This window comes from Fimicolochytrium jonesii (assembly GCF_025526975.1).
Source record: "Fimicolochytrium jonesii strain JEL569 chromosome Unknown EV422scaffold_23, whole genome shotgun sequence".
In the NCBI taxonomy this organism is placed as follows: Eukaryota; Fungi; Chytridiomycota; class Chytridiomycetes; order Spizellomycetales; family Powellomycetaceae; genus Fimicolochytrium; species Fimicolochytrium jonesii.
In genome coordinates, this window is record NW_026515690.1 from 307,050 (window position 1) to 521,734 (window position 214,685).

The following is a 214,685-nucleotide window of genomic DNA, read 5'->3' on the forward strand; positions in this document are numbered from 1 at the left end:
ACGCCGTTCAGTCGTTAACAAAATCGTATGACGCCGTCGGCAGACTGTGTAGTGATCGCCGTGGGTTATGAAAGGGTACTATTTTGAGGTACTCCTGCTAATGGGGTGCCCGCCCACGTGCCGGCAGCGGGGGTCGGTGCGACTTGTGGGTGGCGGCTTTTAGAAATGGGAAAGTCGGCAGGTTTCTCAAGTGATCGTCGAATTCCTAAACAATGGGCTAATCTGGCGGCCCGATTGTTTTGCAGCCATGGTTGGATTGAGCGAGGCCTCCCTGTTGCAAGAGCAATAATAAGGGAATCCACGGCGGGTGGGGCTGCTGTCCGTGTTCCCCGTGCGCGTCCACGTTCGGCCGTGGCAGAGGCCTCTTTTCCCTCCTAAAAGAAAGGCAACACCCAGCCCCGCAAACTCATTACGCTCAGCACTCCACTCCGACACCAGCACAGCCCGACTGTATCGGTATATACTCGCTGGGTGGTGAGCTATCGAAACCTGAGTCAAACTCACACCGAAAAGAAGAAGTTGTTTTGGTCAGAGAAAGCAAGATCGTCTATCGCCACTTTTGTCCTGGGAAAACTTCACACTCCGCCGCAACTGGAAAGACACTCATTGGGGGCCGAAGAGAAGCGGTATCCTTTTCCTCAGCGCATTAAGAGCGATTCCAGACGCATACCAGTCCCTATCACTGTCACAAACAGCCGAACGAGGGAATGTCCTCACACGGGGCTCCTGCCGTCATGTACACCAACCAGCGTTTCTCGTCGCATCCCGAAGCCCCCAGATACCCCACCTCCAAACCACCACCGTCCCACCCGCTACCGGCACCTCCTGCGGGGTTCGCCGAAACAAGCCCTGTCGAACCACAACGGCGGGCGGACTCTGGAATAGCTGAGATGGAGGAGGAGAAGCTGCCGGAGATGTTGCGCGGCGGCCGCAAGTCGTCATACGGAGCAACTACGTCTCCCACTGCTTATGGCCAGCAACAGCAAGTACCATCCGTAGTGCAAAAAGGAGACCCTAGCGCCATGTCTCTTGCGCTAGATCTCCTGTTGACAGATCTGGAGGGGACGATAGACTCGTTAACAAAGGATCAGTATGGCAGACCACTGCAGCAGCAGGAGCCCGGTTCTGCCTCAATGTCGCCACGCCCTCGCCGTCAAACGAACCCGTCCATCCCCAGGAGAAACGATACCCCACCGTTCAACGCGGACGAATACGCAGAAGAACGACGACACCTGTCAACCCCTGACACTATCATGTCGGAGGAACCGGCGGGCTTCACGCATCCGGCCTCTGGCCAGCAGTATTACATGGGGACGGGCGCTACACCCCCTCGACATCAATTGCAAAGGCTTCCAGTGAACGGGCTGAGTCAGATGTCTGGTCGAACATCTACTTTGAGCGGCAACAGCGATGGGACGCAATTGGCTTCCGCGAATTCTCAAAACCAGTATTCGACAAGCGTGGGTAGCAGCACGGCGTACACGCACCGCCCACGAATGAACTCAGTCTCCAACGTCAGCGCGCACTCACACGGGTCCGGCGGTCTCTCCTACACCAGCACTCAAAGTCGCGCGTCCACACCCTCCCTCTGCTCCGGGTCCGAGTCACTCCCCTTCTGGGCCGCACCCCCCGTCACATCCTCCGCCAACGCCTCCTCCTCCAATACCCCCTTCAGCTCGCCCAAAACCCTCGGCTCCCTGATGCGTCTCCCCGGCGCCAAGCACGGCCAGCTGATGGTCATGTCCGCCGGCGGTATATTCGGCAAACAGAGCTGGAAACCGCGCTACTACGTGCTGGCCAACTACCGCCTCTACTCCTTCAAATCCAACGACGAGAAGCAGCAGACCGCTACGCAGGGCACCTATCTGCAGTTCACCCCCAACTCGCAGGCAGCCGTCTCTGAAAAGGGATTCGGCGTCGTCGAGGTGACCGGCCAAACATGGATGGGCGACGGCGCCATGGTCCCGCGCACCTGCGTCGACACCGTCTGGGCCCTCCAATCCTCCGGGCAGGAAGAGATGATGGACTGGCTCAACGCGTTCCGATTCACCATCTCCAGCCTCGCGAGCATGGTCCGCGGCGACGGCGAGTACATGTACCCTGAAAACCATCACCACCCGCAGGAGATGCTCGAACAGTCGTACTACCCGCCGTCGTCCCGACAAAGCGTGCCTGCGCGCCCACACGCGGAGAAGAAGAGCGAGTGGCCGACCTCGGCGTCCGCGGAGAAGAAGAGCGAGTGGCCCACCAGTTCGAACAAGAAGAGCGAGTGGCCGACCTCGTCGAATAAGAAGAAGGAGAAGAAAGCGTTGCCCGCGGGCGGCATGCTGCCGTATGGGAGTGTTTACTTCTAGGGGGAGGTTTTTGGAAGCATTTGCCGTAGTTTACACTAGCTTCTTGACGGCGTACTCGTTAGTGGACCCGCAAATGTTGTAGGCTTCGTAGCATTTCATCCGAACCCTTTTGCTGGATTCCCCCACATCACTGTTTATAGTCTTTCCCCCGCTATCTGCAGCACATCACTTCCCCCCCCTCACATTTGTATATATGCCCGCCTCTACCCATAGAGATACCACTGAATCATAGTCACTTATTTCACTTTGCCATCTATTGCTTGCCGTTTGCGTATCCTATGCTCAGGAACCACACCAACAAAAAGCCAGACTCGAAGATGAAACTCGTATATAATGAGGGGGTATAAACAATCACAAAGAGATGCTAAAAAAAAAAAGAACTCTCATCTCTATGCAACGCCAACGAACACACGTCCAACCAACGGCTCATAGATTCCCGACTTTCACACAGGATCCGGCCTCGGCTTCTTAACCTTCCTCCCACTCCTCGTCAACACCGTCGCCTCATTCCCTTCATTCATCTCGGGCGTACGTTCCCTCCTCCTCCCCTTCTCCTCCGTCTTCTTCCTCGCACTATCCGCAGCCGCCGCCCCACTCGTCCGTCTAGGCGTCGTGGCCACTTTCCGGTTGACCCCGATCTCCGGCGTCTTTTCCCTCGACTTGGTGGCGGCGCTCGATCGCCGACGTGAAGGTGTGTTGGCCGCCGAAGCGGTGTCCTCGTGTTCGGGATCTTTTCTGGAGGCTTGTCGTGCGCTGCGGCGTGTGGGGGTGTATGCGAGGTCGAGGTCGGGGGTTTTGGGGCGGTTGGTGGTGGGGTGGTGGTTTGTTGTTGCGCGGGTGGTGCGTTTTGGTGGGGTTGTTTGCGGGTGTGGTTTGACGTTCTCAGGGGACGAGGAGGAGGGGGAGGTGGGGGGTTCCAATTTGGTGCGCGGGGACGGGACGGTGTCCTGCGACGTGCCGACTAGTGGCCCGCTGGGCGAGGAGTGGAGGTCGGCGGGCTTTCCGGCTGCGTTGTTTTCACGTTTCACAACTGTCTCTTCTTTCACTTCTGCCCTTTTCGCATCCTCGTCCCTCTTCACCTCCACTTTCACCTCCTCCTCCTTCTCGTCCTTCACACTCCTAGTCCTCGGCCGCTTCTCACCCGCCATAACATCCTCCTCCTCCTTCACCGCCTTCCGCTTCCGATTCGGCGTGACGACCGTATCCCCGCGCCTAAAACTCGGTCTCGACACGGGAGACAACGGCGGCGCGTGGTTACGGATCCACGGGTGATCGAGGGCTTGGTGGACGGTGAGGCGCTTGCTGGGGTCGACTGTTAGAAGGCCTTTTATAAGGTCGATTGCTGCGTGCGAGAATGGGGGTTACGTGAGAATGGAGTGTCATTCAGGTGTTTAAAAATGAAGAGGGACGTTACCATCACGGGAGATTTTATCCCACCACGGACTCCGGAACTCGTATTTGCCTTGTCGGATTTGATCGGCCATGGGAGGTGGGGCGAGCTCTTCGCTGAACGGTGGGAATCCACACAAACTGCCAATAGAGAAGGAGGTGAGAACCCCGGACGCAATCGCAAACTCTTCCGGTGCCGCCCGCATACCATATGTACAATACAACCCCACAACTCCACAAATCCACCGCCTTGGTGTACTTCCGCCCGTTCTTCCTCATATCCAGCACCTCGGGCGCCACGTAATTCGGGGTCCCGCACAGCGTGCCCATGAAGGAGGTCTCGCTGGCGAGTTTCGCGAGGCCGAAATCGGAGATTTTTATGGTAATGTGCTCGGTGGACTCGGTGAAGGGGTCCGCGAGGAGGATGTTTTCGGGCTTGAGGTCGCGGTGGGAGATGTCGCGCTCGTGGAGATACTGGGGATTGAAGTGATGGAGTTAGTGGTGATTGGCTGAGGGATGCTGTGCGTGTGGGTACAAACTTTTAGGGCTTCGAAAAGTTGTCGCATCATCTCCCTCGTCATGTCCTCGGAGAACTTTTGTCGTGCAATGATGGCGTCGAAGAGTTCTCCTCCTCGTACGCTGCCGAAGGCCAAGTCTGTAGGTCAGCATATTGTATTCACTTCACAGCTGCACTTGAGTAAAGCCGGCACTTTAAACTCACAGCTCGAGCACAATATAAACAAACTCCTCTTCCCAAAAGGCGCCCAGAATGGAGATGACATTCGGCTACAGCATCGAAGAAAAGAACATGTCAATAGGCGAACGTCAAGATTGCATCACCTTCAAGAGAACACGTAGCGTACATGATCAAGTCCCATCAGAATGGAAATCTCCTGTTTCAAGTTCTCGAGAAACTTTGGCTTGAACTGGATCAGGCTCTTTGCGATACATTTGATGGCGACCTTTTCGCCTGTCTCTCGGTCGGTGGCGAGCTTCACCGTGGCGAAGTTTCCGCTGAGAAGGGACGGCGTCAACGTGGCGTGACAAAACGATCGACGTCTAACTCTCGACACTTACGTTCCGAGCTCCTTCCCAAAATGGTATTTCTTATGGATCCCCTATGCGAGAGAAGCAGATATTATTAGACACTTTGGTCATTGGGTAGCCTCGTGCACGACAGGAACTTACCCCAGAGTTGGCGTTCGAAGGCTTTGGCAAGTGTAAACTGTAGACTGAAGGCAGAATCGGAGAGAATCAGCACACGGCCCAGATTGACAGTAAGCCGCGCAATGGTCGTATGCTCCCTTCGTCACCGCTTCACGTCTTTCCCAACACGATACTCACATTTTTCATGTGCAAACTGAATCTTGTCGCCAGTATGCAACCGATGTTGCCGACCCTTCTGCAACTTTTTGTCATTGACCCACGTTCCGTTCGAGCTAAAAGTGATAGTGAGACATAGGTGTCAGCATACTTTTTGGCGGTTCTGGAAGCTTGTCTCACGTGATCTGCTTGCCTGAGGTCTTCTATGAAGGTAACTTCCTCATTCCAGTTCTTGTCGTCATTCCATACGGTTTCCTATGTAAAAGGTCGCGGGATGTCCGTCAGAGCCCACACCCGAACGGCCATCTCATCCAAGAACAAACCCACTTGGAAAATGACGCAGTGACGATTGGACACGACCGGGTTCGCCACACGAACATCGCACTCCCTATGCCTCCCGATCACATATCCCGTTGCCGCGTTGGCAGATCTACCGCCTTCCTGGCTCTTCGCGTCCGATGCAGACTTGCGACGCAGTTTGACGGTCGGGTGGTCATCCGGGTTCAATGTCTGCAAGACAGCCCAGACCCTATTATCCTCCTCCGTCTCGACGCTTTCCGGCTCGGCGCGCTGGGACATAGGTTGCGTCAAGCTCTGCTTCGTGTCGCCCGAGAGAGTGGACATTTGGGGCGTTAGAGGAGCTGGACTGGCGGGAAAAAAGCCGTTTACGTCTTGGCTTGTGCTGTCGCCCACTATGCTTCCGGATGTTGCTATTGAGGACATTCTATCGATAGCGTCCGTTGCCGCCGAACTCTGCCGAGACGGCGTCGCCGTCGGGTCCGTGAGGTCAGTCATCCCTTCTTTTACCATGAGGTTCGCGGTACGGATTCACAGAGGCCTCGATGAACTGCAGATGCATTTGAAATTGAGACCTCTCCAAACCTCACAACAGAAGTTGCGAAAGCCACAGTATTATGCACTTACACGAAATTCGCGCTGACTTCACACTTCGCCCCCACGATGACTGTGACGAAGATCAGGTGTGTCGCGGGCTGTGTCGACTAGAACACAGTTGGACGTGAAAGCAGGCCTTATGGGTTGAATGTCAGGGTGTCGCCCGTTGCCCTATCGCAGTAGCTTTTGCAGGGCCAGGTCCAAAGGCCAAGTGCAAATCCTGGACATGGACTGGACATGGACATGGAGGACCAGACGGAGAAGTAACGGCGCGTCAGGACTCAGTGCGGCGGCTTTTGGCCCATTCCCACGCATTCTTATACGCACTAGATAGATCACCTCAGCCATGCCAGTCACATACCACCTGGACAAGATAGCATACCTCAAGCTGGTCTTGCACGCCACAAAGTACGCCGTCAGCGGCGTCACTGGCGTCTTGATAGGCACGAAGGCCGCCGACGACAACATTGAGGTCACCGACGCTATCCCGCTGTTCCATTCCCATCCACTCGCACCGACGCTGGAGGTTGCTTTGCAGCAGGTAGGGGGGATGGCAGAGCATACGGTAGCAAGGGTCGCAAGTCATATCTCATACGCTTTTTTGTGGCAGATACAAATACATTGCAACCAACTGTCCTTAGCGGTCGTCGGGTTTTACTGTGCGAATCAACTCGAAAGCGATAAGGAGGTGTCGCCCGTAGTGGCCAAGATAGCAACGAAGATTGATGACAATCTGGGAGGAGGAGCGCTGTTGTTAGTGGTGTGTGCGGCCATTTGAGTTTCCGCATGCGTGAAACGGAAGGGCGGACTAACGCGAGGTGTTCGCCCGCGCACAGTGGGATTCTGCAAAGTTCAGGAGCGAGAAGTCTTTTGCCGTAACGGTAAGCAGACTGTTTCCTCCTTCGGCGAGATTGGATACATGGACTGACAATACCTCTTCCACGCCGTACAGCCTCGCACACTGACCAGCGGAGGTTCATGGACACTACTGCAATCCAACTAGTAAGCCGCACATCTCCCGCATCTCACTCTCCATCTCACATATCTTATCAATCTTTCCACCCCTTCGAATCATAGCCTCCTACCCGCAACACCATCGATCGACGTGTCCCCCTTTATCAAACAGCGGCTATACGAACACATCGCGGATTTCGACAACCATTTGGATGACACAAAGTTGGATTGGTTGAGGAACGAGAAGGTTGTTGAGATTGCTGGTCGGTAGAATGGATGTGTCTGGGTGTAAAAGGCGACTAGAACAGAGTTAGTGAAGTCATCATTGCGCGAGATCATTCGATGTGTTGGAGTTGGGCGAGTGAGCCGACGCAGTCTGCATTACCTGCCGGGCCCGAGCGATCACTTCAGCTCCGTTGAGCACACGGGCGACCTTGTGAACGGAACCTTACGCACCTTCATTCCGCAATGTAGACCGAACCCCTCCATACTCCTTTCCACTCTCGCGCTGGTCAGAACGGGGAGAAACAGGACTAAAGAAGTGATAAGGTAGAACTCGGAAAACCCCTGTCCTCGGACTGAATCGGGGAACCAGGTGTCTTTCATCCAGGCGAATTGGGCCAATGATATATTTCACAGGACATTGCCAGATCCTCCCAAATCCTCCAGATCTGCAGCTGGATGCGGCTAAGGCTCCGAAGTGTTAAGCCCCGAAAGAAGAGAAAGAAGAGACATTGAACGCGAGGTTTTTCAGAAAACGAAACTGGTATTGTATTACTGGGTATCGCTCGACCGCAGCCGAGCTACAATGGTTTATAGTGTACATTTGAAGCACCCTTTGTGACTCCTCACATTCCCCGAGACTCTCTAATCCCTTCCCTTCCTCATTTGTTCAATGAGCGTCTGATGTGATTTTCGCTGTGCGTATTTTTTTTCGGTTTTCGTTGGTTTTGAAATGTTTTTGGTGTTTTTCGGTGCTTTTTGGGGGGTGCCCGTGTGTTCATGGCTGGCTGGGCGTCTATGGCGGTGGGTGTATTGGCTTGATGGGCCGTCTATGGCGGTGGGTATCTGTCAGGCCCGTCCTTGTGTCGCTGTCCCTAGGTAAGGGCTGGCTGGCCGTCTCTGGCGGTGGGTATGAGTGGGTATATTTTCTTGCGGGCCGTCTAGATTGGTAGGTACGTCGTTTGCCGGACCTCTATGGCGTAGATACATGGCTTGCCGGACCGTCTATGGGGTAGGTACATGGCTAAGTGATGTCGCGAAGCCGTCTATGGCGGTAGGTACATGGTTTCCCGGATCGTCTTTGGCGTGCATTAGTTGTTTTGAGAACTCATATTCCTCTTCTTTAGGTACAAGGCTTACCGTCTTGTGTTGATATATACATTGCCGAGGCCGTCTACTCTTCGGCCTGGGTGTCCTGCAGGATAGCCTTCCTGAGGTACTTCACTCCGCACTGGTGGAGATGCAAGGAAGGGAGGAAAGGAAGTGATTAGTAGACTGCCAACGACGATGTTTGGACGAACGACATACGAAGGGATGAGCGACTTACCTTGTTGCACAGATCTTTGTGCGATGCCGGGCCGTGTCTCCACATCGGGGTGGAATCGGCCCCGCAGTAGTGGCACACCCTGGGGTCATCAGAGGCCGTCCTCGATGCCCCACCAGCCGCCGCACCCCGACCTCTTCCACCAGAGCGCGGCGGGGTCGCGGGCGCAGCCGGTGCTGTGGGTGGCGTTGACGGCATTGGTGCTCTCTTGGTGCGAGCTCTCTTTGTGGGTCTGGGCGTCCCCGACCCGGCCGCAGGCGATGACGGGCCGGCAGCTGGTGGCGGGGACTCTTCAGTGCTTGTTGGCGCGGCACGCTTGCGCTTGTTGGGTGTGATGGCGGGTGTTTGCGGCGACTGGGGACTCGTCGCTGCTTTCGATGGTCGAGTCGACGGTCCCGCCGGCGCCGCCTTCTTTGGTGTGGAGGCTTTCGTAGAGGAGCGGGTGGTCGGCTTGCGGGCGGGGGCGCGGGCCCTTGGAGATGGAGCCTTCGGGTTGCATTTCTGTCGCTTACGCTCTTGTTCCTCTTTGGCTTTATCAGTGGGCTTGCGGGAACGATGCGACTTCCGTTTAAGGTTCACCACGAGCGGCTCGCGGCTGTGGTGAAACTCCTTAGAGGCCAGGTAGTCACCGAGGTCCGTCCAGCCCGGCGGCAGAATGACTTCGTCTTCGCTGCTGTCTGATTCGTCGCCGCTGGATCTGCGTCGCTTGTAACTACCGCGTGGTTGAATCGGATGTTCTCGTTTGTGTTCGTAGGGGTTCCAGCTGCGTGCCGACCTGGGACGCTGGGCGTTTTCAATGAAGCTACGTTCCAGCACATCGTTTTCCGAGTCAGTGGTTCCCCCGCTTGCGTCGGAGTCAACGGCTTCGTCACTGCTGCTGCTCACGACGTCGACGGTCTTGCTATCTTCGGTGGTGCATTCGGTTTCGTGTTCATTATAGCGTTGGTGTTCATCTTCATCATCGGAACTCTCTTCATCGGATTGACCTTGGAAGTCCTCAGCAGAGGCAGCGACATGAGAGCCAGTGTTTTTTACGACGACGCCCGTCGAATGGTCATAACTGGCAATACGTGCACCGCCGCTGAAGATCTTGTTGCCGATGCGAGGGTTTTTGATGTTCAAGAGTAGTTCGGCAGCCATAAGCTGTTCGGGATCAATGCCCTGCAAAGCACTGTGATCGTTGCGAAGCGCGATAGCGTGCTCCGGAACATCATCAACGATGATGATCTCGTCGCTATCGACCGGGATAGGCTGGTCAATCAGGACCGGGACCGGGAGGTCCATCAGTCCCACGGAGGCCGGAGACTGGGTCCTGGGCGAACGAATTTCGAACATGGGCAAAGCGAATTCCGGCAACAAAAGAATGAGGGAGTCGTCGGAACTAGAGGTAGGCGACAGAGACTCAAGCCTTGGCTGGGGCTGGCCGTGAAGCTCTAACAGAGCGCTGGCGCTTTCAAGAGTGGTAGATGCCGAGACAGCACCATCGTCGATGAGGTGATGGTACACACGAAGAAGCTCGTCGATATCAAGGTGGTAGCTGGCCGGGTTAGTGGTTTCGGCGGAGGTGGGCTCGGAGGAGCTGGAGGAGATCAGAGTCTCCGAGGAGAAAAGAGTAGGCTCAAGGCCAATTGTGCGGATAATTGCCGACATCTTGTATGTTTCAATGAAATGAAAGATGTGTGAATGCTGATTACGGGGTCGAGTCCGAAATCAGTCTGAGTAACGAGAAATTTGATGATATCGGGGTTGACTCGGATTTCCGTTCTGAAGTACGAGGATCGTAAAAAGACAGAGGGTTCCAATTGAGCAGAAGCTGACAGCGTATGGTACCGAAGTATGCGGCGTATCGAGCTGAACGTGCAGAGAGGAAGCGAAGTTGGATGTGTGCGAGTACGGTTGTGAATGTAAGCGAAGCTTGATCGAGGCAAGTAGAACGTGCGAAGAATAAGCTGCCGAGAAACTGTTCTGAGATGAGTGGAAAGGAAGAGTGGGGACGGGCTCTGCTGCTCTTTTATATTCCGTCCAGTGTGCATGCGCCCCAAACAGATTCCAGCTTAGAAGAAATGATCTGAGCTTATCTCAGTGCCATGCATCTGTGGCTATCCCATAGTGAATGCCAGGAGCGGAGTTGCTGACGACATCCGTCAAATGCGTGAAGGCTCGAGGTATAATCCCATGACCGTCCCTATTTCTATTCCCGCAGTTCAGGATTCCGCGAAGCTTAACCATTTTCTGAGTTAGAAGCATCGAGCGTACAATGCCTTGAATCGTGCTGAGGATCCCGCGCCTCGCAATTCGCAATCACGCCATTCACCTGTCATTTGGTCGCATTCTAGAAATTGTTCGGAAGGGCATTCTCCATTGGCCCGCCGGCAGCCAAGGCTGTGGAACGACCATGGATTCCCAGGGCAGATTTCAATCAAAGTCATTTTAGGATTCATAGCAAGACCCAAGGGTTCGCGAATTACAAATGCGGACCCACGGAGTGGAGATGCAACCTGTAAAGAGAAGCCCCATTGCATCTCGGCCACGGCAAAACGTTGATACGAAAGCCTTCTTAACACTTAAAGCATATCAAAAGTATTTTCCTTCGTGAAGTAGGCCCGACCAAACCTCCTCGCAGAGTGTCTCTTTGATCCAACTCAGTGGTCTCGCATTTGGGGCTCGACTCAGCCATTCCCCTTTGCTCGAAATTGAGCGGAGATTTCGATTACATGAAGCGTGAAAGTGTCGAAATTACCCGTCAAAAAGGGTACTGTCAGAAATATCGACAGTTCTTAACCGTGGGTATGATGAGGACTCAGAGATGGAAGGACCTGTGATAATTGAAAATCAATAGATGGTGCTGTGCACGGGTTGGACGTAGGTCGTCACGAGCGCCTTTTTTAGATGAAATGATATAGCGTACAGTCATTCTTATGGATCTCATGAATGGGCTGGAGTCAAGAAAGTTGAGCGAATACCTCTATAAAGCACGCGGTCGTGTAGCCTGGCCCGTTTCCGTTCCGCTCCATCTTGCGCGAAAGGGCTTGACTGGGCAGTGTTTTTCCACGTGCAGTCCAAGATCGGCATTCTCGCCGCGCCGGTAGCTGTCCTTGTTCGTGGGCGGTAATGGCGGCATCCGCTCTCTCTCCGCTTTCCATGCGATAAAGAGGTTTTGGCCCCGTGGGTTTGGAAGAAGGGCATGCTTGCGACTGGAAGGATTACCGCAAGATCGCCCCCCGTTCCCTTTTGCCCCCCTCCCTTCTTAGTATGGTGCATGGACCCGTTCTTTGTGTGGGCCATGGACGCTCGAGGCAAAAAAGCTCGCCGGGTCTGGTGGACAAGCAAAGCATCCATTCTGTTGTGTCACTACAGAAGTTCCCACCATGATTCAACAATGACATTCAAAAATCTGGTTCTTCCCCGAAAGGGCTGCCCCTTTGTTGGGGGGGTCCAGCTCTTTGGGACCGAATCTAGACGAGTCGGAGTTGCGGTCCGAGCCCGTTTTTCGGACCCCTGGTGGCCATGTGCGAACAAGCATGTGCACATCTCCGTTGAATGTGCCCACATCCAATCAAGTGTCGGCATGGAGGACGAGACGATGAAACATTCCCATATTTCACCCCGCATGTGCATATTCTCTTCGCCGAACAGAATGTCAGTAAGATCTTCCCCCATTTCTCAGAACGGTTGGACCTTCGCCTTGCCGCGTCCCCTAGGCGCAAGATGTGAGATGGATTGTTCTGCGGCTCTTGGGATGCACCGCTCTACGCTCGACATTCCATCCGCCGTTTCACAGGATCGATGTGAAACCGCCCGTCATGACTTGTGCGTAAATCAGATGCAGCAAGCGAGGGAGGCTGTCGCGGATCTACTGTTTGGATGCGCTGACGTAGCAAGAGAGTCCTCGAGTACCTGCTTCATCCCCATCGGCGGACTCTGTATCGCCCCCGAACAATATCATGCACGGGGATCGGATACAGCTCCTACGGAAAAACGTGCGCATAGCATGGGTTTCCCAAAACGTGGGCAGCTCTGCGCCGGCCACTATACCATCGAGGGGTTCCAGACCACATATCTCATCCCATCCCACGCGCGCGGGTGGGGTGAGGCCTTCCGTCGACGTCGCCAAGAATGCTGACCAGCAACTTGTCCGATTTCCAGTTTGGGGAACCGGGAAATGTGTGGGAGTATAGATAGATCCCAGCCTCTTCCATGACGCCGAAGTGACTCTTGATGTCCGTGACGGTGAGTTGCTTCCCGCCCTTCGAATGGAGGATTTGTCCGGCCGGCTCTTTGGTCCTGTGAGTCTTCTTCGTCGGGAAAGCATTTATCACCTTGATGGTTTCAGCTACTGCCAAGTCGCGCCTTCAAATAAACAAGGCCGCAGAATCTCCCGGCTGCCAGTACCTCGTCAACGACATGCAGTAAAGCCGGGCTCCCTGACTGCGTATATATAATGTCCCTGCCGTCCCATGATCTTGTTTGGGGAAGGCCATATGATTGTGGAGCCTAGTGTATCGGGTCCGGCCGCTCAGGACTTGAATAGGCCGAATCGGAACCGGTATGCCCGACGACATGCAGTAGAACGTTGTCCGGCTTGACGCTTCTGTGTTTGATAGGCGGGTCGTCCGGTTCCATGGCAGCCGATGCCTAAGAGTTTGCACGGTCGCCCCTTCCGACCGCCAAACCATGTCGCTGTTTGGCTTTGCTAAAGCGTCACAGCGGTCTCGTCCGCACTCTCTCCGATGTCGGTATGTTGTTCCACCGTGAACAAGGGTGGATAATGTGCAATTCCTCCGAGCCGACCGTAGCGTGCTGAGTTGAAGAAATCCGTGATGCTCTCCTGACCCGTGCAAACCCATCCGCGAGGCGCTCTGTCTCGTCGCGACAACTCCGAAGATCGCAGCTGAAGGCTCAGGCAGTTCAGCGCACTCGACGAGGGCCATGTAGCGTTGAAAGCGTCGAATGCGTTGGACTGCCAATCACTCCTCTTAAAGCGTGCTCCATCTTGAAGTAGAACGAGAGGACTGTCCCACCTGCCGCTCCATGTTCGTCTGTTCGTTGCCGAGTTTGACGTTCTGCTGGCTTGTCAGATCGGTTTTCACGAGCAGCCGTGCCGTCGCCGTGCGCGTTTGGGATCCTTCCCGGTCCATCAACGCTCCTAGCCATGCCCCTCGCCTCACCTCCACGTTGGAGAAGTTGGTGCGGCTGGCATGGGGCTCCCCGTTCCTCCCCACTCGCCCTGTGGGTCTTCCTCTTCGTCCCGGTTCGTCGCCAAGAAAGCCAGGCCCTCTTTGACGCTTTCGACGCGTCTCCTTTGTCTTCCGGTGTCGGGCAAAACAAGCTCCGCAATCGTGCCAGGGGCATATGTATGTACAGTACATACTGTACGGAGCGTGACGACATCACCGCCACCCAAGACAAATACCTCGCCCAGCTGCCTTGAGCGTATTCCACGATTGCAGCGGTTAGCCGAAAAAGTCTTTCCGCGAAACTTCTTCGCGTGCGAGACGAAACCTACCTTCAAAGATGGCCGATTTCAACAACCATCCGACTGCAGGGCCGGGGCTACCGACTCCTGCGACGAGTGGGGTGACGCATGGTGGTGGATATTCGTAAGTTCTGGGTGTGTGTGTGTGGATGGCCTTTTCGGGTGGATTTGGTGGTCGACTTGAAATGGCTGGGGAAAAAGGATGAAGTGCAAGGGTTTGGGTTGTTGTGGTGGTGGTGTGGCCAACGAAGAGCATACTTTAAATGTACTCCATCCCCACCTCAACTCTCTCGCATCCCCAGCTCCGAGCCCGCCTCACTCCTCACCAGCCTCCGCACCCCTTCCACCCTCCTCCGGATCCTCGAATGGTTCCTCTCCCTAATCGCCTTCAGCACGGCCGCCTCCTACGGCGACATCACCTCCGCCTCGCGTTTCATCATCTTCACCGGCGTTCTCGCCTGGCTTCTCTCCTCGCTGTTCCTTTACGCTGCGATATTGCGACCCGCGAGACTTGTAGGCACGAGGGCGTATCATTATGGGGAGTGCGCTGTTAGCGGGATTTGGACGTTGTTTTGGTTTTGTGGGAGTGTGGCGTTTGCGGCGGAGGGGTGTGCTGTTGGGGGGCAGTGTGGGGAGAGGGGCGCTTCAATTGCTTTTGGGTAGGTTGACCAGCGGAGGGAGCGTTGCGAGCGCAAGGGAGCTTTGGGGGGATTGTGCGATCCCAATGGAGCTGCGAACGAGCGAGCGAGCGATCTGCTGCTCCTTAGCAGGGCCTCGCTGCGTACTTTTGCGCGATGTTTCCGTCGCTTCGCTCGCTCGCCGCAGCATCCCTTTTCATATGTCGTCTCACATCTCATTTTGGCTGCTCCCTCCCCTTCTTGAACAGATTCTTCAGCCTCTTCTCATGGGCCGCGAGCACATGGTTCGCCTATCACGAGCTGCGGCAGTCATAGTTCCCCTCCAACCGAGGCGGAAAGTCATCGAGATGCTATCCTCCTCTGACTAGATTAGTCTTGCAATAGCCGACCGGACTGGCTGCATGTACTGTAGTTTGCGGCCACCTCCTCTCGTTACATTCTCAAGAGTATGGACCCTTGGGCGATTTTCAGAGAGTATTATACTGTACTGTATGTACGTAGCTATCCTCGCTGCGGACCCATGAAGACATGAAGGACACCCTTTATTACAGTACGTAGTACAGTATGTACTGTAGGGTTAATGTGCGAAGAAGGATAGGCCGGGCTCTGTCCCGTTTCCATGGCCCATGGAATGCGCGCGTGGTTGGCACACGGTACTAGCGAGCAAGCCACATGGCTCCACATAGTGGATCGTAGGGATCTGCGTGCGAGTTGGGGAAGCTGAGCGAGAGGATCGGCGGCAAATTGGGGCCAAATGGGTCTCGAAGAGTCGACATGCGCATGATGTCAGCTCGCAGCAACTGCACTATCATTGAGAGGAGAGGCGAACGACAAAGAGGGGTGGGTCCGCAGCGACAGTTGACCTGCACATGGCCACTCGACCAAGTATCAAACCCGTATCGTGGGTTCCGACGTACTGTATCTCGAGGACCAAAACGGTGTGCCTGCCGTCGGCAGTCAACACTTCTCTTCGCATCCCGGTCGACCGCCAGCCAAGCTCACCGTAGACCATACAATTGGGACCCACGCAGCACAACTTATTCACAAAAGGGGTCTACAACAACCAAGGGACTGGGCTTTCCCACCCCACCCAGCCAACGCTCCCCACTTAGCGGTCCCCACATTCCTTCGCCATGACAGCCCCCAACGGCCGGAAAGACTCATGCGGTCCCGCAAAACTATCCCACGTCCTAGATAGCCTCGCGGGCCACTCAGCAATGGGCGAACTCGTCCGGCGGAAGGATTGGGGTGCGACTGCGTTGGGGCCCATAGGTACAATAATCAATCGCTTTCACTGCAAAGTGTATACTCGACTCATCGTTTTATGATTATTGATTATCTGATTTTGATGGTAGAACAATGGCCACAGTCGCTACTCACGGCAGTCAGTTTCATGCTGAATTCCAGTTTTCCGTTTGTGCTGTTTTGGGGGGATAGTCATTCTATACTTTATAATGATAGGTATGGGATCTGTTGTCTATCGTCAAGAAAAAGAGTTTCTGCAAACAGACCGCTCATTCTACCACCCTCCTTCAATCAACAACAGATACATTCCAATATTCGGCGGGAAGCATCCAACACACCTAGGAAGACCCGGCTGCGAGCCCTGGGCCGAAATCTGGGACGTCATCAAACCCATGCTCGACTCAGCCCGCGAGGGCGTCGCCACATGGTCCGAGGACCAGTTCCTCGAAGTCAACCGGCACGGCTACCTTGAAGAATGCTACTTCACCTTCTCCTACTCCCCCATACGCGTCGAAGACGGGTCCGTCGGTGGTATCATGACGCCCGTGACAGAGACGACACAGCGCGTGCTGGGCGAGCGGAGACTGAGATTGCTCAGGGAACTGTCGGCGCAGACAGGAGATGTGCAGTCGGAGGCCGAAGCGTGCGATATCTCCGCAAAGATGTTCACGGAGCATTGTACGGATGTGACGTTTGCGCTTATCTATATGGTGGATGCGACGGGGAAACGGTTGGAGTTGAAGGGGAAGGCGAATGTGGAGGATGAACATCCGGCGGCGGTTGCGATGGTGTCGTTGGAGGGGGATGAAAACCTTGGGTGGCCGGTTGCGGAGGTGATGAAACAGCGGGCGGCTTTTGAGGTGAATGGGCTTGGGGAAAAGTTTGGTCGTTTACATGGTATGGCAATCAGAGTTCTGGGAGCGTCCATTTGAACCGTGGGGATTGTTCTGATCATTCGCTAATTAAACCATCGTGCGAAACAGGCGGCACATGCGAACATATGCCAACTCAAAATGCAATCTGCATGCCTCTTGAAGGGTCATCCTCACAAGAACCGATCGGGGTCGTCATATTTGGGCTGAACCCGCGTCGGAGACTCGATGCCGAATACAAGTTCGTAGAGCTCACGCTATCTTGTCATTTGAGCAGATCTGGTTATTGACGCGCGCGATACGTTTTATCGCTTTCACAGAGGCTTTCTGGAACTGACGACGACACAGCTGACGTCTGCCATATTGCGTGGGAAGGGAGTCATGGAGGAACGGAAGCGCCTGGAAGCGTTGGCCGCTATGGATCGGGCGAAATCCGTGTTCTTCAGGTATCATCTCAAAGGCTTTGAGTCGGTCCCAGAGGCGCTCGAACTCACAGTCTTTCTCTGCAGCAACATCTCCCACGAATACCGCACACCTCTAACCCTCATCCTCGGCCCCGTCACCGAACTCCTCAACGACAGCTCGCTAACCCAATCCCAGCTCGACAAAGTCCGCCTAATCGAACGCAACGGACAACGGCTCCACAAACTCGTCAACGCCGTACTCGATTTCTCCAAACTCGAGGCGGGCCGCATGGACGCTACCTACCGCCCCACGGATATCAGCCAGGTCACAGCGAATGTTGCGTCCATGTTCCGTAGTGCGATGGAGAAGGGCGGGCTGACGTACACGGTTGACGCACCGGCGCTGGGCGAGATGGTGTACATTGATGTGGACATGTGGGAGAAGGTGCTGTTCAACCTCCTGAGCAATGCGTTCAAATTCTCGACGAAGGGAGGCGTCAGTATACGGTTGTACAAGAACAAGACCTCGGTGGTGCTGCAGGTCTCGGACACGGGGTGTGGCGTTCCGCCAGAGGAGGTGCCGCGGTTGTTTGAGCGCTTTCATCGGTGCGATACGTCCCACGGGCGGTCAATGGAAGGCACGGGTATCGGACTCTCGTTGGTCAACGAGCTCGTGAAACTGCACGGGGGGACCATCTCCGCCGAAAGCGAGTTGAATGTGGGTACTACGTTTACAGTAACCATCCCTCTCGGCAAAGCCCACCTCTCCTCCAAAAACGTCGTCCATGAGCATTTCCCGAGCCAAGACGACCCCTTGAAACCAGGCGGGCCAGGATCCGCCGTGAAAGGCGAGTCCTCCATCGGCCGCGCCTTCGTGCAGGAAAGTCTCCGCTGGACCAACGCGGACAGCAGCAACAAAACCCCCTCGCTCCCACGCGCCAGCGGGGCGGCCGCCTCCGTAAGCAACAGCGACCTCGCCGCCGACGAGCGAAGCGTCTACTCCGACGAGATGACCAACGACAAATCCGGGTCGTCGGAAAACCTCAAGGGCCCCGCGCAGAACGGCAAGTTGGCCCGGATCGTCCTTGCCGACGACAATGCGGACATGCGCGAATACGTCAGCAGCCTCCTCGCCAAGTTCGCCATCGTCCACGTCATGCACGACGGCCTCCAAGCCTACCGCAGCATCATGGATAACCCACCGGACCTGATCCTCTCCGACGTGATGATGCCCAAAATGGGCGGCTTCGAACTGCTCAAAAAAGTCAAATCCCACCCCCGCACAAAACATATCCCTTTCGTCCTCCTCTCGGCCCGCGCGGGCGAGGAGGCGCAGGTCGAGGGCCTCCAGGCCGGCGCGGACGATTACCTCGTTAAACCGTTCTCGGCGAAAGAGCTCCGGGCGAGGGTGAAGACGCAGTTGGCGATGGGATCGATGCGCGGGGAGCTGGAGCGGATGGTGCAGGTGCGCACGAGGGATTTGAGCGAGTTGACACGGCAGTATGAGTTGTTGGCTACGACGACGCCGGTGGGGATCTGTCGGTCGGATATTAATGGGGATATTGTGTATGTGAATAAGATGTGGTGGAAGATGTTGAGGAGGTATAGCGATCTTGCTGCTGTCTTTTGGGGGTGGGGTGGTTGATCCGCTGGGGTGCTTACAAGCTTCTTTTCGATTTGCGTACCACAACAGAGACCCTGAAATTGACAGCACCACCGAATGGAACACCTGGCTTGCCGAGCACAACCGAGAGGTGACATTAGAACGTCTCGGTCAAACAATCGTCGACCGCCAACCCCTGCGAATCGACGTCGACTTCAAAACCCGCGACGGCGAGGTCTTCACCCTCCTCCTCACCAGCGTCTTCGACCCCGGCAACGAACAATCCGAAGTCGGCGAGATCAAGAACCCCGGCGGCTTCTACAGCGCGCTAGTAGACGTCTCCGAAGAACGGCGCCTGGAAAAGGAACGCCACATAACCCTCCAATCTCTCGCGGAAGAACAACGGCGGCGGGCCGAAGAAGCCGACGAAAACCGCCAACAACAAGAGTTGTTCGTCGACACCATCTGCCACGAGATCCGCAACCCGCTCTCCGGAATCGTCAACAACAACGACCTGCTTAAAATGAACCTCAAGAAACGCTGGTCCGTCCTCCGCAACGTCGTCTCCGCTGTCACCACCTGGAAAGCCATGTTCGGGCTCCACACCTCCTCCTCCACCACCGCCCCCGGCCTCATGCGCACCCCCAGCAACAACCCGCGCGACTTTGATATGGCGGGTTTTATGAAGTACCTGGACGAGCAGGTGATCCCCGCCTCGCGCACGACGTGGCTGGAGGACCAGGAGGCGAGCGATGCGATCGCGATGTGTACGAGCCATCAGAGCGTGATTACGGACGATGTGTTGTTGTTGAGTAAGATGAAGCATAATAAGGTGTCGGTGAACCCGATCATCTGTGCGCCTGAGGTCGTTATTTCGAGGGTTTTGAAGATGTTTAGGTAAAGTGCGATCTGTCTATTAGGCAGTGAGACGTGACGTCCTCCGGTTGTTGTTCCGCACCGCTGATTTATTTTCTCGGAATCAATCATCTCTTTCTCGGTTTGTAGAACGGAACTACAAAAGAAGAAAATGGAATGGGACCTCCTCCTCAGCGTCGAAGATCTCGGCGACGTCAGCGCCGTCTCCTGCCCCCCCAAAACAACCGACCCGCGCCAGAAGGTGCTGATACCGTTCCGAGACCGCCGCAGCGCCGATTTGCTGATCGCGGACCCGGATAGGATTGCGCAGATTATATTTAATTTGCTTTCGGTAAGGGAACCCCCTCTTTTTTTTTTCTTGCATCCCCGTCATTCTGTCTTTGGGGGGACGCCCCATTATTCACTGTTGGCGATGCCGGTGTTTCAGAACGCGGTCAAATTCACCGAAAAATCCTCCAAGAAGATGAAAATCACGGTCTTGCTCGAACTCACCAAGTTTGTGACCGAAGACACCGCCCCGACGACCGATGATGAGGACGCGCCACGGAAGCCGCGGAGACGGAATGTTGCGGATATGTGTGTTACTGTTCGGGATACTGGGTGAGTTTTGTGTAGCGGGGGGGAAGGGGAGGTTGGAGGTTCTGACTGATGTGTTTTGGATTGGGTGGTAGGATTGGAATGACGGAGGATGAGCAGCAGAAGTTGTTTCAGGTAAGTCTCGCGAATTCTCGGCATCGTGGCAACGCGCAGCGAAGGGAGTAGTTGACGTCTATTTTTTTTGTTGGCGCACACAGCGATTCGGCCAAGCCACCGTGAAAACCTACAGCACCTACGGCGGCAGCGGGCTCGGCCTTCATATCAGCCGGCAGCTCGTCGACATCATGGGCGGGACGATGGGTCTCCGCAGCCAAAAGGGCGTTGGGACCGAGTTTTTCTTCAAGATCCGATGCGACCTGCCCACCGACGAGCGGGTGCGCGAGATCCGGCGGATCGTCGCGGGCGAGGAGGCGCGGCGGGGGACGCCGGCGGATACCCACGAGCTGCTCCTGAATTGCAGTTCTAGCGAAGGCAGCGGCGGCGATAGGCATGATAGTATTGGCAGCATGCCATCGTTTACGGAGACGACGTTGCTGAGACGACTGGGAACTCCGGGATACAACGACTCGTCGTCACCCCTTCCGCCGGATCCGGATACCCTCGACGACCTGAGCCCGACGAAGGACTTGGCGGACAACGAGCATATCATTTTCAAATCCACGATGGACATCTTCACCACCCCTGACTCGCAGGCTGCGAGCTCGCAGGAATTGAACAGCCCTGCAGCCTCGCCAACCAGCCACAACCACGTGTCGTCATCATCGCCGACACGCCCGCGACCTACCCCTAACGAACACGAACGACAGCTGTACATGGAACGCCGCGACGGCCTGTTACGGCTCGAAGACCTCTCCGTCCTCATCGTCGAAGACAACGTCATCAACCAAAAAGTCCTCAAGAAACAACTGGAGAACGCAGCGATCAAAACCGAGCTGGCCAACAACGGCGTCGAAGCCGTGAATCTATTCAAAAAGGGCTCGTTCCACGTCATCATCATGGACGTCGAGATGCCCCTCATGAACGGCCTCCAAGCCACGCAAGAGATCCGCAGCCTCGAACGCGCGTCCCGATCCACACCCGCTTCCCCATCCCCATCCCTATCCGACAAATCCACCACCCGCCGCGGATCACTCCCGTCAACCATCGCCGAACCCTCCATCACGCCCTCGTCCCACTCCGCCTCCTCCCTTGTCCCGCCATCACCGTCGCCCTCGTCCCCGCCGTCGCCGCAGCCGCTCACGCCGCAGCGACCGGTCGCGATTCTGGGTCTCTCGGGGAACGCAAGAGATGTGTTTCGGGAACGCGCGCTGGCGGCGGGGATGAATAGGTACCTGATCAAACCGTACAGTAAAGGCGACCTGTTGAGGCATATACTGGAGCTGGCGAATGAGAAAGGGGAAGACGCGGGGGGGTGAAGTGATGTGAGGCCGGTGGAGGCCAGTCGGCCATAGCGACCCTTCTTACTTCACCGTTCCGGACGGGCGTGCCAGGGGGCACATGGGGGTCCGCACTATGCCCCCTTCAGGTGCGGTGGTGAACGCGGAATCGGGATCGAAACGTGCTACGCGGGGCTCAGAGCAGAAACGGCGTCACACACACCGTCCACACACGCACGCAAAACACACGCCTACATCAGCATCCTTACATACATCCCGAAAACCATCCCATCTCTCCACCGGCCCCCCCCCCCCCCCCCCCGCCCCCTCTGACCTTCCTCCAAATTGCAAATGGAGACAGAAACCCTCTCGATCTGGCATCCAGGGGGTCATCCATCACATTGTATCTATCTTACATATCCGCCTTATTCTGCTTAGTGTTTACATGTATGTAGGGAACAGTGTGGTTCTTTTTTTTTTTGGTGGGGGAAGGGTTGGATTGGATGGTGGGGGAATCTTTGTGCGTTTGTACATATGTGGATTTCTTTTTCGGATGGGAAGGGGATACATAGATGAAAGGCGACGTTGCGGATGCAGCTTGCCATGCGAATGCACCACCTCTAGCTCCCTAGACAGAAGTAAGTGTTCCCGCTCACCGTCCATGTCGAGAATGTGGCCCCTTGCTCTACCTTGATGACAACGGGAGTTTTTATTGGTGCTCTCAGAGGGATAGTCACGTGCTCGTGCCTTGGTTAAATGCACGCGTTTTTATTGCTCCCGTCAAAACGGATGCCGCCTCTGAGCTTCCTTCCATCTGCGTTCTCCCACCAGTTCTCGCAAGCACAGCACAGCGGCACTGAGCTGCCTTTCTTCTCGCCAGGACGGCAGAACTCCTTCCTATTCAGCAGCCAAGGCGGTCGGTCCCAGCTCTGGGATAGAGAGAGCTAGCTACGTTTGTTGACAACCCGCGGGGCAGTTCGTTCTCATTCCAAAGATATTGACGGCGTCGTCTACCATTTCCAGTAGGTCCATGCATCTGCTCCAATCTGCCATCTACGCGATCGTCCAGGCATAGCCAGCCGCTCGGAAGCATTTAAAAAGCATCTCGTCTCTGGTGTCATCCGTCAAGCAGCAGTAAGTTTGGTGGCCGTGCCCCGCATTCTTATCCTCACATGTGCTGACGGCTCAGTCGTGCCATCCGCGCATTCAAATTCCCACAACTCCGCTCGCAGTCGCAGTCACTACGTACAGCCAAGATGCCATCTTCCAAGCCGGGAAAAGCTACCAAGGTAGCGGGAGCAAGGGCAAACAAGGTCGTCGAGGCGAAACTGAGAGCAAAGGTCAAGACCAAGGCCCTCCACAAGGCTCAGCCCAAGCTAACCCTTCCGCTCGAGCTGATTCCAAATGTATTCCGCTTTGCTTGGCCCTCCGTCCGCTACAAGATGATTTTAGTCTCTCGCCCCTGGCATGATATGCTCATCAAGCTCTTTTACTCCGAGATTTTCGTTGTGTTCGAGAGCGACTTCCACTTGCTTTTCAGGACGCTCAACGACAATCTCGAGCGCTTTCGCTGGATCACAAGCTTTGAAGTGTATGCGCATAGCGATTCAGAAGAGGACTACACTGCGCCCTGGAGCCCAGACAGCTTCGTCAAGCTCAGCACTCTACTCACGATCTCGCACCCCGATCGAGTCTCCTTCACGTTCTCCAGCTTGGAACCTGAATGTCCTTGCTTGTATACGCTTGGATGGAGCAAGGGCGAGTTGACTTTCGATACGGGCGCCGAAGTCGAAGAAATCGAAGATGAGGTCCATCATCTGGCACAGACTCTCTGCTGGATCTATGCGGACGAAGCCAAGAGTCTCAAGAGCTTCGGCGGCTATACCCCCAACGTGCCTACATTCAAGGGTTTGCGAACAATCGCCCTACGCCGTGACCAGATCATTGCCGGCGACCGAACGTGGTACCCGCCCAGAAACCTCGACCAATGGAGGCTGGAAGTACTCGACCCCTACGATCGGACGCGCATCGTCAGCCAGATTCCGCGATGGACCCGCTCCTTCGACGTCGACTTTCTCACGCCGCCCATGATGCTCCCTCGCTGGCCGGCCCCCAAGACTCCCATCCCATCACGCGTACTCAGATATGCTCCGCCACGCAAGCCGTACGCCTTTGACAAATCCGTGAAGAACGATTGGCGCAGCGAACTCGCCGCTTACAAAGGAGGAGGCGCTTTGGAGATCATGTTCCGCAATGGTGTGTTGTGGAACGCCTATTATGAGACCATCGAGGTGTACATCGAGATGGCTGTCGAGAGCAAGAAATTCCCCGATGGAGTCCGACGTGTTCGCATCCCGGACGCCAAGCGCGGCTTGCTCCATGTGGATCCACTCCCGCTGCTCGACATCCAGGTTCCGGACGTCGAATATGAGACGGAGGGAGGTTGCAATTGCCCGTATCATTAGATGCCCCTATTTCAGTGTCGGAGTAGATATAGGAGAATCATGCGCTTCAGAAGCGTCGAGGCTGTAGGCGAGGGTGAGAGTTAGGGAGTTTGGCGACACATCATTGTACATAAGCATTCCTGCCTTCCGCTGTATCATCGTGTCGTAGAGCAGCATTGTACATTTGTATATAACATTGACAATCACATCCATGTTGCTTCATATCTCTTCTCTCATGAGTAGTATGGGAAAAACACAACCATGTATTCATTCCGGGGGGGAAAAGAAATAAAAAAGAGAGACAATTTCTACAAGCTGGCTTGGGGTCTATGTACTGAAGAGTTGGCGAGTCCGATTGTTCGTTGTGTCGTAGGGAACACCGAGAAGGAGAGGCTCTAGATCTATGTAACGCCTCATCTATGTTCTACTGTACACATACGTCTGTCGGACTATATAATACGATGCGTCTGTGCGATGCCAAGTCCCCCTCTCAGTGAAGGTTACAGAACCTGGTAGCGCTCGCCGTATCGTACTTCTCGTTGTCGACCAAGTCAAGCAAGCAAGCCTTGACGGCCTCCGGCGACGGGGCCGGGAAGGCCGCCCCGACCGCCGCCGGGCCCTGGTCTTCCCACGGCAGGTGCTTGCCATGCTTATGTGCGAGGTCGACCAACTTATCCCATGCCTTCTCGAGGCACGGCAGGCACGAGATGACGGCGCCTTCACCCGCGGCCGCGCAGCCGAGGTAGGCGGCGAAGGCGGCGCCGGCGGTGGCGAAGGTGCCGAGGGCGACGGTGGCGAAGCAGCCCGCGGTGGCGGCGACCATCACGGCGCAGTGGATGCCTTCCTTGACGCCGCATGTCGAGTCGCGCGTCGTGAGGTCCCGGCGGGGGAGGGTGAAGTCGAGCCCGTTCCAGGTGACTGTTTCGGGGACGGCGGCGGCGAGCGCGCTGGGGAGGACGACCATGGCGGCGACGGCGAGGACCGCGGCGGAGAATGAGAAACGCATTTTTGGTGTTTGATTTGGGGTGGGTGGGAGGAGAGCTGGTCGGCTGTTGCTGCTTTTGCTGCGGGGGTGGTTGGATGGTGAGGAAGGAAGGGGATTCGGGCCGACCCTGCCCCTTTTATACACAACATCCGCTTCCAACCCGCAGGTTCAAACCCTACAACTGTCTACCCCTCTTCCATGTCCATGTGCCATGTGCGAAGGAAGAGCCCCGACTCCAACTTGAACGGGTGTAGAGAGAGACAGCGGTCGATTGACAGGAAACTGACAGCATGATGCCGCGAGCGACAATTTTTAGAGAAACCCGTTTCCGAGTCGGGGCCTTTCATACAAATCACCTTATCAGCCCTGGGGTTGTTCGTCCTGCTAGTGACATCGGCTTCGAGTCATTCGACACTCGTATATCTCGCTGCACACTTTGCTCACTCGGTCCGTCTCCGCACACTTCGAACGAAAGTGTCTAGGGCGGGGTCCGGGAATGCTTTAAATGTGGAGGGTGGTATCCAGCTCCTCGTCAGCAACAATGATATCCCGCTTCCGATCCCCTATCGAAAAAAAAATGGACCGCTGAATGCATGAGCCGGCTCGGTCAATTACCCCACTGCCAGATCGTAACCCCACACTTCTCTCGCTCGGGGGCCGCCTCCCTATCGATGAGAGAAGAAAAAAAACCGCCTTAGATCGGGGATTGTTCCATACCAAGACGCACTATTTGTTGAGGTTTTCGAACAGGCGCCGGCCGCATCCTCGACCGCGAACGGGTCGTTTTGCGTTGGCTCCCCGGGAGATGGAGTCCGTGTCACGTATCATCCATCCCACAGGCCGCTTTGCCTACCCCACACCGCACGATTCGACAAAGAAGAAAGGGGTCCCGGACATCTGCAGCTACAACCGCCTTGGCCGTGTCATTTGCGATGACTCGCAGAGAGATGAGCAAGCTTCTACCCAGGTTGGAAAGCGGATGCGGTGACACATCCCCCGACAACGGCCGGCCCTTACTTCGTTTGAATGCCGGCCTGAAATGACAGATCTCCCGAGCCACGCAGCGGGGCCCAACGAGCCAAATTTCTTGAGTTGTGCGGCCGGCATTGCTTGCATATAGGCCTTCATTGAACGTCACCGCAACGACGTCCCGAAATCGGACAATGACCCCTCCACCCGGGCTCGGTGTACTCTGTGCACCATTGATACGGAGATATCACATCTGGCCCAGAAATCGCTTGATGGCTCGTCTCCCACATCCGCTTGATATCATGCCCGTTGTCAGTCTGAGGACACATGGTGCAGCCATCAAACCAGTTTCCGTGAATTGAATAACCGGACTGACACGCACTTTAAGCGGGCATGATACCCCGGTATGTTCGTTTTTAGTTTCAGCGAGGGATAGAATGATCATTGATGATAGACGTCGATGGACATGGGCATGGGATGGTGAACACATATGCATCTCAGATGTAACATCTCGAAGCAATAGCACGGGGCCAAACTGGAGTCTGAGACAACAACGAAAGGGCCAGAGTATGGAGCGATGACTCGACTACTCGAATAGTATTTGCATGAATGTAGTATGAGTTGATGATAGATGTTGGGGGTACACTTCCTTCGTGATCCGTGCTTTTGATCATCCGAGAGAAGGATGGTTTGGTATCATAGATACAGACTTCCATCGAAACCCCCCCCCCCCCTCCCCCTCCCCCCCCCCTCCTCAATGCCTTCTGGCAACCTTCGCCATAACATCAATCACATCTTCCTCCGCCCTCGACCGTTTCCTCATCGCCCCATAACCCCCACCCCCACCCCCATAAGCGCGTTGTTGCATCCCCATATTCAACGGCGGCGGGATGGGCGGGAGGGCCGTATTCGCTTGTGGTCGTTGTTGTTGTTGTTGTCCTCCCATTGGGCGTCGACGCTGTTGTTGCTGTTGCATTTGATGTTGAGGGTGCTGGTGCATACCCATACCCATGTGATGCGGCATCATCATCGGGTCCATGGGGTATCCGCCGCGTTGTTGTGGCGGGTAGTCCGGCCATGCGTTGGGGTGCGGGGGGTAGGGCATGTTCATGGGGGGTGGGTACATGCCGTAGCCGCCGCGCATGTGGGGTGGGAGGGCGTCCCAGCCGGGTTCGTAGTCGGCGAATGGGTGGGGTGGGTAGGGTTGTTGATGCTGAGGGTGGCCGCGGGAGAGGATGGGACTTTGGCCCCAGGAATCGTCTTGTTGTCGGTCGCGTGGGTTGTGGGAGGAGGAGGATGAGTTTCGTCGGGCGGTCTGGAAAAAAAATTGAAGGGGGTCCCATGTAACAGAGGAGTGAGTCAGTTCGACCATTCATGCACCATCGAATGAGAATCACGACAACGTTCACGTACCCCATCCATTCTCCGAATTGCACCACCATCATGCCCACCCGGAGACGCATGACGCCCCGCCGCCGGCCCGGGTCCCACAACTTTATACGGCTTCTCCTTCTCCTGTCCCGTGGAAGCCGACAATAATGCTTGTGCATTGTTTGGAGCAGCGGCGTTCGTGTTTGCTGTCGTAGCTGCAGGAGATCCGGCGGGAGTTGTAGCAGGCTTGCTGATGATTTTGTACGGTTTCTCGGCGGCTGGTTTGCGCTGGATTATGGGGAGTGCGGAGGTTGGTGTTGCGGTGGTGGTCGTTGCATTGGTTGCGGTCACAGCCGGCGTCGTATTCGCAGCAGCGACACTTGCCGGTTTCGTGGCAGGTGCTTGTGAACTCCCCGCTACAGCACTAGCATCCCCCGGCGGTCTCCCCGCCGGAACCTGCGGAGAGGCCGTCGCCGCCTTTGCAGTACTAGAATTCGCACTACGCCTCGCGGACGCAAACTCCTTGATATGCAGCTCAACGGCCTGCCGGAGGGACTTGTTGGGTATGAGGTGGTCCGGACTTTGATCGGAGTGGCAGTTTGGGCATTTGAGCCGTTGAGCGGGGTCTTCGTTGTCGAGGAGGTGGGTGCGGATGCCTAAGAAAGGAGAAAAGAAATCGTTAGACGGATGTGAGCGGGGTTGGGATGCGGTGGGATGAAGAAAGACGCAGAAGCGGGAACATACACTCATCACAATAACTCGTCCCACAACACGGAATCAGCACAGCATCACGAAGCAATTTCTTGCAGATCGGACACGCCAACTCGTCAGGCACGGGCGCCATCTCGTACACGTCGCCGGCGTCGATGTAATTCTTGTTCCGGGCTGCCACGTCCGCCCATGCTTGACTGGGCAAATTGAAACAGAACACAGGTCAGCACCCGTCCAAAACTCAAACGCAGTTTGCTCAGATGATGAGATAGAAACCACCGAAGACGTACTCGTTAGGCTGCGCAATAACCAACTCCCCACTCTGCGTAACCATAACCCCACCCCCTGCCGCCGTCTTATCATCCACCACTTTCAAGAAAATCTTCGGTATCCCCGTCGTCCTTCTCAACTTCGGGCGGTCAAAGGTCTGGTCGCCGATCGTCGGGCATTGATTGATGAAATGGCCTTTTTGGCCGCATCGGTAGCAGATGTAGCCGGGTGGGGGCGCTTTGGCCGGGTATTGTTGGTGGTGGTGCCAGCCGCCCCCGCCTTGGGGGTGTTCGTGGTTGTTGGGGCCGTTGGAGGATGTGGAGTCAGGGTTGGTGGATGACTGGTCAGCTCCAGCGGCGCCACCGCCTCGGCCACGCCAACTGCCCCGGGTGCCGCCGTAGGGGCGGTAGATGGGTTTTTGCCTAAAAATGGGAATCGGAAACATCCGAGATTAGGAATGCACATTCGCCCGCAAGTGGAGGATAGTTTGTTCGCAAAGAAAGAAACTTAGGAAACTTACATAGCCATCCGATCCTGCGCATGATCCCACTGCTCCGTCTGCAGCTTGAACATATTCGCAATCCGCTCTTCCTCCGTCTCGCCCGTGATCTCTCCAGGTGCTAGTCCACCCATTCCGTCCGCTGCTGGTCCGCCTCCTCCCGGGCCGCCTCCTGCGCTCGAGCCGCCCCCGCCTGGTCCGTCTGTGGTGCGTTGCCTGTGATCAATGATTTCGTCAGTTAGCATGATAGATGAACCTTGAAATCGCTGCATGACGGGGCCCATTTCCTTCCTCAAAACAAAAGAAAAGAACCCACTCACACTGGCGCCCGATTATTCAAAGAATGATGCTTCACTCCCATCCCCGCGGCACTCGCTTGCGAAAACGCGCCCATCGGCGTCGACACGACCCGCGACCCGCCAGTCATGGCGGCGGTCGGCATCGCGGAGGCGAGGTAGCGTTGCGCGGTGCCTTTGCCTGGTTTGATGGCGGGTTGCCGCGAGACGAGGATGGAGGTGTTGCGCGGGACATGGTACATGTCGTCTTTGAACTCTGTAAGGGAAGATAGGGGTTAGATTGGGTTTGAGGGTAGAGGTTGGATATGGGCAGGTAACGGGACCGGGGTGTAAAATGTGCCGATGAGTGTCCCTCCCATCGCAGATGGAGCTGATGTGCTCGAACTCGGGATTCCAGTTGCCGCCGCTTTCTTCCCTCGCCTTTCCCGGCTCCTTCTGAAGCTTTTTCGACGCGTGTCCGCCACCCTCTGTTTCTCTGTGTCCCTCCCCCGTCTCCGTGGCCTGCAATAGTCCTTCTAAATATGCCGATGAGTTTCGCCGAGCGCCCTGATGTTCAAATGGTTCACGCTCCGTCTCTGCTCCCTTTCACGCCACTTCCGTCCGTGATGACGCCGCCTCCCAACAGCAGTGGCGAGACAACCGGTTAGTGCGAAAGGAGTGCTTCGGCGAATCTACCCGTGTCGAATGCGTGGGGTAGAAGGGAAAGGTCGTACACCGAAGTCGCCCGCAAACAGGAAGATTTGAACAGCTCGTCCTCCATCGCCCGGTGAAGTAGTGATATCGCAATATTGCGATGGGGCGAAGAAATAGCGCAGGGGGAACTCCCAAAAGAAACACGATCTCTCTTTTCTCAAATTCGACATTCACTTTTGTCCAAATTTCTCATCTTTTTTTCCCTCATTCAAATCGAGATATCCTTTTCTACTTCGTCTGTTCCATCCCTTCTTCTCGTCCTCAACTCCCCAACAACCCGGGACAAGGCAAAGCTAACGATGGCTAAACTACGTTGTGAAGGGGAATTCGTCGGTAGGGAAGGGTAGCAGGTATGGATGATTGAGGGAAGGATGGGTAGGAGAACAAACGCAGAGCGGTAGAGAAGATGCGACGGCATCATTGTCCGACGAGAGACAACGGTACACACTCGACCCAAGAGACGAAATCCCGAATCGAGGGTGGTCGAAGGGAGACGGAGAGGAGACGAGACAGCCGAAGAGAATCGCGAGACAGAAGGGCGTGGAGAGACGTCCGCTATCTGGACCCACAGGATCCAAAACAGGGACTGCCGAACTGGCGACGTCCACGACCAGTCCGAAAGAAGCTACTCCAATCGTCCAGGCACCCCAACTCCCTCCACCATCCCCATCATGGTGGCCCACCACTCCTACTTCTCGCAGAAGCCTCACTTACCCTCATTGGTCTGGGCGTTGTAAACCGCCAAGTCGAAATCCGTTCCCTTCCCGAGCTTCTTGGCCGTGAGAATTTCCCGCTTGAGGTCAAACACGGTGATATGCGGCCCGTCGAATGTGCAAGTGTCGTAGTCCTTTGCCGACTTGAACTTGTAAAAGACGACAGACATGACGGGCGAGATGACGAGTGTCTCCTCGAACTAAGTCGTTGTTCGTTTTCGATAATGTTTTGTTGTCCAAGCCGGTCGAGTCGATATGTCAAAGTGCGCCTGAGTAGTCGCTTGCGCTAAGTGATGAGGGCAGGACTGCATGAGAAGTTTGTATGTAGTCGTCAAGGCGGCTCTGTGGCGCTGCAAGATGGCCGGTCTAGATTGGGCGTGGGAAAGTCGGAAATGCTCCCAGAGAGAGAGAGTTGCGCCGCATGCCCCTAGAGAGGAGCAGAGAGAGACGGCGCAATAAACAGCGCAGAGTCACGTGGAGTCACTTGACTGCACAATTCAACACCGCCCCGAGTCTTCCCCTCCTGCGCTTCAAACCCAGCCAACTCTGCTTTTGCGAGACGACAACTAGTACAACCCCCAACGCACATCCCCCGGAAACAGAGTAAGTGTCTGTCTGGCCTCAGGTCGCAGGCCGCACGTACTGCAGCTCCGCCCGACAGTAGTTCGGAATAAGTACCGCTTCGCTATATGTTAGAACGCGAAAAGTGTCCAGACCGGATCTCACACGAAAAACCCAAATCTCTGTCTCACCCCCCGCATCTCCTTTCCCTTCCGGCGCATCCTACAGTGAGCATCGACGACTACAAAATGGACGACCGCGAGCGACCCCACAGCGACGACCGGGAACACATCCCCGTCGACGACCGAGCTGACCGCCCACCCCGATCTGCTGAAGAAAGGGACAGGGCGAGATCGCGTTCCCCGGCTGCAAGGTCGCCCAACCGTGGTGGTTCTCCTCGCCGTGGTGGTTCCCCGCCCCCGCGCAGCTACGACGATAGGAGGGATGACGGTAGAAGGGAACGTTCCGACCGGTGAGTTTGGTTTGCGACAGGGGCCGGAGCGGAGCGAGAAACGACAGCGAATGGTCGTGGATCTAACGCGAGCAAACCGAACCTCTGTTTTCAACTATGCCATTAACTTTTGTGTGCAACGAAGTCGATTTCTTGAAATTTGTGCTTACTCTTTTATATCCTTTCCTTTCTGCAGTGGTGACGACGGTGAAGTCAACCCCGGCAGTAACCTTTACGTTGCCAATCTCAGTCTGCGCACACGTGAGAGGGACCTTGAGAAGCTTTTCCAAGAGTACGGCAAGGTAATTTTGAATTCAATCATGGTCGTTGACGGCAAACGTTCCATGTATTCATTACGTATGTCCGAATATCTCGTTGTAGGTCTCCAAGACCGAAGTCATGTACGACCCTCACAGCAAGGAATCCCGCGGTTTCGCTTTTGTCTGTTTTGCCAACGCTCAGGATGCCGACAACGCTCGTGCCGCTTTGAGCGGGAAGGTCGAGCTCGACGGAAAAGTGATCACTGTCGAATTGGTAATATTTCGCTAAAACCGCCATGTGCGATTCTTTCGACTTCACCGTTCTTACGGATACCCTCATCGCATTCGCAGGCCAAGCGTGGTAGCGCCCGGACCCCTACCCCAGGCCGTTACTACGGACCTCCCTACCGACGTGAGTGTATGTGCAATCCCCCTGCCGAGCACAGGGCCATTGCGCGAACCAGTCTTCTGTGAACACAGAACAATCTTTCTCCTGCGTTCTTCATGCTTACCTCTCTCTCCTACTTTTCCAGACGACGACAGGGACCGCCGTGGCGGAGGTGACAGGTACAGGTCCGACCGCTACGACGACCGTCGAGGAGGAGGCGACCGATTCCGCTCCGATAGGTACGACGACCGTCGCCGCGACCGCTACGACGACCGCGGTGCCGACCGATACAGGTCCGACCGCTACGACGACCGGCGCGACCGGGACCGCCGCTACTAAGCGCGTCAGTGTTCCGAGGTCTAGATCGCCAGCCCGTTCTCAGCCCTTCAGACCCTTCCACCCTGGTCCTATCAACTGGCGTCTGCTTGACCCCATCTCCTCTACCTTTTTATGTACAAAATCCGTTGTGTCTTGTAAAAAGGGCTCGCCCAACCCGCCCTCCCGACTGTTAAAAACCGGTGCTCAGTGTTTGGTCCTCTCTCCGACATGTGTTCGTCGTCGTAATCGTTCTCGGCCCAGTACCTACTACTTCTACTACTACTACACAACCGTTACCACAATATTTACCTATGGGCGGCGCTCTACACAACCAGTTCGCATCAGTTCAGTTCAGCTCAGTTTCAGCAGTTCAGTGCAGTTCGGTTTCAGTGCGTGGGGAAATTGAGGGACCAGTCAGCGTCCGCCTCAGCTTCGGCTTCGGCTTCGGATTCATCCGCTCAGTTCGACTATCAGTCATCTCAGCGCCCAGCTTCCACCTTAGCGCCAATTCTTACCTCAGCCCAGTCTCGCTGTTTTCCCTCCGGCGCTCCGCCTTGCAGTTCAGTTTATCAGCCCCGATATTCATCTTATTTCATCATCAGCCCGCAGCCGCATCGAAAAACGGCTCGAAGGTCTCTGATGACAAGCATCGTAGTTCCTCGCGAAACGGAGGATTTGCAGCACATATGCCACACAAGGAAGGCTTGGTATGTACCGAAGAAAACTTTGACCCTTCTCACGCACTCTGTAGACTCCGTTAGATGGTATCGTCACAACGCCGGCACACACGTGGGGCGGACTTCTCCCCCAAATCAGTGTCGAAAGTCTCGGCGTCGCAGACATTCGGGCATATTCTCGCCTCGGAACCGGCGTTTGCTCTCCGGGTGGGTGATCAATGTAGGACTTGATATGCAAGTGGTCTACTGAACGGATAATCTACAGCGGTCTCTCGATGCCGTACCCGATGCAAATATGCGCGCTTGAACGTCACATCCGCCGCCTAAGGATCCGAAGAATGCGTTGCTTTCGTTTTCCAGCTTCTACGTCAAGTTGGAACACCGCCGGATGAGCTGTGCTCCGTGCTTAGCCGCGGCGGATGGGTAGGTTACTTTTGCTGCAATTGGCTACGGTACCCGTCTGCGAGGAGTCGGAGCCAACCACTCCCGTCGGACATGTATATCTACTTCTCCATGCGTTTTCGCTCTTCTTTCTTGGATGTATGTCTTGTCTGAATATGATATGCATTGAACAGCCCCACTGCTACACACACGGATTCAATGACCTTCTTTGGATATGATAGATTGTGATATATCCGCAGGTTGCAGACCCGACATACCCGTTGATGCATCCGGGACATATGCGATTCCCTAACGCAGGTTGTTATTGTGTGAACTTGATAAGCGGCAATAGCCGACACAGGTTGACAGAAATGGAGTCCGAAGTCGCAGAACGGTGAGTACCGATCAGCCCCACCAAGAGCGGTGTTTCGGTCCACCTCGTTCAAGAGGGCGCTCTCTCCTTGCAGATTGATCCCATCTTTGGAACAAAGCGATATACTGAGATCATCTCAGATGTATGAACAGCACAAAAACACCCGGAAACCAAAAATCCAGCTCGGTCCAACAAAGGGGCCCCGAGAACAAAACCTCACAGGCCCATCTCCCTGACTTCACCAACCACCCCGCAAACTACCCACCCATCACCCCAGAACACCCTCCCCCTCCCTCCCCGTCCTCTCCTTCGTCTTCTCTCCCGCCTCCCCACCCTTCTCCTCCCCCTGCGTAGACCGCGGCGTCGCCTTCTCCCCACCGCCCCCGGCAGCGGTGGTGTACGCGGCGCCACCGACGAGGCTGGGCAACGAGTTGGCGGGCGTGACCTGCACCCGTTTGGTGGAGAGGATGGTGGGGGTGATTGTGATGCGTGCGGGGGCGGTCGTCGTCGTCGTCGTGTCGGCCGTGGGTTGGTGGGGTGCAGCAGCGTTCCGACTGGCACCCGAGTCGGCGGTGCGATCGGAGTAGTCGACCAACGCCATGGCGGCAGCCTGCACGCCCTCCAGCGAGTTCCGCGCTTTCTGCAGACTCGTGCGGTGGTCCGGCTTGGTCGCGCTGACAGCCTGCGGCGTGTCCGGCGCGGGTGTTTTGGGCGCGGGGATGGAGGGGATGGAGGGGCGGTTTTGGAGGGGTGGTGGGGCGGGTTTGGTGGTGATTGCGGGTGCGGGTGGGGTGGACGGCGCCTGGGTGGGCGGTTTGGGCGGGGTGCGGCGGGGTGGGGGGATTGCGGGGGTGAATGTCGATGAGGGCGGTTGGGGTGGGGTCGATGTTGGGGGTGCGGCGGCAGCTGCCGGTGCAGGTACGGGTGCAGGTACAGGCCCGGGCGATTTCCTTCCAACCGCTGGTTTTCCCACCTCCACCGCACTGCCAGCCGCCGCCTTAGTCGTCGCGCTAACCGTATCAAACAACGCAAACATCTCATCCGCGAACGACGACGAAGTGATGTTCGGCGTGTTGGGCACCGTTTCCGCGTTCGGGGAGGACAACAGCTGCAATGTGTGCCCCTTCTGTGTCCGAGTCTGCGCGGCGGCGGTGGTGGTGGTGGTGGTGGTGGTGGCGGCCGGTTTCCCGTGCGATTTCCCAGACGGTGCCGGCGGCGCAGGACTCCCCGGCGCCGACGCAATATTCACCAACGCCGGGTACAACGGGCCCAGATCAAACAACCCCTCACCCGCACCCGCATTGTTAGCAGCCCCGGGAGCGGTGGTGGTGAGGTACGACAAAGGCGCCGGCATCAACTCCTGCGACGTCGCCGGGTGCAAATGCGTCTTCGCCACCCCAGCACTCCCCGCGATCTCCCCACCAGCCCCCTCCGGCGCTATAAACGGCGGCAAATTGGTAACATGCTGTGCGAAGAACTCCCGTCCAGCTTTGATATCCGCCTCCCGATCCAGCACAGCCGTGGTCGCGTCCCACGGGTTACGCAGGATGTGTTTGGCGGGATCGGTGGGGTCTGGAATCGGGAGGGTGAAAGCTGGCTCGTTCTCCTTGTTCTTTTTCGAAGCAGTCTTGCCGGAGGGGCTGGTCTTTGCGGGCGGCGTGGGTTTGGCTGGCCCGTTGATGATTTCGAGGACCATGGGTTGCTTGGTGGAGTCGTCGTCGACGGGGTCGGAGAGGGATTGGCGGGAGTTCCATTCGGCGAGCATGGCGCGGGAGATGGATAGTGGTTGGTCGCCGGCGGGTTGGGGCGGGGAGGTGTTGGAGGCGCTGTTGCGGTTTTCGTGGTCGTTATCGTCGTTGTTGGCGGTTGACTATGGAAACCAGTAAGTGAACGACAGAGTTAGTTGATTTGGTGTCAAGGTTGGTTGGGAGAACCCGACGAGCAGCTTGAATCAGGCACCGCCCATCGTTGAGTTGTTTCCCCGACAATCGCCCCCACCCGGACCTAGTCTCCGAATCATTTCCCCCAACCCAAGAATCGCCCTTGACCTCCATCTACACCCAAGAGGACCGTAACTTACCTGCCGAGAAGCAGCCATCTCAGCAGCCGGCGAGCGCGGCGGGGCGTCGGGCAGCATCGATTTGGTTTTCGCGTGCTCCATTCCACCGTTTGTGCCTGACCTCAAGACGTTGGATGCGCTGAGGCGTGCGTAGTAGGATGTTGAAGATACCAAGGCACGAGTTTCTATGAAGTGGGAAAGCTGTGGGTGAATCTGCTGTGGCGGTTTTGAGGGCTGAAGTTGTGTTTTAGGGCCCAGGCGAAGAGCGTCAAGAGTCGCGGCGCGCTGATATAAGCTCTTTCGACAGCGCGTCCCATCCTCAACTGACAGGTACAGGTAAACAAACACACGCTTATTGCCTGAACTTAGTATGGTGTATCACCGGGTAGTGTGAACAATTGATGGATGGTGCTGATGAAGGGATGACTTAAGAATTACAGTTGATATTGACCCCAGCAACATCTGACACCCAACAACATCTGCTCCCTCACCATCACGTTCGATGCCTACGCAGCGCTGAGCGGGGTCTACCTCTGGCGTGCCCAAAGGTCTCGAAGCCCTGCCGGGTTCCTGATCTCCCACGCCACGGTCTCCACGTTGCACCTCATGGACTGCAACCTCACGGAGTCCACCGCGGGGCTTCTGGCGAGGATATGTCGCGAGGCGGGGGGTATGAGGGTGCTTTGTGCGGATCATAACCCGTTGGGGGAGGAGGGGGTTTGGGTGGTTTTTGAGGGGATTAGGGAGGGTGGACGGGACGGCCAGGGGTTGGTGGGGGTGAGTTTTAACTATTGTGAGGCTGGGGCTGGGGCGGCAGAGATGGTGGGGGAGGTACTGGGGGGTGTAAGGGGTTGATGTGAGTACTCGTCTCGAGGGAGGTGGGGTGGACCATTGAATGAGGTAGGGGATCTAACGAACGGGGCCGCTTCTCAACCCCAATTTCGTTGTTCATGTAGAGACCTCAACCTCGAAGGCAACCTCCTCAGCGACGCCGGCCACCTCGCCCTTGCCCACGCAACACGACGCTGAACTCACTCAGCCCTCACCACCATCCAGATCATCAACCGCGATATCTCGCTTCCGCTGCCCACCTTCACCAGCAGCACCCGCCCGCGGTGCTCCAACTCTGTCACCAGCCCTGCCCCCCGCTACCCACACCCACCTCCCCGCCCAACCCCGCTGTCAACCCTCACAACCGCCCTGGCCACCCAAAACACAACCCTACCCTTCCTCGATTTCCACGGCAAACCACATCGGCACCCCCGGCGACCTCCTTGTTCTCCACATGCTCACATCGCGGAAAGCGCTCGTGGGGCAGAAGCAGGTGGAGGGGTTGGTGGAGGGGTGAGCGGATGAGCGAGGAGGTGTTTGAGGGGGTGTGGGAGTGTGATGAGGCGATGATGGGGAGTGGGGGGAAGAAGGGGAAGAAGGGGAAGAAGAAGTGGGTGGGGTGCAGTGATGGGGTGATTTTGTTTTGTAGCTGTAGCTGGGAGCTTTTTCCGTAGACTTTTGGGGTAGACGGGGAGTGGGTTGGTTTCGCTTTGCTGAGGGTAATGTACTGTATTTATGGGATGATCTTGGGAGGGAACAGAAACAGGATCCGAAATAGAACAGAGATTGATTGACAGTGCGATCGATTGATAGATTGCTACCATGTCCATCCACCGGCATCCTCGAATTTTTCCGATTTCCCCAGAAGCAGCTACCGATCCCTACATACACATCCCTACAAATCTACCTCGACCCTGCAGTTCACCCTCACTCTACTCCTTCTTGAGCGCCTTCCTCCTCGCCGCAAGCTTGGTGGTGACGTTGATGTAGGTGCCGAACACGAAGCCAACGAGATTGAAGAAGGGCATCCACAGCTCTTGTCGGACGTATTTGAGGGCGAAGATTTGGACGGCTGGGAAGACGATCCTGTAAAAGATCCGAAGAGTGTTAACGGGATGATAAATAAAAATCATGCGCGCGGATGAAAACAAAAGAATGCTACGAAAGCATCGCTGCGAGGTTCGTAGTGTCGGCAGAAGATCCGAACGCTCGCCGACAATCCCTGCCCGCTTCGCTCGCGAATGCGTTCGCTCTGGCCTCACCACAAATCACCCCCTCCTTCAACATCCCCATACTCACCAAGTCAACTTCAAAACACTAACCAACCTCCCCCTAACCGTCCCCACAACGCCCCTAACCCCCGCGCCCGCAATCCCAGCCATGGCCGCCAAATAGACCGCGCTCTGAATCGGGGCAATCACCAGATTCCCAAACAACAACTTCCCCACCGCCGCTCCCGTCCCCGTGCGGTTATGAAACACCTTCTCCATCCATTTGTACAGGACGTGGCCGAGGGGGCCCGCGACGAGGCCTCCGTACGCGGCCATGGCGGCTGCTTTGCGGTATGCGAGGGCGCGATCATGGGTGGTGTTGGCGGAGGGGCTGGGGGAGATGGAGGAGGCGGCGAGCTCTTGGAGGGCGTTGAGGGTTGCGGCGGTGCCGGATTTGGTGAGGATGGGGTGTTCGGCGAGGGCGACCAGGTAGTAGATCCACAGGGTGCGGGGGAAGGAGGCGATGGGGGGGTGGGGCATTTTCGTGACGGGTGTCATCTTGCAGGTGCGTTGTTGGGGGTTGAGTGCAGGACGGTTGGCGGGTGAGGGTAGATGCAGCCCTACTTTTATCCCGTTGCCGATGGGGGGTGAATGAAGTGACGGTGGGTGGGGAGACGAGCAACCCGCCGTGACACCATCCGCAAGAAGTACTGTATGACTGTCCCTCTCGAGTCTTCATAGCGCCGCTTGGCCGCTTTTCCCGCGAGGTTGTCACACAACGACCCGCAGTGTTCATCACACCACTGCCCTTCCAGGCAAGTTCCAGCATATCATATGCAGACGTCCGACAGACGAGAGAGCAAGACAAAAGGGGCAATGCGCTATACATTTCACATTCATTCACATCACAGAAAATGAGAGCATCACGGAGGGAGACAGAACCCGTTCAAACAAAGAAGAACACCCCACGCCCGTATCCCGCTCTCTATAAGTACAATCCCTCGGGCGTGCCCTTGGTCTTGCGGTACAGCACCTTCTCCTTGGCCTTGCGCAGATCGTCCGCGACTACGCGCATGCGCCGTTTGCGGAGGGCAAGGAGACCGGCTTCCGTGCAGATGGCCTGTGGATATCAAAGAGTTACGTGAGCAATGAAATCGATAGAAAATGATACAGAGGGGGGGGCGACGATCCTACCTTGATATCAGGCCCACTCAAGTCATCCTTCGCCATCACAAACTCCTCCAAATCCCACATCATCCCTCCCCCAACGTCATCCGACTCGTATGAATCCCAGGCCTCATCAACGCCGGGTCCAGGCTTCTCGATCTTGTTCGTGGCCATGATGACTTTGACATCCCCGCGGGAATCAAACCCATCCGGTTGGTTGAGGGAGTTGCAACATGGTGCGTTGGATGTCGACACGAATCCGTCCGTAAACGCAAACGCGAGTGTTCTAAACACGAGGAAACCACAAGCGTCCTCAACACGCGCTGACTGTGCAAACCCACGTGCATTCAACCGACATAAACGCGCCACGTGGGCGCACGCTTCCCCCTGCTACGTCACGCGCCCAGGAGTCCAAACCCCCCCCCCCCCCCCCCTTCCCAAACGTCAATCACAAACCCTCGTGACAAGCCAGCAGCCATGACAATCCTTGCACAACATCCATCAGCTGGGCGCGTATTAAAGAAAGAACGAGATGATCCCAAGGAAACCCCTGCAGGACACGAGTAGCGTTAACCTTGCCATATGAACGGACCCCCCCATCACCCATCACGAGGGGCGCATTGTCTCAACACTATGGTCACAACGTTTATACTCAAGTTGTGTTGGTGTCACGCACCTCTTCCAAAGTAAATATGGCGGTGATGAGGGTTACAAGCCTTGTTCAGCGCTATGGGTCGCCAATCCCAATCGTTACCCTGTTCCTTCTCTCAGGCTGCTGCCCCAAATATGTGTTGTGCGTGCGTATGGAGTCGTTTTGGGCGGCATATATGATATCCCCCCCGTCAAGCAACGTTAAGAGAAAGTCCATCGGGAAAAGTCTAACCCGGCACCCCTACAATCCTGTCGCCCCCATAACAGCGTTTTCTTCTCTCTCGCCTTCACGCATTTGGTATAACGAGACAGGAGAGCATAGCATACAATCGAAGCAGAAGAATACATCACAGGCAGCAATACACTTTTTCTCTTGTCCCCCACCGCACGTCCATTCCAGTCAGCCCCGGCGCAGCCCGCCCCTCCCAGGTTCTTGAAGAGAAAGCTTAGATCTGTACGATTTTTTTCGCTCGAGATCCCAGCGCAGGACGTTGGCTATACTACGTACGCACCCGGGACGAAACGGGGGGAAACGGAACGGGGGCAGGATCTGGATGCGGGAGCTGCACACAGCATAGTTAGATTCTACACAAAAACAGCATCAAGGGAACGTTGCAATAACATCCCATAGCACCCCCCACCCCCCAACACGAATGGCAGCCCAACCCTTCTGGTCGTCCGTCCTCCGCGTCACCCGTCTCGGTGGGGGGAGCAGCACGGCCACCACCACCACCACCACTACCAACACCGCGGGGACCCGGCCTGCGACATCCACCTCCATGGCATCGTCATCATCCTCATCGAGTAAACAATCGCCTCGATCCGCCGGATTGGTCGCGGCGGCGGCTGCGAAGGGGGCGGGGAAGACCCAGGCCGGGGGGAGTGCGTTGGCAGCTGAACCGGCGTCGGGGGATGATGTCAATGGAGGTGGGAATGGAAACGTTGGCGTGAATGGGACCACCACCACCAGCACCACCACCCCACCCCGCCGCGCAACGCCGCTAGCAGCCCCCGCGCGCAAGATGGGTCTCGGGGTGATCGAGACCGACGAAGGCGACCTGACGCGGCTCGGGCGGGCGTTGAAGAAGAGCGTGCAGGCGGTGGCAAGGGGGGGTGCGGGTAGCAGCAGCAGCAGCAGCGGTGGCAGTCCGACCAACGCAGCCGATTCGGACGATGCGTTGGTTGTGGATGATGTGTTTGGGGGTTACGCCGCCGCGGGGGCTGCTGAACCCGCCGAGTTCACCGCCGATGCCAAACCGGGGTCGTCGCCCGTGACGGCTATCAAGACCACGACACCGCCATCAAGCACCCCCTCGTTGACCTCCCTCCTCTCCTCCTCGCCCTCGCAAATACAAAGTCCCTCCACGCCAACCTCACACCCCTACCAGCTCCTCCGCCGCCACAATGGCACCTCCCCGACATCCCCGGCTTCCATGAGCAGCTGCAGTTTCGGGAACAGCGTGACCTCCTCCTCGTCGACGGGGCTATGCCGACGCCGCGTCTCGTTTGCGCCCAACCCGGCGGCGGTTGTGATTGAGTTTGACCAGACGGCGCCGGCTACGCGGTGTTTGGGGAGGGTCGAGAGGGCGGGGAGTGGGTCTGTGGGTCCCACTGCATCTCCAACAACGGTGGGGGAAACCACACCCAAGCTTGTGAGTGAGGGGTCGGATCTGACCCTGGGCGGTGCAGCTGCGTTCGACGGCGGGGTCTTACCTCCCTCCCCGCCAAAAGAAGGGTCGCGACACGCCCCACCGGGTCCGATCACCACAGCCGTCGAGATCGGATCCAAACCCGGCTGGACAAACACATCGGGAGCCTCACTACTACCCAGCCCCTCCTCATTGGACAACTCCACCGACTCCGCACACTCCCTCTCCCCGACCCCGACCACCATCTTCGACAGCAGCCCGGACGGGTCCACCGCTGTCCTCTCAGACACAGACGCCGACACGCCCGTCCTGACGTTAACAGAACACGCGGCCCACGAAGCGCACGACCTCGCCCTCGCCACCAAAATCCGTGCCAAACAGGTCCGTGCGCTCCAAGCCGCGCGCGAATTGACCGCGGCGGCCGCGTTGCGGGAGCACGAGGCGCGGTTGAGGGAGGCGGCGGCGAAGAGTGGGGGGACGGGGAGGAGGAGGGGGAGCTGGGCGACGGCGATGATGAGTGCGGGGATGGGGCCGGTTTTCCCTTTTTAGTGCTGCGGAGGGGAGGGGAGGGGAGGGGAGGGGAGGGGAGGGGAGGGAGGGGTATACCCCGCGTCGGGCCTGAATGCACATTGCACGTTTGTGTGGGAATGGGGCGTCCAGGCCCGACCCGATACCTTCGTAGGAGGGTTTCTGTTTGCTGTCTCTTTCTTTTGTGGAAGCCATGGCCCTCGTCGATAGGATGGGGAGGCGAGATGCATCGTTCTTTTGCGGTCTCACTTTTTTTTCTTGTATCTTGCTTTCGTTCAATGATATCAATTTTGGCGCATGTCTTTCTGTTGCGTCTGGCGCTTTTCTGTAGACATCGAGATGGATGTCTCGAACGCGAGGGGGAGCTGTCAATTCGCCATTGACGGGGGGAATTACCACGTGACCTGCGAATACAACTCGATGATCCGCCCCGCCCGACTGACCACCGACTGACGCACTGCCCTCCCTAACGAGAAGGAAGGGGGAACCCATTACAGAAACGCATTTCTTATAGCAAGAGAGCAAGGGACCCCTGAGGACGGACGACCACTTCAGCTCCTCCTAGCGTACGCCGCCGGACGTCCAGAACGCTAGCCTACTCGCCACCTCACACTGACAACTCTCCCCACCCCACAAACTCACGACCGGGAAAGCCTCGCGTGGCCTCGACGACGACAACAATAGACTATTCCTGGACAGTCAATACAGTACTGGTCTCTTCAAGACACATTCCCAGGTCATTAGCCCCTCCCAACCCCCTCTCTGACTCGAAAGGGAACGGGGAGGACGGGCACTGAGAGATTGGAGATTTTACTTCACTATCTGCAAACGAGAATCCCTCGTAGAATACGGAACCATGTTCCGGACACGACAGATTGCACCCGCAGCCGAGCATGTCACACTAAAAGTAGATAGTTTGCGCCCTGGGTGCGCAGAGTTGGTGGATCGGAAAGTTCTGCTCAAAGTCAACGGAGAGGCTGACCAAAATGCTTTGAAACGACGCAATACTCGAGACAGCGCCATATCGATCTCATCTTTCCATGCGCCTCAGCCACAAAGGCAGATCCCAGCGGATTTGGCAGGGAGCGGACCTCCCTCGTCGGTTGGGCGAACGTCCCTCCAAATGGACTCGGAAGACCCGAATCAGGACGACAAGACGATAGTGCGACGCCCTTCCCTCTCCGAAAACCCCTCGAATTTTGCTCCAGACACTTCCAATTCACCTATACCCGACCCTAGCACATCACCCTCAACGCCCGCAAACTCACCGCCCGGGACCGATCCCGAACCAACAGACCGCGACCACGAAGTCATCCGCGGACCGTGGAAGAAAGGCAACATGCAGAACGCATGGAATGCATTAAGCGACGACGATGTCTACGCATCGCTGAACGACTGGCGGGATCCCGCTGAAGCTGCTGACGGTGAGCCAAACAGCACCTTCAGCATGCAGACCGTGAATCCCCGCACGCGGCGATGGGGCCGGACACCTCGGGTCGGGCCGTTATCCTCAGCGAGGTCGAAATTCAGGAGGAGTCCGTTCAGAAGAGCATGTCTGATCGCCACCTTTGGCCTGATGGTTGTGTTGACGGCGGTGGTGGTGGTTATCGTCACTATCAAGCAGAACAAAAAGGACACCTTTGATCCGAACGCTGGACCGAGAGGACAGCTGCCGTCGGCCCCGCCGGGGCCACCATTACCGGTCATAAACCTACTAGGAAACCGCACAAACCCGGATATGTTCCCAAACACCGTCTACTTCGGCGCCAGCATCGACTGGTCCCAAGAAGACCCGCAAAGCTTCAACGCAGCCCTAGGTCGTAACGCGGCCATTATCGACGGCTACTACAACATCGGCGGGACCCTCGAACTAGCCAACATAGTCAACTCCTCCGGCTTCATCCACCCCGTCTCCGACTACTTCAACTGGACCGCGGGCCTGGTCGGCGGAACAGGCGCCATTATGGGCATGACCGTGATGCCCTACCAAGGCCTCGCAAACGTCTCGCTGGACGCCATCACCCAACTCGGGCTTAAATGCGCAGAGATCAACCAGGTCGGCATCCCCATTATGCTCCGCTTCGCGCCCGAGATGAACGGGAACTGGTACCCGTGGGGTCAGAGCCCTTCTTTGTACAAGCGCGTGTTTCAGCAGATTGCTACTATCGTGCGAAATGCGACCAACCAGACGGTTATGGCGTCGCCGAATGTGACGCAGGCGAGGACCGCGATGGTGTGGTCGCCGGTTCCGGGGTTGGGTTACCCGTTTGTGAATGGCAATGATAGGAATTTCACGTTTACGCCGCTAAGGAATACGACGAGGTGGGCGGAGTTGGATACCAATAATGATACCAGGGTGGATGAAAAGGTATGTGTTTGCGGATTGACATGAGGGAACTTCTGATCATCGAGTAGAAATTGACTTACTCTCTTGCATTTCAGGACGACCCGTACCTTCCATACTACCCTGGAGACGAGTTCGTAGACTGGATAGGCGTCACCGCCCTCTTCAACACCAGCCTCGGCGGCAGTGCCAGCATTACCAGCTCAAGGTCCCCCTCCGCCTCATCCGACATCTCAATCATAGTCCCACCAGGCTCGCGCAACGCAACCCTCGCCACAAACACAACCCTCATCACACTCCCATCCAACAACACCTCCTCCAACAACACCCTCACCCTCCCAACCCTCTCCCCCCGCTACAACGTCATCCCCCCTACGGGCAACACAACCGTAAACGCAACAGGTTTCTCCGTCGAACAGATCCTCCGCGGCGGCAAATTCTCCATCTACCGGTTCGCCGAGCGCCGCGAGAAACCGTTTGTTATTGGCGAGACGGGTATCGGGTATCTGAGCGGCGGCAGAGAGGTAGGAGCGGAGAAGGGACCGACGGAGCTGGATGTCAAGAGCGCGTGGTGGGCGCAGCTGTTCAACAAAACGTTCTTGGACCGCCATCCGCTTGTGAGGGCGGTGGTTTGGTATGATTATGTGCTGAGTGTGCCTGTTACGGTGTATTCTCCTACTGGAGGACAACAACAACAATCGAATGGCACGACATCGGCCACCACCGACCCGCAACCCACGGGAATGACACCCAACGTCACAACAAACGCAACGAACACGACAACAACAAACCAAACCACCCTCTCCCCCTGGGCAGCACACGCCAGGATCCACACATACACCCTCGACTACTCCCTCTCCCGCTCGGACACCCTCATGCGAGCGTTCACAAACTTCACGGATTCAACCCTGCCCCGCGGTCTGCTGGTGTTTGCGAACGAAAGCAGCCCCGTGTTTGCCAACACCAGTGCGTTGGGACTGACCGTCAAGGGCCCCCCGACGACGCCTTCCACGGGGACCATGATTGGCAGCGGGGCGAGGTTGGGCGGGCGGAACGGCACGAATACACGGAATAACACGGCGAGACCGACGGGAGGGGGATCACCCCCACCACCACCACCACCCCCGCCGCAGCGACCGCAAACGCAGGTCATCAACCCAGCGGCCGCGCAACCGAACGTGAACGCGGCGGACGCGGCGGTGGCGATTGCTCATGCGATTGCGGCGGCGAATGCGGCCGCTTCGTCGATCATGGCCGCGGGCCCCGTGACTGCTACGAGCGGGTGAGATGTGCTGGGCTAGATTGGCCGGTATCTCTGACGGCCACCCTTTCAGGGCGATCGGACCCACCCGGTTTTGCTCCTCATCCCATCCCCCCAAAAAAACGGCGTGGAAATACCTTCACTTACCCCCTCCCGCCCCCTTTCTCGGTCGCAATCACGGCGTTCCCCCCTGTTTTTTGCAACCCCACCCCGTATTCGTCCGTCGTCTACATTATGTATACAGAATCCAAGTTCGCTGTTCACCCCATGTAGTTAAGAGTCACGCGCCCCGCAGTAACCCCCCCCCCCCCCCATTTTTGTACCGTTTTTGTATGTATACATAAGAATGTCGTGTATTTTCTTGTCGCAGTGTCAAAACTCTGTGGAAACAGTCGCTTTGAAAATGTTTGGGGGCGTCACGATTCTGGTCACATATCATATCGCGGGTTGCGTGATTGCACCCGTAAGTGCAACAGCGCATTCATCCGCCATCTACCCCGCATTCATTCACATTTTCCACATACAACAGGATACCATTTGAAGGAGAGAGACAGGCCACCGTCTGGTGATCCGCAGGGGGGGCACGCTCGTAGGCAGTGAGTGTCCACTGCAGGACATAACGTATTTACACCTCCCTCCTCCTGCGCAAACTCCGCCACACCGCCGGCGTCCCAGTCTTCCGGAGCCCGTCAAGCCTCGCGAGCGCGGTCTGGAGTTCGAGCTCGACTTCGCGCCATTTGAGGCGTTCCCAGTCTTCGTGGAGCGGGCATTTGCCTGTGTGGGTGCACAGGGGTGGTGGGGGTTGATCGTGTTGGGGCGACGGGTCGGCGGGGGATGTAGGCATATCGGATGGGTGGTGAGAAAGGGAGGGTGGGTGGCTGGGGCCGGAGACGAGCGCCTCGTGTTGTTTATCTGCGGAGGGAATGGCTTCACTCCCGTTCTTGTCCGGACCGTCGTGCGACGTGCCCTCCACGAGTGGCTTATCCGGTGCAACGATGTCCATTGGGTCGGTTTCCGACGGAGACGTCTGCGCGTGCACGACCTTGTCTTCCGCAGAACTCCGCGCAACAATCTGTAGTGAATCTGAGGATGGCTGAAGCGTAGCGTCCCCATTGCCCAATGCCACGTCATGTCCCGATATGGGTTGATGTGCGTCTGCGCTCACCACATGGGACGGTAGGTTCATTTTGCCCGCTTCCTCTGCCAAAGCAGTTCCGTCCACCGCCATACCATCACCTTCACGTTCCCGTTCGCTTGCCGGCGTCTGATGTGCTGGCAGGTCACCTGTGACAGACCGGCTTCCATCATCACACTCGACCGGTTGGGCCGCCACGCACTTTGTGGAGATGACTCCATTCGCGACGGAGGGTGATGGTCGATGAATGGCGATGGCATCTCCTTCGTGTGCGTCGCCATCCTGAGATTTCTCTTTATCGGCGCCAGACCTAATGCTGGATTCGGCGCTGGTATCAATGAGCATTGCGTCGCTAGCGTCACCATTACTATGTTGTACGATTTCAGCACGAAACGGGCGAGATTTTGCTGATTCCGGCGTATCGATATCTCTGGCACGATCCGGGGCCACCGCACGGTGATCTTGACCCTGCACCTCTGACACCCGTACTTCATCCAGCGGAGCTTCCCCATCGTGCCCATTCACCATCGAAGGTTTCTCCTTCCAACTATCGTCCGTCTTCACCTTGCTCCACTCCTCATCGCAACCCTCATCCCCATGATCCGGTTCATCCACGACCCACTCGGCCACGATCCGCGCATCAAATCCACAGATCCTGTCTTCCGGTGCCACCGTGATATTATACGTGCCAGCTTGCCCCCCGCCTTCGTGGTCCACTTGCCCATCATCCCCCTTGTGCATGTCCTCCTCACTCACACCGTTCAAGGCCAGGCACGCCGCGATCGCCTCTCGGATCCTCCGCCGCCGGAGTTCCAGAGCATGAACCCAGCGTTTGACGCTAGCCTTTTCGCTTTGCAATTTGTCCAGTTTTGCTCGATCGATGACTTCGGCGGCTTGCACGGCTTGCCAGGTGGAGAGACGGGCAAACATGTTGGCGTTGATGGTTTCCTCGGTTGGTGGCGGCCGGGGCCGGGTGGGGATTTGAATGGTGTTGCGGATGGCTTTTGCGGCACGACGGCCGCAGGTGGAGGAGCAGTACCGTCGTGGCAGATTCTCAAATTTGGATGCGAGGGGTAGCGGCGCATCGTCTCCTGCCCCGTTTGGTACATCCGCCAAAGGGTCCTCAACCTCTACTTCCGCCCAACCGTCGCACCCATCCGCTCGGCACATGAGTTTCCACGAACTTCTCTCGCCCTTCGCAAAGCAGGCGCTGCACACCCACTTCGCGTATGCATCAGCCGTAGGTGCATCCGGCACACCGACGCACCGTCCATGGAACCACACGTCGCATCCCTCACACCCAATGCAGAACTCGTTCTCCCTCGCGCCAACCCCTGTAGTAGGCTCACCGCATGCGCAAGTTGGCATGGTGCTTTTCGTCGAGCGGGGTTGTGCCACTCCCGCCCGCCCGTTCAGTGGTGTCGCCAGGCCGTCCGGAGACGCTCGGCTGCTCCTGCCTCGCGAGTCGGACTTTCTGCCATTTCCGTCGATACCCACATCGCGGGCCTTTTCTGCCCGCCCAATTCCTTTCGACATTGCGGCATAGTCGATTCGCTTTCGCTTGCGAGCCCACATTTGCAGGTCGTCGGTGGCATAGAGCATCTCGGGCTTGAAATCGTCGGGCATCGCCTTTTCGGTGGACACCGAGGCTTTTCGTGGCTGTTTCGGTCGTTTCGCAGACTTGGCTTCTGAGACCTTTCTTTTTTTTGGAGCACACGATTTGGAAGGCAATTTGCAGTCTGCGGCTTTCTCATACTCATGCCGGGCCGGAGCAGCAGACACTTCGGAGTATTTCGGGCGTCCCCCAAACACATCAAAAGCGTTCTCTTTCTCCTTCGTCAGAGCCTCCTCATCCGTATCCCCAGCTGCATCGACATCGTTTCCCACATCCGACATCCGGTGGAGTGGAGTAGAATTTCCGGTAATGTCCACGTCGCTATCATTGTCTGACGCTGATTCCATACGAGCATCGTCGTCCATCGCAATATCATCGGATTCCACCGCTGGCAGGTTGTTGCCGACGACAGAGGAGAACGTATCTGCCGCAAAGGAGGACGCATCACTAGAACTAATCTCAGCTTGCAGCCTGGCGTACAGATTCGGTGGATCTTTCTCGTGTGGGTGGTAAACCGCTTTCCCCTCCCCCCGATTTTGCCCTCCAAACTGCTTGCTTCGAGAGTGGGTCACGTCGTATCTGTGATCGCCGCTCCGAGATCGTTCACCTTCGCCGCTGTAGTAAGAGTGCTCCGAAGTTGTCCTACTTTGATTTGCGTAGGACGAGTGCTGTGCAGGCGGCTGATAGCGCTCTGGTGCACTCGGTGTACTTTGCGCGTTCCGCGCAGAAACTACGGCTGCGCAAGCGCTTGACCATATAGACGTATCCGACGTTGGTATAGAATGTGGCCGGGGCGGTATATACCCATTCTGCGAACTACCTTGATGGAAGGCTCCAGCATCCGAATGGTGTTGTGGGCCCGCCCGGTTATGGATGCCTTCATTTGACCGCGAGGGTGGCCGTGGAGGGCCATATGGTGGATAAGGTTCCGGTATTTGAGTGGGATATTGATATGAATTCGTCAGTGGGGGTGGGGGATGGGGTTGAGGGGGATAAGTAGGGACTTCGTAGGAAGAGTTGCGGCTATGAGGGTGGGCTGGTATTGGTGGCTGATGCTGAGGGTATACAGGCGGAAACGCGTACTGCGATCCACCATATTGAGCGTTGGGATATGGCGCATGCGGTGAGGGCTGTGAGGGCTGGTTGTAATTTGCTTGCTGGGTCAGAGAAAGGAGGACAAAACGAAAGAATAAGCGCTGCCCTTCGACGACCGTCCGGAGTTTTCCGAAGTAACTGCTCACCCTGCTCACCTACCTCACCGGCAACCCAGCTTTGCCTAGGATCTGGGGGTGCTCCTATTGGTCCATGTTGCTGCGGCGGTCCCGTGGCCTGATTATGCTGATATGGATATCCCGATTGACCTTGGTTCAATCCCAAGTGGGGAGCAATGGGGTGTGGAGGTGGGGCCCGATATGGTTGTTGTTGGCGATAGTCATATTTCTGAGCGTGGACATTGGGATGGGGAGGACGCTGCTGCTGCTGCTGCTGCTGATACTGATGCTCGTGATGGTGACGTCCTTGCTGGTACTGCGGTGCCTGCTGGTGAGGTTGATAAGCCTGCTGATGTTGGTGCTGGTGGTGAGGGTAATGGTGCTGCTGCTGCTGTAGATGGTATGGGCGATCCTGTGGGTGTTGCGGCGGGAGCGGATAGCTGCTAGTCATTGGAGCTTTCCTTTTCCTGCGAGGCTGTCTGTTCTGGGGGTATCCTGGCCTGCCTCCTCGTCGTAGCCTGTGTGTTATGGGAGAGATCCTGCGAATGTCGGCAGGGAACCGGGAAGGGATCAGCGCGAGGCTTTTTCGTGTCCGAAGGCAACTCTCTAATCGCAGCATTCGCACACTGACAGACAGACGCTTCAGATTCAGGTCGTCCTGCTACCGAGCTGACGGGCATTGTGCATAGCTATAGACTACCTAGACTTCTTGTGTGAGTCAATATTGCAATAGTGGAAACATGCTGGGTTCGGGACGACGGAAGCTCGGGGCATTCCTTTGCCACCGCTGCGGTAGCAGGTTACTCGTCCCTCGCCCTTTCCATAGCCCTGCTAGCAATAGCCGCCGAGTCTTCTCTCAGCGGGACTCACTTCTCCGGAAAGATGTCCCGCCATCCATATCTATCCTTCCACGGTCTTTTCCATATCAGCCCATAAGAGGCGTTGCAACCTCACCTACCGACCCTCTGCCACCACCAGCAGCTACAGGCACCGACGCATCCATAACGAGCGACGACCAGAGGACTGTAACAGGGCTACTCGAACGAATAGGTGGGCGGCGAGACTGGGCGCAGCTCAGCAAGGAACGGGAGGAGCTTCAGCAGAAGGTGCAGTCCAACACGCTCTGGGAGGACAACGCCAACGAGGCGATAGCCTACCAAAAGCGGCTTTCCAAACTAGACGACCAACTGAACGAGTACAATGGGTTTCGCGAAAAGGAGGCGGAGATCGCAGAGCTGCTGTCACTAGCCCAGGAAGAGAACGACGCCGGGCTTTTAGAAGAAGTCGGCGCCGAGCTGACTAGCTTACGAGCCAATCTGGAAGCATACTCCCTTCGCCTGATGATGTGCGAAGAGGCGGACGAAGCCGGCTGCTTCATCGAACTCCGCGCGGGGGCAGGGGGCGCCGAAGCGTGTGATTGGGTTTCGATGCTGTCGCGGATGTATCAGCGCTGGGCGGATACGTCGTCGCCCACAGGAACCCGGCAGGAATTCGAATGCCGGCTTATCGACGAAGTGAAGGGGGAGATTGCAGGCAACAAGTCGGTCGTGCTGCAGATCGTGGGGAGCTATGCGTACGGGTGGTGCAAGCATGAAGCTGGCGTTCACAGATTTGTGCGGATAAGCCCTTTCGACTCGACGAATCGACGACATACTTCGTTTGTGTCGGTCAACGTCTTTCCGTCAAGCGGTGGGGGTGGCGAAGAGAGCAGTGCCAAAAATATTGAGCTCAACCCTGGGGATATGAAGGTTGAAACCATGCGGGCGCAGGGTGCTGGAGGCCAGCATGTCAATACCACCGACAGCGCTGTGCGGATCACGCATTTGCCCACTGGAATCGTCGTTGCGGTATGTGGTGCACCACTTCTTTTGACTCCGACACGTTCACATTCTGAGATCCTCCATCTTGCCTTCCCTACCTCAGTGCCAAAGTCAACGATCCCAACACCAAAACAAAGCCGTCGCACTCGACATGCTCCGCGCAAAACTCTACGAGCGGGAGCTACGCGCAAAGTAAGTCCCTTGCTTCCTCCTCACCCTATCTCTCACTACCACTCCCTGATCTGATCCCCCTTACCCATCCAGAGAACAAGCCAAAGCCGACCAACACGCCGAACTCACCGACGCAGCATGGGGCTCCCAGATCCGCTCATACGTCCTGCACCCGTACAAGATGATCAAAGACTTGCGCACGGGGTATGAGCGGCGGGATGTCGATCGGGTGCTGGATGGGGATGTTGATTCGTAAGTTTAACCTTCCTTGTACGGCGGTTATATGGGCGATGTCCCTGATACTGATGCATGATTTTGATGCTGAAATAGGTTCATGGAACAGGCCTTGCTTCAATTGGGCAAGAAATGAGGATAGAGGCGGGTCAATATTCTGCCCAATGGACGTGGACGCAGACTCCGGGTCAGGAAGCCGGTTGGTCTTCACCATTCACATGAAGGAGCGACATGCCTTATAGTCCACTCCCCGGTCACCCCATACCACTGCGGAGAAAAAGCGACCTTGGGCCGTCGTCTCCTGGAAAGCTTGCGATCTGGGCATGCGCCAGTAGGCGTATGAGGACGTTGCGAAATATCGTCTTTACATTGGGTTGTGCCCGTCTTCCAAACCCGTCGAGGACATTGGATCAGGAGCGTTGTAGAAGACCGGTGGGTAGAATAGCGTTAGATAGATTGGGTGTGCGGAGGAGCTGGGTTTTAGAGGTAAAGTATCGTTTCCTAGACTGTTTTGGTGGGTTAGGAGGTATTTTCGAACCCCAATATCGATCTGAAGAGCGTTTATTTCGATGCTGCACCACTTTATGAGCGCGAATCTGTCTCAACGCGGTTGCTGCATTGCACGGCGATGGCGTTTATTCGGCACAAGACCTAAACCGAGAACAAAAGCCTTCAATATAGTGGGTTTCACCCCCACATTCACATTCACACGCCATCTCGGTCCCCCACAAACAGCCTGAAGAGACATTTCAACACGGAAAAAGACTCTGCACATTTTATCTCGTTTCTTGCATGGTATGCACAAAGCGGTTTTCTACATGCATAAGCAGCATCAAACAAGTAACAGCGCAGCTGTATCCCAAACCCTACAAAACGACGCCATTCCGGAGTGGAAAGCGCGCTGATATAGGGGATCCCGCGATAACCGGCCGGGAGAACGACCGCGAGAAAATAAAACCAAACCTTTCCCAAAGTGGGGAGGAGCTCAAGCTCAACCCTCATGTTTGACATGCGGGGATCCAGAGCGGCGAGCTGATCCGGAGGCACTCCCGCGACGATGATCGTCGTACCGACGCGGGGCGGGGGAGCGGGATCGGTCGCGGGAGTCGGAGCGGTACTTTGAGCGGGACGAGTTGGAGTAACGGCCGCTGTCGCCGCCGCGACGGGGAGAGCGGTCGCGGGATCGGCTGCGGCTGCGGGTGCGGGACCGGCGACGACGACGGGGAGAGCTGGTAATAGATGGAGCAACGTCAATGCGGGCTCGTGATAGATGGTGGAGGCCCATCGAAAGACTGCTTGAATACATACCGGTCGTTCGGCCTGTAGCTGTCACCGGGAGATCGACGGCTATATTCCACCGAGAGAAGGGAAGCGAGGTCAGAGTGATGAGTGCAACGCATTCCTCACTTGAAGAGAACCGAGGTTCCTTGAAAACTTGGGCAAGAGACTTGTGCTTTGAGGGCTTGAGTCTTGGCTTATCCAGATCCTTACCGGGGCCTATCGTTGTTCCGAGGACCGCGTCCACGCATTTCTCCGGGTGCTAATTTGAGTGAGTAATTGAGCACCAGTCAGTTTTGTTGAAAACATTTCCAGGGACGACTTGCGAGAAAAGCATACTCTTTCGTCGTCCAGCAGCCCATTCGACCGTCAGAGTTCGTCCACTAATAGTGATGTACTCAATCTTCGTGAACGCAATGTTCGCTTGTTCCTGATCAGCAAACCTGTTTTTTTTGGCCGATCGCGCAGTGTGAATAGACCTTGCATGGATTTCAATCACGGTCTTGGACAGAGCGATTCGTACTGGATGTAGGCAAAACCGCGGCTTTTCCCGGTGTAGTAGTCCACGGGCAGGTAGCAGTCAATGACATCGCCATAGGCCTGTGAAATATAGGGTGAGTTTCGGAACGACTCGATTTAGGCAAATCATATGAAAAGCTTACCTTGAAAGCCTGGATCAAATCTTCAGATCTGCAGAAAGCGATTCGAAGCCGGCAGTCAGCTCATGTTCACCAAACTAATCGCATGAGTATCTTCCCATCCCTCCATACCTCGTCCCATCAGCAAGGCCACGAACGAAGAGGGAGCGAACTTCGTCGTCGCCACCACCACCACCCCCACCGTTCCTTCCGCGACCACCGCGACCGTTACGATCACCTCCATCCCTTCTGTCGTCACTACGGTCCCGTCCACCACGCTCTCGCCCCCTGCCCCTGTCACCATCTCGTTCCCGTCCGGGACTCCTTTCCCGCTCACGCTCGCCGCTGCGGTCCCTGCGTCTGCTGTCGCCATCCCGGAGCTGCTCGTCCTCCGTGTGCTCGTTCGCGTCGTTGGACATTCTGAGAAGATTAGAGAGCGCCTCCGCGAAAGCTATTCAATTCCAATATGCCTTAAGTAGAGCAAGGTATGGAGACTGCTCCGGCTGTGATGGTGGATCAGAGCTCCCTTCTCCCAAAGCCAAATCACCGTCCTAGGTCTTCGCACTCGGACGATGCGACGATTTCCAAGCGGATGAACAGTCACGTGAGGGCGGATTAAGTTTCGACGCGGGTCATGTGACTTCATGTGCCTGAGTCGCTTCTTCGCATATTCCCTTGCCTCGGGCTTTCGCCCTTTTTTTTCCCAACGTCTTTGCCTTGCTGCTACAGTGCATTGACAGTTCTCCCACCAACCCGCAGGCCTTGTCGTATACTTTGGACGTATTTAAGGGACCTGTACATAGAAGCGGACGAGAACAAGGTCTCGCACGAAATATAATAAGCGGCAGGCAGGCAGGCAGGCAGGAGTTATGAGCGTCGATACCGCCGAAGAGGGCACTGGCCGGCCCTTCCGGATCCACAGGTGTAAAGCTGTGAAGTACAACCCCGCCGGTGTGGTCAGCTTGTCCGTGGTGCCAGAAACAGTTCCGTCCAACTCGCAGGGCGGCCGAATCAGTCGAAAGGACAACCTCGTCGCTTGTGCGAGGACTAATGGGGATATCGAACTGTGGAACCCAAGAGGGAAAGGGTGGTTCTTGGAGAGGGTATGTCAAATGATGAAGTAGTTCATGAGCTCTTTCAGAGAACTCTTTGTTATTTTAACACAATCTCGGAACTCTGCAGACCATTCCAGGATCGAAATCATCACCGATAGAAGCAGTTGTGTGGGTCCACCAAAACAACGCCGTCGACGACTCGGACTTTGACACCCCCGAGGAACGGAAAGCATACCTAAAGTCCTTGAGGCAAGCTCAGCCACGACTCATATCGGCCGGACTCGATGGTCGGATAGTAGAATGGGATACCACCACGTTGAAGCCTCACCGCGTAGCAGAAGTGGGTGGTGGTGCGATCTGGTGTGCGGCGCCCAACACGTCTCACACCCGCCTAGCTGTTGGATGCGAGGACGGGCATGTGCGGGTTCTCGACATTAGCGATGACCAGCTCGTATTGCACCGACTGCTTGAGAAAAGCCCGACGAGGATCATGTCCATCGCATGGCACCCTAACGGCCAGTTCCTCGTTGCGGGTGGGGCAGATAGCAGTATTCGCAAGATCGATGTAAAAACGGGGAGGACGGTGCAGAGAATGACGACAGCCACGGTACCCGGGGAGGAAACGATCGTTTGGGACCTGAAAGTTCTAAAGGATGGAACTGTTGTCACTGGAGACTCCATGGGCCACGTGACATACTGGGACTGGCAATCGGGAACTGCTTCAAATTCGACCCGTGCTCATGAAGCAGATGTGTTGTGCCTGGCTGTCAACAAGGCAGGCACTAAAGTATGGTCTTCCGGTGTGGACCGGAGAGTGGTGCAGTTCTCGCTGGTAGACTCATCCACGCAGCCTTCGGGAGAACACAAGGAGAAGCGCAAGGGCAGCAAGAGCCACGATCACCGACCAGGCGCAAAGCACTGGATTCTATCCGGCGAGAAACGATACCATTCACACGACGTCCGCGCGCTGGCCCTCCTCGAAGGTCGACCGCACGACGCCCTCATCTCCGGTGGTCTTGACACCACTTTGATCGTGTCCAGCCCACTCACCGAGTTCCCCTTCCTGAAACAATACCGCATGGCGTCCTTTCCCCATCGACCAATCGTACAGATCACAAAGAGCGGATCGAAACTCATGCTGGCGCGGTTCCAGGATCACATCAAGGTCTGGCGGTTAGGCGAGGCGCTGGCGCCAGCGAAGGTGACTGCACAGCTGCCGACGTATGCGAAAGTGGATCATCAACGTCCAACCTACTTGTTTACAATCAAACCGAAATTCGCGACGAATCTCACTGCTGCCGCCATCTCAGAGGACGGGGAATGGGTGGCAGTGTCCGATATGAACTCTGTGAAACTCTTCCGGGTGGTGAAACCAGCCGGGAATGGGCAAGCGCGACAGGATGAATTCAAAATCAAGAGGGTAAAGGCATTCGAACTGAGGGTCAGCAATGTCATCAAGGGAGCACACAACTTTGTTTTCACGCCGGATTCGCTCCGTCTCATCGTGGCGGGAGCGGACTCTATCGTCTACGTCGTGGACCTCACGGCCGCGTCCGAAGATGTTTACAGTATAGTCAAGCAATTCGAAGCTCATAGGGGGGACGAGGGGAGTGACCACGGCGATGAAGACGCAATGGAGATCGAAGGCGTGGATAGCGCACCCGTCGCGGCGTCCAAAAAGCTAGTGACGAAAGGAGGGAGGGAAATGGTCGTCACGTTGTCTGTGAGTGGGGATGGGCAGTGGTTGGCGAGTGGGGATATGCTGAATCGGATCCACGTGTTCAATCTGGACTCGTTGAAGGTATGAAGGATGCAGTGTGGATGATAATGCGTATGCGCGAGAACACGACGACTAAAGCGCCATATCCTTGATTTTTCTCCAAAATAGCATCACGCCACTCTTCCTATTTTCTCAACGCTCCACACCACCCTCACCTTCCACCCCACCTCACCCACACTCATCACCACCACCGCATCGAACGAGTTCTACCTCTACGACTGCGAAGAGGCACGTCTAACGGACTGGTCCCGCGAGTACTCCCAGCGCCTCCCATTACGCTGGCTGAACCGTAAAGAAGTTGTGCTCGGCGTCGCGTTCGACCCGTTGCGGCCAGCGGGCATGATCCTATGGGCTGCCAACCACTTCACCTTCATCGATCTGGAGCAACCGCTCGGTCCGCGAGACGCGCTCATCAGCGCCGAGAAGCGGAGAAGGGTTTTGCAGAGGAAGGCGAGGAAGGCTGCTAAATGGGCGCGGATGAAGCGTGCTCAGCCGCAGGCTGATGAGCAGACCCATGTGAATGGGACAGTGGCTATGAACGGAACACCGGCGTCGATCAGACGGAAGGGCGTTAACGGCCAGCCTAACGGGCATCACGTCATTGACGCCGATGGCGCTATCGTTATCGATTCGAGCGACGACGAGGACCTCGAAGACGACACGGACCCGCTCGACGCACACGACCTCCTCCTCCACGCTGGCGAAACCAACGGCGTCTCCCATGCCGACACAGACGACGACGACGACATTGACGAAACGACACGGGCAGGTACCAAACGCCCACACACCGACGACGCCGACTCGGACGCCGAGCCGCCCTCCACGCCCGCCTCAAAACCAATACCACGCGGGCAACGCGTCAACGGCATCCTCAAAACGCCGACACCGGTAGACGCCGCCAAGTACAACACCACCCTGACCTTCTCCCCCGCGTTCAACATGGAGCACCGGTACGGACCCATCATGGGCCTGGCGTTTGTGTCGGAGCATGATCTGGCGGTTGTCGAGTTGCCGGCGTTGGCGGTTATGAATGGTGTTGCCGAAGGCGCGTTCCAGAAGCATACTTATGGAACGTAGGGGGGACTTGGGGGGCAAGGACGTGGAGTTGGAGCGGGGGAGGGCTTCGAAAGCATCGGGAAGCAGGCCCATCCATCCATCCATCAGTGTATCATAAATCATTCCTTTCGCCCATCTTTTTTTTATTATCATTATTATCACTCGACTGTTACCATTTGGCCCATCCGTCAATGATGTATCCTCTTTCCTGCATTGAGCTGATGAAGCACTGTTTATGATGTGACTTGGAAGCGGATATCAAAAGTACGGTTACAGAAAGAAGGGCCCACGCGCATGAGCGCCATACGCCGTCATCTTCTGTCAAATGGGCAAAGGAGTCGCGAGGCTACCTGATCTACAGTACATCTACATCTACGAGGTCCAGCCTCATGGGGTTCGCCGCTTTCAACTTCTCATGGAATCTCGCTCCGTCTGTATATGTGGTTTGCGTGGGCGATAGCGCCGATGTGACCATTCCCGATGGCCAACAGCCGAGCATAGAGCTCCCTAGATGTACTACATCTACCGCCTCAGATTCACTGCTTGCAACCGATCAAGGTCATTCCGCCGCCCGAAGTCGTCATCACTATCCGAATCCTCCGACGAGTCATTCCGCTGAACATCGTCGTCACTATCCGGCGGCGGCTCCTTCCCATACTCCTGTTTGGAAAGCCATTCTTTGATTGCAGCACCCGACGTTTGGGTGACAACGAGGTCCAGCTGCAAGCGCTCCCGGGTGTATCCCTCCGTTCGATGCGTGAACAGCCACTGCACCATTTCGAGGCGTCCGCTACGGATCGCGGAGTTCAGGGCCTCCACTGTGCATCCCTCGTGTCGATGGATATGCAGGAATCTGACAACTTCAAGGTGACCCGCTGACGCAGCATAGTCCATTGCCCGTGTCGTGCATCCCTCCTTGCGGTGGGTGTGGAGGTACTCGACTATGGCAAGGTGACCCATTGATGCAGCATCGTCCATTGCCCGTGCCGTACATCCCTCGTGTCGATGGATATGCAGGAATTTGACAACTTCGAGGTGACCCGCCGATGCAGCATCGTCCATTGCCCGTGTCGTGCATCCCTCCTTGCGGTTTCCGTGCAGCCATTCAACCACAGGATGGAGGCCTTTCCGAGCAGCGTCGTTCATCGCTGCCGTAGTGCACCCTTCCGATCTGTTCTCGTGGAGCCACTGCACGACCGCCAGATGCCCGTTGGCGGCCGCTTCGTCCATGGCAGCCACGGTGCACCCCTCCGATCTGTTTTCATGGAGCCATTGGACTACCGCGAGGTCTCCCTCTGCCGCTGCCAAATCCATCGCGTTTGGGGTCGCCATCTCGTCCGGCCCGCGTTCGTGAAGCCATTGAATCACTGCAAGCTGGCCCTGCTCGGCTGCGACGTCCAGCGCATGGTACAGGTCGTCGCTGTACCCTGAGTCCCCGTCCGTGACGAGCGTACGCGTGACGAAGCGTGTGACGAGCGTACGCAATGCATCCGGGTACTTGTCGTGAAGCCATTGCGCTACATCGAGATCGCCGCAATCTAAAGCCATATGAAGGGCGGTGACTTCGTCGCATCCTGAGACGTTGTACTTGCACAACCAACGCAGTGCCTCCATGTTGCCTGAACACCAAAGCTCCGGGCAAGCCACCAGGGGCAGGAGCTTTCTTTTCACCGTTTCTCGCTTGAAACTGATGGCGAACTTCACGGGGAGATAGAGGAAGATGTTGTCGACGACCTCGACGGGTAACGGCGGGAGGATCAGACTATCGGCGCTGGGTTCGACGTCATCGGGCGGTGAACCTAGACGGGCCTGGTGACAGGCCAGCATCTCCGTACGAAGGGAAGAGTGTGGATTTGGGTTGGACGTGATGATGCCCCAAGCGAGGCGAGGCGACGGAGGCGGTGCCCAGTGGCGCGGCGGGACCAGAGGACGAACGTGAACGTGTATGTAGAAAAAAGCGGTTGCACCAAGAGACGCCTGGAGGTCAGACAACGGACCGATTGTCCACCACGCGCATTTCACTGTACCTACTATGTACAGTACTACGTATTTATAAGGACATCCTGGGGGTGCCGTTGTATGTAGAGGGACCGCATTCAGAGCGGCCCAAAAGGTGCGTGGGTGCAAGAGGAACCTAATAACTCTGTCTGCTAGTCACATGACTATGTAAAATCGATGAGAGAGGTCCCGGATCGATCGCGTACTGTACGTACACAGAGCGTGCGTTTGCGCCCAGGGTGCTGCTTTGGCCATGTGAAAGTGCCCAAAGCTGCAGTGTTTTTTATGCCTGGTGTTGAATCTTTGATCCCTGATGATTGCGGCGATGTGCGACATATTGCGAAGCATGCAAGCTGCTGCTGATGATCACCACCTGGGCCCGCGTTTAACCGTTCTCGTGCAGGAACGTGGTCCCTCGCCCACTGCTTTGTAACGGGCAGCCGTGTGCGATAACCGGTAGATGACGGTGCCAGAGCCATTCTGCACAGTCGGTCACTGCAGTCATCACCCTGTGCCATTTCCATCAGAGCGGGCCTCTTTCCGCAGCTGAAAGTCTGGCTTTTTTCCTGCAACCAACCCCCACCCCACTGCCAAACAACAACAACACCACAAAAAAGGCAGAGATCACTCTTGCCAGAGGGGACCCATTCCACCTTCACATAACAGGGGTTGCTCGCCATAACTATAGTGCCCTGCCCCCGCCGACCGTTCTTGTATTGTTGTGCGCTCCGCCAATTGGGACAGCCCTTATCGCCAAACTTCCCCCTCGTGGGAACGCGGGAAACGGCAACCCCCCCAGTTCCCAATTAACACATTTGCCCCCACCCGCTGAGCGTTGCCTTTCTCCTGTAACACGACGACCCACCAGCGCGAAACCACTTCTTCCGATACCCATCGCCGGCTCCCTGCCCTTGTCTCGCTATCCGAAATGACCTCCACAAACAATTCATCCATACCAACGAGGCAGCAGCTCGCGGCCTCCACAAAAGCCTTGGTACCGCTGGTCAAGCCAGAGCGGAGCCTGTCAGTCGCTTCTCTACTCGACCGGTTTGCAGCGCTCACTCTGCCGTTGACTATGCCGCAGGAGGTCCGTAACAGCGAGCCGCACAAAATGTGGTCATTCGCCGCAAAGGCAAAGTCCGGCCTTCCGCAGGGGCGAAGGCTCGAGAACTTGGCATGGAGGTTACTGCATCTGTCCTTCAAGGAAAAGGAAGAAGCATTGCAGAACTTGAACGGTGGAATAAGCAAAGCGAGTACTTCACAGAATACTGGAAATCAGACCGAAGGGTCTGAAATGATGGTGGACAGCACTTCATCGCCAATGGACACGGCGACATCGCTGCCGCAACCCATTCCAGGAGCTGGCTCAGAGCCTCAACAGTCCGCAGGCGCCTCGACATCCGATGGTCGCTCACAACAAACAGAACCGTACTCCACATCGAGCCGGTCAATAGGAAAGATCAGCGATGCGCACACGAGTATAAGTCGAGATAACAGGACCCTGGGTGGACCAGGTGGATCTGCGGATACCACAAATGGTGAGTTGACGTAGTTGATAGCGTTCAACGACCCTCGATGCGAATTCATCGGGTTCTGCTGCGAGATTTACCGTTTTCCAACATCCACTCACCCATCACCAAAAATCAAATGTTCCGCTATAGCACATTCGATTGTAACATCTTTGCCGAAAACTTCTGGGGCGATGCTCGAAAAGAGCGCTGGCTCCGATTCCGGTATCGGCCTTAGCGCGATGGACCAAAGTCAGGCCATGTCAGGCGTCGAATCCCAAAATGGGAATGCCGATGATCGTAAGGCAGCCCCCTCGTCAGCTAGTGAGACAGCCGCGCCACGAATGCACACTGCTCCCACGCCAGTGTGCTATAACTGCGGGGTCACGAAAACCCCCTTGTGGCGCCGTGACGAGAACGGCAAACATCTCTGCAATGCTTGTGGTCTTTTCGCGAGACTGCACGGATATAAGCGACCGATTGATCTGAAAACGAAAGGGATCCGGAAAATCAAAAGGAAAACCAAAGATCAGAGAAACGCTCTGGCGAATCAGCAAATGCCGTCAACCAATCCGAATGAAGGACCTTGGTTCAATGTGCCGGGTGTGCCCAATGGGGCGCTGGCTTTCGCCTCATCCTTCCCTCCAGAGTTTGTCCCCGAGTACAACATGACGATGCCTTTCGATTCGGTTATAGGGCCGCAGATGATTGGGCCCGGAGATGCGACATACATAACCGATTTGGCCGGCGCACATCAACAGGACGCGGATGCGATGTTGAATCAGTTGCCGTATCAGCCTTTCCGCATCTCCAGCACCTCATCGATGCCTATCATGCATACGAATCTGGCCTACGGGAACGTAGGGAGTGTAGTGGCGACTGTCCCGACAATAGCACCCGCAGCAGTATCGCCGGACCCCACCACGACCTCCTCCGCGCCGTCCGGGCCGGCGCTGGTGCCACCTGCACCGCAACCTGAATTCGGCGCGCCTCAGGACGGTCCCTCTTCCGTCCACATTGGCAAACGACGCAGAGTGGAAGACACGCCCAACCAGCCGGTCTACACCCGCATCGAGGTTGTGCCCTACATGCCAACCCTCCCGGTTTCAACAGCAATATATCCACCCTACCAACAAACTGTTGCCACCTACTCGGAGGACCTCATGACCACGGATATGTCTACTGACGCTTCCATCGGTATCGCGCCCGGCTACATGTCAGCCCAGAACGTGGAACCCGATCGGATCCGCGGGCTCTTGCAGGAGTTTCTAGCAAAGGAGAAATTGTCCGGCACGCTCCCGCCTGGGCTCGACATGGCGACTTTACTCAAAGGCCTCGGCAGAACCTCCGATGACGGAGGAGACACCACATCCAACTCGGACACGGTTTCACCGCATGTGCCGCCGCTGGAGTCAGCTGTGGCCGTCCCGCATCAACAGACAGCGTCCGCCACCCCTTCGCCTTGGTCTGCCCTCAACACATCTCATATCGCCATTCCGGCCATGCCCGCAGCCACCGCCGCCGTCAGCCCGCCCAATCCGAGCGCAACGGCGTTTACCCCGCACTACCAGCCAAACAACCCAGCCTACATGCCCGAATTTGCGCCGAACCGCTATCAAACCAACGCTGACGCCGTGACCCACACGACACCGATCGCCATGCCCTCGCGCACCAAAACGGTCTTCACCCACCAGAACGGACATCAGTACATCAACAACAACAACAACCAACAATATAACCCATACAACAACCCGCACAATCCCTACGCATATAACCAGAACATCGCTGCTTCGCCCGCGTACAACTCGGACGACGTCATGACGGTCGGGAGGATGTGGCACACGGAGGAGCCGGCGGGGGTTGCGAGTGAGGAGTTGGTGGATCGGTTGTTGGGTTTTTGTGGGTGATTTGGACCGAGGAGGGGAAGTGGAAGGGATCCTTGAAATTGTTGTTTTTCTGTCGGGCTGAAGAATGGGAGGGTAGGGTAGGGGCAGACGGTGTGGAAACAATCCCAACATTGCGCGGGCCGCATTGAGGAAAAACAAAAACGGGTAAACTGCGATCGAAAAAATAGCGGCTTGTTGGTGGGGATGTGCGTTGGCATGTTGCGATATCGGGGAAAGGAATGCAAACACGGACATCCGCAAAAACCCCGGCGATGGGGGTTTCAAGCATCGACGCAAGGGCGGGAAGACCGGGGGACTTGCTTGTGTAGGGGATTGGGTAGAAACAAACACCCCATGTATATGTATGTATTCAGTGCGAAATAAAGGTTGGGGCGTGCCAGAACATTTACCCTGCGATGATACCGGTCTTTACCGAGCTGGCCGAAGCGCATATGGACCTGTCTGTCCCGGTCGCGTGATGGGAAACTGTAACATCAATCCTCACCTCAGACCGTATGTACACCACTGCAAAAGACCCCATGTCAGTCACATAGATGGGATATTCGCCAATGGAAGCCGAACACGTATAGGGTTTCTGGCGGGCGCGGCGATATCCCTGCGTGTACAGGCGCAAGAACAGAAACCAGGCGAGTTTGGTTATTGCCGTGCGCAGCTTCCGCTCCGATCCACTCGCGAACATCACAGCCGATGATGATGAAAGCCGAACTGACATTTGTCGGAGACTACAGTAGTATGGACTACCTGAAATGAAGGGGTACGAAAAAAAATGGGGTGTAATGCTATGCTATCCTACCCAAATGCACAAATACATAGACTGTCGTGTCCACCCGCGCCGGTGCACCCGCTTAATGCTGCGTCGGCATGTTGACAGCCGCCTCGGTGGTCGTCGCGTCCTCATGCCTCCACAGCTGGGTGACGGTCTTGATGGAGGTGTAGAACTGGACGCCCGACTTGCCGTAGAAGTTGAGGTCGCCGATAATGGAGCCGCGGGAGCCGGTGAAGGAGAACATGGGGAGGGGGACGGGGATCGGGACGTTGACGCTGGGGCGGGAGGCGGCGGGGTGGTTAGTGGGGTGGTGCAAAAGATGGGTGGTGCACCGTCCATTTGCAGCGGACGGGTACCGGAAACGGGGGTATAGGTATGCGAAGTGACACCACAGGACCCAGAAAACCACCCCCAGAAATGGGGCAAAAAGGGGGTAACTCACCCAACTTGGCCAACATCAATCTCCTCGGTGAACTTCCTCGCGACCGCGCCCGAGTTTGTGAAAATCGCCGTTCCATTCCCATACGGGTTTCCATTGATGATCCTGATCGCGTCGTCGAGTGTATCGGCAAACAGCGCAACGAGGACAGGGCCAAAGATCTCCTCAGTGTAGCAGCGCATCGAAGGGGTCACGTTGCCGAGGATGGTGGGGCCGATGAAGTTGCCGGCCTGGTATTTGTGCGGGAGGGTGGGGTTGCGCCCGTCGAGGAGGAGGGTGGCGCCTTCGTCGATGCCTGGGGTGGGAGGGGGGGAAAGTGGGTTTTGCGTTAGTTCCGGTTTTTTGACGTGATTGCCCGGGGAGGCGCGAATACTTTGGACTTACCGGACTGGATAAGCTCGAGACACCTATGTTTAGCCTGCGGGGTGATAAGCGGGCCCAAATCGGCGCCGTCCTCAAACCCGCCCGTGACCTTCAACGCCTTGGCACGCTCCACAAGCTCCGGCATCCACTCCTTCGCCTTCCCCACAAACACAACGGTGGAAAGCGCCATGCACCGCTGTCCAGCAGCTCCGAATGCAGCGCCGACCAGCTGGTTCAGGGTGTGGTTCTTGTTGGCGTCCGGCATGATCACGCCGTGGTTCTTGGCGCCGAGGTTGGCTTGCACCCGCTTACCGTTGGCGGTTCCGCGGGCGAAGATGTACCGGCCGGCTTTGTCGCCGCCGACGAACGAGAGGGCGCGGATGGCCGGGTCGTCGCACATGAAGTTTACCGTGTCCTTTCCTGTAGTCGAGGATATTGAACTGAGTGGATGCTTCTCCCCGCGCTTTGAGATATACCGAGTGCATCACATACCACCGTGAACGACGTTAAGCACACCTTTGGGCAAACCAGCCTCCTCAGCCAGCTTCGCCAGCAACATCATGGCTCCCGGATCCCGCTCAGAGGGCTTCATGATGCAGGTGTTTCCGGTAGCGACGGCCAATGGAAACATCCACTACGGACAGCAAATTGCACGTATTAGATATGGAAATATTTGGCGTGTGGACTGAAGTCTTGAGAAAGCTTACCAAGGGAATCATAGCAGGGAAGTTGAAGGGCGCAATCCCACCCACAACCCCAAGCGGTTCACGGATTGTGAACGTGTCCATGTCGGTGGCCACAGGCAACTTCTCGCCCATGAGGAGGGAGGGTATACCACAGGCGTTCTCAACACTTTGAAACCGCAATGGGGGGTCAGTAACTTCGCCAATATCTTTCGATTTCGCATATCCCCCGCCTCAATGCAGTCTCAAACTCACACTTGCAACCCACGCAGCACATCCCCCTTCGCATCCGGGAACGTCTTTCCCTGCTCGGTCGTGATGGACGTCGCAAGCGCATCCTAAACACACATATCGGCAAAACATCGCCCCAATTAGTCCCCTCCGCCATCCACCCAACCCCCCACATCAACGCTACGAAGCCCACTCCCTCGATGCGCATACCATGTTATCCCTAACAAGCAGCTGCAAATTCATCATGACCCTCTGCCTCGCCAACACGCTCGTCTTCTTCCACGTCTTGAACGCCTCTGCCGCCGTGCGGGACGCGTACTCGAGCTCCTTTGGGGTCGCTTGCGGGACCATCGTTACGAGCTCTTGGGTTGCCTTGGGGGGTAGGTGGTGTCAGTCTGACACACTGGAGATCATGTTTACGTCCCGGCAAAAGAGTCAATTTTTTTTTTTGTCAACTTCGTATACATACCGGGTTCCGTAGTTCAAACCACTGATCGGCCTGACTTTCAAAGAACTCTCCATTGACGTACAGCTGGGTGTTGGGCACCTTCTTGTCGGCCGTGGTGGTGGATGGTTTGGCGGCGGCGGACGCGGCGGAGGCGAGTGTGCATCGTTGCTGCTGGAAGCGGGCTAGAGGCTGGTAGCGGACCGGAGCGGAGGAAGGTGAGTATGGACTTTGGGAGGAAGAGAAAGTAAAGTGTAAACAAATCGGGAATGGGAGTGAACACACTAAGCATACCCGGGCAGCGAGGGCCCGCGAGGCGGCGAGACAGGTCCTGAAGTGCATTGCGAGGAGGGTGTTGTGGGAGGATAAGGGGGGTATGCGGAACTGCTGGGAGGAGGAAGCCGGGGGCTGCAGGACTGGAGTGGAGTGGTGCTTTTCAACCTGGTGGACGAAGCAAGGAGAAAAAAAGGCTTCTTCTGAACGAACCCGCTTGAGAGGAACACAGGGGGAGCACCAGCAGGTCATCAATGCATGTCGCGTGCCCTCTCGACGCGTATTCTTCTTATGATCCCGCCTGCCTCCATTGGCCGTCGGCGAGCGTTCGCAATCATATGAGACGGACAACAGCGAGATGAACAGGACAACGCTTATACATAAGAAGAACATAGGGAAAGAAGAGAGCACGAAAGAAAACTACACCTAGATACATATGACGAGACAAGAAGGGGATGGATAAAACTGTACTTTCTATGCGCGGTATGTTGTGTACGGAGAAAAGAGAGAGAGTCTGTCTACAAATGATGGGCTATATGAAAACGGAGGAAATTTGAAAAAGAGGTGGAAAAAGGAACGACGAAGACCAACCAAGCTGTGATGAAATCTCGAAGCAATCGGAGTAAAGTGACAGATGCCAAGACGTCTCTAAGCCGCAATCTTAACCTTGCCCAAGCTAATAAGCCCCCTCGGCACGCCCCCCCGTTCCAACATCTGCTGATACGTCGCCCGCACCCAATTCTTCGTCGCGCCATACCTCCACGTCATCCGCCACACAGACCTCAACCAAGTGCTCTCAACCCGTCCCCACCCGCCCTCCGCGCGCGCCTCGGTTATGATCGTGTTGCACACCAGCACGCGCTGCTCGTCGAAGGTGCGGGCAAGCTCGCCGAGCTGGTTTTCGAGCTGTTGTTGGGGGGACATGGTGATCACCGTCGAGTCCTGGCGGGAGAGGGTCGCTGCTGGCACGGGGGCGGGGGCGATGTCGGCGGGGTTGGGAGCGCCGGGCATCAAGGGGTGTGCGGATCCGGGGGCCGCGGACGAACTGTCGAGCGAGATGTGCGCCGGCGGGGTGTGGAGGAAAGGGATGGAGGCAATGTTCTGGGCGGATGTGGCTGCAGCGGCCGCGGCGGTGCGTTGGTGGTGCGGGGCGAGGTGCTTGGCGATCAGCTTGGCGAGCAGGCACGCGTCGGCGATGGCGAGGCCGCCGCCAAGGGATCCGAGGGCGTTGGTGGCGACCGGGTGGGCGGCGTCGCCGATGGCGATGATGCGCCCGGGGTGGAAGTTGGGCGAGGTGTAGCTCTTCATGTACTCGTCGGCCAGGTCGAGGATGTCCATTGCGTGGGTCAGGGACGGGTCGGCGCGGTCGATAAGCGCCAAGAAGGTGGTGGGGATGGAGGCGTGGCGCGCGGCGAGAGATGCGGCCAGCTCCTTGGCGTTTCGGCCCGACATATGAGTGGTGGGATCCTCTGTCGTAGCTCCGCTCGTTCCAAAGGCGGCAGCGTCTTCAGCCGCGTTCTTGACAGCAAGAATGTCCTCGCGCTGCAGACGCAATTGTCGCTCAAACGCCGTCTCAATACGGTTGCTCCGACGCGGACGGTTGGACGAGACGGAAGACACCGATCCGGAAGGAGAAGGGGGTGCGGACGCGGAAGCAAGGCCACCGTTCAAGGTCAAACTGCCCAAAGCATTCGACACGGGGTCAGTGAGCGTATCGATGCTGCCAACGCTACGAGCAGGCGAGACGCCTCCGGGAGGGGGATCCGGCAAGCTTCCCTCGGTGACACCGTCGCTGGTGACGTGTTCGACCTGAAAGTACGAGGAGGACGATCGTGGCTTGGGAAAAGGAGAGGACGGTCCTGGCGATCCAGACCGCAAGTCCTCAGCTTCCGCCTCCGCCTTGGCCTTTGCCTGTTTCTCCGCCGCGAACTGGGTGGTATGGAAGTGAGGAGTAGGCTGAGCGACCACGAGGTTCCACCCGAGCATGCCGTTTCCAATGTTGTTGATCCCCATTGCGAACCCGCGCCCGACAAGGGAAACAGCGTTGCCGTCTGGGCACAATCGGAGAATGTCTTCCGTGCGCACGGGACTGACCAGGCTGCCGGTATGGTCAGCGTCATCATAGCTGTTGTCCAATCGCGTAATACCGTGAATGACGGCGGCACCAGCGTGCTGAATCGGGGTACTGAAACGACGAGTCCCGAGCAGCTCTCGCACCTTGGAGTGCGTTCCGTCCGCTCCAATGATCATAAAACCGTACTCGACGGCGCCATTCATGAACCTGGCGGTGACGTTGCCGGAGTTGGCAGAAACCATGAAGGAGTCCAACTCGTAGCCCAGCATCAGGTCGGGGATGAGCTCAGCATACCCTTCGTCGGCAAACCAGGTGGGCGTCTGGGCGATATCCGACTGCGCGCCTTCCGAATCCGTGTCCGGCACAGAAGGAACGAACTTGTCGCCGTCAATCAAGTCCTCACGGATGCCACCCAGAGCCTGGAGTAGCAGACGGGTGAGATCCATCTTCCTCAGACCAATCATGGGTGGCGCTCCGGAGTTGTTCGTGGGGCGATGGCCCATCTCGGGATCCTGTTGCATGTGGAACATCCAAGTTAACAAAACCTGTCGCTATTCTTCCTTACCAACCGTATATCAATTACGAATATTGAGCTCGCACTCTTCCTCACCTGAGCACCGCCGCCCACCTCCTCATCATCCGGCGGGTACGCCACCAGCGTCTCCCTCGTATCCGCATCAATACTCCTCGTCGCATGGATCGCACTCGCAATTTTGCTCAAGCGTCCCCCCAACTCCAGCTCCAGCAACAAATCATACGCCCACTTCCACAAGATCCAATGCTGGGCCATGTTGGTCGTGTACGCCGTCTCGGCGGGGTCCGCTTCGAAGATGATGGGACGCAGGTTGAGACCCGTGGCTGCGGCGATACGCTTGATGGCGAGCGCGGTGGTGAGACCGGCTACACCGCCGCCGATGATCAGGATGCGGAGCTCTTCTTCCTGTTGGAAGGTCGAGGTATTGATTCCGTCTACTTCTTCCATCTTGACGGGTGTAATTGGGGTAATGGAATCGATGTCTGTGCAGAAAACGGTGGGTAAGTTCGAGTACAGCACAGCGAGGAGCTGAGGAAAGGGAACAAGAAACCCTCCACCGCTGGACATACCTCTCTACTGATATATACTTGAGCTCTCGAAGCTCAATTGTTCCCACGGAATGTGCAGTCACCGCCACAGACAAGTCGCGGTCGTTGGGATGAAGGCTGAGTTCACAGAATGTTCCTCAACCGCAGTAGTAAAAGGAAAGAGCCTCCGGAATATAGACGACACAGCAGTAAGTGAAGGATGACAAGTGTCAGCGCAATGACGGAGGGTGTCTTCTTCTATTCTGTTAGGGAGTTCAGCGGGAGTGGTGGTGTTGTTTCCCTTTCGCAGTTTCAGAAAGGGAGCTCCTGCCTGTGTGCGTGCGTGCAGGCCGTCCGCTTGAAGATGAATTCATGGATGTCTTCCTGATGATGATGATTGTGCGGCATTCTTCCCCCCGTGGGCGCGTCTACCGATGACTCCCAAGTGGAAAGCCTCACATAAAAAGCCTCGCTCCCAACTGTCAGAGTCCAACTCCAAATGTCGGAGTTGGCGCCCCTCCCCCCCCCCCCCTGCGAAAGTATTCCCTCGAAGTTCAGACGGTACTCCGTATGCTGACATCTCAATAATTCTTCACGACATGACAGAAGACACATAGCAAAAACGGACGACCAATCATCCAAATGTTTCACGTTATCCTACTCCATCGTTGAGGTGCATTCTACTGCACACCCAGCCTCGTTCATCTCCCGCTCGGCAAGGACCAGTCCGTGCCCCCCAGGATCCACCCCATCAACGGTCCCGCAAAGGGAGCATTTCGCCCCCGTCTCTCATCACCTCCTGCCCGAACCCCTCGACGCCGTATCCCCCCACCCTCAGCTCCCCGCGCGCTGATCGTAGTAGATGCACCCCACGCTACAGCCTTCCCTGCGGTGACGACACCACGGTTCTGGACAGCGGCTCTGCCTCTGCCGCAGCACACCGCGTTGGTATCCGTCGTTGCCGGTTCGTCGGAACCCCGTTGTGGGGGGGTATGCGGGGGCGTCGTTGGCCGACGTTGTCTCTGCCTTTCCTCCAGAGTCGTAACACCCGACAGGATCTTGCGGATGGCCACGGTCGGCTTCTGATTGAGACCCGGCAGCGGGGGCGCTTTGCTCCGGTAGGTGTGTGGGAGCCTCGTCGTGCGGCTGCGGGATCGTCGTGCCGCCCGTCGGCTGCTTGGGCTGCAGTGTCGCTCCCTGACGGCCTCCATGATGGGAGACCGTGATCGTCGGCTCCTCGAACATGGGTTGGGACCTCGTGGACTCGCGGGGCACGATTGCCCATCCAAACGACAACGAGTTGGGGCCTCGACTGTCCATTGTAGTGAATCCCATCGCCATGGGAGGTGTCAGCATAAGGGGTTTCCTTTAATTTTTCACAGCGTGTATATGCATGGGTACATGGAAACAGACGACAAAACTGAAAATGGGCATCCACACCCTACCTCAAAAAAAACGATGCTTCCATCACACCACCGTAGTCACACCCCTCCCCGCCCAAAAAAAAAGAAGCATGGAAATATACATCCACGAAGACCCTCAGAGATTCGCGACGTTTCTTCACCGCCCCTTACTCCTCAACTTCTCGCCAACCTTATGCAACAGCGCCTTCACCAGCATCGAGTGGCGCGTGCGTTTGGATTTGAGGTCGATCGTCACCTGCCCCTTCTCCGTCTTCGCTCCCTCTCGCTTCTCGCGAGGCGCCGGGCCCACTTTCACGGACCCATTCGCAGGCTGTTTGGGGGGCTGTTTGCTGATCTCGCTCTCGATATGCATCATCCTGAACTGTTTCAAAAGCGCGTCGGTGCCGTCGGCGGGTTTGGTTGTTGAGGGGGTGCGGGTGGTGCGGGTGGGTTGAGGTGGTGCAGCGCGCGGGGTCGCTGTCGGTGTCGGTGTACCTGTTGCTGTGGCAGTGGCAGTGGCAGTGGGCGTCGGCTGGGCAGGTTCAGGCGCCGCCTGCTGCAACGGGATGGTGAGCAACACCGGCAGATGCAGTGCGCCAAAGTGTTCCATTTCCGGTGGGTAGTAGGGGTACGTTTGCTGTTGTTGTTCTTGTGGCAGGACCGTGGGGGTTGGCGCCGCGGGCATCGCTGTTGACGATAAGGACCGTGAAACTGGCTGCTGTCTCGGCACGACGTTCCCAGCCCGCATCGTTGGCGCTGGTGTAGGCTGCGGGGCAGTGAACGTGAAGTTACCCGTCGGCGCAGGCGTGAATTGGGTCGCCATGAACGGCTGTTGTATCCCGGACTGTGGTTGCGTAAACCCGTTCGCGGTGGGTGTGGGTCGCGCGAAAGAGTTGATGTTCGAGTTTGTGATGGGTTGGAAATCGTTGATGGGGTAGGTGGGCACGGGACCCGGGCCGAAGTTTTCAGGAGGGGTGGTTGGCGGCTGCTGGTAGGTGGATGCCGCCATCTGTAGTTTGGATAGGTCGTCGGTGGCGTACAGCTGCGGGTTGTACGCGGCCATCGTCGATGATACGTCTCCACCCAGCGAGCCGTTGGGCAGGTACCCGGCTCCACCATTCGCAATCCCATCCAAATCCAACCCCGCCGCAGGATCAAACCCGTCCGCCACCCCCAATCCCGGATAATAACTCGAATCATCAATCTCACTCGACAACTGCAACAAGAACTGATTCAGCTCATCCAGATCCTCCACAGGGTGCGCATCCAGCGAATTGAACTGCGGCTGGCCAGTGGGCTCCTCAAAAAGTAAGGCCGCAATCTCGTCCAGTTTCTGCGCAAGCACCGGGTCATTCGGGTTGTTTGATTTCTTCTTTTTGTAGTCCATCATGAAATCGTCGACGAGGTCGTAGCCGCGTTTGTTGGTGCGGGGGTAGGAATCGTTGACGCCGGTTGGGTCGAGTTCCAGGCCGGTGGAGGGGTTCAGGGGGGGACTGAAATCGGAAGCGAATAGGCCGTCGATTGCGCCGGATGTGAAGGCGGGGTCAATGTCGAAGAAGCTGCGGTCGAAGGACGCGTCTGTGCCTTCAGAGACGAAGCTTTCTCCGGGGTTCAAGGGATTCTGAGAGTTTGAGAATAAGAATCGATCGACGGGCGCCGTCGCAGGAGGCGGGGAAATGTCGGAGAAGAACTGTTGATTCTGTGATGCATCTGTAGCGGGGGGGAAATGTTAGCACCTTGCCATATTACTCGGGAGGAAACACAGAGAACATACCTGGAGACTCCTCAGTGGCCCACCCGGACCCCACATCCGAATACGACGGGTCCGATGAATATGGCGAAAAGTCCCCCTGCGCGCCCGGCACAAGGTAATCAGGTAACGGCGTCGTGGCATGAACAGGTGAACGGCCGTCGGGTTGAGTGAACCCGGACGCGGCGGACGAGAACGATGCTGATCGCTCGCTCTTCACAGTGGCTGTGGATTTCGCGGCACTGCTTCGTCGTCTGGTTTGCGCGATGGGGCGAGGGACTCGCAGTGTGGAGTTGTCATTGCCGTCTGCGGCATCGGCTTCGTCTTGATGTAGTTTGTCGTGTTTCTTTTTGTCTTGAGGGCGTTTGAACGCTCTTCCACAGATCTATTATGAGAGAGAGTAAGTCTTTAGATTCAAATGCGTGCAGGACGGCAATATGGATCAGGGGGTTACGATACCTCACAGACATGTGGTTTAAAGGGCACATGAATCCGAATATGGCTCGTAACATGATCCCGCTTATTGAACGGATGCGCAGTACATCCCTCCCACGCACACTCGAGCGACAGATTATTCGTCGTCTTTCTGCCGATATGGGCGTTGGTGATGTGTTCGTAGAGCAACTCCGCGTCGGAGAACAATTCAGAACACCGTTCTGGTTTGAGCCACTGACATTGGTAGAGGTCGGCGGAGGTCGTAGACGGTGAGCGGGACGCTCTGTCGAGGGCTGGCGCTGAACTTTGGCCGCCGTCTGCTAGTGACGAGGGGGCTGCCATTTTTTTTTCAGATGTGACGAACCTTAGGTTGGAACACTGGATGGTTTTGTGAGAGTGCGAGATTTCGTTGACGCGGAGACGGAGGTTTCTGGTGGCAAGTTCTGCTGTGAAGTGGGGGACGTTCCTTTCTGCACGGACAATATAAACCCGCTCCGGCAAGTTTACGTGGCTTCCGTTGGAGATGTGCTTAGTCTTTGGCGTCGGTGTTGGGTTGGGGGGAGATGGGCAGCTGGCGACGCCAAGAAATCTCATATGGGATCCGAGGGGAGCCAAGTTGTGATGAGGGAGTCTGTTGGGGGGGGGGAGTCGGGGCTTGTTGCGCCGCACCGCCGATCCCCTCTCTCCGCTCCCCTCCCCTGAGTCAGTCCGGACTCCGGCTGGTCTGGTTCATGAGGACTCTCACAGTCACGTGCGCTCAGGCAGGCCGCGCATTTCAAAGTGACCTCCACGTGAGGAGAAGAATTCACTCGCGCCCCCGCGTGCGCACCTCGCAGTCGCGACTCCCCTGGGTGCGCCGGATCGTGCCGTGCACCCCCGCTCTGGCACCATATGCGAATTCGCTTCCCAACACCCACATTGCTCTCTCTTTCGCCTGCCTTTCGGTTGCATCGTATAGCACACTCAGCAATCATGGCTCAGATCAGCAAGAAGAGAAAGGTAATGCATCCACTCGCCACCACCTGCCACCACACTACCCCGCACCATCACGCACGGACGATTTCGGTGGATGGATGGATGGATGGATGGATGAAGGAGTGGATCGGATGGATGGATGCTTTTATGGACTCGAGTGGGGAATTCGGAATGTTGAACGACGCATGCGGAAGCGACCTATGCTCGGATGTTGAACTAGGGACAGCAAGGGACGGCTAGGTCTTGGCCGCTGTTGGAGAGGCATAGACAAGGGGCTATTGGAGGATTCCATTGTCGTTGGAATGCAATTGGATGGAGACGATGTTGGGAATTTTGGACGGGTGATCGATCACATACGACCTGCGGGAAGGCATTCGAAATGAGAGTTGACGGCTGACGAATCGACTCTCCTCTACCCTCTCCCGAATCCCACAGTTCGTTGCCGACGGTGTGTTCTTCGCCGAGCTCAACGAGTTCCTTACTCGTGAGTTGGCCGAGGAGGGTTACTCTGGCGTCGAAGTCCGTGTGACCCCCGCCCGCACGGAAATCATCATCCGCGCCACCCGCACCCAGAACGTTCTCGGAGAGAAGGGTCGCCGCATCCGCGAGCTCACCTCCGTCGTCCAGAAGAGGTTCAACTTCCCCGAAAACACCGTCGAGCTGTACGCTGAGAAGGTCAACAACCGCGGTCTCTGCTCCATCGCTCAGGCCGAGTCTCTTCGTTACAAGCTTCTCGGTGGTCTGGCCGTCAGGAGGTGCGTTTGGCGGAAAGAGAGAAATGCATTTGGAGACAGATGGGGCGAAAGTTTGGGGGCGGTGGAACTTATCGATGTTCCATAATATAGGGCGTGCTACGGTGTCGTCCGTTTCATCATGGAGTCTGGCGCCAAGGGATGCGAAGTTGTCGTCTCTGGCAAGCTCCGTGGTGCTCGTGCAAAGTCCATGAAGTTCGTTGACGGATTCATGGTATGTAAAGGGGAAAGCGGCTACGAAAAAATAATCGAATGTGGCGACTTGCGTGGGGAGAATCTCAACCTACGACATATTCCTCTAGATCCACTCTGGACAACCCACCCGCGACTACATTGACGAGGCTGTCCGTCACGTCCTTCTCCGTCAAGGTGTGTTGGGTATCCGCGTCAAGATCATGTTGGACTGGGACCCTACCGGAAAGACCGGCCCCAAGAAGCCCCTTCCCGACATGGTCACCATCCTCGAGGTATGAACACCGTTTTTCCTTTTGCGCCATGTCTCAAATGCGAACATTTCATTGACTTGAACTTTTCTACCAATCCCACAGCCCAAGGAAGAGGAGCCCATCCCCGCCCCCATTGCTGTCCCCACCGCCGCCCCCGTCGAAACCCCCGCCGCCGCTCCCTCGGAGCAGGCGCCCGTCGAAGCCTCTGCATAAATATAATCCCCTCCAACCTTCGCATGCCACCACCCACCACTCCCACTTCATATCCGATGCAGCATTTGACGTGCAGGGTTTGCAGACTGCTGGTGTTTATTTGTGTATACACGCTTCAATAAGAAATGAAAACGCGAAAAAAAAACACCTTCGAGGGCAGCAATACGAGCTGTGAGGGATCTCCTGTTCGGGTAGTGTCTGGCAAACGCTCTGTCTATCGTTGGCATTTTGCTACGGATTACACAATTTGCCCCGGCAGCGACGTGCGTCGAACTCGGGGCATATGTCGGGCTTGCAGGTGGACGTAGGCGCTTTCGGTGGTCTTTGTCCTCGTAACGAATGTAGGCTGCGTCCCGCTGAGGGGAACTCCAATGTCGTCTTCTTGAATGCATCTATGAAGGACACACATTCCAGAAGAAACCTCGCTGATGATACGACTGAGCAGGCACCTCGAGGCGAAATGCCGTGTGCCATGTCCCTAACCCTAATACCATACCTGGAGGGGACCATGTCCCTAACCCTAATAACCATACCTGGAGGGGAGTCAAGCCCTGAACCACGATCCACCATAATGGAAGCCCCAAGTCTGTCTTGCGGTGAGCCGCAAATCTCGCCAATTTGAACAAGACCCCAATTCGGCAACTCGACGCGCCGATCCCGTCCGTAAATAGACTCGAGTCAAAGCCTCACTTGACTCCTGCCCCAGCCGCCAAACAAAAACCTTATAAAACGGCTCGACATCCCGATCTCCACCACCTCAACCAGAATCACCTCCTCTCCAGAATTATATACCAAAACAAATGCGCGACAAATTCAAACCCATAGTCGGCTGCATGGCCCTCGTCGGCACCATCAGCGCCTTCTTCCTCCTCTCCGACTTTTCCGAACCGGGGCGATGGACCTACACCCGTTCGCACACCCCGCCACCGGTGCCAGTCGTCGGCAACTCGCAGGCCAAAGCCGTCGTAACGTCTCCGGTGGCTGCAGGCAATGATAGCAATGTGGATGCGTATGTGAAATGTTTGACGGACGTGAAGGGGAATAGGGATATGTATGATGTGGAGAAGTGTATCAGTGATATCCGACAGTGAGTTCCGACTACCGGCACCTATCACCGTGGACGGAAAATAAGGCTGACCATGTGATTGTCACTTTTAGTGGAGAGCAGCTCCGCCTCATGGACAAGATCCTCGAGCTCCCGCGGGATAAGCTGAGCCGGTACACGGGAACGGGCGCCTACGCCTACGTGTCGAGGTGGAAGATATTTGATCTGTTCAAGCCAGTGTATGAGTGTAATGCGTTGGATTTGTTGAGGATTGGGGCGCCGTCGAAGGTTTCTGATACTGGGAAGTGGTTGTGGTAAGTCTTGGGGGGATTTCGAATTGATGGGGGGAAAAAACGACCAGGGAATCTGATTTCTACGTATCTCCCTTCGATACCCCAGCTCCGACAAGCTCACCTTCGGCAAAGACAACAAATGCGTCATATACTCCCTCGGCTCCAACAACCAATTCGATTTCGAACAAGAGATGAAACGCCTCTTTCCCAAATGCACCATCCACACCTTCGACTGCACGGGCGACTGGAAGGATCCCTCAACGACCTACCATAAATGGTGCATTGGCGCTAAAGATGAAGTGGACAGCCTCGGCCGGCAGTTCAAGCGCGTGTCGACGATTAGCAAGGAGTTGGGGGTTGAGACCGTGAGCCTTTTGAAGATGGATATCGAAAAGTACGTGTTCAATCTCTCAAGTGTTGCGATCGGTTCGATACTCTCGTCGCTAACGATATACTTTTCCTCTCAGCTTCGAATGGGGTTTCTTCCTCGACCTTCTCAACGAGCCCGCCGAAGACCGCCCGAAACAGGTCCTCGTCGAGTTCCACGGCGGCATGCCGATCGACAAGGTGCCCGTGCCATGGAAGATTGCGCCAAGTTTCTTTGAGGGGTGGAACGATAACTGGGCGATCCCGGTCGCGAGGATGGTTAAGTTGTTTGGACAGTTGGGGTATCGGATTGCGTTCCAGGAGAGGTAAACTGCCTGCGGGTATGGTCAGCCTGTCGTTTGTGTGCGGAGTCTTACGATTTCTTTCTATGATGGCTCGTTAGGAACCGATGGGGAGATTTCGCAACGGAGATCATCCTCCTCCACGAGACCGCGCTGTAGGTCTCGAGGCGTTACACCTCACGCTTCAACAACCGGACGGCCTATTACGTCGACTTCCGACATTCATACAAGTATCGGGCGGGAGCGTTTCCGGCTGCCGTCTCGGCGTAATGTAACACCATTAGGACATGGCCAGCATAGTTATCATAGAGACACAATACCTTCTAGTGGAGGCGATGGAGGCCGATGGGCTCACTGAGCGTAAGAGCGATGGATACTGGTTTAATCACGTATTGTAGCAGTGGTTGTATGGCGAGCACTCGTAGACGCCGATAGGGCTTGCGAATCAGGATGGAATCGCTGTGCTCATGGTTACGGCATGGGAGGATGCAAATCCATGCGTTCAAATAGAGACTTTTACCCGCATTTTGGGATGTTCGATGTCTGTTTGGTTTTCAGTACTTGGACCCTTCGTTGCCCCGATGAATGGAACACCTTTTGCTTGTTCACCTCGCTTGAGTTCGAGGCGTCCGTCTGACTGACGGGAAACGTGGCTGCTGCAGTACTGTCAAAGCGCGACGTGTTCTCCAGCTCCCCTCCTGGATCCAAAGCTCAGAATAGTCGGAGCACATTTGCGACATCCGCCCATGTCGCGAAGGGACCCGCACGATCTGGCGTCACCTCCAAGCAGGGAGCGCCGTACCTTTCCCATCACAGGTCCCATTTCCCTACTCACGACTCCCTCCCCACCCCCTTATCCTCCAAAATGGATTCAGAAACATTTGTAACCATCGGCACCCCGCAACCGGAGGACGCCAAAGACGTGGGCGCAAAAGATCGCAACAAAGTCCTGCCGATCCATCTCCAGGAACCCCGCGATGAGCAAGGGCGGAAAAGGTTCCATGGCGCGTTCACGGGCGGGTTCTCGGCGGGGTATTTCAACACGGTGGGTTCCAAAGAAGGTCAGGATTTGATTTGCGGTCACGGAATATTGCGGGGGGGCGGGGCGGGAGGGAGTGTATGCAAAGCTGACCCTTTTCGTTTTTGTGGTTTTGGGCTTTTGCAGGATGGACACCATCCCAGTTCGTCTCGAGCCGGTCCTCCCGTCCCGAAGCGCGCAATGCGTCCCAACGCCCCGAAGACTTCATGGACGAAGAGGACATGGCATCCCTCACCGCCAACCAGCAAATCGCGGCAACGGAGGAATTCGACATCCTGGGCGGCACCGCGCGGGAACTGGCACGGCGCAAAGCGACGGTGAATGCTGTGGAGAGGGATGGCAGCGCCGCGCCGATGGCGTTACCGGCGGCGCTTGTGGAGGATCTGATTGGTCCGTCGAAGGACCCGATTGGGAAGAAGCTGTTGAGGCAGATGGGGTGGAGGGAGGGGCATGGGGTTGGGCCGAGGGCGAGGCGGAGGAGGAGGGGTGATGGTGAGAGCCATATCCGATGTTTGGGGGACCACTGCGCGGAGTATGCTGACACGGTGATGTTGTAGGGAAAGAGGATATCTACGCGACGGAGCACCTATTTGCACCCAAGGACGTGACGGTCGACACGCTGAAGCCGAAAGCAGATCACTACGGGATCGGGTTCGATCCGTACGAAAACGCGCCCGAATTCGCACACCTCAAAAAGAGCGCGGCCACGAAGCCGAGCAGCGAGGCCAAACCCGCAAAACGGAGCGGGTTCGGCGTCGGCGTGTTCGAGGACGAGACGGAGGATCTGGATGTCTATGGGTCGTCGGGGATGGCGACGTATGATATGATTATTGATGATGATGAGGACGAGCGGGTGTTTATGAGGCAGAAGTTTGGCGCTGCAAGGACAAGCGATGGTGGGAGTGGAGATGCGCCATCACGGAAGACGACGGGGCTGAATACGGAGTTTTTGGATATTTATTCGGGACTGTGTAATGATGGGAGACCACCGCTGGAGGGGTTTGTGTTGGCGAAAAAGGCGCCACCGAAGACTAAGTGGTGGGTGGAATGCCGCTGCGTCAGCGGTTTCGCCCGGTGGCCATGCTAACACCCTGGTTTTTGCAGGTATGCCCCTCCTGACGTGCCAGCCGACTTTGTCCCATTACACAAGTTCCCACCTCCATCCGCGACACAACCTGCCGCACCAACAAGCACAACCGAGTGGCAGGGACGCCAGCAATCCCAAACACACAGCGCATTATCCGCCGACGCCCGTCGCGACCTCCTCGGCGAAGAAGCCCTAAAAGCGCCTCAACGGTCGGTTTTCGCGTACTTACCCCTAAAAGAGCAGGACCGGCTTCAGGAATACATCAACAAAGCGAACAGGGGACGCGAAGAGCTCGCGAAACGGGAGACTGCGCAGAATGCACCAGCGCCTAATGAACCGAAGCTGGATAAACAGACCGCGGAGGCTGCATTGAAGGGGTTTATGCCGTTTGGGAACGATCCGCCGAAGCAGGGGAGGTATAGACGGTTTTTGGAGGTGGCGGCGGGGATGGCGACGGAGTATGCCACCGTGCCAAAGGTGAGTGGATATACTGCATCCCGTGTTTGTGTCAGCTGAGCGCACTCATTGACCCTGCCATCTTGTTTGCAGCATCTAACAGCGCAAGATATATCCCACGAACGCCTCGAATTCTCCAAAGCAGCCCAAATCTTCAAACCCCTCTCCTCCATGATGGCCTCCCGCTTCACCTCCGCCACCCACACCATCGAACCCGGTTTCGCCCCCTCCTCCAAAAACCTCACCACGCCCCAACCTAACGACACCCACCTCCAAAAAGAAGCAGCAGACCTTAACATGTACGGCCGCCTAACCCGCTCCGTAAAAGAGTGGCGACCCGAGAAGCTGCTCTGCAAACGCTTCGGCGTCCCCGACCCGTACATGAACGCGAAAAAGAAGGAGAAAGTAGAGGATGAGAAGAATGAGGTTGCGGTCGCGGAGGGGAAACGGATCCATCAGCGGGAGGCGGTTAATGAGCAGGTTATGAGTGAGTTGTTGGTCGAGCGGGATCGGTTGGTTGCGCGAGGTGGGCTGGGGATGGGGATGGATCCGGGGCGGGCGGCGCTGATTGGGGCTGCGTCTGATGGGTCTAGCGAGAAAGTATCTGCGACGCCGGAAACTGAGGCGAAGGAGACATCTGCTTCGGCCGGGGAAGACGAGTATGAGCGGCCGCCGATGGATATTTTCAAGGCTATTTTTGCGGACTCGGATGATGAGGTGGAGGAGGAGAGTGATGAGGAGCGGGAGGGGTCGCGGGGCAATAGTGCGCTTGTGGAAAAGGCGGGGGATAAGCCGGCGAATGGGAAACCGAGAGCTGTTATCCTACCCCCGCCACAGGAGGACGACCCTGCGGCGAAGTTACCGCCGCCGACGTTCCGCCCGATGTTTCGAAAGAAGCAGGATCGGGGGAAGAAGATTGTTGAGGCGCAGGTCGAGGCGGCTTCCGCGACCACGACGACGACACCGGAAGGTGTCGAGAATAAGGTTGCGCCCAATGAAGATGGTGGGCAGACGAACGGACAGTCTGCCACTGCCTGGGCACCTGCGGCGCCACAACCGTTCGTACATCCGGCCCGACAAGCGCTCTCCGCAGCGCTGGCCGACGCTGAACCCAACTCAGTGCCTACCAAACCGCCTCCTGCACCAGTATCATCTTCATCGGATCTCGTACACCCCACGCCAGCCAGCGCGCCCTCACACCACGCTAAAACCCTCGAACTAGCCTCAGAACCCCGCTCCCCCGACTCGAAAGATCGAAAACGCAGCCACAAAAAACGCAAAGACTCCGACCGCGACGATCGACGCGCGAGTATCGGGTCCAGCTCGAAGAGAAAGAAACGGGACCGCGATGAAGATTCAGACGACCATACCGACCATGACCGATCGAAACGAAAACGGAGAAAATCGTCCGAGAAAGACCGTGGACGAGATCGGGATCAGAGTAGGGAGACCAAACGGCGGAAGCGGCACCGTGAGGATGTGTCGGAGGTGGAGGAGGAGGAGGAGATGTGGGTTGAGAAGCCGGTTGTGGTTGTTTCACCACCATCAAAAGCGCGGTCGCATGGTGATAAGGGTGGGGATCGGGAGGCACGGGGTGAAGTGTTGCAAGGGGCGAAGGATGCGAGTAGGGGGGCGAGGGGACGGAGTAGACCTTCAGCGGCGGATTTCATGTGATGGGGCATTACGTTTTCTGGATTGTACATAAATACGTTCATACCATTACTTGGCACCGTTCTCTCCCTTGTGTCTTTGCAAGTGGAGCGCGCGAGACATGCTTGCTAATTGCCCCAGTAGACGGAACATGTTTGCCCCTCTCTCATGATATATAAAGCGAAGTGTTCCATTAGCGCGGCTTAGATCAATACACGTGGGTACGTTGTACTTTCGCATTGCCATAGCGTCGCCCCCACCCACTGTACGCTGTCTCATCTACCCCGCCTCTTCAGGAAGGATTGTCGCGTGGACAGACACGGAAGATAGCCGTAAACTACTCGTCAGGGGGATCTGACCATGAATGATGAAAGAATGTCCACGAGCCGGCAGAAAAAACTTCCTGTTTGACTGGTTCGGCTATGAGATCTTTCGCCCGGGGTGCAAAAGTCCGAGCTTCACTGATTCCCCATGTTATCTTCGGATTTACAAATGCCCAAATACCTTGGAGATTTGGACGAAGTGTTGACCTCCCCAGGTCGCATCATTCGTCCGCCCTCAAAAACGATGCTATGGATTCGATATTTGTTTGTACTCGAAGCCAGTGTACAGGCTCCCATCGAACTTCACCCCGGTCGGTCAGTTGGATGTTTCATCTCAGCCATTCCATTCGGATTGGTTATATTATGTGAGAGGAAAGGGGCCGCAGATGTGCATGTATGTACATAGTATCGATCGGAAGGTCGACCGTCTGCGTCGGCCTTGGCAGTTGTCGGAGTCGGCACTTGGAAATTGACAGTGGGGCAAAACGACAGGACGCAAGCCACGTCCCAGTCAAGCTCGGGTCCATAGCAGCACTATTCAAGCTGTCTGAAACTCCTCTCACATAATCGTCGTCGGTCTCAGCAAATCGACTTTAGTATCTCCTTTCCATCAGGAAGCATGCTGTGATCAAGGAGGTGCTACATTCTTGGCTCAGAAGATGACTACTATCCCGTTGGACACAAGAGTAGGACCGCACAGTATTCAAGAACGAAGGCACTCAGGCTTCGTTCAGGATGTTTCTGCACCTCCCCGCTCTGCACCTGCAATTTTGGCGCCTGTTCCATTACCTCTCAGTTCATAAACAGGGCGGGCCGGTGGGGCGGGAGAAGCAGCAAAGTGGGGCAGCGTTGAGGGGCAGTCGGAGTTTGACCGTGCCACCCGCAATCCGCCTCCCCGCTCTCAGAGCACTCCCAAAGTTCGCGGGTATAAAAGCGGGACACCCGGTCCTCAACCTTTGACTTTTTCTCTATCCTTGCGCGGGAGCAAATCTGCAGCTGTGAAGTCTCAAACTGAGCTCAGATCGTTCGCTAGTTGAAAACTACATCTGAACCCCCGATACGTCCCAGTGGCTCATCGGAATTTTTGAAACCCTTCTTTTCTCAAACTTTGAGAAAAACCTATAAAGAAAAAGGCGGAAACCTCGTGTTTTATGAATCGATGTGGTCCAGGAGGATGTGTGTGCAGAGTCTTGATCGAGTGAGGTCCTCACCATGCCCCAACAGCATGCGAAATCCGGGCGACTTCCCGCGTACTCGGGAACGCGCAGGGCGGAGATTTTCCAGACCTTCGCTCTGCCGCCATCCACTTTACAAAAAGGGCCATTCTTGTAAACAAATTTTTATGGAAATTTCTCAAAACTGATCATATAACACGAGGTGGCCAAGTGGGAGGGATGCCTGAGCGGCAGGAGCCTCCTAGAATGAACACTCAGAAGGGGAGATGGGGATTTGTAAAGCTGTAACGACATAACGAAAACGAAACCAAAAGGGCAACGACGAATACCGCATATGTTATGCGATCTTGCAAGAAATACGCCGACTGAGTGTAGACCGAATAGAGATAACATTCCGGGCGTAGAAGTTCAGCGAATCCCGAGAGTCGATACAAATATGTGTTCTGAGGATTGGCGATGAACGAAAGTGACCCGACGAATAGTTTGAACGTGGTGGAAAGGACAGAGTTACAGAGGAACTGTGTGTTGCAGACTGAGCGGATGCGAGGGGGTAGAGTTTCAACGGAAGCGAGACATCACGCCGACGGCACCGAGTGTGAATCAAACATACGCGAGTCGCTGCCTCGCCCTAGCAAAGGCCATTGCCATTTTGTCGCTCCACATCCTGGGGTTCTCAGCCATCATGTTTTTGAACTTTTCCATCCTCTCCCTCATCGTCTTCTTTGAGACGCCATGTGAAACCTTTCTCCAGGGAGCCCAACCCCATTTTGCTTTCCAGTCATCCGAAGTGCGTTCGGAGGACTGGTTCCTGATGCCGTCTACCCAGCCCCAGACAGCGGCGCGGAACTTGTTGGCGCCACGGTTCCAGCGTGCAATCAATGCGGTGTAGAGTGCGTGCGTGCGGTGGAGAGCGATGGATGGCAGATTCTGCAGTGTTTGCACGTTGATGATCATCGGATATGCTCCAGGGGAATCCTCGTTGATGCTGGTGGCGGGCTCAGTAACCTGCACGGAAGAAGTCGGTATGATGGCTGTGAGCTCAGCATCCGGAACGTCGGTTCCATGAACTGTTGGAATGCCTTCTTGAGCAACCGGGGTCGGAAGGATCTCCTTGCTCGCTAGAGGCTGGACGCTCGATGTAACGGCGATGCGCTCAGGCGGGGTAAGAATAGGCGCTGCAGTGCTTGTAACTTGCGATGCAGTGGGCGACTTCTCTTCATGGGGTCGGCCTGAAAGACGTTCAAAAGGAAGGTAGGAGGAGTGAGAGAGAGAGGTACATGATGAAAAGGATGTCGAGCAGAGCAGCGCAACACATACCTTTATGCAAATCCGCAGTGGAGCGCCCGAACAATCCCACTTCGGTATATCTATCTCGCACCATAACATCGCTTGTTGGCCTCGCCAGCGCGATCGAGGTAATGGTTGTCACCATCGCTCCCGCATCGGCAGCAGCCGGCTTCTCCGAAGCCGAGATCGACGCCACCGCCGTCGGAGTGGTCGAGGTATTGCCGTCGAGCGCCGTAGTCGGCTCGGGCACGCTAGCAAACGGGATGCTCTCACATCGGATCTCATGAGGGTACAAGCACACCGTGTATTGATAGATGGTGCATCCAAGCATCCATCCGACGAAAAGCGCGGCAAGCAGGATGGGAGGCACGACTTTGAAATACTTGGACCTAGCCGACCACCACTTGACAAGGTGCTCAACCCCGGTTCCTAGCACGGACGGCTCATGATGATCGACAAAGTCATCGCCGAGAAGCTTTCGAACATCTTTCTTGCGGAACTTGGCCATTTCCTCGACGGTCCACACGCCGTGCTTGCCGCCGGGGATGTACTTGACATGCGTGAGCGACAGCAACCGGCGGACATGCGCGACTTCTTTCTTCTCGCAGACGGGGAGGAATGTCGGTTTTTCTTCCAATTCGTGTTCGAGCGAGTCTTGTTGTTTGTCTTCTCCTTGGTAGTCCTTACTTGCTCCCGCCGAAACGATGGTGGACGACGACGATGAAGAAGAGAGGAAAGACGAACTTTCATCAGTGAAGGTTCCGGCCATGACCGAGTGATAGAGCGCCTGGAAATCTGTGGCATGAACGACGAGTGTAGGGCGCTGTCCAACCGGAAGCGTACCGGGCGTGTAACAAATGCAGTAGGGCGTGAACGGGACGGTAATCCGAGAATGCAGATCGGTCAGACCCGTAAACAACGCCACAGGCTTGCATTGCTCTTGAGTCTGCTGCTTGCGTTGGAGATCATCTTCGATGAGCACGTTGGACTGCACTACAGAAGAGGGGTAGCTCAGAGACTTGCTATTGGTTGAGGGTCCCATGTCATCCGGCTCCGAGTCAATGTCGGGGATGTCATCGTGAACGGGCATATGCTCGACGACTGTGTTTGACTTTTGGTCATTGATCTTGCGTCCGTTATGCTTCTTGGCATGCATCCCAAATTGCTGGGCATCATTCTCCTGCATATCAGGGATCGCGCCTTGGATCTCTCGAGAGATGTTTTGCACCGAGCTTGCGGTTAAAGAATGATGTTCGACGACCTTCACTTGCTTCCGGTCGCAGGAGCTGATGGCCTGGCTGTCGCTGACTGGACGGTTCTCGTACTCGGAGTCCGAGTCCTCGAGGATCAGCGTGCCATCTTCAGGTGCCCAGTTGATCTATCAAAGAAATGGATATACATCAAGTGTGAGACGGGAACGTCGTAAACGTTTTGCTTAACACGGCTCGACCCTCTCAACTTCGTAGCATTGCGTACAAAAGCTGTTTCACGACGAAACTTACTTTAACCATGCCCTGAAGAATCTCAAATCGCAGTTCTCCATCGATATCCCCCATGATGTAAGACGAGATCGACGATGACAAGCTCGCAGATTCAGTCAGGCAAGGAGGTTTGAAAGCGAGATCAGCGCCAAATCTCTCGAAAGCCGTAACCGAACGAGGCGCCGCAAAGGCACACAAAAAATGGGCGAATCGGCGTAGTGCGACAGACGACGCCTACAAGGGCAGGTAATGGAACCAAACGGCCGCAAACGCAAAAGTAGGAGAGGGAGAGTAAAAAGACAGTGGGTGTCCCGAACGAGGACGTTCCAAAAACCCGTCAGCTAGTGTGGCGTCGCTGCTAACGGGGTCACGATCACTGGCACTACTACGATGCGAAGAGTAGCTCGGTCTTGCTGCTCCTTTGGATGCGTGGTATAACCGCTTGAGCGCCGTCCACCAGGCCAGCTTGATATGTCCACTGATACACATACTCACCTAGATTTTTACACCGTTGGGCGACGGTGCCAGGAGCCGTTTGGGCTTCGGTGAGGCTTTCGGGTTCGTTTGCCGTTTGGAGGCAAAAGACGGTGTGAAACTCGTTGCCTCTGGCTCCAGAAGGGAGTTTGCGGTGGTTGAGAGCGAGGAAGTTTTGACGTGAGCGCCTACTTTTGGATGGGGAACGATGTTTCGGATCTTCGTTTGTGACACACAAGGACAACTGTGGAGGGTCGCCCAACGGGCGAATATGCGGAAGGGGATTTTCCTAAGCGATAATGTGTGTGTCCGTGACTAGTCTCCACATCTCTGGTCTTTGGCGTCCCACTGACTCCAGCAGCCAATATCTCGCGCGACCTCCGGCCTCTCAGAATATGATACCCTGCCACGTCACTGACAGGACACGGAAAACGAGGGATCTTGCCCAGCATTCTTCCATGGCATCTCTGCGACCTCGACTTGAACATAACAAAGTCTCCATCTAAAAATGGTTCCCAGTTGTCCTCGTGTTCAGTGGGTGCTCCTATACTCAATTACCCCGCAACGCAACCGAAACGTTTTGTCTATGTGTGGAGGCTGTCAGTCGGGGCATGCCGTTGACAGGTTCGCGCTGTCGAATCTCGGCTAAGCGGCCGGGGAATGTCAGATGAGCGAAGGAGATCTCATCCGCCACTCCCCGTTCACCTTCCGCATTCTTCCTACATACGCGCTACTGGAGTGCTCTCCGCTTCTCGATTCCCTGCGACGGCCATGTGAAGTGTCACCGTGTGCGGGTTGGAAGCGTGATGAGGCGCCCGTCATCATCGACATCTCCGAAACTTCCATCCAGCATGGAACCATCAGCCTCACCAGCCCTTGCTCGGACGGAGAAGCCCTGGGGCCGAAGTCCACGGACCCCTTGGTTCCTGATGACCCTCTGGGTTAAACTAATACGACTAGCTATCTACCTCGCTCCTCGTGCGGCGACCCGGAACAGGCCATCATTGGCGGTGCAGACCGGGGATGCTGTGCCTGTCTCGATTGCTGCGAAAACACGTCCAGTATATGCCCTCAGCATGCGAAGTCAATGCGATCTGTATTTTTTGGTATTACGGAACATGCCAGAGAAAACAGCAGATGTAATATAAAGTTCGCCAGCCACATACACAGAGAAAACGCATGCCCATCTACACCCTCGGCGGCCGATAAAGTTTCAACGCCAAACTACTAACCACCACACAAACACTACTCCCTGCCATCGCAATCCCCGCCATCCACGGCGCCAACCCCCACTGCCCGACCGGATAAAACACCCCCGCCGCAACCGGTATACACAACACATTATACCCAAACGCCCAGCCAAAATTGATCAAAATGCGGTTGAACGTCACCCGCGACAGGTCAAGTAGGATGAGCACATCCCTTAGATCGGATTTCATCAACACGGCCTGCGCGGACTCGATGGCCACGTCGGAGCCGGCGCCGAGTGCGATCCCGACATCGGATTGGGCGAGGGCGATGGAGTCGTTGATTCCGTCGCCGGTCATGGCGACTTTGTTGCGGGTGGAGGACTTGAGTGTGGATTGGAGGTATTTGATCTTATCCGCTTTTTCGTGGGGGAGGACTTGGGCGAGGATGTGAGTGCGGGGGATGCCGAGGAGGGCGCCGGTGGCGTGTGCGGTGGCGGGGTTGTCGCCTGTGAGCATGTAGACGGCGATGGAGCGGGAGTGGAGGGCGCGTATGACGGAGGGGGCTTCGGGGCGGAGGGTGTCGGAGATGGCGAGGAGGGCGTGGATTGTGCCGCGGGGTCGTGGTGGGGCGAGGGGTGCATCCGCGGAGGGGACTGATATTGGCTGCATACCGACCACTACGACTGATTTACCGTCGTTTTGCCACTTGTCGATGGACGTCTGCGCGTCGGTGGCAATAGACGGCAGCAAGTCACACGCCGCGGAAACGTGCCGCTGGCTTCCGATATACACCTTCATCGTAGCTGTGGTATCCGCCCCTTGGACGGTGACGGTACTCTCGAGTCCCAGCCCGGGAACCTCCTTGAGCGCATCGACCGTGAACCGGCGGTGTTGCGATAACACATCCCGATTCGGCGCCGCTCCGGTCTTTTCAACTCCAAAGTCCACAATCGCTTTCGCCAACGGATGATTGCTCGAATTCTCCAGCGCAACAATCAACTGCCAGATATCCGTTTGCGACAACGCAACCCCATTACTGGCGTCCGATTCACTAAGAATCGAAACCCCCGTAACAACCGGCTTCCCCGTCGTCAACGTCCCCGTCTTATCAAACGCAATCGCGCCAACCCTACACGCCGACTCCAACGCCTTCCCACCCCCCTTCACCATAATGCCATACTTCGCCGCAACCCCGGTGCCCACCATAACCGCCGTCGGCGTGCCCAGTCCCAGTGCACACGGGCACGCAATAACGACCACCGCAATCCCGAAATTCAACGCGAGTAAACCCCCGCTCTGCCCGTTTTTCAGCCATGCATCGGGTACCGCGCCGCTCCGGACCGCTACGAGCCACGCGAGGAACGTGAGCACCGCAAGCACAATCACCACGGGGACGAAATAATGCGCAATCCGGTCCGCGACGGCTTGGATAGGCGCCTTTGACGTCTGCGCCTCCTCCACAAGGCGAATGATACGCGACAAAGTTGTATCCGAGCCGATTTTGTTGGCTTTGATGAGGATGGGGGAGGTGTTGTTGACGGTGCCGCCGAGGACGGGGTCGAGGGGGTGTTTGGGGACGGGGCGGGATTCGCCGGTGAGCATGGATTCGTCGATGTAGGTTGTGCCGTGGTGGAGGAGGCCGTCGCAGGGGATGCGCGCGCCGGGTGCTACTTTTAGGATGTCGTTCACTGGGGGGGAGTAGACATATATGAGTTTTTGTGGACTTTGGATGAAGAGTCGGCACACACTCACCTTGCACCAACGCGATATCAACCACCTCCTCCTTCACCACCCTCCCACTCCCCTCCTCCAAAGTCACCAACGTCGCAGTATTGGGCGCAAGCGACATCAACTTGGTGATAGCCTCGGATGTCTTGCCCTTTGCAAACGCCTCGAGGTATTTGCCCAGCAGGATGAAAAAAATGAGGAGCACCGAGGTCTCGAAATAAATTTCGGCGGTGGCTGTGTTCTTGGAGACCATGTCGACGATGATGGCGTAGAGGGAGTAGAGGTAGGCCGCGGAGGTGCCGAGGGCTACGAGGACGTCCATCTAAGGGTTCGGGAATACATCAGCTCGCGTTCGAAACCCAGAGTCGGGCGAACGTTTGCAAAAAGGGGGAGACTCACGTTGGCAGAATGGGTATACCGCACGGCCTTCCACCCCCTCTGATAAAACCCCCACCCCAGCCCGACCTGCACCGGCGTCGCGATACAAAACATCACCAGGCCCACAACCGACAACCCCGGCACCACCTCCATCATCATCGCCATCCGGACCCCGCTCTCTTCGGGTAACGCCATCATGAAGATCATCGAGAAAATGACAGTCGGCAGCGCAGCAAGAAAAGCGAGAAAGACTAGCCGGCGCTGATGTGTAAGTTCCTCCCGCGACCGTTGCCGGGCTAGCGCATCCCGCGAAGTCTGCGGGGCCAGGGTGGCGGTGTACCCGAGGTCGGAGACGGTGGCGAGGAGGTCGCGGATGCCCGTGGAGGCTTGGATGTGTTTCACGGTTGCCAGCCCGGTGAGGAGGTTGACGGCGACGGAGTGGACGCCCGGTTTGCTTTTGATTGCGTCCTCGACGGCTTTGACGCAGGATCCGCAGCTCATTCCGTCGATTGCTACTTTCGTCGTCACCACAGTCGCCTCCTCATCGCCGACACCGCCAAGAACAACCTCCACAATCCCATCATCGCTCTCCTTCTTCTCCTTCTTCTCCTTTACACCCACAACCGCAACATCAAGCACCTCAAACCCCAACCCCTCAATCTCCCTCTGCAACTCCGCGCTCTCAACCACACGTGGGTCGTGGGTGACGATAGCGCGCTGCGGGAGAAGGATGACGGAGACGGCGTGCACGCCGGGGATGGATTCGAGGGCGGCGGTGACGGACCCGACGCAGGAGGCGCAGGAGAGGCCGTGCAGAGCCATGTCGGTTTTGAGCAGGTGGGCTGAAGAGAGAGAGAGAGGGTGAGTTGTGGGATGGTTATAAGAAGGAGAGGTTTGGAGTACATACCTTGCTCATGACGAGGCACCGAGACAACGACTTTATCCAAATCGTCCGGAACAGCTGTTTGCTGTTCCGTCAACGGTGCTGGCATAACCTCCACCACGCCCTCGCTTATCTTCTCCCCACCCGCCTCCACACGGTAACAGCAGTCAGGGCATCGACACACGACGCATTTGCAACCCGTCTCGTCACCCACGCAGAACACCACTCCAGAGTCTCCTGCTCCCATATCGACCAACGGTGGTGAAACTATGGTGTGTTCGCGTTTCAATTGAATGTACGCTCTACGCAGTGTGCGTCTCACTCAATTCCAGTTGCTCAATTGCAGTCTACACTACACTATGATACAAACGTGGCGGAAGCATGCCAAAGCCTCCGCCTTATATAACCCTTCACGGCAGCCGCTAGCGGTGTTTTAGCCATGTTTGTTGCCCTTCTGTGGAGTCCTATTGCCCAGTGGTTGAGGGGTGAGGCCTTTTCCCGCACTTGGGGGTTGCGAGTGAGTGGAAATGCCGCACCACTCGCGAGAGCCATTTCCGCGCGCCTTGCTGACTAAGCACTACGCACACCCGTCCATTTCCACCACCAGAAAGCAACTCGCAAAAGAAGGTTGGCCTTCTGCAACCAACGTGCGTACCGCACTACTCTCTACTCATGGAATTCCTCAACTACTAAACGATCACAGCGACAGCATTAATAACATAGATTCAGCCATCATTCAAAGCACAACCGTTCAAAAAAGGCAAGAGGAACATTCAATCGACACGCTACAGCCCTTCCCCTAAAACTCCTCAGTTCCAGCCCTCGGTTCCCTCCCCTCATCAACTTCCATATCCTCATACATCCTCCCCTCTCCATGCTGCCCGCCCTCTCTTTCATCCCGCGACGGCATGTACCGCGACTGCTGGAACTGATACTTCTTCCAAGGCATCGCTTCGCTTCCTTCAGTTCCCATTGGCTCCCCTCCGCGGGCCGCGTAGTCAGATGACCCGCCGTTGGACGAGTCGGAGGAGTAGTGATGGACGAGGGAGTGAGGGTGGGCAGCTTCGCGATTATGTTGCGGTTCGTGTCGTTGTTCGTGGTTGTTATGATGTGATGACGAATGGTGATGGTTATTCGAATGCACCCGGGACCGCTCAGCCGATGCTTCAGGCCGTCTCTCATGCTGCCGTAACCGTTCTTCATCAAAACCCATCCCGAACCCCCGTGCATCTGCTTCCTCATCATCGAAATGGTCCTCAGTGTCCATATCGTCCGTTTCCGCGGGGGGGATGTTGTTTTCCCGATCGCTCGTTTCTGGTTTATGATGATTTTCCGGTGGGCTGCTGGGTAGCTCCAAGGGTGGGTTGGGAATGGTGGTCATAGCTGAGGTTGTCGTATGGGTGTGGTTGGGTTCCGACCCCCCGGTGGGGACCGGTGCGGCATCGTCGTGCAGCTCAGATTTGTGGTCAGAGTCGGTCGGTAGCAGCGGTGGTGCCGTGCCGCTGTATTCCTCCATTTCGCGGTCATAGCGTTTTACTTCTGTTAGGAACCTTGCGCGCCAATCTATCATGAATAAGAGAGGGGAGAGAGTGGATCAGAACCATGACCCACCATCTTTTCCACTCAGAATAATCTGGTACATACCCGACCGCTCACGCTCATTCAAACTCTTCCACCTCGCCCCCAAAGCCTTCGTCAAATTCGACAACCCCTTCTCCTCAATCTCCGCCCCCTTCATCTCATTCCGTTCCTTCCTCAACCCCTCACGAGTCTCATCGCAGAAGAACATGAAAGCGTTGGTAGGGCGTTTAGGCGCGTTGGGGTCATATGGTTTCTTGATGCGCTCTTTTTTCGGTTTTTTGGTGGGGGGTTGGTGCTGCTCGGCGCCGGCTTCGTGGGCGTCGCGTTTGCGGCCGCGTTTCGAGGCGCGGCCCCTGGGTGGGGGCGAAGTCGGGCGGAAGGGGGGTGGGGATCGGTGCCGGCCTATGTCTGACGCCTAATGGGAGAGAACGTTAAGAAATTAGCACAGGCTCAAGATGAATATGCGATCGTCCGGGCAAGTAGCGCCTTACCTCCGTATCGGTATGTCCGTCAGTGTGATTCTCAACGGAAACTTCTTGTAGGCGATCATAGAGCAGGCTGCCGCAGTAACATAGTTGAGTGAGGAGGATGTTCCCTGCATGACCAAATGGGCACCCGACGACGTACCCTTTCTCGAATTTCAGTCTATGTAACCGTTTTTTCGCAACCTCATACTCCTCCCGTATCCGATCGGTATCCTGTACAATCCATCATCGTAAGCCTTGCATCCCATATCCTCCTCAAGTTTGCAAACAAAGCCGAAAGAATATCTTACCTCCTCGATTTCACTAATCTTCCTCTTCAGCTCTTTATACTTCTTCCTTGACTTCATATCATTATAGGTCGCATTTTTATCCCCCGACTTCGATTTCGATTTCCGGCTCTGCGACCGCCAGCTTTCCCGGTCGTCCTCGTCGTCATCAGAGTAGTGGCGGATGGGTGAACTCCGGGCAGAGTCCTGCGAGTGCGTATAGATACTCAATAAGTGCATGGCCGGCTAAAATGCTAATGAGTGAATGTGAGCATACCCTGATATCATGCTCCCAGTCGCGCGACCCGCCGATATCATCAGAAGGCAGGCCTTTCGACGCGACTTTTTTCCGCGAGCTTTTGCTTTCTGAGGGGTGTGATCGACTGCTGTATGCTGGGTTCAGTTTCGAGTACGTTGGTGGGGAGGCGTTGGGGGTTTCGGCGACCGGGAGGGGTTTGCCTCTGTTGTGTGGTTTGCTGGAGGGGAGAATGATGTCAATATCGGCTGGCGAGAAGGAACGGGCGGGAAGGAATTGGGTTTACCTTCCGGATCGCGTGAAGTTGGTGCAAAGCTTGCAGGGACAGTTCTTGTGATCATGAGTGTCGTCTGTGACGAGCCACTCGAGATGTGGCGTAAACTCGTTGGTCGATCGGTATTTTGAACCACTGGAGTTGAAGGAGTCCGTTAGCTTCTTGTAATCAAACCATCTACCATCAACCATCAACGAACTATCAACCGCGATGCGCGAGGGATAAAAACGACCGTTCGCTGTCGCTCAACGTTGAGGACAGGGGCTCGCTTCCCTCGCTTAAAAGCCGCGACGGCTCGCTGTCGCTCACAACTTCGCTCGCTGGAATTGCGCGTCCGACGCGGAACTCGCTCCGCTCGCCAACCTACCTGGGATGTCCAAAAATGAAAGCGTCCGCCCTAAATCTACTCTCTCCCTTTGGCGTTTTCGCCTGCTTCCCATCACCGTCACCCTGCTCAAGCTTTGTCAGAACAGCATCGCTCTCCGGATCCTCCCCGGCTCCCTCCTTCGGCCCCAACATCGGCGACTCGCCGCCACCAGGCGTGCCGACTCCCGGAGTCTCACCGCCACCCAACCCCTCGGGCTTCTTGCTCTCAAACATCTTATAGTTCTTCGGAAACTCCAACAAGCCTGAATTCCCACGGAAGACAATCGACTCGCCGGCCCTCAACAGTTCTGGCTGAATTCCTGGGATTTTCGTTGGATTGCGGATGTAGATGTCCTTCAAGGATGCGCTGAGACGGTCGAGGTACTTTCGTACGCGAGATGGGTGGCATTCTACATAGCCTCCGGCGGGCGCTCGGGCTGCTTTGTAGACTGTGGGATAGTATTGTGTGACGCCGTCCGAGTATCTCGGCGTGGGAACATCGGAAAGGACGAGGGGCATTTTTGAGGTCGACTGCCGTGTTTGGTCCAGGTTTTCAACGGACAACAAGGATTCAGCGGAAGGAAGAAAAAAACAGTAGTTTCCTTCTCAGTGTCGCCTGCGCAAGTGGTGGATGGAGGAACAAATAGCGCTAATCCTGTGTGGGTAGTGGCTACGGATATGGGGCTTCAGAGCCTTGCAGGTGACGATGTACAGTACAGTCCGCCTCCTTCTCTACGGTAGTTCACCCACTGTCACAGGTTGTGGGGGGGGGGGGGGGAGGGGGAGGGTGTCTAATGTTCCGGGGCGGTTCCCGTTTATAAATAAATAGGCAGGAGGCGCTGCGTCAACTGTGTGTGGGTGGGTGGCTGGCTGTTCGTCTCATATCGTCATATGGGGGAGGGTTTCCTCTTTCTTTTCCCGTGCTCGGCGGCGGCGTGTGTTGAGCTGGCTGGCCACTTGAAAGCAACCTGCACGAAGAAGCAAGCAAGTGCGATGAAATCAGAGGGAGACGCGCAGACAGACGCGCAGTCCGCACAAGGGGACATGTCCGCTTTTCGTAACCTGCCCAACAGCGTGGTGACAGTCAGACAACTACAGTATGTCCCCACGCAACTACATCCGTCTAAGTCCAGGAGAAGAAGCTCGCCTCAAGCACGACGAAAACAGGAAACAAAAACTCGCCCGCTTGCAGCAGGTACAACTCAAAGTGCTTGCAGCATTGTCTATTCTTGTCCAATTGCTCACACTTCATCTCAGGTCCGAGAGCAGGAACGAATATTGGCATCCGAGCGTCGGAAACTATACCAAACCGTCGCTGAATCGGAGCTTGGGCATGTGCTCAACCTATTAGAGGTGGGTTGGCCATTCGCTGTGTGAAAACGACCCTCTTGCTGATCTTCAACGTGTTTCAGAAAGATTGGACAGCCAGCAGGCGGCAGAAGATAAATCAACTCAAGAATGTACAGGATAAACACAAACAGCTGCTGGGGCAGGCCCACAGGACGGCTGAGCAGGTTGCTGCAGATGAGGTAGGCAGTCCCATATTGGTCCACTCACGTCCATCATTGTGGCTAAACGTTGGGTATTCACAGAAAGCACACAACGAAAGTCTCTACTCCACAACATTAGATCGAATCAAGTTAGATGTGCTCAGAGGCCAAGAAGCATTGGCTGAGGTTTGCTCTCGTTGCCCCATGTTCAACTATCACAACATGCAGGCATACTCATCCAAACCTCTTTCAACCCCCAGGCCCTCCTAGAAACAGCCACCCGCCGCGCCCATACAGAAGTAAAACGCCTCCTCCTCGAACGAACCCGCGAAAAAGAGAACCTCCGCGCCCTCTACATCGCCGAATCCCAGCGAGAAAAAGCAGCCAACACCGCACCCGATTTCGAGATTCCCTCTGCACCATTGGCTCGACCGCTGCAACGGCGGTATGACCATTTTGAGAGTACCGCGAATCATAGGCATAATCCAGTTGTGAGATGTGATACAAATGTGAAGACGAGTGATGCATGGGATGAGGCTGTTGGGGCAAGTGAGGAGAAGACGAAGGCCAATGCGGCCCGGCGGGAACGGCTGGATTACCTGCTTGCAAAGACTCAGCAGCGATCCGAGAGGGCTGGACATGATGTTTATATGGGGAAGGTATGCACGCCAATGATCAATGTTCTCTGGTATTTGCCAACACCACACTAACATTCCAATCACATATTTACAGCAACGGGGTATACTCTACAAAGCACTGGATGACCTGTATGTTGAGGATCGTCAGAGAAAGATCCAGATTGTGTCACAGGACGCCTCACGCCCGACGCGGATGAACTCAGATGTGCTGGCACGGCGGTTTGAGCAGCTGTTTGATCTTGAGCAGGCTGCAGCATCGACGACGGGAGGGTGAAGCTTGTGGTCCTGGGGAGGGGCACAATGACGGCGCTCTCGCCGGTGTATGTACATATCTATATCGCGGAAATCGATGTAATGGATGTCATAGATGTACATGAAATGCCGGTCAAGTCACTTATAATAAGACGAACTTCTTTGGTACATGCGATGGGTTGTTTAACCCTGGGGGAAGCGGCTATGAATCTATGTGCCGAGACCATATCAGCCTCTTGTGTTTGGCTCCACAGTTGAAGTTGGACGGACGGGGAGGGATCGAGTGCAAGCACGCGTTGGGTTCTGTCGATGTTGAGACGGTCCAAGATGTGCAAGATGTCGTCGCTCCCTTCCTCGCTCGACGCAAAAGAATCTCCGTCTCTGTCACAACGGGGTGGACGAGGGGAAAAGGAAGTCGTCGCTTAGCGGAGGGTCAGACAAGTCCCCACTGCGAACAGGTTAACCTTATCCTTACTTCATCCGGAGATTCCGGCACCCCTTTTTTTGAGCTCGCCAAAAGTTTAGAGAACAAGATGTAATCATCGCTGTATTCCGTAGGGTAGTCATCATGCTGTCCCAAATCCCCTCTGTACCACCCCAACCAATCACCATAACAGCCTCCCAAATCTTCTGGGACCTTCTCGATCGAACAACCGGCATACGGCCCGGCGCGCACCCGCCATCTTCGGACGAAGACACGAACGACACCGGACCTGACGATGACCATCTCATCATAAGCCCCGTGCAGCCATGGCCCAAAACAGCGGGAAATCTCGGCGGGAGTTTGGCGAATGGGATGGGGGGACTTGCGCGCTCGGTTAGCGCGACGAGACTGAGGGTTAAGCTGCCGCCGCTGCCGATGAGGAGAGGCGAGGTGGAGTACCATAGTGATGCTGTGGTGGATGTTTGGGAGAGAGGTAGAGTGGGACTCCGTCCATCGATGTTTTGCATGTCGATATTTATGCTGACCGTCTCCAATGATGTGAATGGATCTTAGAACCAACGGCTTGGTCAAGCGACCTCACCTCCCTCAAACATCTAGCCGCCACAGTTACCGACCCGATCCTGGCGCCGCCGCAATCATCCAGACGCCGCAACAAAAGATCGACTCAAAAACCACGCACGTCGCTCACAAAAGACCAAATCCAATCCCATTTCCGCACTCTCTTTTTGCACGATTGCGAGATCAGCCAACTCGATGAGGAGTTTCGGAGCGGATTTAGGAATCTGGACGCGTTGAGCCTCACGGGGAATCGGATCGAGTGGGGGGGTGATGAGGCGGTGGGCGAGGGTGGTGCTGGCGACGGAGAGGGGCATGTTGAGAGAGCGAAAGGAGCGAAGGTTGGGAACGTTTTGAGAGGAGTGCCGCCTAGCATCACGATTCTGACGTTGAACGCCAATCTGTGAGTGATGTAAGCCATGGCTTGTGAGAATCGTGGATTCGTGCCAGGCATCAAACTGATACTTTTGTATCGCTTTCTGCGCGCAATCACATTCGCAGAATAAAGTCCCCCCCGCCAATCAGCCATCTCCGACACCTTGTCCACCTTGGCTTAAGCCACAACACCATCCATCATCTACACGTCCCGAACCCGAAACGAGCAGGCAGTCGGAACGACCTAGCATCTCAGTCCGACGAGCGGCAGACAATCCCCTGGTCAGCGCCGCCCACCCTCATATCCTTAGACTTGAGTTGGAACAGGATATCGGATCTCCGCAGCGCACTGGATGTGCTGAAACGGTGGAATAAGCTCAGGAGCTTGGTGATGATGGGCAACCCGGTCTATCTGTTGCCGTCCTACAAACCGCTGACGCTGTCGAGTCTGCCGACCCTCATTTCGCTCGATGACAATCCCGTCGCGAAGCAAAAGCCATCGCAGCAGGCTGCATCGGCGCCGCCTATATCGCGGCTCGACCTCGCTGTCCATCAACTCATCGACCCGCCACTCCCGCCTAATGCTGCAGGAAGTAGCCTGGACAAATCTGCCGCTATCGCAAGTTTCCGGTCAAGCGGCCCATCAATGTCGACCATCCCCATACCCACATTCGTGATCGACCCAGCCAACCCCCCACCCCCCGACGAGTACACGTACGCAGTACGCATAACGCTCTCCGAATCACAGAAACTATGGACCGGCAAAACAAACGAGGTTAACGCCGCCCCCGTCGTCGAAGGCGCGGACGGGGAAGGTGGTGGCGGGAAGGAGACGACTGCTGCTGCAAAGAAGAAAGAGGCGGCGAATACCAAGGAGGCGGCGAAAGAGGCGGCGAAGAAAAAGAAGGGGGGGAAGGGGGCTGAGGTTGTGACCACTGATGAGGAGACGGCTGCCGCGCCTGTTGTGAGGAGGGTGGATGTGGGATATGTTGGGGTGATGGAGAAACAGGCTGATTGGGGGCTCGCTAATGCCTTTATTGGTATGTGACCCATCTACCCATGGCAGACCTTATTGACGTTTGTGTTCCTGGTATCTAACGCACGCCGTTCATGTAGACGGCCTGGCACTGACGCTAACGCTCAGCCGACACACATTCATCCCGGCCAACCCACCGGACGCTCCACCCCCTGCGAGCGCAGCCAGCAGCCGTCCTACGAGCTCGCATAAACGCGGTGCAGCGGCGCCGGCGAAGGGCGCCAAGAAGCTGGGGAAAGGGAAAACTTCGAATGCGAATTTGTTGAAGGAGCAGATGGGTATGTTGCGTGGGTCAGTCACGGCACTGGCGTCGGAGTGAGAGCTGACGTATTCAACTTCCAGAGCAATGGAAGAGGCTCCCAGCCGACTCCATTGATATTGGGTCAGTCACCATTCCGATGAAGCCGTTTTTGGAGGGAACCGTATGTGAAGCGACCATCGTTGTTGTGAAGTTTTCCAACCCTCTGGCAAGTGTTCTCATACATCTCTTTTTTCACTCCCTTACAGACCGCTGTAGACGCCGAATACACCTTTCAGCCCTTTCAAGCCGAACAGCCATCCAAAGACGCCGCTACACGTCCACCCGCACCACCATCGACCGCCGACGGCAAAACCAAACGAACTACTGACGACGCGGACAGTGGCAGTGCGAAACCCCTAAGCGTGGGGTCGGTGATTGTGTCGATACGATTGAATGCCGCGGCGGTGGAGAGCCCGCCTGTGCTCGTTCCGGGGAATATGGGCGCTCTGGGGGGGAATGGAGGGATGGGATATTCGGATGATGGGGTACAGGTGTAGATTATGGGACGCGGGTAGCGCTTTCATGCAATATAGGAAATTCTTCTGCCTGTAATATCTGTAATATTCCGGGATGTTGCCGATAGGTTGGATGCACATCAGGAATCGACTGTAACCGCTCTGTGGACTCCGAGGGCTTGTTCGACCGAACGAGTTGAAGATCTATTTACGAGCGGCGCCGTTGCAAAGACGGCGCCGCCGGACCAAACATTCTGCTTACGCCTCGATATCTCTATTGCAAGAAAAATGCTTATGTACAATCCCCTCTTCCCCCATCATCTCTTGATTCCCGTCTTCACCACGCCCGCCGCAGCTGCATTGCTAACACTCGTCAGCTCATAAGGCATCAAACAATGAAAGATCGCCATCCCGCCCCCAGTCAGGCTAGCCCCCGAACGTCCCACATTCAACGGCGGCAGTTTCCTCGGTCTGCTCCCGCGCTGCCGTTTTGCCGACTGTTTCCCCGCAGCAAACTGCGAGTTGGCGTACCAGGTCGAGTACGTCGGCGGGGGCACGGACGCCATATCGTACGACGAGGGCTGGGAGGTGAGTTCCGCGGGCTGGGTTGAGTTCGATAGGGCGAAACTGGAGGTTCGATTGGGGCGGAGGCCGCCGGACGCTGCGGTGCGGGCGTTGCGGCTGTCGGATTGGCTGGTGAACCCTTTGGCGGGACTGTGGCCGAGCGCGTCTTCAGCTTCCTCCTCGAAAATGTTCTCTTTCTCAGTTTCGCTGTTGTCGACTTCGAATTGGAGGATCTCGGGCGGCTTGGACACGGCGAACGTCGAGGGGTTGCTGACGTCCCAGGCTGCGATTTGACCGAATGTGCCGATGTAGCCGCCCGCGAGCTGCGATTGCCATGAGAATTTAGCACTCACATTGCCAGAGAGAGATCTCAATAATCTGCGAACATGTTGCTCCACTCACCGTCCACATCCTCACAGTCCTGTCCGTACTAGCACTAACCAGAGACCCACCATCCGTCATATCCAAACTCGTGACACTCCTCAGATGCGCCCTAAACACCTTCACCAAAGCCATCCGTTTATGCCGTTTGGCCATGCACGTATCCTTGACATCCCACACCGAGATGTAACCACCCGCGTCACCGGTGACTAGGACGGTGTTTTGGGAGTTTAAGCACATGGAGAAGACGCCCTCGTGCCGGCCCAGCGTGGCATCTTGTTCGTGGACGAGGAGGGTCTCGTGGGTGTTCCACCAGCGGACGATGCCGTCGCTGCCGGAGGAGATGAGGTTGGCGCGTGAGTCGGGGTCCTGGGCGCGGCGGTGGAGGAACAAGACTGGGGGAGGCAGAGTTGGAGTTAGCTCATCAATCTATCAGCCCAAGAACGCAAGCTCCAACCGACAAGGACCCACTTTTATCAACACTAACTCTCCGATCATCCGGATCATCCACCTTGACCCTCCCAACAATCGTCCCTGCCCCACCAACATTGACAAAGATGATCTCCCCATCGTAGCTTCCGGTAGCCAGCAAGTCCGGCGGCGAAAACGCCATGGTCAGCACATCATCCTTATGTGCCGAGGGCATCGTCACCGTCGGCTGGACTTTCAAGGATTCACTGTCGGCAGGGAAGAGTTGAATGAGCCGGTTCCAGCCGGTTGCGACCATGTATGGTGTGGATTTGATCTCTATGTACTGATCGCCGGCGTAGATTAGTTCCGAGGAAAGGGGGGGGCTGAACATCAGAGATAAGTGGTATTTACCAATATACTGGTGACTTCGGCATTGTCACCCTTCATAAGCTCCTGTATGAGCTGCCCGTTGTTGAAGTTCCACACTTTTATACTGCCGTCTGGTGAAAAGGATGCTTAGCCGCATGGTAAGAACGTAGTCTCCTTTCAAGCATACCTCTTCCGCCAGTGATAAGCCTCCGACAAGCGTTGTCAAACGTCATCGCCGTAATCTCCGCCTTCCCATGCAAATGCGCAAAGCGAAAGGTTTTCTGCCCCGTCGTCGCATCCCAAACATTTACAACACTCGCATCGCACCCACTAACAACCTGTCCAAAGACCGGGTTCCACAGGGCAGTGCTAACCGGCGCCTCATGGCTCCTGACGTTGCCCCTCTGCTGGACTTTATCCACCAACCCATAAACTACAACGACGTTGCTCGCGGCGATCAATTTGCCACCGTTGAACGTGTCGAAGAAAATTGATGTCAGCGTCATGTCCGGGCGGGCTTCTTTGAATTCGGGGACGATGGATTGCAGGCAGGATTGTTTTCGGATGTCCCAGATTTTGATAGTTCGGTCGAAGGAGAGGGATATCACCTGGCCCGAGAAGGGGTTGACCGTGATTGACATAATGGGGGAAAGATGGCCACCGAACGAGGCGGTTGGACGATTCAAACGGTGCGGATTCCATATCCTGAGTAGGCGATCTGTTGCATGGTGATGAGTCAACCCTTGTTCAGATATCGTATTGCTGTAGTTACATCCTCATACCTGTGCCACCGGTAACGAGCGCCAATGGAAATTTACTATATGCGAACGTATTGACCCCCTTCCTAACGGCCGCCGCACTGACACGCCACTTCTTCGTCCCCGTCTGCATGGCGGTAACAATACTCTCCCTCGGGTTCGAGCTGCAGCTGACAATCGTCTTCAGATCGTTGAGGTACTCGATCTGCAACGTCCAGTCTCTATGCGCTTTTCGCTTCCACAGCGTCGTGCCGGGCAATTTGCAGGCTGCGTCGATCAGCATTGTAGGTGTTTCCGTGGTGGGTGGCGGATTTGGCGGGAAGAAGACTGAGTTGGAGAAGGACAGGACGCAGCATTGTCCGGAATCTGTGCCGTAAAGAAGCATGGTGGAATCTGAGTCGGGGTCTGCTGCGTCGAAGTAGACTGAGAGGCTTAGAGCGACCGTATCATGAAGGTCTAAACGAAGCTGGGCCTCCATGGACGTCAGGTCTAGAGACGATAGTGTGAGATGGTCAAACCCATAATGAAGCTGAAAACGACTCCTTATTTTCGTCGTACCATAGAAGGTGATAGCATGGTCGTCGCTCGACATTGCAAGCTTATTGGTGTTGGCCAAGAACACGCAGTCATGGATCCACGGTGATTGCCGTTTCGAGAAGTCTCCGGAAGCATGATGGCTTGGTCTAAGTTGTAGCGCGACAGCCATCACTACCCTTGCCCAACCATCCACCTCACAGACGGGAAAAAGAAATCTCTGCCCACCCACCCAACGGTCGAAATCGATCTCTGGATCTTCCACCGGTCGCTCCAAAAGCACACGATCCCGTCCCTCCCACACGTCAAATACTTGCTCACTTTCTCCAGCCACCGAATGCGAATGACCACATCCTTATGCGGTGAGTTGAACAACATCCTCGGATGTTGATCGTTGAACAGCTGTGTTTCGGCCTGCTCGCGCATCTGCGATTGCCCTTCGGCGCGGAGGAGCATGAATGTGCTGAACTCGTCCCAGTCGACGGCTTCGTCCATGTTTGCGTCGACTTGGCAGAAGAGAAGACCCATTTGATTGTCCGTCAGGCCGTCGCCCAGGACGCTGGCGAAGGCTTGTTTGAACTCGGGCAGTTTCAATTTGCCATCGCCGTTCACTGATGCTGTCTGCGGTAAAGTAAGGTGTCGAGTAAGCGACCCCGATCTTGCGCTCTCCATTCACTCCCCAATGGGCCCTCAATCGATATGCCACATGCGCCAATCCTGAACCCGCGCATTACTTCTCCGCCCCCATCAAGTCAATTTCACACCATACCATACCTTAAAAAGACTCATCAACTCCCTAAAATCCGCCAAATTCATCTCCTTCTCACTCCTATAACTTGCATTATCCTTCCTCGTATTCGTGCGTTCACTCGTCAACGCTTCCGGCTTAGTCGTCCGCAGCGCAATCTCCCCAGCTTTGGCCTTCTCCAATACATGCTCGGCTTCCCTATAGAAGCTCCTCAGCTCTTTCTTTTGGTCCTTTGGTGGTGGTTTGGAGAAAGGGATGGCGCGCAGGGCCGTGTCGCCTGGTCGGAGTCCTGGGATGTGTGGGAGTGACATTTTGCCTCCGATGGTGGCCTGCAATTGTGCGGGTCGGTTTTCGAGGATGTACCGTCATCTGTGGCGTTCATCTTTTTGGCCATGCCGTCAAGGGGAAGTGCGTTCGTTCCGGAAGAGCTTTGTTCTAGTTAAGCCTATCGAAGATTGACTTCTTCTCTCGCGATAAGTTGGGAGGGGGGGCGCCATGGAGAATCAGGTTCCTCTGCCTGGTGGAAACGCGTGCCCGAAAACTCAGATCACCGTCACCCTCGTCACCACCTTTGCCGGTCCTGTTTGCCGTCCCGAAAGTGAGAACCTCACACGCTGGAGGAAAGGAGGAACTTCGCCTGCCCTTCCGTGGCATCAGTGTCTGTCTTTTTGCGATGGCCAGCAACGCCGCAATACAACCCAGGCTCCAACGCCCAACTAAGACCTTTCGGCATGCTGGCGCTCGATATGTGACCAACGCCCCCATGACACGAGGCAGCCCTCCGTTCGAGTATCGGATGAGCATGCCAGCGTCCTGTTGGAGAGGGTATTACAGCTTTCTGCTGCCGCTTTGAGATGCCCCAGAGACGTGCATAAAACCTCCGGGAAGTGATGCGACGGGATGACAGAGCCATGACCTTGTTCTGAACGGCCTTGTGGGGCACGGCGTTGCAAGTTCGTGCGAAAGGCCTCACCCGTGGACGACGGTCACTCCTTTTTGCTGCCCGCGGCACTGCTGACCTCTGCGATGGGGATGCGGCGGTCGTCCTGGAAGCGGCCATGGTGTCCGCTACGCATTAGGATCTCTTCCTTCCATGCGTGGCGGAAGCACGGGTTCGCTGACATTCACCAGCATCAGTTCCGGAAAGTGCGTCACGAAAAAACAAAAACAAAACTAGAGCGTCGTAGGATGAAGCGATCAAGTTCTCCACCGCGGTTATGGATTGCCGAGGTTCGTAAGGGCAATTGGATCCCGGTAACATCTAGGGACTGTTATGGTTGTCCTTCCCGGCCCGGCCATCTGCTTACGGCGTCCCGGACGAGCGTCTCAGTGTTCCAGCCGGCGGCTGATGAGGAGGTGGCAGGTAACCTTCAGACGAGACTAGCCAGCAGGAATTAGACTCTACACCCCAATAACTCCGGTTGAGGTACCGTTCTTCAGACATGTTGCCCGGCACAGCGAGTTGGGACAGTCGCCAATCAAGATGTGGTCGCTGAGAGTTCTGAAAGCATGTCAAGGTCCGCAACGCAGGCCCGGCATCTCCCAGACCTCACCATCTCGATTTCGTGGTCTTTCCCTGACTTCAATCAATACCGCAAGTTCATTTGCCAAGCGCGCCTTTGGAGGACTAAAAGATGATGTTTTACGAAATTTCTAGATATACAGATGAAATGGTAGTAGGGAAAAGAGATATGTGTTAAGTACACTTGGAGACAGTATATGCTATATATTATGCACAGTTCTCACGCCATGGCGAGAGCGGCCAAGGGCAGGGCGAGAGCGGCAAGGGCGGGGAGGTTGGCAGAGCCAGAGTTCTTGGCGGCCGTTCCAGTGGCGGCGGCACCAGCAGCGCTGGTGGCGCTGGACACTGCTCCACCGACAGCGGAAGTGATGGACGCGATGGCGGAGCTGGCGGAGGCGGTGATGGAAGCGACAGCGGAAGAAGTTCCAGCAGTTGGGGTGGTGCCCGCTACCGTGCCAGTCTGAGTGGTGTTGGAACCAGCCGGGGTGGTAGGGGTAGTGCTGTTGCCACCGTTTCCACCGGTAAGCACGAAGGGTTCAGAGTAGACGGTGACGGTTCCAGAGGTGATCGCGAAAGTGAATCTAGGACCGGGGGCAATGTTGGGGATGGTGATCTTTCCCTTTAGGGCGGAGAAGGTGCTGGAGAGGACGGGGGGCTCGATGGCGGTACCCGTGTTGGGGCCGTTGCGCTGGTCCTGAGGAGAGGGGGGGGGGGGGGGGTGAGCATATTTGATTTGGAAAGAAAACAACACACGCTCGTTTAACGTAGCAGGAACTCTGAACGTACCACGAGCTTGAGAGTGAAAGGAGCGTCCGTGTTGCCAGGGAAAGGCTCGGGTCGGTTGGGGTCGTAGGTCCAGTCGACGTCGTAAGTCTGACCGACAGCGTAGGTAGCACCAGCAACGTTGGAGAAGTTGATGGCTGAGAGGGACAGAGTAAGGTCGACGGTAAGTTTCGAGGTCCGGATCACCGACTAGAATCTCGTAGCGGGAACATTTTCCCACGCTCCCAGTGTGATGGTGAATTCAGCTATGACGACGTACCGTTTGCAGAGACGGAGGCCACGAGGGCGAAGAGAGCGAGGGCCTTGGTGAACATAGCTGGTGGTTGTGTTGGGGAAGGTTACGGGATGAGAAGTGTGTTGACGTTTGAGTTGAGCGTAAAGTTTGAAATGAGGAAGGGCGGCTGGGGTCCAGTTCTTTTTATGCTGAGCGGCCGAGGGAAAGCGGGCGGGGCCGCAAGACTTCTTCGGTTGTTGCCCATTAGCCAAGACCTTTCCCCCTTTCCTTTTGGTTGAAAAGTGGCTGTTAGTAAGTTGGTGCCCCCCCGACGCGGATGGATTGGCTGATCAACTCGTAATGCCAATTTTCCCCGCTAATATTGGTGACCTCATGGATCAATTTGCACACCGATAGCGGTCCAAACCGAAAGCCCCTAGCGCTCCCCCTTCCATATCGAACACGAACGAAAACGTAAGCAGGACGCGTCAGAGACACAGAAGGGATGTTGAATAAATGAGTCACCTGATCACTCCTTTTCCGACCGCTGCCCAATCCGGTGCCCATCGAGCGGCCAATAAATAGTACGGAGTTCGCCCCATCTCCGTCCGGTTCGACAATCTCCGTTCAGACTCCGCAAAACCAAGGATTCGAAATGGCAGAAACAGCTTCCGTCCAGGTTGCGCGCCACGCCAACTGGAACAACTTCCTCCTGGGTGCCGTCGCCCAGTTTACGGCGCTTTCCGTCGTGCGCCGCGGCGCGAGCTTAGTGCTGCCTTCCACTGAGCACTTTGCCGTTACATCGCCCTCCGTCTTCACCTTCGGATACTCCTCAGCGAGCGTCTACAGCGCCTTGGACCCTCTTGGCGGCGTTTCACGTGTTCTCCTTATCACCTTGGCCCTTGTGAACTTTGGGTAAGGCGGACTTCAACGCTGCGGCCGGATCTTGAGACGCTGGGATCTAACTCCATCTTTTCTTTCCCATGAATGGAAACAGTTTGATCGCCGCAAATGCCTTCAATCTCTCAGTCCTCATTACTCTTGGTCTGAAGACCGTCGGCTTGTCGAAGCAGCCCGTTTCGCAGCTGAATCTGCTGCCCCTCGCCGCCGCCGCCCTGCACGCGATAGAGAATGTTCTCTTCCTCCTCGTGGTCAGCATACCCGCCCACAGTACCTTCCTAGCTGGCCTAGCTGGTACTTTCGGTCTCTTCAAGGACATAATTGGACTCGGCGCCGTCGCCGTCGTTGCTGCTACTCTTCCCGTCATGGTGTTTGAGTGGGTCAAGGCGATTGGAAACGACGGCAGGCAACGGGTGGAGATTAAGAGTCAGTAGATTTCAAACATTAGTCCTTTATGTATTTCTAGAGGATGTTGAAGAGGTGTCAGCAGAGAGTCTATTGACTCAGGGAGCTGCCCTTTCTTCTTTTTGGGCAAATATCACTTGCTAAATTATCCGCTCAGAGTTTTGAAATGTGTGATGAATTGACCGAGGCCGCCGAGAATGGCAAGGGACGAAATCAGGCTGGGAATTTACGTATCCGTATACATAGCTAGGGACCGACTGACGGGTTATTCCATGGCCTAGGATCAGTTGTATTCTGTTGTGCGGACTTTCGAGCCCAAAAAAACCGATTATCCATTCAACATGCGTCAGTCCAACATAGTTGCATGTCCAAAACTGGTCCTATGAGTACCTAATACTGTTCTATGACTAGAAAGTCGCAGCGGGGGGTATCAATCACAGATGCAACCGAGCGACCAAAAGGTCCTACCTCTACTCCGGGAGGTGCTAAAAAATTGCAAATTTCGCCACAATAATCGCAGGCACCAGCATAACCAGCGCCGGCGATGCAGCCAGGGCCATCTTCGCATAGGTAACAGCCGTGGGGGTATCATCGACATATGTTTGCTGCGCATTCTTCCAATACGCGGCAAACGGCGACGTATCCGTGACCGTCCCCTCCCCCGTGGTCGTCGAGTCCAGCACAGTCAGGTTAGTCTTCAGACCCACCCCTCGCGCGGCGTCGGCGAACCCGGTGCGGTTTGTTCCCCAGTCGAAGACGGTGTAGAATTTTCTCAGGAACCCGTTGCCGAGAATCGCCGAGACGGGTGGCATCTCCGGGAAAAATTGGGTTTTGATATCATCGTTGCCGATGAATACGCTTTGAAGCATGTTTCCGTAGTTTTGCGAGTTGATTAGGTAGTCGTTTGGGCCGATGGTCAGGTGGACGGGCTGGCCGCCGCTGCCGACGAAGGAGAGGGTAATGTCCCCGCATTGTGATAGCGATGACTTGTCCACGAAATAGTAGGTGCTTCCGTCCCTTTGGTTGACTATCCGCTGCGCATGCGGTAGGTATTGGTGCAGGTCGTCGGCGAGATCGATGGGTAGAATCCCGTATGATGTCCCCTACATAAGTAGCAAGCAGATGGTCAGATATACGCCACCCCCTGATACGTCTTTATCCAGAAAACAGGCAGAGAATTCCTACCGTGTCAAACACCGAGAGGAATTTCTCCGGCCACGCGGCGGCATATGTGCTCGTCGAGTTCTTATAATTGGCACCGATAGTCAACCCTTGAAACCACATATTCGGCAGCCCCCCCGATCCATCCCGCGCAAGCCCAAAGGTAGGAATCCACTGCAGCGCTCCAGAAAACCGATTGGTGTCCACTCCGCCCATCGTGATGGCGCCTTTTGTGCTTTGCGCATCGATGTAGTAACCCATAGATGGACTGCTGATCCCTTTTGACCACACCAGGGATTGGAAGAAGGTGGTTGGATATCCCTGTTGAGGGTAGCTGATGGGATTCCCAGGCACGGATGAGTAGTGAGTCTTCCTGGTGAGCAAAACCACAAACTTGCACAGCATTAGGCACCGTGCATACCTGCATCCCATAATACCTTGCAGTCCGCTGGTATCACTTGTAGCTGTCACCTCCATGAATTTGAGGTTGGAAACGGAAAGACCTGCGATGGTCACTTTATCCTTCGCATACGTCCCATTGGTCTGGGTGCCATCAGCATACGACGCCGTGGGTGCCTTGACGTTTAGATCCGTATACGTGGAAGACCTTACACCGTTGAATTTGGGTATGGACGAACTGCACCCTGTGCATTTTGTGGATCGCACCCATAGCTGGTATGACCCGGTATCAAACTGATAGCATCTGATTGCGTCAGAAAGCCTTCCCTTCGTTGGACCCGAACCATCTTCGCTTCCACACGCTCACCAGCAATGAGAAATTCTGTGCAGTTGACGGACTCGAGCTCGTCCCGAAGGTCACAGTCCCGTAATACGAGAATATCGGATCCAATCCCCCTGAGATGTCCTCGCTAATCATTTGCCGTCTCTGAAGGTAATCGTGGTCCAACGGGTGGGGGAAGGTGAGGTTTTTGAGATTCCGGTGATACCGTGGTAATATTGGGTTGTCCAAGGGTATACTACGGAGGCCGATGAAAAGGTCGTTAGGAGATGGGTGTTGAGCCGCATATGGACGCGTACAACTTACTTGAACGGGACCGCATTAGCCGGCGGCACGGACCCCGCTCCTACAACTGCCGCTGCCCATAGACACACCGAGGATATCAGGAGGACGAAGGACCGCGGTATTGTCATGTTTGGCGATGTCTTTCAGATTGTCTCCAGCACAGCGTGGGAATGTGGTTACCGCGCCGAGATTTTGTACTTGGCACTTCACTTCGAAGACTATCCATCTTAGCGAGTGTTGAGGCTGATAGTCCCAGGTGGTAGTTGGCAGTGCCTTGAAAGGGTGCTTTGAACGGCTCATATGCGCCTTTGCGCCTAGAAGCCTTGTTTGGCTTGGCGAACAAGGTGTTTGTTCAAGGTTCACCCGAAAATAGTAAGTTCTCCATCGAAATCTAGGTGCGCAGAACGGTAGGTCGGTGGCCAAGGCTCGCGTTTACGTTCCAAGCTATCCACTGCATCTTACCTGAAGCACACAGGAGACGAAGGATAGGAGGAGACACACCCATCTCTAGATCAGGTCGGTATGTCTACGGGCTCGCCGGAACTGAGACCGGTGAGCGGGACGTCGAGACGCGTGAGGTCACCACACTCACGGACGGAGTTCTGACAGCTCCGCCGTGCGCTGGACAGTCTTTAACCAACAAGAAAGGCAGCCACCCCTACTGTACGAGGCTTGGCCGAGTTGGCACAACGCGCTCGTGTTGCTGATATTGCTGGCAACAGCAGCTCCAAACGCCCTTGCCAGACCCCCTTGCCCGCCTACCGAATCTTCCTCGACCACTGACAGCGGCACGCCTAAAGGAACCGCAACATTAAGATTCTGGCCGTACGACCGGTCGCAGGCTGATTATATGCAGATAGCCACTACCGGATCTCTCTTCTTCGTCGTACCGCGCGGAAATCATTGTTGATGGGGAGTCTATTGCTAGCTTCGCCGGTGGCTTTTGTACCGTATCGCCCATCGTAACCGTCCCACCGTTAAGCTTATGACCATCAACTTCACCTGTCAGAACTTTTTCAAGAACTGCCGTTTCAATATGTGGGCAAATATTTGGCCTGTCGTATACCGCCCATACAGATTCGACAATTGCCAGAGGTGCGAGTTTCGGACCCAGCAAAGGCTCGATGGGGTGGCTTTTTGCATCAGTAGCGTAGGCTACCCGTACTATGGCCCGTACTGCCATGAATGCCAACCGTGGTGGGTAACCAGGCCCGCTACACCATCACCTGACGTACCCCGCCTAAGCCTGCCACCCAGCGTCTCGCCGTCGAAGTTCTCGGACGTGTGAGGTCACCGCTGTCCATAGAGCGACCGGACAGTGGACAGCTCGTTTCGCACGAATGAGATGTAAGCCTCCTTTCCCAAAATTGACTTTTCATTCATGTATATGCATCAGTTATGCATTGCCATGACCGGTATGCAATTTGTTGTCCGTCACTCCACCACTAAAAGTCCAAAGCACTCGGTTTTTTGGACCGAGCTTGCTACCGCGCAGAGGTACGATTTCGCTCGCTTTCCTCTTCCATCAACATCTTGGCCTTGATCTTCTCTTCGTTCACTTGTACCTTTGATGCGAGAGATGAAAGGGTTAATATGTCACTGAAGATGAGAAGTTCCAGTTGGCCTATTTCAGTCGTCCGCCTTACATTTTGTGAATATTTGACAAACTTGCGGTTGGTTTCCCGCCTCCTCACTGCTTTCAGGTACTTTTCTCGAAAGTACAGCACCGTGTCTACGTGGGTTTTGTACTTGACGGCTAGTTCCAATGCCCTGGAGAAGTTTTGCGTACATCAGTTTCTGCGTATGCCTTCATCCCAGACGGTAAGGCCTCACCTCTCCCAATCGAATAATGCAATCCACATCTTGATAGCTCGGTACGTCATGTTCGCCGAGAGCAATATATTCTCCGCTTCCGTCGGCCGCCTCCTCAGCAACGCCAGCTCAGCCGCCCTCCCTTCCGCGGTCGGAATGTCGCGTATGTACACAATATACCGCACTTTGGAAACCTCGTCAATCGCAGCATAGGCCACTTCCGCGGTGTTCAAATCCTGTCCATTCACCGCCATCGCGGCAAGACAACTCCAAAGCTCCTTCGTGTTTGCATATCGACACAACCGCAGCGCCTCCTCCCACTGCTTCTTGCGAACATGCTCCTGCAGCACCGCGGGTAACGGCGTGATGTTGCTCACAGTGACCAACGTCCCGTCCGCGCGTCGCAGGGTACACTGCGTCCCATGAAAGCTGACAATCTGCGCATCCTTCCCGAACGCGCTTCCATCCTTCTCAAACTTGGTAAGCGGGGCGATATCCTCGTCGACAAACACGACGTTGGGGTAGAACCACACGACGAATTTGTAGTCCATCATGGCGACAAGAAGGTCTGCTTCGGAGTTCCAGGCGAAACTTTCGATCATTGTCCCGAGCTTCTTGAAGTCGGCGCGAACGACGGTTGTGATGAACATGTCGCGGTTTCTGTCGACGAGGACTAGTTGACGGGTTCCGGCGGATGAGGATTGGTTCAGGCCGATTTCGGCAATATCGACGTGGTGTTTGACGCTGCCTTGACCCAAGGGTCGACCGGAGTGGGTTTCGAATAGGAACACAGCTGGAAGGGATGCCACTGATTAGCTTCGTTTCGTAACACCCAACGGCGGACTTGCATGTAACCAACTCTTCTCATCGGCCTTATCACGAATCGCCAACACATCCGTAGATATGGAAAGAGTCTGCGGCGTCACGCATTCAGCTCGCAACCCAGGGTATTTTGGCTGACTGATCAGACGCCCTTCATATGAGAAAATCTGTATGCCAGTGACCGTATCAATCAATGCAAAGGATCTACAGACGGAGCGGGTTTGGCGTTAGAATGACCACACCCAGCATCACGACCCGCAAAGGGTTGGGTGCTTACTGAAGGCATTGCTGAAGGCAAGTCACTCGACCGCCACTTGACAAATCGATGATGGCCGGCGTGTTCCAGTTGCGCTCACTATAGATGTGGCATTGCGTCGATGTTGCCACAATCAAATGGCCGTAGCCTAACACTGCCTTTACAACCCGATCCCGGAATTCTACAGATTGAGGAGGTTGATAATAGTTCATCTGCATCTATCTCTTGTTTGACTACTTACCGAGGTTCTCAGAGGTCCCCTGTACAACGTCATGCACGAGCAGCCGGTGATCATCTAGGATTGTAGCTTCGTAGTTCTTCCATTCAAACCGCCTAAAAGAAGGCGTGCTCAGGGACATGTACTTGATTGCCTGCTTTGCGAGCCGACATCACTTACCGATTGATGACATGCCCAAATACTACCGCCCCCGAACCCCCAGCACAAGCCATCTGCGTGCCATCTGGCGTCCATGCAATGCCAAATATTGATCCGCTTTCTGGCTTTTCCATAGCATACGACCACTGGACGGAACCGAGATATCAGCACTCGCTCTCGTTGCCGGAAAAGTTTGCCCTCCGCGGCTTACCCCCAACTTGTCGCAGACACGTATCATATTATACGACCCAACTGCAAACATCTCGCCGCTGGGATTCCACGCGATCGATGTGATGGGATGGTCGTGGGCGCTGCTCGAGTATAGCTGCCGGCCAAACGCATCCCACACCTGATGAACCAATGTCAGATCAGCAGCTGCGCCTCCTGTCCTTTCACTAGCATCGACCAGTGTGTGCTTACCTTGTACTTCCGGTCTTCCCCCGCTGATAGGATAAGCCCGTTTACCAGGCTCCAGTCAACCTTCAATATGACACCTTCGTGGGCTTTCCACTGTTCCAACGTGAGAAACGGAACTGCCGAGTGCGAGAGCCTGGGCAACATATCTTACCTGCTGAGGCTTACTCCCAGCCTGAAGTGACTTGATGATCAGATTTCGTCCGTTGGTCAACAGGAGCTGGTCATTGTCGGGCGACCAGGCTACGGAGTATATCGGATAACTCGTTTGTATGATGGCGGATCGCAGCATGCCGCCTCTGGACCAGATCTTTGCATGGCCATCTTCACCGACTATATATTGCAAGCGGTTTTCGTAAGCTCGTCATCCCTCCCTCGTCCCCGCTATGGCTGCCACCTTCAACCTCTCACGGGCGACCTACTAACCTGTTACCAGCGCGGACCCCTCATAGTTCCATCGCAGTGATAATATAGCGCCGGTATGTGCTTCAACGACCTTTTCCACGCGTCCATTCTTTGAGCAAAAGTAGAATTTGCCTAGGAAGCCCACCGCTTTTGAGTTCCCATGCCTTCCAATGACGTCCCTTAGCGAAAGGCCAACCCACCATCTGTTCCAGCCAGGGCAAAGCTCTCCGCAGTCGTTTGGCCGCCCTTCCCTGGCGCTGCCGGAACCCAGTGTATCTCACTAGCGTGCACTTCCTGGCCCGACGTTTGCCCATCGAAGACGGCCAAACTCTGCTGACCGACAAAATCTCCATCTCCCGACCATCGCAACACCTGCCGATCGTCCCTAAACATCAAAATGTCATTCGGCTTATTCGACGATATTACAACGGGCATAGAGTCAGCATAGCATACCCTATTGAGAATAGCTCGTTGTTGCCTGTCCAATTGACTGATGTGACGATGTCGAAATCTAAATTCCCAACGAATAAGAGAAGAGCTTAGTGAGCGAGAGTACATGATGGCGTCCCGTTGCAACAAATAAAATCGACTCACGCCTGTTGGTCTGCTCTTGATGGATTTTTAACTTCATCGCGCCCGACGGTGTACGTTTGCCGCCCTCCTTTCTCCCAACTATAATCCTATTTCTCGGTGTCTTGCTTCGTAGGTCTGGCCAGTATCAGAGACTCTTGAATGAGCCGAGCCACAGCTGATGCTTGTCGGTCCGCCTCAGGCTCCGGGGACTTGCCAAAGATGACGGGGCCAAAAAGGCAAGCTACAGAATATAGGGAGGGCTTTCTTTCCAACCGGAAGTCACAAGCTTGGATACTAGACAGTGGATGAACCGGCGTTCCTGTATAGCTTCGTCAGGCGCTGCTCACTCCGGAAGCCACTTCCCAGCTGTGCGGATGGTGCAGAACCGAGAGCGCGAAAGCGCGTCGAAGGGAGAAGCTTACCTAACGCACAGAAACGCGGAACGCGTCCGTCAAGACGAAGGCACATCGTCTTGTTCAATGAACACTTCTCAGATTAACACACTTTGGGCTGGAACATTCTCCTCGTCCAGAGCATATGTTTAACTACCCACGCCCACCAGCTCAGCTGAGTCATCCTGGATATCAGCGCCACATGCTCACGTAATGCAACGCGACATGTCCGAAGATACTCGGCGCAGATTCGATCTCCGCTGCGTTCCTGCTTTTGCACAAGCTTGGGGTCGAATCTTTGTATTACCGGCAGCTAGCGCAGCCTCCCATCTCTATTTACATGCACGGAGAGGGTGGGTGGGTAAACGAATCTATGGCTTACGCTGAGCGGGATGGGAGCGAAGAGAGAAGAGGGAGAACGAGGAAGGAGCTATTTAGGGCCTTTTCCCTCATAAGGTGGCGCAGTCACGGCTTACGATCGATGCCCTTCACTGCATGAATGGAAACGATCTCCGCTGCGTTCCTGCTTTTGCACAAGCTTGGGGTCGAATCTTTGTATTACCGGCAGCTAGCGCAGCCTCCCATCTGTGCTGCCGGTCGTTCCTAGAAACTGAGGCCCCAAGCGGGTAGTAAGCGTGGCAACGGGGTAGCAGGTGGCAGCGGGTAGCGAGCGTGGCAACAGGGTAGCAGGTGGCAGGGTAGCAGGTGGCAGCGGGTAGTGAGCGTGGCAACAGGGTAGCAGGTGGCAGAGTGCGGCAAGCATTGTAGCGTGGCGAGCGTGGCCTGTGGCGATGAGGCACTTCTATTGATAAAAGGTGAGCATGGGTAGCGTGGCGGGCGAGCGTGGCATGGCAGTAGCAATGAGGAAAAAGCTCTGTTGATAAATATGATACAATCGCGCGGTAGCTACCCTAGTTCCCGTACACAGCAGCTGCGAATAATAGGGCGGGGTGAGCCCGGATATACCTCTCGAATGCATCGCTTGACCATCGGCCGAGTTGCTGAATTGTTTGGAATCTGAAGCCCGAGAAAGCAAGCTGCGTCGCTCCCCCAGCCCGAAAGCTACTCGCTCCCGTCCCAGGGCCACACACATGGTTCCAGATCGTCATGAACCACTGTGTCGTCGGTATTGTGCCATCCTCCAGGATCCAAAGGGGTTCCTCCGGTGCCGCTCGTTCCCTAGCTCGTAGTACTGCTTCCAGCGCCTTCACCGCACATGTTGGCGAGCCTGGTACCGGGCGAAGAATTAGATGCTGCGCGTGTATGGTGTATACCTTGGGCTTCGGTACTCGGATTGCGAATCCCTCCGCCCCTGGTAAGCTGATCCGTTGAACATGGGAAATGCGAAGCATTTCCGCCGTCGTTTTCTGAGTTCCATCCGTAATCACTTCCCGGCGGCGCGCCAGTCCCCAAAAGGCAGCGCAAGCGATGGCTCGAGCGACGAGGAAGTTGTGCGTAGCGGGCAGGGTGTTGACAAAGTGAGTGAGCATATGAAGAGTGACCTCGGGGTCCTGGCGGGTTGTTTCTGGTGGTGCCTGACGGCGGGTCATCGAGAGACGTCGGTTAACGAATTCGTTTTTGTAGAGGTGGTCGAAGGAGTGGCCGAGAGCGGTGTGCATATCTTTGAGGGCGCTGAAGTATTTTCTGAGAGTGTGGGCCTTGATTTCGCCGCAAAAGACTCGGTCGAGTTGAAAAGAAAGGTATAAATCGAAATTGATAGCGTTGATAGGAAAGAACGAACCATCATCATTCCGCCAATGATGATGCTCCGCAAGGCGAACGTACGCGGCGCAAATGGCGCTGTACGACGCGTTACGTGGGATGGCTTCGTTAAACATGGGCTTGGTTAAGGTGAGCGGGGTTGACGCAGAACTGGGGCGGAGTCAGCTCTGTCCGGGCCACCCATGGGGGTGCCTGGAGGTCGATTGGTTGTTTGTCGGGGAAGCGGGCAGCAAATTCGGCGTGTTTCCCGCGAGTGAGGCTATCCGTGGAGGGTAGTTCGGTTCTGGGAACGTGCGCGATGCGTAGCATGAATTGGAACTGTGTGGCGAGCGTGTGTATGTTGCGTAGAATCCGATTGTACATGGGGTCACTCGAGGTGCCGCTGGCCCAGATCGCGATGTTGGCGGCGTTATCGGAGAACCATAGGACGCATCGTCCGGATAGCTGCGGTCCCAGTGTTTGTAGGCCGATCAGGATGGTAAGGAATTCGAATGTGCCTGATAGGGAGTTGTCGTAGCACGCGGGACACCAAGTCGCAAAGCCGTAGAGGGATGGTGTGACGACGGCAAGGCCTCCGACGCCCGAATCGCTGACGATATTGAACGTCGGTTCCGTTTCCCAGCGGTGCTCGATAAGGAGGGATGTGCCTGACCATTGGGCAATGGTGTCGAAGAACCATTTGCAGTCTGCTGTAATTTGCGCGGAGAGTTTGGGCTTGCGAATGGCTTTATCGCGGACGACTGCTTGATATGCCCACATGGCTCGGAGATACGTGCGGGCGTATAGGAGGATCTGGGTTATCCACGTCAGAAGGCCCACGAGCTTGTCATATTCTTTGGCGTTAATGGATTGGAGCGCAGTCGGTGTGAGCATCGCGAGGATAGTCAGACGCTTATCGTTGGGTATGGAAATGGTCATTTCGGTTGAGTCGACGAGGAACCCAATGAGCTTGCCGCAAGTGCCGACGAACTCCTGTCCCGTATCCAGCGGGAGCCCGATGATATTGAAGATGCGTTTAACTTGGGCTAGTACGTGAGGGAGAGTGGTGAGAGCAGCCGGTCCGAAATGGTTGTCGCTGTAATGGAGGGCGTCTTTTACTCCGTAGTTCCGAAGCGCCCAACAGATCAGATCGCCGACGATGCAGCAGTATGTGCCTGCGGAACGGACGCCAAACATGGTTGCGTGATCGATGTAAAACCGGGCGTCCCAGTAAAGGAGTTGGAGCATCTGGTCCGTGACGCGTGTGGGCTGTTGGCGGTAGGCGGCTACCATGTCGACCATCCAAAACCCAGCAGGGATTCCACGGCGCTTGAGGCTAGTGAGCGCGGTGATGAACACGCCGATGCGGTCGAGATGCAGATCGGGGAACGGGAGGATCCCATCGTTGACGGAGCGTGAGCGAGGGGAGGAAGCGTCGTGAACGATACGGTATTTGCCGGGCTTGTTCGCTTTTGGTACGGTGGCTAAAGGGCTCCCCATAAAATACGGGAGTTTCGCGAGGTGTTCGGGGGGTAATTCGGATCGTCGCCCGGCGCATATTTCGGCATGCATGTTGTCGGACACATGCTGCGCTTGAGCGGATGCGCTGGGATGGTTCTTTGGGATGTATTTGGTGCGAGTCCCCTGGAACATGATGGGGAACCCGGTGGCGAAATGTCGGAGCACTGATTCGAGCAATGGGCGGTTGGGGAAGTCGGTCATGATGCGGCGGAAAGCGTGAATATTAAAGGTCGTCGGTAGGCGTGCGATATTACAGTCCAGAGCGGTATGGAGGGCTTGAATTTCTATCTCGGTAAGCGGTGGGTCGGGGAAGGGAGGTCGCAAAATGGATTGTTGGGCTGTGGGTAACGGGGTTTGTTGCGTGGGGAAGGTATGACGAAATTCGCGTGGGACGATCTGAAGGTGCGGTGGAGCCCGGTCCCGCGTTTCGGAGTACTTTGCTTCGGCCAGGCGCTCTTCAAGCAGGGGTGAGGTTGTTGTCGTTTGATTGTCTGGGCGGTTCGGATGCAGCTGCTCGCCCGCCGCGGCAGGCATGAGCCGGGTGATTTCCCTTGCAGCGGGCGCAGTGGTGCTTGTAGACGCAATGGTCCCGGTGGCACCCGCGGGGCGTCTGGTAATCGCCGCAATGGTCGGATCGCGTTCCACCACGAGATTCCCTTCCTCGTCGATCATAAGGGTTCCAACGATCGCTGCTGCTTTTAGCATTTGCCACGTAGCTCGGCTTGGAGTAGAGGTACTGTGCCTTGAGCTCTTGAATTTCTTCCGATAGGGGCTGAACCACGTTGTTCGAGGCGTGCTTGCGGCGGGCTTTGTCGTACTGATAGACCGTGGACCAGACCCAAGCTTGCGAAAGCGTGATGATTTGGGCCTGGTAACGCTCCAGGTCGGGGACGCGAGACGGGTAAATAAAGGTATGAACAAGCTTGTATACCGCCCAGGCCTCGATCCAGAAGGCGAGTGAGTTGATGCCTTGCGCTTGGCCTCGCTCGTTGATTTCGAGCTTGTTAGCCTCCGAAAGCAATAGATCATAGCGTTGGGACGACGACAGCTGAGCCTTTGGGTGTATCTTTTCGAGTTCGACGAAGCGCAGGTGGATGACATCCTCGAGGACCTTGGGGGGTAACGTTGGGCAGGAGCTATTCTCGAGGTTTTGCTTGAGGGCGCTTGCGTTCGCAATGTTGTGCGCGCGGCGTTGTAGCATTTGGTTAATGGCAGGGTCGATCGAGACGGCCTGCGCTGCGGCATACGGCCCGACAGGTCGACTGCCAAAATACGCGGCCACGCCCAACTCTTCTGGAGTAAACGGCAAATGGACCCCTCCGGGCAGGGCTTGAAGTTCCGCGGAGGGCGCGGCTTGATAACCTTGTCCCGGAGGCACAAGAAAGTACCCGGGGTGCATGGGCAACGGCTGGCCGAGCGAAGGCAATGGCTGGCTGAGCGTGGGAAAATGAGGTGCAGGCGCGAAAAAATGAGGTGCGGGCGCCCCGAATGTCCACGGATTGCCAGCCCCAGCGGGAGGAAGCCCCAGCATGGGCCCGCCCGTAATGGTGGTGAGGATTGGCCCCCCAGGTAGACTTCCCGGAACTTGCTCGGTCGTGGGAACTCCCGATGGCTGAGCGCCCGAGTCGACGCTCGTGGGAACTCCAGAGGGCACAGCAGAGGTCGAATCCCCCACGCCGCCCGGCATTGGCTCAGAAGCTCCAGCGCCTTCTTGGGAGGTCGTTGCGGTGGCACGAGGGGGAAGCTTGTCACGGAGGTATGCAAAGGCGTCCGAAGCCGCTGCGAAGCGAAGGCCGGAAGTGGTCGCAACGAGGGTACTCGGGAGAGCTTGAGTCTTGTCATTGCCGGCCATTCTTATGAACGAAAGGTAGTCTCTATGCTCTACTGAAAGGTCGCTTGCGAATGTCCTGTAAGGTCCCAAACGAAGTAAACGAATCTATGGCTTACGCTGAGCGGGATGGGAGCGAAGAGAGAAGAGGGAGAACGAGGAAGGAGCTATTTAGGGCCTTTTCCCTCATAAGGTGGCGCAGTCACGGCTTACGATCGATGCCCTTCACTGCATGAATGGAAATCACGCGCGATTTCCTGCCGCTCCAAATAGGTCTGACCTTGTTTCGCGAGTGGCCGGTGGTCGCTGCATCGGCATCCGGGAGGTCCTTGGACCGGTGAATGTTCAGCATGATTGCGCTCACGGCGCACTGCCATGTGTTGCAGAGGCACGAGCAGGAGAGTTTGTTGAAAGGGAGCAGGATCTGGAAAAACGCCAGGACGTCGTTATACACCAGGATCACGGGATGGTGTTGCTCAACATCTTCTGCATGCGGACTGCCTGGGTCCTAGATGAGGGATACGAACTCCGAATTCCAAACGTCAACGTGCAGCAAGTAGGGCGGGACGCATAAGAAGAATACGCTTACGGCAGAGAGGAACGCATTTGCATTCGCGATAACGTCTACAGCAACCGATCCGAACGCGAGAGTGCACCATCGCCGGAACCGCCGTCGGTAACGTGCAATGGTTCGCACATGGCGGATGGATATTGAGCAAGCGCGTTAGCTTCGATGGTGAAGTCGAGCCGGGGTCGAGGAGCCCTGCCGTGCGGATCAGCTATGATGGGCGCGACGAGGAGGACGGCAACCCGAACGAGCAAGAGTACGAACACGGCAACAGGGAACACGTTGAAGCTCGCCCGTCGTCGTTTAGCCATGGAATGTCCGACTCGTCCACTGGATGCGCTAAACATGAGTGCTTCTGTTAAGACCCACCCAGTCCACACTGGACATTGCCCACCTATTGCACAACATTACATCTTAGAGCAATTTTCATAGATAGGGTATGTACGGTACGTAGACGACGAATTGTTCACAGGGCGTTCCTCATGGTTCCTCACGTCAAGGCGACGCGTCGTCTAAAAGCGTGTAAAGCGTCTAACAGGTAAACTTTAATGACTACCTGCGGCTTGTCCATATAAAACTGGAGGTCAACTTCAGCGAGTATAGGTACCGTACAGTACGTAGCATAACGCTTCTGGGCAGGAGCACTGAATCTTCAAACCTCAGTACAACGAACGAAAGCACTCAATATGGCTGACAAGGAGATAGGTAGGTGGCTGGTGCATATGCGGCCTTACCTCCTGATAGGGATGACCGTGATCTTTGACCCATTGCACTCTCGGCTACCTCACCGTCCGCAGAGCTCCTGGAGGGTGTCGAACTGCGTTTCGCCGTCGCAGACACTAAGGAGCGCTTCGAAAAGGCGGTTGGGACTTTCTTGACCCCGGTCCTTATCAAATTGAACTCGCCGCATAAAGTTGTGCAGACACAGGTAGTCTCCGTTTGGAAGAGTGGGAGACGCGAGCGGTCGATACTCCTTGAGGGATAGACCGGAGGGAAAGAGAGAGTGCTTCAGAGAACCAAGCAAACATGGACTCACAGGTGCGAACTTGCAGGTCATGAGTTTGTGCAGTCACGTCAGCAAAAGGTTCAAATCGGATCCGACACTGTCCCTTCCCATGTCCGCGCTGTTCGATCTGTGGGAGGCTGAAAGCACAACTATGATAGTGCGGAACTTCTGTTTGATCTATCTTGAGATCGGCTTCAACCGAATCACGGACGAGGTAACTAGTATGTTTGATGTCCATCGTAGTCCATCCCTGTTTAATCACCGTCTGAACAGGAAAAAATCAAATGTCTTCCTCGTTTACTACGGAATATCTCTCGCTGCATGCCAGCGCAACAAGCTGCCATCATGCAAATGGCCCTTCACATCATCGGAACTCTGACACGCACGAGAAACCCTGTATTAGACCCTAGTGTTGACTGGCACATTCCTCCCGCCGACATTCGCTTCTTTCTGGAGAAGCTCGCAGATCTGATGCTGTACGCACCTGCTCCCAAAACGACCGCGGTGACACTTGGCAATAGGTAAGACATGTAGTCTTTGGCTCAAGTGATCTCAAATTAACGACACTGTCAGCAAAGGCCACCAAATGCGCCGCCCCTCGACGTGCCGCCAACGTTCGTTCCACCAGCGATGAGCAAAGAGGAGATCACCTTCATCACAAACAACAACAAGGCGAGCTGGACTTCCTCATTGACGGAATCGAATAATATGAAGCTTTCTGTCTTGCGTTTCCTCGCATTGCCCGGATTGATCCCTCAAGACGAGTTTCACTGGGAGCGGTATCACGTGTACCTGGCCGCGGCGGGCGACGCAAATCACGAGCTGATCAGTGCTGGGGAAGATGGAATGAAGCGATATGCTCAGCCAGATTTGGAAAATGCGAATGTTGTTCGGGCATTGTATGCGATGTACCAAGGAAAACCGTCGAACAACCCTGATAGCCACCGAAGTCCCGCAACGCCTTCTCTAAAGAACAGGATCTTGAGGGTTTTGCTCAAGTCTGCGACAGCGGCAAATACCTTCCCGAACATGATTCAGGTTGCTTTCGACGCTCTGAACGGTGAAACGACCACTCCGAAACTGCGGGCTTCAGGGATGTCGTTCGTCCAGTGGATCGCCAGAATGACGAAAGACGAGACCATCAAACCCATCGCCCCTATCCTTTTGACGGCACTGCTGCAGTTCATCGAGCGGACGAAATCTGGTTCCCCCTCCGCCGAGAATGATTCGCTACGGGGCTTCGCGTTCGAAGCCGTCGGATTAGTCGCCAAGCGTGCACCTGACGTTTTCGACGTTTCCGTCCTTCGAGAATTGTTCGCATCTTTGATGGTGGAGTCGGCCAGTGTCCAAGTCTCGGTTTTGGATGCGCTTTCAAACATGAGCAACGCCTACCAGAAGATGCTCTCACAAGACCCGAGCAAAGAGACTGAATTCAAAGAGCTGCTGTTAGGGAACGTCTCGAACACCAACCACCGCTCGCGATACATCACAGCCAAATACGCCAATGCGCTCTTCCCATATAAAAGCGCATTGGCGCGGTACATTGACGTTATTCTCAGCCAAGATTCCAAACCCGAAGTTCGCGACGAATCACTGAAGGGTCTCGTGTTCCCGGAAGCCGACAACTGCGCGAGCGACGATCTTCCCGTCTTTGGCGATGTCCTGGCACTGGTTTCCTCGAATATTGAAAAGAATCCGAAAAGCTTCGCACAGAAAGCTCATGTGAGACAGGACGGGACGCTACACCCTGTCGTTCTGGCTGACTTTTTGAAGTACTTCCGGCATCTTCTCATCCTCCGCGCGAACCCGAAATGTGTGCTGGGGAGGAAAGGGCTGGATGACTTTGAGGATATTGCGGATGTGGAGACTAGAGATGCGCTCGTCGCGGTGTTGGCGCAAATGAGCGCGGACACGGAGACGTCGGGGTTGCGAGCGTACACAGACCTGCTCACGTTTGCGCTGCAAGTTGACTCTGGGGAGCTTCAAGCGGCGGCATCGTATTGCTTGTTGGAGTTGATTTCCTTTGGCCCGCCGGCGATCGGGGCAACTTACATTAGCCAGATTGAGTGGATCAAGGTATTTTCGACGCCTTTCAGTATGAGACCTCGCTCTGTGATGGTTCATCTGACATGTGTCCACAGTCCTTTATTGTCGCAACCAGAGCAGAGACGAGGATCTCCATGTCCCACGTACTCGGTCTCGTGGTCACGACTCAACTCGACGATCCGATGCAAGTAAAATTCGTGTCAGAACTCTTGGTAGAGTTTCAGAAGACGGCACAGGACAAGCAGACTTCCCCAGAACAAAGGCATGGCGCAACCCTGGCCCTCGGCTACATCGTCGGACGATCCTCCTATCGGTACTCGAAATCTCCCCTCCCATCGGACATCCTTTCACGAAGTCTCGAAGTTATAGTCAAACAACTAGATGCGGGCACAAATCTCGAGATTCTGGGAGCATGCGAAGCCTTGTCTGAGGCTGGTCGGTACTCCGCACTACCGCGATCGTCCACGCTAGCCCCTGATGAAGTCATCAGAAAGCTGATCGCGTTGATGAGCAAATCATCGTCGAACAACGACACGAAGATCCACGAACAAGCGATATCCGCCATGGGACAGCTAGCCAACGGCGACCATGGTCTGTCAAAGCAGGTGTTTGATCACATCTACACTCTGGCCTCGTCGCATTCGAAACAGACGGAGGTTCATTTTACCATCGGAGAAGCCATCACTGCCGCAACGTGCGGTTTTGTTGCCACCCACATGCAGAAATATTTGGACATTCCGACCGTGACTGTGGAATCCAAAGCTCCAGCGGAAACCGTCCAGGAAGTCATCAACACGTTACTGGAGAAGATAGCGCCCGGCAGCGCCCCGGTGGTTCGGAAGAATCTTGCGATTTGGTTACTGTGCATCATCAGATTGGGTGGGAAGCATCCGGTCGTCAAAGCAAATGCGCTGAGGTTGCAGTCGGCGTTCGCTGGGCTCCTCGGAGAAACGGACGAGTTCACTCAGGAGGTGGCGTCGAGGGGAATGGGATTGGTGTTTGAGCTTGGTGATGAGGCGGTGAGGTCTCAGTTGGTCGGGTCCCTGGTCTCGACATTGACAGAAGGGAAGAAGATCGCCCCGCAAAGTGTCACCGGCGAGACCCAGCTCTTCCGAGACAACGCCCTCGGCTCTGCGCCGGAAGGCGGCCAAGTCTCTGGCACGTACCAATCCATCCTCTCCCTCGCCTCGGACATGAACCAGCCCGATCTCGTGTACAAGTTTATGTCCCTAGCAGCGCACAATGCTGTCTGGAACTCCCGGAGAGGCGCCAGCATGGGCTTCAGCACTATCGCGACACAGGCCACCAAGGAACTGGAGCCTCACCTGCCCGCCATCATCCCGAAACTGTACCGCTTCCAGTTCGACCCGAACCCTAAAGTAGCCGAAAGCATGAAGAACATCTGGCAGACATTGATTAAGGAGCCCAGCAAGACCCTCGACGATTATTTCGAGACGATCATGAAGGATCTCTTGGCGGGCTTGGGCGATCGGCAATGGAGGCTGAGAGAAGCAAGTTGTCTGGCGCTGGCGGACTTGACGTCGTCCAGGGAGATGAAGCAGCTCGAACCGCATTTGGAGGAAATGTGGCTGATGTGTTTCAGGGCGTTGGATGATATCAAGGAGAGTGTGAGGACCGCGGCGTTTAGGACGTGCAAGGCGTTGACGAACAAGACGGTGCGATACTGTGATCCGACAACGGAAGCTGTTGATGAAGGGAGGAAGGTGATGAGGATCGTGGTGCCCTTCTTCTTGACGAAGGGGCTGCAATCATCGGCTGAAGACGTGCGCAACTTTTCTTTGGCGACAATCCTTAAGATCTGCAAGAAGGGAGGATTCTTGTTGAAGCCTCACGTCACGGAGCTCGTTGCGACTCTGCTAGAGTGCCTGGCTACCATGGAACCCCAAGTCCTGAACTACCTCACCTTCCACACCGACAAGTACAACATCAGCCAGGAGCAGCTCGAAAACTCTCGGTTGAGCGCTGTACGAAGCTCGCCAATCATGGACGCGATTGAATCGTGTATCGATCAAGTCGACGGTGAAGTCCTAAAAGCCCTCATCCCGCGTCTCAACGGGCTCATCCGAAAGGGAGTCGGGTTGCCAACCAAAGCTGGCAGCGCCCGCATCGTGTACAGTCTCGTCCAACGCGCACCGAACGACCTTAAGGAGCACGCAGACAGTCTCCTGAAAGCGCTGAAATCAGCCATCTTTGATCGTTCGATAGTTGTGCAGAAGGCGTTCGCGAGCGCCATTGGCCACCTGGCCAAAGTGTGCAGCGATGGCGCGGTCGAACAACTGTTGACATCCATGATCGACATATACCTGCAGACCGATGATCCGGACAAGCGACCCATCCCTGGTTACATTTTCCTGGAATTCGCCAAGAAATCCTCGGACAAGGCCAAGGAGTTCCAGGGCAGAGTTCTGCCAATCGCCTACCTTGGCGCTCGCGATGACACCGATGCAATCAAGCTCGTCTGGGTCGATGTCTGGGAGGAAATGACCGGCGGGTCTGCAGGAGCCATCCGGTTATGGATGAAGGAGATGATGGGCATGATGGATGGTCTTTTGGCGTCCACGCCGTCCTGGAGTGTCAAGAAGCAGGTTGCGATGGCGTTGGGGGATATGGCGAAGGCGCTGAGGGAGAACTTCAGTCCGTATATGAACGAGGTGGTGGATATGCTGATTAGCGCGCTAGCGGGACGGACGTGGGAAGGGAAGGAGGCTATTGTCAATTCTTTGGCTACCGTGATTGTGGAGAACAAAGGCTGGTTCGCAACGCCGGAGGGCGCCGCGAAAGTCGATAAGATAACTCAGGTAAGGTGATGGAGTTCTTCACCGATCCGTGATTCAAATGGAGATATTAACAATTGTTTCCGCTCTAGATCCTCATCCAAGAAGCAAAGAAAAACAACAAACCATACAAGCGCCATAGCATAGACAGTCTCGGAAAGGCATTTGACGCTCTGAACATCGACAAATATGCCGATTTGTACGACTATCTCGCCGAGCTGGCAGCTCCGGAGGCCAGCGATGATATGGAGGTCGACGATGAGGACGACCAGAGGCAGAAGACCCTTGGGTTGTTGATTCGAGCCACGAGTTTCAAGACTCTTGCGCTATGTTTCCCCAGGAACAGCCCCGAGACACAAGGTATGCTTTCTCCTCTTGACGTCGTTGACGTTTTGAAGGCCATAAGTTGATTCTTCATCGTTGCAGCCAAATATGCAGTTCCACTGTGTACGCTCCTGACCAAGAACCTAGATGGCAATGTGTGGAACGTGCGCCTGGCTGTGATCGAAGCTTTTGAGACATTTTTGGACAAACTTAGCTCTCCTTCGGAGCTCCTGACTCCTCAAGTTGTCAGTGAAGCCATAAATCAAACAATAAATTGTCTGGAGGACGGAAAGGTGAGGCAGAACGTTCATTTTCGCCTAGTCTGTTACGCTCTGAACTAAATCGCTCTCTCGCAGTATACATCCGTTCGAACAGCCGCAGCTCGCATGCTCCATAAACTCGCCACGACGACTTTACCGCTGTTACCCGACTCTGTTCGCTTAGAAGCAGTCACAAAGTTGGACGGTTTGACGGGTAAAGAGCTCGTTCCGCTGGTCGCAGAAGAGATCAAGAAAGCACGGAAAGTGCTCGCTGCAATGGATGCGAGCTAGATCTGAAGCACCCGGGGTCGTCCCAAGTCTTCTTTAAATATCATCCCCGCGTAATGACATTTTTATCATATAGCATATCGAGTCCAGTCTACACATGACAACCTCCACGGGAAAAGGAGAGAAGATGCTCTAGTGGACTTGCTTTTTTCTTCGGAACCTTGGAATCGTGAAAGAATGCGATAGAGTTGAATTTTGCGCATTAACACACTGTAAAGGCCGTAGTGAAAAGCGAAAAGCACCAAGCTTTGTTGTCCCTCTGGTGTCTGGATGGCCATGACACAGCTGCCCGCCTATTCGGCGAGCGCCTGAGCAAGTGCTACTAGAGACGAGCGCGGCAACAAGCATGGTGGTAGTGTTGCGTTTCCGACTGGAATGCAGGGGGATAAGGATTGCGTGGAAGCTCGGCGAGCAAGGTCGGCTAGAAGGTCGGCGAGGCTCAAGAAAATCGCACATGCGCCACTTTCTGCGCCCCCTGCCTTGGTTACCGAGGGCTTGGCGCCGCGATTGACGGCGGAGTTCATCAACTGACAGTTGGTAGCGCACTGTCCATCCAGACAAAAGCATACCGAGACGGATTGTGCTCGTTGGGCGACATTTGTCTCTCGCCTCGCGAATATCCAAAGGCCTCGACCATGGGTGCTCAGCTATGCAACGAATACCGATGGTGCAAAGGCGGAGCGGCAGTTGGGTCGGGTCGCAAATCACCGTTTTCCCATCTGACACCGATCGGTCGTTTTGATTTGAATAGGCTTATTTTTAGCATACATATAAGCAACACAATGGGTACCCGACTAGTAAGGACCGCAGTCAGACAAAGATAGGCAATGACCGCAGACCGTAAATAAGACACCCATACCAAAGCCGAACACTTGATAAACTAGACCCTTCCCTCCAAACTTACCGTCCTCTCTGCAAAAATCATATATACTTTGACACCGGCAGAGTAGCACACATAACTAGTCACACCAACGTAAAGATGATGAGCAGTTCGGTGTCTTGCGGCCTCGACGCAATCCGCTCGCTGGACGGCTACACAGCAGATCATTGGACGTTCCTGACTTCTATGTGCATCAGCAATCGACTAGTGTTAGCTCTTTCAATACCAAGCGCACTGTTGTCGTTATGCGTCGCCTTGTCGATGCTGTTCTTACTGGCGAGGGATTACAAGCTCACAGGGCCAACGATGACTATGAGTAAGATATTTTTCGTAAGTCCGAACATTAATGTCTCCAATCGACTGCACTAGTTACTGACCCGTGTAGCATTCAAATAGATCTGTTCGGCAATCACGTCAACGGGCTTAATGTTGGGAGCCATGGGCTTTTTGGCGTCCGGATCGGGCATGGTAATCTTGAGCACATGCACATTCCTGGTGGGGTCTCAAGGTAGGGGTCCGAATGTGCGCGACGACGGATTGTTTTTTGTCCGGCTTACTCATATTGAAGTCCCTCCGTCCATCTACCAGGCCTCATCGGTGGGGCGTATTCGACGTTATTTCAGTGGTAAGGGATATTCGGAAAGGTGCTGGCATGCAGCAATGCTCATCCACCACTTGCTCATAGGATCACCGTGACAACTAAGATGCTCGACTTGCAGGATGAGGAATGGTTGACGCTTCGGGTTCATGCGCTGCGCAGGACACTGCTTGTCCCTACGTACATCGTGTTTTCAATCTGCATGCCCGTCTGCGCGATCCGAGCCGCCTCCAACAACCACACGACAATGTACAATGTGGTTTCCTTCCTTTACTTTGGGTTAATGATGCCGTGGTTCGTGAATTGGTGCGCCTGCGCCAGCCAGTTCTCGGTGCACTTTGCGCGCCTGATCGAAGCGACCGTGGACGGGACTAAGGAATTCCATTTTTCGATACAAAGATCGGCCGGTGGAGCCAAGGCGATTACGCACATGGCGACACCAACCATCGGAACCGTTACGTTCAATCCGTCTGGCCTGAGCAACCCGGCAAAGGACCGAGCGGCGGAGATGCTAGCTGTGGCCAAGCGAGTGCGGCTTGTAGGGGCCTTGATTGCTGGCGACAAAGTGCTTTTCATCCTCTTGTACGTCGTTATTATGATCCACGGGCTCCTAGCATGGCAACGGCCAGACTTGAGCACTGTGCCCTTTGGGCTCTACGCTGTCATGGTCTGTGGGATCCCGGGGTAAGTGTGAACGACTTGAGGAGAGACCCCGCTGTTCAACCAACTGACCTCTGTATTGTCGTAGTGCAAACTTTCTGGTCTGTGCCATGGCGTACTACCACGTCTCTACGGGGCCTAGCAGATCATCCTAATATCGAAAGAAGTTGGTAGTAGTAGGAGCTCCTGCTCTCGGAGCCGTTGGTACATACCCAATCTATACCTAGTAATCTCCCCTTCCTACCGCATGTTGTGCTGTTTGCTGTCTCCACAGGACTTTTCACATCACACCTATCTTCACAACTGACTGTGCCCGCATGTCCGTCGAAGGAAGGTTTCACCTTGACGCAGATGTCCATCTCCTTCAAAGCGGACTGCGGTCATCAATTACAACACTGGAGAATAAGTATATACCATGCCACGTCCATTCGAGCGTTCCGATTGACAGTACCTTGAGCTGTCAAAAAAGCAAGGCAGTCTGAACCTTCATGGTGGCGACGTGTTCCACCGTTACGCGCACACAGAGGCGTCACAGGCTGTCACCATCCCCCTTGGCATGATGAGTTCATGAAATGATTGGAAGCGGCTTGGTCGCGAACTTGACGCCCAGAAGAATTTGGAAGCAGGGCTTGGCAAGCGGCAATCGGAAGAACATTCCGGCGTCCTGCGCTGATGCGATAGCAGCGAGGTGGCTTCCTTGGCGAGAAAATCGGGAGCCCCGCAGCTTTGGCCTTGGAGAGTCCCCCACATGCATTGCATAGTATGGGGCATACGGGTGACACATGATCTGGAAGGGCTCGGCATGGCTCGGAAAAGGCAATTCAGGTCAGAGGTCATAAAAAACAACAAAGGTGCAGGGCCGTGGCTGTCTGTACAGTAAGTCTCATTATTCGTGGCTCGGGATGACCTTTGAGGCTTTGCTCTGGCTCGCCTCGCACAGAGCACGTCATCACTCATATGTCGTGCACTTCTCGATTTCGGAATGCGGCCCTCTCCACAGTGTTCCACACCCCGGATCCCCCCCGGAAACGTGGTCGCCTGCACTGCCGCTACGCTCTGCAGGTCTGAGCCCGAGGACCCCGGATCGGCTATAAAAGGAGCTCGCAACATCCTCCCCGCTCCTTCAAAACGAACTTCCTCAAACGCACAATATATTCCACTTCTTCAAACCAAACACATATATCAAACATGCCTCTCCGTGTTCGCGTTGTTTCCGTTGCCGGAGTCCAGGACGAAGATGGTATGGTACCTTGGCAATCCCATCTGCATACCACTTCTGCTGCCCCTGACAGTCACTTTCTCTTGTTCGATATAGACTTTGGTTCCAACGACCTTTACGTTACTCTCACCACCGGCGGTCAGACGGAGAAGGTAATGTAGCAATACCTACGGTTTCGCTGATCTCTGTTCTTTGGGCACACGATCTGATATCAATTTCGACGTTTCCGCGATGTAATAGACCACCGTGAAGAAGGTAAGCACTTGTTGTCATTTGCTCAAAAATCATAATCCCGGCTGACGGATCCGTCTGCATTCTAGGGAGCTGGTCGCCAAGCTATCTGGGATGAGGCCTTTGTGTTCCCCAATTGGACCCCTGGAAGCCCCATCGAGATTGAGGTGAAGGACAAGGACCCCTTGAAGGACGACAAGCTCGGCAAGGTCAAGGTATGTCATCGTCGATGCAGGTCTGGTAGACTTCCAATATGTTCATCGTGCTCATGACTCTCGTGTGTGCAAACCCAGATCACCCCCGAGATCAGCGGTCCTGGTGAGAAGGAAGTCGTTGCGGAGCTCCACCACGGCCTCCTCCACAAGAAGGTAAGCGGCACAAACAGCATCGAGCGTCGCAAACATTAGCAAATTCATTGACACCGGCCTCGCTTACCCTCCCATCTAGCGTGGTGTTATCAACTTGATTGTCTCTGCCCAGTAAATGATACCCTGCACCCATTCGCAAACATGTCTGAGTCTTGTATATCCTGCATCATGATACCTTTTGGAAATAGTTTCGGGCAACTGCTTTTGAATCAAAAAATCTACACATCTTTCACACTTTCTCAATGCAAATGTGGCTGGCGCAACTGCACATTTATTCCCATTTGACGGTGGGCATAATGTGCTTTCCAGTATATCCGTTGGCGTAGCGCCCATAACCGAGCGGACGAGCCGAGCTCGTGCCCCTAACCTCCCTGAGCCCTATCTCGCTCCTCCGGCGAAAGCACGTCCGCAGAGTGTCACCGTGTCTTGCCCACGCGTTTCATCAGAATCCAACGATTCAGTGTGAGGTTCGATTTCAAGCCACGACTCGCTTTTTCGCCCTCCATATTCTCTCTTTTTCTTGGCACATTTTGAATACAGGAGCTGCTTTGACCATCCAAACAGTGGCTCTGGGTCCTGCTCGCATACTTGTCTGTTCGTCAGTCTGTCGGTTGTCTCTGGGAACAAAAGCAAGAAGACTCCGGCGAAGGCCTGGCCGAGTCAGCAATGAACAGAATGAGACCCTCTTTGGAAAGCGATCACGTTCCGCTGCTCGACGAGCAAGGGCAGCCCCAACTCGGAGAAAGGGTGTATATCGTCTCTCCGCAGCATGGAAGAGAAAACAGTATCGCCCAGAGAGCATGGGCAGCCTTGAAGAGCATGTTCACGGAGTCCACAGTCAAAGCTACCGCTACCTACCTTCTTGCCACCAGTGCGATGCTTCCCGAGTTCACGAACAGCAGGCTGCAGGGGTCCAGCTACCTACTGAGCACGGCAGTCATTTATTTTCATCCGGCTCGCACCGTTGGTGCTATGATAGAGGCGATGATATGTTGTATTGTTGGATTGGGCCTGGGGTTCGTCATCGCTTCTGGCTGCACGCAAGTTGCCATTCATTACCAGGTGGGAAGCGTTGATTGATGGAACACGGCAGAGGAACTCTCTGCGAAAGATAAGGCCGAAGATCACACCTTACGTACGACTGAACCAATTCCTCCATTTGGCAACCAGGAGGGAGAGCAAAACGAGGTCGAGGCGCACGCCATAGCGTTAGGGGTGCTTTTCTTGACTACTTTAGCGACGGCATTCACACGTGCTAAATACGCAGTGAGGCGACCTGCGATAGCTACAGGCATGTTCCAATGGGACTGGAATCGCTACCTATGCAACATCTTCAAGCTTCGGGCTAATGACCCATCTTCCAGGCTGTGCCATGACGCATATCTTGACATTCGTGACGATTACACAGATTTCTACCGAGGAATCTTTGAATCACTTGCAGGGCAACATCTATCGAACCGCGATTGCCTTGTCGGCCGGCACTCTAATCAGCTTCCTGGGATGTTGCTTAATCCGACCGCAGACTGCGGCATCTGTCCTCAGGTATGACAGCCTTGGACGTTGACAACATTCGTGCGGGTATCAAGCGGATTAAAAGCTTTTGGTAGATCGGACATTGCGAAAGGCTTCAACACGATGCGATCGTTTTTCGAAGCTCTGTCTCACACGTTCTCATTGGATGCGGAGTCGAGACTGGAAGCCTTCGTGGATTCCCCTGCTCCTGGAACCCCGTCTGCTTCCCATGACGACGTTGCGATCGACCTTCAATCCCTCACATCAAAGCACGATCAACTGGAAAAGTCGCTGAAAGACAATCAGGAGATGCTACTGCGACTAAGCAAATCTCGATTCGAAGTGAACTTTGAGCCCACGACGAGCGTGTTCTTGCACAGGCATCAGTTTCGTTCCATCTTTGACTCCTCGGAGCGACTCTGCCAGCATTTGGGTGGTCTGCAGGCGAGCATCACCGAGGTTGACCGGATAATAGCGCAGCAGGAGGACAATGAGGCATTAGTCCAGTTCATGACGGCAATGGGGAAGTCTCTGCGTCAACTTGTGGTGACCTGCAAGCAGAGTCTTGCTTTTTTGGAGACGATATTCAGCAGCCCGTCGCGGAACGCCCGTGACGCTGACTATGTGCTGCCCGCACTGGAGAATCTGTTCGAGAAGCTTGGAGCTGCCCTTGACGAGTTCGACGAGAATCAGAGACGCGTACTGGTTCACATCTACCAAAATGTGCATGGTGAGGAAGTGCGAGCAGATTTCGCGCGCATTCACTACGCACGGAGCGCTGACTTCTATCTCTTTCCGTAGAGGACGTCTTCCTCCTCTTTTTCTTCGTCTTTGAACTGATGGAGGTCGGCAAAGAGCTGGCGCGGCTAGTCGTAGCTGTCGAGGAGCTCAAGCGCGAAGTGCTCGACCGACGGCGGATGGGAAAAATGCGCTGGTTGTTTCGCTCGGTGTGGATTCATTGGAAGGACAAAGAGGTCAAAAAGGCACCACGACAGCAGTGAGTGAAGCGTGTGCTTTCCTGCAGTATCGTGTTGATCCAACCCCCCTCTCCTCAGATTATACGACCGCCCAACAAAACGATCTGGCAAGGAGGGCAGAAGGATCTCTCGTGGGTTCTCCATGCCAGCCGCTCTCACCCTCGATGACGACGAAGATCAGTCCGAAAAGAAACCGTTGGCGCTACGAATTTGGACGCTCTTCTCTTCTTTCAAAGACTTCGAAGCAAAGTTTGCACTCAAGACCGCATTGGTCGTGTCTCTACTTTCCGTACCTGCCTTCATAGACAGCACACAGCCTACTTTCTACGAGTGAGTCGTCGATGCTTTCAGCGTATCGAATCACGACTTTCTCATCCCTGCTTCATTAGTTTCCGAATGCACTGGGCCCTGGTTTCATTCGTCACAGTCATGACACCATCCGTTGGCGGGACCAACGCCGCAGGATTATGGCGCCTAGCCGGGACGTTCGGTGGGATCGCAGCTGCGATAATATCAGGGATGCTGTTTCACGATAATGCGATAGGGATGCTGTTGATGAGCGCTTTTTTTGGATTCATCGGGATGTACGTCTTTCTGGAGACGGCGTATCCCAGAATCGGCCAGGTGCGTTCGATACTCAGCGTTGGTGTTGTTTTTATGCGACCTGGGATAACTGAATGACGCCGTCTCCTTCATCCAGATCTTTCTCTTTACTTTCAACATCATTCTGCTCAATGATTTCACGGGACAAGTAGACCCCGTTTCCGGAAAAGAGTGAGTGTCAATCGCAAAACCTGGCCATTTGAAGGGTGCTAACCTGTCCCGCACGTTTCATAGTTACACCATATATGAGATTGCACTACGTCGGGGCTTCTCAGTAACGATCGGCATTCTGATCGGACTGTTTGTGTCTTACTACATCTGGCCGTTCACGTAAGGCGCCCTCGAGACTCCCCTTTCGGGCACGGGCAAACTAACTTCTGTCGTCACAGGGCAAGGAAGGCCTTACGGATTGGGCTGTCAAATGTAAGACGGATGTTGTGCTCCAGATATCGTGACTGACTCATCACCCAACGTTTCTACTCAATCTTCAACACTAGACGATTTTCGACATTGGATCCTTATATTCTCGTCTGATTGGCTTATTCAACTCCTCGGCACTTCCATCACGGACAGATCTACACGAGTTCCTCGAAGAAGAATTTGCGCTTCGCGTGTCGCTTGCGGAGTTGCGTACCTTTCTGCAGGATGCGGTACATGAGCCAAGATTGAAAGGCGCCTTTCCCAAAGAGCAATATGGACAAATGATCGATTCCTGCACACGGGTCCTGGATCGACTTGTTTCCATGCGGTTTGGTTTGTAAGTGAGGCGGTTTTCCCAACGTCCCTAATGTGTGGTTATAATACCTGCTCGCTGATCTCACATTAACGCTTATGCGGAATGTCTAAATAGAACGAAAGCAGGATTCACTTCAATCCGTGCCAGCTTCATCGCACCCGTCCAGGAGAAGCGACAGCGCATGATCGGCACAATCCTTCTCTACTTCTACCTAATCTCCGGCGCCCTCCTCCTCCGCTTCCCGTTGCCACCACAACTCCCCGACGCCCGCGGAGACCGCGAAGCTCTCATCAACGCGATTCGAACACTACCGGCCGTGCAGCCGCGCGTCGTGGCAGAGGTGGAAGATCCGGCGTACATTTATTATTATGCGTATGTGATGGGGATGGATGATGTGGTGAGGGAGCTGGAGAATCTGGGTCGGGTGTGTTGTCAGTTGTTTGGGGTTATGGCGCTGGGAGGGCCGAATGCGGATTCCGAGGAGGCGGCGAAGGAGTGGGATACGGAGGATTGAGTCAGCATTCACGTTTTTGCACAAGGGTGGGGTACCGCGTTAGGGAAGTGAAGAGCTTAGACATTGCGAGGGATGAGAGCAAGCAACCATACAAATAGCAACTGATAGCTTCTGATCATGATAATGTAGAAATACATAGCTCGACGAGCAGAAAAAGAAGCAACGTCACTTGTAGTTGATTTACGAGTGCGTCATGGAATCTTGAGAAGCGGCTCTCCGAGAAAGCCCCTGCCCAGCTTCCGTCTCAGACCCCACCGTCACCGATCCTTCGACCAAGCCGAACGCTCCGAAAGGGCTCATAGGGCTCATAGGGCTCGTGGGTGTTCCGTGCACAAACTTTGAAATATCCTGGCGTAGCGGGGACGACTTCGGTAGCGCTGGGTCGGAATCGAAGGCTTCTGGCGTTGAGGATTGTGCCGGCGTGCCCAAATCGGCGCATAGGGTGCGACCACCGGGGGAGAGGTTGTCTTCGCCTGCCAATGTCATACGGTCGGACTCGGATATGCTGATAACGGATGTTCAGTGTTAAGTATCCATCAGTGGGATGTCCCCACAAAGCGACATGGTATGCATACCTCGACAACGCAGAGAGCGTATAGTCACTCCCTGGCCCACTTAGCCTGTTTTCAGGCGGGTAAACGGGTGCGGGCAATGTGATGATGGGCGTCGGGGCTGGTTTCCTATCCACGATGTTGATCACAGGCGCTGGGGTCTCCGTTTTTACTGTTGCAGCAGCTGATGAGTTTTTGGAGGAGAACGTCAGTGGCGAAGCTCCGGTGGGACAGTGAAGACGGTGCATACATACCTGTGCCATCGCTTTCGGTGTCCTCTGCCCCTACGAATGCATCTACAGCCACAAGAGGTTTTTCAAACAACAGATGAGATTGGAACGTGAAAACAGTACATTTACAGAAGATGCATCCGTACGTATGACCGAAACGATGCTGCTCAGCTCGACCGATTCCGATTTTGCATCCGTCAATGGGTTTCCCGCGAAAGAGATTCCTGGACAGGATGTTGAGCTCCATGCCTTCGAGAACGCATGTCAACATCCTCGCCGTCTCTTACCTGAAAGCGACGGGAGCTGAGCGACGACCTTGTTTATGGTTTTCAACTGGTTGTTATTCATGCCGAGGAATTGCTTTTGGCACATCACCGGAAGATCTCCTTCTAAGCATAAAGCGTTTCTTACAGGCCCGTTGATTAAGCAAGGTTACTTACCAGCTGTTTCAGTTTGATAATCTCATCAGGAATACTCCCAATCGCATTCCCTCCAAGGGCCAAATGCACCAACGTATCGATCTCACATATCGATTTCGGAACCTCATCAAGCAAATTGTTCGTCAGGTTCAGTCGCGCCAGTCCGCCCAGTTTGTCCAACGAAGCAGCTTCGATCGCTGATGTCGTCAGGCGATTTCCGCCGAGTGACAGAACCTCGAGGAGATAGAGCTGCGCGAAGGTGGGAGCGAGACTCGTGAGGTTGTTGAAGCTGACAGGGGTGGAGGTTTTGAATCGGTAAAGATTTGTGCTATGAAGCCGCAATGCGAGCGGAGATGCCCTCACCTTAAATGGAGAATACGCAACCCTTTCAGATATCCGATTTCCGAAGGGAGAGTGGTCAGGTTGTTGTTGCTGGATCAGAACCCAGTCCAGAGGTTTCAGGGGGCATTCTGTCGGATAATTGCAAGCAACTTCTTTCTGCCTCGTTTACTCGATCTACCTCAAATTCAGAACTACCAAGTTTCTGGCGCCAAGGATACTCTGCGGAATAGCCTGAAGCTCCTGATGCCGTATGGACACGATCTGCAAGCGATTGGGTTGGATCTCCGATGATGGAAACTTTTACTGAGAGCTCGTTGTATTCCACCTACGTCTCCGCCTGCGGCCTTTAGTTCATCCTCACGTTTCTTTGGCTTCATCAACACCATTTTGGAATGTTTCACGGCTTGGAGTAACGGTATATAACTGTATGGTCCAATTAGTTTCGTGTAAACGCACTTCGGCACTGGCAAAATGTGCCTCAACTTCGAAATTCCGACAACAAACGCGGTGTCGAAATTCGCGGAAGGTGTGGCAATTGCACCCGTCCATGTCCACTCGTGGACATGCGATGTTTGAGGAAACGCTGAATGAAGCACCTGAGGAAACCTATCGGCTAATGCCATTGCCAGCTGCAGTCTATTTCGCGAGGCATGTCACCAACATTGTTCATTCAAGATACAAAGTAGACTAAGCACCCTATTTCCAGCCATCGCATTGAAGCTTGCAAACCGCTGGATAGTACGAATTGATGGGAAGGCTTTGGAGGAACCAACTCCGAGAGACGCCGGCAACGCGAAATAGGATGCTGCAGTACTTCGAACCATGCATTACGCAATCAGATGGTGATGACTTCCTATATCCGTCATGCGCATCAAGGGTTCAAAGTTCGCTCCGAGTTGAGGTAAGGCATTTGATCCAGTTGGAAGTCTTTCGGTACGCCGCATCCTGTTTCGGTCACCGCAAGGGCTTGCCCTCTGTGCCGGCCAAGGTAAGCACACATGAGATGCAGAGCAGGTGCTCAGCGAAGAAGGTCGGTAGAAGGACGAGGTGGTATATCCGATGTTTATCTGCATCCCTCACTTAACGGTCAACGTAACAGTTAGCACCTTATCCCCGCGATGAAACTGCGCGCCGCCTTCCGCGACATCGATCGGGTGCGGAAGATCGATGTCCAGGGCGAAGTGGTTGGGGATGTGCAGGAGTAGGCGGGATTGTTCAATGTCGAGCGTTGTTGTTTTCATTGTTGGCTGTTATCAGAGATCGGGTGTCAGTGTATAGGAGGGATGACGAGAAGATGAGTCGTAACGCTACTTACGACGCCAGGGAGCTGAATTTCCACGATCAAGAACTCAGGCGTGCTCGTTGGTGGTTCGCGGACAATGTCATACTTGGGACGTGGTAGGTGCAGTGTCTTCATCGCCGTCGGTTTCAATTGTGTCGGGGCGGTTGATTTCGCTGCAGATTTCGATCCATTTGGTCTATCCACCTCGGCGATAATCGGTCGTTTGGCTCGTCGGATGATGTGTTTCGATAAGCGACCTTTTGATGCCATCTTCGGAAGTGTGAATTCTGCATCATCCCGAGGAGAAGTCAGCAACAATTCTCCAGTGTCCCTCTCAGCCTACCAAAAAACCTGACCACGCACCTCGACTGAGCTGCAACTTATACTTCTCTTCCACCCACTCCAACGCCAGCTCAATCAAGAACAGCTTGAAGTCTCCGTCTTCAGCGGCCTTATCCAGTGGATCCGTGTTGACGCATGCATCGAACACCAAGCACGTTTTGCCCGCTGTGTCAGAAACCCTGAATTAGTTATTCTTCGATGTTCATCATCCGTGCCTCAAGTGACCACGTACATTTATCCCGATCAGGCCTAGGTGAGCTCAAACTCAATGGGACCTTATACGCCGCATTATCTTCCGCATTCAGTGCTTTCACGATCTCCTCTTTTGTTGCTGGGGGCGGGGCAGGGATGTTTGGGCTGTGGCAGATGTTGATGAACACCTATTTTTGACACAATCAATACCAGTTCGTCTTCATCCATGGGCCCGCTGCTTCCCAGACGCCTGCCCAGGCTTTCTGACAAGTACCTTCAACCCTACTCCCCAGTCGTCCACCTTCACCGTATTGTGCGTCTTCACCACGAACCCCGGCTCAGGCATAACTTCATGCATCGGCGACGGTGCCGATCCGTCCCCCGTAAGTTTCAGTCCCTTCCCTCCAGCCCCAACACCGTCCTGATCTGTCGCAGCGCCGACCCGTTTCGATAGCTCGGACATGAGCTTGCTGAGCTCGGCGTCATTTTGGGAGAGCAGTTTGACGAGTTCAGGGTCATCGGAGTCGGTTCGGTTGGGGTGAGAGTCTGCCACGCTGCTGCCGGTTGAACCGCCTGAGGGCGACGTGATGCTCGCTAGGAGGGATTCGATTGTCATTGTCGATTTTGTGTTACGAGGTTGAATTCGTATCAATGTCGTCTTCCAACCCCAGAAAGCCCCTTCATATGACGCGCAACTCGATGGACAAACTGGTCTTCGCGTTCTCGCTTAGCAGGAAGTCCAAAACATCCAGCTCATCCAGCTCGCAAACTGCCCCATCTTCGAAAGATCAGGCCACTGCTCGCGAAGAGAAGCCTCGTCCGCAGTTCTTCAACTTCGCGCGCAGAGTCTTCATAACTCTGTTCCGTCGCCGTCGTGGGAGATTCCCTGAGAAGCCACCGGTAGAAGAGGTCGAAATCGTCCAGGATTTGGAAGCCCCACTTCTGACAGAACCCGAGGCCGAAGAAGAACCAGAAGTTGAAGTTGAAACCGAACCAACAGCGCAAACCGATTCACACGCAGAAGTCATGGGTATCGAAGTAATGGACATCGACCGGGACGTCACGGCGTTCTTGTCTGCTGAGCAGCAGAAGGTGCCAGCGCAATTGCGGGACTATTACGTCCGGTTTATTGATCTTTACGACAAGAAGTAAGCTGGACTCGTTCAAACGATGCTGAAACCCCCATAACTGACTTGGATTCCTACTCTAGGCTATGGCATCAGTTGACGTTAGCCCTGGAGGCGTTCATTGCCCAACCGGGGTCTGGGCCACACCTGATTCCCTTGTACGAGCACTTCATTATCGATTGGGAGAAGAAGATGAACAAGCTGAGTCTGGTGAAATTCCTGACGAAAGCCAGCAGAGAATTGAAGGGTGTGTAGATGAGATACCGGACAGGAAGCCTATAGACGTTCGAAAATTGACGTTTCGGACATAGATTCGAAGGCCGCACTGGAGTTCCTCGACCGCCAAGTTGAAAAGCTGAAGGACAAACCAGAGAGCCGCGATGCGTACACTCTGGCGCGCATGGAGGCAGCGTGGTACAAGTTGGTTGCAGAAGATTTGGAAGGATGTAAAACCGCCATCGATGAATGCGAGAAGATTTTGGACGACTTGCCTGGAACGGAGCCTGTCATAAATGCTAGCTTCTACCGCGTTGCTGCCGCTTACTACAAGGTAGTCAACCATGGATGGGACTAGGTTTGGCAGGTCATCGGCTTACTTCGTGATTTTGTTTCTAGGCGAAGGCGCAGTATCCCCAGTATTACCACAACGCGCTACTCTACTTGTCGTCCATCTCCTTGGACGAACTGAGCCCGATCGACAAGCAGGAGAGGGCGTATGAACTTGCTATCAGTGCGCTGCTTGGAGAGGGCCTGTACAACTTTGGAGAATTGGTGGGTACCAAGCATTAAGTGTTGAACGAGAGCAATCCGGATGCTGTTACAATCAGGCTGGGGCTAAATGTCTAGCGCACATGCAGCTGCAACATTCCATCCTGGACTCTCTCAAGGGCACCACCTACGGCTGGCTCCGAGACATGCTCTTCTGCTTCAACAGCGGCGACATGGACGCATTCGACAAACTGAGCCGCAGCGGTGACTTCCTGAAACAGGTATCTACCCCACTCCCACAACCATCTCTACTAAACCCGCAAATACCGTATCTCACTTTACATCCCCTTCTTAGCCCCTCCTAGTAAATTCCGTCCCGTTCCTCCGCCAAAAGCTGTGCCTCATGACCCTGATAGAAGCAGTCTTCAAGCGCAGCAAAGAGTCCAGGGGCCGCATGACCTTTGGCGAGATCTCGAAAGAGACGAGGGTGCTGAATGAGGAGGCTGAGCATTTGGTTATGAAGGCGTTGAGTTTGGGACTGATCAAGGGGAAGATTGATGAGGTTGATCAGGTGGTTATGGTACGTTTACAGGCTTCAGATTTCGTGCCGGCTCACACAGGAAGGTTCAGCGGACTGAAGAATGATGCTTTTGGCAGGTCACTTGGGTCCAACCCCGCGTCCTGGACAGGAATCAGATTGAGAGCATCCGTGACCGTCTTACGGACTGGTCTGCCAAAGTCCGGGAGCGGGTGCTGATTTCCGAGGAAGGCGCGGCGGACATGTTTGCTCAATAGATAGCAACCTTGTTGTTTTCGTCACCTGCCGAGTACCCTTTCTGACCAATGCGTAATGATGGATTGTACAAAATATAAATATCCAATCGATCCGCGCATCATTTCCGTCCGATGGCTGACGACCTGGCTCATCGAGCAATCATGCATTCACGGGAACGCCCACTCCAACTGAAATGCACATAAATACTGTACAATCCCCTATCGTCGCCGGTGATCCCTATCCCTATCCCAATCCCGCCGATCGGGGCTCCGTCTACCCCTGTCTCTCCGGTCTGGGCTCCTACTCCTGCTCCGTCTCCTATATCCACTCCTACTCCCCTCACCTCCACTCCGCCTCCTATCCTCTCTCTCCCTATCACTCTCCCTAGCCCTTCCCACCCTGTCCCTATACGTCACCTCCTCACGCCGTCTATCCATCTCAGGTTTCTGGTTCGCGCGCTCGTCAGGCCGACTTCGGGATCCCCCGTTTTTCTTTTGTTTCTCGCCTTCGAGATCGCCGGCATGCTCGAATACGAGGTCGTACGACTCGTCGCCGTGGCCGTCGCCGCCTCGGTAGCGGGTGCGGCGTTCGAGGGCGGGACCGCCAAAGTCTGTGTTGAATTTGGTGCGTTTCCCCACTGGAGATTGGTGAAGAGAAACGTGGTTAGACGGAAGGGAGCTGGGTGGAAGGTAAAGTATCGGGGGGCGGAACTTACTCAAAAAGTCGGTGTGGAGTTTGGAAACGCTTTGTGAGAAATCAACGTGGATTCGGCGGTCGTCTATCAAGACGTTGTCCATTTTGACGTAGGCCTATGGGATTGCTGCATGTCAATACCGTTCCGCCATCTTGAGGCTCCACAGTCCATCGTTCGCCCGTACCTCTTCACAGGATTCCTTGTTATCAAACTCGATAAAGGAGTAGCACAAAGAGTCTCCCGTCTTCTTATCGCGCACCACTTCGCAACTGAATATACGATGCAAATCAGCCTTTTCTACGAAATCCACGAAGCAAAACCGGTCTTTCAACAGCGTCAACACCCACCTCAAAATAGTCCCAAACCGCGAAAAAATCAGCTCCAAATCCTCATCCCTCGTCACCGGATTCAGCTTACACACAAACAACACGTTCTCCGGCGGCTTAATCTCCGCAAACGGCAAATCCCCAACCATCTCCAACGTCAACGCCCGCGCCGCCGCCTCCTCCTGCCGTTCCCGCCGCTCCAGCTCCTCGGGGGGTAAGTCGGGGACCAGTTCCTCGTCCTCGCCGATCCGGCCGGATTTCAACATCTCTTCGGTGGGCACGGGGGAGCGGTCCGGGATGATTAGCCCCGGTGGGTCCGGGAAGGGATCGTCGAGGACGATGGTGTGTTTGATTCGGATGTCGCGGTAGGGTCGGCCGTCTTCGTCGGCTATTGCGGCGTTGATTTGGTCGAGGACATCGAGGCCTTCGACGACCCGCCCAAAGACTGCATGCTTGCCGTCGAGGTAGTCGAGGTGGTTTTCGGAGAGGGTGATGAAGAACTGGGACCCGGCGACGGCTGCCCCGCTTGCGTCGGATTCGGTTGTGGCGAACGAGACGGTGCCTTTTCGCTTGTGTTTGAGTTTTGGGTGGACTTCTGGTGTGAAGTATCTTCGAGACGGGCCCTGTATCACACTGGGAAAAAGGAGAGACCGTTCAACCTCCATTCAAAAACATGCAATTGCCCTTTGAAACGATCCTACTCACCCCCACACAGACTCACCGCCTTTCCCCGTGCCCAGTGGGTCCCCAGTCTGCGCCGTGAAGTTCTTTTGCACAGAGTGGAACAAGACAAAGTTGTAGTACTTGATTTTGCACAGTTTGAGGAAGTTCGTCGATGCTTTCGGGGCTTTGTCGACTTCGAGGTCAATGACGATCTCCCCTAGCGAAGTTTCCAGTAAGACCGACATTTCTTCTTTCCGGCGACGGCGGAGGGTCGGAACAAGAGGAGGGGAGCTTCAGTGGGTATGTGTATTATGTACAGGCGTTTCTTGAATAGAATAGCGTAGGGGATGCCTTCCGGGGTTTAACCAAAAGTGTGTTTTCGAACCCATTTCGAACCACGGTGGAGAGGGATGCAGGAGCACCTAGAGGAGCACGCGTTCCAGAGGCTCGCGTTTCCTGCCCGTCTTCCCCGCTGCTCACGATTTACAACCTATCGCCGGCGGGCTCAAGCTTCCGCCCCGACCCCTCCTGGCTCCCGGCAAGCTTAGAACAACCGTTCCACTGAGGTAAAGCACAGCAATCAGAAGAAAACTTCTCCAGAAGATCGAAAAAAAAATCTGATTTTCAGGCAGATATGCCTTTCTATATACAAAGACGACCGGAGCAGGCAGTGAAACCCATGCACGTCCTTTGACCACGAGCTCTAGCCACCCAGGCATCACCTTATGGGTTCCCTCACAACACAAGGCATCACTGCATCCCCGCAAAAAAGCCAGAAAAGCACGCCTCAATCCGACGCACCAAAAAGGTCAGGCTTGCCAACAGCGATCAGCATAACGACGTTGAGTCCAGTGATGATGAGCCCGCAGAGGGTAGCGATAGCGATCGTGAAGTAGTTGTTTGCGTAGTTGTGCGTCGTGGGTTCGTTTCTGCTGTCCGCTTGGAATTTGACTGTCATGTAGGCTGTGAAATGTGAAGAGTTGCTTTCGTCAGTATGTCGTGTCAAGTCGAATGGAATAAATCCAGGATGACCCCTCACCTTTGCGAGACGTGAACCAGATCAACGGCCATATAGAAAACGGAAGCTGGACGCTCAAGATGACTTGACTAACGACCAGAAGCTCATCAAGGCCGTTCGACCCTTTAACGAGGACGACAACCAGAGCGGGGATAAGCGCCAAGCCCCGCGAGACAAGGCGGCGGACCCACGGCTTAACCCTGAACCGCGAGCCCAAGAACCCCGACATGACAACCTGTCCCGCGATCGTCCCCGTGATAGTGGAGCTTTGCCCCGATGCCAAAAGCGCGATTCCAAAAATGACGGCAAATGCCGGTGAAAGCAGCTTGCCAAGCAGATCGTAAGCGTCGTGGAGGGTGGCGATTTGCGTGTTGCCGGTGGTGTAGAAGGCTGCTCCGGCGACGATGAGGATGGCGGAGTTAATGAAGAGGGCGTAGGTCAGGGAGAGGATGCAGTCGATTGTGGTGTATTTGATTGTCTTTGGGAGGAGTTTCATGTGGTGTCGCGCTAAGGGGGCGTCGGCCTTCTCAAAGGCCTCGGGAACGATGGTTCCGGTGGGCAGTAGAGTGGCTGGTGCTGTTTGACTGTAGCGGTATTGGATCAAGTGAGTGTGCAGGAACAGGTTGTGCGGCATAATCTAGAATGACAGACGCGGTTAAGTCTCCTGGAGAAGGATTGCAAGATTTTGGATAACGGAACTAACCGTGGCGCCAACGATTCCCATGAAGATCCATAGCTGGTCACCGTTAGTGAACAGCTCCCTATGCGGGATGTAGCCCTCAAAGACGTCTCCCCAGTTGGGTCCGACCTTAATCAGCAATGCAACGAAGCACACACCGATAATCCCAACCAGCGCCATGATTCCGAATTCGAACCACCGCAAGTATTTCGGCCCAAAGCCAAACAAGATGATCAACACGTCCAAACCGGTGATAGCCACAGCCCACGGTAGAGGGCATTTGAACAAGAGGTTCAGCGCTATCGCGGCGCCAATGACTTCGGCAAGATCGGTGGCGATAATCGCGGCCTCCGCGGTCAGGTAAAGAAAGAAGTTCGCCCAAGGATTGAAACTGTGCCTGCACAGCTCCGCGAGGTCTTTACCGGTCACGAGGCCAGCCTTCACCGCTAGGGACTGCAGGAGCATGGCTACGGTGCTTGCGAAGAGAATCGCAAACAAGGGATTATAGTAGAACTGGGAACCACCGCTCAGGTCGGTGGCCCAGTTTCCGGGGTCCATGTAGCCGACGGCAATCATGGACCCCGGACCAATGAATCTTAGGAGAGTTCGGTACCAAGGGGTCTCGGGAGCGCCGCCAAGCGAAGCGACGAATGGCGAAGGAAGTCCCGGGCCATGAATCATGATTTCTTTGAGTCCAGGATCTTCCATGCTGCCTTCCTTGCATGTGCGTGTGCGAATATTCTCAAGATCCCCATCCTCCTCCACCACGACAAAGTCTTCAGCAGTAGTGGCGACTCCGGTGCCTCCGCCTACTTGGTTTGCGTCGCGTAGTGCCCTCGCGCCTAGCGCAGCTTCTGCGTGACGAGGACTTGTTACGTCTAGAGACGACGGCTGAGAGGGCTGGGATTCCTCGCCGGAGGCGGATGGGGGCGGTACTATACTTGGTTTGTTCATGGCTTTTCAACCGCACTGGGGGGTTGGTGGGAAGTTCAGGTTTAGGGGTCGGTTGGATAGTGCTGCTGGGCGCTTGGAAGTGCTCGTTCCGCAGGCGGATAGGTTTCAGGTAACTCTTACGGCTTGTCTGTGGCGACGACCGAGATCGCTTCTTGGCATATACGGGTTCTCGTGGGAAACTGGGAAAAGTGCAGCACTGCCCGTGGGGAATGACGAGTTGGAGTTGGGGGGGGGGTTGCGCGTATTTATGGTTTCTGGCGCATCGGAGGAAACCGGAGCACGTCGGCGGAGAACAGGAGAACGAGGGACGTGTTTTGGAATTGAATCCATTCGAGAACGCGCGGAGAGGGCCCCATTACGCACCCGTTAGGAATGTGGTGGGTGGATAAGTAACACTGGCTGCATTGACGCCTTGGGTAATACTAGTACTAGAGAGAGAGGAAAGGGACGCGTTTGATTAGCGGCCTGCCCTCTTCGCACCGCGCAAGAAAGCCCCTCTCCGGAAAAAGTGGTCAGAGAACTCTCAGAGAACTCTCGCCAACCACCACTCCCACACCCCCCCCCCCCCCCCCCCCGCTCCCCTCAGTCTCACACCTACCTCTCAATCAACCTACCCAGAGAAAACTATGGTCTCCCAGACGTTCGAGTGGAAAGAGGGCGGTCATAACGTACGTGTTCGTCCTCACTGGGAACGTGAAGGGCCAGTGGGACAGACAGCAATGGAGCGTGATCGTGGAAACAAAACCTGCCCACAGACGTGCTAACGGATCGTTCTCTTCTCCCATTCTGTGCGCATCAACCCATGACAGGTCGTGCTTACTGGCGACTTTATCGACTGGTCCCAGGACCTCGTCGCTGAGAAGGTGGGTTGGGTGTTCAGTCACGGAAAGCCATTTGAAAGTCCGCGCCCGCGATCTGCTCTTTTGACGTGTTGCAACACAGGGCGAGGACGGTGTGTTTCGCGCTAAACTTGAGCGCGCTCCGGGAACAAAAATCGTCTTCAAGTTTGTCGTCGACGGTGACTGGAGGAACGCTACAAACTACCCCACTGAGGCGGATGAGTCGGTGAGTTGCGCGAGCGGAGCGAGCCGTGATATTGACTGCGAGCCGCGAGCTACAGCGAAGCGCAAGCGGAGCGAGCCACGTTGCGCCAAAGGCGCAATCCTCCCCTAACCACGGTTCCCAGCGGGCCTCAGCGAGCGTCAGATCTTGTGCGAGCGAAGCGAGCACCACATTGCGTCAAAGGCGCAAGACTCCCCTAACCACGTAGCCCAACCTCCTCGTCGCGAGCGGAGCGAGCAGGGTATCGTTTCAACCACCCATACACTCAACCACCCAACCAACCTTCACTTCGCTTCGGACATGCGACGTGAGACTTGGTGATGACGAGCAACTAATCCATACTGTCGGTTCATAGGGCAACCAAAACAACTTCTTTGTTTTCCCGGAAGACGTGATTGTCGATGACGTTCCCGCCCATGTCGTCTCTGCCGGTTCCATCCCTGACGTGATCTCCAACAGCGCCGGTATCGTTATTCAGCCCCAGGAGGAACCCGTCGTCGTTCCAGAACCTACCAGCGTTGAGGCCCCCGGAGAACATCACGCTGAAGTCGCAAAGACCGAGGAACCTGTCGTGGCAGCACCCGAGGAGGTTGCCCACCCGCACCCCGTTGACGAGCCCAGCATCGCCACCGTCGATGAGGTCCAGGGCCACGTGGAAACTGTGGATTCTACCCCCGAGAAGGTCGTAGAGCGTGAGGAGCCCGTGCAACCTACGCACATCGAAACGGAGGCCGTGCAGGACGCAGCCCCCGTCGTCGCCGCTCACGAGCCCAAAGTCATCGACCTCGCCACCGCAGAGGTCCTCGCTCCCGCGCCCCTCCCCGTCGCTGAAACTGTGCCCGAACCCAAACTGGAGCACGTCACGACCTCCGTCAACACCACCACCTCTGCTGCCCCCATGCTCGACACCCCCGAGATCGAACCGTTCACCGTCCCATTCACCACAACCTCTTCGGACGGCGCCATCGTTGACGAGCCGGGAGATGTGCACGTGATCACGAAGGAGGTCAAGACGACCATCATTGAAGCGGAGACTATTGAAGAGGCTGTCAAGGCGTTCGACCAGGATGTACCCGCGACCTCCACACTGGCGGTTGAGAACCCCGTGGTTGAGTCCACCCGCGAATCGTCCGTCGCGTCCCTGCCGGCTGTGGAACCTACCCTCGCCCTTCCCCCCGTTGATGCCGCTCCTGCCGCTGTTCTGCAAGCCCCGGTTGAGGAATACAAGCCGGTCGTTGAAGAACCTACCCCCGTCGTCGCGCCCACACCCGCTGCTGAAATCAAAACCCCCGAACTTGTCCCCGAAACCCCTGCTACCGAGTCCAAACCCGCCGCTGTTGAGCCCGCCGCTGTTGAGCCCATTGAACCCGCACATACCACTACCGCCGCCGCCGCACCCGTCGAACCTGCAGTCCCAGCTCAGGAACCGGAAACGCCCGCCCCTGCGGCGCCTGAACGCACGACGTCGGTAGTGGAGGAGGCTAAGCTGGAAACACCCAAGCCTAGCATTGAGACAACTCACGTAAGAAACACCATAATGATTTTGAAGCCTGTGAAAGACTCCCTATCTGACTAACGGTCTAATGTTCCTATGCCCGCCCACAGTCCAACACGTCCGCGTCGAAGGTAACCTCCCCATCGGCGGCGAGCCCCAGTAAGAAGCCCGGGTTCTGGAAAAAGGTACGTTCTCGGACCTATCCTCGTAGCTCTCGAGTTTACGCCTGGAAAGCCCCCAATCTAACATCCCCCTCGCTCCCACCCCCCTCTCAGTTCAAGACCATGTTCAAATAACGCATTCCCTCCGACCACCCAAACATGAATTCTCGCTCGCTTCTTCGGGACAAACCGACCACCAAATCCATATCCCCAACACATTCCCCACCCCCGTCTCACACCCTTCGAAACAACACCCAACACCCCCCAAAAAACGACTCTGTGGACCGCTAATACCCGGCCACCCCCCTTAATCCTCATGGAACTCTTTCCCACTACCCCTGCTTATTGTATCACAAAGTACTACTCTCTCTGGGATTCGGGTTTTGTCAAACTCGAATCCCATGTGGCAGTGTCCCTTTTCACCCCCCCCCCCCCCCCAAAACCTCTTTTTGTACTTTTCTTCTTGTGTGTCTCTTTTACCCTTATAGAAATTTGGAAATGATATGAAAATACGTTTGTTTGGATGAGATGGTTCCGTGGGACTTTTGGGTGTGGTTGGATATGTGTACAGGCGTCTAAGATGGCTTTTCAGAATGTCTCATGGTTGCCGATATCATCAGGCAGCTTTCGTTCCCCGCTCGCGGCTCATACGGCCTGGCAAAGAGCAAATCGAGTTGGAGCGGGTGGGCAGGGCGGGTGAGAGATTGAGGCAGTTGGTGTATAATAAAAATCATGTCTATATATCGATCGACGACAACAGGCACTCAGTCAGGCCAAGAGGGATCAGATCAGTTTCTGTTGGGCGCGTCGAGAAGAGATGTAGTCAGATTTCGAGTACACTGAAATGATGCAGCGCGGGATGCAGGAAGCCATCGTCTGATTGGCGTCTTACGAACCTTTGCCTGGAAGTAGCTCCTCAGATATGCAATCTGCCAGACTCCCGATGCGACAAGGGTGATGATTGTGAACGTGTTGAACCATTTCACTCGCGAGTTTGTCGATTCTGTAAGCAACAATGGAGTCGGTACATATCAGCCCAGGCGCGCATCGCATTGAATGGAGATCATGAGCCCAAGACCCATAGGTGTCCCGCCACACACGCACGCACGCACACACTCACCATTAACATCCCTCAAAGCGGACTCCCTCCCCTTATACTCCTCCATCTGATCAATAACATCATGCAACAGCGCCTCCAACCTCATCAGCTCAAGCTCCACCGGCTTCAGTTTCTTATTCTTCAACTCATCACTCATATCCAGCGCCTCAGCGCCCGTGTCGACGTGCAGGGCGATGGACCGTTTCAGCTCCTGCGTGACCTTGATCCCGGGGCTGACGGTGTTGGTGAAGCAGAATTGCACGTCGGCTTCGTCGTGCGTTGTGAAGGCGAATTTTTGGTCGTCGGTTATGTCGAGTTTGTGCCTGGGATGGGGGGATGGGGGGTGGTGAGGTGGAAAAAGGATGTGAGAGAGATGGGGGGGGGGGGGGGGGGGGGGGATCTTACCAGTATTTGTTTGCGTGGGGGCCTTCGTCGAAAACCTGTGGAAGATGGCGCAATGGTGAGTGCATGCCTCAAACATTTGTTCTTCCCACTCGCAGCTCTGGCAACACTCTCTAATAATCACACCTCTCCTCTCTGCCTTCACACCATCCCTCCCCTGCCCACTCTCTTTCCCACCCACACTGCCCAGCACACTCCTTTATCATACCTCCAAATCAACCTTCTGGTGATCCCCGTGCGGCACCGACACAGTAACGACCACCAGCTGCTTCTCCCTGATATTCTGCGAGATACATCTCTGCGTCCCTGGCTGGTGTGATGCGGTTAGGTCGAACTTTAGCGCTTGGGATGGTGATGTGAGGAGGAGGAGGGCGGCAGCGAGGACGAGGAGGATTTGGGACGCGAGTGGCTGGGTGGGTCTTGACATTATAGCGGTTGTCGGGGGCGGTATGCGGGGAGGGCAAGTGGTGTGAAGCAAGGGTTATCTGGGTGGCCGGTCGCCGGAGTGCAGTCCTTTGCGTTACGACGAGACCGCTGGCAATCTTGCGCAAATGCAAAGGCAGCCGCACGAGAAAGCGAGACGCCCCACAGGAAGACAACGCGTCCACGGCCTTTCCCCTTTTTCCCTGCCTTTTTCCCAAACTGCCGTCGCATTCCTATGTCCCCCCTAGTCTTGAACAACTCCCTATATCGAAAACCCATACTCCTAGGAATTCCCTCCTCCTCAATTAACTTCGCAGTAGCAGTGTTTTTCCGTTGCTACCAGGCACCCGCTTCGAAAAAAGTCTCAGAATGCCCACGCCTCTCACAAAAACACCGGCCTCCTCGGCAACACCTTCTTCTTCCACTGCCGCACAGGCACCACCACCACCAAAACGAAAAAGCACCAGCGAAATCGACGATATCTTTAGCGGCAAGAAACCGAAAACAGAAATAGACGCCGACGGGTTCGCTATCCCCGCCCTGCCAGTCCCATCGAAACTAAGCAGAAATCAGAAGAAAAGGCTAAAGGAGAAAGAGAAAGGGAAGGCGGCTGAAAGCGCGGATACGGTTTCAAGTGCTGGGAAAGCGGTAGCGCCATTGATAGCAGACTCAAAGAAAAAAGAAGGGGATCCACAGGAGGAGGATGATGATGATAGTGGTGCGGAAAGCGAGGACGGGCCTGACGACGACGAGGTGTTTGAAAACATCACGGACGAGAAGGAGATCCGGGCGCGGGTCGCTGAAGCGCGAACGACGCGACCCAAACCTGTCGTTGAGACGATCGAGTTCAAAGACCCGACGTTTAGTAGTGGGAGTGGGAGTGGGGCCTTTGTGAAGCCGCCGAATGATGCGTTTGGTGATTCTCGGGGGTTGATTGCAACAAGTACGTGTCTCCTAACTTTTAAAATGGCTTGCTTGGAGCTTGATGCTGACGCTGCTTACACTACAGGACGGACAGATGATGGGTTTGGAGTGTTCACCACCGATGAATTGGCCATTGGGAAAGGCGGAGGTGAGTGCCAGGTCATTTCCTCTTGAAGATAATCACAAACGTCTTGCTAATACCTCCGCCCCCTCAGATACTCCACAATGTCCCTTCGACTGCTGGTGCTGCTACTGAGCGCAAAGCCCTCGCATGCATGGGTGCTTCTCTTCCCGACTCCGAGGCCAATACGCTTTTGAACGTGCGACTATACCCGAATGGATCGGTTTGCGAAAACGATTGATTTTCCAGCTCGATGATATCGCTCGTGCATGAGGAGCTGTATATTCATTCGATTCATGCCATTCGAAAGCCACGAAACCTGCCGGAATGGTCGGGGACACTCGCTCAGGCGACGGAGAGGAGACGCACACGTGCAGGCCCGCAGCGGCCGTGGCTTTTGCGATAATTCAGGCTGTGGCTATTGCGATGATTCCAACTCTACGTAGAGTAATATAGACTCTAGACACAGCATCACAAAAAATCATGATGCCACCGATTTTGCACGTTTACGAAACGGGTCAATTCTTTCTGCTGCCGTCCATCCAAAGTGCATGTAGCGAGGGAGTTAGGGTTAAGGATTATTAGTTTGGGAGACTAGGGTTAGGGACAGGGTTTATGGTTGTGGGGAGGGTTAGGGTTATGACAACTGACATTAGGGTTGAGAGTGAAAGGTTGGGTTAGGGTTACCTGCGGGTTGGAGTAAAAAGGGTTAAGGATTCCAGGCCGTTGCGTCATGATCGGCCAAGGTCCTCGTACTCCACAATTTTTTTCCCCAAAGTTTTCCTTTCTCTCTTCGACTTTCTGCACATGCAGCTGTCCAAGAGCTTTTGCTAGGTTCACGCCATGATTGGTTGGCAAGCGGCGTCCCGTTCACTATGGGCGAAAGTATTAGAGGACGGATGATGTATTGCCGCACCGGCGCCGATACATCCCGAATGTATCAAAACTTTCGAGCGAACGTCTTCTCAGGAATGCATCATGCGCTCCAAAAACAACAAACGCAGGGAGCTTGCAATGGACATTTTATTATCCCGAACAACATGGGCATGATGAAAAAAGCGTCATGACAATTTTTATCGCCTGTCAGAAGGTGTTCGGGAGTGCCGTCATCTCAAGTTAGAAACCCCTGCGTATCGTCCCGCCAACTACCAGCTCTTTCACGGCATGGCGCTGACCATGAACCGGAAGCATTCGCATCCGGTCAAGAAATACCAATCGTTTTCGAGCAGGAAAAGACAAACCTAATACATATACAAATTTGCTTTTGGTGACATCTCAACGCGTGGCTCACGCGAAAACATCCCAAACATCCTGCTCTGCACGCGCTAGGCTACGTCAGCCAGTTGTCACGGACGGAGGACTTTGCCGAACTTTGCAAGTTGTTTTTCGCTGCATATAGGACATGGAGCGCGTGCGTAGGATCTGGAGAGTGGGCAAATCTGCGGGGCGATGGATATTTGGTTGCGGGACAGCCCGTCGGCTCGCTTTTTCTTTCCCGAGGGTGACGCAAGAAGGGTGTGGGATAAAGTGCGAGATGGTCGAGACGGGCAGCTTCCGAAGTATAAAAGACCGTAAGGTATGCCGCTCCTCCTCGAGATCCAGCACAGCTCTCGCACCCCTCCTCCCCCCTCATCGCAAGCGGCAACCAAGCAAAGATGGTCTCCAACATCCTGCACACTGTCCTCCTAGCAGCGAGCCTCCTCCCCCTCGCGCACGCGGCGCCCGCCGACACCTGCAAGTACAAGGGCGCCCTCGTCAACTGGCAGCTCTTCAAGACCTGCAATCATGTCTGCAACCTCTACACGCCCACCACCGTCGCGGAGGCCCAGGCGATCGTGCGCAACTCCCTCGCCCTCGGCCGCGGAGTGAAAGCTGTCGGCGCAAGACACTCGTACACTGATAACCTGTGCAAGGAGAACGCTGATTTCATCGACATGACCAAGTTGCATAACATCATTTCGATCAACAAGGACGAGGGGTGGGCATACTTCGAGGCTGGGACGACCTTTGGGGCGCTCGAGATTGCGTTGAAGAAGGAGGGTATGACATATGGGTTTGCGGCGCCCGCGTGGCCGCTCATCACCGTCGGCGGCGCGCTGGCGAACAGTGCGCACGGGAGTGGGTGGACGACCGGAGGCCCCATCACTGTGCCCGCCGCGACGTTGGCCGTGGACATCATCAACCCTCAGGGAGAACTGGAGACAATCACGGATGGCGACAAACTCGCTGCAATTAAGACCAACCTCGGCCTTCTCGGCGTTGTGGTCCGCATCAAGTACGCCGTGCACCCCTCCCGCAAGATGCGATACAGTCTCGAAGTCGTCTCCGACAAAGACGCCATCGCCGACGGCCTCCTGTCAATCGTCGAGAAACAAGCCGGGACGATCGGGTGGTACATCCCCTCCTTCCAGACCATCGCGCTTGCCAAGATGTCCCACGCCGACGACTACAGCGGTCCGCTGGCCTCCGGATCCGCTATCACCAACACCATGCAGACTTTCCGCCGCAATGTGCTCAGCAAGGCTATCGCGTGCAAGCTTGCCCTCTGCCCGTCACCCATCTCCAACAGCTCCGTCGTCCCCGTCGTCGGGTTGGAAGAGGACGTGATTGGCGGCGTTTCGGCCGTGTATGGCGATATTCTCAGCGTTATGGGCAAATTCGGGATCGTGCTCCCCATCGGTGTTGGCGACGACGAGTACGCGCTGCCCATTTCGCGTCACCAGGAGGCCATCGCGGCGGTAAAGGCCACGTTCAAGGAATACCACGACATCGACATCAGCATCAAGGGCGTGTCGGCGGCCCTGCCCTTCGTGGAGATCCGCTTTGCGCCCGCGGAGGACACCGCGTACCTCGCGCTCAACACCGACTCGGACCCGGCCGTGTGGGGACAGGGTACCGTGTGGATCGAGGTATGGTTCTTGACCTCCGAAGCAAACGAGAACCAGATTGGGAAGTTCAGGAATGCGCTCCAGGCCCGTTTGTTGGCGCTTGGCGCTCGCCCGCATTGGGGAAAGACCAGGGAGGTTACCTTCCAGGGCGGGGTTAGGGACCGTTATAACGGCAACTTCGCCAAGTTTGAGGCGGTTCGTCATGCTATGGACTCCAAAAACACCTTCATGAACGAGTTCGCTACTCGTGCTGGTATTCAGTAGATTGGATCAAAAGCATATTTAGATTGTATCTCATCGTTGCGTACGTAGAGAACATAGAATGTTACAATAATGGACATAATACAGATACATTGTCCTCACGTCCTATCTCGCTGTCCCACTGTTTTCCATCCCAGTATGTAAAGCAAAACCAGATTTTTGGTGCCCAATGGAAAGTTCATATGAATCTCGCATAAAGAAACCAAGAACAACTATGTTTCGAAGTATGAGGGGTATGATCAAGCCCGAAAATGGTTTTCTCCGAGATAAATAGACGTACAAAATTTGGGGAAACGGAAGACTGACATTGAACAGCTTAACAAGAGGTTGGCAGCTCTACAGTGGCCCGTCCCACAGGGAAGGAAGGACAAACTCACACAGGATGGTGTGAACCCATCACGGATTTTGTCAAGCCACCTGCCCGGCAGCGTCCATGCCCATTGCCCACCCAAGCGACGCTTTGAACTCTATGAAAGCCTCGTTGAACCCGTACTGCCCTTGAACCTCCGTAGAATGCTTGTGCAGATTCTTCGCCCACTCCGCAACCGGGGTGGCGCCAAAGATCTTCCCCTCCCTCGTCCTTCGGGCCACCTCCGACACAGCCATCCTCCAGCCCTGCCCCAATCTTCTGTACAGATGACCTCGTGCCACGTCGTCGTGAGCTGGGTCTTGCCAGACTGGAAGTCTGTGCACAAGCGTTGTCGCGATGTCCAGGTAGCCGAACGAGCTTGCGGGGTATTCGTGTTGAAACTCGATCGGATATGCGTTTGGCAGGACGAAGAAATCGAGGAAGTACAGCAGGACTTCCTTCAGCTCTTCCAATTGCGGTCGTACGCGGTGGAAAGAGTAACTCGTAGTTGATGGTCCGTCTTTGTGGTATGGGAAAGCGTCTGGTGGAAGAAAAGGATTAGGCAAGAGCGACATAGAGGAGAATTCCCAACAGGCATTCCACACGCCTCGAGACTCGTTGATTACCTATCAGAGCCTTTTGTGATCTTTCGAGCAAGGAGCTCGCAGTGGTCAAAGAGGGTCGGGGTATTAAACCAAGGACTTCGGAATGCTGCTGCGGGTGTCGTTCGACTAGGGAGCAAATAATTCCAGCCAGCTGGTCGTTCGGCAGCATGGAGAGGAGTTTCCTTATTGGCGGTTGCGAGAGGGAGGATGTATGGGCTTCCTGTAGGCGTTGCAGTAGCTCGGGGTTCACTCCACCGCTCCTCATTCGTTTTGGTGAAGCGAACGGGCTGGACGGGTCGATAAAGCCGGAGGGCTGAATGTCGTCGTTTGCTCTCCGTTTCCGGCTAAGCGGCCTTGCTGGCGAGTGCTGGAGCATCATGTCCGCCATTATGCTTTTTGGCTGGGGGTGTTGCTGCTGTTGCTGCTGTCAGTGGAGGCCTGCTGAGAGCGTCCGCAATTTCGTCGTCGTGGGAAAGACGCCTGAACGTCTCGCGCAAGGAATGGTTTTATGTTGTTGCGTTGTAGTTAGACGTTCAGCAAGAGGTAAAGCCACCTAAGTATAGACAGGTTGCGCAGAGTAGTTGGTTAAGCGTCTACGAAGGGCTGTTGATAGCGCTTGTGATGCTGCTTCTTAGCCAGCGCCGAATCCGTCGTTCTTGCGTTTTGAGGGCCATTACTTAGCCAGCACTTGGTTTGCTTGGCTTTACGAGTGGGGCGGATGTGCTCTGTGTATGTAATCAATCAATCAATGTGGACACGCCACTGGAGAACACGCAGAAATGCATACGCGTGAGTCAACCACCAAACGCGTGCTCTACGCCTTCCCATCACTCAAGTGTTCTTCGTATGTACCAACAAGTCAGGTGCAAAGGTATCTGAGAGATTCTGGCATGTCAGAAAAAGCCAAAATGCGGAATGAATATTGAAAGTCTGTACAGTTTCATAGGGAAGGAAACCGCTCGCTGGTTCTGCCCATCTTTGGTCGCTCTAACTCCGAAAGTCCGCCTTGGATTGCCAATTACTGTTCGATCCACCATCATTGAAGATCCTGTGATTTTGCAAGCTAGCCAAATCCCAGGTCTTTGATCTTACTTGCCTGGACTCGCGTTAGCGCAGGGCTGCTGGGCTTTCTGGTTGGGATCGAAGTTGACTCAAGAGCTTTGAAGAACCACGGACACGACAGAAGTGAGCCATCCATCCCCAATGATGTCGGGTCAGGACGACGCCGAATCATATCAGCTCAAAAAGTGAGTGGTTGCCAAACTGGACAGAGTACCGCGGCAATGCAGCTGGAAGAAGGATCTGTGAGAAATGGAGAGATCAGGCATGGATGTTGCCGAACCCCAACGTACATGGGTCCGGTCCGAGGGCGTCGGTTGTGGTGGATGGAATTAGATGCGCAATGAGCGGCGAAAGGAGATGAAAGGGATGGGATGAGAATCACCGATAGAGGGCGAAGAAACTGAACGGTATTTCTGGACGTGTTCCTCGCACTAACAATCCATATCATCTCGGCATCACAGAAAAGTGATACCCGGACATATCGACGTCCATCCAACCGACAACGCCATCATCGTCAACTACACCGTGCAAGCCAGCATCCTCGGAGAAAGCGGACAACCTGTGGCTGGCGATCGGAAGAATCTCCAGAAGATGTAGGTGGGAAACGTGCCAAAGTACGGCTCTACGGCAAACGTGCTCTGGACCGACTCGCAAAACACACTGCTTATCAGTTTGACGCTTTCCATCACAAGAATACGGGTCAAGACCTTGACACCGAGCTCAAATCTGACAGCGATTGCGCATGAGGTTGTGGATAAATGCAAACTTATACATCCGTCGAAGGTGGTGGAGGTGGAGCAGGTGTTGTACTATTTGCTGCAACGGAAAGGAAGTCAGGACGATGGTATGCCTGAGAACTCACAATCGGCGCAAGCAAGCGGGGCTGTACGGTCGCATTGATGGCCAAGTATTGACAATCTCAATACATCTCTTGTTTCCAGATGGGATCTCGGATCGAGAATGGTTGCGAAAGCAACTTGAAGAGCAGAAAAGAGAGGAAGACCACCCCCAGCTGGCCCAGACCAAGGTGCGTTAGCGAGCGATGGAACCAGATGAGACCGGGCCAAGCGACTGTGAAGAGCCGAGGATACATGGCAGAGAACATTACATGCTCAAACATCATCCTGATCGAATCATAGCAAGAAGCCTCATCAATGTCCAACATCGACTCGTACATAGAAGGTCTCTACGAGGAGATACCCGAAAAAACCATCGCCACCCGCAACGTCATGGAGCTCTCGCGAGACCCGCAAAACTTGGAAGCACTAGCGAGCAATGGTCAGTCAATCCCTGTCATTCGCACTGTCGCAGGAATCTGCTGATGCTGAGCAATACCATCCCGACTATTCCAGATGCTCTAATCTCAGCCCTCTCCCGCGTCCTCCGCGAAGACGGACGAAAGTCCATCGCACTAAACACCAACATCATCAGCGTCTTCTACGCTTTCTCTCAGTACCCGCAATATCACCCGATCATCACGACTCATAAAGTCGGGGATATGTGTCTGAGGGTCGTTGAGATGGAGATTCGGCGGTTTAGTATCTGGATTGAGGATGTTCGGGCTGTGGAGAAGAAAGGTACGGGGGGATGCTTTGCGGCGAAAGGGGAGTTCGTGTTCTGATTAGCGTGGCGTTGTCGATGGACGTTTTTGCAAACAGTGGCGGATAAGCCAGGCGATAAGACTCTAGTAGCAGAGCTAGATCAGGAGAATCGCAAGTTTCAAGCAATGTTGCAGAAACAGGATCAGCTACTGCTAGGTATGCAGACGCACCGTTCATTGGAATTATCCCCTGTGGTACCCAAACTCATACAGCCGAACACCAGTCTCATTCCATCTACTACTCAACCTCGCCAACGATCTCACTATTGAACCGAAGATGGTCAAACGCGGGATCATTAGGCATCTGGTGGAGATGCTAGGCAGGCAGACGCCTGAGCTGGTCACTGTGGTCATTACGTTCTTGAAGAAGCTGAGCATTGTCGCTGAAAACAAGGAGGAGATCATCGAGGTTTGTTATTTTGGCGATAATTTTGTCAGGAAGTTCATGATTGTGATGTACTGATGCTATGCACCGTTATGCTGCGACGCAGTTGGAAGATAGTTTTCTGCCGAGACTGGACCAGCTCATGCCCAGCGAGCATCATGTACGTCTCTCGTCCATCCTTCTAGTCTCATCCATCGCACTCATCCGCATCTTTACTTCTCCCACAGGCTCTACAACATTCCCTCCTCCGGTTTCTCCTCAACCTCTCCCACGATGTCCGCTTTCGCACGCAACTCCACAGACATCACTTTGTGCCCAGGTTGTTCTCCGTCCTTCAGGCCACGTCGACTGGTACCAGCATGGCGCTAAAACGGCAGATGACACCGACGTTGCTGTTGCTGTATATGATGACGTTGGAGGATAAGGGGCGGGTGGCGTTTGCGGATAGTGAGAAGACACGGCTGGTGAGTGGAGATGTCTTTCGGTTTGTCAGCAGTGATATACTTTTGCATTCACCTTTCAGCTTGATATCTGGCTGATGAACGGAACCCTCCTGGATCGGATTATACGCAGATTCTCCAACTCCTGCTTTCCCAACCAACGGGCCCAAACGCACCCGACCGACTCCCACTCATGGCGCTATCCATCAACCTCGCCTATCAACCACGCACTGCACCGTTCTTGATGGCCGACAAGAGCCTGAAGTTCCTGATGAAGCGATTAATGAAGACAAGGGATCCGTTGATGTGGAAGCTGTTGCGAGCAATGGCTTCGTCGTGTGGGAACGAGGGAAGGATGGCATTCCTGGTAAGCCACTTAAGCCCCAGAATGCCCGACCTTTATCAATGATCGTGACTAATCTTCCCCACAACAAGGACTACATCGACGACATAATGCACCTCCTCTTCAAATCCACAACGCAACCCGACTCCCTGGTCGAGATCCTCGGCCTCCTCGCTTCCCTCACCATCCCCGACTTCGACTTTACCAAACTCGCCGAAGCCTACAACCTGCTCGGGTTCATCCAGACGCGGCTGCAGAGCGCCATCAACGACGTCGCCAACGCCGCGAACGCTGAACCGAATGTCGACGCGGAAATGCTGGGCGCGGGGCTGAGCGAGGATGATGATATTACGCTTGAGGTGGTCAATTTGCTGGGAACGATGGCGAGCGATGAGAATATTGGGCCGGTGGTGGCCAAGACGCATATTCCGCAGACTCTGATGGAGCTTATGATTGGTAGGGGGGTTTCATAGCATTGATTGGGAGGGACGGCAACGGCCGTTCTGATATTTTTATTCTCTGAATTGCAGCAAAAGAAGACGATGACGAGATGATTCTGCAAATCATCTATTGTGCATACCAGTTCCTATTGATCGAAAGCACACGGATTGTGTTTCTGGATGAGACCCGTAAGTTGCTTTCTACTTAAGCCGCCTTATAATCCCGAACTCCCATCTGACGCTCTAAAATCTTTCTGGAATCGCGCGCGCGACGCAGAGATCGTCTCATACCTGATCGATTTGCTTTACGACCGTAACGTCGAGATCAGACGGATGTGCGATGTGTGTCTGGACATCATATCGGTAAGCCCATCCCTCAGCTCCCAATCCACAACGAATAGTACCGCAAATCTAACCCTCCATCACCTGCCATACAGGAAACCGACGAAGAATACCTCGTCAAAATCCGGCACCAAAAATTCCACTACCACAACTCCGAATGGATGCACCGCATGGCGCAAAGCACAGCCTCGGCATCGCAGCACGGGTTGTTCCTGGAGACCGCCGGGTTCGAGCACCAGGAGCAGCTGCGGAAATACGTTGGCGAGCGTCGTGGGGCGATCTTTGAGACGAATGAGGGCGGGTGGAGCGATTCGGATAGCGATGGGGACGATCAGGATGATTTTGGGATGGTTGGCGGGAATAATGCTTTGTTGGATGGGTTTTGAGGGGTGGTTCATGAGGAGGGGTGGCATTGATATTATTACTACTTATCATGTCATCTACGCCAAAATCCAAAGAATAAAAGGCGATATGAGAAGTTCACGAAGGCGTTTGAGGCCGCACATCCAGGCGTGATCGCGGATTTGATGAAGAAAGCTGACATGCGTGATGCACCGAAGTCATCCACGGATGAATACCTAAACCGTCGTCGCTTTGGAGTATCATGAATGAGCCGGAAGGCGAAAGCGCTACGCTCTTTAGCTTTGGTGGTGATGATTGAGCTGTCGTTGGGATGGACCATCATGCAGTTCGTATCGTGGGGAAGAACCATATCTTTAAACTAGACTAGATGGTAGAAGCCGTAGACTCTCTAGATACAATACGCCTTGCATAGTATTCAGTAGCAAGCTTTTTGCTCCAACTCTTCAGCCTTTCTTATGGTGCCAACTTCGAAGTGCGGACGATGCTGCATACACTGCATAAAGCCGCAGGAAGAGACGACACTCAAGGTAACATCTGCCAAATCCAACCAGCTTTCATTTGCAGAGTGCGACGATGGATATATCAATCTCCGATTCAACCCACAATCGCGCGTGAGAAGCACACTTCTCGACCGTCCTCAAAAAATCTGATCGACGATAGACAAGCACACAGTTCAAGTCAGACAAAGAAATGACGATTGATGATGAAGCAAATACACTAAGAACAATGAGGTGGGCCAGCTAACGATGTAACAATATCAACTCTACACTAATGTTCACGGTGGTCGGCGCAAAAACCAATCGCTTATTCCCTGAAAATGCAGAAAAAAAAGCAAGTCAGTAAACGAACGACGACGACGACGAGAACAACGACAAACGCAGGATTTCGATTCGCACTTGAACTCTACACTCACGACCTTGCCAAGCATGACAGCGGAGTTACCTAGAAGGGGAGAAGGTAGAGTGAGAAGCTGAACGAAAACAAGGAAACGATCGCACAAAAAGATCTTTACCGTCGAGGAAAGCGATACGAGAGAGACCCTCGCAGTTCTTGAAGGAGTCGACAACGAGGGGCTGGATGGGCTCCATGACGACCTCAGCGGCTTCGTTGGCCTTGAGAGAGTGGGCACCCTCGAGCTTCTTCATACCGGTCTCCTTGCCCATCTTCCAGTTGATAGCCTTCAAACGGCAAGCGGAACGACCACATCGGACGAAACCGATGGGAGAGTATCCAGGCTTGACTTCACCAGGGATGTCAAGAGTCTGGATCTGGGCGACGAAGGACTTGACGGGCTTCAAGGACTTGTCCTCCTTGTAGATCATAATGTCACCGGCGCGGGGCATGTTGTTCTTGTCAAGACCCTTGATGTTCATACCGATGTTGTCTCCGGCCTGACCCTTCTCGACCTTCTTGTGGTGCATCTCGACGGTGAACACCTTTCCAGCGCAAGCGTTGGCGGTGGTGTGGGTAGGAACGAAAATGACATCCTTGTTGGGAAGGACGGCACCTTGCTCGACACGTCCGGCGAGGACATCACCGACACCCTTGATCTTGTAGATACCGGAGATGGGAACGCGCATGGGAGCATCGTTCTTGCGCTCGGGCATCTCGGCGAAGTCGTTGAGAGCGTCGAGGAGAGTGTGCACCTTGACCTTCTTGCCGGACTGAGTGGCAACTTCTTGGCCAGAGTACCAGCTCATGTTGGCAGACTTCTTCAACAAGTTGTCTCCTTGCCAGCCGGAAATGGGGATGACAGGGACGTTGCCCATGACGAAGTCCTTCTTCCAGCCAGTGCGGATCAACATGTTGCGCATCTCGTTGGCGATTTCGTCGTAACGTTCCTTCTTGTAAGGACCAGCGGGGTCAGAGTCCATCTTGTTCACACCAATGACGAGCTGCTTGACTCCCAACAAGTTGAGGAGACGAGCGTGCTGGCGAGTCTGGCCTTGAATTTCACCAGCCTTGTGGTCACCCTTCTGGATGGCGGTGGTGAAGTTACCATCGGCCGGGACCATGAGGAGACCGACATCAGCCTGGGCCTGCAAGTTTGTGAGGAAGGCAGAAGAGAGAGAGGGGGGCGAGAGTGAGTATGAGAGGGCACAAGGGCTAATCGAACGTCAGGATGTCACCGCGATCAGTACTTACGGCACCAGAGATCATGTTCTTGATGAAATCTCTGTGTCCGGGGGCATCGATGATGGTGTAGTGGTAGTTGGTGGTGAAGAACTCCTTGGTGGTGCAAGCAATGGTCACACCACGAGCACGCTCCTCCTTCTGACGGTCCATGTAGAAAGCGAAAGCGAACGAAGACTTCCCGAGGTGTTCGGCCTCCTGACGGAGCTTCTCCATCTCACGCTCGGGGATACCGCCGAGCTCGAAGAGAAGACGACCGGTAGTGGTCGACTTTCCAGAGTCGACGTGTCCACAGATGACTGTTGAAGGAAGGAGAGAAACGGAAAAGCGTTCAGTTCATCGACTCAAGACCACGAACCCATGTCAAGCGGGTGATCTGCCGTTCGAGCGACCATAGTGTGAATGGCCCGAAATCAACCCGGCACAGCGCACACTTACCAATGGACAAGTGGGGAAGTTCCTTGGTGGCCATTTTGACGAAGGTTTGCGTAAGTCAAGTCCGAGAAATGGAGGTGAGATTTGACGCAAGAGTGCGAGGGGGGGGGGGGGGGGGGAAAGGAGGGAAGAAAAGCAACGGCGACGGGCGAGCTCCTCTTGTCTTCGCCGGATACTCGCACGCCCTCGTCCAAATTGCCTTTTTTTCCGTGGGACAAAGTAGCACAAGTTTACGTAAGCGCTTTATGAATTGATTTTCACCAACGTTGAAGATGAGAAGCGCAGACGAAGCCTTTGCACGACCTGCGGAAACGGAGAAGTGGACAACTCGATTTACAGTGCAACTCCAAATCCACGACCGGACACTGGAATGGCGCTCAAAGACGTTGGCCAGATGATTTATCCCACTTCTACAGTTATGAAGCGCCTTCATTCCCTTCTTTCGGGCGGAGGGTGTCGGCATTCCACACCGTCACGGTATGAGAGACGGGGCATTATAGCGCGCTCGCATCGCAGTTCAACATTGCTTCCGTCCTACTCCCGACCCTCCATCCCCATCGACGCCCAAGTCCCATCATCAAGCCAAAACTTCCATCTCCAAATCATTTCCTCCAAATCATGTCCCAAAGCCATTTGGAAACAAAATTGTGCGACCATCATTGTTGAGAACAAAAAGGATATATTACATTGTACCCAGCACCTATTCGTTCTCCTGTATGATGAGAAAAGAGGAAATATTATATGAGAATCAGAGTTCGAAGTCATCGTTCAGGTTTTCGTATGAAGAGACTTACAGCAGTGCGCAGGCGACCAGCGGCGTTGGTGACCTTAACGTTCAGCTGGGCAGCGCGCTCGACGATAGCAACACGCTTCCGGGAAGAAACGTTGTGGGCGATCTCGGCCGCAAAGACGCGGTTGTGCATCAACAGAAGCTCAAGGTCACGGACGTTGTTAACCAGGAACTTCTTGAAGCCGTTGGGCAAAAGGTGACGGGTCTTGGAGTTAGATCCGTATCCGATCTTGGGCATACTGAAATATCACGAAAGGGTTGTGATGAGCGCTTTAGTCTACTGAATCCTTCCCCATCCAAAACAGAGCCCACTTTCATTACTTACGCAATCTGGCCCTTGAATCGCCTCCTGACACGGTTGTCGATACCCTTGGGCTTCCTCCATGATTCCTATTCCACCAAAAAGTATCGCACCCCGTTAGGCTTCAATCCTCCTCCCCCGAATATTCGCAAATCCACCAAAGTCATACGCACATCAACTTTCTTGTAACGGTCAGATTGATGGCGCTTGAACTTCTTCGTGCGCTTCTTGATGATGGTACGCTTAACCAAAGGGGCGACCATTTTGACTGAGAGAAATGGGTTGGGTGGAATCAGCATTCAACCTCCACATCTCCACGCCCAGCTCCGTGCTCGCCCAGTCCCAGAAAGCCAGTGAATGTCGAACCCCGCACTCCTTCTAGAGACTATCCCGGTAACGTCAAAAATCTTCAAGTGCCCGGTCGCTCATAACCCGAAAGTCGAGCAACGAAATGAAATGACTTCCTTATACTGATCTGCATTTCGACAGAGCTTCTCCCTTCGGACCGACACCCTTCGCCTCCTCCTCCACTCGGGTCTTCGCCAATCCTCGCCAATTCCACATTCGCCTCTTTCCCGACATGTTCGAAATGCCCTCGCCGATCCCAACTCCGCGATTTCCCCCTTCTGTCGCCGACGTCAATTCCTGGACGATAGATTCTCCCTGCACCCTGTCGTTCAATGGATTGATGGATGGAAGCTCTCACTCACCTATATCCTCCCGCTGGGTTAACGAGAATAGATGGATGGATGGGTCAGAATTCACTATACTATCCCGTTCGCCGCTTTCGCTGTATGATCAGACATGAATTCACACGCGTTTCGATTATCACGTGGGATGTTAAACCGGGTTTAAGGAAAAACGTTTTGATTTCAAGATCTACTCAACATCCCGGCCACCGTCTAATCGCCATAATGCCAAAAGTAAGCCCCGCATAACAAAATGGGTATACATGAATCCAAAAAAAAGCACTGATTATAGGATGGAGGAGCGAGGGAAGAACAACAGGGGAGCGGTGGCCCAGGGCGACGGGCGAAGCTGAGCAGGACTTGGCTCGAACCTTGTGAGAGGAGTTCCACAGTGTGGTCTAGAAACCACCAACCTGGCCCCCCTCGATTTGCCTGATGCGGTATGATCGTGCCATGCCAGACTCTCAAGGCGCCGATAACCCGAGGTATTCGAAACTGCCCGGTGGTCTGGTGTGCGAGGGTAGACGAGTTGCTACAGAATGCCTATTTCCACAGCCATCACATTAACCCTACGGCAAGGTGGACAGTTGTCTAGTTCGGGGAGTACTTGGCGTCCCTCATCAGGAGTACACATACCTGTATCTGCAATGTTGCTACGCACTATGATACCCCGAACGACTTCCAATATGACCTTCATGTGTTTAGTGTCCGTTCCCGTCGTGTAGTGCGAATATATCCGCTTCTCTCCGTTCGACGTATCCAGTTTCATGAACTGTGTCCGAATAAACGCGGCTGCTGGTTTGAACTCGTTGACCCCTGAAGTAAATCCACCGATATAATATGAGTGCAAAGCTTCACTTGATGTGATGGGAAGCTTATGCGACAGGCAGGCTTAACGCACCTCGATAGTCCGGAAATGTGTTCGCCAGTGGCGTCCGCTTCAGCTTCTTCTCAAAAATATCCGCTTTGTTCAAGAACAACACCACACTGATCTTCCTCAGCAGCGGGTTATTAATCACTGAATCAAACACTATAAGCGAATCGGACATTCGATTGACGGTAGGGTCCTCGACAAGCTTTTGGTCGTAAGCTGCCAGTGATGCGACAAAGAGAATGGCGTGCACTTTGTCTTGGAAATAGGGCGCCCAAAATGCTCTTTGATTCCGTTGACCCCCGACGTCGTATATGAGGAATGGGATTTGATCGATCGTCAGCCGTGTTTCTGACACTCCCGTCGTTGGGAACCGCGTGTGCAATATATCTGCGTTTTCGTCGAAAGGTTCAGTGACAATGCTTTCCCTTTCGAGCTGCCCCGATGGTACGCCTGTCACGTACCTTGGTCATTGGGCAAGTAATTTGGTTCACAGAACTTCTCCACTCGATCCATGAAGCTGCGAGTTCCCGGCAAAGTTACGACCGGGTCATCACGCAAATTCCCACAAGCTTGCTGGATTTCAGAAAATGACCACATACTAGCTGGCTGTGTCCTGTATCAGAAACTCGTTCGATCGCTTCCAACATTCCCGAATCCCCCGGTCATTCCATAACGCTTTGATGGCGTTAAACACCTCCTTCTTCAATGGATCTGCTGCCGTTATGTGTTCTGCGTAATCGCGCACAGCCTTGGCGTTCAACTATAGACCCCCAACAAGAACTGTCAGCAGGCCATGCACTTGTTCCAGAGACATGAAGACAAACGCCATCGCACCTCATTCGCGGTGTCCGATAAAGAAATCGACAACGTTTCCAAAGCCCCCACAAGCGCTTTCCCCGACTCGAGGATATTGCGTTGGATAGTAGCTTTGAAGTCCACGCGTTCCTGGTCGTTAAAACCGGTCCCATGGATGATGCGCATTTGCTTTAGCACCGTTGTCTTCCCCGAATCCCCAGCACCCAGAAGCATAAGTTTCAGCGTCTTCCGGTCGAAATCCCGCATTTCACTTGCTTCGGATTTCAGCTGCGCGTCGATTTTGGCAGAGACTTGTCTCGCGAGTTTCCTGAGAGGCCGGGAAAGGATGAGCGAGGTTCGGCGGAAGCGACCGCTCAAGCGGTGGCAATGTATGAAATCGCCCCTGGGACCGCCGATAAAGGACTGCAAATACTTCCTTGGGACGCGCTCAACAAAGGGCGTTCCTCTGAACCCTCACATACCTCTGCTCTGGTGTATCCTGGTCACTCATTTTCAGCGACCTTCGGAGAGAATAACGTGAGTGACTGTTCACGGGAATGTGGAGACGATGAGCGAAGGTGTTCCACGCAGCACGGTGGTGGTGGGTGCGTTCTTGCCGTGAGCAGCAGTGAGCTTTTCCAAAGTCGATTCCGGAGCGCGAAACTGCGCGAAATCTCCTGGGAAGTTCTCGAGACCTGGCCTACGCGACAAAGCGCCTCCGCAGGAACTTCACCTTTACAAACCGATACGTGTGAAGGACTTTATTCCCTATTAGAGCGCCGTCCCTATTGCTCCAGCAACGGCAGATGACGTTGTGATGGGTTCATAGCATGTGCCTTCGATACTCTTCATCGAAGGATAGCCTTTACACTTTATGGGAGCTGCGATACATTTCCAGTTTTGCAAAACGGATTGGTCCTTCTCCGTCCGTCTCCCTCCTCTCTCAACTCCCGCCGCCGCGCATCAAACATGCTGATCCATAGCTGCAATGGTATAGGGGCGCTGCTTCCGCCATGCCCGACGCTTCAACAGTTGTAAAAAGACTTCATCCTGCAATGCTTGTTTTGCCTAACTATATACAGTTGCTTATGGATATCTGCCAAAATGTACGCTCCCATGTGCTGCTATCGCACATGGGCGCAGGACCAACAAGCGGTTTAGCTTGTTCGTCCGATTGAATTGGGGGATGGCGTCCAGCCGAACAGAAATCTACGCATCGGCAGCCCACTCATTTTCCCTGGAAATGGAAAGTTTGGTCCATTAGTCCCCGCAACTAGATCCTAATGTCTCACAGTCAAGCCCTACCTCCTAATTTGGTCCTCCTCTTCGGGTGTGAAATCATTCTCAATGTTGAACATTTCTCTAATCTGCTCCGGAGTCTATGATTGCGTGGACGTTAGTTGTCAGTTAACTCGCAAAAAACACTAAAATAAATGGCAAGACCCACCTTGCCCTTAAGCATATTCGCCACCGTTTTGCATCCCAGGTCCAACAGACTCTTGATATCCAGGTAGTTTGCGGCAAGGATGATGTCAAACAGCTCGTCATTTGTCCCCTTGATAAAGTTCGCATCCCACTCGTCAATATCCTCTGGCTTCTTCCGCGACGACTCGAAAGCGTCCTTATCGTCCTCTGTAGCTGCCACGGGGTCGTCCTTATGGTGCGTGCAGTAGTCTATGACTCTCTTGAGGATGGAGCTGGAGACATTGGGGAGTGGTATAGGCTCGCTGGCGTCTCCGACGTCTTCCAGCATGTTCTTGAGTAGAACAGACCGTTCGGCTACGACCTTCTCGATCGTGAACTGCTGGTTGTCCGACGCTTCGAGTATGACGGACATGTTGTATTGATATCTGCCGAAATTGAGACTCTGTTCTACCGGAACCTTCTTTAGGAGACCTACTGCTGCTCTATGTTTTTCAGGGACGCTTCTCTCGACCTCCTGTGTGCGGTATTGGCGGCGGATCAGTCCAGTCTACCTGACCGGGTCTGAGCAATGAGGAACAAAGTCGTAGCGGCGAGCAGGGGGCATCCGCGCGTCACACTCGGACGACATGAAATCAGTCCTGAAATCGAGGACTACAAATCTGACTACAAATTCGAATCAATTCTGAGACAAGACGTTGCCAACTCCGGTGCTTTAGCTTTCGACCAGATCCGACTCCATCCCTCTGCCACGGAGGCGGTCAGAGCAAGGTAAAGATGCTGGCAACGACGGGCAAAAAGGCGCTCTTGCCGGCATGGCGAAGTGCCCGCACATCTCCCTCCGTCCGTATTGCGACGCTTCCTTGCGACATACGGAGACTTGGGACTACTTCAACACCAAATTCGCTTGCGGCTCGGTCCCTTGCAGCTGCTTCCTTCGGTGCTTCGAAGGTGCGCTCCACTCTGACGACGGGCCGGTTCGAACTCTCGAAAAGACACGGATTCGCTTCAGCAGCGGTGGCCGAGGCCGTCGAAGAACCGACCTACGCTGCCCCGAAGACTCCAGGCAGTTCTCTGGAAGATCTGCGCTACTTCCTCAAGCTAGTGGCAGAGCAACAGATTGAGGTTGGGGAACGGGACGCGGCTTGGTTGACTAGAACGGCTGCTGCGTTGGGGGACGACACTTTACGGATTGCGTTCGTAGGAGAGCATAGTGCAGACGTTATCAATCTTGTCGGAGCAGTTCTGGAAACGTCTCTTGGTGGAGTTGCACCAGTAGGCCAAATCCAGCGCATCTCTTTTGGTTCAGGCAACGCTCCCGCCTCGGGATCTGACTTGACGAGTCCAACTCCCTGGCTGGCTAAAAACCGCGCCGAAGTCCTTGCAGTGCCGGGATTTGACAAGATCGATGCATCCCAGCTAGAGGATGTAATCCATCAAAGCGATCTTGTCGTCCTCGCGACTCGAGTTGCGAATCGGTTAACCAGTCCGCGCGAAACGGAGTTCCTGTCAAAGTACATCGCGAGTGGCAAGTCGAACGTCATCGTCACGGTTGACGGCTTGCAACAGGAAGGATCGGAGACCTTGAACGCGCTGGAGAGCGTCAGGGAGCGACTCAACTTCTTCGCACCAAAGTCTTCTCCGGGTCAGCCACCTTTAGCGATAGTCCCTGTCGATACACACAAAGCATTGGAAGCACGCCGTTTATTGAAGAGTTTGAACCCTGCTGGACCCACCCCATCAGTGTTCCTGAAGGATCTGGAGTCTTCCGGGGTCCGTGATGTTGAGCTATCGATTGTGTCGCATATCGATACGCCAGCTGATCGCGTCGAGTTGAAGCGAGAATCCGCCATCTTCACTGCCACACAAGCTTTGACACGCCTCCAGAACACCCTACAATCCGCAGATACCGCCCTGCAACAGGCGCTCGACGACTTGGACTCGTCGATTGCACGCGTACTGAAAACGAAGGAACGGCTCGTTCGCGATTTCCGCGGCGAGGATTTGGCTGTAGTCAATGGCAGCACAACGGCTTTGCGGGCAGCTGTCCGTGAGTACTTCACTAAAGTCCCCTTCTGGAAGCTAGTCTGGCGCAATGACTTTGTGGCGGATGACCTGAAGGTCAGGATGCGGGAGCACACGCTGCTACAAGCAGAATACCAGATGGTGTATGCGATGGGAAAGTTGAACGAAGGCGCACGATCGCTACGCGAAACAGTCCTGGAACAAGTGGACGCTGTATTGGACCCGAAGTCACATATCAGCGCTGCGTCCAACGTGAACGCCATCAAGGACCTCCTACTGGAATTAGAGCGCACCCGTATCCTCATTATCCGGCAAGGTGCTGCTCGACCTCTTGGACCAAGCACATCCGAAGCCAAATCCACACCTGAGTCGGGATCACTTATCTTCACCCCCGCCGACCCTTTCCTTCTCCGGAACCGCATTGCGACATTCGATGCCACTCGCCACTGTGATGATCTTCAACGTGATGCACAGAAGCTAGTTGTGAGGCAGGCCCTTTTCCAAGGCGCTCTCTATACCACTTTGCTCCTTGTCACCCACTTTGGAGTGCCGTTGATCTCCGTCGGGCTGCCAGTTGCACTCATTTCCTCCGGCGCCGGACTGGCTTGGATGAGGCTGCGATGGCGGTTGCTGGAGCAGAGGTTCTGGGGTCGGGTGAGCAACGGTCACGACACGCTCAAGGAAGATATTTTGGTAAGTCACCACTGTTATGGACGCATCCATTCCTATATTACGATATTCATGGCGAAAACATCCTATAGACTGCATTTGAGCAGACCACAGATCAGCATCTCGTCGAGCCGGTAGCAGGTATCGTGAAAGTCATCCGCGATGCGGTTGACGAGCGTAGACACAAGGTAGTGGACCTCCAAGCAGCCGTCGATGCGGGGTTGACCCGGGCTCGCGAGCTCCGAAAGTAACTCTAGATCTAAAGCATGCGTCGTTTGTCTCCTCATATTGGACAAGGATCCCCCTGCAAGCTTGCATTTCTCCCTCCCGTTTCCTTCACACATGTATCTATCTACCTCACTCGGAATATACCGCTGCTACTTCGGTCGCCTTAACTCAGACAACGACATATGCCACAGCTGCATGAGCGCATGGCGGGACGTACATGAGCCTGACTATAAATTTGTAGCGTCACGCCGTTTCGTAAATCTGCGGGTGCTTCGTCAAAGTCGGCCCCGGGTCAAGAGAGCGTGGGAGGTCGTAAATCCCGGGACCGTGGCGGAAACGGTTTCTTCCAGTTGAACCGTGGCGGAAGTCGGGCAAGAACCTTATCCGAACATGCAATCCCATTGCTTAAACCGCAGGCGTGGAATTTCGTGCCTTCCCCTCCCGCTCCAACTCCTCCAGCTGCTTCAGCGCCGATTCAAGCTCCATACGCTCTGTTGCCGTTTTCCGTGCTTCTGAGTAACGCATAATGTCGTCTGCAATCATCACCCGAGTCAGCACACGGAAACGAAATCGGCAGTCCAATGAAGGTCTGCACTCACAATAACCACTCTTAATCATCCCAAACTCCAGTGATGCCCCGATGGTGAAACCCACAGCGCATGCGATGGCGTAGAAGGACCATGGCGCTTTTCGCGGCGGCTAGACAAGAATGCGGGAAAATTGAGTTGATAGGTGCGATATCAGCGGCAAGTGGAGCGTTTGCGTACCCTGAAGAAGTTCTCCGCTGGGTTACGGGTTGGTATAGGGGCTCTTACTGGTCGTTGAGCGCTCATTTATGTTCGTTTTGCCGACGGAAGTCTTGTCAGTTTCAACGCAATATCGGTGGTCGAAATCGAAATACAGTAACTTCTCGTTTATTTCAATTCCGGTTACTTCAACTTTCGCTTATTTCAACGGTCAGAGGGTTAGGGTTAGGGTTCGGGTTCGGGTTACATTGACTTTGACAACACTGAGAGCACAAGGCTTGAGCACACTGAAGAGTTCATTGCTCGCCAGATTCTTAGTGAGGAAGGGTTGGAGGTTATGGGGTTAGCCTAGGGAGTGCCTGTTAACCGAGCTTAGCGTACGTTTTAGTTGCGCACCTGTTTGTATACCCTTAGTATGAGGAGGATTTTAGATATTTCAACTTTTGCTTATTTCAAGGGTCAACGGTGTTGAAATAAACGAGAAGTTACTGTATTTGAACATAAACCCCTCTTCAAAACCGTCTGAGTGCATCGCGTTGATATAGATACTGAAATGTTCCTACTTCTTACCCTAACCCTAAACCTAACACTAAGTCCTCCCGTAGTCGGGCATCTCGTGTACACATTTTTCTGTTACCGTTCCCAATGGATTCCGTTCGAAGGTTGTGCTTGCTAAGCTTCTTTTCTTTTGACTCGAGCGTGTACAGTATAAATACATCCACATCCCTACCCCATCCTCATCCCTATCTCCTTTTTGTTCGAGCAAATACACCTAAGGATCATCGGATGCACAATGTCCTACTCCAGACTAAGCATTTGCTCTCAATCCTTTTACAATTCGTCTCTACTCACAGAGAATTTCTCTGCCTTCAGAATCCCTTACAAATACATGGTACGGGCAACGCCGGAAGCAGCATTTGAAAGGGTTTTCACCCAGAGTGCACTAGTCACTTCGTGAGTGTTATGGACGACGCGCCCATACTATAATCTTACCTACTGACAGCCTCCAATGTCAAACGCCAATGTCAAACGCCAATGCCAATGTCAATGCCAATGTCAATGCCACTCCCCCTCTCTCCTCTCATTTCGCCAATCCTCCCGCAATATCGCCACTCCTCCTCTCCCCTCTCATTTCACCAATCCTCCCGCAATATCACCACTCCTCCTCTCCCCTCTCATTTCGCCAATCCCCCATTCGCCGCTCCTCCTCTACCCCGCTCATCTGTGAGCCAATCTCCGGCCATTTGTCAACCCCCCCAGTACTTCTCCACAGCCAGCAGCTGTAGCTTGCTCTCTACGCCTGCTACGCTTGCTCTAGGCTAGGGAGCAGAGCTGTCGCTCACTCAGTCCCCTCTTGTTGTTGTCTTTGGTCTGCCGGGTTGTTTATCTATAAATAGCCGCCCCCTCTTCATCCATTCCCTTCCTCCCCAGCAGATCAACACCAGTTCTTCTCATCTCTTGTTCTAGTCCTTGTCCCTGTCTCGCCAATACAATCTCTTGTCGCCCGTCGCTCTCGCCTTGTCTTCTCTACTTTGCTTCCGCCTCAGTTGTCGAGATCATAACAGTGAGAAGCATTGAGCCTAACAACCTGATATCATTCTCAGTCCAATCCCCAACACAATGTTGGAAGCTCAAAGCTCGTCGGAACCGTCGACCAACCTCGACCAGTTCGTTCAGGAAATTGCCACAAAGCTGGCTGAAAACCTCGCCGCTGCAGAACAAGAGGGCATCTGCCTCGCCCGGGAAGAGGTGAATATCCTCGCCTTAGAGACAGAGCGCCTCAAAACAAGAATGCTCGCCGCCGCAATTTACTTGCATGTTGTCATGAGCAGCTTGCTCAAACCTTGCCTGCCTTGACGCCGGACGACAGCGCCCAAAACGGTATGCCCCTCGCCTCTCCCGTCGCGGGCAAAGACATGGTTTATGATCACTTGGCCCGTAAATGCACCAAGGTCATTCTCCAACCCGGTCAGGACATCCCCATGCGCAAGAAACGACGCGCCATCGCCAACCTCATCACTGACGACGGGGTTATCTTCAAGATAGCGCCCCCAAAGCCCCTTCCCTCGCTCCAGGAGCTAAAAGTCGCATGCCGCACCGAGCGCGCTGTAGTAGTGCGCTTCGAACTGCGCATGAAATCGATAATATTTCGATGCCGATTATACGCCTAGAATCTTCGATGAGCAAATGAAATCACCTACATATGACAACGTCAAAAACCGTCAAAACTTTCAACAATAAATCGACACACTCGCGTTCCCGACACTCCGACGATTACCAAATGCAACTACCTTTACCGAAACCTTGCTTCACAACGACGTTTTGTCCTCGGATACGACTGACATGCGAAAAATGTAGGCGTTGTAGGGACGGTCCTCCTCACATGCCCGCAAACATGCACGACGCACGAACATTTGGCCCCTTACGCTGGGTGGCCAAAAGTCTGAGTAAAACGCCCCAAGGACACATCATTCAGATCATATCCACCAGCAGAAGTCGCCGGCCTGCGTGCACACTAGGTGGCCAAAAGTCTACAACGTCCCAAGGACATATCATTCCGATCATAGCCACCAGCAGAAGTCGCCGGCCTGCCTGCACACCTGAAGAAGTACAAAATTGACAGCAGCTGGTCGTCAACGCGTGGGTACCGCTTGGGCTTCTGCCTGGGTACTCAGACTTTTGGGTTGCACAAACAAGGTGCAGAACCCATCGCACCCAGACTTCGGGCCACCTACTGTAGAGTCTGCGGAACACGACTTTGGGCCTCGGTGAACTATGTTGATATTTAGTGCAGTACGACAGCGGTGCCCTACCAACATCTCTTTTCACGAGATGTTTGCCCGGCGAATGGCGCCGCCGATAGAACGTACCTGGGCACGGCGCCGTCAGGTGCAGTCCGGGAAGGTGTAACATCAAAGGAAACATAGACGATATTGGGCCCTTCCGAGAGGGCTGAGAGCAGTGTATTGTAGTGAAAAAAAAGTGAGAAGCTCTTCGCAGCGGGCGCTTGACTGACAGCTTTATATATGGGCTGCCAGTGGGGCTTGCGTGGCTTCAGTGAGGCTTGGCGCCTTATGTGATGTATCACCGAGAGCTCGGGTGGCCAGCCCGGGTCTCGGATCAAGTAGAAGTAAAGAGATATAATATGAAATACAAGTGAAGATGAGATATCCCCGACAGAAGGCCATAGGACACAGTGTCAATGCGGTCTCGTGCGTAGCTCGGGGCATTTGGGGCGTGGGTGTAAAACTTGCGGTCAGTGTGAATCGGGTCCCATCTTTCCTTTTGACACGAAGCTGAACACGTCTGGAAAATTGACTTACCCGAGTACCTGGGTTGGGAGGGCGGGACGCGTCGCGTACCGCCGGTACTCGTACCCTAACTTCTCGCACCCCCCACTCTCTTTGTAATGAGGTGCTGCAGGTGTCACCTTAGTGCGGGGAAGCGCGTAGGGCATGAGATCACGTGTAGCATAGATTATATTGGAGTCCTACGCTCTGGGTGACTCCCGAAGGGAAGAAAAGCCTTCGGGCGGCGCCCCGGGAGGTAGAAACTCTAGAATTCTTTCAATACATCGAAGCGGAGACAGAGCCTCTGGCAACGGCCCCAGCAATATTACACTCTTCTTCTCTCATCCCGAGCCATTGCAACACACATATGTACACTGCTTCCCTTCCCCAAGCCCATCGTTTCTCACCTCCTTATCCACATACTCGGTGCATTGCTTCGCTCCTATTGCCCATCATCCAGGGCATCAATCGCTGTGCTAATCCATCAAGCAACCGCTCATCGCGCTGACATCGCCTCGTTCGCGAAAGGAAGCTTTGAGTTGAAAGATACCCATGCATGCGATGACCACAATCTGGCTTCGCTTTCGATATCTTCTGACTTCAAAACAAGGAAGGAGGTTCATTCCATTTGAGGCGTGCCCTTGTTTTCACCTGAAAAAGCGATAGCTTATGGGATCACTTACCTCCGCATGCCACCTTCCAAGATCCCACGGTCCTTACCATCTCTTGTACAGCATCATTTGCACTCCCTACCAGCCTCACAGTCACAAGTATCGCGTATGTATCCGATTCTGACCCGCCGTCTGTCTGTCCGTTGATTGAAATGGCTGACCATTGAGCGCCGGATTGGAAAGCCATGCGACGCGACTGTCAGAAACGCCATCAACGCCGTACGGCCGACCGCACACCGCTAACCTTTCACATTCGACTTCACAACGACGTACGCACTGATGCCTTACCACACAAGCTTGCCTCCTTCTCTTCCTTTGCCTTCTCTTGCGATACAATGTGATGGCGGAGCCTGAATATAAAAAGGGGGTTTCCGCCTGAGTACCACCCATTCGCCTGCATCAAACATCCTCATTCCATAGCATCCGATCCGGGCATACCCACATTAGTCGAACATAATCAAATTTAGACCTCCCGCCCAACAAAATGTCGATCCTCTCCCAGCGCAGGAAACCCTCAGCCTCATCACAGGAACAGTCGGCGCCTTAGCCTTCATTGCCCTCGTCCTCAGCCTCGGCTTCACCAACCTCCAAAAATCCGATTCCGCCGCTTCAGCTGTCCCGACCTGACGTCCAACGGCCTCGAGTACCCTGGCACCGTTGCCCCTGACGATGCGGCGCTCAACATCCTCTACACGGTGGGCAAGTTGGATCCAGTCACCGACGAGACTGCCAAAGTGTTTATAGGAATTTACCCCGTGGGGAGGTTGTCGCCGGTCAATACGACTGATCTCGAGCAATGGTTTTCCGAGATTTTGGAAGCGAGGATTACCGCTCCGTTCACTATTTCGACATCGTACAAGACGTTTAGTTTCAAAGCGGGCGACCGCGTGCAGCTGCAGGAGCAACTCATGCCCATCAACGACGCAGAACGCTACCCGCTCGACGACCACTCCCTCACCGATAGCATTACGGCCACCTGGATCGACCCCGCGACAAACACCTCCGCCGTCCTCCCCGTCACCGTCATCGACAATTCAATGCAACAAGGCTGGACCTTCCTCCTTGATCCGTCCGACTCAACCACCATCTCCTCAATCCTCGACGAAAACAACAAAAACACCAACCTCCCCCTCGTCCCACAACCTGCGTGGAATTACGCCGTCACCGCCCACCGCAGCACAACCACAAAAGTTATCTCGTTCGGAATCATCGCCCTCATGTGGACACTCTCTCTCACCTACTTCATCGTCGGCGTCCTCGTCGTCTCCGCCGATCGCAAGGTAGCTCTCACCGTCGCGGCCCTCGGCGCAATCCTCATGTTTGGCATGAACGCGCTGAGAAGCGTGCAGCCAGGGGTGCCCTTGACCGGATGTATTGCAGACACGTTTGGGTATATGTGGAATATGAGTATTCTGGCTGTGTGTTGTGTTCTGGCCGTTGGGCACTACTTGGTCAGAGTCAATCGCCTGCCGAGGGTGCCGGCAGCCGTGGAGGAACATAAGGTGTGAGGCAGGACCAAACCCGTGAGATGGAGAACTATCCTCTACTACAACAGTCGAATGTCATCTATTCAGTGTGGACGTGCTTCTTGCGTATACCCCAATATCTATGTAGATCCACATAATGTGTCTAACTGTCCAACGAAGGGCGGCGTAATAAGGATACCTTTGCTATACCCCCCTAAATCTGAGTCCTCGCTCACAAGAGTTAAGCTCAGGGCTTGCATGGTGATCCCGTGGGATGTGGGAAAGGAAGAAGTGCCCGTACTGTACAGCGTTGAGCCAATAATGCAGAAAGAGAGTCGCTGGAGAACTCTTTCCAAAACCGGAGACATCTGTTGTGGAACTCGTTACTTTATTCCCCTTCACACACACCACTCGTTTTATAGACATTCGATCGGACGGTCTGCACACACACACAACCAGCTCTCTATCTGCAGAGAAGAAAAAGGGGGGGTACGGTAACTATAAAAAGGAAGCTGTGGCTGAAACTGGTTGTTTACAACAACATCAACGCGTTTGTTTCTTCGGCCCTCTTGTTTTCTGAATTGGAGGATTGATCAACACGCTCTTCCGCCTCGCACCGTCAGCCGTGCGCCATTGCACACTCTTCCGCCATTGCACCACCAACCCATAAACTGCATCGCGAAGATGAAGCTACCCATCGTCCCTACCCACGGAAGATCGTTGAGCAGAACAAAACGTTCCCCGAGCTTGCCCAGGACGGTCAGTCTTGCGCCGCGGAGCTAGGAAAGACTGATCGCATCGCCCTTCGACCAAACCAACGACAGTTCGACGCGCGCACCAGGCATCTACAAAAGGAACTGTCTGTCGTATGTTCCATCGTCTGCGTTCGGAGACTTGCCTCGTAACTGTGGTGCTTTGTTGGGGTGGGAAGTAAGTAACCAACAATCTTTCTATGCAGGCCAAAAACACTTACGACGATGCCATGGGCACTTTGATAGAGGCCGCTGTGCGCGCCCGAGCGAAGATTTCGAGAAAACGCGATGTCCAGCGTTTTGATGGTTACCAAAATATTGGCAAAGTACGCAAACAAGTCCTTGAGCAGTCTGCCAGCCGTGTCGCTCTGCAGCCCTGCCAGCTGCGTGGTCATCATGTCCTCGTCTTCACTTTCATCATTGCTAAAGCGGTCAGCCGCAGCATGCACAAAGGATACGTTCGCTCGTCCATGTGGGCCAAGGTGGAACTCATCTCGCGTTTCAGCGCGCGAGGCACCGTGTTCCATTACGACCTGAAGGTCACTGCTTGCATTGCTATCCATTTCGGGTTCGGCGGAGGTTACAGAGGAGGTTACGGCGGAGATTACGGTGGTGGCGGTTACGGTGGCGGTTACGGAGGTGGCTGCTCGAAAACGCGAATATCTTGCGACGATCGAAACGTTGGCGAACATCACTTGTGCAGTCAAGAACGGGGAGGCGAGGCATCTCGCAATCCTTGCCGACCGATGGCACGTCTGGGACTCTGCGCTGATGGGGCTGCCTTCTCCGACAAGGTGCGTGAAGGGAATGGTTCTCGACCGGCGAATCATGACCGTACTGGGGGCATTGCCCGGTCTTGTGGAGCACAACCTGGCCTTCAAAACCGTTATCGCCAGTGGCCGCATCAGGTCCACCCAGTCGGTATACTTGGCCATTCCAAAGCGCATGCAATGCGGTTCTCGGTTGTGACGGCGTTGTCTCGCTGATGATGGCGCTGGCGGTTGACGATACCACCGCTGCCATCCCTAGAGTCGAGGCGACATCAAACCCACTCATCGCCCAGATCATTGGAAACACGGTCGCGCAGACCTCACCTACGCTCCAGGTGCGCCACGAATCTTTGCACGAGTCTTCGGAAAGTGCCACGAGTGGAAACGGCCGGAGCGACATGGCGATTTGCGGTCCCTTCTCGCCGTGAAGCCGTGGGTATATTGATCTGCGAATATGCCTCCAATCGTGCATCCGTCGGCAAGGAGTTTTTGAGGTCGGGCCGGCAGAGGCAGTGCTTGAAAGCAGAAAGATTTTACGGTACTGTGAAGCGAAGGACGTCCGAGAGGGGACGGTACACGTTGCCTTTATTATGTGGGGAGTCAGAATCATTTCTATTGTGCATTTCTGGAGCCTACCCAGCTCAATATAGGATCCAGAAATGTGCATTAGCAATTATCATCTGCCTTACGATACGGAGTACACGGAGCAGCTTCTCGTATTCTAGATCAGAGTTGATTATTTAGTGAGGATCGCCCGATCATGTTCCTCCAACGGCATCATCTGGGTACTACAGGAGCTTCTCACCGTGGGTACTACGGAGTGCAGGTTGCCCCCCGAGGAGTTGTGGTCAGTGGCCGACACTCATGTCATGGCCAGTCAACCTTCTATCAAATACACCATTAAAATACTGGAGCGAATGTAAGGCACAATTCACCTGTTTCGCAACGTTTTCTCACTCTGACATTTTCTTCGAAGTGCGTTCTTGGTTGACGCAAAGACAACCGACGCACCGAACTGATATTTTGCGACCAGTTTCTCGTTAGAGACGCCTTCGATGTGCTTTTGGATGGCATACCAGTTGTAAGGTTCTTCTTGAACTTCTACAACAAAATTTCTCACAATAACAGCAAATTTCTTCACCCAGCGGAGAGGTAGAATCGCGCGCGTCGCGAGAGCGCAGAGTAGCCAGCGCCCAGATCTCAAACTACAATGCGAGCAGTCTCTCACGAGTGTCAGGCGCCCACTGTGACTTTATGCTTTGCGTAAGTGGAGGCTGAAGGGAACGACTTGCAGGAGATCGCATTCAATCTGATCCCCTTTTACGTTTTAAAGGATACAAGTCTTTCCCCGTCAGTAGGCTGGGGTGTAGAGTTTGGGGCAGCGGCAAACGTGGGGCCCGCCAAGACGATACAGGATAAAAACGGACTGATCACCCTTCTCCGAGACACGGAAATCCTACGTAGTCGGAAAGGGTCGTCTACCAATATGCCGGACGCCCTGATTATTCTGAGGTTCTGCGACACCGTGCTTTCGTCACTGCCGCAGCTCAATCCCTCTCTCCGTCCACAAATCCCTTTGCATCCCGCTAACAGCTGCGTGCAAATAGTTTCAGCAGCCTGGAGCACGTTCCTGGGTTCGACGTTTCGTTCTCGACCGAAAAACTGGAGGAGGTCGAGCCGGTGACCGACGCGCGTTTGTTGTTGAGAAGCGAGCTGGATGCTGAAGACTTGGATTAGGTCTGGGTCCGCCGCTGTCCCCCACTATCCTCCTATTGGTGCTGTACGCAATGAAAGCATTTTTGGTCTTTGGCGGTTGATACATCGTGAATTCACCGGCGGTCCCACCCTCTGCGTCGTCTGGTAGATCGGTGGTCCTTCTCCCTCTCCCTGTTCGCCCTGCTAGTATTCTACATGTAGCCAGTGTCCCCCGTAGCTATATCGTGAAGCTTTGATGATAGAAGCACGCATACATGTAGAGGCCGTGTCCCATGAAACTTAGTCTTGACCTTCCATACGGCAACATTCTTTCCCGCATTGTCGACAGAGGTCGTCCACTGCCCGAGTAACTTGTTCGAAGAAGGACTGGTTTTGCAAGCTCAAGGGCATGAACGGGCATCACGGACGCTGACATTGTGAAGGCAGTTACAATTAGTTCCGTCGTTAAGGACCAGCGAAGCCGCGTCAGGCAAGCGCGGGCGAGTCATAAATCGTGGATGACGAGGTTCTCCTCACCCGACTAAGTTCCAACTTCCTCTCTATCTCCCGTTCATCCTCCCATCCTTCTAGTTCTAAACTCTCGCCAAAAGTCTCATATCCTACACCGTCTTCGTCCGTGTCCTCAAACAAGTCTTTGCTCTCTCCAGCTGCTCTGACGTTGTGCAGCACTGCTTGTTTGAACTGCTCCATGACCACGTCCCGATGGGGGAATAAGTCCCTATAAAAAGAAGGCGGCTTATGGCGGTCGTTTAGCATGGGTACGATAATCTCGCTCCCATGGACAAGATCCGCCATGGGCCTGAAAGCGTGTACAAAAAACTGCTGAAGAATGACGCTCAGCGGAAGACAAGTGAAAGCCCGTGCAAACAACTCGGAAAATACCTTCTCTCCCTTGGCATAAATGGAAAACCGAAATGCATCAAAGTTCTCATGGAGATCCGCACGAAGCATGATACCATTACGAACGTCCATCGATGGCGAATAGCGCGACGCAACCACAGGGACACCTGCCTGCAAACTCCAGTCGGAACGTTCCGCAAACTGCCGTGAATTGAATTTCAGCACAAAAAATAAGGAAACATACAAAACACACAGCAAAACATACCCATTCTTCTCCGTACTCAGGAGTCAAAATATGGGCACATTTCAGCGAGTCATCCGTGGTCTCCCCCGATACCACGCATACTTGATCTCTACGATGGCACCAGGACCTCATTGCGCCTTGTAGCCCCTGCCGCAATTGCGCGGAGGTCACTGTGTTTACGACCCTGTTGACTTCTTCGGCCGTCGGAGGGTTAGCCGCAGCAGCGGTTGGAGAATTGGTGGGCGAGCCCCTGGAAGAGGTTTTTCTGGCTTTCCGGAGTGGGGAGCTTTCACCCGATTGTGGCCGGGAGCGGGACCGCAACATCCGAGAGTCCCCTTTGCGAAGCTCCCCCCTTTCCACATCCAATTGGATTTCGCCAGGTGCGTGAAGTATTATGGTACTTCCTCGGGCCGGAAACAATTCTGGACCGTACGCAAGACACTGTCCATCGGTGCAGACAACAGACAACGCAAACGGAACATGCTCGAGGTTGGGCAAAACGATACTGGTTATTTCCTTCAAAAGGTCAGCTGGTGGGGCAATGACGAAGGGAAAACTGAAAATGGGACGCTTGGCGACGTCCCGAATCGTTAAGAAGGAAGAAGCCATTGGTGTCGCAAGCGGGGGCTGGTGGGTGGTGAACGGGGCGTCAGAAGAGGTCTGGGCTTGAATTTTGGAGAAGAACGAAAAGCTGGAGGGAGAAGAAAGCTGAAGAAAGACACGGTCACTTGAAACCCGACTTGAAACCGTATGAAGGCTATTGAGGCTTTTGCACTTTTTGCAGGGGCATTGCCAACGAATCGACCCCACCATCTCAGTTTCACCCAGAGTTTCACCTCCGGGTTTCTGTGGACCTTGCAATCAGATTCGCAAACGTTCCAGCCGCCAACACATCATCAGTACAGTACGAAACCATCATCAGTACAGTATGTATGTAGGTGTTTCAAAGCCCCAATTACAGTCCCACCCCGGTCCATCCGCTCGCCCCTCTCATCCAGTCCGCCTTCAAATGACAGCCGGAAAACACTCCTAACCCCATCCAGATTCCCCCGTCGAAATCCCAAACATGATTCGGTCCTCCATAACCTCAGCGTTATTCCTAACAACCCTGGGTGTCTTGAACCTCTGGGACCCAACCATCTACATTTCAATGTACGATATCTACCTGGAAAGAGGAAATATCGCCGGCAAATCCGAAATCCGCGCCGCACTCGGCGGCCTCCTTATCGGTCTCGGGTTCGCACTGTACAAGGCGCAGACGTGGGATCGGGTTCGCGACGGGGTGGTGTATACTGTGATGTGTGTCGCGCTCGGGTCGGTGATGGGAAGGCTTTTGAATGTGGTGGTTGAGGGGGAGGTCGGCGGCTGGGTGAATGTTTTGGCGACGGTGTTTGAAGTTTACACTGCCCGGGGGTTGTATCTGGAGTTTATACGGACAGGGTGAAAACAGGAATAACCTCAAGCACCAATCCCCCAATCGTTCGTAGACTATTCCTCAAAGGTTTTCACATCCCATCGGTCGAAAACGACTTCTGTCACCCTTCACATCAGATGGGCCTGACGAAACGCTCGATCAGCATTGAACTCCACCTGTAACTCTGATTGATATCAGATTAAGGGTGATGGATGCGGACTTCGAAAGTCAATAGTAGCAGAAGCATGAGCAGTTTGGCACGGTCAATCTTAAGAGAATAACAATCGATCTCATCTCGTTCATTTAGGACTGTGGTGACGTCTATGCTGGCGCTTTAATCCTCCATGATGTCTTCCACTCCGGCATGTTTGGTTCAGCATTTCGGGACTCCCCCGCTCATCGCATTCCAGATGGGCCATCTCTACTTGTTGAATGAAGCCGACTGATTTGAGAACGATGAGAGGAGTAATACACATCAGGGAGCTTCACCGTTGACAAGCATCACCTCTTTTTTCTCAACCACTGGCGCAACAGCTGCCACCCTGTTTGGATCATTTCCTTCGTGAAGATCCCTGCCTGGTATGTGTCCATAGCATGGGATGGGGCAAATGCCACACGAAATTCTCAGCCATCTGAGGTGGGAGCAGCAAGGTCAATCATTCTGATCCCCCACGAGCAACTCTCGAGCGATCGTTTCCGAAATTCGTTGTTAGATGCGGTCCCTTCTCGTTGCGTGGAGGCCCGCCAGCCCGCACATCACGCTGACTGGCCCAAGATCCGCTCTACCTCTAATTGGGTAATCCAAATCGATTCTCGGTCGTTGAGAGTAGACCTCAACTATAACAGCGCGCAGCTCGTAATCGTGGAGAAGGGCAATACCTCCCAGAACTGCCGTCTTTGGCGGACATTATGATGTGATGAAATTGACGCATTCTGTGAAAGTGATCAGGCTGACGGCGCACAAGGAGATGGGGAGATGCAAGGGAAGATTAGTACTTGTGCGCGCGTGACCAGGCGTGATCAGTAGTAGGATAGAGACACACCCCCTTCCCCCCCACTATAAAAAGGACGACACTGGCGTAGATTGCTTGGGGAGCATCTTGCCGGCTACAGACTAGACCCTAAGTTTGTACCATAAGTGCCCAATTGACCCAACAGACTAGCGTACCTACGCCTAGCAGTCCAGGGTTGCCAATATACGGAGTACGCCCAAGCGTGTCTACTTGTGTGGTGAGAATAGGGATTTAGTTGGTCTCTACCTTTTACCTTGCACTCTCCACGAGTAGATTACCTCCACCCGCGAACAACCCGATTTAGGACCTATCCCAGGGAATAATCGACCACTTTCACATTTTGCGGCAGCAAGAGGATTTGAGCGAGCCCACTGGAAGTTGAAGAATGACATCTCGGCGAGATTCAAAGGCAAGCCGGGCGTGGATGCATACGCATTCCTGGAGAGGCTGAGACAAGAAGCTCAAAGGGCCGTAGACCAAAGTACTTCGAAAATCTCGACGACATGGTGCCCAAGTTTGGTCCCCTCTTCAAGGATGGAGCGAAGAAATGGGGGAGCAGCCTGTCGTCGACCAAGATTCCATTTGAGCAATTCAAGGAACAATTCATGGCTCAATACGACGAGAACATACCCCCTATCTACCGCTCGGCGAAAGTAGCCAGTATGAAGAAGCTCAAGAAGGAAACGTCGCGCGACTTTGCTATTCGGATCAAGGAAGCCAATTCCCGTCTTGGCACCAACCCCCTAGACCTAGGCCAGCCCAAGTATGCCTTCTATCAAGATCACAAGCCTCGCGAGCAAGACAAGATTGAGGAAGTCAAGATCGGGGGCAAGGACTGGTACGACGGGGCGGTGACCTTCGACCAATTTGCGGAAGAAGCGTACCAAAGAATCGACAAGAAATGGTTACGAAGCCGGCGCCGCGCCTGTAGCTTCTCCTCATCCTCCTCGGACTCGGAGTCGAGCTCTAGTGGCTCCTCCTCTGCTTCTTCCTCAGAAGAATAACACAGCCGTCGTTGCCGGAACAAGAAAACAACATGAGGTTCCGGCCCCAGCGACGAGGATCCCCGTCGCCCATTCTGAAGACGGCCGTCCAAATTGCCCCGCCAAGTCCCATGCCTACCACCGACATCGAGAAGCTAGCTAAACAGGCGGCGGAGAAGGAGATAACCAAGTTCAAAGAGGAACTCCGCTTGACCGGTAGCTGACGCGGACAAATGGGACGGGCCGTACACTTGACGGAATTCGACGACGACCGGGGTGATTACTCCGGTTACAAGGCGTACATGATGGACCAACGACAAGGTCCATACCCCCGTCAGCCGTACCCGCGCAAGGATTACGGCCAGCAGAGGCAGAACGACCTCAGTACGCAAGTACAGGAAGTTGTCAAGAAAGCGGTTGTCAAAATTGCCGCGCAAATGGCCAAAGTGCAGATTAACAATGGCCAGTCCTCGGGAGGACCACCAAGGATTGGAGACGGAAAGTGTTACGCCTGCGGAGGCGACCACTTCAAGGATGATGTGGACCGCGAGACGGGGAGACCAGTATGCCCCAAGAAACAAAGCCCTGAGGCAGGAAATGCCAATGCTGAGAAGCGGCATTTTCCCCGCCAGGGCTAGGAGCTGAGAGCCTCCTAGTCTTGGAACCAACGGCTCTTGAGCAGGAAGACCCCGGAGAATCGCTGCCTCAAGACCAGGATGAAAGCCTGACCTTTCCTGCTCGGTCACCATCAGAACCGAGAAGAGGCAGTGATTCCGACTCCAAAAGCGACTGGGGGACGCGCGGAGGAATAACGACAGCTGACGAATTGTTACAACCCCAACACCTGTCCAAGTCGGGAGAAGAAAAACCCGACTCGGAGGACCCTGACCAAACACGCTACCCGTCTCCGCCACCCGAAAAGGAACTCTACTTGATCAACCTGGTTGACAAGAACGATTGGCAATTGCACCCGGACATCTTCCAGCAACTCGATGACGGACCCTGGGGAGGCCCACACAGCCACACCGTGGACTTCTTCGCCACGATGCAGAACGCTCAAGTTCCAAGGTACTGCTCGGTCGACCAGAAGGACATCAATGCAATTGCCCATGACGCCTTCAAGATTCGCTGGGACGCTGAGAATGGCTGGGCCAATCCCCCTTGGCTTGCCATTCAACAAGTGCTCGACAAGGTCGTCACGGACGGAGCGACCATTACGCTGATTACCCCCGTATGGCGAGAAGCTCCGTGGTACCTTCAGCTCCTCACGCTCCTCATTGACTATCCAAAACTGCTGAACCACGAACGAGACCTCTTCGCCAAGGGCGGCTTCAGTGAACAAGATGAAGGTGTTTACGGGCTCCCACCCTGGGAACACACCGCGGCATGGAGAATCTCCAGTGACTCTGCTGCCATTCACCACTTCCGAGACCGGTTGCGCCAAGCTTGGACTTTCAAGACCGGCCCCCGCCATGTCAAGCGCCTGCCATTCCAAGACTGCTACGCAGGGACTCTGTCCTTTCTACGCATTCCGTTCCGGACAATCCTCTCCATCCGTCGGCGCCCACCAGCGACAGCGGACAAAAAAGGGGAGGAGGACGCCAAGGCGGTGGCAATTGACACGGCCATATTGGAAGCACACGAGAAGGGTGCACTGGAAGAGATAATGCTTCTGGAGAAGACGGTCAAGCCACGGAAACGCAAGGCATTGAAGAGAGAATTCCTCGACAGCCTTGTCTGGAAACAAGTCGGAACGGACGAGTACGATCCCAAGGCGCAATTCTTCCTGAAAGACTTGACGATAGTCACGGGAGAATTGCTGAGCAAGGCAAGACGGTACCTCGACGTCCGAGAAAAGTACAAGATCACCGCGCATCCTGGGGACGACCTACCCACCCAGGACACGTGGATTGCTCCGGTGGCTGGAAATGAAGAAAGATTCCACGCCTGGAAAGAAGCCCAAGAGCTGTACCTCACGCACGACCGCATGGTCATTCCTCCCGATGAAGGAAAAGAGGACACCCTCCTTGATTCCCTTCATGCCCACGTTGAAAAGGACACGACAAGTAGTCCTGACCTACGCAAGATGTACACCATTGCGCAAATCTACGGGAAGATTGAGGACACGCCTCTCGATGAGCTCGTTGTCGACACTGCAGCGAGTCTCAACGGCATGGACGCTACGTTCTACATGATGCTGAAGACCAAGCACGGCTCGAAGATCAAGGCCACCAAGTACGAGCGCAAGCTGTCGGGAATTGGCGAAGGCCGTTCAATAGGCCACCTTGAATTGAGAGTCAAGCCCGGCGTCAATGGAAGGCACAGTTACAAGTTGAAGTTCAACATCATACCCAACTTGTGACGACCAATGCTTATCGGCATCCCAGGGCTCGACGCAATGGGGGCAGTCATGGACATGGAGAAGAGATCATTCGCCTTCCGACTACCGACCGAAGAGCAAATGACCACGCCCATGAAGATAACGCTAGAAGACCATCCCCTTCACACCCACCTCCCGACGGTCGCTCCGCTAGGGCCATCACGCTACAACGTAGTCATCAAGCAAGACCGAGTGGTGTTGAAGCCAATGGCGGTGACGCACGTACGGGTCGGCGGAACGAACCAAGGAATCCCCGGAACGACATACCTCGTCGAAGGCAACAAGGCGTTAGGCGAGTCAGGCATATGGTGTGCGAACCAACTCGGAAAGGCCGACGAGAACGGAGAATGGCTGTACCCAGTCGCGAATCTCACGCCCAGGAAGCGCATCCTTCGGAAGAATCATGTTGTCGGAACGACCGTGCATCTCCCCATCGACGTCCTAGAGAATGTTGTTGAGTTCCTCCCGCCGCTGCAACGTATTCGGGTGGCGATCGGCCTTCGCTTGATATACCTACGTAACAAGACCCTTCCGCTACGCTTTCTGGAACGGCAACACAATGGCACAACCGACCCTCATCAATCCCTCAACTGCAACAAAAGCCATAGCGGTGCGTTATACCCTCAGCATCCCTGACGCAAGCTTCGTCAAAAGGGCAAATAGATCTTTTGGACGTTTGGAGAAACACACCGACGCATCCGCGAACGATCATGTCGCCGTCCTCCAGTGGTGGGCAACCGAGGGCGTTGCAAACGGCTTGGAGTGCAAATACAACCTTCGCAGCCGAGCAAGGGCATGTCGCGGTCCTTCAGTGGTGGGCAACGGAGGGCGTCGCGAACGGGTTAGAGTGTCGGTATGATCCGTCAGACATAATGCTGCTAGCTTCCAACTACGATCAAGTGGACATAGTTGGAAGCTAGCGGCATCCGGCCCGGTCCTCCTACCCAGGCCGGTGGGAGGAATATACACTTGACCGGGGAGGGGCAAGGACAATCAAGAGGGGTGGCAATGATTTGTGCACACTTCCAGGATATGAGTACGTGAATTGTTTTCTTATAGAGAGATGTACAACAGTAATACACTGACCAGTAATGGTTCTACTCTTCATCGGCTACTTCCAATTAAAGCACAAGAAAACCCGTGGCCGGGAAACCCTTCAGGGTCCACCACGACCACCTGCTCGTAAACGTCTTCCCAGGCTCCTCAGTTTTGAATTGTAAGCAGGGTGGGAGTGAGCGAGAGAAGCAAGTGAAGGATTATGGAAGTAGCCGTTCATCATATGCTCGGCCTAATCATGCCAGTTTGAAGGGGAGACTTAGGGGCCTCTTTCCTCGTGCGGAACTGAAAGCGGCGCCTAGTCATACCCTCTTAAAAAGGACCTCCAACTTTCGGCCATGTGGACTTCTACCTCATTATTAGTTACTCATGTCAATTTTAAAAGCCCGCACCTCATAATAAGGTGAGAAGGTCGGACTTGGGTTACACGCGTAGGTGTTTATTTGTCGCGTCACGATATGAATTCGACTGTGGAAAAGGATACTGTACGTACTACATATACAGTACGAGTTGGTATGGGAGCCGACTCTGCGGCTCTGCGGGCAAAGGTCTTTCGGCCGCAGCGCCCTATCACACAACTTGCCACTAAACATAAGTTCAGGTTCTGCCGCCGCGGGCGATGGCTCATAATCTCTTTGCAATGCCGCTAGGTGCATGGCCTAGATCTACGTTACTCTCTCTCCCACCCCAGTGTGCGGGCACCTCCGCTCGGTGCAACAAACGATGGGGTGCGCACCCAGCAGGCAAATGGGTGAGAACCCCCGAGACAGCAACAAAGCGAAAGAGGACAGGGACACCTCACCGCTGTCCAATATCAAGATGGACGTGGACGTAGTCAGTTCACCTCTCCCCGTGCTTCCATCGACGACGACGATCGCCAAAGCGGAGAAAGTCTTGGATAAAGTCGATCTCATCTCTGGAGTTGTCGAGGCTAACGCTGCCGTGACCATTTATAACAAAGCTCAGGCAGTCCTTGGAAAGTTCCCGGAAGGGCTCTTCAGTCTTCCCGAAGATTCAAGAGGGGTGCAGATCATCGACATGATCATGGGTGCAATGGATAATCTGACGAAGGTTTGAGTGCACTCAGGACATGAATATCGCTGCGTCAACGATATCTCACTTTCGTCCATTCGGAACTTTAGGTTCATCCCGCCGCCCGGATAGCGTGGGGCTTCATATCCGCCGCATACGATGTAAACTGTTGAAACATTTGACTTTTGGCATTTTTTCGTTTGCTTACCTCTTATCGAAAACCTGCAGCTTTTCAAGGGCCAAGCCAAGCTGGAACGTAACATCATTGCCCTGTACGGGACCTTGGATCATCTTCTGAAGTCTCTACTCTTGATGTACAACGCCATGCATGCAAATTCGGAAAGCCGTAGCCAATCCGATGTCCCCCAAGCTCTTGAAACTACACTCCAGGACCTGTTTGAGGAAATGCGGAGCTTTACGGAATGGTTCGAACGGTACATCGAGAATCTTTCTGCAACGGGATTCGTCGGTAAGGATTTTCTATTACTGTCCCAGACGCGAGCTGTCTTGGCGATCATTTGATTTCTCCGGTTGCGTTCATTCCAGGGCGAACATTAGAAGAAACATTCCAGGGCAAGGGCCAAAGCCGCTTGGAACAGTTTCAGGCAAAGTTCGAGGCATTGGACAAGCAGCTCAGCCGCGACACTCTTCTTCGACAGTTTGTTGATATTCAGCATATCAAGCGTACGGTCGATAACGTCAGCATGAAAGTGGAGAAAATGGAGAATACGTTGGAGATGGTTTCTGTCGCAAGCAGTGGCAATCACGATTTGCATTTTCAACTTTTCTTGACAACGGTTCAAGCCAATAATGTTGATTTACTTCTGCGCTGGTTGAAGGACAAACACCCTCCGCTGGTTAGTCGGTTGGCCCTTACTGCTAAAGGTACTGATAATGTGTTAACCCACAAATACATTCAATAGTCGACTCGTGATCATAAAGGTTGCTCCTTTATATGGCACGCCACCAAATGTAATGCGGAACAGTGTCTTGAAATCTTATTGAAAGAAATTCCTGCGAACTCGAACACAATCGTCGACGCTGATGGGGAAGCAAGCCTTACGCCGTTGCATATCGCGGCATGGCATGGTTATGAGGGTTGCTTGCGATTGTTACTCAGCCATGTCAATGGCCGGGGTCTGTTACAGTTGACCGATGGCAACGGTCAAACACCGTTGCATATCGCGGCATTACATGGGCATGAGGGTTGCCTACGCTTGTTGCTCAACCACGTCGATGACGCGGATCTTTCGAAATTGAAAGATAATTCCAAGCGAACTCCTCCCGATTTGGCGGCAACGAATGGAAAAGTGGGCTGCCTTTCGTTGCTACTCGAGCACCAAGGGGAACGCCTTCGTCCCGTGCTACATGACTTGATTGATCAAGCCGGCGAGCATTCCGATTGCTCGCGATTGTTGATTCGCCACGGGAAGCCCGAAGATTTCAACTATGTTCCTGGAGTCCTTCCTTTCGAAGAATGCGCTACTCTTTTGCGTTTCAGCGTGGGTTGTCGTACGTGTCTCGATTTCTTCTTTGTCTCGGTGAAAGAGACTGGGTTAAATATTTCCTTATTCTTCCAGGATCGATACCGCCTTTGTTCTACAATTGGACACATTCTCGGCATAGGCCAAGGCTTCCTTTGACATTGGCTGGGGGGATATTGGATCAATTGAGGATACGCTGGACGGATCCCAAGGAATTGAATGATTCCCACCTCGGAAAGTTCAACGGTGTCGGGCTCGTGATTGATGTTGACTCATCCGAGGACGCAAGTGCCGAAATGAAATGTACTCGGATTGCCGAGTTCCTGAGTGGCCCGGTTAAGCAGATATGTGACAGCGGCATGGTCATGCATTTTCATTGTGAGTACGATGGTTTCCTGTGATGCAGCTGCTCTGAGACATCGACGTAAAGTATCTCACTTTTCTATATGCCGTTTACTGTATATTGCAGTTGAAATCAAGAAAGATGATTATGAGCTCCACGGTCCTCTTAGCGTGTTCAGCGACTTGCAAGACGAAGACTATTGGGGGGATATTGACAACCCCAACGCGCAACTTCTCCAGTGGATTCTTGAATTTCCGGAAATTGTCCTAGGCTACCACCAGCTCGATGGACGTCTGGCCAAAGTATGGATCAACGGGTCTCAAACTTTCCTGCTTGCCGGTACGTAAGGCCGGCGTCCCCGCTTTCTATATCTTGCGCTTTTACTCAAATTTCATGAAACAAATGCGCCCCAGACTGGTTTGACGCGAAAAAAGTGTGCGATGATTACTGGGATCCTATTCGGAGTTCGCTACTTGGGGCACTTGTCGTCGATGGCAGTGTCAAACATTTGACTCTCACGGTCTCTTATTTAGCCGGCAATCTCGCGAAATGGGCAGATGGATGGCTAAATGATCTGAGGGAGTTGCTGTCGTTTCCTAGAAGTCTGGAGACGTTAACGATAGGTAGGTTCTCTGATTGTTGCCGTATCCGCTTCCCTACTCTTGCCTCAACAGTGGCGCATTTCGTACCCCAATTGCAGTCGACCTTTCAGATGCAGCATTTCTCTTCGGAATTGATATAGAGAGGAGCGTTGGTCCTATACTCCAGTGGGTTATTGAAGCTATACTGGAAGCGATGAAAACAAATCATCGTTTCATCTTACGGCTGCCGAAGACTTGCTGGTATTGGATACCTGAGTCGGTCGATAAAGCTATAAAGAAAAGGTGCTTTTTCGGAGAGGATGTTGATCTCAGTTGGAGGTGGGAAGTCGGTGAGTTTGAAGATTCCCGTCTGAAGCGTTCGGCTGCCCTCATCGTTGACTGAAACAACATTGTTTCCAGATCAAGATTTCGATCATCTATGGGGGGAGTATCAACCTTACGACGAGGTCGAGATTCCGGATGGGAGCGACGATGACGAGGCGGCAGAGGCCACAGAAGAGGAGAAATTCGAGGAAGACGAGATCGGAGTCGCCGACGACAAAGACGAGAAATGCGGCGAGATGGACAGACAGCCTCGCCCAGGAAATGCCGAGGCTTGTGGACCGGCTCATACCCACATTACACAAAACATCTAGTCCAAACACTGCTTGTGGCACATGTATTGAAAAATCCTACATAGGGGCAAACAAAATGACTCTATAACACTGCTTTCTATAAAGTAGGGATGAGGGTTCGACGGGGATACTCTTGCAAAGGTACGCCTAGTCAACTGGTCACGTCGCAGGCGAAGACTACTGGGGGGTAGCATTCGTTACACACGGCGGCGGCACACTCGTTACCTATTGAGGATGTGCATGGGATGGGGCTAGCACAGTAGGCGGAGGTCCCTGTTGCCAGAAGTGCCACACTTGTCGCTGTGGGCGGGAGAGACGTGTTGGTGGGAGAAACTGCACACGTTGCGCCGGTTGCCCAGCAGAGGAGGGCGACCAGGACAGCGGCTGCGGCCGTTGCCCGCATCAGGGTGGGCGGAAAGACATAGAGGCCAGGGCGTTGTGTGCAAGCGAGCAGAGCGTTGCCGAGAAGTCCTGGATGTGAAATGGGGATGCAGGAGGCTCCAGAGACTTGAAAACTGGCCATATATCCACTGCTACTCCCGAGGTCACTGTCAGTAGCATCCTACCCTAAAGAACCCACCCTAAAGAACCCTAAAGAACTGAACAAAAGCATCGGGGTCCATGGCGATTCGGGCATCGGCAGCGCTACTAACGATCGAGCAGGTGAATGACTTGCCTCCATTTAAGTCGCCAATGGGTGACACTATCATCAACTCCGGGGCTTTCATACGCTCAGACACGTACAGTACCCTGGCAAAAGTTTTGGGAACGCACGCGTTTCAATTATAAACAATTAGAATAATCGCTTACCGAAGGGCTCTAATTGACAACCATGCATACTGGACTTTAGCGCATGGGAGTGATACGGTCGGATTGTCCAGAAGCAGGAGCATACTCAATCTACATAGTAGTCAAGTCTGAAAACAATCTACATAGTAGTCAAGTCTGAAAACTGTCTGGTTGTCAACTTATTGTCCGTTGAAGTCGGAAGAGCCGTCCTCCCATAATTGATTTTCAGGTCCAATTAGAGAAAAAACTTAAACCAATCTTCTCCATGGTATCCTGCCCAAACCTACTTGACAAAGCGCATGGCCAGTTATAAGGAAAACAAGCGGATCAACAGGAAGCTTATATTTGTCTCTATGGGCGGATTTAAGTTTAGTGCATAATTGTGAACTTTACCCAGTAGCAAAAGAAGACGGATTTTCTAATTGTTTGTAATTGAAACGCGTGCATCCCAAAAACTTTTGTCAGGGTACTGTAATTCTCAAATTCCGCCACGGCGTCCGATTGACATTGATATACAAGCTTTGAAAGCGTCGGATTTTGAACGTCGTTGGGAGGCCCGAAGGTGAACGCTCGCGGTCCAAGATCAGATCAGCTTCGACGAGCAGCCGGAAAGCTGCGAGCGTTCTGTATGACGCAAAGTGCTCTTTGACTGTTTTCTTCCAGGTGTCAGCGACCGGACCCACCATGCGAGCAAGTCGCAAGTCAAGCAAGACCTTATCCCACTCCTCCTCGGCGCGCATATACCCTTGTCGTCCAGCTTTGGTGTCAATAAGCACACTATGTAGCGCCGCCATGGAGGAAACTTCCACCGGCAGAGCGACCAGTTCCTTCACGACCGGCAATACTCATACGGCCCTTGACGCGTATATTGGGTTACGAGTGGCAACCGGAGCCAAGATGATAGCTTCATCTGTGCAGTAGATACCCACAACCGCATCCAGTGCATGGGTTCCATTGTCCGATGTCAGAGTGGTACGATACTCGGCCAATAGAGGTGCAAGGAGGCTGCGCTCGCTAGCCTCTCCTAGCCACTTGAAGGCTACCCTTTCTTTGCTCCGCGGCCCCCATGATATCGTAGAGCTCAAATACGAACGACGTGACGTGGCTTCACAAGTGTCCCCAAATTCATTTCCCGCCCTCAGCTCGCCCCCGACAAAGTAAGCATAACCGAGAAGAGCCCACTCCCGGATTGCACAGCAGGGAACTAGAAAACTTGCCGAGCCGGTATTGGCAACAGGGCAATGACAAACCTATGGACAGTGATTAGAGTAGATGAGAGGAAACTGCTTGATAAATTTACGGTCAAAGGAAACTCGCACACACTCAGCATACCATAATAGAGCGAGGAAAAACAGCTCACTGCTCGCACATTGACGGGAGACGCGCTGTCGGAACTGATGCCGAGAGGAAGGAAGGAAGGAAGGCCGTTTTTGCCTCCTAAAGGGTATATCGCCAACGCGAGGGTGAGACCATAAACTGGATAAGCGGCAAAGTGGAACTATATATATACTGTATACAGTACGTACAGCCAATGGACATAAACCTGTGCACCCCCTCTAATCGAATTCAATGACCGTTTCACAAGCGGATGCGCGTTCCATCCAGCCTGCCTCCGGACAAGCCAGGATCTTACCGACATGCCCGCAATTGCGACCTCCATCTTCATCCCCTGCTATGGGCAAACCACTCTCCCCTCAGCAGAGGGCTGCCATAGTGGCGCTGCACAGGTCAGGCAAGAACAAGCGACAAATAGCTGCACAGGAGGGGGTTGCATTCAGGACTGTTCAGTATACTATCAAGAAGTTTGCTGCTGAATCTGCGGACAGCCCACCGTCCTATCAGTCAAAAAAGCCACCGGGAAGACCAGCTAAGTATCAACCAGAGGACGGTGACTTGGAGGAGTTCCGCAGACTTGTTCTCTCAGATATTCAGACACGAGAAAAGACATTAAAACAAATTCGGTTGGAACTCATCCCTCTTACAGGTATCACGGCATGCGAAAAGACAGTGCGTCCTTACCTTCACAAACTCCTCCATTTGACCTCCCGCTTCAAAATCCACAAGCCGTTTTTGTCTGACAAGCACAAAGCAGCACGCCTTGCGTTTGCGTTGGAACATCAGCACTGGACAGTTGCGGATTGGTCACGGGTTGTGTGGACGGATGAGACGTCTTTTGATATTGGCTGGGTTCCCAAAATGCGATGTTGGCGTCTGCGAACTGAACATTTTCACCCTGACTGTATCAGAGGCACTCGACGTAGCGGATGCAAAACATTTATGTATTGGGGAGCATTTATTGGAAACGCTGTTGGTCCGTTGACGCAGGTCCAGCCGGTTCAGCGTGAGGGCCAAGTTTGCGGTAGGGGTATCAATTCCACTGCTTACGTTCAGCATTTAACCGCTCATCTTTTGCCAATGTGGCAAAACCTTGAGATTTTTGTTCCCAACCTCCTTTTCATGCAGGACAACGCCCCTATCCACACTTCTGCCAAAACGCGCCAATTCTTTGCGGAGCATGGCATCAACATCATGCCGTAGCCAGCGCAGAGCCCCGATCTCAACCCAATTGAAAACCTCTGGGCGATTGTCAAGCGGGAGGTATCGCGGGCTAATGCAAATGCAGATGGTGTTGTGCAGCAGGTGTGGCCAACAGTGGAAAGGCATTTGGATAACCTAGTTGGATCGATGCCGACAAGGATGCAGGCAGTCATTGTTGCAAACGGAGGAACGACACGGTATTAATAAGGGTATTAGGCAGGAACCGAAGTCTAGATTTCATCTAGATTAGGTTCCTTATTGATCCCCGAGACTAAGGATGATGAGTCCGCGTCTAAATCAGTTGCGGCAACGCGACCGGTCACTGACTTAGTCTCAAGGGGTGCACAGCTTTATGTCCGTTGGCTGTACAGTGGATTTCCGAAAAGGTGGTTCAGCAGTACTGTATTGCTACCACGTACACTGGGAGCCTCTCACTGATCGCTATGTCCTTGAACTTGAAACCTACCTCACCTCGTTCCCAATGCCTGCCACTCCCACACCCCTTTGTGGGAGAATCGGAAGCTGAACTTCATAGAAATGCTGGAAAGGATGCGGGTTAGGCCTAGGGTTGGACCATGCATAAGGTTAAACCAGGTCGAGGTCGGACCAGCTCTCCGTCGGTGCTACTTACCCCAGAACGGTTAGGGTTAGGGTCAAGGACGATCGGCCTTGAATTCTCGAAGACGTGCAGATCTAGGGTTAGGGTTAGGGTTAGCTCGGCGAAAGCGTCAAGGGGAGGGGGGGTTAATTCAGTACATCAGTGGCCGGCATTGAATGCTCAAAACCGACGTCGTTCCATGTTCTCGTCAGGGTCGCGAGGTTGCGTGGTTCAGAGTGAGCTTGGAAAGACCCCTGAGTTTGTTGAACAATAACAACTACGTACAAAGGAAGTCCATTATTTTCCAATGCTCCGCGAGATGAAGGAGACCTTAACCAGGGCCCATTAGCACTGCAGTTGCAAAAATCGCATTTCCGCCGCATCAAATACTTCCTCCGATGATTCTGTGGTTCGCTCTCATTACACTTTCGGTCAAATGGACATTCTGGGCTAGATGAATACTGTGTATTGCTATTGGTTCCATTCACTTTGAATTTGAGAGGCAACTGACCGGCGTGAGGAGCGCCATGAGAACCCTGGCATTCACCAGTATTCCGTTTTTCTTCGGAAAAATATGATTCCGAACGCCAAAGGGTTAGCTTAGCTCGGCGTGAGAGGTCAGTTGAGGAAGGATGTTTATGGTCTCCGCTACTCTTTCGTGTGAAGCAAACTGTCCATGTTCGATCGAGTGCCAATCCCGCCAACAGTCAATGTGCTCTCATACGCGCCATGCCGTCACTTCCAGGGTTTCTCGCTTGGACACAACGAGATGACTGTTGATGTCGCATGCAGTCTCTACAAAACGACTCCTCACGGAATGGTCTATCCTCCTGTGCAACTACAAGCATATATTAACTTATTTCAAACGGTGTCAGTATGAGCGGTTGCGCCACAACCCTCACCGGCGGGATCGCTGTCGCAACTACCCCAACCAGCACCGCCATGCCTCCGGGGACGACCAGCTTCGGCAATGTGTTTGGGAACCTCACCCCTCGAATCTGCCAAGGCTCGTATACCTTCCAATTCTCCGTCTTGGATCAAGGCCCCTATGCGCGGTGCACCGTCGGCGTCTTCTACCGGTACGACTCGGCGACTGAATGGTGGAAGAACGCGATCCAGTTCATCCTGCCCCCCGCCACGGCCAGCGAATGCAACCTCGTCATCGGCCCGGACGACGATACCTCCAAATGGACACTGGGCGCCTGGCAGGAGACGGGATATTACTGGCAAAGTCTCAACTACGGCTTGCAACCGCAGACCAATTCTTCGATCCCGGTTTGCGTCAATACTTTACCCTCAGCCACAAACGACCCTTCCCTGACCCCGACGATGACCACGACGACGACGACGAACGGTCAACCCGACACCCAGGCATTGCTGCAGAACTCGGGAGTCGTTGTCCCTTGGACCAAGCAGGAGATATCCATCACCAAACCGGTGCTGGTGGGCGGAGTCATCGGCATCGCTCTCGGCGGCGCGGCGCTCGCCCTCCTCGGGACTACGCTCTACTGGTTCCTGAAGCGCAAAAGGAATGAAGGGGAGAGGAAGGTCGGGCCGAACATCGAGGCGCCATCATCTCCTGTGTCACACGCCCCCAAGATGCAGCGTGGAGGAGAGACGCCTCATGGAGGGGATACGGAGGAGGCTCCTGCCGTCACGGGCATGCACCCGGTGCGGGATGTTGGTGTCTGTCCTACCCCCGCCGTTGCTCATCCTTACAGCGAGAAGCAGGCGCAGGGGGAGACAGAGATGGGAAGTGGTAGAGAAGATGCAGGTGACGCTGCCCATTCTGCTTCCGGCAGGCAGGACCCTGAAATAGATCCTGAATTGGAAGAAGCTTCTGCGGAAACGGCTGGGCTTGGCCAGCGGACGTCGTTCGTCCCGCAACCCTCTGCTGCTGAACTCGAGCGCACATGATGTTGCTTCATACCGCCGCCAATCTTTAAATAAGATCTATCTGCTGTATCTATTTTTCTGCACGGTCGCCCTATGTACCATATAGAGACTAGGTTGTACAACTCAACACCCATCACGCAATGCACCCGGTGTAATACGGCTGAGGTTTCACCCTCTCCGCCACGGTCGTGACCCTCCACTCGGAATGTCTGACATGGGAACCCCGATTCCCCTGACACGTCCCCATACAACACGGCCTGTTCGACTGCCACAGATCGCAGGATACCCTCACAGGGAGCAAAGTCCGCGGCCCAAATACCATCCGCAGCCCGCAAACATGACGTCTAGGAGGACGGCCGAGCGCTTCCTGGATACCTGCTGTCCGTGCGAGAGAACAACTCCTGGCGCGTCGACCGAGCCGCGCCAGCCGAATTGGATGTTCATTGGGCCCGGAGACGCAGTTCTACAGTGTATACTAATGAGGGGCAACAAAAGGAAAAGCCGGCTGCGATTAGAAGACTAGGCAACGAGCGCGGCGGGAGAGGACAGACTTGTGTGAAAAAGCTGCTCACATCCACCAATGCGCCATGGCCGGGGCGGCATTGCATAGCCCAGATAGCCCAACGGCTCAACTGCGCGACACCGGCGGGGATGACGAAGTCGGCATGCTAGGTAACGGCCCCGCTCAGCATCTGCCACATGAGCACATGCCTCGATGTACAGTATACACAGTTGGCGCCGGCACAAGGGGTACGGGTGCTGCTGCAGAATGAACAGCGGGTCATCCCATCTCGACTCTCGCTATAAATCTCTAAGGGCCTTGGCGAGCGTCAAAGCGCATCGACTTCTCATTCGGTTGTCATCTTTGTCAAGGCGACAGCAAGCAATCCAAACGGTCGAAATACCTGGGCAAGCAAACCTGGCAGTCACAGGATGCCGCCAATGCCAACGGAGGTGTTGCGGGTGTCTATTTGGATTACTAAGGCTCGGGAACCTCCATAACCCTCACTACCGCAAGAACCTCCGTCACAATCTCGAGACCCATTGCGCGCAATGCTGGGACACAGTGAACACCACGCACTTATCAAGCGGTTGAGGAATATCCCTGGTCGCAGGACAGGGGGGACTTCGAGTTCGAAACGGAAAAATAGAGGCTGCCGACCTGCCGAGCAGTCTCTTTTTCCTTTTTCAAATGTAGTCTTCAGATTGCACGACGGGCGGAAGTGTGAAACTCTCCACGGTCGGACGCGCGTGCCTGCGTCGTGCGATGCGTCGTGCGCAGGTTTGCGGCACCGTTCAAACTCAGCTTCGCTGGAAGCCTTGGTTTGCTGGCTGAGGCACAAGACTGAGCAAGCTTGGGCGCTGGCACATCCAGGGGAGGAGACCTGGAGACGCGGACGACGAAGGACTGAAAAGGCTGTCACGAGCGCGATGGAACCGCCGGGACGACTTACATTAAGCGGTCTTTCGGGGCCGCGAACGGGAAAGACATGATCACTGGCCGATTCTTGGGGTTCGGAAGCACCTTTAGTGTGCATGAGATATTGTCGCGGACTCCGAATGGAAAGCGGTGGTTAAGCTTAGCCGGAAACGCAATACGGTCGCCGTGGACGTTGAGCCTAGGTGTTGAGCATTCCCGACGGCTTCGGAAGCGTTCAATGATTCCTTGCCGGGGTAAGTCCGGCGTGCGGATCGGTGTAGTGGTTTCTCTTCTCTGTGACCGATTGCCATCGAGTCGAGCCTCAGGTTGAGCCCCGGACAAGCTGTGATGGTTTCTCGCGGAGCATCCACGCATAGCGTCGCTGCCCCATTGTCAACGTTTTCAGTCCGGAAAAGATCTGAAGTGGTCCGCCAGTGTGCGACGAGGTGCAAGATATGTCGCGGACACAAGGGACGATGCCATACGTCGCGGACTTCGGATTTGCGACTCCCGCCTACACCCGGAATTTTGAGGATGCCAGTCCTCGCCACCCAATCTACGTATCTCCCAGGTTTCACACAGAAAATCCCATCAATTGGTCTGCGTGGATGAGTCTCTGTCGTCCTTGGCGGCGATGGCGAATACGGTGATGGGCAAACTTCCCTGGCCTGCATATGAGCAGGTGAATATGGGGCATGATCGATGGCGTGCTTCCAATTTTACGACATTTGTTGCCTCACCGACCAACGATGAGGAGGATTGTGGCGCTGCCACGAAAAAGCTTTCGGCGGCGTGACTGGGCGTTGGGTTCGCAAAGGCTTCCGTGGTGTGAGGATTGACAATTGAGGGGTGTGATCTGTGGGGTGCTTTGGGACGAACAATGTGCCCGACGAGTGGGATGGGAACATTCTTTTTGTTTCATGTAGGATTAGGGCTAATTGCAGGGCGGCGGTGGTATGTGCTTGAAGCACTTGTACGGACTACATCTGAAAACCAGTTTATATACATCTCTTTGCAAAATGTAACTAGCACACATATGAGATCATAGTCGCTTATCGTAACCGGAACCAATTACTGTTCAAGTATGCTGGGTATACGCCGATTGGGAAACAACAAGTGTGAGATGTATAAGGAAAAGGAAACGAGGGGCAACAAGTCAGGACCTACACTACCCACTGCCGAATGGTTCCATCTGTACTACTATTATACTTCGTTCTCGCATCGGCAGAGACGACGACAGCCTTGACAGCTCCGGTGTGTCCTTAGGGTTAGGGTTAGGGTTAGGGTTAGGGTTTAGGGTTAGGGTTAGGGTTAGGGTTAGGGTTAGGGTTAGGGTTAGGGTTAGGGTTAGGGTTAGGGTTAGGGTTAGGGGTTAGGGTTAGGGTTAGGGTTAGGGTTAGGGTTAGGGTTAGGGTTAGGGTTAGGGTTAGGGTTAGGGTTAGGGTTAGGGTTAGGGTTAGGGTTAGGGTTAGGTATAGGGTTAGGGTTAGGGTTAGGGTTAGGGTTAGGGTTAGGGTTAGGGTTAGGGTTAGGGTTAGGGTTAGGGTTAGGGTTACAAGACCCCCTGGGTTGGGTTTTATTTTTGGGTTGCCTGGAACCCTAGGGACTTAGAAATTTTCGGGTTTTTTGGCTTTTGGGTGTGTTCTACAGTTCAAATTCTTGACTCTGAGGGGTGTGGTGGCGGGGGGTGTTGCGCACCTAGGCAAGTCAGGGGGGACTAGGTGTGCAAGGGCAAGTGATGGGTCATATGGGTGGTGGTGCGGGTACGGGGGGGGGGGCAGGGGTGCCAATAGGGGAGGGGGGGGGGTTGATATAAAGGGGAAATATATGTTATATATACGTTATAGGACTTGTGCAAATTGGGATTTTTTTAGTGCCGATCTGGAGTTGGCGTCCTAATTAAAAGTTGGCCCCATATCATATTCTCTAATTGAAGTACTCTCGGATTGGCAATCCGTGCGGAAACGGCTTCAGAAACTTAGAAAAACGAAATTTTCACGCGACGGGGGGTAAAAAGTTGGAAAATGTGGTGATATCTCAACATCTGGCTGACTATCCAGTGGAGGGCACTTAATGAAAGTTGATTGTAGCCTATGGTTTGCATAGCTGATGTGGTAGCAAATCTTGTGTAACCTTGCTTTTGGCTGAAGAACAGGGCCCCTTTTCAATTCTCAAGTAGTGACCCCCAAGACCTCCTAACAAAAGACACGAGTACGTATGTGCAGGCAAAGGGGTTTGGCTGTGTTCTCCAGTAAACATTTTGTGATTCCGCTGTGCATCGTAGACTGTTTGTAGGACCGTTGCGGAATGTCATTTACCAAAACTGTTGAACATTTTCCGTTTAAAGCAGTGTTCTACAGTTTGTCCATGCAGGTTAGAGCACGTGACCTGGGCTTGCTTGCAGGGTATGCAGAGTGAGAGGGTTGGGGTTAGAGATTTCCCAGATCACTTATTAAATTCAGCCAAACTGTCTCTGTCATGGAACATTTAAAATGGTGGAAAGTAGTATTGCATTTATTGATTTAGAGTACATTGGAAAAGCGCACATTCAGAAAAGGGTTTTGGTGTAAAGTTATCAACGACATTCAACAGTACTAAAGGACTTCCGCAAGCATGTCACGGACTTGGTTCTGTCCAAAAGTCGTACGGCACTCAGGGTACCTGGCGCAGCGGAGACGGAAACGATGCTGACCGCCAATGCTATGAAAAGCTGAGCCTCCACAGTTGGGACATTGAAGCTGATCACGATGCTGATGGAAGAGTTCACGGATATTGCCAATGGGAGCAGCATCAGGCACTTCCCCATCCCCATGACCCCACCAAGCACGAGCAGGATCAATGACGGGTGCAATGCCTTTGAACCATCCGGGATTGAAACCAAAAGAGTTGAGAACATCTCGGAAGCGCTGACAGTCTGTCACAGTAGTCTGTCTATTGCGATCTCCTCTGAATAGAACTCTGGTGGCAGCGTCCATGATGCCATTGATGAGACTGTAGTACTCTTCCACCGGCACAAGCTTCAAGGAGTTTGCGCCCATGTGCTGGAAAATGGTCTCGATCTGGTCCAAATGGAGATTCAAAACCATCTGTTCCGCTGATTCCAACCTGGCGCACTGAACTCGCACTTCAACTCGCATGCCAGTAATGTGGAGCGGGTGACCGTTGAGCCATTGACGTAAACCTCTCAGTGTCTCACTGCGATCACCAAGGCTGGACTTGGTTTGGGGCATTCGCGAAGACAAAGTCGAAGAGTAGGCTTTGAGCGCATGAACAAGCTTTGGGTAGCAAGTAACCCGAACATTGGCGTGACCCGCAATGTCAAAGCGGGTGGACCCAAATCCCTCACCAAGGATGGTGAGCATGGGAAAGGTGGCTCCAACTCCACGTCCATTGTAGCAAACCAAAGGAATGACACCACGAGTGTTGAATGTCTGACCAATGTCCCATGTGTTGAGTGCAGCATCGGGATGGTTGCTCACTTCCTGGTCAAAGGAGTAGGCTGGCAAAGTCTGAATGCGTTGCTTCATTCCATACTGCACAATGCGTACAGAGGGTGACACAGCACCAATGATGTCCTGGAACCCAGACATCAACAGATTTTGCCGCCCAGCAATCAATCGTGAGTGATCCGTGCTTTCCCTCACGATGATCGAATGTTCATTGTGAAGTAACTCAAGAATCCTTGCCTTCGACTCTGGATTGAATGGAATGCTAATGACACAAGGTCTGCTAGCGATCCGCATCCAACCGGCGAAAGCTTCACTGTCCTTGATATGCTGCATCACTCCAGACAGTTCAACCAAGGTGAAGGCACCAAAGAGGGTGGTCAGCTTTGTGGTAGGGAGCGTAAAGGCCATCCAGTCCACATCAAAGTAGCCAGTACTGCGGAAGACCCCAAACTGCTCATCCTGAAGGGCAGGAGAGCGATGGTGTTCCTCATGTGAAGAGCTTGAGCGAGAAGTTGGCAACTCGATGTCCTCACGCCCCTCATCACTATGATGATGAGGGTTGGAGCTGTGTGAACCAGAAATGGACAACTCCACATCCAAACTGCCGATGCTGGATGAGGTCTGGGAGATTTCGACCTGAAGGCTGGTGTTCGACATGGATGAGGTAAGGCTCGACGGCGAAAGGGTGTTGTTGGTGAATGCGGTGAAAGGCATGGTGTTGGCCCTGGTGTTGGCGATGGTATTGGTGTCGGTATTGGCGTAGGTGCTGAAATGTGGTGGTGGTGCGTGCTTTTGGAGGGAGGGAATCTGAACAGCCCTCTCCTTTTATAAAAGTCTGGCCAAAGGCAACCTGGAGCTGTTCTTCAGTTTTTTTCTGCAACCCTACCTTTTTTTTTTCCTAACTTTTTTTTTCCCCTTTTTTGTTTTCACTACTCCTTTTTTTTCGTGACTTTTTTTTTTCACTACTCCTTTTTTTTTTTCGGACTTTTTTTTTTTCCACTAATCCTTTTTTTTTCGACTTTTTTTTTTCACTAAACTTTTTAGGGTTAGGGTTAGGGTTAGGGTTAGGGTTAGGGTTAGGGTTAGGGTTAGGGTTAGGGTTAGGGTTAGGGTTACAAGACCCCCTGGGTTGGGTTTTATTTTTGGGTTGCCTGGAACCCTAGGGACTTAGAAATTTTCGGGTTTTTTGGCTTTTGGGTGTGTTCTACAGTTCAAATTCTTGACTCTGAGGGGTGTGGTGGCGGGGGGTGTTGCGCACCTAGGCAAGTCAGGGGGGACTAGGTGTGCAAGGGCAAGTGATGGGTCATATGGGTGGTGGTGCGGGTACGGGGGGGGGGGGCAGGGGTGCCAATAGGGGAGGGGGGGGGGTTGATATAAAGGGGAAATATATGTTATATATACGTTATAGGACTTGTGCAAATTGGGATTTTTTTAGTGCCGATCTGGAGTTGGCGTCCTAATTAAAAGTTGGCCCCATATCATATTCTCTAATTGAAGTACTCTCGGATTGGCAATCCGTGCGGAAACGGCTTCAGAAACTTAGAAAAACGAAATTTTCACGCGACGGGGGGTAAAAAGTTGGAAAATGTGGTGATATCTCAACATCTGGCTGACTATCCAGTGGAGGGCACTTAATGAAAGTTGATTGTAGCCTATGGTTTGCATAGCTGATGTGGTAGCAAATCTTGTGTAACCTTGCTTTTGGCTGAAGAACAGGGCCCCTTTTCAATTCTCAAGTAGTGACCCCCAAGACCTCCTAACAAAAGACACGAGTATGTATGTGCAGGCAAAGGGGTTTGGCTGTGTTCTCCAGTAAGCATTTTGTGATTCCGCTGTGCATCGTAGACTGTTTGTAGGACCGTTGCGGAATGTCATTTACCAAAACTGTTGAACATTTTCCGTTTAAAGCAGTGTTCTACAGTTTGTCCATGCAGGTTAGAGCACGTGACCTGGGCTTGCTTGCAGGGTATGCAGAGTGAGAGGGTTGGGGTTAGAGATTTCCCAGATCACTTATTAAATTCAGCCAAACTGTCTCTGTCATGGAACATTTAAAATGGTGGAAAGTAGTATTGCATTTATTGATTTAGAGTACATTGGAAAAGCGCACATTCAGAAAAGGGTTTTGGTGTAAAGTTATCAACGACATTCAACAGTACTAAAGGACTTCCGCAAGCATGTCACGGACTTGGTTCTGTCCAAAAGTCGTACGGCACTCAGGGTACCTGGCGCAGCGGAGACGGAAACGATGCTGACCGCCAATGCTATGAAAAGCTGAGCCTCCACAGTTGGGACATTGAAGCTGATCACGATGCTGATGGAAGAGTTCACGGATATTGCCAATGGGAGCAGCATCAGGCACTTCCCCATCCCCATGACCCCACCAAGCACGAGCAGGATCAATGACGGGTGCAATGCCTTTGAACCATCCGGGATTGAAACCAAAAGAGTTGAGAACATCTCGGAAGCGCTGACAGTCTGTCACAGTAGTCTGTCTATTGCGATCTCCTCTGAATAGAACTCTGGTGGCAGCGTCCATGATGCCATTGATGAGACTGTAGTACTCTTCCACCGGCACAAGCTTCAAGGAGTTTGCGCCCATGTGCTGGAAAATGGTCTCGATCTGATCCAAATGGAGATTCAAAACCATCTGTTCCGCTGATTCCAACCTGGCGCACTGAACTCGCACTTCAACTCGCATGCCAGTAATGTGGAGCGGGTGACCGTTGAGCCATTGACGTAAACCTCTCAGTGTCTCACTGCGATCACCAAGGCTGGACTTGGTTTGGGGCATTCGCGAAGACAAAGTCGAAGAGTAGGCTTTGAGCGCATGAACAAGCTTTGGGTAGCAAGTAACCCGAACATTGGCGTGACCCGCAATGTCAAAGCGGGTGGACCCAAATCCCTCACCAAGGATGGTGAGCATGGGAAAGGTGGCTCCAACTCCACGTCCATTGTAGCAAACCAAAGGAATGACACCACGAGTGTTGAATGTCTGACCAATGTCCCATGTGTTGAGTGCAGCATCGGGATGGTTGCTCACTTCCTGGTCAAAGGAGTAGGCTGGCAAAGTCTGAATGCGTTGCTTCATTCCATACTGCACAATGCGTACAGAGGGTGACACAGCACCAATGATGTCCTGGAACCCAGACATCAACAGATTTTGCCGCCCAGCAATCAATCGTGAGTGATCCGTGCTTTCCCTCACGATGATCGAATGTTCATTGTGAAGTAACTCAAGAATCCTTGCCTTCGACTCTGGATTGAATGGAATGCTAATGACACAAGGTCTGCTAGCGATCCGCATCCAACCGGCGAAAGCTTCACTGTCCTTGATATGCTGCATCACTCCAGACAGTTCAACCAAGGTGAAGGCACCAAAGAGGGTGGTCAGCTTTGTGGTAGGGAGCGTAAAGGCCATCCAGTCCACATCAAAGTAGCCAGTACTGCGGAAGACCCCAAACTGCTCATCCTGAAGGGCAGGAGAGCGATGGTGTTCCTCATGTGAAGAGCTTGAGCGAGAAGTTGGCAACTCGATGTCCTCACGCCCCTCATCACTATGATGATGAGGGTTGGAGCTGTGTGAACCAGAAATGGACAACTCCACATCCAAACTGCCGATGCTGGATGAGGTCTGGGAGATTTCGACCTGAAGGCTGGTGTTCGACATGGATGAGGTAAGGCTCGACGGCGAAAGGGTGTTGTTGGTGAATGCGGTGAAAGGCATGGTGTTGGCCCTGGTGTTGGCAATGGTATTGGTGTCGGTATTGGCGTAGGTGCTGAAACGTGGTGGTGGTGCGTGCTTTTGGAGGGAGGGAATCTGAACAGCCCTCTCCTTTTCTAAAAGTCTGGCCAAAGGCAACCTGGAGCTGTTCTTCAGTTTTTTTCTGCAACCCTACCTTTTTTTTTTCCTAACTTTTTTTTAGGGTTAGGGTTAGGGTTAGGGTTAGGGTTAGGGTTAGGGTTAGGGTTAGGGTTAGGGTTAGGGTTAGGGTTAGGGTTAGGGTTAGGGTTAGGGTTAGGGTTAGGGTTAGGGTTAGGGTTAGGGTTAGGGTTACAGGACTGTTCCGGGTTATGGGTTATTTTTGGTGGTCCGGAAAGTGTCAAAAATAGGTGCTAGCAATGTTCAGGGGCGTCTTACTGTACTGTACATAAAATTGTGGGGCATGTTTTCCACTCAATGCTCCCGGAAAATCCGTTTTTCAGATTTTTTACTATGAAAATGTGACCAAAACGCATTTTCTGAAGCTCTGAGTGGATGGAATTTGCTTGAAGTGGAATATGTCTCAGAAAACATCCCCAAAAACATCTAGGAACCTTCATCTACTCTAGTATTCATCAACTCCTGGCACTTTTTGTTTCCAGGCAATATGGGGGTGTTCTCCAGTTGGTGGCGAATGGCTCATTTTGGTTTGCTCTCAATTTGCTACATGTTCAAATCCTTTTGAGGCCCAAATACTTTCTTTTCTTCCACTGCTCCTCCTGATGGTGGAGGATGGCAAATGCCTTTTTGCATTGCAATACATGGATATGACAGGGTGTTTGTCAACCAGCAAATCATGCAAAAAGCATGCAGTGCATGTCCGTTTGCATGCACTATGTCATCCGCACCACCTTGGACACCTGAGGAAAGTTGTGCGGATTTGAAAGATAATATAGTTACGGAAGTGGAACCAGGGAGATTCAATGACTATTGAAGGAGCTATGGCACACGTAAGTCCCCAGGGGTGGGACTTAGAGAATTTTCAAAGATTTTGGTGACTCATGGCGCAGGTTTGATTCTCAGAGGGGGCCAGGCCTTCTTTTCTTTTTTTCCTCCTTCAAAATGTCTTTAAATACGTCTAGCATTGCTTGACAGTGTCAGGAAACAATCAAAAAGCTGAGAAGTGCAGGTAAAAAGTGTTTTTGGCCGATCTACAAGCAAAACATGCGAAAAACCGGCGGTGCGTGTCCATTCGCATGCACTACATCATCCGTTCCACCTTGGCCATCCAAGGCAATGGTGCGGATTCAAAAGATAGTATAGGTACGGAAGGGAAACCAGGGAGATTCAATCACTATTGACAGAGCTATGGCACCCGCAAGCTCCAATGGGTGGGACTTAGAGAATTTTCGAAAATTTTGCATTTTGCGCCGTCTGGTTGACCTGACCAAACACAGGTAACATTCTACCGACAGACATTGGCATAGTGGCAAGTGCTAATGTTATCTGAACTAGTGCCCCAAGTTCCAACCCCGGTTTTGCTGGGGATACTTTTTTTTTTCTTTTTCCCGCGCCACCCGAAACACGATGTGGGCGTAACGAAAGTTGTAGCCAGATATATGTTCTCATAGTTAAAGTCATCTCAGATGTGCAATTAAGCTGTAAACGGCTGCAGAAAATGCAAAAAACAAAATAGGATTGACGCTTTTCTCAAAATCCAACACCACCTGGAATGCATTAAAGCCAGTCCATACACATGTCCTTTACCTAGGAACCCCCTACAGATGAATTCCCATAGTCCCCGGACACCCATAGCGCACTCTATACAACTCTACTATGCACGCATACTGGTTAGGGTTAGCCTGCGCCCTATCTGGCGAATACGTTTTCAATGCATTTCATCGATGGCAAATAGCGCAGTTGCATAAGATACTCAATTCACAACCGAGGGTGCATGGTTCAAACCTTGCGTTCGACACAACAACAGAGGGATTTTTCCGGGGGCAAAATAAATATCACCATGCACCCATATCAATACGATGTGGACTGGATGGCGGTTACGATCAGTTTAACTGATCTTAACCAGCTGTTCGATAGGTCCACCATTGTCCAAATGGCGGGCGCTCGTCCGCCGTTCAAGGATGACCCATTCTATAAGGAATGGATTACGGTTGTGAGCCAACCGTTCATACTGAGCATCCCGCCGAGTCGGGGTGTTAGAGAGGGGATCATTGAGGGATTATATAGGGACCATGGAATAATTGTGCGGGGGAGTGACAGCCCTAATAGCACGATTCAGGGCAGACAGCATGTGGCGTTGGATACCCTGATTGGGACCTTGTCGGAATGCGTTGAAGGGGGAATGGTTAGGATAGTGCAGTACGGGATGAAGGCTTACTGGGAGACCATGGCAGCGAAGGATGCGGTCTACGAGAGTTCAGGGGGCCGGTCGAATACCTTCGACATAGGATTGATGATCAGGAGCATGGATATCCCGGTGCTGAGGGGACGAGATGAGGCAGGGGATGAGGGTTAGGGTTAGGGTTAGGGTTAGGGTTAGGGTTAGGGTTAGGGTTAGGGTTACAAGACCCCCTGGGTTGGGTTTTATTTTTGGGTTGCCTGGAACCCTAGGGACTTAGAAATTTTCGGGTTTTTTGGCTTTTGGGTGTGTTCTACAGTTCAAATTCTTGACTCTGAGGGGTGTGGGTTAGGGTTAGGGTTAGGGTTAGGGTTAGGGGTTAGGGTTAGGGTTAGGGTTAGGGTTAGGGTTTAGGGTTACAGGACTGTTCCCGGTTATGGGTTATTTTTGGCCATCCAAAAAGTGTCAAATAAAGTTGCTAGCAATGTTCAGGGGCATCTTACTGTAATGTGCTTCAAATCTTGGGGCATGTTTTCCACTCAATGCCCCGGGAAAATCTGTTTTTCCGATTTTTTACTATGAAAATATTGCCAAAATGCATTTTCTGAAACTCTGAGTGGATGGATTCCGCTTAAAGTGGAATATGTCTCGGAAAACATCCCCAAAAACATCTAGGAACCTTCATCTACTCTAGTATTCATCAACTCCTGGGTTAGGGTTAGGGTTACAGGACTGTTCCCGGTTATGGGTTATTTTTGGCCATCCAAAAAGTGTCAAATAAAGTTGCTAGCAATGTTCAGGGGCATCTTACAGTAATGTGCCTCAAATTTTGGGGCATGTTTTCCACTCAATGCCCCAGGAAAATCTGTTTTTCCGATTTTTTACCATGAAAATATTGCCAAAATGCATTTTCTGAAACTCTGAGTGGATGGATTTCGCTTAAAGTGAGATATGTCTCAGAAAACATCCCAAAAACATCTAGGAACCTTCATCTACTCTAGTATTCATCAACTCCTGGTACTTTTTGTTTCCAGGCAATATGGGGGTGTTCTCCAGTTGGCAGCAAATGACCCATTTTGGTTTGCTCTCAATTTGCTCCATGTTCAAATCCTTTTAAGGCCCAAATACTTTCTTTTCTTCCATTGCTCCTCCTGTTGGTGGAGGATGGCAAATGCCTTTTTGCATTGCAATACATGGATATGACAGGGTGTTTGTCAACCAGCAAATCATGCAAAAAGCATGCAGTGCATGTCTATTTGCATGCCCTATGTCATCCGTACCACCTTGGACACCCAAGGAAAGGTATGCGGACTCAAAAGAAAATATACTTACGGAAGTGGAACCAGGGAGATTCAATGACTATTTAACGAGCTATGGCACACGTAAGTTCCCAGGAGTGGGACTTAGCACAATTTGAGAAAACATATCAGAGGAACTGGAGAACACACTCTTAGGGTTAGGGTTACAAGACCCCCTGGGTTGGGTTTTATTTTTGGGTTGCCTGGAACCCTAGGGACTTAGAAATTTTCGAGTTTTTTGGCTTTTGGGTGTGTTCTACAGTTCAAATTCTTTTAGGGTTAGGGTTAGGGTTAGGGTTAGGGTTAGGGTTAGGGTTAGGGTTAGGGTTACAAGACCCCCTGGGTTGGGTTTTATTATTGGGTTGCCTGGAACCCTAGGGACTTAGAAATTTTCGAGTTTTCTGGCTTTTGGGTGTGTTCTACAGTTCGAATTTTTGACTCTGAGGGATGTAGTGGCGGGGGGGTGTTGCGCACCTAGGCAAGTCGGGGAGGACTAGGTGTGCAAGGGCAAGTGATGGGTCATATGGGCGGTGGTGCGGGTACGGGGGGCGGCAGGGGTGCCAATAGGGGGGGGGGGGGTTGATGTAAAGGGGACATATATGTTATATATACGTTATAGGACTTGTGCAAATTGGGATTCTTATAGTGCCGATCCGGAGTTGGCGTCCTAATTGAAAAGTTGGACCCATATCATATTCTCTAATTGAAGTACTCTCGGATTGGCAATCCGTGCGGAAACGGCTTCAGAAACTTAGAAAAACGAAATTTTCACGCGACGGGGGGTAAAAAGTTGGAAAATGTGGTGATATCTCAACATCTGGCTGACTATCCAGTGTAGGGCACTTAATGAAAGTTGATTGTAGCCTATGGTTTGCATAGGCTGATGTGGTAGCAAATCTTGTGTAACCTTGCTTTTGGCTGAAGAACAGGGCCCCTTTTCAATTCTCAAGTAGTGACCCCCAAGACCTCCTAACAAAAGACACGAGTACGTATGTGCAGGCAAAGGGGTTTGGCTGTGTTCTCCAGTAAACATTTTGTGATTCCGCTGTGCATCGTAGACTGTTTGTAGGACCCTTGCGGAATGTTATTTACCAAAACTGTTGAACATTTTCCGGTTAAAGCAGTGTTCTACAGTTTGTCCATGCAGGTGAGAGCACGTGACCTGGGCTTGCTTGCAGGGTACGCAGAGTGAGAGGGTTAGGGTTAGAGATTTCCCAGATCACTTATTAAATTCAGCCAAACTGTCTCTGTCATGGAACATTTAAAATGGTGGGAAGTAGTATTGCATTTATTGATTTAGAGTACATTGGAAAAGCGCACATTCAGAAAAGGGTTTTGGTGTAACGTTATCAACGGCATTCAACAGTACTAAAGGACTTCCGCAAGCATGTCACGGACTTGGTTCTGTCCAAAAGTCGTACGGCACTCAGGGTACCTGGCGCAGCGGAGACGGAAACGATGCTGACCGCCAATGCTATGAAAAGCTGAGCCTCCACAGTTGGGACATTGAAGCTGATCACGATGCTGATGGAAGAGTTCACGGATATTGCCAATGGGAGCAGCATCAGGCACTTCCCCATCCCCATGACCCCACCAAGCACGAGCAGGATCAATGACGGGTGCAATGCCTTTGAACCATCCGGGATTGAAACCAAAAGAGTTGAGAACATCTCGGAAGCGCTGACAGTCTGTCACAGTAGTCTGTCTATTGCGATCTCCTCTGAATAGAACTCTGGTGGCAGCGTCCATGATGCCATTGATGAGACTGTAGTACTCTTCCACCGGCACAAGCTTCAAGGAGTTTGCGCCCATGTGCTGGAAAATGGTCTCGATCTGGTCCAAATGGAGATTCAAAACCATCTGTTCTGCTGATTCCAACCTGGCGCACTGAACTCGCACTTCAACTCGCATGCCAGTAATGTGGAGCGGGTGACTGTTGAGCCATTGACGTAAACCTCTCAGTGTCTCACTGCGATCCCCAATGCTGGACTTGGTTTGGGGCATTCGCGAAGACAAAGTCGAAGAAGAGGCTTTGAGCGCATGAACAAGCTTTGGGTAGCAAGTAACCCGAACATTGGCGTGACCCGCAATGTCAAAGCGGGTGGACCCAAATCCCTCACCAAGGATGGTGAGCATGGGAAAGGTGGCGCCAACTCCACGTCCATTGTAGCAAACCAAAGGAATGACCCCATGAGTGTTCAACGTCTGACCAATGTCCCATGTGTTCAGTGCAGCATCGGGATGGTTGCTCACTTCCTGATCAAAGGAATAAGCTGGCAAAGTCCGAATGCGTTGCTTCATTCCATACTGCACAATGCGTACAGAGGGTGACACAGCACCAATGATGTCCTGGAACCCAGACATCAACAGATTTTGCCGCCCAGCAATCAATCGTGAGTGATCCGTGCTTTCCCTCACGATGATCGAATGTTCATTGTGAAGTAACTCAAGAATCCTTGCCTTTGACTCTGGATTGAATGGAATGCTAATGACACAAGGTCTGCTAGCGATCCGCATCCAACCGGCGAAAGCTTCACTGTCCTTGATATGCTGCATCACTCCAGACAGTTCAACCAAGGTGAAGGCACCAAAGAGGGTGGTCAGCTTTGTGGTAGGGAGCGTAAAGGCCATCCAGTCCACATCAAAGTAGCCAGTACTGCGAAAGACCCCAAACTGCTCATCCTGAGGGGCAGGAGAGTGATGGTGTTCCTCATCTGAAGAGCTTGAGCGAGAAGTTGGCAACTCTTAGGGGTTAGGGTTAGGGTTAGGGTTAGGGTTAGGGTTAGGGTTAGGGTTAGGGTTAGGGTTAGGGTTTAGGGTTAGGGTTAGGGTTAGGGTTAGGGTTAGGGTTAGGGGTTAGGGTTAGGGTTAGGGTTAGGGTTAGGGTTTAGGGTTACAGGACTGTTCCCGGTTATGGGTTATTTTTGGCCATCCAAAAAGTGTCAAATAAAGTTGCTAGCAATGTTCAGGGGCATCTTACTGTAATGTGCTTCAAATCTTGGGGCATGTTTTCCACTCAATGCCCCGGGAAAATCTGTTTTTCCGATTTTTTACTATGAAAATATTGCCAAAATGCATTTTCTGAAACTCTGAGTGGATGGATTTCGCTTAAAGTGAGATATGTCTCAGAAAACATCCCCAAAAACATCTAGGAACCTTCATCTACTCTAGTATTCATCAACTCCTGGCACTTTTTGTTTCCAGGCAATATGGGGGTGTTCTCCAGTTGGCGGCGAATGACTCATTTTTGCTATGATCTCGGGGACGGAGGCGGAAGCGAAGTAGAGAAGACAGGGCGAGAGTGATAGGCGACAAGAGATTTTATTGGCAAAACAAGAAACAAGGACTAGAACAGGAGATGAGAAGAACTGGTGTTGATCTGCTGGGGAGGAAGGGAACGGACAAAGAGAGGCCGGCTATTTATAGATAGGCAACCCAGCAGATCAGAGAACTACAACAACAAGAGGGGACTGGGGGGGCATCAGCTATGCTCCTAGAGCGTGCGTGGCGAGCGTAGAGAGCATTGCTACAGCTGCTGGCTATGGGGAAGTAGTGGGGGGTGTGGAGAAGCCGAGGGGGGGATTGGCGAAATGAGAGGAGAGAGGAGGAGTGGCGATATTGCAAGAGGATTGGCAAAATGAGAGGAGAGAGGGGGAGTGGCATTGACATTGACAGGGTAGGGTTAGGGTTAGGGTTAGGGTTAGGGTTAGGGTTAGGGTTAGGGTTACAAGACCCCCTGGGTTGGGTTTTATTATTGGGTTGCCTGGAACCCTAGGGACTTAGAAATTTTCGAGTTTTCTGGCTTTTGGGTGTGTTCTACAGTTCGAATTTTTGACTCTGAGGGAGGTAGTGGCGGGGGGTATTGCGCACCTAGGCAAGTCGGGGAGGACTAGGTGTGCAAGGGCAAGTGATGGGTCATATGGGCGGTGGTGCGGGTACGGGGGGGGGGGGTTGATATAAAGGGGACATATATGTTATATATACGTTATAGGACTTGTGCAAATTGGGATTTTTCTAGTGCCGATCCGGAGTTGGCGTCCTAATTGAAAAGTTGGCCCCATATCATATTCTCTAATTGAAGTACTCTCGGATTGGCAATCCGTGCGGAAACGGCTTCAGAAACTTAGAAAAACGAAATTTTCACGCGACGGGGGGTAAAAAGTTGGAAAATGTGGTGATATCTCAACATCTGGCTGACTATCCAGTGTAGGGCACTTAATGAAAGTTGATTGTAGCCTATGGTTTGCATAGCTGATGTGGTAGCAAATCTTGTGTAACCTTGCTTTTGGCTGAAGAACAGGGTTAGGGTTAGGGGTTAGGGTTAGGGTTAGGGTTACAGGACTGTTCCCGGTTATGGGTTATTTTTGGCCATCCAAAAAGTGTCAAATAAAGTTGCTAGCAATGTTCAGGGGCATCTTACTGTAATGTGCTTCAAATCTTGGGGCATGTTTTCCACTCAATGCCCCGGGAAAATCTGTTTTTCCGATTTTTTACTATGAAAATATTGCCAAAATGCATTTTCTGAAACTCTGAGTGGATGGATTTCGCTTAAAGTGAGATATGTCTCAGAAAACATCCCCAAAAACATCTTAGGGTTAGGGTTAGGTTAGGGTTAGGGTTAGGGTTAGGGTTAGGGTTAGGGTTAGGGTTAGGGTTAGGGTTAGGGTTAGGGTTAGGGTAAGGGTTAGGGTTAGGGTTAGGGTTAGGGTTAGGGTTAGGGTTAGGGTTAGGGTTAGGGTTAGGGTTAGGGTTAGGGTTAGGGTTACAAGACCCCCTGGGTTGGGTTTTATTTTTGGGTTGCCTGGAACCCTAGGGACTTAGGGTAGGGTTAGGGTTAGGGTTAGGGTTAGGGTTAGGGTTAGGGTTAGGGTTAGGGTTAGGGTTAGGGTTAGGGTTAGGGTTAGGGTTAGGGTTAGGGTTAGGGTTAGGGTTAGGGTTAGGGTTAGGGTTAGGGTTAGGGTTAGGGTTAGGGTTAGGGTTAGGGTTAGGGTTAGGGTTAGGGTTAGGGTTAGGGTTAGGGTTAGGGTTAGGGTTAGGGTTAGGGTTAGGGTTAGGGTTAGGGTGGGTTAGGGGTTAGGG

The 214,685-nt window shown here is 54.2% G+C and overlaps 75 protein-coding genes across 75 annotated transcripts; 36 read left to right on the forward strand and 39 right to left on the reverse strand.

The window, feature by feature from the left end:
* Positions 1–224: 224 nt before the first annotated feature.
* On the forward strand, positions 225–2,599 carry EV422DRAFT_539031 (uncharacterized protein). The gene has a single exon (XM_053071023.1). The coding sequence runs from the start codon at positions 708–710 to the stop codon at positions 2,352–2,354; it is 1,647 nt and encodes a 548-aa protein (XP_052923165.1). The 5' UTR covers positions 225–707; the 3' UTR covers positions 2,355–2,599.
* On the reverse strand, positions 2,600–6,353 carry EV422DRAFT_539032 (kinase-like domain-containing protein). The gene is made up of 13 exons (XM_053071024.1): positions 6,295–6,353; positions 5,991–6,223; positions 5,394–5,913; positions 5,260–5,321; positions 5,088–5,182; positions 4,932–4,975; positions 4,821–4,861; positions 4,607–4,757; positions 4,465–4,529; positions 4,283–4,382; positions 3,952–4,217; positions 3,769–3,884; positions 2,600–3,696 (listed from the first exon to the last, which is right to left on the reverse strand). The coding sequence occupies exons 3-13, from the start codon at positions 5,874–5,876 to the stop codon at positions 2,798–2,800; spliced, it is 2,322 nt and encodes a 773-aa protein (XP_052923166.1). The 5' UTR covers positions 5,877–5,913; positions 5,991–6,223; positions 6,295–6,353; the 3' UTR covers positions 2,600–2,797.
* On the forward strand, positions 6,138–7,574 carry EV422DRAFT_539034 (uncharacterized protein). Its single transcript, XM_053071025.1, has 5 exons — positions 6,138–6,501; positions 6,571–6,720; positions 6,797–6,841; positions 6,913–6,962; positions 7,038–7,574. The coding sequence occupies exons 1-5, from the start codon at positions 6,307–6,309 to the stop codon at positions 7,183–7,185; spliced, it is 588 nt and encodes a 195-aa protein (XP_052923167.1). The 5' UTR covers positions 6,138–6,306; the 3' UTR covers positions 7,186–7,574.
* A 616-nt stretch (positions 7,575–8,190) lies between these two features.
* On the reverse strand, positions 8,191–10,496 carry EV422DRAFT_539038 (uncharacterized protein). Its single transcript, XM_053071026.1, has 3 exons — positions 8,464–10,496; positions 8,277–8,367; positions 8,191–8,215 (listed from the first exon to the last, which is right to left on the reverse strand). The coding sequence occupies exons 1-2, from the start codon at positions 10,108–10,110 to the stop codon at positions 8,311–8,313; spliced, it is 1,704 nt and encodes a 567-aa protein (XP_052923168.1). The 5' UTR covers positions 10,111–10,496; the 3' UTR covers positions 8,191–8,215; positions 8,277–8,310.
* Positions 10,497–11,391: 895 nt separating this feature from the next.
* On the forward strand, positions 11,392–12,698 carry EV422DRAFT_194187 (uncharacterized protein). The gene has a single exon (XM_053065230.1). It carries the CDS (start codon positions 11,645–11,647, stop codon positions 12,581–12,583), a length of 939 nt encoding a protein of 312 aa, XP_052923169.1. The 5' UTR covers positions 11,392–11,644; the 3' UTR covers positions 12,584–12,698.
* Positions 12,698–13,947, reverse strand: EV422DRAFT_194215 (uncharacterized protein). Its single transcript, XM_053065231.1, has 2 exons — positions 13,482–13,947; positions 12,698–13,420 (listed from the first exon to the last, which is right to left on the reverse strand). The coding sequence occupies exons 1-2, from the start codon at positions 13,849–13,851 to the stop codon at positions 12,813–12,815; spliced, it is 978 nt and encodes a 325-aa protein (XP_052923170.1). The 5' UTR covers positions 13,852–13,947; the 3' UTR covers positions 12,698–12,812.
* Positions 13,734–15,216, forward strand: EV422DRAFT_539041 (membrane-associating domain-containing protein). The gene is made up of 3 exons (XM_053071027.1): positions 13,734–14,060; positions 14,239–14,595; positions 14,823–15,216. Exons 1-3 carry the CDS (start codon positions 13,975–13,977, stop codon positions 14,887–14,889), a joined length of 510 nt encoding a protein of 169 aa, XP_052923171.1. The 5' UTR covers positions 13,734–13,974; the 3' UTR covers positions 14,890–15,216.
* Positions 15,217–15,363: 147 nt separating this feature from the next.
* Positions 15,364–19,888, forward strand: EV422DRAFT_194247 (uncharacterized protein). Its single transcript, XM_053065232.1, has 6 exons — positions 15,364–15,846; positions 15,930–16,035; positions 16,121–16,716; positions 16,803–16,932; positions 17,012–18,697; positions 18,789–19,888. Exons 1-6 carry the CDS (start codon positions 15,708–15,710, stop codon positions 19,597–19,599), a joined length of 3,468 nt encoding a protein of 1,155 aa, XP_052923172.1. The 5' UTR covers positions 15,364–15,707; the 3' UTR covers positions 19,600–19,888.
* A 1,974-nt stretch (positions 19,889–21,862) lies between these two features.
* Positions 21,863–24,012, forward strand: EV422DRAFT_602943 (uncharacterized protein; the record flags this gene model as incomplete). The annotated part of the gene is made up of 3 exons (XM_053073731.1): positions 21,863–22,463; positions 22,617–22,681; positions 22,780–24,012. Exons 1-3 carry the CDS (start codon positions 22,304–22,306, stop codon positions 24,010–24,012), a joined length of 1,458 nt encoding a protein of 485 aa, XP_052923173.1. The 5' UTR covers positions 21,863–22,303.
* Positions 24,013–24,481: 469 nt separating this feature from the next.
* On the reverse strand, positions 24,482–24,997 carry EV422DRAFT_508411 (uncharacterized protein; the record flags this gene model as incomplete). The annotated part of the gene is made up of 1 exon (XM_053068744.1): positions 24,482–24,997. The coding sequence occupies one exon, from the start codon at positions 24,995–24,997 to the stop codon at positions 24,482–24,484; it is 516 nt and encodes a 171-aa protein (XP_052923174.1).
* A 2,829-nt stretch (positions 24,998–27,826) lies between these two features.
* On the reverse strand, positions 27,827–30,668 carry EV422DRAFT_499327 (DWNN domain-containing protein; the record flags this gene model as incomplete). The annotated part of the gene is made up of 7 exons (XM_053068075.1): positions 27,827–27,972; positions 28,061–28,224; positions 28,318–28,719; positions 28,818–28,882; positions 28,927–28,998; positions 29,119–29,348; positions 30,500–30,668. Coding segments are annotated over 7 exons (1,248 nt in total), but the record flags the coding sequence as incomplete, so codon positions are not given.
* A 639-nt stretch (positions 30,669–31,307) lies between these two features.
* Positions 31,308–32,497, forward strand: EV422DRAFT_569988 (uncharacterized protein; the record flags this gene model as incomplete). Its single annotated transcript, XM_053072827.1, has 5 exons — positions 31,308–31,531; positions 31,707–31,812; positions 31,892–32,044; positions 32,122–32,182; positions 32,304–32,497. The coding sequence occupies 5 exons, from the start codon at positions 31,308–31,310 to the stop codon at positions 32,495–32,497; spliced, it is 738 nt and encodes a 245-aa protein (XP_052923176.1).
* A 2,154-nt stretch (positions 32,498–34,651) lies between these two features.
* Positions 34,652–36,217, forward strand: EV422DRAFT_539059 (uncharacterized protein). The gene is made up of 2 exons (XM_053071028.1): positions 34,652–35,777; positions 35,988–36,217. Exons 1-2 carry the CDS (start codon positions 34,969–34,971, stop codon positions 36,118–36,120), a joined length of 942 nt encoding a protein of 313 aa, XP_052923177.1. The 5' UTR covers positions 34,652–34,968; the 3' UTR covers positions 36,121–36,217.
* Positions 36,218–37,414: 1,197 nt separating this feature from the next.
* On the reverse strand, positions 37,415–38,809 carry EV422DRAFT_539061 (uncharacterized protein). Its single transcript, XM_053071029.1, has 2 exons — positions 38,097–38,809; positions 37,415–37,883 (listed from the first exon to the last, which is right to left on the reverse strand). Exons 1-2 carry the CDS (start codon positions 38,564–38,566, stop codon positions 37,730–37,732), a joined length of 624 nt encoding a protein of 207 aa, XP_052923178.1. The 5' UTR covers positions 38,567–38,809; the 3' UTR covers positions 37,415–37,729.
* Positions 38,810–38,823: 14 nt separating this feature from the next.
* On the reverse strand, positions 38,824–39,585 carry EV422DRAFT_194414 (uncharacterized protein). The gene is made up of 2 exons (XM_053065233.1): positions 39,203–39,585; positions 38,824–39,128 (listed from the first exon to the last, which is right to left on the reverse strand). The coding sequence occupies exons 1-2, from the start codon at positions 39,347–39,349 to the stop codon at positions 38,994–38,996; spliced, it is 282 nt and encodes a 93-aa protein (XP_052923179.1). The 5' UTR covers positions 39,350–39,585; the 3' UTR covers positions 38,824–38,993.
* Positions 39,586–39,632: 47 nt separating this feature from the next.
* EV422DRAFT_539062 (uncharacterized protein) lies at positions 39,633–40,650 on the forward strand. Its single transcript, XM_053071030.1, has 2 exons — positions 39,633–39,725; positions 39,852–40,650. The coding sequence occupies exon 2, from the start codon at positions 39,868–39,870 to the stop codon at positions 40,261–40,263; it is 396 nt and encodes a 131-aa protein (XP_052923180.1). The 5' UTR covers positions 39,633–39,725; positions 39,852–39,867; the 3' UTR covers positions 40,264–40,650.
* Positions 40,651–42,039, forward strand: EV422DRAFT_539063 (uncharacterized protein). Its single transcript, XM_053071031.1, has one exon. It carries the CDS (start codon positions 40,849–40,851, stop codon positions 42,022–42,024), a length of 1,176 nt encoding a protein of 391 aa, XP_052923181.1. The 5' UTR covers positions 40,651–40,848; the 3' UTR covers positions 42,025–42,039.
* Positions 42,040–42,462: 423 nt separating this feature from the next.
* Positions 42,463–45,914, forward strand: EV422DRAFT_194430 (uncharacterized protein). The gene is made up of 2 exons (XM_053065234.1): positions 42,463–44,371; positions 44,446–45,914. Exons 1-2 carry the CDS (start codon positions 42,860–42,862, stop codon positions 45,631–45,633), a joined length of 2,700 nt encoding a protein of 899 aa, XP_052923182.1. The 5' UTR covers positions 42,463–42,859; the 3' UTR covers positions 45,634–45,914.
* Positions 45,915–46,191: 277 nt separating this feature from the next.
* Positions 46,192–49,114, reverse strand: EV422DRAFT_602965 (uncharacterized protein; the record flags this gene model as incomplete). Its single annotated transcript, XM_053073732.1, has 2 exons — positions 46,192–48,937; positions 49,005–49,114. 2 exons carry the CDS (start codon positions 49,112–49,114, stop codon positions 46,234–46,236), a joined length of 2,814 nt encoding a protein of 937 aa, XP_052923183.1. The 3' UTR covers positions 46,192–46,233.
* Positions 49,115–49,544: 430 nt separating this feature from the next.
* EV422DRAFT_194536 (uncharacterized protein) lies at positions 49,545–50,145 on the forward strand. Its single transcript, XM_053065237.1, has one exon. The coding sequence runs from the start codon at positions 49,664–49,666 to the stop codon at positions 49,964–49,966; it is 303 nt and encodes a 100-aa protein (XP_052923184.1). The 5' UTR covers positions 49,545–49,663; the 3' UTR covers positions 49,967–50,145.
* A 1-nt stretch (position 50,146) lies between these two features.
* On the forward strand, positions 50,147–52,215 carry EV422DRAFT_194518 (uncharacterized protein). Its single transcript, XM_053065236.1, has 4 exons — positions 50,147–51,416; positions 51,493–51,581; positions 51,654–51,812; positions 51,891–52,215. Exons 1-4 carry the CDS (start codon positions 50,310–50,312, stop codon positions 51,928–51,930), a joined length of 1,395 nt encoding a protein of 464 aa, XP_052923185.1. The 5' UTR covers positions 50,147–50,309; the 3' UTR covers positions 51,931–52,215.
* Positions 52,216–52,677: 462 nt separating this feature from the next.
* On the reverse strand, positions 52,678–54,275 carry EV422DRAFT_194436 (uncharacterized protein). Its single transcript, XM_053065235.1, has 7 exons — positions 53,843–54,275; positions 53,735–53,762; positions 53,596–53,672; positions 53,412–53,515; positions 53,286–53,334; positions 53,103–53,141; positions 52,678–53,023 (listed from the first exon to the last, which is right to left on the reverse strand). The coding sequence occupies exons 1-7, from the start codon at positions 54,127–54,129 to the stop codon at positions 52,786–52,788; spliced, it is 822 nt and encodes a 273-aa protein (XP_052923186.1). The 5' UTR covers positions 54,130–54,275; the 3' UTR covers positions 52,678–52,785.
* Positions 54,276–54,579: 304 nt separating this feature from the next.
* EV422DRAFT_508422 (quinon protein alcohol dehydrogenase-like superfamily) lies at positions 54,580–57,622 on the forward strand (the record flags this gene model as incomplete). The annotated part of the gene is made up of 3 exons (XM_053068745.1): positions 54,580–54,813; positions 54,893–56,566; positions 56,654–57,622. The coding sequence occupies 3 exons, from the start codon at positions 54,580–54,582 to the stop codon at positions 57,620–57,622; spliced, it is 2,877 nt and encodes a 958-aa protein (XP_052923187.1).
* Positions 57,623–58,123: 501 nt separating this feature from the next.
* On the reverse strand, positions 58,124–59,854 carry EV422DRAFT_508423 (ankyrin repeat-containing domain protein; the record flags this gene model as incomplete). The annotated part of the gene is made up of 2 exons (XM_053068746.1): positions 58,124–59,622; positions 59,815–59,854. The coding sequence occupies 2 exons, from the start codon at positions 59,852–59,854 to the stop codon at positions 58,124–58,126; spliced, it is 1,539 nt and encodes a 512-aa protein (XP_052923188.1).
* A 187-nt stretch (positions 59,855–60,041) lies between these two features.
* EV422DRAFT_622074 (uncharacterized protein) lies at positions 60,042–63,469 on the forward strand. Its single transcript, XM_053074159.1, has 2 exons — positions 60,042–61,137; positions 61,261–63,469. Exons 1-2 carry the CDS (start codon positions 60,528–60,530, stop codon positions 63,012–63,014), a joined length of 2,364 nt encoding a protein of 787 aa, XP_052923189.1. The 5' UTR covers positions 60,042–60,527; the 3' UTR covers positions 63,015–63,469.
* EV422DRAFT_539079 (Aldehyde/histidinol dehydrogenase) lies at positions 63,470–66,490 on the reverse strand. The gene is made up of 9 exons (XM_053071032.1): positions 66,236–66,490; positions 65,966–66,133; positions 65,707–65,868; positions 65,521–65,603; positions 65,290–65,434; positions 65,075–65,216; positions 64,604–65,002; positions 64,223–64,514; positions 63,470–64,055 (listed from the first exon to the last, which is right to left on the reverse strand). The coding sequence occupies exons 1-9, from the start codon at positions 66,464–66,466 to the stop codon at positions 63,860–63,862; spliced, it is 1,818 nt and encodes a 605-aa protein (XP_052923190.1). The 5' UTR covers positions 66,467–66,490; the 3' UTR covers positions 63,470–63,859.
* Positions 66,491–67,096: 606 nt separating this feature from the next.
* EV422DRAFT_194606 (uncharacterized protein) lies at positions 67,097–69,509 on the reverse strand. Its single transcript, XM_053065238.1, has 4 exons — positions 69,393–69,509; positions 68,899–69,305; positions 67,451–68,800; positions 67,097–67,329 (listed from the first exon to the last, which is right to left on the reverse strand). Exons 2-4 carry the CDS (start codon positions 69,268–69,270, stop codon positions 67,225–67,227), a joined length of 1,827 nt encoding a protein of 608 aa, XP_052923191.1. The 5' UTR covers positions 69,271–69,305; positions 69,393–69,509; the 3' UTR covers positions 67,097–67,224.
* Positions 69,510–70,923: 1,414 nt separating this feature from the next.
* On the reverse strand, positions 70,924–72,772 carry EV422DRAFT_194908 (uncharacterized protein). The gene is made up of 3 exons (XM_053065239.1): positions 72,610–72,772; positions 71,983–72,411; positions 70,924–71,795 (listed from the first exon to the last, which is right to left on the reverse strand). The coding sequence occupies exons 1-3, from the start codon at positions 72,645–72,647 to the stop codon at positions 71,141–71,143; spliced, it is 1,122 nt and encodes a 373-aa protein (XP_052923192.1). The 5' UTR covers positions 72,648–72,772; the 3' UTR covers positions 70,924–71,140.
* A 59-nt stretch (positions 72,773–72,831) lies between these two features.
* Positions 72,832–73,133, reverse strand: EV422DRAFT_490411 (uncharacterized protein; the record flags this gene model as incomplete). The annotated part of the gene is made up of 2 exons (XM_053067464.1): positions 72,832–72,888; positions 72,963–73,133. Coding segments are annotated over 2 exons (228 nt in total), but the record flags the coding sequence as incomplete, so codon positions are not given.
* A 710-nt stretch (positions 73,134–73,843) lies between these two features.
* EV422DRAFT_539085 (40S ribosomal protein S3-3-like protein) lies at positions 73,844–75,494 on the forward strand. Its single transcript, XM_053071033.1, has 5 exons — positions 73,844–73,937; positions 74,349–74,668; positions 74,759–74,879; positions 74,968–75,132; positions 75,214–75,494. Exons 1-5 carry the CDS (start codon positions 73,911–73,913, stop codon positions 75,322–75,324), a joined length of 744 nt encoding a protein of 247 aa, XP_052923194.1. The 5' UTR covers positions 73,844–73,910; the 3' UTR covers positions 75,325–75,494.
* A 475-nt stretch (positions 75,495–75,969) lies between these two features.
* Positions 75,970–77,922, forward strand: EV422DRAFT_539087 (methyltransferase domain-containing protein). Its single transcript, XM_053071034.1, has 5 exons — positions 75,970–76,411; positions 76,483–76,683; positions 76,769–77,056; positions 77,130–77,354; positions 77,432–77,922. Exons 1-5 carry the CDS (start codon positions 76,125–76,127, stop codon positions 77,487–77,489), a joined length of 1,059 nt encoding a protein of 352 aa, XP_052923195.1. The 5' UTR covers positions 75,970–76,124; the 3' UTR covers positions 77,490–77,922.
* Positions 77,923–78,195: 273 nt separating this feature from the next.
* Positions 78,196–80,656, forward strand: EV422DRAFT_499356 (uncharacterized protein; the record flags this gene model as incomplete). Its single annotated transcript, XM_053068076.1, has 6 exons — positions 78,196–78,391; positions 78,496–78,861; positions 78,927–79,368; positions 79,474–79,937; positions 80,016–80,344; positions 80,417–80,656. Coding segments are annotated over 6 exons (2,037 nt in total), but the record flags the coding sequence as incomplete, so codon positions are not given.
* Positions 80,657–84,124: 3,468 nt separating this feature from the next.
* EV422DRAFT_195032 (uncharacterized protein) lies at positions 84,125–85,982 on the reverse strand. The gene is made up of 2 exons (XM_053065240.1): positions 85,850–85,982; positions 84,125–85,725 (listed from the first exon to the last, which is right to left on the reverse strand). The coding sequence occupies exons 1-2, from the start codon at positions 85,901–85,903 to the stop codon at positions 84,301–84,303; spliced, it is 1,479 nt and encodes a 492-aa protein (XP_052923197.1). The 5' UTR covers positions 85,904–85,982; the 3' UTR covers positions 84,125–84,300.
* Positions 85,983–87,489: 1,507 nt separating this feature from the next.
* Positions 87,490–90,420, reverse strand: EV422DRAFT_551316 (E1-E2 ATPase-domain-containing protein; the record flags this gene model as incomplete). The annotated part of the gene is made up of 3 exons (XM_053071830.1): positions 87,490–89,180; positions 89,245–89,542; positions 89,620–90,420. The coding sequence occupies 3 exons, from the start codon at positions 90,418–90,420 to the stop codon at positions 87,490–87,492; spliced, it is 2,790 nt and encodes a 929-aa protein (XP_052923198.1).
* Positions 90,421–91,985: 1,565 nt separating this feature from the next.
* Positions 91,986–92,315, reverse strand: EV422DRAFT_487832 (high mobility group box domain-containing protein; the record flags this gene model as incomplete). Its single annotated transcript, XM_053067405.1, has 2 exons — positions 91,986–92,044; positions 92,126–92,315. Coding segments are annotated over 2 exons (249 nt in total), but the record flags the coding sequence as incomplete, so codon positions are not given.
* An 842-nt stretch (positions 92,316–93,157) lies between these two features.
* EV422DRAFT_195119 (uncharacterized protein) lies at positions 93,158–94,321 on the reverse strand. The gene is made up of 2 exons (XM_053065241.1): positions 93,711–94,321; positions 93,158–93,478 (listed from the first exon to the last, which is right to left on the reverse strand). The coding sequence occupies exons 1-2, from the start codon at positions 94,226–94,228 to the stop codon at positions 93,352–93,354; spliced, it is 645 nt and encodes a 214-aa protein (XP_052923200.1). The 5' UTR covers positions 94,229–94,321; the 3' UTR covers positions 93,158–93,351.
* A 320-nt stretch (positions 94,322–94,641) lies between these two features.
* EV422DRAFT_195166 (uncharacterized protein) lies at positions 94,642–95,673 on the forward strand. The gene is made up of 4 exons (XM_053065243.1): positions 94,642–94,904; positions 94,967–95,062; positions 95,122–95,238; positions 95,302–95,673. The coding sequence occupies exons 1-4, from the start codon at positions 94,809–94,811 to the stop codon at positions 95,467–95,469; spliced, it is 477 nt and encodes a 158-aa protein (XP_052923201.1). The 5' UTR covers positions 94,642–94,808; the 3' UTR covers positions 95,470–95,673.
* Positions 95,674–96,384: 711 nt separating this feature from the next.
* Positions 96,385–99,436, forward strand: EV422DRAFT_195143 (uncharacterized protein). Its single transcript, XM_053065242.1, has 6 exons — positions 96,385–97,006; positions 97,087–97,492; positions 97,591–98,504; positions 98,581–98,778; positions 98,843–98,922; positions 99,008–99,436. Exons 1-6 carry the CDS (start codon positions 96,658–96,660, stop codon positions 99,296–99,298), a joined length of 2,238 nt encoding a protein of 745 aa, XP_052923202.1. The 5' UTR covers positions 96,385–96,657; the 3' UTR covers positions 99,299–99,436.
* A 638-nt stretch (positions 99,437–100,074) lies between these two features.
* Positions 100,075–103,332, reverse strand: EV422DRAFT_499285 (WD40-repeat-containing domain protein; the record flags this gene model as incomplete). Its single annotated transcript, XM_053068071.1, has 9 exons — positions 100,075–100,143; positions 100,223–100,596; positions 100,673–100,955; positions 101,024–101,112; positions 101,169–101,699; positions 101,764–102,228; positions 102,298–102,416; positions 102,470–102,894; positions 103,048–103,332. Coding segments are annotated over 9 exons (2,640 nt in total), but the record flags the coding sequence as incomplete, so codon positions are not given.
* Positions 103,333–104,720: 1,388 nt separating this feature from the next.
* Positions 104,721–105,744, reverse strand: EV422DRAFT_195332 (uncharacterized protein). The gene is made up of 3 exons (XM_053065245.1): positions 105,586–105,744; positions 105,330–105,463; positions 104,721–105,237 (listed from the first exon to the last, which is right to left on the reverse strand). The coding sequence occupies exons 1-3, from the start codon at positions 105,638–105,640 to the stop codon at positions 104,764–104,766; spliced, it is 663 nt and encodes a 220-aa protein (XP_052923204.1). The 5' UTR covers positions 105,641–105,744; the 3' UTR covers positions 104,721–104,763.
* Positions 105,745–106,195: 451 nt separating this feature from the next.
* On the forward strand, positions 106,196–106,874 carry EV422DRAFT_570013 (uncharacterized protein; the record flags this gene model as incomplete). The annotated part of the gene is made up of 2 exons (XM_053072828.1): positions 106,196–106,455; positions 106,538–106,874. 2 exons carry the CDS (start codon positions 106,196–106,198, stop codon positions 106,872–106,874), a joined length of 597 nt encoding a protein of 198 aa, XP_052923205.1.
* A 228-nt stretch (positions 106,875–107,102) lies between these two features.
* On the reverse strand, positions 107,103–109,499 carry EV422DRAFT_195318 (aspartic peptidase domain-containing protein). The gene is made up of 5 exons (XM_053065244.1): positions 109,052–109,499; positions 108,773–108,983; positions 108,428–108,699; positions 108,031–108,340; positions 107,103–107,948 (listed from the first exon to the last, which is right to left on the reverse strand). Exons 1-5 carry the CDS (start codon positions 109,156–109,158, stop codon positions 107,331–107,333), a joined length of 1,518 nt encoding a protein of 505 aa, XP_052923206.1. The 5' UTR covers positions 109,159–109,499; the 3' UTR covers positions 107,103–107,330.
* An 878-nt stretch (positions 109,500–110,377) lies between these two features.
* On the reverse strand, positions 110,378–114,080 carry EV422DRAFT_539146 (WD40-repeat-containing domain protein). Its single transcript, XM_053071035.1, has 14 exons — positions 113,710–114,080; positions 113,569–113,626; positions 113,316–113,500; positions 113,137–113,247; positions 112,865–113,043; positions 112,717–112,806; positions 112,508–112,645; positions 112,318–112,442; positions 112,162–112,253; positions 111,942–112,101; positions 111,702–111,868; positions 110,864–111,635; positions 110,677–110,800; positions 110,378–110,595 (listed from the first exon to the last, which is right to left on the reverse strand). The coding sequence occupies exons 1-14, from the start codon at positions 113,744–113,746 to the stop codon at positions 110,515–110,517; spliced, it is 2,319 nt and encodes a 772-aa protein (XP_052923207.1). The 5' UTR covers positions 113,747–114,080; the 3' UTR covers positions 110,378–110,514.
* A 6,216-nt stretch (positions 114,081–120,296) lies between these two features.
* On the forward strand, positions 120,297–126,814 carry EV422DRAFT_539152 (proteasome stabiliser-domain-containing protein). Its single transcript, XM_053071036.1, has 8 exons — positions 120,297–120,403; positions 120,496–120,918; positions 120,978–121,225; positions 121,283–122,780; positions 122,846–125,569; positions 125,638–125,905; positions 125,972–126,162; positions 126,226–126,814. The coding sequence occupies exons 2-8, from the start codon at positions 120,754–120,756 to the stop codon at positions 126,418–126,420; spliced, it is 5,289 nt and encodes a 1,762-aa protein (XP_052923208.1). The 5' UTR covers positions 120,297–120,403; positions 120,496–120,753; the 3' UTR covers positions 126,421–126,814.
* Positions 126,815–127,396: 582 nt separating this feature from the next.
* Positions 127,397–128,710, forward strand: EV422DRAFT_508437 (uncharacterized protein; the record flags this gene model as incomplete). The annotated part of the gene is made up of 5 exons (XM_053068747.1): positions 127,397–127,627; positions 127,694–127,805; positions 127,886–127,922; positions 127,983–128,579; positions 128,644–128,710. The coding sequence occupies 5 exons, from the start codon at positions 127,397–127,399 to the stop codon at positions 128,708–128,710; spliced, it is 1,044 nt and encodes a 347-aa protein (XP_052923209.1).
* On the reverse strand, positions 128,625–129,782 carry EV422DRAFT_195699 (uncharacterized protein). The gene is made up of 2 exons (XM_053065246.1): positions 129,007–129,782; positions 128,625–128,929 (listed from the first exon to the last, which is right to left on the reverse strand). The coding sequence occupies exon 1, from the start codon at positions 129,663–129,665 to the stop codon at positions 129,066–129,068; it is 600 nt and encodes a 199-aa protein (XP_052923210.1). The 5' UTR covers positions 129,666–129,782; the 3' UTR covers positions 128,625–128,929; positions 129,007–129,065.
* EV422DRAFT_539157 (C2 domain-containing protein) lies at positions 129,691–130,605 on the forward strand. The gene is made up of 6 exons (XM_053071037.1): positions 129,691–129,795; positions 129,871–129,926; positions 130,015–130,029; positions 130,095–130,220; positions 130,299–130,373; positions 130,453–130,605. Exons 1-6 carry the CDS (start codon positions 129,744–129,746, stop codon positions 130,486–130,488), a joined length of 360 nt encoding a protein of 119 aa, XP_052923211.1. The 5' UTR covers positions 129,691–129,743; the 3' UTR covers positions 130,489–130,605.
* Positions 130,606–130,826: 221 nt separating this feature from the next.
* Positions 130,827–134,805, forward strand: EV422DRAFT_195872 (Fusaric acid resistance protein-like-domain-containing protein). The gene is made up of 12 exons (XM_053065250.1): positions 130,827–131,435; positions 131,544–131,664; positions 131,738–131,915; positions 131,981–132,615; positions 132,687–132,882; positions 132,941–133,192; positions 133,252–133,486; positions 133,563–133,636; positions 133,700–133,795; positions 133,855–133,888; positions 133,963–134,222; positions 134,316–134,805. Exons 1-12 carry the CDS (start codon positions 131,040–131,042, stop codon positions 134,713–134,715), a joined length of 2,877 nt encoding a protein of 958 aa, XP_052923212.1. The 5' UTR covers positions 130,827–131,039; the 3' UTR covers positions 134,716–134,805.
* EV422DRAFT_195799 (uncharacterized protein) lies at positions 134,677–136,112 on the reverse strand. Its single transcript, XM_053065248.1, has 5 exons — positions 135,784–136,112; positions 135,643–135,720; positions 135,521–135,562; positions 135,291–135,450; positions 134,677–135,220 (listed from the first exon to the last, which is right to left on the reverse strand). The coding sequence occupies exons 1-5, from the start codon at positions 135,866–135,868 to the stop codon at positions 134,896–134,898; spliced, it is 690 nt and encodes a 229-aa protein (XP_052923213.1). The 5' UTR covers positions 135,869–136,112; the 3' UTR covers positions 134,677–134,895.
* EV422DRAFT_539178 (leucine rich repeat protein) lies at positions 135,643–136,868 on the reverse strand. The gene is made up of 5 exons (XM_053071038.1): positions 136,587–136,868; positions 136,436–136,518; positions 136,279–136,347; positions 135,784–136,204; positions 135,643–135,720 (listed from the first exon to the last, which is right to left on the reverse strand). Exons 1-4 carry the CDS (start codon positions 136,641–136,643, stop codon positions 135,919–135,921), a joined length of 495 nt encoding a protein of 164 aa, XP_052923214.1. The 5' UTR covers positions 136,644–136,868; the 3' UTR covers positions 135,643–135,720; positions 135,784–135,918.
* On the reverse strand, positions 136,852–138,759 carry EV422DRAFT_622094 (pre-RNA processing PIH1/Nop17-domain-containing protein). Its single transcript, XM_053074160.1, has 5 exons — positions 138,348–138,759; positions 138,114–138,261; positions 137,903–138,046; positions 137,573–137,826; positions 136,852–137,504 (listed from the first exon to the last, which is right to left on the reverse strand). The coding sequence occupies exons 1-5, from the start codon at positions 138,687–138,689 to the stop codon at positions 137,334–137,336; spliced, it is 1,059 nt and encodes a 352-aa protein (XP_052923215.1). The 5' UTR covers positions 138,690–138,759; the 3' UTR covers positions 136,852–137,333.
* A 355-nt stretch (positions 138,760–139,114) lies between these two features.
* Positions 139,115–140,703, forward strand: EV422DRAFT_499326 (uncharacterized protein; the record flags this gene model as incomplete). Its single annotated transcript, XM_053068074.1, has 7 exons — positions 139,115–139,221; positions 139,284–139,447; positions 139,512–139,750; positions 139,816–139,971; positions 140,058–140,189; positions 140,264–140,488; positions 140,566–140,703. 7 exons carry the CDS (start codon positions 139,115–139,117, stop codon positions 140,701–140,703), a joined length of 1,161 nt encoding a protein of 386 aa, XP_052923216.1.
* A 2,652-nt stretch (positions 140,704–143,355) lies between these two features.
* Positions 143,356–144,744, reverse strand: EV422DRAFT_499303 (manganese transport protein MntH; the record flags this gene model as incomplete). Its single annotated transcript, XM_053068072.1, has 2 exons — positions 143,356–144,021; positions 144,088–144,744. 2 exons carry the CDS (start codon positions 144,742–144,744, stop codon positions 143,356–143,358), a joined length of 1,323 nt encoding a protein of 440 aa, XP_052923217.1.
* Positions 144,745–145,572: 828 nt separating this feature from the next.
* On the forward strand, positions 145,573–148,194 carry EV422DRAFT_539199 (uncharacterized protein). Its single transcript, XM_053071039.1, has 5 exons — positions 145,573–145,685; positions 145,827–145,880; positions 145,960–146,082; positions 146,435–147,601; positions 147,685–148,194. Exons 1-5 carry the CDS (start codon positions 145,644–145,646, stop codon positions 147,868–147,870), a joined length of 1,572 nt encoding a protein of 523 aa, XP_052923218.1. The 5' UTR covers positions 145,573–145,643; the 3' UTR covers positions 147,871–148,194.
* On the reverse strand, positions 148,056–149,817 carry EV422DRAFT_589963 (emp24/gp25L/p24 family/GOLD-domain-containing protein). The gene is made up of 5 exons (XM_053073514.1): positions 149,445–149,817; positions 149,240–149,274; positions 148,856–149,157; positions 148,632–148,738; positions 148,056–148,530 (listed from the first exon to the last, which is right to left on the reverse strand). The coding sequence occupies exons 1-5, from the start codon at positions 149,661–149,663 to the stop codon at positions 148,519–148,521; spliced, it is 675 nt and encodes a 224-aa protein (XP_052923219.1). The 5' UTR covers positions 149,664–149,817; the 3' UTR covers positions 148,056–148,518.
* Positions 149,818–150,028: 211 nt separating this feature from the next.
* On the forward strand, positions 150,029–150,839 carry EV422DRAFT_570027 (uncharacterized protein; the record flags this gene model as incomplete). Its single annotated transcript, XM_053072829.1, has 3 exons — positions 150,029–150,602; positions 150,669–150,731; positions 150,799–150,839. 3 exons carry the CDS (start codon positions 150,029–150,031, stop codon positions 150,837–150,839), a joined length of 678 nt encoding a protein of 225 aa, XP_052923220.1.
* A 1,151-nt stretch (positions 150,840–151,990) lies between these two features.
* Positions 151,991–153,941, forward strand: EV422DRAFT_539205 (uncharacterized protein). The gene has a single exon (XM_053071040.1). It carries the CDS (start codon positions 152,360–152,362, stop codon positions 153,854–153,856), a length of 1,497 nt encoding a protein of 498 aa, XP_052923221.1. The 5' UTR covers positions 151,991–152,359; the 3' UTR covers positions 153,857–153,941.
* On the reverse strand, positions 153,942–155,491 carry EV422DRAFT_539207 (Cut8 six-helix bundle-domain-containing protein). The gene is made up of 2 exons (XM_053071041.1): positions 154,829–155,491; positions 153,942–154,743 (listed from the first exon to the last, which is right to left on the reverse strand). Exons 1-2 carry the CDS (start codon positions 155,193–155,195, stop codon positions 154,262–154,264), a joined length of 849 nt encoding a protein of 282 aa, XP_052923222.1. The 5' UTR covers positions 155,196–155,491; the 3' UTR covers positions 153,942–154,261.
* Positions 155,492–155,695: 204 nt separating this feature from the next.
* Positions 155,696–159,979, forward strand: EV422DRAFT_539208 (kinesin-associated protein-domain-containing protein). Its single transcript, XM_053071042.1, has 15 exons — positions 155,696–156,054; positions 156,331–156,462; positions 156,562–156,713; positions 156,811–156,896; positions 157,009–157,147; positions 157,222–157,446; positions 157,528–157,626; positions 157,694–157,878; positions 157,961–158,014; positions 158,082–158,318; positions 158,428–158,661; positions 158,730–159,093; positions 159,168–159,266; positions 159,355–159,440; positions 159,515–159,979. Exons 1-15 carry the CDS (start codon positions 156,011–156,013, stop codon positions 159,803–159,805), a joined length of 2,427 nt encoding a protein of 808 aa, XP_052923223.1. The 5' UTR covers positions 155,696–156,010; the 3' UTR covers positions 159,806–159,979.
* A 578-nt stretch (positions 159,980–160,557) lies between these two features.
* EV422DRAFT_580294 (elongation factor alpha-like protein) lies at positions 160,558–162,466 on the reverse strand (the record flags this gene model as incomplete). Its single annotated transcript, XM_053073336.1, has 5 exons — positions 162,354–162,466; positions 161,928–162,214; positions 160,795–161,821; positions 160,696–160,724; positions 160,558–160,593 (listed from the first exon to the last, which is right to left on the reverse strand). The coding sequence occupies exons 1-5, from the start codon at positions 162,385–162,387 to the stop codon at positions 160,558–160,560; spliced, it is 1,413 nt and encodes a 470-aa protein (XP_052923224.1). The 5' UTR covers positions 162,388–162,466.
* Positions 162,467–162,708: 242 nt separating this feature from the next.
* Positions 162,709–163,711, reverse strand: EV422DRAFT_539212 (ribosomal protein L32e). Its single transcript, XM_053071043.1, has 5 exons — positions 163,615–163,711; positions 163,575–163,577; positions 163,466–163,527; positions 163,145–163,379; positions 162,709–163,062 (listed from the first exon to the last, which is right to left on the reverse strand). The coding sequence occupies exons 1-5, from the start codon at positions 163,702–163,704 to the stop codon at positions 163,051–163,053; spliced, it is 402 nt and encodes a 133-aa protein (XP_052923225.1). The 5' UTR covers positions 163,705–163,711; the 3' UTR covers positions 162,709–163,050.
* An 883-nt stretch (positions 163,712–164,594) lies between these two features.
* On the reverse strand, positions 164,595–166,310 carry EV422DRAFT_551323 (guanine nucleotide binding protein, alpha subunit; the record flags this gene model as incomplete). The annotated part of the gene is made up of 7 exons (XM_053071831.1): positions 164,595–164,662; positions 164,767–164,946; positions 165,032–165,391; positions 165,466–165,521; positions 165,604–165,764; positions 165,839–166,127; positions 166,282–166,310. The coding sequence occupies 7 exons, from the start codon at positions 166,308–166,310 to the stop codon at positions 164,595–164,597; spliced, it is 1,143 nt and encodes a 380-aa protein (XP_052923226.1).
* Positions 166,311–167,008: 698 nt separating this feature from the next.
* EV422DRAFT_499365 (putative negative regulator sulfur controller-3) lies at positions 167,009–167,636 on the reverse strand (the record flags this gene model as incomplete). The annotated part of the gene is made up of 3 exons (XM_053068077.1): positions 167,009–167,036; positions 167,105–167,178; positions 167,247–167,636. The coding sequence occupies 3 exons, from the start codon at positions 167,634–167,636 to the stop codon at positions 167,009–167,011; spliced, it is 492 nt and encodes a 163-aa protein (XP_052923227.1).
* Positions 167,637–167,865: 229 nt separating this feature from the next.
* Positions 167,866–170,276, forward strand: EV422DRAFT_196268 (uncharacterized protein). Its single transcript, XM_053065252.1, has 2 exons — positions 167,866–169,939; positions 170,008–170,276. Exons 1-2 carry the CDS (start codon positions 167,999–168,001, stop codon positions 170,164–170,166), a joined length of 2,100 nt encoding a protein of 699 aa, XP_052923228.1. The 5' UTR covers positions 167,866–167,998; the 3' UTR covers positions 170,167–170,276.
* A 272-nt stretch (positions 170,277–170,548) lies between these two features.
* Positions 170,549–170,976, reverse strand: EV422DRAFT_570035 (uncharacterized protein; the record flags this gene model as incomplete). The annotated part of the gene is made up of 3 exons (XM_053072830.1): positions 170,549–170,676; positions 170,743–170,842; positions 170,911–170,976. The coding sequence occupies 3 exons, from the start codon at positions 170,974–170,976 to the stop codon at positions 170,549–170,551; spliced, it is 294 nt and encodes a 97-aa protein (XP_052923229.1).
* A 4,358-nt stretch (positions 170,977–175,334) lies between these two features.
* On the forward strand, positions 175,335–176,358 carry EV422DRAFT_570037 (uncharacterized protein; the record flags this gene model as incomplete). The annotated part of the gene is made up of 2 exons (XM_053072831.1): positions 175,335–175,384; positions 175,464–176,358. 2 exons carry the CDS (start codon positions 175,335–175,337, stop codon positions 176,356–176,358), a joined length of 945 nt encoding a protein of 314 aa, XP_052923230.1.
* An 803-nt stretch (positions 176,359–177,161) lies between these two features.
* On the reverse strand, positions 177,162–178,015 carry EV422DRAFT_570038 (uncharacterized protein; the record flags this gene model as incomplete). The annotated part of the gene is made up of 2 exons (XM_053072832.1): positions 177,162–177,221; positions 177,290–178,015. The coding sequence occupies 2 exons, from the start codon at positions 178,013–178,015 to the stop codon at positions 177,162–177,164; spliced, it is 786 nt and encodes a 261-aa protein (XP_052923231.1).
* A 1,071-nt stretch (positions 178,016–179,086) lies between these two features.
* EV422DRAFT_196492 (uncharacterized protein) lies at positions 179,087–180,176 on the reverse strand. Its single transcript, XM_053065253.1, has 3 exons — positions 180,071–180,176; positions 179,809–179,962; positions 179,087–179,558 (listed from the first exon to the last, which is right to left on the reverse strand). The coding sequence occupies exons 2-3, from the start codon at positions 179,952–179,954 to the stop codon at positions 179,159–179,161; spliced, it is 546 nt and encodes a 181-aa protein (XP_052923232.1). The 5' UTR covers positions 179,955–179,962; positions 180,071–180,176; the 3' UTR covers positions 179,087–179,158.
* EV422DRAFT_570039 (uncharacterized protein) lies at positions 180,020–181,247 on the reverse strand (the record flags this gene model as incomplete). Its single annotated transcript, XM_053072833.1, has 3 exons — positions 180,020–180,373; positions 180,437–180,595; positions 180,660–181,247. 3 exons carry the CDS (start codon positions 181,245–181,247, stop codon positions 180,020–180,022), a joined length of 1,101 nt encoding a protein of 366 aa, XP_052923233.1.
* A 74-nt stretch (positions 181,248–181,321) lies between these two features.
* EV422DRAFT_539235 (uncharacterized protein) lies at positions 181,322–182,353 on the forward strand. The gene has a single exon (XM_053071044.1). The coding sequence runs from the start codon at positions 181,389–181,391 to the stop codon at positions 181,986–181,988; it is 600 nt and encodes a 199-aa protein (XP_052923234.1). The 5' UTR covers positions 181,322–181,388; the 3' UTR covers positions 181,989–182,353.
* Positions 182,354–187,906: 5,553 nt separating this feature from the next.
* On the forward strand, positions 187,907–189,129 carry EV422DRAFT_196578 (uncharacterized protein). The gene is made up of 4 exons (XM_053065254.1): positions 187,907–188,235; positions 188,304–188,555; positions 188,627–188,677; positions 188,745–189,129. Exons 1-4 carry the CDS (start codon positions 188,104–188,106, stop codon positions 189,036–189,038), a joined length of 729 nt encoding a protein of 242 aa, XP_052923235.1. The 5' UTR covers positions 187,907–188,103; the 3' UTR covers positions 189,039–189,129.
* EV422DRAFT_196629 (ankyrin repeat-containing domain protein) lies at positions 189,128–190,807 on the forward strand. The gene is made up of 4 exons (XM_053065255.1): positions 189,128–189,373; positions 189,440–190,028; positions 190,097–190,682; positions 190,757–190,807. Exons 1-3 carry the CDS (start codon positions 189,221–189,223, stop codon positions 190,399–190,401), a joined length of 1,047 nt encoding a protein of 348 aa, XP_052923236.1. The 5' UTR covers positions 189,128–189,220; the 3' UTR covers positions 190,402–190,682; positions 190,757–190,807.
* A 2,002-nt stretch (positions 190,808–192,809) lies between these two features.
* On the reverse strand, positions 192,810–193,683 carry EV422DRAFT_508453 (uncharacterized protein; the record flags this gene model as incomplete). Its single annotated transcript, XM_053068748.1, has 3 exons — positions 192,810–193,175; positions 193,200–193,598; positions 193,681–193,683. 3 exons carry the CDS (start codon positions 193,681–193,683, stop codon positions 192,810–192,812), a joined length of 768 nt encoding a protein of 255 aa, XP_052923237.1.
* A 1,626-nt stretch (positions 193,684–195,309) lies between these two features.
* Positions 195,310–196,193, reverse strand: EV422DRAFT_196688 (uncharacterized protein). Its single transcript, XM_053065257.1, has 4 exons — positions 195,996–196,193; positions 195,643–195,934; positions 195,518–195,579; positions 195,310–195,426 (listed from the first exon to the last, which is right to left on the reverse strand). The coding sequence occupies exons 1-4, from the start codon at positions 196,025–196,027 to the stop codon at positions 195,354–195,356; spliced, it is 459 nt and encodes a 152-aa protein (XP_052923238.1). The 5' UTR covers positions 196,028–196,193; the 3' UTR covers positions 195,310–195,353.
* On the forward strand, positions 196,194–197,493 carry EV422DRAFT_196687 (uncharacterized protein). Its single transcript, XM_053065256.1, has one exon. It carries the CDS (start codon positions 196,361–196,363, stop codon positions 197,399–197,401), a length of 1,041 nt encoding a protein of 346 aa, XP_052923239.1. The 5' UTR covers positions 196,194–196,360; the 3' UTR covers positions 197,402–197,493.
* Positions 197,494–214,685: the final 17,192 nt, after the last annotated feature.

Coding starts and splice junctions, on each gene's coding strand:
- EV422DRAFT_195166 (XM_053065243.1), top strand. CDS start 94,809: ATGTCCCCACGCAACTACATCCGTCTAAGTCCAGGAGAAGAAGCTCGC. Junction 94,905..94,966: donor AACTCGCCCGCTTGCAGCAG/GTACAACTCAAA, acceptor ACTTCATCTCAG/GTCCGAGAGCAGGAACGAAT. Junction 95,239..95,301: donor AGCAGGTTGCTGCAGATGAG/GTAGGCAGTCCC, acceptor GGGTATTCACAG/AAAGCACACAACGAAAGTCT.
- EV422DRAFT_194436 (XM_053065235.1), bottom strand. CDS start 54,129: ATGTCCAACGACGCGAACGAGCACACGGAGGACGAGCAGCTCCGGGAT. Junction 53,763..53,842: donor GGCCTTGCTGATGGGACGAG/GTATGGAGGGAT, acceptor CGCTTTCTGCAG/ATCTGAAGATTTGATCCAGG. Junction 53,673..53,734: donor ATTTGATCCAGGCTTTCAAG/GTAAGCTTTTCA, acceptor TATATTTCACAG/GCCTATGGCGATGTCATTGA.
- EV422DRAFT_539032 (XM_053071024.1), bottom strand. CDS start 5,876: ATGGTAAAAGAAGGGATGACTGACCTCACGGACCCGACGGCGACGCCG. Junction 4,758..4,820: donor TTTGGGAAGGAGCTCGGAAC/GTAAGTGTCGAG, acceptor GTCCCTTCTCAG/CGGAAACTTCGCCACGGTGA. Junction 3,885..3,951: donor GGGGTTGTATTGTACATATG/GTATGCGGGCGG, acceptor CTCTATTGGCAG/TTTGTGTGGATTCCCACCGT.
- EV422DRAFT_194908 (XM_053065239.1), bottom strand. CDS start 72,647: ATGCCACGACGCCGTTACCTGATTACCTTGTGCCGGGC. Junction 72,412..72,609: donor CTGATTACCTTGTGCCGGGC/GCGCAGGGGGAC, acceptor GCCTCCTGCGAC/GGCGCCCGTCGATCGATTCT. Junction 71,796..71,982: donor GATCTGGATGAGCTGAATCA/GTTCTTGTTGCA, acceptor TACAACCCGCAG/CTGTACGCCACCGACGACCT.
- EV422DRAFT_539062 (XM_053071030.1), top strand. CDS start 39,868: ATGGCGGTGATGAGGGTTACAAGCCTTGTTCAGCGCTATGGGTCGCCA.
- EV422DRAFT_539199 (XM_053071039.1), top strand. CDS start 145,644: ATGGTCTCCCAGACGTTCGAGTGGAAAGAGGGCGGTCATAAC. Junction 145,881..145,959: donor AGGACCTCGTCGCTGAGAAG/GTGGGTTGGGTG, acceptor GTTGCAACACAG/GGCGAGGACGGTGTGTTTCG. Junction 147,602..147,684: donor CTAGCATTGAGACAACTCAC/GTAAGAAACACC, acceptor GCCCGCCCACAG/TCCAACACGTCCGCGTCGAA.
- EV422DRAFT_196629 (XM_053065255.1), top strand. CDS start 189,221: ATGAAAGTGGAGAAAATGGAGAATACGTTGGAGATGGTTTCTGTCGCA. Junction 189,374..189,439: donor AGGACAAACACCCTCCGCTG/GTTAGTCGGTTG, acceptor TACATTCAATAG/TCGACTCGTGATCATAAAGG. Junction 190,029..190,096: donor GCGTTTCAGCGTGGGTTGTC/GTACGTGTCTCG, acceptor TTATTCTTCCAG/GATCGATACCGCCTTTGTTC.
- EV422DRAFT_195699 (XM_053065246.1), bottom strand. CDS start 129,665: ATGTTGCGAGCTCCTTTTATAGCCGATCCGGGGTCCTCGGGCTCAGAC.
- EV422DRAFT_194247 (XM_053065232.1), top strand. CDS start 15,708: ATGACAGCCCCCAACGGCCGGAAAGACTCATGCGGTCCCGCAAAACTA. Junction 15,847..15,929: donor GACTGCGTTGGGGCCCATAG/GTACAATAATCA, acceptor TTTTGATGGTAG/AACAATGGCCACAGTCGCTA. Junction 18,698..18,788: donor TGGTGGAAGATGTTGAGGAG/GTATAGCGATCT, acceptor GTACCACAACAG/AGACCCTGAAATTGACAGCA.
- EV422DRAFT_539063 (XM_053071031.1), top strand. CDS start 40,849: ATGGGTCTCGGGGTGATCGAGACCGACGAAGGCGACCTGACGCGGCTC.
- EV422DRAFT_194430 (XM_053065234.1), top strand. CDS start 42,860: ATGTTCCGGACACGACAGATTGCACCCGCAGCCGAGCATGTCACACTA. Junction 44,372..44,445: donor ATACCAGGGTGGATGAAAAG/GTATGTGTTTGC, acceptor CTTGCATTTCAG/GACGACCCGTACCTTCCATA.
- EV422DRAFT_539205 (XM_053071040.1), top strand. CDS start 152,360: ATGGTCTCCAACATCCTGCACACTGTCCTCCTAGCAGCGAGCCTCCTC.
- EV422DRAFT_196492 (XM_053065253.1), bottom strand. CDS start 179,954: ATGCCCGTTCATGCCCTTGAGCTTGCAAAACCAGTCCTTCTTCGAACA. Junction 179,559..179,808: donor ATGGGACACGGCCTCTACAT/GTATGCGTGCTT, acceptor CCAAGTCTTCAG/CATCCAGCTCGCTTCTCAAC.
- EV422DRAFT_196268 (XM_053065252.1), top strand. CDS start 167,999: ATGCTGGCAACGACGGGCAAAAAGGCGCTCTTGCCGGCATGGCGAAGT. Junction 169,940..170,007: donor CGCTCAAGGAAGATATTTTG/GTAAGTCACCAC, acceptor AACATCCTATAG/ACTGCATTTGAGCAGACCAC.
- EV422DRAFT_195318 (XM_053065244.1), bottom strand. CDS start 109,158: ATGACAATACCGCGGTCCTTCGTCCTCCTGATATCCTCGGTGTGTCTA. Junction 108,700..108,772: donor CACAGAATTTCTCATTGCTG/GTGAGCGTGTGG, acceptor AGATGCTATCAG/TTTGATACCGGGTCATACCA. Junction 108,341..108,427: donor CAAGGTATTATGGGATGCAG/GTATGCACGGTG, acceptor GAATCCCATCAG/CTACCCTCAACAGGGATATC.
- EV422DRAFT_195872 (XM_053065250.1), top strand. CDS start 131,040: ATGAACAGAATGAGACCCTCTTTGGAAAGCGATCACGTTCCGCTGCTC. Junction 133,487..133,562: donor CGTATCCCAGAATCGGCCAG/GTGCGTTCGATA, acceptor TCCTTCATCCAG/ATCTTTCTCTTTACTTTCAA. Junction 133,637..133,699: donor GACCCCGTTTCCGGAAAAGA/GTGAGTGTCAAT, acceptor CACGTTTCATAG/TTACACCATATATGAGATTG.
- EV422DRAFT_622074 (XM_053074159.1), top strand. CDS start 60,528: ATGACCTCCACAAACAATTCATCCATACCAACGAGGCAGCAGCTCGCG. Junction 61,138..61,260: donor ATCTGCGGATACCACAAATG/GTGAGTTGACGT, acceptor GTTCCGCTATAG/CACATTCGATTGTAACATCT.
- EV422DRAFT_539079 (XM_053071032.1), bottom strand. CDS start 66,466: ATGACCTGCTGGTGCTCCCCCTGTGTTCCTCTCAAGCGGGTTCGTTCA. Junction 66,134..66,235: donor CGCGGGCCCTCGCTGCCCGG/GTATGCTTAGTG, acceptor GTCCGCTACCAG/CCTCTAGCCCGCTTCCAGCA. Junction 65,869..65,965: donor GGTTTGAACTACGGAACCCG/GTATGTATACGA, acceptor CTACCCCCCAAG/GCAACCCAAGAGCTCGTAAC.
- EV422DRAFT_195032 (XM_053065240.1), bottom strand. CDS start 85,903: ATGGGGGATATCGATGGAGAACTGCGATTTGAGATTCTTCAGGGCATG. Junction 85,726..85,849: donor TTCTTCAGGGCATGGTTAAA/GTAAGTTTCGTC, acceptor TTTCTTTGATAG/ATCAACTGGGCACCTGAAGA.
- EV422DRAFT_539034 (XM_053071025.1), top strand. CDS start 6,307: ATGCCAGTCACATACCACCTGGACAAGATAGCATACCTCAAGCTGGTC. Junction 6,502..6,570: donor TGGAGGTTGCTTTGCAGCAG/GTAGGGGGGATG, acceptor TTTTTGTGGCAG/ATACAAATACATTGCAACCA. Junction 6,963..7,037: donor ACACTACTGCAATCCAACTA/GTAAGCCGCACA, acceptor TTCGAATCATAG/CCTCCTACCCGCAACACCAT.
- EV422DRAFT_539208 (XM_053071042.1), top strand. CDS start 156,011: ATGATGTCGGGTCAGGACGACGCCGAATCATATCAGCTCAAAAA. Junction 156,897..157,008: donor CCCAGCTGGCCCAGACCAAG/GTGCGTTAGCGA, acceptor ATCGAATCATAG/CAAGAAGCCTCATCAATGTC. Junction 157,447..157,527: donor TCGGGCTGTGGAGAAGAAAG/GTACGGGGGGAT, acceptor TTTTGCAAACAG/TGGCGGATAAGCCAGGCGAT.
- EV422DRAFT_194518 (XM_053065236.1), top strand. CDS start 50,310: ATGCTGGGTTCGGGACGACGGAAGCTCGGGGCATTCCTTTGCCACCGC. Junction 51,582..51,653: donor GAGCGGGAGCTACGCGCAAA/GTAAGTCCCTTG, acceptor TTACCCATCCAG/AGAACAAGCCAAAGCCGACC. Junction 51,813..51,890: donor CTGGATGGGGATGTTGATTC/GTAAGTTTAACC, acceptor ATGCTGAAATAG/GTTCATGGAACAGGCCTTGC.
- EV422DRAFT_194215 (XM_053065231.1), bottom strand. CDS start 13,851: ATGTCGTCACGCTCCGTACAGTATGTACTGTACATACATATGCCCCTG. Junction 13,421..13,481: donor AGACGAACATGGAGCGGCAG/GTGGGACAGTCC, acceptor AGTGATTGGCAG/TCCAACGCATTCGACGCTTT.
- EV422DRAFT_539178 (XM_053071038.1), bottom strand. CDS start 136,643: ATGGTGTTGATGAAGCCAAAGAAACGTGAGGATGAACTAAAGGCCGCA. Junction 136,348..136,435: donor TTGGTAGTTCTGAATTTGAG/GTAGATCGAGTA, acceptor GTTCTGATCCAG/CAACAACAACCTGACCACTC. Junction 136,205..136,278: donor TTGCGTATTCTCCATTTAAG/GTGAGGGCATCT, acceptor CACCCCTGTCAG/CTTCAACAACCTCACGAGTC.
- EV422DRAFT_196688 (XM_053065257.1), bottom strand. CDS start 196,027: ATGCCAGGGTTCTCATGGCGCTCCTCACGCCG. Junction 195,935..195,995: donor TCATGGCGCTCCTCACGCCG/GTCAGTTGCCTC, acceptor GTATTCATCTAG/CCCAGAATGTCCATTTGACC. Junction 195,580..195,642: donor ATTCAATGCCGGCCACTGAT/GTACTGAATTAA, acceptor CCCTAACCCTAG/ATCTGCACGTCTTCGAGAAT.
- EV422DRAFT_539212 (XM_053071043.1), bottom strand. CDS start 163,704: ATGGTCGCCCCTTTGGTTAAGCGTACCATCATCAAGAAGCGCACGAAG. Junction 163,380..163,465: donor CGATTCAAGGGCCAGATTGC/GTAAGTAATGAA, acceptor GTGATATTTCAG/TATGCCCAAGATCGGATACG.
- EV422DRAFT_195119 (XM_053065241.1), bottom strand. CDS start 94,228: ATGCCCCTCGTCCTTTCCGATGTTCCCACGCCGAGATACTCGGACGGC. Junction 93,479..93,710: donor TTCATTTTTGGACATCCCAG/GTAGGTTGGCGA, acceptor CTTCAACTCCAG/TGGTTCAAAATACCGATCGA.
- EV422DRAFT_194606 (XM_053065238.1), bottom strand. CDS start 69,270: ATGGAAGAAGTAGACGGAATCAATACCTCGACCTTCCAACAGGAAGAA. Junction 68,801..68,898: donor AGGTGGGCGGCGGTGCTCAG/GTGAGGAAGAGT, acceptor CACATGCAACAG/GATCCCGAGATGGGCCATCG. Junction 67,330..67,450: donor GCGACGCCGCCCACCCGGTC/GCCACCAACGCC, acceptor CGGCCGCTGCAG/CCACATCCGCCCAGAACATT.
- EV422DRAFT_539041 (XM_053071027.1), top strand. CDS start 13,975: ATGGCCGATTTCAACAACCATCCGACTGCAGGGCCGGGGCTACCGACT. Junction 14,061..14,238: donor ACGCATGGTGGTGGATATTC/GTAAGTTCTGGG, acceptor TCGCATCCCCAG/CTCCGAGCCCGCCTCACTCC. Junction 14,596..14,822: donor GGCGCTTCAATTGCTTTTGG/GTAGGTTGACCA, acceptor CTTCTTGAACAG/ATTCTTCAGCCTCTTCTCAT.
- EV422DRAFT_622094 (XM_053074160.1), bottom strand. CDS start 138,689: ATGACAATCGAATCCCTCCTAGCGAGCATCACGTCGCCCTCAGGCGGT. Junction 138,047..138,113: donor TAGGCCTGATCGGGATAAAT/GTACGTGGTCAC, acceptor TTTCTGACACAG/CGGGCAAAACGTGCTTGGTG. Junction 137,827..137,902: donor TAAGTTGCAGCTCAGTCGAG/GTGCGTGGTCAG, acceptor GGGATGATGCAG/AATTCACACTTCCGAAGATG.
- EV422DRAFT_539061 (XM_053071029.1), bottom strand. CDS start 38,566: ATGACACCCGTCACGAAAATGCCCCACCCCCCCATCGCCTCCTTCCCC. Junction 37,884..38,096: donor AGTGTTTTGAAGTTGACTTG/GTGAGTATGGGG, acceptor GATCTTTTACAG/GATCGTCTTCCCAGCCGTCC.
- EV422DRAFT_539146 (XM_053071035.1), bottom strand. CDS start 113,746: ATGAAGTTAAAAATCCATCAAGAGCAGACCAACAGGC. Junction 113,627..113,709: donor TCAAGAGCAGACCAACAGGC/GTGAGTCGATTT, acceptor TTGGGAATTTAG/ATTTCGACATCGTCACATCA. Junction 112,646..112,716: donor GGGAAGACCGGAAGTACAAG/GTAAGCACACAC, acceptor TTGGTTCATCAG/GTGTGGGATGCGTTTGGCCG.
- EV422DRAFT_539235 (XM_053071044.1), top strand. CDS start 181,389: ATGAAGGCTATTGAGGCTTTTGCACTTTTTGCAGGGGCATTGCCAACG.
- EV422DRAFT_196687 (XM_053065256.1), top strand. CDS start 196,361: ATGAGCGGTTGCGCCACAACCCTCACCGGCGGGATCGCTGTCGCAACT.
- EV422DRAFT_539087 (XM_053071034.1), top strand. CDS start 76,125: ATGCGCGACAAATTCAAACCCATAGTCGGCTGCATGGCCCTCGTCGGC. Junction 76,684..76,768: donor GATACTGGGAAGTGGTTGTG/GTAAGTCTTGGG, acceptor TCGATACCCCAG/CTCCGACAAGCTCACCTTCG. Junction 77,355..77,431: donor CGGATTGCGTTCCAGGAGAG/GTAAACTGCCTG, acceptor ATGGCTCGTTAG/GAACCGATGGGGAGATTTCG.
- EV422DRAFT_194414 (XM_053065233.1), bottom strand. CDS start 39,349: ATGGCCACGAACAAGATCGAGAAGCCTGGACCCGGCGTTGATGAGGCC. Junction 39,129..39,202: donor TGAGTGGGCCTGATATCAAG/GTAGGATCGTCG, acceptor TGATATCCACAG/GCCATCTGCACGGAAGCCGG.
- EV422DRAFT_539207 (XM_053071041.1), bottom strand. CDS start 155,195: ATGGCGGACATGATGCTCCAGCACTCGCCAGCAAGGCCGCTTAGCCGG. Junction 154,744..154,828: donor ATCACAAAAGGCTCTGATAG/GTAATCAACGAG, acceptor TTCTTCCACCAG/ACGCTTTCCCATACCACAAA.
- EV422DRAFT_196578 (XM_053065254.1), top strand. CDS start 188,104: ATGGCTCATAATCTCTTTGCAATGCCGCTAGGTGCATGGCCTAGATCT. Junction 188,236..188,303: donor CGCACCCAGCAGGCAAATGG/GTGAGAACCCCC, acceptor TCCAATATCAAG/ATGGACGTGGACGTAGTCAG. Junction 188,556..188,626: donor CAATGGATAATCTGACGAAG/GTTTGAGTGCAC, acceptor TCGGAACTTTAG/GTTCATCCCGCCGCCCGGAT.
- EV422DRAFT_194536 (XM_053065237.1), top strand. CDS start 49,664: ATGTTGCTGCGGCGGTCCCGTGGCCTGATTATGCTGATATGGATATCC.
- EV422DRAFT_539038 (XM_053071026.1), bottom strand. CDS start 10,110: ATGTCGGCAATTATCCGCACAATTGGCCTTGAGCCTACTCTTTTCTCC. Junction 8,368..8,463: donor ACAAAGATCTGTGCAACAAG/GTAAGTCGCTCA, acceptor CATCTCCACCAG/TGCGGAGTGAAGTACCTCAG.
- EV422DRAFT_195143 (XM_053065242.1), top strand. CDS start 96,658: ATGCTGTCCCAAATCCCCTCTGTACCACCCCAACCAATCACCATAACA. Junction 98,779..98,842: donor TTTGTTGAAGGAGCAGATGG/GTATGTTGCGTG, acceptor TTCAACTTCCAG/AGCAATGGAAGAGGCTCCCA. Junction 98,923..99,007: donor AGCCGTTTTTGGAGGGAACC/GTATGTGAAGCG, acceptor ACTCCCTTACAG/ACCGCTGTAGACGCCGAATA.
- EV422DRAFT_539157 (XM_053071037.1), top strand. CDS start 129,744: ATGCCTCTCCGTGTTCGCGTTGTTTCCGTTGCCGGAGTCCAGGACGAA. Junction 129,796..129,870: donor CGGAGTCCAGGACGAAGATG/GTATGGTACCTT, acceptor TGTTCGATATAG/ACTTTGGTTCCAACGACCTT. Junction 130,374..130,452: donor ACGGCCTCCTCCACAAGAAG/GTAAGCGGCACA, acceptor CCTCCCATCTAG/CGTGGTGTTATCAACTTGAT.
- EV422DRAFT_194187 (XM_053065230.1), top strand. CDS start 11,645: ATGCTTGCGACTGGAAGGATTACCGCAAGATCGCCCCCCGTTCCCTTT.
- EV422DRAFT_539152 (XM_053071036.1), top strand. CDS start 120,754: ATGAGTTTGTGCAGTCACGTCAGCAAAAGGTTCAAATCGGATCCGACA. Junction 120,919..120,977: donor TCAACCGAATCACGGACGAG/GTAACTAGTATG, acceptor CCGTCTGAACAG/GAAAAAATCAAATGTCTTCC. Junction 122,781..122,845: donor GCCAGATTGAGTGGATCAAG/GTATTTTCGACG, acceptor ATGTGTCCACAG/TCCTTTATTGTCGCAACCAG.
- EV422DRAFT_589963 (XM_053073514.1), bottom strand. CDS start 149,663: ATGTCAAGACCCACCCAGCCACTCGCGTCCCAAATCCTCCTCGTCCTC. Junction 149,275..149,444: donor ACCAGAAGGTTGATTTGGAG/GTATGATAAAGG, acceptor CATCTTCCACAG/GTTTTCGACGAAGGCCCCCA. Junction 149,158..149,239: donor CCCCACGCAAACAAATACTG/GTAAGATCCCCC, acceptor CCCCCATCCCAG/GCACAAACTCGACATAACCG.
- EV422DRAFT_539059 (XM_053071028.1), top strand. CDS start 34,969: ATGTTCGGCGTGTTGGGCACCGTTTCCGCGTTCGGGGAGGACAACAGC. Junction 35,778..35,987: donor TCGTCGTTGTTGGCGGTTGA/CTATGGAAACCA, acceptor ACCGTAACTTAC/CTGCCGAGAAGCAGCCATCT.
- EV422DRAFT_539031 (XM_053071023.1), top strand. CDS start 708: ATGTCCTCACACGGGGCTCCTGCCGTCATGTACACCAACCAGCGTTTC.
- EV422DRAFT_195799 (XM_053065248.1), bottom strand. CDS start 135,868: ATGTGCCAAAAGCAATTCCTCGGCATGAATAACAACCAGTTGAAAACC. Junction 135,563..135,642: donor CAGCATCGTTTCGGTCATAC/GTACGGATGCAT, acceptor TTGTGGCTGTAG/ATGCATTCGTAGGGGCAGAG. Junction 135,221..135,290: donor ACGCTCTCTGCGTTGTCGAG/GTATGCATACCA, acceptor ATCCGTTATCAG/CATATCCGAGTCCGACCGTA.
- EV422DRAFT_539085 (XM_053071033.1), top strand. CDS start 73,911: ATGGCTCAGATCAGCAAGAAGAGAAAG. Junction 73,938..74,348: donor AGATCAGCAAGAAGAGAAAG/GTAATGCATCCA, acceptor CGAATCCCACAG/TTCGTTGCCGACGGTGTGTT. Junction 74,880..74,967: donor AGTTCGTTGACGGATTCATG/GTATGTAAAGGG, acceptor ATATTCCTCTAG/ATCCACTCTGGACAACCCAC.
- EV422DRAFT_195332 (XM_053065245.1), bottom strand. CDS start 105,640: ATGTTCACCAAGGCCCTCGCTCTCTTCGCCCTCGTGGCCTCCGTCTCT. Junction 105,464..105,585: donor GGCCTCCGTCTCTGCAAACG/GTACGTCGTCAT, acceptor TGTCCCTCTCAG/CCATCAACTTCTCCAACGTT. Junction 105,238..105,329: donor CTTTCACTCTCAAGCTCGTG/GTACGTTCAGAG, acceptor CCCTCTCCTCAG/GACCAGCGCAACGGCCCCAA.